The sequence below is a fragment of the Pithys albifrons genome, chromosome 9 (genome assembly GCF_047495875.1).
Source record: "Pithys albifrons albifrons isolate INPA30051 chromosome 9, PitAlb_v1, whole genome shotgun sequence".
NCBI classification, from domain to species: domain Eukaryota; kingdom Metazoa; phylum Chordata; class Aves; order Passeriformes; family Thamnophilidae; genus Pithys; species Pithys albifrons.
Genome location: NC_092466.1, coordinates 3709835 through 3974991, shown reverse-complemented (window position 1 = coordinate 3974991; position 265157 = coordinate 3709835). Strand labels below are relative to the sequence as shown.

General features: G+C 47.5%; 2 protein-coding genes across 6 annotated transcripts; one reads left to right on the top strand and one right to left on the bottom strand.

The window, feature by feature from the left end:
* The first annotated feature begins 22947 nt into the window (after positions 1–22947).
* Positions 22948–66741, top strand: ZRANB1 (zinc finger RANBP2-type containing 1). The gene is made up of 11 exons (XM_071564392.1): positions 22948–23193; positions 35096–35193; positions 35871–36724; positions 47884–48071; positions 49572–49725; positions 52074–52145; positions 52965–53163; positions 56932–57052; positions 57879–58008; positions 62394–62623; positions 63633–66741. Exons 3-11 carry the CDS (start codon positions 35908–35910, stop codon positions 63849–63851), a joined length of 2130 nt encoding a protein of 709 aa, XP_071420493.1. The 5' UTR covers positions 22948–23193; positions 35096–35193; positions 35871–35907; the 3' UTR covers positions 63852–66741.
* A 1421-nt stretch (positions 66742–68162) lies between these two features.
* CTBP2 (C-terminal binding protein 2) lies at positions 68163–209866 on the bottom strand. Of its 5 annotated transcripts, none has more exons than XM_071564388.1 (10): positions 209432–209866; positions 128556–128716; positions 80662–80816; positions 78819–78963; positions 74595–74801; positions 73800–74014; positions 73272–73402; positions 72193–72320; positions 71415–71532; positions 68163–69592 (listed from the first exon to the last, which is right to left on the bottom strand). In XM_071564388.1, the coding sequence occupies exons 2-10, from the start codon at positions 128611–128613 to the stop codon at positions 69412–69414; spliced, it is 1338 nt and encodes a 445-aa protein (XP_071420489.1). In that variant the 5' UTR covers positions 128614–128716; positions 209432–209866; the 3' UTR covers positions 68163–69411. The 5 variants fall into 5 exon arrangements, with proteins under 5 accessions (XP_071420489.1, XP_071420490.1, XP_071420488.1 ...); XM_071564389.1 differs by lacking the exon at positions 209432–209866 and adding an exon at positions 209306–209391; XM_071564387.1 differs by lacking the exons at positions 128556–128716; positions 209432–209866 and adding an exon at positions 110615–112286.
* Positions 209867–265157: the final 55291 nt, after the last annotated feature.

Sequence of the window (265157 nt, the reverse complement as noted above, 5' to 3'; positions counted from 1 at the left end):
CTTGGGGAAAGGGATGGAAGGACAGGACAAGAGGGAATGTCTTCCCACTGCCAGAGAGCAGGGATAGATGGGATATTGGGAAAGAATTCCTGGCTGTGAGGGTGGGCAGGCCCTGGCACAGGGTGCCCAGAGAAGCTGTGGCTGCCCCATCCCTGGGAGTGTCCCAGATCAGGTTGGACAGGACTTGGAGCACCCTGGGCTGGTGGGAGGTGTCCCTGCCCAGGGCAAGGGGATTGGAACTATTGAGTCTTGAATGAATCCAAACCATTCTGTGATTCTGTGACTGTATGAAATGCAGTGCCCAGGCACTTGTACAGGTCCAGCCCAGTCCCTGTGGCTTCCAGGGAGCTCCAGCCACACACCTGGTGAAAAAGAAAGGACAGACTGTGAGTCTTGAGCCTTTGGGGACGTGCCATGTGCAGCAGGATCAGGGCCCAGGAAGCAGCTAAAGCAAAGGGGAGAGAGAGCTTCAAGCAGGTGAAAGCCTCATTGTTGCTACTGGCAACATCTCTGGATTGCACAGGATTTGATAAGCCGTGGGAAGGCAGGGAGGAGGTTTCTTCATCCATCTAACGATGCTGTAGGATGGGAATGCGTCTACCACCCCTTTTCAGCTGAGCTCATTATAGAATCTAAACTGGCTATTGATCATAAATTCCCTATTTAAACCCTTTGGGGAGAAAAGACTTTTCAGTCCACAGTGAACCTTTCCTGCCATATTTGCAGGTTAATCAACAGTTTTCATCCTTTATGAAAACTCATAAAGCACATGTTCTCTTCTCTTAATGCAGTTCTCTCTCACTTGGAAACCTTCCCCATCCCTTCTGTTTTCCAAAGCAAAATAATTAAAGTCAGAGGTTGTTTTGCGTCCCAATGTAGCTCTTTTTAATGTTAATGGAAAAAATGGCACAGATTGTTTTACCACAAGAATATTTTAGCACATGTACTATTTCTCCCCAAACAGGGTAGACTTTACAGTAAAAGCCTTTCTGTCTTGTTTGCTGAGCTTCTGAATCCCTCTGGATTTGCCCTGGGAGCCAAGCACAGAGCTCAGTACTGCCCTTGCTGTGCCCAGCACAGCCTCTCTGCCCTCCTGCTCTCCCCTTGCTCACTGCAGCACCAGCAGCTCATCCCATCTCCCTGCTGAGCGTTCCCCAGCCCCAGGAAGGGGATAATAATGCTGTGCCATGCATAAGGATTAATATTTTAAAGTGGGTTGAGGTTAAAGGGTGTTACATGGATCTGGTCAGTGCTGTTGGAGGTCAGCAGGAGCTTTAGGGTAAGGACGGCGTAATAGTACTTTAAAAAATAATTATGGTTTATTCTTTTCTAATCCAGTTATATTCCAGAAGAGCAGTGAGTGGTTCTAGTGTAATGGCCATGGAAGTGGATGACAAGACATGCAGGCCCTGGTGGCTCCCAAACTTGGATTAGCCCTAATGCCTTCTCTCCTCAGCACCGAAATTTCTGCTTGCAGAGTAGTTTATAGTAAGCTCTGTGCTGCATAAATATCAAAACATATCACCAGATGATTCCCTACACATTACATTTTCCTTCCCAGGGTTGATTTTTACTCACAGCAGTGGCACAGCATTCCATGCAGCCAAACTCAGCCCACACAACCCTGGATTTGTCCCACATAACCCTGTCCTGTGCTTGTGTGGCTGGGACATCATCTCCTGCTTGTGCCTCCCATTGTTGTTTGCAGATGAATTCCCAGGCATAGAGCAAAGCAGCTGCCTCTGTGCTGCTCCTTCACTCATGCAGACAGATTGCCCATCTGCAGGGTGTACCCTAAGGCTGGGTGGCAGGAATTTAGTGCCCTTTCTCCTGCTCACTGCCATCCAGCAAGGATTTGCATCACTGCCTGTGCAAGGATTGACATCCAGATCATGCCATGCACCTGCAGGTGGGCACCAGGTGCTACCTGGCTGAAGTTCCAGGCGCTGCACATGTGCACCCCAGAGCACCCCAATGTGCAAAGCCAACTCAGGTTAAGTGGATCCATCCCTGCTTTTATCCCCTGGATGAACAGGCAGCCCTGGCCCTGCTGGTGCTGGGTGTCAGTCTGTTGGAACACGCTGCCCATCACCTCATGGCATGTGCTGCATTATTCATCACAGAGATTAAAACCTGGAGGAGCCCGTTGTTGGTCCTGTTTAAACTCTCTGTTCCTGCAGCACTGAAAGGAGTGGTCATTACCTGTCTCCTCTTTCAGGGCAGATCCAATTTGCCAGGACACATATTTCCCAGGACTCCTCAGGGCCAGCATGATTTATTTATAGGAATGACCTCACCACCACTTTGAAGATTGTTTGCTGACATTTGTGTGCTGTAGAGTATTTGTGGCAAGAAATTCCCTGTATTTCTAATTCCCTTTCCAATTTGAAACAGGTTTTGCAACCTGTTATACTGTCTGTTAAACTCTGGAGTAAACTCACAGCTGAGACCCATTTGTGGCTCACTCAGACCACTTGCTGGTTTTCCATGTCTGTATTTTCCTGTTCCCTCTCCAGCTCCAGAGCCTGGCACTGCCCTGTGGAGCAGCACTGCTGTGTTTTCCTGCAGGATGCAGCTCCACAGCATCCCCCAAACCCCCAAACACACACCCCTTGTGCTGCTGCCCGGCTGTGTCTGAAGGATTTCCACCACTTAGGCTGGAAATGTCCCCAGGGTCACCCAGCACTGCCCAAACCTGCTCTGACCGAGGCACAGACTGCTCTGACTGAAGTGCAGGTGCTTGATCTGTGGGCTTGGCCACCCAAACCTCCGGGCAGGTTCTTGATGAGCAGGAGCTTCCTGGGGACCCATGACTGTCCTTTTTGTGTCCTGTTTGTAAACAACCAGGCTGGGCTCACCCAGAAGGCTTTTGTTTGAAGGTCCTTAAATAGCTCCTGACAATTATTTTAGGATTTTGAACAGGGAAAGGGCTGGTAAATGTGTTTGGAAAAGGCCTGACTGCTGCAGTAGGAGAGGAGGGAGGTGTGGATGCAGCGGGATGCCCATGAGTGGTGAATATGCAGTGAAATGACTTTTCACTGCACTGCTGTGTGTTTGGGAAAGGCAAACCTAATGCTGATTCTTCTGCTGAAGACATTGAGCCATTTCTCCAGCTTGAGGTCTTTGTTAGTTATCACTTTCTGTGGGTAAGAGCAGAGGGAGAAATAAATTACCTTAAATCTCATCACTGAGTGTTCACCATGGCAGGGATCACAATTTGGCAGCCAGTGCTCACCTCCTTCTCAGGAATCTCAGCATTAGATGTCCCCAGGCAGGTGACAGGCATCTCCCTGAGACCCTGCACTGACCCCTCTGTCCAGGCTGAGCATCCCAAATTCCACAGGCAGCCCCTGAACGGTCTGTACACCATTCCTGCCCCTCACTGGGCAGACCAGAAATCCAGCCCACTGCTGCTTCAGCAGGGAACCAGAACAAGGTACCAAAATCCCTCAGGGAAGGGTGGGAGATCCAAGCAGGTGCCACATTTCAAGCTGCAGCTTGATGCTTTGCAGAGAAACACGAGGCAGGGGATGGTGGAACCCATCAGTTCCACGTGGGAATAAACACACTCCTGCCTGGCACAGCCAACCTCTTAACGAGCTTCTGGCTTCATGCAGGGAAAATGGTGATGGCAGCAAAGCAAAAGATTTAAAAATGTTCCAGGAAATAACTGTTCCCATCACTCCAGGTGCCTGGCTAGGCATTGGCAGGTCTGGATCATGCTCAGTTGGAAACTGGCTGCTGTCTCATGGACAAAATGCCTCGTAGTCAGGCCCAAATTCTGTGAAGTGACAAGGACTTGTCCAGGTTTTGTCCCCCATCTCCCCACTTTGTTCCTGCAGGACTTTATTGGTCACCTGAAGCCATTTAATGCTGTATAATCTGCTTTAGAATGTGGGGTTTGGTGAATGCTTCATCCCAAATGATAAAGGATCTGTCTCAGAAAGGTCCCTTTGAGTCATTTCCAGGTACTACACATTCTGCAGCAGGAGCAGAGATGGTCCATGAGCTCTAAGGCATTTGAATAAGAAATGACAGAATGTTCCATTTAGGTGAGGCAGATATTGGCAGCTGGGCTGGAAACTTTCTGAAAATGAGATGAACTAAACAGTTAACAACTTCTGAAGTGTCATAACAGTGAAAGGAATATTAAATCCTGAAGACATGGGACCAAGTCTTGACCCTTGTCTTGGGTTAATTGCCTTTCATGGAGACAGTCCAGGACTTGGTGCTTTTCACAGGGTTCTTCAAATGGTTTATTCTTGAGCAAAGGAAGAAAAACTACTGAGCTGCAGTTTGGACCAGGGGTAGGAGTTATCTGACAAGCTATAATTTGAAATCTCTGAAGTCTAGGAGAGAGCAGTCCTTTTAAAGTATCAAACTGGTGGCAGTTCCAAGCTGAGACTTCATGTGCCATTAGGGAATGGAAATTCAATCATGCAAAACAGCTAAACATAACAACTGCTACAAGAGCCTGTTTCGTGGAAGAAAATAGGGAGGCTGAGCCTCCAGATTTGTTCTCTCGTGTTCTGCCTGAGGTTTTTGGAAATTACACAAAGCAAAGATTAACCCCTGGCTGGAAGAAGCCCTAAAACCCTCCCCTGCTTCAGGTTTTCCCAATGTGTCTGTGTGGTTAAGGGTCAAACTCTGAAACCCTTCTCTTTGTCCAGTGTCTCCTTCAAATCAGGTAAACTGGACTTGGAACCTGCCTTTAAGCTCTTCATCAGATTCCAGCCTATTTCTGAGAATTTCTGCTAAAATATGTGACTTGGGAAAAAGATTTATTACCAAAAACCTGAAAGCAGAATTTTTTCTCCCCAGTTTGATTTACAGAAAACATCAAAGTATTAAGTGTGGCCGTGACCACACACAGAAGTGCTGGGGTAAACAAAGGAGGATTATCTCACATCTGACCTATCAGGGTTGTCCTGACCGACCACAAGATTTGTTTGAGCATTTTGTTTTTCACAGGTCGTAATTTTGGGTTTTTCCTTGCAAAGCCGTGTCTGTACTTAAGGAAACAGAAGCACAAAGGCACCCAAACACAAATGTGAGTGTAACACAGACCCCACCTCAGCAAACACAGTCCCAGCTCCACACAGCCTTAAAACTCTGCTCATTTGAAGTCCCCTGTGGGGTTTCCATGGGGTTTCCCACCTATATATAGGAGAGAGGGCAATTTTCCTCCTTGTAACAAATATTCAATATTTTGGCTTCTGGTCAGCTCGAATATTTATCCAATATTTTTTAAAGAATTTTGACTTTAATTTGTTCCAGTCCTCATGTTTCTCCCCCCTGTGCTGATTTTTCATGCCTATATATGATTCATTTAATCTTCCCCTAAAGAGTCTGGGGAATTAGATTAACAAGGCCAATTAATAAACTACTGCAGCCATGAGACCTCTTACACTTTACTTACCAAGTACAGTCCATCATCCTGAACTCAGAGGTCCAGAGCAAGTCATTAATGAGCAGATTTTCCCATCCTCGGTGCTGGGTGGCTGCTGCCCTCCAGGATGCTGCTGGCTGGAGCTGGGGCTGGGAATGCCACAGGGATTTGGGGAACTGGGAGGTTGTTCAGACAGTGGATGGCCGCAGTGTGCTCTGCTACAGCATCAGGTGTGTGGCTGCCCTGGATCCCTGCCAGGGGAATGGCTGTTTAGCTGGAGATTTTATCACAGACCATTGTAACTCAACAACAATGAAGCAATTAGAGCTTTGACCTGAGCCTACAGTGCCTGAGAGTGTCACAAGCCTCACCTTTATGGGGACTAACAGCAAGATTTGGTTCCTTCTGCTGTGGCTTTATCCATCACTCTCACAGTGACTTCCCCTCCCACGGGCTCGGTGAGGTTAGTTTGGGGCTGTGCACTCTTCTCTGAGGTTTTGAGGTCTTTCCATCACCAGGCACATGGAGATCAGGAGGTTACCCTGCCCAATTCCACATGGAGGTCAGTAAGAAGCACCCCCAGACTTTGCAGAGGGGCAGTTTAGGAGCAGTAGCTGTGTGTGCTCTGAGCACCTCCAGCCCTTTGGCCAGGGGAAGGTGGAGAACATCCCACGCAGGACAGTGGGATGTGCCTCCAGGAGATGAGTCCATGCCTGGGCCATGGTGGGGTGGGTGCTGTGGCTCTGCACAAGCTCCAGGGCGGGGCTGCAGACCATGATCCTGATATTGATCTCTGTTTAATGTGATGTATTAAGCCATTTGAACAGCGAGCACCTGGCAGTGCTCCTTGGCAGGCAGCCCATGCTCTGGGGAGCATCACTTGCTGACTCCTGCTCTGCCCAGCCCCTGCCTGCCCCAGCAGCATCTTTGGGAGCAGCACAGAGAGCTGGGAGGGACTGGGAGGGCAGAGCCCACCCCCAGACAGCTTTTCTCTGAGCAGGTGTGGGCAGGAGGATTTCTTTCTTTTTAGTAACGTTGCCCTTTCTGGTGAGCTTTTTCCTCTGTGGTGGCCCATGGATGAGGTGCAGAGGGAGCACCAAGGAGGGCTATGTTCTGGCAGGCAGCTGCTTTTGCTGTCCAGGAGACAAGGGAGTGCACAAAGGCAGGTGAGATTTGGCTTTCACTAGAGCTCTCCTTGCAAAGTGCCCCCCTGTCTCTCTGGAACAGTTTTAAAGAGACACAGTTGGAGTGTAGGGAGGTGGGACAGAGCAGGGGTTCCCATCAGCCTCATTCAGGGTGGTCTCAGAGAACTCAAAGGCCCCTGACCATGGCAGTGATGATGTCCTGACTCACCCAGTTCTCTGCTGGCATGGAATGTGCAGGTGGGTTCCTTGGAAACCTGGAGATGGCAATGCAGTGATTGCCATGGAACACCTGCTGGGAAGTGGTGACTTTGGCTGTGGTTCAGTCAGACCCTAAAGTTTCACCCAGCCAGGTTGGAGACAGAAGCATTTGTCTCACCAGGGAGAGTAATTTCTGTGCATCCTTTAATGTGGGAACCTCACCTTTGTTAGGGAGAATGGATCCAAGCACTCCAGAGCATCCTGAAAATGGAGCAGACTGGATCACTCTCTGGAGCTCTGGCAGGTTTGGGACTGAATGCTTTCCCAAGTTCCTTTATAAGCAGAATTTTCTAGTTGTTTATGTCAATTTTGCCATGTGTAATCTGTTTGGCTTGCCTGGAGGACCAGCAGGGCACTAATTAATTAATGATCACTGGAATGACTCACTTTCCTTGTGCCCTCCTGTGGCACCTCCTTTGTCACAGTAGGAAGCAGGAGCACAGATCCTGCTCCAGGCTGCTCTGACCTGTCTCCTGGGAAGGAGTTCAGCAAACCAGGAGTTCCCAGGGACCATGCAGCATTTGTCACTCACCCAGTGTCACCACAGAAGAAGCAGCGTGGTGTGAGTGTGCTAAACAGCCACTCAGTGTTCCTGAGGAAAGCTGGGAATGTCAGGATTTTAATAGCATTGGGATTACTGCTGCCTGCTCAAATGAAGAAGGCAATAGCTCTGTAATTAGTGTGACTTCCTGAACAAAAATGGGGAAGCTGCTTGCCCTGGTCCAAAGGCAGACTGGGCTGTAGGGCTCCAGCACCAAGGAGGGTTGCACATCACCACTGCTTCCCCAGAAAGTCCTGTGGAAGCTCCATTGCTGGTACAAATCCTCCTGCAGGAATCCCCAAGGGTGGGAAATCTTGCCAGGGTTAAAATTCTCCCCCCATCCAAAAGCTGTGGTATGGTGAGAACACAGAACTTATAACTCGTTTAGGACAGAATGAAATTAATCCAGATTTGGCCACCTGGTCCATCCAGGAGTGAGGAGAGAAACTCTCCCTGGAGGGCTCAGAACCTGTGGGTGGGCAGCAAGCTGTTGGCTGTGGGCAGATCCCTTCCCTGTGAGATGATCCCAGCTGCCCATCCCCAGATGTGGCAGAATTCCTCATTCCCAGACAAGGCTTGGTCATATCCTCTTATGACAGCTCAGAGTCTGTCATTACTGACATGGCCAGACTGAGGAGGGCAGGGCCCGTCCCTGCTGCCCTGCCTGCAGCTCCCAGGGGGGATGGTGGATGCAGGAGTCAGGATGGATGCAGGAGCAGGATGGATGCAGGAGTCAGGATGGATGCAGGATTCAGGATGGATGCAGGAATAGGATGGATGCAGGAGCAGGATGGATGCAGGAGCAGGATGGATGCAGGAGCAGGGTGGATGCAGGAGCAGGGTGGATGGAGGATTCAGGATGGATGCAGGAATAGGATGGATGCAGGATTCAGGATGGATGCAGGAATAGGATGGATGCAGGATTCAGGATGGATGCAGGAATAGGATGGATGCAGGATTCAGGATGGATGCAGGAGCAGGATGGATGCAGGAGCAGGATGGATGCAGGAATAGGATGGATGCAGGAATAGGATGGATGCAGGAATAGGATGGATGCAGGAGCAGGATGGATGCAGGAGCAGGATGGATGCAGGAATAGGATGGATGCAGGAGCAGGATGGATGCAGGAATAGGATGGCTGCAGGAGTCAGGATGGCTGCAGGAGTCAGGATGGCTGCAGGAGCAGGATGGCTGCAGGAGTCAGGATGGATGCAGGAGTCAGGAAGCTCTGCTACCATTAGAAACCATTAGAAACCCTATAGGGAAAAAGGCCTCTGAACCCCAAACCCGACACCACCAATATCATTATGTCAAAATAAAAGAGATAGATAGATAGATAGATAGATAGATAGATAGATAGATAGATAGATAGATATTTTTCTTTTCTCTGAAAGGGAATATTTCCATGTAATTTAGCGTTCCATTAGAAATCCTGTAGGAAAAACATCCTCTGAACCATCAAACCCACAACCCTCAATGTCACTGTGCCAAAATAAAACATACACATATGTATTATTTTTTATAATGTTTTTAAATTTTTTTTAGCTGAAGGGGGAGATTTCCATGTTATTTAGCATTCCATTAGAAATCTTATAGGAAAAAAAAGCCTCTGCATAGCAAACTTACAACCCATAATGTCACTGTGCCAAACCAAAACACATATATATATATAAACTGAAGGGGAAGATTGTCATGTTGCAGCGTTGATAACCAGAATGAGGAGCAGCTGTCTGAGCCCCTCAGAGCCCCACTGTGTGTTTCTTTTTCATGCTCCACTATGTGACTGTAAGATAAAACATCACAGATCTTCCTCTGGCTCCTGCTCAGACAAAGGTTGGAAAATAATTCTAGTTTTTATGGATGTCTTTGTCCATGTAGCATGTACACGTTTAGCCAAGAAGGATGTGAGCACTTCAGAGAAATTGATGTCCAGTAAAAGTCCCACTACATCCTCTCTTATTTTCCTAAGGATTTGATGGAGAAAGTTCAGCTGAAGTAGAACCAGGCAAGGCAATGTGGATCTCGGCAATGCACTGAGGTGAAAGATAAACTGGATGTTTACTTTCCTTCCACCTCCATCTGTGATCCATAGCTAGGAACAGAGGCTTAGTTCCCTATTTATTTACTGGGATATGATAGAATATCTCAGGATACAGCAGCCTGTGTTCTGCCAATTCCCAGTATAAACAGACAAAATATTTCCTGGGGTTGATTTGTGAGGAACAGCTGCTCTTTAGGATGTTGGAGGTATCTTTGCCTCAAACTAATTTGATCAGGACTTAAAAAAACCCCTCCAAAATGTAAATACTCAACAGTTCAAGCAGACTGTGCAGCTGCTCAGTGAGGAAGGTGGAGTTATGGGAACAGGGAAATTGCTGCTCCATAGGAAGATGTGAGTTAAATATTTCCTGTGGCGTGGGAAGTGTCGTCTGGATGATGGAGAAAAACAGAGTGCCCAAGGAAATGGGGACCACAAGGAAGGGTAATTAGTGACTGGCTCTGAGTGCTTAAGGACAATCATACAGGAGCAGGACTCACCCTTTAAAAGTATTCTATATAAGAAGAGAGAGAAAAAATGTGCCTAAATGAAATGGCAAACCAACTTCATTTAACATTGTTTTCCCCAATTTTTCTCTTCATCTCCTCTTAGTCATCATTTTTGTGGCCAAATGCTTTAATTTGCCACCAAATGCAAGTTTCCACCCATACCAGGTAACCTCAGTTGTCTTTTCAGTCCTAAAACTACACAGTGATTTTGAGACCTTTCCTTGCAAAAGGGCATTTAAAATGAAGGTGGTTCATTGCATGCAACCCCTGAGACAGCTGTCAGGAGAGCTGCAGAAATTACAGCCTCTTCTATTGACCATTTACTGCAAGGAAGATGGAAAAAACCAGCATGCAGATAATGATGAAAGCCAAAAGCATTTTTCAAAACTCAAGGACTTCACGCTAATAATAAAAATTTCCTTGTCTCTGTTGGTGGTGACCTTGTAAAAACCAGCTTGCCTGTGCATCTCAAAACATCAGGACTAAATTAGGCCTTGGTAATAGTCTGAGCTAGACTGTTTGTGTTCCCTGGAGGGGTCAGTGTGCCTGGGCTGTGGCTTGTTCAGCCTAGTTTAGATGCAGTGAAACGCACTGAGAGGTGTTCAGGTGTGGGGAGCTGCTCATGTGGCTTTCTCCTTGCATTTAGAGGACAGGACAGCTCATGGGCACGTGGAGATGTGGCTGCTGCAGGATGAGGGGAATATTTATTTTAGATGGGAAATGTTCCCAAAAATGCAGAAGTTGTGGTAAATGACAGTGGGTTTGCACAAGCTCATGAGTTTCAGCAAGTTCATTGAGCTACACTAAAGGTGCTTCCAGTTTTCCAGGATGGCAGGAGATGACCTGGAGCTGATGGAATGGATCTCTTGGGTAGCCCTGTGTTACAACAAGGCATCCCCATCACTCCAGGGCTCCTGAGCATCCTCAGCTGGACACTGGAGGCTTCAGGAGATCCCACTGAGCTATGGAGAGCAAGTTCCAGAGTTTCTGGATAAATTACAAAAGCCCCAAATTCTGTAATAATTTTAATTTTTGTTTTATGAAACATTTTTCTTTTTCTGGCAAATTTTCAACACTTTTCCTTTTGTAGAATTAAGTATTTCAGAACTTTGAAAATAGAACCAGAAAAGAAGTAGTGGCCTTTAATCAACTTTAGTTACAAACTTGGATGAGAAATATTCATCATCCCTGGAGGTTTTTCAGCTGAGCTTGGCCGTGGCACTGAGTGCCATGATCTGGTAAAGGGACTGGAGTTGGACCAAGGGTTGGACTTGATGATCTCGGAGGGCTTTTCCAACCCAATCCATTCTATGATTCTGTGATTCTATGATATCAATTAAATAATGATTTTTGCCATGGCCCTTCTAGTTTTAGGCTGGAAGAAAAAAAGCTAAAACTGTTCTTGGTATTGTAGGTTAATGGCTTGTGCTTCTAAATCATAATCTCTTTTATTTCACAAAGCCTCTCCAGGCTTGGGACTTCATGATCTCTAGTCAGGTTATCTCTCAAGGGAAAAAAACTAGATGAAATTTATTTGGGTTTACAACACTGAAAAGAGGCAGAGTATAGATGTTTTGGGGACAACTAGTGCAAATTTAGACTACTTGTTAGAGAAGGAATAATCAGTGTCAGTCAGACCCTGGTCCCCAGATGGGAGAGATTCAGACTCAGCAGCACAAGGCCCTGAACAACAAGAAAGTCTGGACCAGATGATCCTTGAGGGCACTTCCAACCTGGTATTCACTGATTCTATGCCATTATCTGATACACATCTAACACCAAAACTGTGGGAATGTGTGAGAAATACCTACAAGCACATAAAATTATGGTATCCAGAGCTGTGGCACAGCAGCCTCTGGAATGGGCTACTGCAGTCATGGAGTCCCACTGCAGTGCCTGATGGTTTGGAAAGAAAAGGAATATGTGGATATTCTGCACGTGAGAAAATGAGCTAAACAGAGCAAATCTACCCAAAATGTAACCCAGAGCAGAGATGCCAAATTCCTTATTTTTCCTGACATGTGTTAGGAAGGCCATGATTACTGTTGGCTGTAAGGACTCAGCCTGAGAGAGCTCTTAGGGAGAGCAAATCTACTCATTCCTCTGTGCTAACCTGGGATCTTGATCCAGCACTGGCCCAGAAAGAAATGCCTTCTGCATTGTGGAACTGGCAGTCAAAAACATGAGGAAAAAAACTCAACCAATTTGTTTATTTTGTTCCAAAGCATTTGAATTACCTTTTTAAATAATGACTTCTAGGAACTGATGTTTGTGGTTCTTTTTTTGGTCTTTACTCCTCATTTCTGAACCTTCAGCCTGCACTGAGGTTGTATTTAGTCCATATTTTATGCTCTTCTGTGCTGCCTTGAGGATTAGAAATCTCCTTTGAAAATAAAACCTCAAAGTCTGACTTAATCACTTGACTCTGGAGGCAGAAGGTCTAGGACAGGAAGCAAATACTCCAAGAAAAACATCAAAATATTGACAGCTGACAGATCTGTGATGTAAGAAGAACTGAGAAGATCTAACAGGACCATGTGCCAAGGCAGGCAACAGCTCCAGGGGGAAGCCAAAGTCCAAGGGACTTTTCTCCAGGGGTTCTCAAACAAGGTAAAGCTCTTGCATTTTGAGCAATACACCAGCAAGGCCTTGTTTGGAATGTTCTCTGATGGGAGAGGGACACAGGCAAGACATGAACATAGCTCAGATTTGGAGCTGTGTGCCCTGAAGGGAGCTCAGCTCCACTCAACCTCTTCCCTGAGTGCCTGAGGACAGTGTGAAACCTCTTGAAGACTCCAGGCAAGATGTGTACTAGAATAACAGAAGGAAAATTCAAAGCCAGGATGGCAGGATAAGAGAAACAGCCACAAAATGAGATGGCAGATGTTTTGTTTCTTCAGTAGAGTGGTTGGAAAGCACTAATCCAAACAGATTTCTGCTCCAGTTTAACAATAGTCTTCCTAATTTGATGCAAGTGGTCAGCCCCACTCAACTGAACAGCCACCTTCTGCTTCTGCCATGTGTGGCCTCTGAAATACCTCATGTCTACTCATCATACTCTATCCATATCTGCATCAGGCAGGTCTGTGGACATCACCCAGGGCAGGTTGGACAGGGCTTGGAGTGACCTGGTCTAGTGGAAGATGTCCTTGCCTATGGCAGGGGTTGGAATAAGATGATCTTTATGGTCCCTTCCAACCCAAACCTCTCCATGACTCTGATTTCAGTTGTGTAACAAATATCACTGATACAGTCAATATAATGTGACTCTTCTATACTGATCAAATGCAGCTTGGGGGCAAAGGACCAAATCTGGACTTTCTCCCTTTAAGGGAGATGTTTGCCCAGGCCCCTCCACTGTAGCAGTGGCCTTGGCAAAGGGATGTACTGTGGGAATTCTTTGGGAAACTGGGCTATGTTAGAGCCATATCCAGGCAGAAAAGCACAAGAACCCCCCCCATGCCAAGGATTCCAAAGGCTCCATCTCCAGCAGAGGAACATGACCTCCACGAGACCGAGCAGCTTCACCCACTTCCAATTATTTCAGCAGCAGCTCAATTTTGCATGATTTCAGAAAATTGGTTTTATTGATTAAGCTGAATTGCACCGAGCAAAGGCTCGCCCTGTCTGCTGCTGTTGTGCTTGGCCAGTAATGAGATGTACAGACAAATGATTGCCCATGGATCTGGCTGGCTTATGACATCAATCATACAGTTAAATACACTTCTGAATTGCCTCATGCTCAGCCCTCACTCTGACCTCTGCAAAAGATCTGATTCCCCAAAATATTGAAACAATTTCAGCCGTATAAACCCCAAACTTTCAGCCTGAACTGTCCTTTTGTGTTAACCCCCTGTAAATTCAAAGCTGTCCCTGGACATGGGCAGCTCCAGAGCTGTCTCCCCTATGGAACTGGAGGCTTTTGAAGCTTGAACTTTTTTTTAAATTGCTTAGGCAAGATGCAGTTGAGACATGTGACTGGAAAACTGAAGCAACACGTTCCTGAATCCCAAAATCTGTATGTCTCGGAGTGGCAAGGATTATTTGGGAGACAACAAATGTATTCTTCATACAAAAGTAAAAATGTGAGTTACAAAAAGCCTCTTTATAAGGTTTCTTACCTACCAGACACATCAGAGCAGTCAATGGAGAGGGGACAGACAACAAGCAAATGACCTCCTGCTGCTCAATAAATGTCTCAGCTTTGCTTCAGCATCTCTTGGTGCAGTGGGAGGGAGACAACAATCCCAGACAATGATCCCAGACAATTATTTTATTCTGTTTCTCCCCATCCCTTTAACATAACAGACAAGACAGGAAGGCACAGCAGCTTTTGTGAGGCCTGATGCAAGTAAACAATAGCTGCTCAAGATATAATTACTAAATTATTTTCCTTTAATGTTGGAATAAAAGCAATCAAAGAACTGTCCTACCAGGGAAGTAATCTGGTTTGAAAATGATTTAGTTTTTCTGTTCCCCTCCTTGTACCTCTAATCAAGGCAAAGCATTATGAGATATTCTGCTGGGTGGATTTCTGCAAGATTTAAAGTAGATAGAAGATTGAAAGCTACTTTTTATGCAGTTGTTGAAGGTGCCTACTTGTGGGAGAAGGTACAGATCTTTTACAGAACACAACTCTAAGATATGTTAAATTATATTCATGATAAATGATTAAATGATATTAAATTATATTAAAGTAATAAGAATTTATGGCCCAGGCTAGGCCTGAATTAAAATAAAAATCTATTATCTTCCAAAATTCATGAATTCCCAGAAAAACGTCCTTTCCACATTTAAATTCCAGACTTGGAATTTTCCTTGGAATATTCCTGTGCTTCCTCAGTTGCCATCCAAGGTCTCACTGATGGCTTTAAACTCTCCCTGATTTTCTTTCACCATCCTGATGAACTGGGAGTGTGGCAATTGGTACCACTCCACGGAATCTCACTCTCACCTGGTTTGTTTTCTGCTTTTTATTTGAGCTGTCTGTGTTTAATCCCAGCTTTGCTCACAAAAGGGATAAGTCTCGATGAAAAGGTAAAGGGAAAGGCTTCTGAGGCACAGAATGAAAATATCCAGAATCCTTAAGCAGTCTCTGGGTGGATTACGTCAACTCCAAGATAGATTTTGCTCCCTCTGGCTCATCAAATAATCAGATTAGCTGGCACTGATTATGCTCTGCACAATGTGCTGTGTTCTGTAAACCAAACACAGAATGGCCCTTCTCTGTTGCCTCCTGTGCTCCTGGAGAGTCTTATTTAGAATAAACCCCATTTTCACTTTTGCCCACCACTAATGGCTTTGCCTGGAGGTCGGGGCATGGCAATGCCACCTGCTAATGCTGCCTTGCTGCACCTGAAGCACAAAAGTGCCCCAGTTTTTGCCTCTCAGCTCCACAGCCCCCGAGTTCACCATCTGTGGCTTTTATACAGCATTTGGGGAGGGCTGATGCCATCGGGGGGCTCACAAAGGCCACTGGGCAGAGGAGGGGCTGCCTAACCCAGCACCAAAGCCAGTGGCTGTACCATGTGGCATTGTCATCTCCTCCAGCCTCAGCTGGCAGCGCTGGAGGAGTCAGTGTTGTGCTGAGCCCACACTTCACTTCCTGCTGGCAGAAGCATTTTGGGGGGTCCTGGGGCTTGGGATGAGTTAAATCTGTCAGTGTTGGTATTTGCATGGAGGAATCCAGCCTTAAAGAGGCCTGACATTTCTATACAGCAATTAGTTAATGGATTTTAGTCCATGTTTATAATGGGTTTGTGTCTCAGGTTCTCACAAAAGTCTTACATGTCCCTGAAGGAACTTGGGCTGCTGTGTCCTTTTATAGCTGTGTTGTGACTTGTCACTGTCCTCCTCACAACTTTCTTTAAAAGTGCATCAAAGAGCTCTCTGCATTTCCACATTTCCTGGGGGTGTTCAGCCTGGAGAAGAGGAGGCTCAGAGGTGACCTCAGCACTGTCTAGAACTCCCTGAAGGGAAGTTCTGGCCAGGTGGGGGTTGGTCTCTTCTCCCAGGCACTCAGCAATAGGACAAGGGGGCACGATGGGCTCAAGCTCTGCCAGGGGAAATTGAAGTTGGAGATCACAAAAAAATTCTTTGCAGAGAGAGTGCTCAGGCATTGGAATGGGCTGCCCAGAGAGGGGGTGGATTCCCCATCCCTGGAGGTTTTTAAGGTGAGCTTGGCCGTGGCACTGAGTGCCATGATCTGGTAAAGGGACTGGAGTTGGACCAAGGGTTGGACTTGATGATCTGGGATGTCTTTTCCAACCCAATCCATTCTATGATTCTGTAATTCTATGATTTTCCTTTTGTTTTCAATACCCTGTCTCACATTTTCCTTAATCCCCCCTCCCTTTCTCTCCTCTCTGTCCTCCCCCTGCATTCTTTCTCTGTGACAACCCTGCTGCTGTGTGTTCAGAGCAGCCACGCTGTGCTCACCATCTGGGACAGGCAGACCCTGCTGCCTCCCGGAGCCTCCCGATCCACTCTGACTGCACAGGCTGGATTGCAGCCACCCCTTCGCCTCCCAGTTTCCATGTTTTGCCATGTGCATTGCCTTTCTCTTGGCCACAGACTCCTTCTCCCACTGAGCGTCTTCCCAGCTGAGGAAAGTTTCTAAGATTCCCTGATCATATGGCTCAAACTCTCCAGCTGGAAAGCCCTATCCTGATGGATTTACTCCCTCTTCCTCAGTTCCATGTGGAACCAGAAAGCAAGAAAAATATGGAGCATGTGGAAGCTTTCAATGCAAGTGCTTCCCACTTCAACCTTTTTTATTTTGCTGTTGATACGCATTTCAAAGTGAGGAGATACCAACCCAGAACAGACTTTTGACATATTTCTGCACAGTTTGTCTGGGATATATGTGTTTATTCTCTATCTTTTCTAGCTATTTTGTCCCTAAACAATCACACAATATTACTAACTGGAGAGCTGTGAAGGGACTCTTGCTGGACCCATGCACAGACATGGTCCTTTTGCTGCAGAATAACAGAATTGTTTAGGTTGGAAAACACCTTTCAGGTATCGAGTCCAACTGTTCCCTCAGCACTGCCAAGGCCACACTAGCCCATGTCCCCAAGTGCCACATCCACACAGCTTTTAGATCCCTCCAGGGGTGGGGATCCACCACTGCCCTGGGCAGCTGTGCCAGGGCTGGACAACCCTCTTCATATAGAATTTTTTTCCCACATCCAAATCTAAACCTCTCCTGGAGCACCCTGAGGCCATTTCCTCTTGTCCTGTCACTTGTTATTTGGAAAGAGACCGATGCCCACCCGGGTCCAATCTCTTTTCAGGGAGTTGGAGAGAGCGAGAAGGTCCCCCCTGAGCCTCCTTGTTTCCAGGCCAAGCCCCTGTGCCTGCCCTTGGCAGGGGATTGGGAACAGATGGTCTGTCAGGTCCTGTCCAACACAACCCATTCAGTGGTTCCATGGTTATGCCTTCTCTGTCGTCATCTTTGCCTGGACAGGGGGCATAGAGATCTAGCCATAGTTGAATATATTTTATGTTTCAAACTAAAATGGGAAAAGGAGCCACAAGCATGAGATTTACTGGGTGTGAAGGCTGAGGCTGTGACTCAGAGAGAGGATGGAAAAACGGTAACAAATCAGTCAGCCATTTGAAATATCCTGTTCTCAGTATCTCCAAAACATGTTCTTTGGATTTTTGTGCATTTCTGTTCCTCACCCTTTATCTAAGTGTCTCACTTCAGTTGCAAGCCTTCCCTGCTCACAAAGAGCCTGAAAACAGAGAATAAAGCAGGATCTGAGGAGGGAGTTCTGCATATTCAAAGTTCAGCTAGTGAGAAATCACCATCTGGTGAGCACGTCCCTGCTCCTGGATAAGCTGAGGATGAATCTCCTAATGGGAGCCGGTGCTGAGTCTGAGAGAGAGGAGTTACCAGGGTAAAGAGAATTACATAAGAGCAAGATCTGCACTTAGACATCACTAACTAGATGTAATCTTTGCACTCAGGCTGAGGTAATTCTGCTGCAGCACTAAAACACTCCATGCCAGCAGGAAATAATTCGCTGTTTGTCTCTTTGCTCACCTTTGTGTCCCAGAGTCCCCCCCAGCTACTACACACAACATCTACAAAATGCTCCCCTGAAATATTTCAATGCTTGCTTTCTAATTAGAGCTTTGGGTGTCATTTGCTGGGGTATAACTGGGGTGAATCTGAACAGAAATGTCAGGGAGGGCTGAGAGAAAAGGCCTTTTACTAACAGTGAGCATCAGGGCAGCAGGAAAAGGGTGTCCTGTAAGGCAGCAGGGTGCAAAGTGCTGGTGTTTAACAGGAGACGGCAGCGATGGGTTATTCCGAAAAAATCCTAAATTTATAAATTCTTTGCAGAAAATGAAGGGATTTTCCCAGCCATCTGCCTCGCTGGCTGCCAGCAAGGCTCACACCTCGGAGGCACAAAGGCTTCCAGCACTCTTGGGGCAGCTCCAGCCTGACAAGGAGTGGGAATCAGGGGGTTTCTTAGCTGGGGTCCATGGATATTCCTGCCAAATCACATCAGGTGGGAATCAGGGGGTTTCTTAGCTGGGGTCCATGGATATTCCTGCAAAACCACATCAGGTGTGAATTAGGAGGTTTCTTAGCTGGGGTCCATGGATATTCCTGCAAAACCACATCAGGTGGGAATTAGGAGGTTTCTTAGCTGGGGTCCATGGATATTCCTGCAAAATCACATCAGGTGGGAATCAGGGGGTTTCTTAGCTGGGGTCCATGGATATTCCTGCCAAATCACATCAGGTGGGAATCAGGGTTTTTCTTAGCTGGGGTCCATGGATATTCCTGCAAAATCACATCAGGTGTGCACTTTGCTTGGTTTTCATCAAATCTGGGAGGGATCTGACCGGGAAATTTATTATCAGTTCTTTCTTTTTCTAGAGGAACTAGGAGAAAAGGAGTCAGACTTCAGATGGCTGAGAAGGTGGGGAGTGAAAGGAACAGGGATTTATGATGGTGGAGAGGTGGGGACAGAAGAAAGCTGGAACACACGTATGTGCAAATGATATTTTTTGATTTGAATGAAGGCTCTTAGTTGTGCTGTGGGTTTATTCTGAGGTGCACAGGGCAGTTCCACGACTCTGTGAAGGGACATGATCTCCAAGGCCTGAGTGCATCCAGCTCTGCAAAGGAAAGTTCCCAAAATAACACATTTAGCTGTCAAAGGAGTATGACTGTTCCAAGTCCCTTACTAGGGAATTAAAATCTCTCCTGAAACTGGTGGAATGAAAAGAAAATTTTGGGTGGAATAGAGGAAATTAGTCCTTGCCTACAGCTTTTGCTACCTATGACAAAAATAGAATTATCTTTCTGACATTTAAAAACCAAAAAGATGCTCAAACACCAAGTCTATGGAGAACTGGGTTATCAAGTCGTTGTAGGTGTTGATTTGTCTCCAAATTAGAAGGCTGAAAGCTCTTATTGGATAAAATACATGTGTAAATATCAATGTTCCAAACTGCTGAAAGGTCATTCCTATTTGTATTTTATTGTTTAAGTCTAGAACAAATGGCAAACTCCTGCAAAGTAAACCTGGAGTGAGATGCCAGCAGCAGGCACAAAATCTTTGGCTTAAAGGAATAAAGTCACCAACATCAAAAAGATCTGGTAATTTGGAGATGCAGACAGAACTTGCTTTAGAAAGTAACAGCTCTGATAAATATTTTCAAATTCAATTTGACCATGTGTTCACCTTCCAGTGCTATCCAGGGAGCTGTTTCAGTGTCTGCTTCTGTTCTGCAGGACGACTATGCAGAGATCAAAATCACTTGGAATCACAGAAGTCTCTGAAAATATTTTTCCAGTTGGTGATACCTTTTCTTACCTATGCAACAAAAGTCTCTGAAATAATATGAGCCAAACTTCATCAAAGCTCTTTTCATTACACTCTCCTAATGTGCTGCAGTGCACCGTGTTTTGTCTACAATATGTTTCCATGATCACCAAATGGTTTTCTAGCAGTGTTAGGAAATATTTGGGAAGAATTTGAAGTAGTAGTTTCCTCCAAATTACATATTCCTGCCTGTGGCAGGGGGGTTGGAACTTGATGATCTTTAAGGTCCCTTCCAGCCCAAACTGTTTGGTGAGTTGATGACATTCCTTGTGTTTTCATATCTTGTTATGCAGCCTAATCTATAACAATTATTTCTGGGAATTTCCCATTGTGGTACAGCTGTGGCAGCGTTTAGGATTTAGCCCAACAGCTCTTCCATCACCTTGCCTGGCTGCCAAGAGCAAGGGATACATTTCTGAATGTTTTCTGAGCATAGAGATGGCACAATTCCTTAAGATAAGGAATATTTCTTTTACATGCCTTATCCAAGGAAAAAAAAAATAAAGTTATCTCCTTCTTTTCCATAACTGGATTTTGAGAAATGCACCAACTCTTCCAGTGGAGTCGGGAAGAGAATTTACTAAATAACCAGTCTGGGAGAGACAAATCACATTACCCTCCCCCTGCAATGGTTCTCAGTGTTTATAAGGAACTAATTTAATTGCAAATGAAGACAAATTTCTATTTCAGTCTCCATAAGTAATTGCATTTTACTTGTCCTGACTCCAGTTCTAGTTGTTTGTCTGCTGGACAAAGGGATTTTCTCCAGCACTGCTCTGCTCTTCTGGAACATCTCAAGTGCTTTTCTTTTATGTTGATTGAGGAAGAAGGGATGGATCCAGCTGGTCCAGGATGAGTTTCCCAGTGTTGGATCCAGCTGGTCCAGGATGAGTTTCCCAGTGTTGGATCCAGCTGGTCCAGGATGAGTTTCCCAAAGCAACACTGAGCACAAGGCATCAGCTAAGAAAGTCCCCCCCTATCACACTGTCCAGAAACAGGGAATTAAACCATGGGAATAAAAAAGTGCTAAGACATCTGAGAAAGCCTGAAATAAAAAGTAGGGGAAAAAAATCAGGTATCAAATGATGTAAAACCCATGAGGGAAGAGTGAGGATGTCAGAGCCTGCAAGAGCAGCTTAAGGAGGATGCAGACTTGGGGGTTTTGTGTAGAAAAACCAAAGCAAAGATAAATAAATTGCATGACCATCATGAGGAGTGAACCCCAGGGCTGCCAGAGCAATTTTTGCTGGTCTTTTCCTTCCAGAGGAGGAATGGGCTTTGCTGCTGCTTGGGTGATCCTTCAGCCTGAACTGCAATCCCGTGTACCCACCATGCCGACTGAGAAAGGGCTGGAATCGAGTGATATGTGGAGGAAATGCTGACAGTTTGTCCCACAGAACCCAAGATCAATTAGGTTGGAAAAGATCTCTGAGATGATGGAGCCCACCCTGTGCCCGATGCCCACCTTGGCAAAGCCCTCCCAGCCCATGGAGCCCACCCTGTGCCCGATGCCCGCCTTGGCAAAGCCCTCCCAGCCCATGGAGCCCACCCTGTGCCCGATGCCCACCTTGGCAAAGCCCTCCCAGCCCATGGAGCCCACCCTGTGCCTGATGCCCACCTTGGCAAAGCCCTGCCAGCCCATGGAGCCCACCCTGTGCCCGATGCCCACCTTGGCAAAGCCCTCCCAGCCCCTGGAGCCCACCCTGTGCCCGATGCCCACCTTGGCAAAGCCCTCCCAGCCCCTGGAGCCCACCCTGTGCCCGATGCCCACCTTGGCAAAGCCCTCCCAGCCCATGGAGCCCACCCTGTGCCCGATGCCCACCTTGGCAAAGCCCTGCCAGCCCATCGAGCCCACCCTGTGCCTGATGCCCACCTTGTCCCCCAGCCCAGAGCTCTGAGTGCCACGGCCAGTCCTGCCTTGGGCACCTCCAGGGCTGGGCACTCCAAACCTCCCTGGGCAGCCCCTGCCAGGGAGGCAGAAATCCCTCCTGATGTCCAACCTAACCCTCCCCTGGTGCAGCTTAAGAATGTGTCCTCTATTTCCAGGAATGGCTGGGAATGACCAGGAATGGCTGGGATGGGTAGGAATGACCAGGAATGGCCAGGAATTAGTGGGAATGGGCAGGCATAGCTGGGAATGGGCAGGAATGGCCAGGAATAGTCAGAATGGCCAGTAAGGGCCAGGAATGGGCAGGAATGGCCAAGAATGGCTGAGAATGGCAGGGAATGCCCAGGAATGACCGGGAATGCCCGGGAATGGCCGGCAATGACTGGGAATGGCTGGCAATGACCAGGAATGGCAGGGAGTGACTGGGAATGGACAGGAATGACCAGGAATGACTGAGAATGGTTGAGAATGGCCAGGAATAGTTGGAATGACTGTGAGTGACAGGGAATGACCAGGAATGATTTGGAATGACCGGGAATGACTAGGAATAATGGGGAATGGCAGGGAATGACCAGGAATGACTGGGAATGACCAGGAAGGGCAGGGAATGACCGGGAATGGCAGGGAATGACCAAGAATGACTGGGAATGGCAGGAATGGCAGGGAATGGCCAGGAATGATTTGGAATGACCGGAAATGACTAGGAATAATGGGGAATGGCAGGGAATGATTTGGAATGACCGGGAATGACTAGGAATAATGGGGAATGGCAGGGAATGACCAGGAATGACTGGGAATGACCAGGAAGGGCAGGTAATGACTGGGAATGGCAGGGAATGACCAAGAACGACCGAGAATGGCAGGGAATGACCGGGAATGGCAGGGAATGACCAAGAATCACTGGGAATGGCAGGGAATGACCAAGAATGACCAGGCATGGCAGGGAATGACCAGGAATGGCTGGGAATGACCGGGAATGGCAGGGAAGGACAGAGAATGGCCTCAATAACCAGGAATGGCCGGGAATGGGCAGGAACGACCAGAATGACCAGGAATGGCCGGCAATGAGCCATCAGTGACCGGGAATGGCCGCAATACCCGGGCCTGTCCCACCGAGCCCCCCCCCCCCCCCCACGTTCCGCCCCCCAGGCCGGGCCGGGCCGGGCTGTGCAGCGCCCCCTGGCGGCCGCCCGGGGCGCCCCCCCGGCAGCGATGACATCACCGCTCAGCGCAAAGAGCCGCGCGCCGGTTGGCGGAGCGCGGGCGCGGCGCAGCCAATGGGCGGCGCGCAGGGCGGCAGGCGGCGCTGACGTGCGGCTCGGCCGTGCGGGGGTTTATTTTGCTTTGGGCCGCTCCGGCCGCCGCCATTAGAGCAGCGCGGGCACAGCCGCCCCCCCCGCCGCGCCGAGTGGGAGCGCCCGCGGCCGCGCCAGCCGCGGCGCCTCGGGAGAGACCATGTCGTGAGCGGGGGGGGGGGGGGAGCGCGGGGAGGGGGGGGGCGGCGCGGGGCGCAGGCGGCTCCCGGCGCTCCGAGCGTGTTCCGGAGGGACCGAGGGACGGATCCAGCGGGAGAGGTAAAGCCGCTGTGCGCCCTCTGCGCTCCTCGGGCAGCGCCGCGGGGCGGGGGGGGCCGGGGGCGAGGCGAGCCGGGGCCGGGGGGCCCCGCGGAGGGGCCGGGGCGGGGGGGGACGCGGCCCCGGGTCCCGCCGGGAGGAGCTCGCCCAGGGGCAGCCTCGCACCGCCGGGCTGCAAAGGCACAAAATTCGGCTTTTCCCCCGTGGCCGCCCCTCCTGAGCCCGGGCTGCCGTGCCCCGCCGTGCCCGGTGAGATCACGCTGTGCCCGCCCGCCTGGCTGGGCTGGATTCCCTCCGGGATTGCCCGTGTGGATCCGCACACGCCGCCCGGGAGCAGGTGACGGGAGCCGGGGGTTGTGTCTGTGGGTGGCTGAACTTCCATGGTGTTGCCTATGGAAGTGTCCAAGGCCAGGTTGGACGGGGCTTGGAGCGAGCTGGGATAGTGGAAGGTGCCCCTGCCCGTGGCAGGGGGTGGGATGGGATGGGATGATCTTTAAAGCCCCTTCCCACCCAAACCATTCCGTGATTCATCCCGTGATTCCGCGATCACGTATTGGCGAGGCTTTATCGGGAGTAAAGAGCGTTGTGCGAAGCATTTCGAAATCGAGCTTGTCTTTGTGAAACGAAGTTTCAACAAAAACCGGGAAAGTTGGATTAAGGAGCGAGGCAGAGCTCGGTGAGCCGCGTTTCCAGCTGCCCTCCCGGCCCATCCTGCTCAGCTTCCCGGCGGGATGGGATAACCCGGTGTGCGGAGGTCAGGGATGTGTCTGTGAGCCTTTCCTCGGCAGTGACAGAGGGCATTCCTGCCAGCGCTGTCGGGAGAAGGGACGGGATGGGATCAGCCCGGCTGCTGAGAACTTTCTGCTGCCACGGGGACTTTCAGCCGTGCCGATAATGACAACTTTTTCTGGAATTCTTGGGGGTTGGTGCAGTAAACAAGCCTTGTTTGCCGGGCTTTGTGCTGTGCTTGAACAGTCCCTGCTGTGTCACAGGTGGCGGGGCTGGGCTATGAGTTCGGGACACCGAAAGGTGAGATGTCTTCTGTGTGGGAACTCCCTCCTTTTCTCTTCTTAAAGCTCGTTCTGCTGAGAGCAGAACCTTTTAACTAAGAGCAGTTCAGGAGAAATCTGTTCTACTTAGTTTTGTTTTTCCTTCTGCTGATCTGATCTTTGGTGGCTGCAGAAGACCTTTGTGAAGTTCATCTTTCCTTCCCTTCCCTTCCTTCCCTTCCTTCCCTTCCTTCCCTTCCTTCCCTTCCTTCCCTTCCTTCCCTCCCTTCCCTCCCTTCCCTCCCTTCCCTCCCTTCCCTCCCTTCCCTCCCTTCCCTCCCTTCCCTCCCTTCCCTTCCTTTTTTTGGGGTTACTCAGAGAAGGGGAAACAGGTGAGCAGCAGGAGGTGTTCTGGAACTCTTTTGTTGGCCTCCCTCTGAAGGCCAGGCTGAGTTGGTGTCTCAGCATGAGGAATCTGGCATGGAATATATAAAAGATCACCTCTGGTTTGGGTCTGTTGCAGAATTAAAAGAGAATAAAGCTTTTGGATGTGTTCTGTTTCATGGGATTTGTGAAACTCTAATTATGTGGTGTAATTCTCTTGAAGGAAAAAGAAATTACTACCTTTTCTTTCCTTGTGCTGCTTAAGCAAGGCCAGGCAGGTGGTGGTGACCTGTGAGGCCATAATTGTTCTTGTGGAGTTGTGTCCATTTGCATTTCCTCAGAAGTGTAATTACAAATATTAATCTAATTGGAATGCTGAGTGGCATTAAAGCATCAGTGGGATTCATCACAGAGGCATGACTTAAATTGGAGTGCAGAATTGGTCAGGAGAACATTTTCAGGCTTATTTAGCCTTGTGTGACCACTCTAATTAGTGCTGCTTGACACGTGAATTCCTCAGGGATGGGAGTTCCCACCCACCTTTGGTGCCCTTGCAAGAAGGATCTGTAAATAAGTCAGAAGTGTGAGTAGGAAATACTTCACTGATTGAATGGTTGGCTATTTTTAATACAGTCAATCAAATAATCAAATGTTCTCTCAGGCACTTTAAAGTGAGATTTAGTGGCTCCTTCATGTGGTATCAACATTTCTCTTTCCAACTTCTCTTCTTTATCAGTTTTGCACCCAGTCTGTGCACAACTTCAGATCAATACCTTCTTTATCATGGTGTGCTCTCCACTAATCACAGCAAAGCATTTAAACTGCTGCTGCCAGTTCTCTCAGTAATCTCCTGCCCCTTCCTCCCCCCAAAATTTGAGGACTGGGTTATTTTGGGCTGTTCACAATTGCTGTCAACAAGTAATCCTCATTTTAACTGCCTGAGTTATGATCCACAGCCTCCTAGAACTAAAATGGAATAAACTTGAGTTTGGCACCTGAAAATGGCTGGCTTGGCTGTAGCAGAGTTCTTAATTTTGGAAAATTTTTTTTTTCAAGTATTACTATGAATGAAGGGGGAAGTGAAGCAAAATTGAAAAGAGAATTTTCTTTCAACACAGCTGGGGAAGAGTTTACCCCTTCACTCATCAAATGGTGAGATCAGTGAAATAACAGAGTTAGTTATAACTTTGTAATGGCAAAAGAAAACATCTGTCTTCAAATTAAGGTCTCAAACATTCAGAATTCAGACACTTCTCTGGTACTTTCTCACAGCATTTCTGTTTGTGCTTCACCTCACACAGAGTTGTGACTGTGCCCATTTTTGCACCATCAGTGGCTTTTCACACACATGGAGTTAATTCTGTTGGGATTTTCTTGAAATGCAGGTTAATATTTGTAGGCTCTGCCAGTTGGAACACCTCAAAAGAACAACTGTGATACTTTGGTAACAATTTGGAGCACTTGTTAATCTGTAACAACAAAGATGGTTTTGTGTTGCCGTGATTGGTAAAGGGACTGGAGTTGGACCAATGGTTGGACTCCATGATCTGGGAGGTCTTTTCCAACCCAATCCATTCTATTATTCTATGGATGTAGCACTGAGTGAGAATCCACCACGTCTTGATCCAACCACGTCTTGATCCAACCACGTCTTGATCCAACCACGTCTTGATCCAACCACGTCTTGATCCAACCACGTCTTGATCCAACCACGTCTTGATCCAACCACGTCTTGATCCAACCACGTCTTGATCCAACCACGTCTTGATCCAACGTCTTGGGGTTGGATCAAGGGTTGGACTTGATGATCTTGGAGGTCTTTTCCAACCCAATCCATTCTGTGATTCTGTTTCCTTCTTTTGTGGCATGGCCAAGTGTTCAGGGGCTCTGTGGTCAAACTGGGGTTGTGTCCACCTGGTGTTTTTCAAAGCAACTTTTTTCCTGTGCTTCTGTCCTTTTTATGCAAAACCTCATTTTGGTGGAGAGCAAGAGGGGAGAGGAGTGGGGGTGATGGAGCAGGGAAGGAGCAGAGTGATGTTTGCAGAGGGAACTGACTTCAAGAGACACAGAGACTTTGGCTCAAGGAAGCAGAAGGAACAGGAGATTCTTAGAAGGAGGGAAATATATTTGAAAGAGTGGTGGTGGCTCCTGTGTGCAGAACATCTTGCCTATGAAGCAGCCAAATTTGCAGCCCTTTTGGATTTTCTACTGTACAGGAGATATAATTAAATTGGCATTTTTCCCTTTGGTTGTTTGAATTTGTCCTGATATAATCAGACCTGCTTGTTCCTAGAACAAGGATACTATTGCATGGTTTGTTTTTTGTTTTGTTATTTCTAGCAAGTGATGTTTTATTTGGGTTACCTTTGCCATTACTTCTGTAATCAAGGTAATTAAGATGTGAAAGTCCTCTGTGTGATTCTTCAGTTTGACTCAGCATCTTTTTCAGAGTAGCTGTTTTTGATAAAACAGAAAAAGTTGTGGGTTACTGAGGAGTTCACAAGCATTAAGGAACTTCTGTAAGTTATGTTGGTCTTGATAATGTCAAGATAGTGAGAGGTTACTGAGCTAAAGAAAACTCAGAGCCATGATTTATGTGACTCTGGGAAATAAAAATAAACTTGAGTGATCTGGTTCTTTTTCATCAGTTGGTTAAAACTTGTTTGTAACAATCCCAAGGTCATGGGTTCAATCCCCTGTGTGGGCCATTGACTGAAGAGTTGGACTTGATGATCCTTGTGGGTTCTTCCAACTCAGAATAGTCTGGGATTCTGGGATTCTTTTGACTCAATCCAAATAATTCTAATCCACTAATCTTTTTGTGGATTTGAAGTTTTACCCACTTTTATAGGTCCACTCATTTGTAAACCTTGTGGCTCTTGGTGCAGTCAGGTGAATGTCTGTCACAAATCTCAAATGTGTACAATTCCAGTGAAAAATAGGGAATTTGCTTTGTGATGGTGATTGTTGGTTTATGAGAGAATCTTGTGGCTGTGAGGACTGTGAGTGCATTGTGTGAGCCTTGACTTGTTCTTCTCTCAGGCTCATGGGCTTGAAAGTGTTCCTTGTCTCTCTGTTCATCCTCCCAGGATCCAGGCAGGGATTCAGCAGGGACAGCTGACATGCTCACTCCTTGCTGTTATCTGAACAGTCCCCTGGAACTGCTTCAAAATACAGGTCTTAGTTTCAAGAACTGTCAAGTGTGTATTTTGGAGTTTTAGCAGTTCAACTGCCCTGGGAAGTCAGGGGGACTTTCACCAGTGTCTGATTGTCACTTACACCTCCTGGGTGCCTCTTGAGAAGCTCATTTTTATCTTGCTGAAGGGTTGCGATGGTCTCTGCTGGACTATTTACTTTTAATTTTGACCTCTGCATTACTGTTTAGCTTGGCAGGGACAAAAATAATTGTCACCTCATGGCTTTTAAAGGGTTTATTTAAAGAAGGTTGTTCAGTGTTGCCTCTAGTAGAAAGAAACTCCCACCCCCAGAAACTATTTTTGCTGTTTTACTCTGAAACTTCCCAGCAGTGCAGAGTATCTGGCAGTGGTTAACTCAGGGTTGTTGAATATGCATTGTGAACAAAATAGAAATTACTAATCATAAGGTTAAAAAGAAAGTGATTTAAAAAAAGAACTGATATTGCCTTGTCTCTAGAAGGAGTTTGAGTTTGTTTTCCCTGTGGTATTTGATGCTGGTTCTTTGCACTGTGTTAAGCACCAACATACCCAGTAGTGGATTTTCTGTGCTGTAATAACAGCGTTTGTGCTCCTCTTTTTTCCTTTTTCCCTCTTTTTGGAACCTTGCTGCCCAGCCAGAATCCTGGGAGGAGCTGGGTGAGATGACTGTGGGTTGTTCTGCTCTCTTGAACTGGGACTGGTCTGAAATATATCACAGGATCATAAGATTGATTGGGTTGGAAAAGACCTCTGAGATCATCAAGTCCAACCCTTGGTCCAACTCCAGTCCCTTTACCAGATCATGGCACTCAGTGCCACGGCCAAGCTCAGCTGAAAAACCTCCAGGGATGGGGAATCCACCCCCTCTCTGGGCAGCCCATTCCAATCCCTGAGCACTCTCTCTGCAAAGAAGTTTTTTCTGCTCTCCAACTTCAATTTCCCCTGGCAGAGCTTGAGCCCATCGTGCCCCCTTGTCCTGTTGCTGAGTGCCTGGGAGAAGAGACCAACCCCCACCTGGCCAGAACTTCCCTTCAGGCAGTTCCAGACAGTGCTGAGGTCACCTCTGAGCCTCCTCTTCTCCAGGCTGAACACCCCCAGCTCCCTCAGCCTCTCCCCACAGCACTTGTGCTCCAGTCCCTTCTCCAGCCTCGTTGCTCTTCTCACTTGGGTTGGAAGAGACCTCTGAGATCACCAAGTCCAACCCTTGATCCAATCCCACTGTGATCACTCTGGCACTCTGTGCCCTGGGCTGGTGATCACAGTGGGGTTGGATCAAGACATGTTGGATTCTCTGTCCCTGGAGGTGTTTAAGAGGACACTCAGTGCCACATCCAGTCCCTTCTCCAGCCTCGTTGCTCTTCTCTGGTCCCGCTCCAGCACCTCAATCTCTTTTCTCAACTGAGGGGCCCAGAACTGAACACAACACTCAAGGTGTGGCCTCCCCAAGGCAGAGTCCAGGGGAAGGGTCACTGCCCTGGGCCTGCTGGCCACGCTAGTTTGGATCCAGGCCAGGATCCCATTGGCCTTCTTGGATATCTTAGATACAAGTACCAAAGACAGCCCTTACCTGTGTCTGAACTTGGCTTGCCATGAATCAGGAGGGAACTCCCCAGGAGTGGGTGCTGGGTGTGTTCCCAGGTGTCACTTGCAGGCAGGTGGTTTCCCTCCACCAAAAGGTGACTCTGTGTTGTAGCCCTGCTCTGATTTATGGTCAGCCAGCACTGAGGAGGTCCAGGGGATAATTACGAGAAAATGGACAAGCCTTAGTGTAATGTTCCTGTTGTTGGACAGGTTTAAGTGTTTTAAAGTTCTGGTGTCTGAGTCCACAGTGTGTTTGCAGTCAGAGCCTGACATCTGGTTTTCCTCCTGGTGTGTGAGAATGGCTGAGACCTAAACAAAAACGGGCCTCGTGTTTTAGGCACAGTCTAAACACAGATAAACTGTTTCTGTATTGACCTCAATTTTTAAAGGAACATCTTGTTCAACTGCACTCCTTTGTCCAAGGCTAATGTCTTTTTAAAAATGAGGTTTTAAGAGTTCTGTTGTCTTTTATTGTGTGTTTGTTACTGTAGCTCTTGAGCAGCATTCAGCTGTTGCTAAGGCTGTTCATGGTCAGATTCATTAAATTCCACTGGCAGTAGTTATGCAAATATTCTATCATAGCTCATTATTTTAAGTCACTTTGCTTGGTTTTTGATTAGTATTGTGTGGGAGATGCTGTGCATTATGTAACTGCTGATCTGCTTACCCTTGTTCACCCAAATGGTGTTGGTTTCTAAGCAGTGAGTCCTATTCAGTCTGTCCTGATGTGCAGTTACATCTCATCAGATTGTTGTTCGCTTTTAATTGAGTTGAAAACAAGAAAAACCCCAACCCTGAAAGACAAAGACAACTGCCCTGCAAGCTGCTGCTGTTGGGTTTCTGTGGGTTGTTTTCAGCAGTTCAGGTTTTTGTAGGTTTTAGTCCCAAATTTTACAGAGCTGTGTGGAGTTTGACCCATTTGGGATGAGTAACAGAGAAACTGGAAACTTGTACATTGCCAGTTGCTCAGCAGAGTTAACTGTGGTGGGTTAGAGCACAAAAATGTTCAAGGGAAAACATTAAAACAAAGCCAGCAGAAAGAGGGAATGTTTACTATTCTCAAAGATCTGTTAATTCTGTGTTGAATCTTCAGCTTTTGCTGAAGAGTCCATTTACATGAAGTTGGAGACCTGATGGTAAATTCATTATCAATCCTGTATTTCAGATGTCTCCAAAGATCTATAACCTCCTTCCTGAGTGTTTGGCTTCTCCCTGCATGCCAGAATTGGGCATCCTCCTGCATTAAAACTGCACATAAATTCTCTTGCTTATGAAAAGTCAGCAGTTGAATTGCAAGTGTGAACAGGATATTGAAGAGAAAGCTGATGCCAAATCAGCATAATTTTTCTGATACCATGAATACCTAATAAATTAGACTTGAGATGCTTTGAAATGAGATATGACTCTGAAAATCAAAGTTAAAACAATTTGTTATTAATTGTATGTAATTGAAGCCCAGTGAATGTTTTCTCAGACTTTTTTGGTCGATAGAACTGCATTTCTTGCAAGAAACTTCCCTGCAAGACCAAGTCTGGGTTTTACCTCATTGCCTCTGTACAAGAGTAAATAAAAAGTTGTGTGTAGTGTGGGAGGTTGTACCTAAAATTGTTGAGAGCCTGGGCTATGAAAAGTGAAGGGAAAGTTAAAACTCTGCAAACAGCCAGTTGGTGTCTGTGGAGACATCAGAATTTCCTGGGACAAGAGTGTTTTCTCCTTTCATTTCTAAAGAACTGTCCTAACAAGCAAAGCAAACTGTCCTTGCTGGTTAAATTCCTTTCCCTACAGAAAACGCTCCTACATTTGTGACTTTGCAGGAATCTTTCTTATCTTTATTAAAATAAAGAGATACTGCCCCTACTGCAAAGCTTCCAGATTCAGTGCTGATCTGATTTGGTTGTCCCACTGACAAGGTCAGTGTTCTTAATTTTATTAAAATTAATTTGCAGAGACAACAATGGAGCTTATTGTTGGTTCCCTTCAAACCACGGAAGCCCAGGTCAGGTTTTCTGTTCTTGACAGAGTGATCTGTGGAGGATTATTCTGCATTCTTGAGGAAGCCAACATGCAGGGAGAGTGAAGAGTTGAAGGCAGAATAACTAATAAGCTAAGAGAACAAAAAGTAAAATTCCACCTTGGAAAAGGAGTCAGGATTGTGTGAAAGGTGTAACTTCTGTGCTCATGAACTACTGAGTTAATTAATTCTGCATTTGGTTATGGAGATCCCTTTCTTTCAGAACAAGATGCTTCTTATTTTGTTCCTCTGAAAAGTTGCTTCATATTTTTTAAAATAAAAATACCAACCTGATTTTTTTTTTTGAGCTGCATGGTGGGAAGGAGGGTGGATCTTTCTGCCTTTCAGTTCTTGCTGGAGACTGAAGTTGGCACCTGAGCTCCCTTTTCCAAAGCTTTGGTCGAAAATTTGTGCACAGGAACAAAATGAGTGTAAGGTGGGAACCCTGATTTGATGGGTGTAATTACATAATGTTTCAGCCAGCACAGATGTCAGCACCATCCCAGCATAAACCTGTTGTGTGGACTGGCCTAAATCAGCATCTGGCTTGTTTGCAGGGAAAGGTTTGATCATTTAATGGAGCTCCACAGTGTTCCTTGTTTGAGCCAAAGGAAAAACAACTTTGAGACACCCTGGATGATTAAATTGAGGGGAGTGTAAAATATCCTGGCATAAAAGTGGTATTTGAGAACTTCATTGTTTCTTCCCAACTTCTGTGAGCCCTTTTGTGTTTTCCCATGCACCTTAAAGAATAGTCTTAAAAGTTGGAACAAAGCAAAAGACAAATTTCTGGTTGTTCTGGGTGACCTTTTCCAACTGACTTGATTTAGTAACAGGGTGGTCTGCTAAAGTTTTGAATTTTTTTTTCCTTTACTTATCAGAACTTCCTGTATTTGTCTCTTCAGTGTCCTGAGTTACTGTACCAGTCTGTCCAAAGGTATTTAGCACACTGTCTGAACTGATCAATTGGAACTTGTTTAAAGTTTTGTGGGTTTTAATTTCTTGTCAGCTCATGCTTTTTGGACGTTAAATGCACCTGCACTTCCCAGTCACTGTGTTGCTATTTCTCTGTCAGAGGGGTTGCTCCATGATTCAGCTTCTCTGTGAAGAATCTCAAATAACAAGTTGACTTGAAAACAGTCAAAGAAGTAATTGGGAAAAAATGTAATAAGCTCAAACTGCTCAGTGGCTGGATGGTGATGGTGTCTCACCAGTAAATCCTGGGAATCCTGGGGATCATGGAATCACAGAATGGTTTGGGTTGGAAGGGGCCTTAAAGCTCATCTCATCCCACCTCCTACCATGGGCAGGGACACCTCCCACCAGCCCAGGGTGCTCCAACCCTGTCCAGCCTGGCCTTGGACACTCCCAGGGATGGGGCAGCCACAGCTTCTCTGGGCACCTGTGCCAGGGCCTGTCCACCCTCCCAGCCAGGAATTCCTTCCTAACATCTGACCTAAACCTTGTGTCTGTAAGTGTGAAGTCATTGCCCGTGCCCTGTCACTGCAGTTCCTGCTGAAACAGCTTTGGATGGGTCTGGTGTCTGTGTGGTGCAGTTTGGGGTCAGACTAAGACTGAACAGTAAAAGACAGCCCTACAATGTGAAAGTGCTGCATTTCCTCACCATGGTGGGTGTTGGCAGAGCTGCCAAGGAGGAGAAAGGCCATTGCTCCATTGAGGCTTTTTATATTCCTTACTTCATAATAACCCGAGGCCTTGTGTTCAGGGGTGGTGAGCTCATATCTCAGAGGCTTTCAAAGCTGCAGAGACTCAGCCTGTCTAAGAATTATGTCTGAAAGCATCTGCTCTTTAAGGGGCACAGAGGATAATTGCAGCTAAAAAACTAATCTTGTGATAGATATGAGAGCTTTTCTGTAGCGTGGGATGTCCTGAACTACTTAGTTTCCTAAGTAGTATCTCAGTACTTGTTTAGATTGTTTTTGCAACCAGCTGCTTTCCAACTTGAGCTGCAATCTCCTTTCCCAGTCTTAATATCACTGAAACAGATGATGCCTTGTTTTCTTGCCCCATCCCACATGTGTGCTGGGATTTGTCTGATTTGAACTGCTTTGTTTAAGGCTTTAGAAACTAGGACAGGTAAGAGACCATTTACAGTTACAGACACCCATCACACATTGTACATGGATCTGACTGGAATCATCACCTGCTCAAATCATACCAGCATCTGCTCCGGTTGGAATTGTTCTCAACCACTGGAGTTTTGGGACAGCTGCTTTCCTTGGTGCAGTCCTTGGTGGCCCAATTTTTGTTGGCAGGTGCATGGGCAGTGTGTGCTGACTTCTCTTGATTGAAAACCACCTTATGTTTCTGACTAGAAAACTTCTAATTCCTCAGAAAACTCCACTGTTTCTAGAGAGAGTGAGCTTATCAAGAAAGTAATTAAAAAGCTTATTTGGGGAGTTGGGACAAAAAGCCTTGACCAAATGGAACAGATAAACCTGGTGTCTGGTATACTCATATAGGAGGTGCTTTGGCAAAGCTTTAGTTTATTTATGAAGTGGGGAAACCTTTTTTCCTTGAAGCTCCTGAAAAGTCTTGTTTGTGAAGTCACCTCTGGTAAAACCAAGTGGACTTTGTATTATATATATGTATGTCTTTTTCACTTATTTAATTACAGATACAGGGATCCTGGTGTGATCCCTCTTTTTCCATTCTGCATGGCATGGACATCTATGAGGAATGATGGAGGGGAAGCAGGAGGAGGTCTGATTGCCTTCTCAGCACATTCCTCAGTCTGGCACAGTTTTATAAGGTATAGGTGGGAGTGCAGTGCTCTGCAGGCTGTTCAAACAAGTAAAGTTGGAACCTGAGCTTTATGGGAAAGCTTTCTGTGTTCCTGACTGCTCCTCTGCCTGCATGGAGCATAAATATGGATCCTTGGGAAAAGGATAGTCCTGGCCTGTCCCCTGTCCCGCCATGCGATAGCCCCTCATTCATGCAGCCACCTGATCTGCTGAACAGATCCCTGGAGCTGCTGGAAAAATCCCATGGCATGCCTGGAGTCCTCAGCAGGAGACAGTAGGAATAAGGGTGACAGATTGAAGTGGACGTTCAGCTAAGCCTTGCAGGGCAAGGTGTGTGTGAAGGGGTTTCCGTGGAGAAGGTACCAACTCGTGCAACATTTAATAATCAGGGCACAGGTAGAACTGATTTTGAGTCTGATGTGTCTAATTTTGAATTTAATGCTGTTGTGTAACATCTAAGTTTTTGTTTACCAGGCTCAGTGTTTTTGTTAGAGTTGCAGTGTGATGAATAAGAAGTGTCAGTCTGATGGGGCAAAGTAATATTTTAATCAGTTTTCCATGCTTAAAACAGCACATTGTCGAGTCTTACATGTTGGGTAACTATTCTGTGGTAAGGGAGGAAATGCTGTATGCATTTGTCTATTTGTGCTCTATCTCCCTGCCTCACTCTTTCCCTCTGTTATACTCTCTACAGAAAGGTTTTTTGTTCCTTCCCCATCCCAAGTTTCAGATTGCAGTCAGAGCATTCATGGTTATTTTGGTGTGAACTTGGTGTTGCTTAGACCTACTTCTTCAGCAGATTGGCCACTTGTGTGGCAACCGGTTCTTTGTAAATACTGGTTTATTTTAACCAATCTCTCTTAGTCTCAGCAGGTCAGGACTGGGTTTAACCAAGTCAGTTGGGATCAGAATAGGTGTGGCATTTAATAATTAACTTTCTGGTTACTCGGGTCCAGTAGGAAGCCTATAATGAGTCTGTTTCCATTTTGTTTACAGGAATAGTTACCATCTTAGTCTCATCCTTTGTAGTTGTCAATCTGAGGAAAAGGTCTGAGCCAGCATGAAGACAGAATCCCCTCTTCATTAGAGAAAAAGTGAGTTGGGATTGGGTTGAAATCTGAATTTGTAGAATGGAAATACCACGTCAGTTTGTGCTTCTCTCAGTGGTGTTTCCGCTTCCTGACACTGCTGTTATGGGTGATGGCCAATCAAGGCCTAGTCTTGCTTGAGTGCATGTGTAAAATTTTCAAATATGTGAAAACTCATTTTATATAAACTCCTTTCCTAGAAGACCTGCTTGCTCCCTGTGTAACTGCCCATCTGATACACTCCTTCCTTGCAATCCTGTGAAGTTCATTACGAGACCTCACAGAATCTAAAATTTGTTACTTTTCTTGTTCCACTGTATTCATAATGATTTTTATTTTAATAATTTAATATTTATGAGTTGTTTCTGTAGCTGTGCTGGTCTCTTCTCCAGTGCTTAATGCATATCTGTTTTCTGAATTTGTTTGGAAGCCTCTGTGTAAATTTGAGGAATTCCACAAATGCAGGACTGAGGGTTTTTTATTTACTTCTGCACTAGGAAATTCAAAACTCTGCCTGTGAAATGCTATTAACTCAATGCTATCCTTTTCACAGTGATTGTAATAGTATCAAATAAAAAAGATTGTGTTTGCCCAGCCTGATTTTGATATCCAGCGGGTTAAATGCGCTTGGTTTTTGTTTGGAGCAGCTCCTGGTGCACTAACAGTGTGTTGTGCCTCCTCAGCTTCCCGCCCGCCGCAGCTCATTGCAAGAAGTGCACGATGACAGAGCGTGGGATTAAATGGGCCTGTGAGTATTGTACCTATGAGAACTGGCCCTCTGCAATCAAATGCACCATGTGTCGTGCTCAGAGGCCCAGCGGGACAATCATCACGGAGGACCCGTTCAAGAGCGGTTCCAGCGACATCGGCAGGGACTGGGACCATCCTGCCAGCACCGAGGGAGGGAGCAGCCCCTTGATATGCCCCGATTCCAGCGCCAGGCCGAGGGTTAAAGCCTCGTACAGTATGGAAAGTGCAAATAAATGGTCATGCCACATGTGCACGTACTTGAACTGGCCCAGGGCGATCAGGTGCACTCAGTGCCTGTCCCAGCGCAGGACCAGGAGCCCCACGGAGTCCCCCCAGTCCTCGGGGTCCGGGTCGCGGCCCGTCCCCTTTTCCGTGGATCCGTGTGAGGAGTACAATGACAGAAATAAACTGAACACAAGGGCTCAGCACTGGACTTGTTCTGTTTGTACCTACGAGAACTGGGCCAAGGCCAGGAAATGTGTTGTGTGTGACCACCCCAGGCCCAACAACATCGAAGCAATAGAACTGGCAGACACAGAAGAGGCTTCTTCCATCATCAACGAGCAGGACAGGGCTCGGTGGAGGGGCAGCTGTAGCAGTGGTAATAGCCAAAGGAGGTCTCCACCCACAGCCAAACGTGAATCCGATGTGAAAATGGACTTCCAAAGAATTGAATTGGCTGGAGCTGTTGGCAGCAAGGAGGAGCTTGAAGTTGACTTCAAAAAACTAAAGCAAATAAAAAACAGAATGAAAAAGACTGACTGGCTGTTCCTAAATGCGTGTGTGGGTAAGTTGTTTTCCTGCTGCCTTCTACTGTTATGCCTGTGGTTAAGTGTTTTGGGAGAATGGAGACTAAAAACAGAAGCTTGGCATTTGATTTCAGACCAGCTTTTTTAATCTCTGCCTTTCCATTTTAAAAAGTAAGCCAAATGTAGAAGTTCCTGAAATAGCACCTGCTGAGAGAGGCTGTGGAGTTCATCCCTAATCTGAACAGGGCTAGACGTGTTTCCCAAGTGGACTTGGACTTTTTTGACCTTTCTTAGAAATGGATATCCTTGTAACCAAATCCTGATTTTCCATGTAACTGTTACAAAGTGGAAAAATTGCAAAGGCCAGTCTACAGAACACTGATGGATATAGTACTGTAAAAACTGCCATTACTGGGTAATTAAAATTACTCTTCTTTTTGCTGTGGCAGGCTATGCTGGTAGAGTCAGCAGCTGCAGCTTGGGAGTATTTGTAAACAGTGTAGAGCTTGCAACAGTACAAGATGCTCTGTCAGATGTTAAAAATAACACCAAAATATGTAGCTCCAAGAAACTGCGTGTGTAATACTGACCTTGAAAGTAATAATGTTGTATTAATGCAGCTACTGTGTTGTAAATGTTTACAGGCTTTCTGAAAGTATTTCTGTAGCAAACTGCTTCAAAAACATTCACCTATCAGTTTTGGTTTGTATTTTAGTGCTTTCCTAAGGAAATGCTGGTTAATTCTGCCAGTGGTGTTAAGGAACAGAGACATGTGAGAGCAGGGTCTTCTTCAGTACTGACCTTGTGAGTTGACTTCTGTGCTGTGGCTTCCCAGAAGCAGATACCCTGTGCCCATACGAGCAGGTCCAACACACAACTATTTTTAGAGTAAAACACTTCATTTGAAACTCTGGCTCTGCTAGTATGTCTCATGCTGTTCCTTAATGTTGCACAAAGTCACTTCATGGTTGTTATAATTGAAAAACTAGTTTAGGAGCTGCTTTATTTAATATATTACATCAAGTCTAAATGTTTCTGTGGGTGTCCTGTGTTTGGTTTCTCTGAGATAGTAAATATTCCAGTTTATTTTTGTGTTGTGTGAATAGTTAGACAAGCACCTTTCCCTTTGAAAATAGTTAGATGTCTCAGTATCTGATATCTTCAGGTCCTTATATGCTTTTTTTTCCTTCTGAAATGAAACAGTTGAAATTCTGTGTGGCATTTCCTAAGTTATTGAAGGATCAGCTGTTGTAGGTCATGCCTGTGCCTGACAATAATCTGTATCTTGCATTCTCTTAGCAATTGTAATAAGTATTAGGGGAGTTTTTCCTCTGGTTTCTGAAAAGTGTTTTCTTTTTTTACTATTCCAGGGTTACTTAAAACATTTCACACTTCTAGATTTAGTTTGTGTGGGAAGGTTTGTGTTTATATTTATAACGTGGTTTTGCAAGTGCTTAATGTTGCTTGTGACTGCACAGCCATGTATGAAACTCAGAACTGTGTTCATCAAGTCTTGTGAGGCAATAATGATTTGGTTCTTGGAGAAGAGTTTGAGGGGATCTTGGTGAGAAAGCCAGGATGGAGAGGGAGTTGTGTGCTGATTGTGACTGGTCTGCTGAGAGATTTCATGGATTCCCTTCTCTAACTTAAACACTTACCCCTCAGTTAAAAAGTATAGTAAAAAACCAGCAACTAAAGCTGTTAGTTCTGAAATGAAAGATCAGTAATTTCATTTGGTGTGTCCCAGATGTCATTTTTTCCCAAATACCTCTTGTAATAGGAATAACCTTAGGAAGATTGATGGAAGCTGCACAGATTTTATTGTGGTTGTGTCTGATTGTTTTGCAGAGTGTATTGGAAAGGTACACCAGTTTAAGCAGTAATTTTTAAAGCATTAAGCCAAATATTTGTTGGTGGCCTTAGTGTGACATACTTAAAGCAATTTAACTGTCAGTTGGACAGCTTTGCCTGAAGTGTCTGTTCTTACCATTGGAATCTGCTGGGTTGTTGTCACTCAGGGGGTTCTGTTCCTTCACCAGCTGGAGCTCTTGGGGACTTTCAGCTTGAACACTTGTCAGTCCTTAGCCAAGCAAAACTATAAAACAGGACGAGTTCATGTTAAATGTCAAGTAAGTTTGTGAACATTGATGACCAGGAGTTTGTCTGTTTGTCAGACTCCGGCTGGCAAATTGTGCTTTGGTAGGATTTGGGAAATTCAGACCACACACTTGTAAGTTTAAGCAGAATCAGTTTGGAGGGTCTGTTTGCTTTGAATCCATCTCATGTTAAAAAGTTAACTTTAACTTTTGAAGTTAATCCCGAAGTTAAAAATAAAGATTAGAGGAGCAGGAGGAATTCTTGGCAGAGTGGTTATTTTCTTTTCTCTTAGAAGATATTATCTGTCAGAAGGTACCAAAGAAAATGTCTGATACTTTAGGACAGCTGTTGGGTTGAACTCCCTCTTCACATCTTGACTGTAGTACAAATTCTTTTTACTAGGTTTTATATTTAATGTCAAATTTCATTATAAACATGTATCAGACTACTCTTCCCACGTGTTCCTTTTAGCTGAAACATGAGGATATTTGTGTATTGTTTGTGGGTTTAAGAAGGTACCTGTGTGTGCTTGTATTTTTTTTTCTGTTGAAGACATCCATTAAGGCTTTACCCACCTCAGTAAATAAACATGTCATCAGGGCTTCTATTCCTTGCAAATCTGGGCTGTACAAAACCTGGTGAGTGCAACTCCTGCATTTCAGCATGAATAGTTTTCTTGATGGATGTTTTCCTTTCCAAATCAGAAGGATTAGTGGCATTCGCCCATTCAAGCTCTGCCAGTAAATGTACTTGGACATTTTTTTTAATTGACTTGTTCTAGGAGCAGGGGATGTATCTATCAAGTGATTCTTTCTCAAAAGGATGAGATTTTAAAATGGATTCATTTGGTTAAAAATTATTAAAATCCAAGCAGAACAGGTAGTAAGTGGGGCTGCTGGATAGTGTGGCTTCCTGGAAATGCCAGTTACAATGAGGAATTACAAATGGTTTCTGCAAAAGCACCAGTGTTTTCTGCCATCCTGGCCTAGAACAAGGTTAATGAGAAGTCCAAGGTGACTGATTTCTTGGGGAAGTGGGGAACTAATGTATAGGTTAAATTGTTGTCTTTTCTGTACCTCGTGTCTGTGGCAGTGTCAGGGAGTCCTGGTGGCCTGAGGGGCTTAAGGAATGTGATGTGCAAGACCCAAGCACTGCTGTGGGCCTAGTGAAGCTGGTTCCAGGTGGCTGTGCATTTAAGGATTACAGAGGGATGAGGGGGGACTGCAACTGAACCCTCTCTAGCAGAGTTCACTTGGGGCTTACACCTCAGAACGTGCTGGAGCTTGCCCTCTCTTGGCTCTTGGGCCTGGGTTTGAGGGTGGTGCTGGCAGAGTGTGTTTGCTGCAGGGCACTGCTGGGGATTCCTGGGTTTGAGTTCAACTCCTGACCTTGAACTGTAGCCCAGAAATGAAAAGTTAACTGTGTTTCTTCTCCTTCTCCTCTTTTCTCCACCTGTTTGTTGCCCCGTGCAAGGGGAGTGTGCTCCTCTCCTGCAGGTCAGTGAGGTGGGTGCTGCTGTCACAGCCCAGACCTCTCTGTGGGGTTGGTGCCTCCCTATTCCAGTAGGCACACATTCTTCTGAGCTCTGTGAAAGATACAACTGAGTGTGTTTCGTAAACAAATCCAAAATATTTAGAGCAGTCTGTAATGAATCTTGTTTTGCAGTACATCCTTAAAAGGACTGTTGGTTCATTCCTAGTATTCCTCCATATGTCTGCTTAGTTTTTCCTTTGTTGACTACTTTATCTCTCTCACAGAGTTTCTTTTTTCTCCTTCAGTGTTCTGAAATAGTGCCAGATGTGTTCCCCACCCCTTCAGAAACCCTGCCCTGTCCAGACATTGGTATGGAGCTGGCTGGGGAGTGTCCCAGGGAGAGGTGGAGGCATCTCCTGTTCCGTGCTGCCTGTGGCCCTTCACAGAGTGTTAATAAAGGCAGCCTGCAGGAACTGACACAGCCACGGTGCTTCCAGCTGGCACTGCCACCTAAAGTTGTCTTGGATGCCCATTTCTGCCCTAATGGGATGCTGGAAAATGAAGCTTGATGGGGGATGTTTTTTGTGGGGGTGAGGGGTTGGTTTGTTGAGTTTGCTGGTTTAGTAAGCCCAGCCTGGCTTCCTTGTCACATCCATGGCACAGCTAAACCTTGATGTGATGAGGGAGTGGGATGTGTGTGGGTGGGAACAGCTGCTGGAGGAGGGGAAGGGCCCTGCACCTTTTATTGCTGTTGTCAGTTTATGCTTGGGCTGTGTGGGGAGGGACAGCATGAATTGCTCACTGGCAGGTGATCCCCTGCCAGGCTGGGCTTGGCTGGGAATGGCACACAGGGCTGGTTGGGGTGGTTTGGAGGGGAAGGGTCCCTGGTGTGAGCTGTGCAGCTCCTTCCCCTGTTCCTTCCTTCCACCTTGTGTTGTCATTTGTGCCTTATAAATCTATTCTGTCATAAATGCTTTACATTTGTTTCTGTCTGTGTCTTTCAGAGTAGGTAAAACTCACCATGCCTGACTCCTTGGTAGACAACTTTAATTCCTGAACCACACTTTGTTGTGATCTCTTGACCACTCTTTTTTATTCTAAACATAATTGCCTAAATGATAAAGTTAAAAGTAGTTGTTTGAATTTGCCTTAGAAGCACTGATGGTTAACTTCAATAATTAATGATTTTTCACTGTCCAGCCTCCCTTTAGGGTGCAACCCTGCAAACAACAAGGGGTGTGGGTACCTGTTACAGGTTGGAGAGGGGATAAGGACATCTCTAGACTGCTGCTCTTGCATGTGTGCTGCTGTGTCTTGTAATGATACATCAGATCATACCACATGGACTGTATATAGGGGTAAGATCTGTTTGCATGGGAAAAAGGATAGGCAGGAGTCATCCTCTCAGGCACTGGATGGCTTCAGGTTTGAGGTACATGTCATCTTGGAAGTATTTATTTCATTTTTTTAAGGTGATGCAAGTTGCTAAGCATGAAGAAATTTTAAAAAAGGTGTATACAGAAGGTTCTGTCTCAAGTTGGCATTACCTGAAGAGTGATGTGCTGTTGATTGTGTGCTAATACTAACAAGGGAGGCCCTGGAAATGAAAAAAGAGAAGGATCAGAAGGGCGTGGTTGGAGGCCCACAAAGGTTTTGCAGACAGCCTTTCTCATTTGATAGGTCATACTTTGTTGCAAAGCAGTTCTTCCTCCAAGAGGAGAAATTGTTAGGCTGAAATTGTGGGGCATTTATTATCGGTAACACCTGGTGTGCCCCTGGTGAGGAGCTGGAAGGGACTGAGGGCTGACTCAGCTCCAGGGAGTGCCACAGTCTGTGTGCTCAAACCACAGCTCCTCAGTCAGCACTGTGGGTTAAACTGTGACTCTGAACAGGTGTCAGAATTAGGTTTTAGTGTGTCACTTGATCAGCCTCTCGCTTGCTGGCACTTAAACCAATCTTGAGATCAGTCTGTGGATGAGTCAATCAGAGCATATCTGTGGGGCAGACCACTTGTCATTGTGTCTGTAGCAGAAGAGAAGCAGTACAGAGGGATCTGTCTTGACTTCTGACTTCTAAACTGTATCATTTGGTTGTTTGAGAAATTTGCCTTCTATTACCAAACAGCTCAAGGAATTGTCCCACACAGAGGCACAATGACCTCCTTAGGATGAAGTGTTTCCCTGTGCAGCCTGCTCAGCTGTGAGCACAGGCTGGGCACTGGCACTGCTGCCTCCTCAGGTCAGAGAGATCCCTGAGCCCGTCCTTTAGATGGGCAGAACTGTATCAGTCTGCTTGAAAGAATTTCCCTACTTCATTCCCCTGTACTCTGCATTGGGGAGGCCACACCTTGAGTGTTGTGTTCAGTTCTGGGCCCCTCAGTTCAGGAAAGAGATTGAGGGGCTGGAGCGGGGCCAGAGAAGAGCAACGAGGCTGGAGAAGGGACTGGAGCACAAGTGCTGTGGGGAGAGGCTGAGGGAGCTGGGGGTGTTCAGCCTGGAGAAGAGGAGGCTCAGAGGTGACCTCAGCACTGTCTGGAACTGCCTGAAGGGAAGTTCTGACCAGGTGGGGGTTGGTCTCTTCTCCCAGGCACTCAGCAATAGGACAAGGGGGCACGATGGGCTCAAGCTCTGCCAGGGGAAATTGAAGTTGGAGAGCAGAAAAAAATTCTTTGCAGAGTGCTCAGGGATTGGAATGGGCTGCCCAGAGAGGGGGTGGATTCCCCATCCATAGAGGTTTTTCAACTGAGCTTGGCCGTGGCACTGAGTGCCATGATCTGGTAAAGGGACTGGAGTTGGCCCAAGGGTTGGACTTGATGATCTCAGAGGTCTTTTCCAGCCCAATCAATCTTATGATTCTGTGATTTGCAGGCTGTGCCAGCCAGTGCTCCAGAACTGTCAGGTAGATAGTTCAGTAAATAAAGGCTGCTGCTGTAATATTTTCCTTGGAAACTTTCATACCTGGCAGTTCTGAAGCCACTGGGGCTGTGCAATTAGGGCAGATGGAACTTGGTTTTCTAGATACGCTTGTAAGCTGCAGTTTTTCAATGTTTGTTTAACTGCACTAACCCTATAAATATTTACATGTTCTGAAGAATAAACTTAATAGCATCTTAAGCTGAAATAGTCTGGTTTTAGCAGATGAAGCTGAAATAGTCTGGTTTTAGCAGCTGATTTTGGGCTTATTTAATATGAGCAAAGGTAATGTTGATATCTAATAAAGAAAGTACTTTACCAGTTATAGTAGGATCAAGATGATACAAATAGTTGTTACTGGTAATTAATATTTTTAAAATTTAATCTTTTTAAGTTGTGTTCTTAATCTCTATCATCTTCTAGTGTGTACTGACATTGCAAATTGCTGATCTGCTCTGTAAGAGGCAGGGCTTTACTGCTGGTGCTGTGAAACCTTCCAATAAGAGGAAATGCCTGGATTGCAAAATGGGAGCACAGTTGAACCTGTGAATGCAGAATTCTGACTTGCAGTTGTATTTCCTCCTGACTGGGGTGCAGCACTTGGCACTCTGTCCTCTCCCGTAGGCTGTCCTATTATAGTCATAGTTGTTGCTCTAAGGCAAGGGAGATTTTTGGAGGGGAGGCACACAAAGGCTGGTGCAGCAGCAAAGGAGCATTTCTGGAGTCCCCTTTAGAGGAAAGCCATGCCTGCTGTGGATCAGGAGCAGGCACGGAGGCCCTGGGATGTGTTTGCATTTGTGTAGCTGATCAAGGCCGTGCTCTCACAAGGAATGAGCTGCTGGAGGTGCTGGGGGCTCTGGGAACAATCCCAAGGCAAATGCCACTCTTCCTTGTGACATTTTAGCAGTCTGGGGAATGCAGTGGGTGTCAGGAATAATCCAGCTGGATCAGAGTAATCAGGCACCTCTGGGTTGGGAAATGTAGTGGATTGTAAGATCAGTAAATATTTCTGTAATATTTCTTGTAAACAGTGTTTGGTTAAGCTCTGTTTAAGTAGACAATGAATTGGAGGCTCTCCCTCATCCCACAGAAATCAAAGCCTTTGTAGGAATGTGCCTCCTGTTGTCAGTAAATGCGTGGTCAGGTCTCGTTTTGGAGTGGTGATACTGAATGTAGGAATTGCAGGCAGCTCTTAGGGGTATTTCATGTATGCAAGTTTACCCCATAGTTTTGGGGCAGGGTATGTGTTTCCTAGTTCAGATTTCTGACAATCTGCCTGTTATTGCTGTATTTTGTGTTCACTGCAGCCTTGCTGGCACTGTAGGCAGGGGGGCACCTCCAGAGAATTTTCCCTGTACTTTTGAAGTGTCTGCAGTGGAGTAGACATTTACTATAATGGATAAAGAGAAATGTTGGTGTGTCTTGCTCAGAGGGGTCACAGAGGTTTGTGATGCCCACAGAATATTGGCCCTGCAGCAGTGGAGCTCTGGGTGCTTGGGTTGGTGTTTCAGTGCAGGTCAGGACCAGACAGAACTACCACACATTTATAATTCCATATTTTAAATAAGGCCTAGAAAACATCCACAGTTTGCCTGATAATAACTGATTTTAGCTTAAACTTCATCAGCAAAGTTTAGAAATGTACTTCTAAACTGGCAACTTACATAACCATTTTAGTAATTAATTCTGGGACATGGGGTTTTTAGGAATGTCAAGTATTTCAAGACGTGGGAATAAACTTGAAGAACTGGCAGTGCTGTGTAGAGCACGTGGCACTGATTTGGATCCTTGTTGCAACTTGTAGTAGTGAGTGCTTGACAGAGGCATTGCCAGACCTCACATGACCATCTCTGCATCAGCCTCAGACCTCAGTTGTTGCTGAGGTTTCACAGAATCACAGAATGGATTGGGTTGGAAAAGACCTCCGAGATCATCAAGTCCAACCCTTGGTCCAACTCCAGTCCCTTTACCAAATCATGGCACTCAGTGCCACAGCCAAGCTCAGTTGAAAAACCTCCAGGGATGGGAAATCCACCCCCTCTCTGGGCAGCCCATTCCAATCCCTGAGCACTCTCTCTGAAAAGAATTTCTTTCTGCTCTCCAACTTCAATTTCCCCTGGCAGAGCTTGAGCCCATCGTGCCCCCTTGTCCTATTGCTGAGTGCCTGGGAGAAGAGACCAACCCCCACCTGGCCAGAACTTCCCTTCAGGGAGTTCCAGACAGTGCTGAGGTCACCTCTGAGCCTCCTCTTCTCTGATGAAGATTGACATGATAATGAGCAGATGGGGGCAGGGGACTAGAGGAATAATGACAATTACGAATTTCCCAGGCTTAAGGCTGTAGTAGCAGGTCCTACAGTGTAGTGTGTACTGACAGGCTGCCTGGAACTGTTACAATGTGGGTCTGATCATCTGTCACCAAAAAGATCATTTTGGAGTTGCTTTTTGAATTTTGAAAATAGTTGTGGATATTTGGATTCTGAGTGGGCACCTCTGAGCCTTGAGTGGTCTCTGGTGTGTATTGGAGGTGCAGATGTGGTAACAGGAATCTTCCCTGTGTCAGTAGAGGTGGTTAAAATGCTAAAGGGTGTGAAGTGGCTGTTAATCAATAACAAGATGTCTTTCCTGAATTAATATAATCATAAAAAATTAAGGGTGTCATAAGATAGCAGAGAATCTGCTCTTCCATCAAATTGTTCTCTCCCTGTGGATTCCTGGTGTGCCAAAGCTGCCCTGTAACTCATTTTCAGAGGGCAGGTCACTCTGTTGTAGGTGTGCACACACCTGTCTACACACACACAAAACTGTTTGCAGCAATTGGCTGGAATGAGGTATTGCAACAGCCCTGGAATTGCTTTATCGGTGGGAAAAACGTGATTGCACGGAAATAAAGTTGCAGTGAAGTTCCACTTGGCACTTGTACTTCTCAGAGAACAAGAACTAAAATAGGACAGACATAACTGGGGGAATCATGGGCAGGCACTTAGAGTGAGACCGTAGTGCTGGAGTGGAACAGGAGTGTCCTCCTTACAGGAGACAGAAACATGGCTCAGGAAAAAAAGAAAATACTGTCCTGTATTGTTTTCCTTCTGCCCTGGCCTGTTCAGACTTCGGAGTCCTTGGTGAGAGGGTAGATGATGTATGACTAAAATTTGCAGTTGAATTGTTATTCAGGAACTTCTCTGCTCCAGACCACTGTTGAATGAATAATCGCTTTTATCTGCAGAGCCCTACTGAGCACAGCTGATAACTTCGTACAGGAATGTCTTGCACTGAAAATCCATTTTCCTCCCTGAGTTTCTTCTTAAAGCTCTATAATCGCAGCATTTAAAAAGACAGACTTTTTTGGCTGAGCTAAGAATGATTTTCTAAATCCCAGATTAACCAGCAATCCAGCAGTTAATGTGCTTCTCTGGGAGTAGGCACTTCAGTTTGCTGGGTTGGGGTTTTTTAATTTTGGTAGGAATTTTATGCCTGTTTGGATGTGGGTTTTTTGGTGGGGGGAAGAGAGGTTTTGTGGGTTTTTTCTTTTTTTTTTGTCTGTCTGTTTTTTTAGTGTTGAATTGAGAGTGAATGGCCTGATTGAGACAACCCCTTCCTTTCTGATTAATTTTTGGGTCTTGGTGAGTGAAGGGTAGACTTGGGTCTCAGTTTCCAGCCCCCCATGGCCTCCACTCAGCTGCTGACTCTTAGGGTTTGGGAAGGAGGTTTAGCTGGAGAAATAGGGAGAGGATTTTCCTCCTTTGTCACCTGTACTTTTACTCTGCTGTTCTTGAGCTGCTCCAACCTGGGCTGCTTCTCAGTAGTGTTATTCTGTTTACTTCTGTATTAAAGTTGGCTTTAAGGGCACTTTTCTGTTTCTTCAGTTCAGGACTGCACTGTTCTCTCATGAACCATATATGTAAAATATAATATATTTGAGGGAATTTAGGAAGTCTTATGTTGGAACAGACCCTGTGAACACCACAGTGTCTTATTGATCGTGTATTCTGATAATTGCAGCTAAGGAGCACATTCAACTTGAATGGTCTTGATTTGGAGCATGGTAGACAGGTCAAAAACTTCCAGGGCCTCCAGAAGGTGTTGGGATCATTTGTTGTTCCCCATATCTTTATTTAGAAAGTACACACAGTGTGTTTAATTTCTCTTTAATTCAGCTTTAGTACAGTACCCTGAGTGATAACTGTAAGTTCCATTAGTAGCAGAGATGATGATGATGAAAAGGGAAACTTGTGCTCTGTATCCTCTTCCGACACTATTTTAAACCATATTTGGAAAAAAAAGACTTTTTTTCCAAAAACCATTTAATAGATCTGTTTATTAGATCCAGTAGGTTTTTTTAAATAATTTGCAAGTTAAAATAATCAAACTAATCTCTGTACTGTGAAGGAATGACTTTCCCTCAGTCCTGCTGATCAGATGAAATCCTGTGAGTGTGTTATTGCTCGTGTGTCATCATAGGTGCTCAGCACCCATTCTGAGCTGGTTTTTGGTTTGCTGTATCTACCAACTACTATGGGTAATAGAAATGGTCTAAGAGATGAGGGGAGCGCAAATATTTTGAAAATAAATAAAAATTTGCAAGTTTCTTGTTACGCAGTAGATCTTTGCCTCTAACAGAACAGGTAGAGGTAAAACGTGTCAGATGGTATGGCTCGATCCAGGGAGGCTCCCTCCCCATCCCTAACAGGCTGTGTTTGGTTTCTGTGCCCCCAGGAGTGGTGGAAGGCGATTTGGCCGCAGTGGAGGCCTACAAGTCGTCGGGCGGGGACATCGCGCGGCAGCTCTCGGCGGACGAGGTGCGGCTGCTGAACCGCCCGTCCGCCTTCGACGTGGGCTACACGCTGGTGCACCTGGCCATCCGCTTCCAGAGGCAGGACATGCTGGCCATTCTCCTCACTGAGGTGGGTGCCCTCGGCCCTCAGCTCCCTGGAATGCACCTCTGTGTGACCTGCAGCTCGGGGTGCTGTGGGAATGCATGAGCTGTGCCTGGGGCCTTGGATTTATTTCTCCTCAAGAAGAGTTTACCTGCCGGCTGCGTGTTGTGGTGGTGCTGAGGGTATTCAGCTTGCTCCTTAATGAGCAGACTTGGCACAGGGTCTGACCTTACTGGCAGTGGAAGTGAGCTATTGTGAGGCTTCCTGTGCTCTGGGTGGGGGAGAGGAAACGCTCTGAAAGCAAAACACTGAAGTCAGTGACAACGTGGTTTCTCTGAGTTTGTTAATGGGTAAGTCTACCTGGTCTCTCTTTCCTGGTTTTTTGTGAGATCTTCTTTTCCAGAGAAAGGCAAATTTCTTGCTTTGCAAAATCACTGCACTTTTTCCCCATTCTTTGCCCATTTTGTACAGTTTGGTTTCTCCTGTGGTCTTGCACTTTCATGTTCCATTTCCTTGTAAGTTCTTGTACACTCCACCTCACTTACAGTGATCTCTGCCCTCTTCCATCTTTGCCCTCTTAGTTGGCCTCTAAATAATTTCATACCTTTTTTTTGTCTGTTTTCTTCAACTCAGACTCTTAGTTCCTCACCTGATCATAGCCACATTTTTATTCTGCCTCCTTTCCTGATGCTCAGTGCAGTTCTGAGAGCTGATGTTCCTGAGGAAAGTAGCATGCCCACATAAAGATGATGGAATGCTCAGTGTTGGGTAATTAAAAAGAGTAGATGAAGCAAGACAAATGCAGCTAAAGCCTTGAATATATATTTATATATGGCTAATAATATCACTGGGTTTGTGCTGCTTGCATAGCTCTGTGTGGATGGAGTTACATGTTTAGAACCAAATTAATTTGCTGAAACACTGTCTTAGAGATTTTTCTGTTTGGTTTTGTTTCAGGTCTTAGGAATGCTGACTCAACATACCATTTTTGTGGGAATGCTTAGTAGGGTTTGAACCCCAGTGATACTGTTTGCTAGGATGGGAATGAGTGAAAATGAGGGATTTAGAGGTGGTTTTTTACTATACATCTGGTATTATCCCTGTGCCACTTGCCCAGTGTCATTGAATGAGTTTCTGCTGCCAGTGGGAACTGGAAGCTGGAGAAATTTATCTTAGATTAATAGTTTTTGGGAAGACTCTTTGTAGGAAACTGTCTTGTGCTGTGGTGATGAAGTTCTTTATGTTAAATGCAGACTGGGCTCATGCATGAGATGTCAGATGTCACTATGAGCTCTAGGTGGTCACCTGTTAATTCACTGTGTGTTTTTAACCAGCTCTGTGTTATCAGCTGCATGACAAGTGGGACATTTCATGAGGAATCACTAAACTTTCCATCTCTCAGGATACCAGTATTTATACTTGTCTTGCATTCCTTGCCAAGCAGATGCTGTCTGCTGGTGGTCATCACTCCAAAGGCTTTGTATTTCACTGGAGATGATGCTGAGTGCAGTAACTGTTCCCTTACAGGTGTCCCAACACGCAGCCAAGTGCATTCCTGCCATGGTGTGTCCAGAGGTCACGGAGCAAATCCGCCGTGAAATTGCTGCATCTCTTCATCAGCGAAAGGGAGACTTTGCTTGCTACTTTCTGACTGACCTTGTGACGTTTACATTACCTGCAGGTACTTACAAAACCCTCTTACTGGTGGGAGATGTCACTGCTTTGTCACCTGGTTGAGAATTGCTTGTTCTGGATGTGTATTCCAAGTTTGTGGTGTGGTGTGTGTGTTTTATTTACTAAGTTTTAGTAGCTTAGGTCAGATTTAGTAGCTGAATTTGCTTATTCAGTGCTTGCACACTTCAATCCATACATTGTTCCTGTGAACTGAGCAGCTGTTGTCCTATTTAGACATAAGGAAATGAAAAGAAAGTGGTGAATTCTAAGGAAAGGCTGTATTTAAAGTGAAGATTGGAGCCCAGACATTTCTGGTCTCTAATATGACTTTTCCCATAGCTATTTTAGCTTTCAGTCCTTTCTCTTGAGGCCCAGAGCTACTCTTTGTACTTGGTTATAGCAATAGCACTTTTTGAACACTCCTGAGCTATTCTGCAATCAAGAGAATATTTGTGTATTAGCAAAAAGCTTTTAGAAAACTTCTAATCTTCAGTAGCTGTTTCCTTTAATAGAAATGCTACCAGCAGTAGGAAAACGTGCAGATGGAAACTCTGCTAATCAACAGATCTGTTAGTCTTTTTTTATAAAGCATTGTAAGGATTGTATTTGAAACCTCTCTGGTCCAGTGTTACCTCATCTCCTGCTCTTCAAAAAGTCAGGGTAATATTTCCCACTTGTGTACCAGCCACCCGTCTGAGGGGTGTGTTCAGCTGTGCTCTGTGGGTCACCTGTGAGAGAGGGTGGGCTGTGTATGGAGTGTCTGGAGACTAAAACTTCATTGCTGGTCAGGGGAGAGAAGGGAAAGGGGCAACAGGATGATTCTGTAAAACACATGGAAAATGTTGTTCTCGCCAGAACTTAGGAATTTGTTTGGTATTTTCAAGAGGCACATCTTAAAGCACTGTGCAGCTTTCTGATGTGTGTGATAGCCATTAAATAATTAAGGAATAAGAATGTTCAAAAGCTTTTTACATCAGAACTGTCAGTGTATTTCCACTTTCATCACCCTTTGTCAGCTGAACATCTTTTGTAGTCAGCAGTTGGGCTCAAGACTGCATTTCTAGGAATGGAGGGGATAAATCACCCAAGTTTAGGAACTGGTTTCCACTCGACCTTTCAGATAAACAGATCGGATCCTCCCGAAAAGCCAATGCATGGATGGTGAAGTGCAAACCTTTTAAATGGATTGCTGGCCACTGTAAGGCACTTTTAGTTTAAAAAGCCCCAATCAATCATAGAAAACCAAAAATACCACCCTATGTCACCCTGCCTGTGCCAAACAATAATGTGCTTCACTAGCAAACTCATGTGCCTAAATGTGGGCTCAGAAGCCCTGAGGTCCTGGACATCTGAGCAGGACTGACAGATACCACACTGCAATTAGGAGAGATCCTCATGCCCTTGACATACCACTTAGGTCCCAGTCCTTATCCCCTGCAGTGCCTGAGGGGATGCTGATGGTCCTGCTTAACTATTTTATTTACTTCCTTAACTTTCATGTATATAAATTTCACAGTTGTGCTGAAGCCAGCAAAGTTTCTCTGGCTGCTGCTCTGCCTTATCCTTATGCAGGCCAGGAGCAAGTCTTATGGTATAGCAGATATTTAAGTTTTAGAATATGCAACAGTGTTTGTTTTAAATGATGCAGAAGCCACAAAAGAGTTTTTTGCTTCTTACACAATTTTCTGCCTTTTTTACGCCCCTTCTTTGTTAAGAAGTAGATCCATAGCTGCAGATTCTGTCTGTAAAGCTCTTGGAGAGTTGTCAGTAGTGGTATTTTCCATGTCATAGCTTGGTAGTTTTCCCACCCCCTGTTTTTTAACTTGCAAGCTGAGCTGTGACCTGCAGGCCATTGGGGTTCTCTGAACTCTTTCATTGAAGTCTGCATGAAATGAGTAAGGAAGTGGATGTTCTGGACAAGAACAAGCCTCTTGGCAAACTGTGTCTGGGATAGAGTGGAAGGGTGAGGCCATTCAGATGAGTGGAAATCTGTTGCTTACTATTGAAGCTGTGCTAAATATAGTAGGGATGAAAATAAAAATACCCTTTTTTAATTTCTCACCTCCAAGTGGTGGTGCACTTTCTCCTTCAGAGAAGTCCATTCTTACCCTTTGTGTGCTGTGATGATCCTTTCTGCATCAAAGGTGTGACTGAAAACCTGTCTCAGCAGCTCTGGGAAGCCTTTGGTCAGAAATGACAGGTCTAAAAGGAGCAGCAGCTTTTCAGAGTGGGTATTAGGGCTGATGGGGGGAAGCTGTTGTGTGAGCTGTGTGAGTTCTCCTGAGCAGCAGCTGCTGATGTGTCTCTTTTACAGTAACATCAAGTGACTCTTGTATGTGCTTTCTGTTTTTCCAGATATTGAAGACTTGCCACCCACAGTCCAGGAAAAGTTATTTGATGAAGTACTTGACAGAGATGTTCAGAAAGGTAAATGCACTGAGAATGGCTGGAATATCTTTGCTTTTCATTAGAGAATGTTTGTGGTATTAAAATAAAATACATGTGTGTGTATACATGAGGCTTTGTCCATGAATGTGTTTTAAATATAGATTTGATGCTTTCAAGTTAAACTTCACTGGGGCATTCATAGAATTACAGACTCGTTTGGGTTGGAAGGAACTTTAAGGACCATCCAGTTGGGCAGGGTCACCTCCCACCATCCCAGGTTGCTCCAAGCCCTGTCCAACCTGGCCTTGGACACTGCCAGGGATGGGGCAGCCACAGCTTCTCTGGGCACCTGTGCCAGGGCCTGCCCACCCTCCCAGCCAGGAATTCCTTCCCAGTGTCCCATCTATCCCTGCCCTTGGTCAGTGTAAAGCCATTCCCTGTGTCCTGTCCCTCCATGCCCTTGCAAAGTCCTCTGATTTTAACATTTCCAGTCTATGAGGCAGAGGGAGAGTGGAATCTGCAGAAATCATGTTTGTAGTGTCTCTCTAGAGCTTTAAAAAAATTTAAAATTTAAAGTCACAGGCTTTTTAAAGAAAACTAAACAAATCTTTCCATTTTAGTAACAATCCTCAGTCAAATGATGTGGTGCTTTGTTTAAGGCTATGGTTTGATTTAGTGTCTTTTTCTTCACAGTATTTCACTTCAGCCAGGGTAGTTCACCCATTCATTGCAGTGTGAAGGAGAGCTGAGTTTCATTGACGTGAATGAGTAAATTACTGAGCCTGTGCCATTACTGTGCTGTTGGGAGTCTCTGAGACATCAAATGCAGGGTTTTAAGAGCTGCCTGTCCTGTTGCAGAGCTGGAGGAGGAGTCTCCCATCATCAACTGGTCGCTGGAGCTGGGCACGCGGCTGGACAGCCGCCTGTACGCGCTGTGGAACCGCACGGCCGGGGACTGCCTGCTGGACTCGGTGCTCCAGGCCACCTGGGGCATCTACGACAAGGACTCGGTGCTGCGCAAGGCCCTGCACGACAGTCTGCACGACTGCTCGCACTGGTCAGTGGGCTGGGGGCACATCTCCTCCCATGGGGGGTTAGGGGGACACACAACCATCAGTTCCCCACTGTTCTGGTTCCCTCCTGCCCCTCAAAGATGAGTCGTCACTGCCATTCCGGTTGTACTGCCTGAAGGGAAGTTCTGGCCAGGTGGGGGTTGGTCTCTTCTCCCAGGCACTCAGCAATAGGACAAGGGGGCACGATGGGCTCAAGCTCTGCCAGGGGAAATTTAACTTGGAGATCAGAAAAAAATTCTTTTCAGAGAGAGTGCTCAGGCATTGGAATGGGCTGACCAGAGAGGGAGTGGATTCCCCATCCCTGGAGGTTTTTCAGCTGAGCTTGGCCGTGGCACTGAGCACCATGATCTGGTAAAGGGACTGGAGTTGGCCCAAGGGTTGGACTTGATGATCTTGGAGGTCTTTTCCAACCCAATCCATTCTATGATTCTACTCCAGGTCTCATGTCTTCGACACGAGCGCTGGAAACTGGGACATTGAGCTTGGGGATGGTATGTGAGAGTCAGCAAATGGCACATGAAGCAGTGAAATATTTTATACTGCTGAGCCTGCGCTGAGCACAGTCATTACAACTGGAATTTCTGTGTGCTTGCAATGTAAATCACACACATGCCATGCCTGGCTGCTCGGTGGGTGCTTTGCAGAAGATTGTTAGTGGAAGATAGCCTTTTATTCCTTGTAAACTTTGCAGTGTTTTCGTTCCATCTGCTTAGTTACAGCTTGATTTAGGATTGCTCTTTTTGTCCCTGTTCTGCCTGCAAAAATAATGGCAGTAAAGCACAAAGTGTTGACATTTAACTAGGGCTGCCACTTGGCCATAAAATTTAGTTTATCGTTCTGTAAAACAACTTTTGTTGGTTTACACTGGCAACCTTCTTTAGTCTGATGTAGTTTGCCTCTTCTAGAGGGAAAATCCTTCCACTTGGACACCGGTGGTGTGTCAAGGGCTAAGGAAGAGCTGATAAATACTGATAATCCCAGTCACAGTCAGTCTTTATGTTCTTGGGTCAAGGGCAAGAGAAACTGTCAGGTAGAGAAAGAGCCTGTCCCTTCCTCTGTGTGCTGCACAGGAAGTCAAGAACAAAGGTTGATTTTAGGGTACCTGTAAGTAGTTTTTGTGTTTACTGTCCCCAGCTGCTGTTTGGAGAAAACTCAGTGCTGGATTCAGTGAAGTGGTGCTTCAGTAGCAATTCTCCCCAGAACCTGCCTCTGAAAGGATCTGTCACTGCTTGAGCATTGTTTATAATGGACTGTGCATCTCGACCATGCAGGAATGTCCCTGGCACCGCAGGCAGTTCCCCTGAGGCCAGAACAGAAATTTATGATAGATCAGGTTTTGTTCTTTATGGTAACAAAACCAGGCATGGGATCCAAAAACGTGCTGCAAACTACTGAGCCTTGAACCAAATCTCTCAAAATGTTGGTGCTGACTGTGGTTGACTTACTGCTGTGTCTAACACAGCACTCCTTATTTAGAGCCTGTTAAATCTCATTAAGCTTTTTAGTTTGTTCTAGACAGAATTTGCATTCTACTCTGAATTTGCTTCATCTTTATCCTTAGTAGAAGAATAATTTTTAACTGATTCATGTGTTTCTTTATAGAAACAAGTCTTTTGACTTTAAGGAACAAGTCTTTAGGGAACAGGTCGTGTTCCTTTATAGGAACAAGTCCATAGGACAAGTCTTTTAGCCAAATTCTGTTGTAAATTGATCATCCTGTACATCCTGTCCTTGCTGTATAGATTCTTGTGATTATTTGTGAAGGCACAAATCTGAAGGAAGTAAAGTCCTCCCTGGCTTTAATAAGAGTTGCTGAAGGAATGGGCTCTTAAATGCAGTCCCTGCTTAAAGTTTTATCCAGTGGAATTGCTCTTCCAAGCCTTGACAAAGACATTTTAAAATGGATATTTTTATAGTCAGACACAGTACACTCCTATAACTCATTTGGCCTTGTTTTGTTATGTTTGTTTAGATGCTGAACAAAGAAGAGTCTCTTTACCAGAGACACTCTTGTCTGGTGCTCAGAAAAAGCTCAGTATTGAAGTTCCCAGAGGCTCTGGCCTTTGGAATCTTTTCCACTCACCTTTAAATAACTCCACTTTTAGTTTACACAAGAGCATGTTCTGATGTGTCCCCTTTTGTATTCCACCATTAGCTTTTGTTGGAGAGTGGGCACATGCCCTGAGTTGGCTTTCAGAATTTTTTCAGTGGATACATTTAGTTCTCTCATATTAACCTGAAAAGTTTGCTTCAAATGAGTTAAAAGTCTTGTCTGTGGCTGACTCACTCAGGGAAGAAACTTGTTTAGAAAAACACTTTCACAGTCGATCTTTTGGGGAGTGGTTTGTTTTTCTTCTTTTTTCCCCCCCCTTTTGTTTTTTTTCTTTTTTTCCCCTTATATTTCTCACTGCAATAGTGAGTTGCAGGTGTTTGTTTTTGTTTGGCTTTGTTTGTTGGTTGGTTTTTGTTTTGTTTTCTTTCCCTCTGAATCTGGTTAAATTTCTCTCAGGAGCCCTGGCAACTAATTCATTTAGCACAGGGTGGTCAGTTAGAGATTTCTGGGAGAAAACAGGGAAAATACCTTTTCAGCTGCAAAGATGGAACCAGTTGGTGCATTTGGACAGAAACTGGAATGCAGATCCAGAAGATTCCCTGTAGATCCATTACTGTGAACTAGCACAGACCTATCCAGATATTTTACTACCAGGAATTTTAAGCCCTGCCAAAGGTTCTGGCTGGACTCAGGACAGCCTGGCTGGTCACTGCTGTTCCACACACCAAGATTTTAGGATGGCTGCAGCATAGGAAAGGTTTGATGCACACACACTCTCTCTCTGTTAATTTTCTCAGATTTTAATTAAATGAGTCCATTTCAGTGACTTTTTTAATAAGCTGAACTTCAGAATGGTTTCTTTGTCTTCACAGTAAAGGCCATTGTTGAAAGGCTTAGCACTCCTTCCTGAACCCCTAATGTGAGGTTGTGGCTTTTTCACAGTACTGTGGTTGGACTGAGATTAAAATTTAGAAAGCCAACATCTGCCTTTAATGTGTAGGTCATTTCTCAGTGTAAATGGTTAAGAAATAAAAAATATTACGACTAACTATCGTACAAAAATGTTAATTTTAAACAAAAAATTAGAAATACTATGGCTTAAAAATTCCAGTGTAAATCAGATTAATCCCACTTTGTATATTTGATTCTTATCCACACTGCTTTATAACTTCATATAACGGGAAATTACCAAACTCTTTGCTCCAAACTGGTAGAAAACAGATTCTGCCTTTTAACCATGGTCTGTTTGAAACTGAGACAGGATTACTCTGCAGTTAATTGGCTCGTGATATGGTTGAAAACAGAGAATATCTGTGTTTTTGTGTGAGAAGAATGAGCACCTCCTTTATGAAATGGAATGTCTTAGTTATGTCCCCTCTACATCAACACTTAAATAAGCCTAAAGAAGCCTTTAAAAGAATATTCCAAGAAGTATCACACTGTCCAGGAGCCTGGCAGGAACTTGGCTCACGTTTGCTGTGGGCATTGCAATGGCAAGAGATTCCTTAAATGAGGATTTCCAAATGGAGTCTCCTAAAGATTAGAAACAAAACCAGTTTTCCTGACCTCTACTCTCTTTCTTCCCCATTCTTGGACTCTGAATAAAGGATTACAAGGCTTAACTATTACTGTCAGGATTGTGGTGGTTGAGTAAATATCTTTGCCTTCACCACTGTGTCTGTCTGTGTTAACTTTGCAGGTTCTACACACGGTGGAAAGAGTGGGAATCGTGGTATTCCCAGAGCTTCGGTTTACACTTCTCGCTGCGAGAGGAGCAGTGGCAGGAGGATTGGGCATTCATCCTCTCCCTGGCCAGCCAGGTGAGCAAACCCCTCTGGCACAGCACTCAGGGAAAGGAGAGGTCAATTCTGAAAAGAAATGACACCAAATTGAGGTGTTATTCAGGAATAAGAATGTTCACTTACAAAATAAAACATTCCTCATAAGCCACTGATCTTGAAGTATTACTGGGTAAACAGCCAGTGTGGAAAGATTAATTCAAAGTTACCATTTTTGAGCTTGCTCTTGAGCAATAAAAAAAGTCTTGTGGCATCATAGTGAATTCTGTAGAATAAACTAATACACAATTGTCTGCTTAATGTCCTCCTCCAGCTCCTGCAGCACTTTTACCTCCCAAAACACACCCACAAATCTGTCATCTTACACTTCTGAAACTTCAGCAAGCTGGTGTTTTATAATAAGATTTACATTTCCATAAGCTTCCAGCTATAGGAATATTTTTAGCTCCTCTTTTAAGGTACAAACATGATTTTCATGCTATTTTCTTGAGCTTTGTTTTGGATGTGCCCTTTTCCTTTCACCAAGAGGCATTTGCCTTAACCTGCCCTCAGATGAGGGAATTATTTTTAGACTAAACACTATGTAGAGTTTCACCTCTGACTGGGGAATGAAATGAGTTGGATTGAATCTGGGCAGTAGGACAAAGAATTATTACTGACAGATTAAGTTCTTGTCTGGAACGTTTTTGCTTCTTTCCAAAAGTCTTCCATTCTTTTGTTTTTCCTGTCCAAGCTGTATCACTCTTAAAAGCACTTTCTATCTCAATTTGGAGACTGTTTTTCAAATTTCTGAGTAGAGAATGGTAAGTTCTGTTTCAAGTGATGTGTTTCTTTGTGTTTGGTTCAGCCTGGAGCGAGTTTGGAGCAGACACACATTTTTGTACTTGCACATATTCTTAGAAGACCAATTATAGTTTATGGAGTAAAATATTACAAGAGTTTTCGGGGAGAAACATTGGGATATACTCGCTTTCAAGGTAAGCCCTCAGCTTTTCAGGTTCAGTTTTTAAAGAGGTTCAGCTGTAAACTTGAGTGATATTAAGTTACTGGAATTCTGTTGTAGATAAATTTTCATTTGCTATTAGAAAGAACCAAACAATCCCCTCAAAACCTGCAGTTTTTTATTTTATAGTGGGCACGGTGCCTGTAACCGCAGTAAAAACGTGTTCTGAGCTCCACTCAACATACTTGTAGTCTGCAATTTATATAAAATACTCTGTGAAAATTCATCAGGAGGTGTGTGGTTTGTGCTGCTGCAAGACACAGGAGGTTTGACAAAGAGAATTTGAAATGTGGCTGTGAATGTTCACTTTGGAAACTGCAGAATTTATCACTTGTGGAGGAGGCTCGTGAAGGTGGAGGCAGAAGGTGTTGGCATTGGCCAGTTTGGCACCAGAGTGGCAGCAGGATCTGCTGGGAGTCCTTTGGGAAAGGAGGGCTGGGAAGAGTTTCTGGAGCAGCTCTTGAGAGCAGTGAGGAGGAGCCTGAAGCAAAAGGGACAGGGGTGTTTGGAGCAGGAAAGAGATTAAAGTAGCTTGGAGATGGTACAGCTGAGCTTGTTTGGAGTTGATTTAAAATAAAAAGTGGATGTGTGCCATAGAGGCCAAAAGGGAGGAATTCTGTTCATAATTCTGTGTGAAGTACAAGATTAGGTAAGTAAGTTACACTTAGAAAATATTGGTCAACCACTCATGTAAATCTGCCTTTCTGCAAAAGTGAATTCCATGATGTACTTTGAAGGAAGTCTTAAATATTTATCTGTATTTCAGTAATTCACACTTTATAGTAAGTGTGGTGTAAATACTGACCTGTTTCTCATTGTTGCTATAATGTTGCATAGTTTGATCAGGTTCTTTCTGACCTTTTCTTCTTCTAGTCCAACTTTTTCTTCTCATCTTCTGGGCAAACAGCCTGACTGTCCTTCAGATAAATACGAAGATGTTCAGCTGACTCAGTCCAGCTTTGCTTGGACATTTGTAGATTTCTAAAGATGCATTTTCTGTTTTGCAGCCAGATCTGTGTTTGGGCAACTTTCCTCTCTATTACATGCCAACATTTTATTATTCAAAGAATAAAACCTAAGAGGGGATTGGGACCATCTGCACAGGCTCAGCAGAGAACAAACCCCTGTGGACAGAGCTGGGTGTGTTACAGGGTGTTGGGGCTTTTCTTGTGCCCTGGTTCATCTTCCTGGGCTCAAGTGTATCTGCTTGATGATGGCCCACTTCCCAAAACCCCTTTTTGTGATTTTTTTAAAAAAAAAATTATGGTAACTTTGGAAGGAGGCAAACCCATAATGTGTAAAACCCCCAAGCTGTTTGAGATAATGTTGATCTCTAACTAGTCAGAGTCTTCAGAAAACCTGAGAAGCTGTTTGGCTTCTCAGTTTGGGTAGTAACAAAACTTTATGTAGGGAAGGGAAATATTTTCTCAAGAGTCAAAATGTTTGGTGCTCTTTGTTGTATGTTATCTCTTATTTGAGATGATGAAAGGCTGGGAAAAAACAGTTTTTAGTGTCATGTAGATCTGACATCTGACACTTCAGGTTTGTGTTGAGCTCTGAGGCTCTGTGGTTTGTAAATGTTTTTATTTCCCAGATTGGACATCCAGGCAGGCAAGTGTTACACGGCCTAAATACGGTGGAATTGTTTTCTTGCTCTGTGAACCAGAAGGTAACTGAGTGTCTGGGACAGCCTTTCACTAGACACAGGTTTCCAGGAATTTAGGCAGCCAAATGTTTATGACTTGTGATTTGTTTGCCACAAGCCACATCCATCCATACATGGAAATACACAGCACTGTGAACAGGTGAACTGGGGAGTCCTGTGTCAGATTACCTGGAATTATTTCTATCCCTGTCCAGCCACATTTTTGTGGTTAATGTTGCTAATTAACAGCAGCACAGCTGAGACCCAACAGCGTGGGCTGCCAGAGGAGTCTCCTGGGAATGGCACAGGACTGCCCTGGGCTTGTGTGGGAGCTGTGGGGAGTGCTGGGGTGTCCCTGCCTTGCTGGGTGGCTCCCTGCCCGAGTTTAACATCACATCCACCAAAAATGAAAGAGGAAAGGACGATTGTGGTGCTGAAGTAATGGATGCACCATCCCTGGAAGGGTTCAGGTTTTGGATGGGGCTTGGAGCAACCTGGGATAGTGGGAGATGTCCCTGCCCATGGAAGGGGGTGGGACAAGATGTCCTTTAAGGTCCCTTCCACCCCAAACCATTCTGTGATTGTAGTTTGTAACAGAAATGGGGAATTGGATTTTTTTAATGCTTGCTTAACATCATGGCTCAGTTCACAGCACCTTGAAGGTATTACAGCCCTCTTACTGACCCCCAAAATATGCTCCCTGGTAGGAGTTTTTTCTCCAGGGATTCCTTGTTGCAGCCTGTCATCCTTGCTGTAACTGCTGTGAATGCCTTGAGTGAGAACCTCCTTGTTTCCCAGGTTGCAATTGACTGTTAATGCTTCTTTAAATATTAAGGCTTTGACAGTGAAAGATCCATTTACTGCTCAGCCCTGAGTGTGCTCCTGCTCTGGCTGCATGTGTTTAGTGGTACAAATACACAGCTTTTAAAGTTGATCAGGAAAAAAGGTGGGTGACTGAAGTGATCATCAGATCAAGTTGGAGAAATTAAATCCCCTGGGGGTGGCTCCCAGGATAGGTGTTAGCCTGCACTCTTTATTTTCCATGGCCTGTGTTCATGTCAACTGTTGTTACACGCCCTTCTCACTTTGTATCAGAGTGACTTTTACAACTCTTGAGAGCACTAGATATTCCTCTGGTAATGTTTGAAATTCCTTTCTTGTGGAGCTCATCACCTACAATGTGGAGGAGGAGTGGAAAGTGTAGCACAGCCTTCTGGCTTGGGGAGATGATTAGTGTGGAATTTTTAATCTGACAAAACAACAGTGAAAAAAAATTTTCCAAAAAGTTGCTGAATTTTAGTGTTGAGTTGAGGTTGAGGCAAAAAGATGAACCGAGTCTTGAAAGGTCACTGAGGGACTTTTCCTTACCTTTGACTGTATGTTATTTTCTATCTAACTTTGAATTTTGACCAGATATTTGGTTCTTTCCCTAAATGTAAAGGCTTGAAACTTTTAGGGTAAAGCTTATCCTTGTTCTGTGCCTTTAGTCTTGCATTAGAGTGAGACTTAATAATGGGGACAGGAAGAAGGGAGTGTTAAGAAGGTATTAAAAGGATTTGTCCTTAAATTGAGGTGGTGTAAAAACTTGTGTAAATCTTAATCTGAAAGAAATGGAAAGACTTCTTAGATAGCTCTTGATTGCTAATTCAGAAGTGGGGGGAAGAAAGGGACCATTCTGGTAACCCCTACTGATTTTTACTGCAGCAAAAAAAGGTGAGTTCTGAACTTAACTAAACCTGCAGACACAGCTCTGGCCTCAGATGCCCATTTTGGCATTCCCTGTCCCTGGATGTTGGAGAAGTGCCTTGTTTTGCTGCAGCAGCTGCACCAGGAGGGGTTGCTATGCTACATGTGCACTTGAGTTTGTGTGGGACTATTTTTACCCTGTCACAAGGTGAGCTGTGCTCTCGCTGAAGTTGTCTTGCAGCAGTACACACCAGGAATTATTTATAATGTTTCTGGAAGAAAGGAGTTCCAGCTGTATTTGAGACCTCGAGCAAATTGTTGTATTTATTGCTAAAAATGGTGGGGAGAAAAAGTGCAGTTTCCCTCAGATTCTGTGACATCAGGAGTTTGTTGTAGCTGAGCGAAGTAGCACCAGCTTTTTGGTGGGTTTTTGGGGTTGTTTTTCTTTATTGAGGCTAGAAATGAATAATTGATGTGGGTTAATTTAGTCTGTGAATCCTGTGTGTGAGCAGTCCCGTTCTGTCTGGGATGGGTTACTTTGGTGCAGAGTAACATTTAGTGCAGTAAGTTCTTTTAATAATAACTTTTGAGAGCAGATGGTGGAATTTTTGTTCTGGTAAAAATAGACATCTGACTGTAGATTTTATTTCTGTGATGCAGAAGCTGATTTTTTTTCATTTTTTTTAATGTTAAGAAGAGTTACCAAACATAAAAGATTGCTTTTCTAATCTTTTTTTTTCATCACTGCACTATAGACTGTAGATTTTAGGGGTGTGATAATGTGGTGCTGGTTGTGATTGTAATGGCTTTTATGTCCAACTTGCACAGTTGCAAAGATACCTGACATGTTAATTAGTGATAATCAGCTGTACTGAAAGCTGTGACCTGTGCCAGTGTGGACCAAACCAGTGTTTTAAATATTTGTGATGTGCTTCTCTTACTGTTCAGCCTCTAACAACAGGTTTGTATCAAAATCCTTCCTTTTGAGCACTAGTTCCGAGTCTCACCGTGTGTTTTGTTTCCCACAGGTGTGTATTTGCCTTTGTTATGGGAACAGAGCTTTTGTTGGAAGAGTCCCATAGCGCTGGGCTACACGAGGGGCCATTTCTCCGCCCTGGTTGCCATGGAGAACGATGGCTATGGCAATCGAGGGGCTGGTGCTAACCTGAACACTGACGATGATGTTACTGTTACCTTTCTACCCTTGGTGGACAGCGAGAGGAAATTATTGCACATTCACTTCCTTTCTGCTCAAGAGGTAAGAAATAGCCTGTGTGTGGCCGGTCCCCTCTGTCGCAGCTGCTTCTGAAGCTCAGCAGTCTCTGTAGCCCTGTCTGTTTCTGCTGTTCTGTTTAACTACTGCTTTTCCCATCCCCATCACTTGATGAGGGCATTCTGAAAAGTATTTTCCCACAAACTTGATGCTTGTTTGTAGCTCTGAAACTTCGTTGTTCATATGAATCGTAGAACCATAGAATAGAATCACAGAATATCCTGAGCTGGGAAGGACTCGCAGGGATCACTGAGTCCAGTTCCTGGCCCTGCACAGGACAGCTCCTAAAATCCTACCATGAGCCTGAGAGTGCTGAATATAAACACACCTAGAAAAAAGACACAAATAAGGATTCTGCCACTAATGCAAGACTGAAAAATCTGCCTTTTCGGTTTTGTTTTTTTTTTTCCTCAGAGGATGCAGCATAAATGTTGGCTCATAGTTACAGCACATTTTACCCTTTATTCTAATGAAACTCAACTAGTTTTTTCTTTAATAACCATGGTAAAGACATGGAACCATTTAAGGGTATACATGGGGGAAGGGAGGGCTGGAAAACCTGAACTAATTGCTAATAGTGGGCATGCTGTAGATACAGGAGAAAAAATGGTGTTAAATCTAGAGAGGAATGTTCTTCAGCAAGCCACAAAAGAGGGAAGGTATCATGTCAAAAACTCTTTAAGACTCCTAAAAATGTCTTTGTAAAACCAGAAGGCTCTTTAGGTCTTCTTATATGTGGTGCCTGCCATAAATAACTAACTACTCACAAATGACTGAAATATAGGAAGGATGAATTGGAAATACAGGTGTGAAAAATTGGGAAGGGAAGAACAGCTTGGGAGTACTTCCAGAGCATTCAAACTTTGGTTCTGGGCTTTGGAGGTGCCGAGCACAGCGGTGTCCTTGGAGCAGGACCCGCACTGTGTTTGGGAATGTCATTGTTGGTCTCCTCGGAGTACTGGTGGCTCATCCCGGGTGCTCCGTGTCCCCCCAGATCGGCAACGAGGAGCAGCAGGAGAAGCTGCTCCGGGAGTGGCTGGACTGCTGCGTGACCGAGGGCGGGGTTCTGGTGGCCATGCAGAAGAGCTCCCGCCGGCGCAACCACCCGCTGGTCACGCAGATGGTGGAGAAGTGGCTGGACCGCTACCGGCAGATCCGCCCCTGCACGTCCCTGTCCGATGGCGAGGAGGACGAGGATGACGACGACGAGTGATGGTGATGAATAAAGTGCGAATGAGCCGCAGTGTCTGCCCGCAGTTAGTTGTGCTGTGGAGTGGGTGTGAGCGACCCGGGTGTGGGGGATGATACACCTGGGAAGGATCCTCTGACAGCACAGAGAGAGGATGGAGAGCAGCTCATCCTGCTGCCTGCGGAGAGCGAAATGGGCTGGACTCCAGTTTGTATAAAAACACGAAAAAGAAACAAAAAACAGCTAATTTTATTATCAAGACAGGAAAAAAAAAGAAGAAAAACCAACCCCATTTTTCTTTCTGACTGTAAATCTGTCTATAAATGTACCGCATGTGGTTGTGTAAGAGGTTGTGTAATAGGAAACGTATACCAGCATCTTAATTATTGCAGAGAAATTTTTCAGCTAAGGGCACTTCTGAAAGCACATGATAGCTGGATGTCTCCTCCCTCCAAGGTTCTTTTACAGTAGAATTTGGTCTTCTCCATCACCTTTTAGATACTCTGACTCATTTCCCTGAAAGGCCCTTTTCTGTGAAATCTTACAGTGCCCAGGTCAGATTGTGAGACTTTTTTTTTTCATTTTGTTTGCACAAAATATTCACAGCAAGTCATAAGCAAAAATACATTCATTATTTTACTAATATTTTAGTTATTGCTGTGCCCATATAATAAAGTCTAAACTCTACGGAACAAACTGGAAGAGAAGCTAAATTTTTCATTGAGTAAAATGATTTGTTTCCTGAAAAAAAAAAGCTTTTCGTTTTTTAATTTTTTTTCTTCTAATAGTTAATAGATTCCTTTCAGTATAGTTGAGAATATTTATTTGGACAAGTGACCTGAAAGGTAGGGATTTTATTCCAGTGAGCATACACTAAACAAAATTGTGTGAAATCTGAGAACTCAAACTGAGCATTTCATCAAACTCCTGTCTTGCTGTGATACCAATTATATATATCTCATTTTATCATTTATTCTTTGACCACTCAAACATTGCTGCAAATGAAAAAAACACCGTTTCAAAGGGTTCCTCCTTGGTCACTAAATCTAGTGAGAATCCACTTGGCAGTTCTAATTAAAAAGAAGAATCTATGCTCAAGTTGTTTAAAATACTGTTATATATTTCTCCGTATGTAAACCTGGGAATTTCTTGCATGTTGATTGATGTGGCCATACTTAAACGTATGTAAGTTCCTAAGATTGTAAGTTCAGAGTATATTCTCCAGTAGAAATTTTATTATATTTGATAACTTTAGCCATGTAACCTGTAATGGATAAAGTTTATCTAAAAATCTCACTGAAACACTAAAGGTTAATGCCAGTTTCTACATATACAGTGCAATTCAGGTTGTCTTGAAAAGCACTTTTCATGGTGTGGTGGTTGAGTAAGAGAGTTTGCAGTAGATGAAATTGTTTTAATTAGAATTTGGAAAGAAGCCCCATAGCACGTATTTTTATGTAGTTCAGAGCTATGGAAACCCTGAGGAACTTGCTGCTTTTCCTTCCAATGCTGCTTAGATGGTGTTGAAATGTGCACAACTCCTACAGAAACGTGGTGACGACACCGAAAGTATAGAAATAATGAAGTACTGTATTACCTTAGCAATTACCCCGTCCCAGACTCCACTGAGGTTTGTCTTCACCTTTTTTTGGCCATTAGAGCTCTGGTTGGGGCATGCCCAGATTTCCAGGTGAAGGGATGTTCCTCTGCCATGTCTCTGGGTGACCTGAACTCACCTGACAAACTGATGATGCTACACAGGTTCTTCACAAGTGTATGGTCCTGGTTCAGGTTTCCTTTCTAAATTGGGACTTTGGGGGTCCTTTTTCTTACCTTGCAGTGAAATCCTTTTATACCTTGTCTGGCTGAGGACACAGAGCTTTTGTGTCAGGGGAGCTGAATTGAATGCAGGGGTAAGCTGGGATGAGGATTTCCGTGCCCTGAGCTCGCCTGTGTGTGTCGTGGTGTGACCGTGGGTGTCCCAGTTCAGGACTGAGCATGCCAGCTTTAGAACAGCAGATTCTGTGAATTCGGATCCCAGCCTGCCCAGGAGCACCTGCCTGTGCAGCCACCCCTGTCTGGACAACGGGGTAAGCTGATTCCCTTGGCTGCTCCAGGGATGCTGTGCAGTTTCCACCTCCCACCCCTGTGCTTTTGGCAGTGCCGTCCTGTTTGGGAAGTGGAGCTTCCTTGTCACAAGGGAAGAATGACCAATGTGAACATCTACCTTGAGCCAAAGTGGCTGAGCACTCCTGCCCTCCTCCCCTGTTGCTGTCCAGGGGTTGTGCCTGATGATCCCTGTCCCCAGCCCTTCCCACATCCAGCGGAATTCCCAGTTTGGTCAGTTTGGCTGTTCCTCCAACGCATGCACCGACGTGTATCAAGCCCTGCTCTGAGAGGACAGTGCTGGTACTTTGGAGCTCACTATTGTTTTGTTCTGATGTGATGCACAATGGTTTGTTCAGGTTCATGCACTTCACAGGCCGCTTTGGAACTGATGAAGTGTCTTTTTTTTCCAGAATCAAAGTAATCCAAACCTCATGTACCTGTAGATTAAAGAGCTGCAACCCCCTGCTCGTGCTCGCACTGCAGTCAGTGTGTCAGTGGCTCCTCCAATCACACACTTCAAAGTTTACACACACTGAGATGAATCTGCAAACTCTCCCTTGCAGCTTGTTGGCAAGTTCTGCTCCTTCAGCCAAGCACGTGTCTAAGAAATCAGGTTTCTCAGTGTTCCTTCCCTCATACTGTGGCTCGCAGCAGCACATGCTTTCCTAGCACAGAACTTGGCTTCTCATTGCTACCTCCTTTACAGCTGGTTGGGCTTTTTTTTCCTGGTGTTATTTATGAATTCCTCAGTGAAAATCCCTGTATTTCTTTTGTTTTTAATATATTAAAATTTAGTAATGCTTGATTCTTCCAAAGTTCTGCTGCATGGCTTATGGCAAACACTTCCCAGTAACCATGTTGGTTTGTGTGTGTTTGGAGACCCTCATTTAATTTATGCTTTTTTCCCCCTCACCTTTTTTACAGTTTTTTTTAGGTTTTATTTAGTGTTTGTCACCTTCATGCTGCTTGTTTTACACTGCTCTGACAGCCATAAAGTCCTCCCTGGAGAAGGAGATTCTCCCAGGAGAGTCTGTCTCCCTTCCTGCCTTCCCTGAGCAGGACAACAGCAATGCAAAGGCACAAATCTTCAGCAGCAACTGGTTTTTCTCCCCTTTCTCTGCCCAATAATTTTCCATTTGAGAGTTGCAGCTTCCTGGTGCATCCCAATTATGATGATGCTCTTCCTTTTCTGCTCCCATGGATCTGATCTTTGTGCACTTTCCTGATGTTCTTGCTTCAGGCTCTTGTAACCCTTGGGATCACTTAATCTCTGCTCCTCTTGAGCTCGTAGCACTTTCATCCTTGGTTTTGGTTGAGAGGGAAGTTGGGTGTTGGATGAAAACTCCAGCATTTTCTGCAGAGTCCACTCCTGGCACACGAATTTCTGATGTACAGCACTCACCTGGGATGTGGCTCTTACTGAAAGACAAAGTACCAGAGCTGGTTTATTTTTAAAACAACACTAAACCTTAACATCAGTTAAATGTTTTCCTTGTGGTTCTGATGCCTTTATCCTGGTTTCCCATGGAGGTCGTGGATAATTCACTGCTGGGCCATGTTGAGCACCATCAAGGAGTGGTCACTCCTCTGTAACAGGTAACCCCTTTTTCAGGCTGCTTGCAGCTGGTAACTAGTTTTCAGCATAATTTAATGCAAACAAAATACAGAGTTTTTTAACCTGGACCCTTTTGATTTCAGCTTTTTAAAGTCCCTTTCCAGACCAAACTCTTTGTCCCATTTAACTCCACATGTGCTGAACTCAGACAGTGGGGAAAGGAGAAGTGGAAACAAGCCCAGGCCTTTTGCCCAGTGAACTCAAAGCCACCACCACCTCTTGAGCATGTTTTTGGCTTTATTCTCTAGTGGTTTGTTAATGCTTCAGTTCTTGAGTCTGCACAGAAGATGCCTGAGGTGCAGCTGCCTGGGTAGTTTATGGAAACCACAGTGGTATTTTCTACAGAGACTGCGTATTAATTACCATAAATATTGTGAGGTGGAAGAGACCTTCCCTTCCCACTTGGTTTAAATACTCACAGAGTGTAAGCAGCGTTATGTTTCTGTACCTTTGGGCACTCTCAGTGTCTTCAAGCCCAGAGTGCAGCGAGAGCTCTTGCCTTGCAGAAATTATAGAAATTTTATCACTTTTTATTGAAAACTGCACTGAACGCTAAATGTCCACCTTTACAATAAACAAATACAGTAACGGTAACACACTAAAACAAAACATACCGATAGCCATTGGTTTCTTTTTTGTCTGTTTGGGACAGCTCAAGATTTCTTGTTTTTTTCTTTTGTCACAGAAACAGGAATGTACCCATACAAAGGCTCAAAACAGGCCATCTTTAAAAACAAAAGGCGATGATTCACAAAAGACTATGAATATAACATGTAACTAGTTGATACAAATCTAATAGGATTTGTTAAAATCAGTCACACCTAATAACACGTCTTGAAGTGTTCTTGTATAAAATATCACGTGAAGAAAAAAAGACTTTTATCAATGTCTAAAAAAGTGGATTTTGTTCATAGACAGTCTGACAAGTTACCATAAAAAGTGTTTCCTGAGACATAAGGAAATGCAACATTATTCTTGAACCCTTTCCAGCTCAAGACTTTTTTCCACTTGATAAAATAGCTGCAGATTTAAAACTGAGAAAATATATTTGAGTACAAATAGTGTGTGAAACTTAATACTTTCTTCTTTTTTTTTCTTTTTTTTCCTTTTTTTTTAATTTTTCTTGCATCATTGCAGGGCGTAGGTGGATGCACAGCTACTTTATTCAGTGTATTGGGCAGAGAAGAGACTGGCAGTTTGGTTTTCCTTAGCCTGGGAGGGCAGTGGCTGTTGCCAGGAGCCCTTTCTGCCCTCCCCATCCCACGGATCCCAGCTGGAATGGTTAGAACTTAAACCTGGCAGGAGAACTTCTGTTACACGGCACTGGCCCTGTGAGACTGTAAAACAAAAGGAGGAGGAGTAGCAGTATTTTTTTTCTTCCACTTCTAAGCCAGGACTGGAGCCTCCTGTTAGAAGAGGTACCAGTCACAAGAGTAAGGAAAGGGCTGAAGCCACATAATGGTTTCCTCTAACATGAACTCTGTCAAGATGGCTTAATTCAATGGTCTGAACACAGTGCAGGAGCCCTGTCCTTCCCAAGGAATTGAGGGGGGGGAAAAGATTATTTTTATTCATGTGACTGATGCACAGATGAAGGAAACTCAACACACAATAACAGAAGTTGCTCATTAATGTATCACATCCTAGTTTTCAGCGCTGCAGTAAGAGGTGACTTCTCCAGGGCTTCTCCCCAGTCTTGGCTGCTGTCGCTTTGTCGGGAACACTGGAACACCAATGATGCGTCTGTCCAGAATCAACATTACAAATTCCGTATCAAATTCTTCTTTTTTTAGTTCATGTATAACTTCTTTTCCAATGTCTCTTGGTCCTAAGTTTATTGAATGGTTTTTAAATTATCTGCTATTGCTCGTTGGGATGTTCCCTGTTGTCCCCGTGTTTTGTGGGCTGGTTGGGCGATGGAGCTTGGGACGGATGTGCCACTGTGGGAAGGTTGTGGGTGACGGGGATGCCTCCGGGGATGATTCCCTCCATGGCCGCCGGGATTCCTCCCGGCGCGACACTGACCATCCCGGGGGGGTACCTGGCACAGGGACACAGAGACGCGCGTTGGTCACGGCAGCGCTCGGCACACGGACACCAACTCCCACCGCGGAGAAAACGGGCAGCAGAGACACCCCACGGCCCGTCTAGAGCCAGGCTGGGTTCCTTCTGCAGCAGAGACACCTCACGGCCCGTCTAGAGCCAGGCTGGGTTCCTTCTGCAGCAGAGACACCTCACGGCCCGTCTAGAGCCAGGCTGGGTTCCTTCTGCAGCAGAGACACTCCACGGCCCGTCTAGAGCCAGGCTGGGTTCCTTCTGCAGCAGAGACACCTCACGGCCCGTCTAGAGCCAGGCTGGGTTCCTTCTGCAGCAGAGACACTCCACGGCCCGTCTAGAGCCAGGCTGGGTTCCTTCTGCAGCAGAGACACTCCACGGCCCGTCTAGAGCCAGGCTGGGTTCCTTTTAAGTTACAGGGGATAGCTGAGAGTTCTCATCACAGTGGGGCTGTGCCCTGGGTTAGTGTCCTCTGCCAGGATACCGGGGCTGCGGCTTGTCCTGTGCCTTCCAACAGGCTGCTGAGCCACAGGGACATCTCTCTCCCTTGAAAAATGGGTAAGGAACCATCTGGAATGTGCTCTGCTGACTCGCTCACCCCTGGGTGGGAATACTCTGGAACACCTACACCTGTTTCATGTAGAAGGTGAGCTGGCTCTTCCTGGTCTAACAGAGGGCACAGCTGAAAGCTGGGCTCAGATCTAGTCCATCTTCCTGTCCAAGAGCAGGAGGAGTTCATGCATTCCAAGAAACAACAAATTTGAGAAAGGAGAAAAATAACCATTTCTTGAGCTGCCCAAGGTAAGACATGATATGGGGTAGCAAGGGCAACACCCTCTGGAGCTCTGTGGACACATGGGGCCTGCAGGCCCCTCAGCATCTCCCTCCTGCTGCCTTCAGGAAAGGTGAAGCAGGAAGCCGGGAGGGGAAGGGAGGTTCCACCTGCCTGTGGAGGTGAAGCTTAGAGGCCTGCTGTGGGTCCTGAGGAGCTTAGCCAGGATGAAGCTCCCTGCAGAGACAGGTTAAGCTGGGAAGCCAAGGCTTGTCCCGAGGTAATGGCACTGCCCACGTGTTTCAGAGCAGGCAGGAGCAGGACCAGGGGATGCTTTCTCCAGGTCTGCATGTTCTGCTGGTCAGTGGACACTCACTGCCTGTGGCCTGCACGGCACAGGAGCTGCCTGGGGCCTTGGGGCTCTGCTGCTGGATTAACTCCTGCCCGACTCTGCCTGTGACATGACCTGATGTGCCCCACAGGGGTTTTTTATCTCTCTCAGTTTTTTTGGCAATGGCTGCCCATGCTCCAGCTCAGACCTTGTGCCTGATGTCTCCTACCAGCACACTTGGAGCCGTCTGAAACGGCGCAGTAAGTAACCCTTAATCTCAGATTTAGGTGGAAATCAGGTCACCTGACTAGGGCACTATATTTGGAGCTTTTTCCCTGGCTCGTTAAGCCGTGAGCTGGGCCAGGCTCACAGTGGTTGGCGCCTGGACAGGGGCATGGGGCACATCTGCAGTTGCAGCTGCAGCTCAGAAGCCACATCCAGCCTGTGGAGGGGCGTGGAGGGGCCTGGGGGGTCCTTCCACTTCCAGAGAACTGTACAGAGACTCCTGGCCCACCAGGATGCAGCTCCTGGAAAGGGAAGGCTTTAAACACCCATGATGGGTGGATCGAGTAGCACCCCCAGCGCTGTGGGAGCTGCTCCCAAAGGAGAGGGGTCCCAGCAGCAGGTGTCACCTGGGTTTCCACCCTCGCTGTCCAGCTGGGATCCCAAATTGCTGCTGCCAGCAGCTCCCGTTCTCCCGCTTACCTGTACGTGGCACCATTGAGCTCGGGATGAATCGCCTGCTGGTCTATTACTGACCACGGAGCCGTTGTGACAAAGAATTCCTTATTCACACAGTTCCTTAGGCTTTCTGGGATGCGCCCTGGAGTTGGGGATAAAGCCGTAGCACCTTCTAATAAACTGTAATTTTTATGATTTCACTCTATTTATTAGCGTAAAAGAAAAGAAATTAGTGTGGGTGGAAAAGAAATCCCATATCCCTTGTTTCAGGAGGATGTTTTGGCTGCTCTGAGGTGCAGGATTAGAGATCAGTTTCCCATCCTCAATCCCATCTCTGCTTGCAGGAAAGCTCTTCCCTTGAGCCCACTGCTTTGAATGCAGACATGAAGCTGTGCCTTCCACCTCCACAGGGAGGGCAACTTTTAGGACAAGAGAACCACCCCCTTTGCTGGAGTATCAAGCCCACCACCTTGGATCAAACTCAGTTACAACAGCAGTTGGGCACAGGTGCTTTCACTGCCTTGGGATTTGCTTTGGGAATGCAGTGGCTGTGCTGTGCACCGCTGTGTGGGTTAGCACCAGTAACAGGCAGATGATTCCCTGCTTCCCTGTCCTTTCCTGCCCAGTCACAGATACCAGTCTATGCCCCACTCATTTTAAGGACACCCTCAAAACCTCTCACCCAAGCATCCCCAAATGACAGAAAAGTAAGGTTTGGGAAGCGAATCAAGGTGGGATCCCTTTCCCAGTCTCCTGCTGGGACACAGGCAGGGTGAGGCCCTGTCCCTGCCCCTCCTGGTACCTGTGATGGCGCGCCGGATTTCGGTAGCAGCAGCTTCTCTCATCTCTAGCGACGCCTGCTCGCTGTACCAGGCTGTGTGTGGGGTGCAGATGAGATTGGGAGCATCTTTCAACGGGCCTTGAGCAAAGCTGGGAGCAGGGGAAAAGAGAGAAAGGATTAACCAGTGTTTCAAGAGAGAATGGAAGATGTTATGGACAGCAAAAGGCTTGTTTGTCTGCCCTCTGTATATTCAACACTCTTTCTAAGGCCAGGCTGGAACAATCTGCCTGGTGGAAGGTGTCCCTGCCTGTGGCAAAAGGGTTGGAACTGGATGATCTTCAAAGTCCCTTCCATCCCATGATTCCCCAGCCCCTCCCCTGCAGCACCTGGGCTGGAAGGAGCCTCACAGGGTCCTGTCAGCCCCAAACGGCCACAGAAGCACCAGGGAAGGACAACTCCTGTTTAGGCTCAAACTGAAAATGCATCAAAAATGAGCCAACAGGGCTGAAAAAACAACCCATGGGGAAGGTTGGTCTTCATGCTCCAACAGAGTAAATGCTTGGAGGTTGTTGCAGCAGTGTGGGGACACAGGGACAGGCTGTGGATCACCCAGCCCACTGTGGGAGGGGTTGGACAAGGGGCTCCCCCTGGGTAGGAGCACACTTTCTGTACTTAAAATTTATCTGTGGTGGGAGAAGCTGCTCCCAGTTACAACCAGACCCTTCCCAGCCAGCAGCAGCCTGGAGGCCCAGCACTGGGTGCAATAAATTTATTCTCATGGGCTACTAAGTGCTCTTTTTTTCAAAACGTGGGCTGGTTCCTTGTTTTAAGCTCCCAGTGTCCCTTTGAGCACCTGTAACCTCAGAGCCAGACCAGAACCATCTGATGGTGCAAGGTGACAACAGCTGGAGTGTCCCCAGGGGCTGGGGCTGTGTGTCAAGGGGCAGTGGCACACACAGTGGGTGCACTGACACACACAGGGGGGGTGCAATGACACAAGATGAGTGCTGTGACACACAGGATGGGCACTGGGTACCCCTGTCCATGCCATGGCACTGACACCAACCCCTGGACAGGCCCCAGTGAAGCTGCAGCTTTACCTGAAGGGTTCGGACTCGTGCACGTCGAGCGCAGCCCCTCGTATCCGTCCCTCCTTCAGGGCTTGAGTTAAGGCCTTCTCGTCCACCAGCCCCCCGCGTGCCGTGTTCACCAGGAACGCTCCCTGCCTCATCTGCCAGGGGAGACAGCAGTGAGCAGTGATCCCATTCCATTCTTCCCCTGCCTCCAACTGGGACACCATCCCACTTTCCGTGCCAAGCAACCGTGCCCCAGCCCCAGGGTAACCCCCACCCCAGTGCCAACGGGTTTTCCATGGGAAGTCCACCTTGCATGGGAAAACCAAACCCGCTGTTGCCATCACCTCTGCACCACGGGCAAAGGGCTCACTCAGCTGGCAGGACACCGCCCCCCTAAACACCGTGTGGAGACAGAGCTGGGTGCAACCAGCTGTCCTGGAGGTCACCCACAGGCACCGGCTCGCTGTGGGAGAGAGGGACCCACGGCCAGCACTGACACTCAGGGCTTGCCCACCACAGAGTCCCTTCCGCCGTGCACAAGGGAGGAGTTACCTGCTTAATCGTGAAGTCGTTGATAAGGTGGTGGTTGTGTTCGTTAAGGTTACAGTGCAAGGAGACACAGTCGCTCTGGTAGAGCAGGTCCTGCAGGGTGTAGACCCGCTGGACCCCCAGGGACCGCTCGATCCCGTCCTGCAGGTACGGGTCATAGAAGATCACGTTGAAGCCAAACGCCTTGGCCCGCACTGCGACTGCCTGTGCGGTGCGACCTGTGGGTGGGGGAGAGACAGGGTCACTCCACTGGGCCCCAACATCCCTGTCTCCAGGGAAATGCCCCTTCTGGGTCCTTCTGAGTTTGGAAATGCCCCTTTTTGAGTCCTTCAGAGTTTGGAAATGCCCCTTTTGGGTCCTTCTGAGTTTGGAAATGCCCCTTTTTGGGTCCTTCAGAGTTTGGAAATGCCCCTTTTTGGGTCCTTCTGAGTTTGGAAATGCCCCTTTTTGGGTCCTTCTGAGTTTGGAAATGCCCCTTTTTGGGTCCTTCTGAGTTTGGAAATGCCCCTTTTTGGGTCCTTCTGAGTTTGGCAATGCCCCTTTTGGGTCCTTCTGAGTTTGGAAATGCCCCTTTTTGGGTCCTTCTGAGTTTGGAAATGCCCCTTTTGGGTCTTTCTGAGTTTGGAAATGCCCCTTTTGGGTCCTTCTGCTTTTGGCAATGCCCCTTTTTGGGTTCTTCTGAGTTTGGCAATGCCCCTTTTGGGTCTTTCTGCTTTTGGCAATGCCCCTTTTGGGTCCCTCCCAGGCAATGGAGCGGTGCAGAGCCTCCCTCGGGGACTCCCCACCCCTGGCACATACCGAAGCCGATGAGGCCGAGCGTCTCCCCGCGGATGCGCGCGGCGCCCGAGGCCACCTCCCGGATCTGCTCCACGCTCTGCACCCGCGTGCCCTCCCGCAGCGCCTGGTACAGCCACGTGTTGCGGCGGTACAGGTTCAGCACGTGGCACACGGTGGAGTCGGCCGTCTCCTCCACGGCAGCCGAAGGGATGTTGCAGACGGCGATCCCTGCGGAAGCAACACGGAAATTACAGCCACAGTCCGAGGGGGCAGTCCCAGACAGCCACCCACCCCACAGCGAGGCAGAGGGAGGGCTCCTGCCGTCACCACATCACCCAACCTGCCCATCACTTTGAGCACTTGGAGCAGTGTTTTCGAAAGAATCCTGAAATTTCCAAGGAACTCCTGAAATGGCTGCAAAAAGCACCGTGACTGCTGATGCTCAGGGCTCCCCTACAGCCCAGTGTGTCTCCAGAGTAAGGACCAGTGCACATCTCAGTTACTCAGGAGTAACTCCAGCAGCAAAGGCTTGTGTTGCTACAGAAAGTCTGATTCTTGTTTATTTCCACCTACCATCAAGGTGACTTAAATCATGGTGGTAGAACCCCTCCCTTTCCACAATAAGGCTGTAACTTGGTACCCTGGAGCAGGATGGTGCTCCAGCTCAGTGTGGCAGGACCAGCCTCCCCTTCACAAAATCACAGAATCGACTGGGTTGGCAAAGACCTCCGAGATCATCAAGTCCAACCCTTGGTCCAACTCCAGTCCCTTTACCAGATCATGGCACTCAGTGCCACGGCCAAGCTCACCTTAAAAACCTCCAGGGATGGGGAATCCACCCCCTCTCTGGGCAGCCCATTCCAATGCCTGAGCACTTTCTCTGGAAAGAATTTTTTCTTAACTCATACTTCAATTTCCCCTGGCAGAGCTTGAGCCCATCGTGCCCCCTTGTCCTATTGCTGAGTGCCTGGGAGAAGAGACCAACCCTCACCTGGCCAGAACTTCCCTTCAGGGAGTTCCAGACAGTGCTGAGGTCACCTCTGAGCCTCCTCTTCTCCAGGCTAAACACCCCCAGCTCCCTCAGCCTCTCCCCACAGCACTTGTGCTCCAGTCCCTTCTCCAGCCTCGTTGCTCTTCTCTGGACTCCCCTACACGCACCGAACAGTGGCCTTCAAACACACCACGGCAAGACTTGAGGTGACACCACCCCCACAGCACCACCAGTGCACCCTCTGCCTGCCCCAAACACCCACCCACGCTCCTGCAGGAGGAGCTGAAGGATCCTGCCACAAAATCTGGAGACCTTCCCAGAATTTGGGATGTGCAGGAAGCACAGTCATGCTGTAACAGCTCTCCTATCCCAGCACTGACATTGCACACCCTCTGCTCTGGTCTCAAGGACAGACTTATTCTTCCTTTGCCACAAAAGGTTTATTTTAAACCACCATATCCCACTTGGAGCCATGTGGATGAAGTTCCTTGAAAATGCCTTCCTGGTCACTGCCCTGGCTCACTAAGGGTGCAAGGCTGTGCTTAACTGCACATCTATTTAGCAGAGCAGTTAAGCACATGCTTAATACCTGACCAGATTGCATGTGATTTAACCACACCTTAAATATGGATGTGTATTTAAGTGCTTTACTGGGGCCTTTGAGTAGAAACCATGAAGAACTAGGAAATAAAGACAGAATAAGATATTCAAAAAATCCTCTTCCACTGTGAGAAGCACTAATTCAAAATCCAAAGTCTGTTTCTCATCCCAATATCCCTGTTCCCTGGAGCAGCTTTTCTGCTTCCAAACCTGCTTTTCACCCTGTAGCTGTTTAAAAGACCTGTGGGAACTGGGAGAAAAACTGACTGACAACATAGGGTGAAAAAACCTCAGGATTCACCCCCTGAAATCACTGTCTGCCTCCTCTGCCCTTCAAGTGACAGGACAGGGTGCTCTGGACACCATGAGCTTGTAAAGCTCATTTTACATTCCCATCTCTTCCAAGAAGGGAACTTTTGATATGAGTCAGGGGTGCAGGTGCAGCCCAGAAACCACACTGCCCACCTGCCTGAGTCCCTGACAGAGGGGGATCAAGGGCTTCCCAAGAAAACCACATGTTTGAGTATCACTTAACTGCTGTTGCCCATTTGCAGGCAGAGGCTCTGGTTGCTCACAGGAGGAGAGAAGAAAGAAGGCAGCTGGAGGCTGATGGGCAGCTCGGGCAGAGCTCCCTGTCAGCCAAGGGTGGCCACACCAGCCCTGCCAGCACTCGGAATCACAGAGCCCCAGAATGGGTTGGCTTGGAAAGGACCTTAAGTACCATCCAAGTCCCAACCCCTGCCATCTTCCACCAGCCCAGGTTGCTCCAAGCCCTGTCCAACCTGGCCTTGGACACTCCCAGGGATGGGGCAGCCACAGCTTCTCTGGGCAACCTGTGCCAGGGCCTGCCCACCCTCACTGGGGAATTTTTTTTCCTACTATCTAATCTAAATCTACTCTCTGTGAGTTGGATTCCATTCCCCCTTGTCCTGTCACTCCATGTCCTTGTAAATAGTCTCTCTTCATCTTTCTTGTAGCCCCTTCAGGTCCTGAAGGCTACAATTAGGTCACCTCACAGACTTCTCCTCTCCAGGCTGGACAATCCCAGCTCTCCCAGCAGAGCTGCTCCATCCTCTGCCCATCCTGGTGCCTCCTCTGGCCTCTCCAGCAGCTCCACATCCTTCCTGTGCTGCCCCCAGGGCTGGAGGCAGCTCTGCAGGTGGGTGTCCCCAGAGCAAAGAGGCAGAGTCTCCCCATGGGACACGTTTGGCTCTCTGTGCATGTCCAAGCCCTGTCCCCTTCCTGAGGGACCCCCACTCCCAGAGCTGGAGGGCACTTTGCTGCCTTTCCCACAAGCTCCTCATGCTGGTATTTGCTATTGTGTCCCTTCCATACCCACAGGGGGTGGTTCAGCCCCAGCCCCTGGTTCTGGGGGGGTTTCAGTGTGCCCAGCCTGGCCCCACAGCTGCTGGCACCGTGTTTAGACACCGGCCATTTATTGACTGTGCAGTTTAAAATCCACCTATGGAAAGCAATACCAATTAAACTTTACGCTACATTTGTGGGGAGTCATTACATTTTCTACTCGAAACCACATCATTTGGCCACCCAATTTGCCAAGTATAAAAAGAAGGATTATGCTGCAGTATCCCATTACTTTATTCGTTATATCTTTCCTTCCCTGATGTTCAAAGCCACAGAACATTTTTATAATGGATAATAACAATAAGAGTTAAAAACATGAAGAAACCATTACACAGGGAAGACACTGTTCTCCTCTCGGAAAAAGAAAACAATTCACCACACTAAGAATTGCTTTTTTAGGAACGACTATTTGAGAGTCTCTTATCGCAATTATCTCTGTAAAACAGCTCAGGTGAAATGGCTGCTATTCTTCACTTTCCCCAGAGATAACCTTTAATACAACATATCCCAAACACTATTGCAGCCATGCTTGATAGACTGAATCTTGGGATCAGATCATCAAAACCTGCCCTAACTCAGCTACTAAAATCAGGGATACACTTCACTCTGTGCAGCCAGTTTGGGAAACCAGTTTGGAAATTGGGTGGCCCTGTCTCACAACGTGACCCTCCATATTCTGGCATGGACCCACACAAAATGACCTTTCCAAGTTCCTGAGGCACCTCTGATGAGATGGCAAAGGAGGCAGCAACAACCCAACATGCAATTCCTGCTCCACCATCCAACACGGTGCCTTCCCAGCAGAGCAGGCATGACTCAGAGAACCAGATCACATCAAGAGGCTGATCTTGCTGAACAAAATACAATAAAACACCCTTCCTCCAATTTTTCTAAGGCTGTATCAACTCTCCTGTGCCAGAAATAGAACTGCCATACAAATATCCATTGCTAGAAGGGGGCAACCTGGAACCAGGGACTGAGTAGGAATGAGGGACTTGGATGGGCCAGTTTTAAACACAACATGAGCCTAAAAGCTGCCTTCCAAAACTGCACCAATTTGTTTACTTCATGGTCAAGTTTTCTTGTCATAATATTCTCTAGGGGCAAAACAATGGAAACTGCACTTGTGATTTCAGGGGCTGAATCAACCCTTTAGTGGGGGTTCAAAAACCCTTGGGAGGCCCTGCCTGGAACTTGGCTGAGCCAGCAGTCCCATGGGAGCAGCAGGTGCTGGTTTTGAAGGGCTGGAAGGACAGGGGAAGGACTGGGGGTGCAGAGCTGAGACCTACCGAGCTCCCCCGCGGCTTTGATGTCGATGTTGTCGTAGCCGCTGCCTATTCGGACGATGACCCGCAAGGCCTTGAACTTCTCCAGGTCCTCCCTGGTCAGAGTGATGGTGTGGTACATCATGGCCCCCACAGCTTCATTTAACACCTGCAACAACACAGAGAGGTCAGGTGCCACCAGCACACCTGGCAGGGACACCTGCAGTTCCTGAGTCAGGAGTATGACACAGGGAACTGCACATTTTACTGCTGACCAACGTCAGACTCAACCCAGGGTCACCAAACACATCAGGGGTGTGACCCACCAACACTGAGGCCCTTCCCTTCAGGAATGGATTTGATGAATACTATGATGCTACATCTCAGACCAGGCAGAGGAACATGGAGCCTGCTGCTCACCTGGTCCCTTTTCCACATGGTTATCACAGAATCCCAGACTATTCTGAGCTGGAAGGGACCCACAAGGATTATCGAGTCCAACTCAAGTCAATGGCCCACACAGGGGATTGAACCCATGACCTTGGCATTATTACAACCAGGTTTTAACCAACTGAGCTGACCTCAGGGTATCTTCTAGTCCATCTGCATCCAATCAGCAGCAATTCTGCTTTGAGCAAGGAATTGGGTTTTGCAGCAGTGTCTGTTTCTGAACACGACTGTGTCACTCGTCACACCTCGACCTCCTTTTGAACATCGGCAGTTCCACCACCTGTCATGCTGTTCACATCAGATCTTCCTGTTTGTTTTCAAGAGGACCTGAAAGCTCTGTGTGAGGCTGCACAGTCACACAGGGCTGTGCTTTGTCCCCCTCACTGAAGACTCAGACCTTCACTGGTGCTTCCCCATAAGCTACCTCAGTGCTCTGGAAACCCAAGACCTATCCAAATGCTCCAAGACTGGCTCATCTATCAATGTCTCACAAAAACCTCCATCAGCTCCTTCTTCCACTTTTAATATCTGCAAAATCAGCATTTATTCTATTTGCATTCCCCTTTTCCAGACCCTGAAGTGATGTCTGATCACTTCAAATCTCAACTGAGTTGTCTAAATGTGCACAAAGAATCCTTTTAGGAGAAGTAGTTACAAGTAGTTGAGGTCCTAAGCAGAAACACTCACCCATATTGCACAGACCCCCCAGGGCTGCCCAAACCTGTCCCAGTCCCTGCTGGGGAGGGATGAGCTGCTGGAGGTGCCTCCAGTACCTGAAGAGACCCACAAGCTGCAGGTGGGTTGGTGTCAGCAAAGCCACAGCAACAGCACCACAGACTTCCATAAACATGAGCAACATTAATAATGCTGATGGAAAAAAACTGATGGAAAGAGATAAGGTGACTTTTCTTTTTTTCCAAAATAACATCTGGCTTCTGAAACAGCCTCAATGAATTTTAATCTGCTGTGGCTTCTGTTGATGTTTTCTGTTGACTGACTCCAAGTGCAGCTTTGTGCACTTTCTGCTCAAAAATCACAGAACCACAGAATGTTTTGGGTTGGAAGGGACATTAAAGCCCACCCAGTGCCACCCTCTGCAATGGGCAGGGACACCTCCCACCAGCCCAGGGTGCTCCAAGCCCTGTCCAACCTGGCCTGGGACACTGCCAGGGATGGGGCAGCCACAGCTGCTCTGGGCACCTGTGCCAGGGCCTGCCCACCCTCCCAGCCAGGAATTCCTTCCCAATATCTCACCTAAACCTGCCCTATGTTAGTTTAAAACCATTCTCTCTTGTCCTGTCCCTCCATGTGCTTGTCCCAAGTCCCTCTCCATCTCTCTTAGAACCCCCTTAGGCACTGGAAGGTGCTTTAAAGAGGAATCCCAGATCCCGCTGCTCCCCCGCCACATTCCCGGTACCTTCTCGTGAATCTCCTGAGTTGATTGTGCGTCACAGAACGCGACTGTCGCCAGGTCCTTCAGGATGGGCATCTCCACGGTGCAGTCTCGGCCGTCCAGCAGCGCCACCAGGGGCCGGGGGTGCATGGGGCCGTTCATGATCTGCGGGCGGATACCTGCGGGCACAGGGAGCTCGGTTGGACTCTGGGCAGAGGGAAGTGCACATGGATCCCGTGCCAGCTGAGAGGCTTCAGGATCACAGAATCTCCTGAGCTGGAAGGGACCCACAGGGGTGACTGAGTCCAAGTCTCAGAATCCCAGACTATTCTGAGTTGGAAGGGACCCACAAGGATCATCGAGTCCAACTCTTAAGTCAGTGGCCCACAAAGGGGATTGAACCCATGACCTTGGCATCATTACAACTAAGTTTTAACCAACTGAGCCAATCTCAGGGTCAAGGGAATGACCCACACAGGAGTCAAACCTTGGCATTATGAGCACCACACTCTTGTACAACAAATTCTGGGGGATGACTGGAATGCCCAGGGAAGTTTGGTACAGTCCAGATTTCTCTCTGGGAACACAGTTAGAGAGGACACATGGCAGGCAGGGCTCCCTCCCGGGATGGGGGTGGACACTCCCGTTTCAGCCACCTTGTGACTCCCTGGGGATGCATCTCCACGGTGCCGACCCTGACTCAGGCCCTGTCTCACCCAAACCTCATGAGCCAGGGCTGGACTGTTCACCTGGGGCGTTCAGCACCTCCAGAGTGAAACCCAACCCAACAGCCACTTTTCCCTGACTGCAGGAGGGCCAGGATTTCGTTACACAGACACACACTGGCACTTGGTCTGTTTTTCTAAGGAATGACTTTGCCATTTTGAGCACCTCAGAAAGACAACTCCAAATAGAGAATTACTAAAAAAAGGATTACTGGACAATCACAGGAAGAGCAGGACACTGAAGATGCCTTTAGCACAGTTTATACTCTGATATATTACCAACTACCAAAAATTCCATGGTGGGAACAGCAAAGCAGCTCATTTTACTTTGTAAATCCATCATTCTCCGGGCTGAGGTGAGGAAAGAATTGATCACCATCAAGGGCTGCAGAAGGTCCACTTTTGTATCCTATTTATTACTCTGCTGGGAATGAACTGGTTCATTTTTGGAGAAGTCACTGAGAAATTCCGAGGCCTCCCTTTACCACTCAGTAAGGGTGTTTGCTACAATAGAACACTACGAAATATCTCAGCTATCCTTTTCTGGCTGCCCAGTTTCTGGGAAGAGCACAGGTGAGGGGAGCAGGTGTTCTGGGGACAACGTGGTGGTTTACTTCTGCTGCTGCTGCACCACAAGATGGCTGGGGCTGGAGAACCTGGGTTTGAGTCTTCGAAAGGCCCCTGTCCTTACCAAACACTCTTTCTGCCCAAGAACCTGCCAGGGCTACCAGCCAGCATCTGTCTGGTCTTGGACATGCACAGGGCTTTGCTGAGCAAACTCCACGGGGTTGTTTGGGGGTATTTTGAGAAGAGCAACAAGCCAATTTCCTTTTTTTTAAAGTTTTTTTTTAAGGCAAAATCAAATGTGCCTTTTTGTTGGGTGAAGCACCAGCAGGATCTGCCCCAGCTGATGCAAATGTGACAGACAGGGGTGCTACAGGACACAGGGATGAATCCCAGCCCTGCTGCACCAGGAGCACTGCCCAGGGGAGGGACCCTGCACTGCTGTGTATGGAATGTGGGACAGCACAGAGCTACACTGGTGTTACATGGGCAAAATAACTCCATGGAAACAGGAAGATTTAATGGAGTGGGTTCAGTGGCTTTCTGTTCCTTTTTCATTGAATCTGCTTAAAGAAATGAAGAACCAACCCAGCAGAGCTGACTGAAGGCTTTCATCAGTACACATGAGCACCTTTGGAATAGGTCCTTCACTCCCTCTTTCCTGCTCCATTACTGGAAGTAATACATTATGACTGCATGCATTTCATCCAGATGGGAGTGCAACTGTGTCAGTAGGCAGGGTAGAGAGCCGAGACGATTTGGATAACTGAAAGAAGCTTGTGATAAGCAGATAAGCAAGAATAAAAACATGCACAAATCTCCGAGTGCTTACACAATCCCTCTGGGCAGCACTGTGCCCCAGCTAGATTATTTTCTCAGGTTAACAAGCAAGTGAATTATAACACTGACTTAAATGCTTACTGATGTGTATGATCTCTCAGGCTTAGAGCATCACCTGCCAGCCTCATACCACAGCTGTAAATACTGATGCAGGGGGCAAGGTGGCCCAGGGTGGTCCCAGCCCGGTGGGTACCACTCCATCCCCGAGCTCAGTGTCCCCCAGGAGCACCCTGAGGCAGAGCAGGGGGCACACAGAGCCTGGGGATGGTTTTCTGTGAGTGTGGAAGATGAAACCAGGGGTTATCTGAAACTTTGACATTTAATCCCAGCCCCAAAAAACGGGTTTTATTATGCTGCCATTACATAAGCTCCTCTCAAAGTCAAACCAAACACAGCTTTTTTTTTCTTTTTTCAAACAGCATCTGTGTCTTTGCTCAGGATTAGGGATGTAATTGTGCACGCTGACACAGGCTTCTCAGGCACCCTCGCCCCCACCCAGCAGTGCAGTGGCCGAGGAGGGATGTGGCTGGAACCTGCACGGTACTCACAGGAACGCCTCTTGTTCCTCCTACCCCAGTGAGGGAACTTACTTCAGCTTGACAAGCAAAGTTTTGAAGCAATTCGACGCGAGATGAAGTGCATAATGTATGGAAATTCCGTTTTAATAGAAAGCACTGGCAGGTTTGCTGCTTAAAGGTGGTCTGTTTTCCTCGCCTGCCTCTCCACCGCTCTGCATCCATCCATCCATCCATCCTCCTCCTTCCTCCTGCACACACACACACCCACACACCAAGGCGCCTGGGCTGACAAAACCAAGCCACACTCACACTGCTCTCCCTCTCACCCGGCTCATACAGCACGTTTGTTCTGCATGCGAGCGCTTCATTAAGGACGAGGTATGCCATGGAGCAGAAAGTAATTAAACAGCCAGCCACGCCCCCCCGAAATTCGGAGCCAGCATCGCACCATTAACCCTTTGGTGCTGCAGACCAGGGGAAACCACGAGCATCTCCTCCTCCACCCAGGCAATAACCAGCTCTCCCTGCCAAGAGCCTCCCAAATTCGGTGGCTCCCATGCCATCTGAGGCTGATTTTTGCCAGGAACCCCCCCCAAGACGTTCTTGCAAAGTTGGGGCAAGTATTGTTTGACACATATTTTCTTTAGGCGTTTTCAGCTGCCTGGGGGGGGACCCTGGCCAGCAGCGCAGGGAGAGCTTGCTAAGAGAGAGGGAGAGAAGGAAGGGTTTGTGGAGAGAAAAAAGCATTAAAAAAAAGCAAGGTTTTCAGTCAGAGAACTCCAACTCCACCCCGGCTCGCAGGCAGCGGCGCTTGTTGCTCGCAGCCCCGCGTATAAAGTGCTTTTGTTTCATTTTTAATACACAAAGCCTGCTTGTCCTTTCCTGCCGCTCCTCCCCTTTGCCACCCACTTGTATCCGATCCCAATGGCACCCCTGCCAAGAGAATTAGGGAGTGCTCCCTGCTAAATGGCAGCCTTTGTGTGACCGCAAGACGGCTGGTACTATCTCACCGAAACAAAAGCAGAAGCCATTTGCCTAATTCTTATTAATCTCAGTTGCCTACGCCACGCAGCATTAAAATAAAAAAAAAGGAGGGGGGAAGAAAAGAGAACAGAGGCTTTAAACATGTTTCCTTACAGTATATAGAAGTGCATCAAGCAGCGATCCTGACACTCGCCTGAATTACCCGCTCACTACCAAGTAGCTACAGTTTTACAGTCCGCTACACACTTTATTAAACAAACAGAAAAGAAACAGGAAATTTCCCCTTGCCTGGAAAATGTTGCCTCCACATTCTTCCTCTTATTAAAAACCACACATGGCAGTGGAGGAGGAGGAGGGAGGGAGCAGGAAGGGGGGGAACCCACACACGATAAAATACTACCACTTTCAGTGCGTTGCCTCTCCTTTCGTCTACGAGGGGGTATCTTCAAACAGGCGATCCCGCGGCCCACAGCTGCAACATCTCAAGACAAATGTCTCTTTGAACACGGAGGGAAAAGAAAAGGCTTTTGTGCCGAGCCCCAGAAGAATGGTCTGAAATTGCAAGAGGAGTTACAGTCACCTCTGCGCGGCTCCCAACTCTTCAGAGCACTCCCTCCAGACTTTGCCGAAGCTTTTAACTAATCGTAGTTCTTTCCCAGCCCTTGAATAAAATCATGTGAGTGCCAGCCAAAAAATCTTATGCTATGCACACTAAAGGGTTTGTATATGTCACAGTTGCTTTCCCCCCTTCCACTCCCCTCCTCCTATTGACTTGCACATACGGTGGGGTTTTTTTTCGAGTTGTCTCAAATGGATTTAATCTGTGCCACGCTGCGTTTTATGTTTGTTTGGGTTTTTTGCGTGTGGTTCTTTCTTTTTTTTTTAACTTAAAAATGAAACATGCCTTTCCATGCAGAGAGCACTGAAGGAGGCTCCAGAGCAGGCTGACAGCCTCGAGCAGCAGCATCACGAAAACAAACACAAAGCACTGGGGAAAGCAGGGCTGTGCTCATCTCAGCTGCACCCACAAAACAAGGGCCAAATTCTTTCCTGATATCTCAATCAAGTGGTTTTCAGCATCAGAAATGACATTTGATCACTGGCAGGATACATGTCATCTTGGAGACTTCCATCTCCTGGTCCTGCTCAGTTTGTCCCAAATAGGTAAAAGCAGCCCCACATCACTGTCCAAGGGAATGGCTGGAGCTGTGTCAGGGTAGGGTCAGGTTGGATCTCAGGAAAAGGTCCACCCCCAGAGGGTGGTGGGCACTGACCGGGCTCCCCAGGGCAGTGGGCACGGCCCCAAGGCTGCCAGAGCTCCAGGAGGGTTTGGATGATGCTCTCAAGGACAGGGTGGGATTCTTAGGGCAGGGCTAGGTGTTGGACTTGATGATCCTTGTGGGTCCCTTCCAACTCAGACTATTCTCTGGTTCTGTGACTGTCACCCCAGCCCCATCCTCCATTAGGATGCAGGGCAGGGCTGCTGTGGGACACGGCAAAGGAGGGCAGGATGTCCCTGTGCAGTGTCCCATCTCCAGAACATGGAGTGGGTCATGGCTTGGATCAGTTGTTTTTCCCTCTTTCCAGTTGCCACTGTCATTGCCAGAGGCAGCAACAGCCACAGACAACCTTCATCCAAGAAATAAGAAAACAATCTGCACCCCATGCCCATTTAATACCACCAGCACTGCATCTCCATGGTGTTGTTCCAGCATCATTTTATTCCCACCCCCCTGGTTCCAACAGCACCATCCCTCTCCTCTGCAGACTACAGGGTGTGAACCACCCAGCGCTGATCCAGGGAGAACACCTGGAAAAATGGGCACCAATCCCTTGGCACACACAGCCTGCTAACACACAAGGGTCCTGCTGACCCTGTCAGGTCCTTCTGGATGCCCAGGAGCATCCTGGAGTTGGAGGATGGGGCAGGAGAACAAAGGTTTATTACCTGAAGTTGGTACTGACTTGTAACATGGATGTCAAAAGACCCATCAGTCTCCCTAAAATCCAGTCTCACAGTGCAGGACAAAGGGGCTTAGGCACATCTCTCTCTTTAAAGTAGTGCCATTGCTTGAGCACTTCCCATTTCCCACAGATTTGCCGGCCCAGCCATCACTGCTGTGTTTTATCACAGAATCCCAGACTACTCTGAGTTGAAGGGACCCACAAGGATCATCGAGTCCAACTCTTCAGTCAATGGCCCACACAGGGGATTGAACCCATGACCTTGGCATTGTTACAACCAAGTTTTAACCAACTGAGCTGACCAATATTGTTACCAGCAGGAAAGCAGGAGCCTCAAAGTGCCTTCCTGAGGTGGCCAGGGGTCCCCATTCCCTGGTGGCCCAGGGCCACCCTCTCCATGGTCTGTAAACCAGTGCTGGTCCTGCCCCAGGGTACATGGAGGGGAAGCCTCTGGGGATCCACCCCTGTGGTCACAGGGGACACAAGGGGGGTGGTTTTGAGCTGATCACCTGCAAGCAGAAAGGTGAGTGGCCAAGGTGCCATGGAAGGTTTCTGTGAGCACAGGGATGTTTTGGGAAAGCACTGTGATGGTCCCAGAGGACCATCCTCCTCCACCACAGCGTGCTCACTAGTGATGCTCTTCCTCTCACTTAACTTTTCCTGGTAATAAATGCTTCTCATAATAAATGCACATGCAAGTGAAATAAGACACAACTCTTACCTCACACTTCGGGGAAAAAACCCAACAAACAGGTATTTACTGTTATTTCTAATTGCAAATACTCTGGAGGCACTTGGTACTGTGCAGACAAAAGCCACACAAATACACAGCAAGTTTAGAAAATTACTTCAAATGTATTTTTTATAAATAATCACAGCTTTTTCTGTTTTTTCCCTGAAGCAAAGGATCTTTGCCCCTGCCAGGATCCTGCCAGGGGAAGACTGCAAAATGTCCCTCAGAGGAAACCTGGGTGTTTGAACTGATGCTGGAGCTCCAGGCTGCTGTGGGGAAGGCAGGATGGCAAAGGGAGGAAACCCCCACAAGTTCATGGCAGTCCCTCCAGCAAGGGAAATCCTGTTACAGAGAAGCTCCCAAGCTCCACAGAGATGGGCAAAGAAGCAGCAGGATCCCTGTTGGAAAGGGAAAACATCATGCCTGCTGTTGGGAAGAGTCTGCAAAGCCCTGACCTCTCCAGCTCATTTCCTCCCATCAGCACACAGGAGCTGGATTTGGGCCAGTTCCCTTTTCAGAGAACTTTTCAGGACTTCCTTGAAGAAAGTATTTTTAAAAATTCATAGGAAATTCCCATACAAAACAATATCCTTATTAGCTGTTAGAAGCACTGTGGGTACAGTCCCCAGCTGAACTACAGCCCCAGCAGCCACAAAGAAATGCTCAGTTAAAATATAAATATAAATGGTATTTTCTTAACTCTTATTTGAATTCCTGCAGATACACACACCAGAAACTCCTTCTGTGTACCCCATTAAAGCACTGGGAAAAGTGCAATCCTGGGGCACAAAAGCCAAGCACAAGCTTTGCAAAACTCTGGAACACTTTTCTATGAAATAATCTCTGGGCTGAACTAAATCTCACCCAGGAACACTCCAGACACAGCTGCAAAGACACAAACTGGTATTAATGCAACAAAGGAGTAATACAATAGTAATGCATGGCCTGTGCTACATGTCCAGCTGGGAGTGTTTTGGTGATTCCCAGACAGTCAGGACGGTAAAGCCCTGCCTACAAACACCAACCACCCCAGGTCACAGGTGGGTTAAGGAGTGACTACAAGAGGAACTAAGCAAGGTCTGACTCCTCATGGCCACACAAGGCGATGGGAGACAGCGGTGTCTGAGGGATGCACTGGCCCCCAGGGCCATCCAGGGACCCTGAGGAGCAGGAGTGCAGAGGAGGGGATGGATGGATGGATGGCAAAACCAGGGAGGCAGGGGGAGCTGCCAGGGCATGGGAGAGAGACAGCAGAGCAGATGGAGAGGCCATATGGGGTGGTGGGGATGCTACCAAGAAAGCTGAAAGAAGCACCTGGGAGAGAAACTGCTTGTTCAGAGGAGCTTGGTTCCCTGTGTTCTTTTTTTGTAAGAGAAGGATGGGGAAAAAAGGGGAAAAACCCAGATAGGGTCAGTGTGATGGTTATGATTTAGACACCACACGGACCCTCAAACTGTCCCACCACCCAAGGCTCAGCTTTGCAGCTCCTACTAAAAAATACGGAGAAAGCTGCAAAAATCCCAACAAATTCTCTTTGAATGTGCTCCATTACCAAGCCCAGTGCAGGAAACAAATTCCTAGAGCTCAGTGGACAGCTTTCCTGACATTATCCAGCACTCTCTCCCCTGCTGCCACTTCAGCTGCAATATATATATCCTTATTTTTCAAGGGTGTGACGTTCACCTCCAAGCCACACATTCCAGACAAACGGCATCATGCAGGAGGGACCACATCCCACTGCCAGCTCTGCTCTGAGTCCCTCCCTATCCTCCTTATCCAGTTATCTTTCCCCTTCTATCCAAACGGAAACAAACTGCAGCAGTAAAAAAACCAGAAGAGCTGCTCCAGGAAATGGACAGCTTTCATTGTTTTGGATTTTCGTTGGGTTTTGTTATTTTTTTTTTAAATGTAAAATAAATAAACCCAAGGAGAAGGATGCTGCTGCCAGGGGAGAACTGCTGAGACTGGCCATCTGGGCAGGAGGATGCTCAGACTTCAAACTGCCTTGAGGGATTCAGAGGCTTTAAAGACATTTTGGAATATGAGATACAGAAATCAAGGCTAAAGACGAGCCTATTGATGGGCAGGGACAGCCCTGGCATAGGGACAGCCTGGAATTCTGGTGCCTGAGACCCCCCCCCAGACCAGCAGCAGAGCTGTCCACAACAGACCAGCATTATGGAGTGCACGCTTGGCTTTATCACACAGGCAGCCCCATGGTTTAGACTGGGATTTTGCCTCAAATTAAAAAAAAGGTAAACTGTCAAAGCCAGCACTTGGATCCAGTTTTGGGAAGCGAGAAGGATCCAGTCACACCAGCTGTCCTGTGTGCCAAATGCACCTTTGGAACTTGTGTTTGCACATGGATAATGGGAGATGCTGAGTGGAAAACAAAGAAAATGCCATGCTGGGAGATACTTGTAGGAAAAAAATTATGCTGTTACCCACTCAGGTTAGTTTTTCCCACTATGCTGGACAGAAAATGCTCTCAATCTTTCAAACAACATACACAGAGGGCTTCCTGTGTGCTGCTCTGCTTTCCCTGGCAATCCTGAGATCTGCTGGAGGTTCAGATCCCACAGGAGGGTCGAGACAGTGTCAAGGAGTTTCTGTCTCTGGAGAGATAGGACCTCTTTCCTGAGGAGGGAGCCTGGGCAGCCTCTTGGAAGATAAATCCTCATTTCCACGAGCACCTGTAGTTGTTCTCATCCCAAGTGAGAGGGGACAGAAGGGACAACAACCCACCGAGGATCCAGCCCAGGCTTTACCTCCTGCTCTTTCCATGAGGGCAGTGTGGGAGCCTTTGGTGAGAGCCCAGCTTGACGTCTGCAGGAGCCTCCCCAAAGCCACCTTTGGCCAAGCACAGAGTGCCAGGAAGGGCTGGCAGCTGCCTCAGCTCCTCCTGCACACCCTGCAGATGGACCAGGGAGCAGCCAAAGCCCTGGCCCGGGGCAAGGGATGGCTTCAGTCCTTCAAATCCACCCAGACATCCCCAGCGCCTCCATTCAAAGGGATGAACAGCACAAGAACCTCCAGCCAGGAGCAGTGACGTGCCCCAGCAGCCAGAGGAGCACATGGGCTGTCCCTGGGCTGTCCCTGTGCCCTGTGAGCCACACCATGTGTGTTCCCGGGGGCTCCTGCACAGCCTGCGCGCTGCTCGCTCGCTACGGGAGCAGAACGGTGAGCTCACTCCAAACCCACAGGTCCTGCCAAGGCCTCGTCCCTTCTAAGACCTACTAAAATAGCTCCTGGGCCCTTGCCAAGCTCACAAGCCCAGCTGGAACCGTCTGTTCAGTGACCCCACTGCAAGGTCATCCCTTCTGGAGATGGAGCAGCCACTGCTCAGCCTACGAACAGCAGAGTTCCTTGAGGGCGCTCAACCTCTGATAATGTTCTCCTCCCTCACATCCCCACCCCTCTTCCATGGCACAGGTTAAATGGAGGCAATCTCAGTCCAGAGAGGAAGAAGCCCAAGTACTGCCACGTTCCCAGCTTTTCTGCTGCCTAAAAAAGGCTCCTGCTTTGGCTGTCCTAGTTTTTCGCTTCACTGTTTTTAACATTTCTCTCCCCATCCCAGGCTGTATCTGGTGCTCCTCTGTGCTCCCCTCACACTCCTGGAGGAATTTGAGACCAGTTCCTCTCAGTGACAAAATGGAAGTATATGAGTGAGGGAATAACCCTGGAAAGTCCTGGGAGGTGATGAATGCCTGCAAATCCCACTCATTTCCCTAAGATAAACACCCTCACTTTCCTGTAGCCCTGGATTATAACTAAGTGCGAAAAACCCCCTAAATACCAACATTTGAAAGCACTTAAGTACACCTACTTGCTGTTAAAGTTGATTTGCTTTTACAACTAATGCTTTACAAGTCTATTGTAGGATTTTATCATGGTTACACTTTAAAAAAACAAACAGGGCACACGTTATATTCCTGTTGACACTTAAAGCAGCCCAGAACCATAAAAACAGAGCAAACAAAACTCCAGGCTTGGCAGCGACCACCAACCCCCTCCTGCTCTGCCAGGGCCAGCAAACAGCTGTGCTCCACCACTCCTGCATCCCAAGCATGGCCCCAGCCTGGGTGGGATGTTCCCAGAGCCAGAATACCCATCCCTGAGCTCCCCAGCTCCTGGTCCTTGTCCTCTCAGCCAGGGAAGTCCCTGAGGCCACCAAGAAACCCACCCTGGTGGAGGACAAGCATGTGCTCCAACTCAGCACTGTCTGGAACAACAGCCCCTCCCAGGATGGGGTGATACCCCCCAGGATGGGGCTGATACCCCCCAGGCACAGCAGCCCCTCCCAGGATGGGGCTGATACCCCCCAGGCACAGCAGCCCCTCCCTGGATGGGGTGATACCCCCCAGGATGGGGCTGATACCCCCCCCAGGCACAGCAGCCCCTCCCTGGATGGGGTGATACCCCCCAGGATGGGGCTGATACCCCCCAAGCACAGCAGCCCCTCCCTGGATGGCAGGATACCCCCCAGGAACACTGTCCAGGACATGCCAGCCAGGAAGGTGCATTGCCATGGGGTATCCAGGAGATGATGGCACCACACAGCACTGGAAAGATGGACAGAAGAACTGATTTTAGCCTTTGAGGAACAGTTTGCAGAGGGAAACTTTCCACCCAGTGGGGCTCCAAGCAACCTGGTCTGGCTGAAGATATCCCTGTTCATTGCAGGGGCTTGGACTTGATGACCTTTAAAGGTCCCTTCCAACCCCAGCCATGCAATGATTCTACAAATCCCAGTATTTTCTGGGGTTTTTTTTGTCAAAGACTGGTTATACCTCAGGCTGTGTTTCCCAGTCATGACTGCACTAAGAAGACAGAGCTCTGTGTGTAATGGCCTAGGAAAAATATTGAAGAGAAACTCACTCCTGGCTCCATGTTCCCTAACTAATATATTTGATTATTTTCAATATTGCTGTGAAGCTGCCTCCCCAAATGCATCAATGCAATGAAGAAGGATCCCACCCTGTGCTTGCAGACACCTCCCCAGAGGAGATGGGAAGCTCAGGGAATGGGGTGACAGGGGGTGCAGCACCATCTCCTGCCCTGAGCCACCTGCAAGGCTGCTCACTCAGCTGGAAAAAAAAAAATAACCCATAACCCCCCCACCCAGAGAAACCTCAATCTCTTTATCCAACTTCTGTGAAAAAAGATTTTAGAGATGCCACACAATACAGCCCTTTTTAGCTATTTGTGCCCTCGAGCTGTGCATTAATACGGCTGAGACTAAGCTGGATTGAGGGAATTTGAAATTGGTGTATTGGATGATGTAGAAGGCCATCAAAAGGGAAGAAAAATAATAAAAAAAAGCACTCAAAAAAGAAAAAAAAGGAAACATAACACAAAACTGGATTGCAGGCTGAAGATTTCATGAGGTCAGGGTGAACACACAAAGCCTCTCACTGGAAATGTTATTAATAATAACATCTTATCTCCTGGAACAGAGAAATTATCTTGATTAATAACAACACATTCGTTATTTACAAACTCCCACATCTTAGAATATAATCATTTAATCACAGTTTTTTCACACTGAGGGGAAAACAGTGGTGGTCAGAGCAGAAAACTCTGCGTATTAAATTCAACCTTCTCAACCCTCTGCCCTTGCCCCTCTGTGGGGTCTCCCTGGCTGCTCCCTGAGAGCATCCTCGAGGTCCAAAAGGCCTTGCAGGTGTTTCAGGAAGAAATCAGACCATGACCACAGAGTTATGAAGATTCCAGGTGCACAAAAGAACACACTTTTGAGCCTGAATGTAGAAATTTTGACTTCTTGGAATCAGAGAGTCCTTTAGGTTGGAAAAGCCCTCTGAGACCATCAAATCCCACTGTTCCCCTGGCACTGCCAAGCCCACCACTGACCATGTCCCCAAGTGCCACATCCACATGGCTTTTAATCCCTCCTGGGATGGGGACTCCACCTCTGCCCTGGGCTGGACCACCCTTTGGCACACACACATGACAGATTTCTATGTGTAAACTTCAAGCCAGAAAAAAAAAAAGTCTTTTGCAATTCAGGGGTATTAAATCTTTCTTAAAATGTCCAAATTAAACCAAATGAGGCATTTTTTGTCTAAGTTGCTTTTAAATTCAGTTCTTTCAAGTATCTGCTGAACCTTTTGAAAGTGAAATGAATTTTATTTTTAATGCAATGTGGAGTTGTGGAGATCTGAAGAAAAGCACATGGCCCCAGAAGCACATGTGGCTTTTCTAACCATACAAGTTGGTCTAATACAAGATATTATCTCTCCTTGCAAACCTTGCCTGGCTTCAGTTTTCCAGGCTGAATAAAGATAACAGAAAGTTTAATGATTAACTTTCCCATTCTGTATTTCCCCCCTTTATCAGCCTTTTCCTGGCCTCCAGCATTCCTGCCTGGCTGCACAATACAGGCTGCAGGTCTGGACAACAGCCTTTGGATCTGAACACGGCCAGAACAACCCCAAACTCTTCCAGAAAGGTCTCAAGTAACATCAGAGATGTGACTGCTCTTGGTACAGTGGAAAGAAGCTCCAAGTAAGGACCAGGGAGGAAGTTGTGGTGCCTCCACCTACCCCACCTCACCTTCCCTGTCCTCTCAAAGCTTTGGAGGCTCAAACAAACCCCTCCAGAACTTTCCATCCAGGCTGTTCTCGGGCCCTGCATGACCAACACACACCAGGAATGGGTGAGAACATACCTATCACTTTTCCTCATCATCCCAGACCCCAAAAACGTTCTGTGGATTAGTGATAATGCCCAGCCACACATTTCACATCCTGAATTGAGACAGGGGACCCAACTGAACACCACCACCAAATTCTGGGTACCAGAAGCACCCACTCACCCCGAGACCCTCCACCTGCCACCCAAGGGATGGTCACCCCAGCAAAGGTTTCCACGTGGGTTCTCTTGTGCACCCAGAGAGGGCTCGAGTCAAAGCAAGGTTGAACTCTCCTCATTGTGCAAATCCTGCCCCTGAAGCTGCTCCATCTTCACCTCTCTCACACCAGCTGGAGGGCACTCAGCCCTGTCAGCCCTCTGGTTTATGGAAACCACGTTCAATGTCCAAATATTTCACAGTTCCTTGGGCAACAGAGCTTGTAACCTCCCTAATTCATCATCAGTGTTTAAAATAGTATCACTAACAAGTAATGAGAGGTGAAACATTTATCTTAAACCAGAGCTATTTGAGTTACAATAATCTAGAAAAATCTTTGCCAATCTGCTCCATCTTCCAGCAGAAGAAATACACACTGCCTGGGTTTCATCCTGAAACAAAAATGAACACTGGCAGAGCAAGGGAAATCACCTACAAACACAAATCAACCTTTTCTCCTTGTGAGCCAGAGTAGCCCAGGGGGTGAGGGCACCATCACACTTCTCCTGTATTTATACAGCACATTTCATCTTCATTAATCCAGATAACACACTGGCAGATCCTTAGTTTTCAATTCCAAAAACAATGAGCTATTCCTGTGCTATGGCACTTCAACACCCACCTCTCCCCTGACCATGTGAGGCCCCACAGAGGTCTGACCACCACCCTGGAGCACCATGGATGATTCCCTGCTTCCTACCCTCCCATTCCCTTGGGAAGGGGCTTGTCCCAGCTCCAGGCTGTGTCCTGGGAGCTCCTGTGGCCACAGCACGGGGCACGAAGGGCCTCATCAAAGCACAGCCCTGTCCTTGTCCCCCATGGCCTTTCTCATAATGCAACAAGAGCTAAAGGAAGGAGAGCAGGATGCTGGAACAAAGAATTCCTGTGCAGAGCTGTATTTTCTCTCTGTTTTTCATGAGCTGGTGTTTTGGTGAATGAACTTCATATTTAAGGTGTCATTTCCTTGTGCATTGCTCCAGTGCAGCTCCCACAGTGCTGGGAGGCATTTCCTACAGGCATCCTCAGCACACACAGGGACAAATAAAACCCAGACTGGAGAGAAACTGCTCTTGAAACCACGTTAACTCTAATGGGCTGAAAATACCTTCATTTTTATGTCTCTGCACTATCAGGGAGAAGAAAGTCAGTGCTGATGCAGGTAAGCTCAGGATACAGGTTTATCTAATAATGTATACTCAAGATAGTGAAAAATACTTCACATTTGCCTACAGTTATAAACCTGTAAATCACACTGAATGGTATCTCTGCAGTAAGCTGTTTTCCTCCAACCATTTTCTATATTTCATTGGTTCAATAAAAACCATCACCTATCAACCCAAGAGCTGCAGCTCTACACTGTGTGGCTATTCCCAATTAATTGTTTTGGGTTTTTTAGTTTTAGAATTGTGCCCCAAACCCACCAAATCCAGGTGTGGCAAAATGAACTACCCAGGTTTCATTTCTGTGTTGGGAAGCAGGGAGAGTTTTGCACCAGTTTCAGAAAGCTGACAAAGTTTCCTGCCTGGCAGTAGAAAGCAGCTGGCAAAGAAGGATGGTGTCTCCATCTTTGTGCACCTGATGAGACCATGAAGGTTACAAACACACCAAGTGAACCAACCCAGTGTGCTGGGAAAACTCACGGTGACTTTAAAAAACAAGTTCCTGCAGCAACAACAATCCTGAACCACCCCTGGGTCCTGGGGGGACCAAAGAGCTGCCACTGCCTCCAAACCACCTCATTGGGCTGGGTCAGGAGGCACAGACTCCGTGGCAAAGAGGTGGAGTAAGACATGGTGCTGCTCACTGGAAGCATGTCCCAGTGTCACACACCAGTGTGCCTCTGTTTTCATCATCTCTCCACAAATAACTGAGAGAGAACTGCACAGTACTCAGTGGAACATATTCCTCTAATTGATACCTTTGAAAATAAACAAAATTTCAAAACCAAACATCCAATATTGTAGAAAAAAGTCCACAGCACATGGCCAGCTGATTTTCTTAAGAAGATTTCCACCAAACCCCTTTCCATTCAGTGGCTTTACTTTCAGCAAGAGTTCTCCCAAATCTCTCCCTGGTTCTCAGCCCAGCAAATGGGTCCCCTTCCTTGACCTGTTGTCCTCTCTCTGCAAACAGACAACTTCTGTGCCTATGTGTCTCCCTGGAACCCTCTTCCTTCAGAAGGAAAAAAGAAGGTGATTTTTCACTACAAACTTGGTAGAATTTCTTCTCAGCATTACAATTATGGAATTCTAGAATGGTTTGGGTTGGAAGAGACCTCAAAGATGATCCAATCCCAACACCTTGTCATAGGCAGGGACACCTCCCACCAGCCCAGGCTGCTCCAAGCCCTGTCCAACCTGGCCTTGGACACTCCCAGGGATGGGGCAGCCATAGTTTCTTTGCCCAACCTGTGCCAGGGCCTGCCTACAGGGAAGAATTTCTTCCTAAAATCTAACCTAAATCTACTCTCCTTCAGCTGGTGAACCCCTCATGCTGCCAAGCATGAGGTGCAGAGTGTGCTCAGGGATTCCTCCTGGCACATGCCTGGATTCAGGCAACCAACACGAGACTGCTCCACTGTTTCTGCCCCTGTCGGGCAAACAAACAAAAAACCAGTTGCTACTTCCTTGTGATTCACATGAGGAGTCAATGGGTTCAGTGTGGGGATCATTCAAACCAGCTGTGGCCACTAAAAGAATCCATTCTTCATTCCTGCGACCAGGCTTGCTAGAAAGTAGGGAGCAAATGTTCCACCCTAAATAGTTTTGGTCTGAGCACAAGAGAAGCTATTGGCAACAACAACATTGAGAGGAAGAACATCTTAGCATCAGGCTCAGATGCCTTGCAAATGTATTTGGTATCCTCTACCCCAACTGTATTTCGTTCTGCCTGTAACACACTACATGCTTGAACTGGCTCTGGCAGATTGCTGTGTCTTGATTTTGGCTACAAGAGAGCTCCCTTCCATATGGGACCTATCCAGGATGGAGAGCCCAACCCCAGATGAGCACCAGGCCACCGTGGCTCTCCACAGCAAAGCCAAGTTGTGCAGGAGTCATGGAATAATAGAATTCCAGAACGGTTTGGGTGGGAAGGGACCTTAAAGCTCATCCTGTTCCAACCCTCTGCCATGGGCAGGGACATCTCCCACCAGCCCAGGTTGCTCCAAGATCCATCCAACCTGGCTTTGGACACTCCCAGGGATGGGGCAGCCACAGCTGCTCTGGGCACCTGTGCCAGGGCCTGCCCACCCCCCCAGGGAACAATTCCTTCCCTGTATCTAATCTAACCCCACCATCTTTCAGTTTAAGAGTTCCTGCTGAGTGACAGACCAGGCCTGATCTGAGCATCTTCTCTGGGCTGACTGGCAGAAGCAACCCTGACAGAGTGCATATGTTCTGAATTTCATGTACTTCAGAAACAAAACAAGAAAAAACGTTACTGTGCTTTGCTGTGAAATACCCAAAGCACCAAACTGTGGCTGCATCGACATGGCATTGTCTCCAGGACTCTCCAGGCTGACAGGAGCAGCTGGCACACAGACACCTAGAGATGCCCATATTCTGCCCTCACACACCCAGGTAGTTTTGCACAGCCCAGTAAGGAATGTGTGTCTCCATCCTCTCCACCCAGTTATCAGCACAGCCTGAGCTGAGGACAATGCTCATTAACAAAAGATACAAGAGAGGATAATGACTAAAAGATAAAGATTTGCATTTATTAATGCCACAATATAAAGGAAATGATAAACCTCTGCAAGCTGAGTTTCTAATTTGGTCTTAATCTCAGAGGGTGTAGCTGTGCCAGCCCTGGCTGCCTCTCTGTCCCAGCCCTGTCTCCTTCCCAGTGGTCAGGACAAGCCTTTTCTCAAATCACAACAGCTGGCTGGAGCAACCCCCACCTCCCCTTTCTCACTATGACTTTCCCTTGGAGCATGATGACTTTTAAATCCTTTTAGGCTCAAAGCCCAGTAAGCAGTAAAGCCCAGCACAAAGTGGTATTTATTTCTCATAACTATTTTTTTTAATCTAAGAATCCAATAGAAAAATAACCTCAGCAGTATTTGTCATAGCCAGAGGTGGGTTTGAAGCTCTTACAAAGTGAATGTGCTGCTCAGTGCCTGTTTCTTACCAGAGTTAGAGGGAGAGCCTGCCCTGAGCCCAAGCTCCTGTCCTCCTCCAGCTGTAGTAAGGAGTCACTTCAAATCTTTTGGGGAGCTGGAAATCTTGGTAAGGACAAAGAACTCAAATGAACAGCCACAATGGCTGCAGAGTGGTTTCCTTAATTAGAAAACTGGCTGTGTTCCTAAGGAGGAGGAAAACAATTCTACAGACTGCCAAGGCAAAGAGCATGTAAAGACTGTAGCACATGTAGCTCTGGAGGAAGCACAAACTGGCTCTATCAGCCCCCCAGATCCTCCAAACTTGTAATTATTAGGCTGAAAACCAAGCATGGTCCTGCTGCTGAATCAGAGCACCACAAGCTTGTGAATATGACTTGGCCATAATTAATTCATTTTGACAAGGCTCAAAACACTCTCCAGGCAATTTAAGACACTGTAAAAAATAAGGAACTGACAGTTTTTGACCTCAAGATGTCAAATAGAGAACTGCTGTCTAGTTTTGATGAGCTGTCACTCCATCCCCTGGACACCCCTACTGCAGCTCAGCACTTCACATCACGGGCTGCAACCACACAATGTGATCCACAAGTTGGCTGGCACGTTCTCAGAGCATCAGCCAACCCCGTGTCACCAGCACCCCAGATCCTGTCAGTGCAGCAGCACTGCTGGGGGGGCAGACTTCAGAGATGGAAAACACCACCCAGGAAGGCTGTGTTGCTGTATCAAACAGCAGACCAGACCCCAAGCACAACAAACTCTCCAAGAAGAGGCATCTCAGAGTGTGCACATCTCTAAAACCAACACAGCGACAGGGACACAAGTACCTTTATAGAAAAGGGAAGAAAACTACAGGGAGGAAAACTGTGGCTTCCCCCTGGCCACACTTGGATCTGTCAATCCAACCAGTATCTGACACCTGTGATCAGAAAGAAGCTGATACCTGTCATGCTGAGACAACTGAACATCCTGCCATGGAAATTCAAACTCTCTGTGCCAAAACTGCACTCCCGGGGAAGTGGCAGTGAATGGGGGACAGGAAGGCAGCAGGAGAAAACACTCCTTGGCTGCAGCAGGAAAGCAACATGTTGGTAACTCTCCTAAGCACAGGACTCTGGCCAAGGAGAAACACGGGTCATGGACTGTTTCCAGGCATGCACTTGAGATGCTCTCACTGTAATTGAAGATGAAGCTGCAGCCTCTCAGTGCTGTGCAGGCTCCTGAGCACGGGAGGGTCGGGTGTTCCTGCTCCCAACCACCACCAGGATGGAATAAACACAGGGATCTGATGGGAGGGAGGCTGAGCAGCATGGCTGGGGGCTGCAGGCAGGTGAGCAGAGAGCATGGCAGCAGGAAGGCTGGGGTTTGGAGTGTGGCTCCAAAAGGAAAACCTCACAGGACACCCTTGGATCAGATCCTCTTCCATGCAGGAGATAAAAAGGGATCATCCCAAACTTGACAGGAGAAAATGGGTGTCACTCCAGGAGACCTCCAGAATTCCCTTACACTGACGCTCAGGAGCTACAGGTGGCTTGATAGAAAGCAGCAAAGCACAGGTTACACAGTGGTTATGAGAAAATTAAAGGGAAACCTTGGAATCCAGGTTTGTTTTTTTTCTTTTTTCCTTTTTTTTTTTTAAACCCAAACAATTTTAGCTTGCTATTTTGCCACATTCTGATTGAAAATGTTTGCTCAGACCCCCAGGGCTCACAACCCACTGATCAAACACACACTGTTGAATTTGTAAGGACTCAAGTCAGAGGATTTCCAGCATCAGGAAGGGTTGGAGTTACAGGCAAACAAAGCAGGCATGTAACTGCACCAATGTGAGAGGAGGAGTGCACAAAAAACCTGGAACACAAACATTTTGGGACTGTTACCAGCACTGTTCTTCCCAAGCATGGAATACTTTCCTAGAAACTGGCTACCTTGAGGGAACCCTCTGTCCCCTGCAGTATTTTGGTTGGCTTATGTTGCTGATTCCAGTATTTTCCCCTGTCTTCTGCCCTCCTACCTTCTCCCCTCCTCTCCCACTTCTCCAGATGTGTTGGCACTGGAGGAAAGCTGCTTCCTTTGACTCTGGGGCAGTTTCCAGCCTTGCCTACACCCAGTGGTGTGCACAGCTCTGAGTCTTATGAATACATTCAACAAACAGACAGGTAACAGGAATATTAACTCAGTCTGCCTAACAACTTCCCACAGTGGGACTTAAGCAAATTGAAGAATTCCCAGGAGACTGCCCAGAGTACAGCCAGACTGTCCCCATTGCAGGGGGCACTGCAGAGAGGAATCAGGTATTCTTGGCACTGGGAATCCATGACCAAACCATGAAACTACCAAAAGCTGGGTGGGAACTGCATTACAAACTCTTGTCCTCTCGAGTCCAGCTGCAGCTCTGGAGCCTGAGGGCTCTGGGAGGAGTGGGAGAGGCTCTGGGAGGAGTGGGAGAGGCTTTGCAGAAGGGACCAGAGCCTCAGCACTCTTCCTTACTGGCATCTGACGCCTCTTCCTTCCTGGAGCAAAAGCAGCTCGTTGTCCCCCCAGGAGAATGGTGGAGCATCTCCTTTGGCTCTCACCAAGTGCTCTGGACCTTTCTCTACCATAAGCCACCTGTGCAACATGAATTTCAAACTGCAAAACGTCTTGGGCATTGAGTCTTGTGGGAGCCCAAGTTGTTTCCCCCAATCCTTCTGTGGGATCTGTTTCCACCTGTCTGTGCCGATGGGTTTGCCCTCTCCACTGTGAAAGGCCCCTCTCCCTTGATCCCAATCCTCTCTCTCCCTGCCCCAGCCCTCCCGTGGGCTGCACACCAGAGCACCTGGATGGGTACAATGTCCAGGTTTGTGTGCTCAGCACCACTCCTCTCCCAGTGCCACCCCTGCAAAGGACAGAATACCATGGCCATGCACCACCAAGTGCCACTGCTGTGCCAGGCACAGGAGCCATGGTAGGATGGGGCTCCCCTTTGCCTTTCCCAGGACAAAGCTCACCCACTATCATGAAAGAGAAACTCAGTTTCAGAGGCAAGCACAAGTTACAAGCCACATTTCCTGCATGCAGTACATTTAGCAGATGTGGTGCTTAGGGATGTGAATGGTTTAGTGATGTCTGTGCTGGATTCATGGTTGGACTCGCTCATCTTAGAGGTCTCTTCCAGACTTAAGGATTCTATGATTCTACTCCCAACTTCCCAAACTTCCTCCTGTCCATGTGCCAAGGACAGGACAAGGTAGCAGAATGATTTCTGGATTTCTCTCACAAACCTCTCACTGCTCTCACTGTGAGGTCACCAGGTGATTTTTACTTAGCAAAGCACCTGTTTTTCACCCTGAGCACTCCCTCCTCTCTGATAAATATCTCTGTTTACAGTCTGGGGCTTTGTCATATCGAGCTGTGACCAAATTCATTATCCCCACATGCTCCTGTTGTGTCAATATTATATGATTCCCATTTTTCTTTCTCCTCCTCAACTGCTACCATGATTCCCAGAGCCATTAGCTCTCTCAAGTGACCTCCTTTGCTGTGTCGTAGCCCACACTGTCACTAATCTTAAAATTAGCCCAAACTACACACAGACAAGACACTTCTGACATATTTTCTGCTATTTCTGAGGATCATCTTCAAACCCCTCTGTAAAACAGACAGCTCTGCCCTTCCCACCAGACTCCCATCATTCCTCCTCCTCCTCCTGGGAAGAGCCACTGGTCCCTGCCCTCTGTTCCTGCTTTTGTGGTGGAACAGCCACCTCCCAGTTCTCTGGACACTTTCCATGATTTCTGGACAGATTTCCATGCTAATGCTCCAGACTTGGTGGAGTTCAATCAAGTCACAAGTCTCACTTTTTGCTCTTTCCCAGCTACCACTCAGCTGTGCCTGGTGAAGCAGTTATAGCAACCAAGCCCTCCAGAAGGGTCAAAAAGGCACAATAATTTATCAATCAATCTTGCACCCTCTCTGCAGCAAAGCACAGTGGGTCTGTATGCCTGAAAAATTTTAATTTTCTGAGTAATTTTTCAGACTAGATAATGAATAGGAGCAGAAGGGAGTCTGACACATCACAGTTTCAGGCTGAGCAAACCAAAAACAGACTAAGTTGCCTCATCAGAATAAGAATGGGAACATGATGATTTATTATGAAAATATCAGAAATTAAGAAAAAAGAAACAACCAACCATATGTACTCTTTTAAATGGCACATGCCCAAAGCAGATAGTTGTTAACACACAACCACTACTGCACCTCAAAGACCAAGCAAAAATAACCCAAAAATGAATAGCCAACAGCAAACTGAATAGTCAGCATCAGTGTCAACCTGTACCATATTTAAAGCAATTTGAGCTTCAATAATTCAATGCAATTTAATTTGCTGGTAGTAGGAAAGGTGGAATTTGTTTTTCTTCCAAAGGATGACGTGGATGGATATCCTATCTCTGTAAGGTACACCCCAGTTTGTGGTAAGTGCTGGGCTTGAGGCCAAACACACAAAACACACACACAAAGCCTTGGTGTTCTCCAGATCAGACCCACAAACCACAGAAACCAAGATCAGGCAAGAAATCTTCCAGCTGAAACCGAGACACATCACTGGTATTTATTTTACCTGCAAACTCTCTACTAGAATTTTGTTTCAGGAATTTCCAAACTTTCAAGTGTTTGGTGGAATTCCCTTTTGTGCCTTGCCTCCTAATAACAGTCCCAGTGCTAATGACCCAACTCGGGAGCATACAGAGGGAAAACAGAGAGAGCTTCATGAAATATTGATACACACTTGGAAAATTGACAATTATCTCCAGAGCTCCTTGGTAAAACCTGAAAGCAAATAAATAGCAAACATTTCCTGTACTCATTAAAACACTGGAAAACAGAGAAAGGAATCTACTCATTATCCATTTGACAGATCTATCCTATTATTTTTAACAATGCACAGACACTCATTGCATGAAATGTACCGTTTCTCTTGCTTAAAGAAACCGTTGGGTTTGTAGATCTAATTCTAAGAAATGCAATAAAAGTCTGTGATGTTGAGCTGATTCCTTTTGCAGAGGAAGGTAAAATCCTTCCACTGAAATCAATGACAAAAATTACAATTTCTCAAGTGGAAGCAAAACCTCACTCACTGCCCTATTTTGGAAGCTGCTTGTCCAGAAAGAGTCTACAAAAACTAGAGATCCTCATTTTTTTGGCCTTTCCCATGGAAGCTTCAGAAACAGGAAACTGGTGTTAAACAGAGGTGATGAGCCAGAGTGTGGGGCTGCTGGTCCACGAGATGTATCTCTGCATCCTGCTTGTCCTACACCAGGGAGATGATTCACTGGCCAGAGCAGAGAGCCTTGTGCTGCTTTTAAGTTGAACGGCAAATCCAGAGAAAACTTTCCTTGCTGAACAAATACAAACCCTCAGGGGGAAACTTCCAATGCAGAGCAAGACAGGTTGCTCAGCATGGCCTTGGTGTTATCAGTAATTAGCAGTTCTGGTTTCTGGACCTTTTAGTTTGGACTGCAGATAAAACAGAACCACGATTGCTGTGGACAAAAATGAAATGGGAGATGAAGATTCTTAAGCCAAATGTTTCAGCTGGTAAGGTAACAACTCCCACTCTCAAACAGATCCACTCAACATGAACTCAAAGACAGGGAAAGCTCAACAGGAAAGATCAATGGGAATTGCTGGCCAAGTGGGGTAACGAAAGCTACATTTCAGCATTCCTGATCACTTCGGTGTCCCAGCAGGATGGCCGAGATACCAACACACCAAATACTCTCTTTTAGCTTTAATAACACTAATCAAGTTTGCTTTTATCAACAAAGCAAAATACATGATGGGCATGAACTATTGTACTTTTTCAACATTTATTTAAACCTTTATAACAAAGCATTCAGAGGAAGGCAGAGAAGACAACAAATGACTGTGTGTGACATCTCCCTACCTGGCTTTTTTTCCACTCAGTGGGTAACAGTGAGAGACTCCAGTAAGAGACTGGGCCATCCTAAGAAAAGGCTGATAATCTATAGGGTCAGTAAGGGAGTGTGTGGGAGGCAGCTTGAAACCGCTCAGGGATTTGCAGTGTTAGAACAAGTGTCAGGAAACGTGTCAGGTTAAGAAGACCAGCAAGGAAAGCAGAGGGGCAGCACCAGGTTCTTGCAACCCATCACCGTCTGACTCCCAACGCTCCCTGGCAAGGAGGCAACACACCTGGAGATACCATTGAAACATCTGGAAAGTCCATGCCAAATGTTTCAATGAGACCTCAGTTCTGATCCTCTTTTTCTGACTCTTTTCATGGAAAACATACCCTAAATTATTTATCAGAGTGTTTGCTGTCTAAGCAAAGTCCCTTCTGCTTATTTACTTGCCAAGCCAGTACGACAGGCTTGGAAATAATAAACTGCTCGATAACCAAAACAAGTCACTTCTGGCAAAAAAATGACGGCTGGAGAAGCACAGATCCAAATGGATGATGACTGAGACACTGATTGTATTTCTGAGAGTTTTTCTCCCCATTTTCATGTGTATATATATCTGCACAAATAAATACAACACAAGAATGCCATCTTGGCTGTTCATACCACTGTTTACCAGGGATGGCCACCAGCTCCAACCATTCAGGTAAGCTCTGCTGGTTTCCTTCTTACAACCACAACCTGCTTGTCTCTCAGATTACAGAGCCTAAACCACCCTCTTCCCAAGCTTTTGGGAACTGCAGGAACAGCACTGGTACTGTCACTCTTCTCCCAGCCCCTCCTTGCCTGCCTCTGCTTTCAATTACAAGATGATGTGACAGGACATCTGCCTTGGCCATCCAGCATTTGCTGGTTGAGATGCACCCCAAGGCCTGGGGTGTGCCAGGAGGGAATGCCACGGGAGGGATGGGAACACCAGCCTCCAGCACTGACACCACTGCTGGCAGTGCCAGCACGGGCTGTTCCAATGCAGAGGCTCGGGCACCTGGTGGGGATGTGGTCGTGCTGCCCACACTCTGCAAACAAACAGTGGAATTTATGCCTGGCAAATGAGGGGAGGCCAAGGGCTTCCAAACTCCCTGAGACCTGGGGCAGCCCTGCAGCTGGAAGCCCAGCAAGGGGCAGAGGTGGCCCTTGCCGGGCGGGCTGTGCCACCGGGCCATGGCACACACGGCTAAGCCGATTGTTGCCCCGACAGCCGCTGCACTGGGGAGGGGCAGAGGAGGCAGAGCCAGGCACTAATCCCCTCCATCTGCTCTGGAGCAGCTAATGGGATTGGGAGTGCAGAAGGCAAGGCCCCCAGCACTGGGCAGGCCAGGCACTCCAAAACCTCCTGTGTGTCCCTGACAAAGCTGCTCGGGCACAGAGAGCCCCACTCTGCCCAAACCCTCCTTCCCAAGGGCTGCCCTCAGCCAGGGCACCCCTGCCCAGCACCTCTGCTGCACAGCAGGCACTGAGTACTGGAAAAACATGAATCCCACCCCCCAGAAGTAACATTTCATCTTTAACAGAACACTACAAACAGCAGAAAAAAAAAAGACATTAAAAATTAGCTTTGTTTACCAAAAGCCAGCAGAACACTGTTAATGTCAGGTTTTATTTAGGTGCAAAAGTCAAAAGCTCAACTGCCAGCTGCCATCTATAAACCTTACTAATACCAGTCCTAGGTCTGCAACATTTATTCTCTGTATCAGGGGCTCAATGATGTTGGTCTTCTGCTTTTCAAGGATTCAGCTCAGCATCTACTCTGCTTTTAAAATAAGAGGCAATTCAGTTGTGCAGCATTTTCATTAAACTGGGCTGTAGTGTGATGCTGTGAGAATGCCAAGGAGAAGAAATATAAAAAATGTTTAATACAATAATGATCAGAAACCTTTAAATTTTTTTTTCCCTCTGTGAACACAAAGTTTGTAGCTATGGAAACTACTTATGAGAAAGCTAAAAAAAATGTCAGCAAATATAGTCAGAGAATGATCTGGATATATGAAAGTCCTAACAATGCTCGAGAACTAGAGACACAGGGTGACAGAAAAGTGTAAATTGAAGATGACAACACTTGAGTGTCTGACAACACGTTCTCCTCCGACAGGCCAAATTCATTTTCATTGCCACGGCACTGAAGTCAATGAATTGCAACTGGAGTGAGTTTGACACTTGATATTGCTTTTGATAAAACCATTATAAAAAGCGTATTTCAACCTTTAAAAAAGTATTTTAGAAGTGTGTTCTCTGCAATCAGTGAATTGTATGTGCACATTAGCCAAGATAGTCAGTGTTATATATAACAAGGTAGTGAACAGCACATCTCACACGTTCTGTTCTTCAGCCACTCACCCTGCTGAGGTGGGCAGTGCTGATGACTTCAATTTCATCTCAATCTGTGGTTTTATATGGAAGTTACAATCCCAGCGAAGTCATTACTCCATGGTTTTGTTGTCAGTGAACACAGTGCTCATTTACTGTTCCTAGAGTAACACCTGAGCTGGGAATGGCTCCAAGGACATGCTATGGTCTGTCAGGTCATTGTGCAAATTAAATCAGATTTGTTCAGTACTTGGAGCTTTCTTTGGTGCTGTTTCAGTCTGGACTGTTAATTGAGCTGCCTTACATGTACACATTGCGATTACATGCAGAAAACACAAGGAAGAAAACCTGGAGTTGATTTCTGAACCATCCACTCTACTGGGGCAAAGAATAAACCAACATCAACAAATGCTCAGGAAACTTCTTCTGTGTATCAAATGCCTTGCTAAACTCTGCCCAGAGAAAGCTATGGCAATTGAGCTTAAATTAATTAGCTCAAAAGCATTAATAGCTTAAAAGAATGGGCAAATGTTGCTCCTTTAACCATCCTTGATGGGCTCTTTCAATCACCCCAGAACAACCACCAAGGCTCTTGCTCCTGTGTCCTGTCCTCTTTGGGGCTCCCCACATGAAGTTTCAGCCTGCAATGACACATGTTTAATTCAGTTTTATCTGTCACAGGGTGGAAAATACCAATAAAAGGCATCACAAAGAAGTGTTAAAGAGTATAAGCAGAGCTGAGCTAATCACAGTGAAAGGCATTTCTATCTGGGCTCTAAGCTGATAAAAGAGAGGATGAATCCCCTTCATGCTGGACAGAAAGATGTGTCCAAGGAAGGCAGCTGCCCTCCACCTGCCTTTCCCTGCTCAGGAAAAGGTCAGGCTCTCAACCAAATTTTACAGCCAACTAACTTTGCTCCTCCTTCCTGATGACACCCACCCAACTTGTACGGGGCAGCCCCACACCTCATTCCCATGGGAAGCATCTTCCCCTCTGTGATCATTTGCTTTCTTATCTTCATGTGTAAACTAGAGCTTTAAAAACCATCCAAGACACATATTTGCAATGAATCACCGTTCCCCAAGTCCAGCATCAGAAACACAAGTCTGGACCAGCCCCTGTTTGGGAGAAGTCCAGGCTAACTACAAGAAAAATACATGACTTGTTATCTGCCAACTGCTTTAAGACTAAAACATTGGATTAAATAAATGTAAATTAAGTCATGTAATAAAAATACTAGCAAACATAATAAACTCAAGATGCAACACTTTGGAGGCGGAGCTCCAGCAATCTGACCAGTGACCGTGAGACACAGTTTGCCCTCACCAGCCTTGCTGACCTGGACTGTTTATTTGCTGCCTTCCCTCCCGCCCCAGTACGAGGCTGGCACAGGCAGCCCTGGCACCAGCCCACCCGCCAACACGTGTTTGTCACCCAGACCTCACAGGGCTGGCTGCTGCTCACCAGTGAGCTGACGTGGTGAGATCACCACTGGTGATGCCCCGGATGGGGAGGCTGCAGGAGCAGCAGCCCTCAGGATGTTCCTCCCCAGGAAGCCATTCCTGACAGCTCTACAGACAAGGTCTCAGTGACACGAGAGCGGCGGCTTTGCCAGAGCTGTGGCTGGGGAGCTCCTGGCATGGGAAGCCGGATCATCTCCGAAGACGTCACTCCAATGCCACAGCAACGTGTTTAAGGTGCTCATTCACAACCTTCTGTTCACACAACTCCGCAATTTATCCACCTTCTTAATAATTATTTTATGAAATGCAAACCAGTTGCAGGCATGAATCTCACTGCTGGTTTTCCCTTATCTGCCCATGCTGAACACATCCATCACATTCCCGTATCCCTGCCCAGAATCCTGCCTCAACCATCAGACATACCAGGCAGGTATTACATTGCAAGCCCTCTGCCCAAACTCCAAAGTGAGCAGCAGCTCTGCAGAATGCACAGGGAGTGTAAAAAACAGCACAAAATGACAAACCAGACACACATGAACAAGACTACAATGCACAGTTCAACAAAACTTTAAAAAAAACCCCAAATGATCTATTTTCAAGCCTTATCCATACAACAAGCTTCAAAACAGGACTGGACTGTAATGTGCACTTTATAATCCTCTGCTGCCCGAGAAGACATTAACCCACAGTGACAGAAAATATTTGCAGCCATTTAGAGACAGAGTTTAACACTGAACTTGCCTTCACCTTGTGCCTTGAGTATCCACAGCCAAAGCTACAGGCAGGGGAAAGCTCATCACTCCTAAAAACACATCCTGTCTCTTCCTGCTGCCAAATATGATTTTCCTGGATTTAGTCAAGTTTCTGCCATCCACTCAATGCTTTAGACATCTTAACATATTTGTAACCTCAGCTTATCCCCTCGTGGGTAAATGTGCACAGCTCAAACATCTACAAACCACCACGCCTTCCATTTTTAATCCGTATCCTTCCACATGCCATGTGTCTTACCTTGGCTTCTACTTTTAAAGTACAGTTTAACAGGAAGAAAACCTCTCAGGCTATTTGGAAAAGAAAAAAGGGAAAATAAATAAAAAAGAAGACAATTTTACAGGTCCTACTTCAGCTAAACCTTTCGGGGCCTTCAATGAGAAGATAATCTTTCTGTGATTATGGCCAAACCCTCTCGTTGCTTGGCAACACATAATTAAGGAATATGTTTTCAGATCCGCTTTGCAAGCTGGCCATTATCAGATGAAATTACTGGAGCAACAAATGTCATCCTCATGCAAATGAGCTGGTCGTAGGCAAAAAAAAAGAGAGAGGAATGAGTAGCAAGAAAGAGCTCAACAGCACAAAAACGCTGCTGGCTTCGTCTCACTGGCAATCCTGGTGAGGAGAGGGGTGAGACAGATTTTTAGAGAATAGGGTCTGTAATTTATATACAAGACATAGAGAAGGAGGGATCTGTTTCTTGGGGTGGAAGACACTGCTCCCAAGCCCTGTGCTCTGGTGGTCCTTCACCCCAGAGCTTTCACTGCATCAGTATCGACCCTTCCATCAGATGTACCGCAAATAAATGAACATATTTGTGTTCCCCACATTATGCCAGTTCGTCTTTTTTTCCTGCATTTATTTAAAAATACTGCCTGGATGTACTAGTTTCCCATCTGATCCATGTCAACACAGAACATGTTGCCTAATATTGAAGCATTTTTTAGAGATCAATACATTGCACAGGCCACATAAAGGGAAGAACCAGCACCTCCTTCCTAACTGTGGAATTATGGTAGGGCAGGGGAAGGGGTGAGCCAAGTGTTTGCATCCTGACAACTTTATCATTTCCACTCACAAAATCATTCTTTATTTAGATTCCTGTGGAATGGCATCACCAGTTTGGCACCGTCTCGATGCCTATAAATGGTATCCTCTCATTAAAGCTTTGTGTGTGTGTGCTGGTACAGCACATTGTTCGGGACTTGTTTGCATGGGGAGAAAATTCCCAGCTCCTGGAGTCACTACCACGAAAAACAATTCAAGGGGATTTCTTTCCACCTTTTTTTCAAACAAGTGAAGCCACAAATAAATGGATTTGCTGAATTTCCTTATACTTAGCAGGGTGGTTTTGGGGGTCAGTTTCTGCCAGGCTCTGAGTGTTATCACCAGTGTACATCTCCAAAGCGGAGGAGCAGAGCCCGCTCGGATTATCCAGCTTTCCATCGGAGCAGCCAAGGGCCCGAGCACTTCTACGAGGGGAAGGGAAGTCCAGGAGCCACCACTCATTTTTATTTTTCCAGTGCTTAACGACAGGCTTTTAGTTTTAAGCACAGCCCTATTACTTTAACAGCTCTATCGCTTCACTTACAGGCATCTCGAGGAGGAAATCAAGGGGTTTATTTTGTATGCCTGATAAAACAGCAAATTAATAATAAGAAGAAAAGCCTTAGGTAATGGCCAAAGGTAAGTCGATTCTCGAATAACACCATTAGCTATCTGATGAATTTAGTCAAAACAATGCCAACCATTTCCTCGGAGGAACACATTTGTGCCTGATAACAGTGGTAAAAAGTCAATCTGCAGCAAACCCTGTAGTCCTAATTGCTCAGCCAGAGCAGTATCTAATCTCCTGTTCTCTACAAACAACAGGAACGGCAAGATTAACCCTGGAAGCATTATCTGAGATACTGCTCACGTTTAACTGAACTTGGCTAAACAAATAAAATATTTGGAATTTAACCACAGAGCGAGAACCAGCATCTTTAGCTCTGCGTGGCCAGCACGGCCCTGCAGAGAAATCCCTTTCTCGTGCTTTCCTAAGCAGGAAATCGTATAGAAACCCCGAGACCACTGATTGTAGGTTTTTGGAGGGGTAAATCGAGCAACAACAAGACGGTTCTAAACCATCACACGGACTAAGACCTGCAGTAATTACTTGGTTCAGGCGGTGCCATGGTGGAGACGATGACGGGGGGCCCCGTGCGCCTGCTGAGCTTTGGGTACGGGGACAGCTGTGCGGGGCCGGCGGGCGTGGTGGGCGCCAGGCCACCATCCCCGGGCACGCCCGGCCGGCGGAGCAGCTGGGGGCTGCCGTGAGGGCTGGGCGCCGGCGACGCCACCGCCGTCCGCTCCCTCTTCATCAGCTCCATGGGCACGGTGTAGCTGGTGGGATACGCCGTCTTGGGGCTGGGGTGCGGGTTGGCCGCGGTCATGGCCATGGCGGGCGTTGAGTAGGCCGAGGCTGGGCGCGTGCTGCAGGGCAGGGGGGTGTTGTACCCCGGGCCGGGGAGGAAGTGCGGGCCCTGGGGGGCCGGGTAGGTGGTGGTCTCCAGCAGGTGCTGGGTTGGGGCGCTGGACGGCCGGCGGTGCATCTCGACGCCTCTGGGGGACAGCGGCTGCAGGGGCGGCGGCGGGTGCGTCGTGGCGGCGGTGCCGTCGGCGGTGGGCCCTGACACGAGGGTGGCCCCGTATTCCGCCGGGAGCTCGCTGCGGTGGCTGAAGCTGTTGGAGCGGGTGCGGGGGCGCAGGGCCGCGCTGCGCCGCTCCTGCCGCTGCAGCTCAGCCTTGTAGCCGTGCGCGATGCGGGACAGCACACGCGCCTGCCCCAGGTTCGGCGCCACTGACTTGATGTCGTTCTCCTCCATCATGGCCAGCAGGTTGGGCGAGTCGAAGCCCTGCTGCAGCAGCGCGGCAAAGGTGCTCTCCGACACGCCCTCCGCCCGCAGCAGCGCCATGAACTCGGGGTCGAAGCTCCTCTTGCCCTCCGGTGCGGGGAAGGCGGGGGGCACCGGCGGGTGTGAAGGCGTTGCCGCCACCGCTGCCGCCTCGTAGCTGTCGTAGGGACCACCCTTGGTGCCAGTGCCATCCCTGCCCGGCCCGTAGCTGCTGCCGGTGGGATCCACCACCAGGCAGGTGGGTGCAGCCTGCCTGGCCCCCGGTGCCTCGGGGGGCCGTTCGGCCCCATCGGTGTAGCCCGGCCTGGCGGGGAAGGTGGGCGGCTCTGCAGCGTACCGCGGGCCAGGGGGTTCTGCGCCATACCATGCCGAGGGAACATCCCTGCCACGCACCCGCTGCCCGTCCAGGGCCGGCTTGGGCTCCCTGTACAGCCGGGCGGTGTCTGGTGGGACAGGCGGGCGCCCCAGGGTCTGGTCCCAGGACAACCTGCTGCCGGGTGCGCCATAGCCTGCCAGCGGCCTGCCTGCCACGTGGTCGCGGTAGCACCGAGGGTCCTTGGGTGACCTCGCCGACAGCGCCGGGTCGCTGTAGTAATCCTGGGGCGGCAGCGAGCCCCGGCCCGCCATGGGCGCCGGTCGGTCACAGTAGGAGAAGTCGGGCACGGAGCCTTTCCTCAGCGGCCCCGGGGCGAAGGTGGCATCCTGGTATGGGTACGCCTCCTGCTTCGGCTCCGCGCCGCCCTGCAAGATGATCTCGTTGGCCCTTGGTGGCTCGTACCAGCCGCCCTCGCCGCCGTAGGTCAGTGAGCTCCTGCGGCCTGGCGCCCTGTGGTACTCGAAGGCGTTCTCGCTCTCCCAGGTGCCCTCATACCAGCCCGCAGCGTCCCAGCTCTGCGAGCGCCCGATGTTGGGGTGCTTGCTGGGGATGGGCATCCTCGCCAGGCCGCTCGCCGCCAGTGACACGGAGCAGAGCACGCACCTTCCTGCCCAGCCCTGCTCCGGTGCTCATCAACGCTGCCGGAGCCCTGCCAGGAGCTCGGGAAGCACCGGCGGCGGCTCTGCCTTTCCCAGCGGTGCCTGAATTATTAATCCCCGGTAACCCGAGCGCCGAGCCTGCCCGTGCGGAGCGCAGCCCAGATGCTTTATCCTGTGCCGCTGGGGACGGCGCGCACATGGACAACTGCCCGAGCAGTGTGCGGGGATTAGGAGCTAAATAAAACCACTAAAGCCCTCGCTCCATGTGACATCATTTTAGCCCGATGAAATCTCACGCACTGACCCAGCCAGCAACCTCAATGCAATTCTTCCCCCAGGGAATGATTTTTTTTTGCTCAGTGTTGGTTTTTTAACACGTGTTTCATCTGTTTCGGTTGTCTCCTTCCTCACGGGCTCGGGAGGCTCCACCGGCTCCCACCAGGAAAGGGCAGCAGGATAACAGAACGTGCCCGTATCTGCTCCTCCCCACACACACACATAAAAATAAAACAGAAACCTTCAGTGTCAGCTCAATCTTAATCCAGCCTGATGAAACGCTAATCCACCGCACACAGCTAAGGACAAATGAAATGGGAGCCGGCAGAGAGGCCTAAAAAAAGGCCAGTTTGAGACACTCAGGACGCCAAGAGCGGTGAGAAATTAGTGAGGTGTCTGTTTAGCACTTTATGAATATCATAATTTGCACTGCAAATTACATTTTTTGTTGTAGTTTCAAATTAGCCACACTAACCAGCTCCAGAAGGATCCTTTATATTATCGCCATAATACGCAAATCCCTTCATCATCCCGGGACAGAAAATTGTGGAGGTGTAATCTGGAATGTGTAATTTTAAGACCCTACCACAGGTCATGGAAAAGGAGGGGAGGATCAAAGGATCTAAAGCCTGGTCTTACAAAGCAGAAAGGAATAGCAGACTTTGTGCATTATCTCCAGCTTCCTTTGGAAAAACTACATGTTTATGAGATGGGAAAACAGTCTGAAACATCAGACAAAACTCAATTTGTACTGAGCAGTATTTCAGCATTCACAGGGATTAAGCTTTTTTTTACACTTAAGAGTGGGCAAAGGGATTTAGATGGAATCACACCAGAGAAAATTGTTATTTGGGAATGTAATAAAAATTTCTATATAGAGTCATTGTTTTCAGAGGAGATATTAAAAGAGCTCCCCAAAACACATAATCTCAATTATGCTACTTTATGCTCCAATTTTCCTTTTCAAGTAAGAACGGGTCTTTATTTTGCTGACCACTGCTAGGGAGGCAACTTTTTCCTTGTTTAATTAAAAAATTCATATGGAAATAGCTTTGCCTTTCTCTGCTATGATCACAAATTTCATCACTTCCAACACAGCCCTTCAGGGATGAACCCAGTAAAGGCAGAGACCGTCACCTTCCCTGGTCTGTTTGCAAGGCAGCTTGAGCATTTTCCCTGGCTAATCCACAATAAATGTTTAGTGCACAAGCCATCACATGATGGACCATTGTGCTATTATGATAGCTAAATCACTAATACAGCCTAATGCTTCTACTTGCCTATCATACTAATACCTCTGGGCTGTATTTCTGACCCAAATACTGACAGGATCTCTGAGTAATCCCTAAATTTCTTTATTGCAGTAAATATTACAAATCCTCTTCAAACATTCTCTCCTCCAATTCCATCCTCAAGAACCACAGTCATGAAAATTACGTTGGATATTACACAGACATGCAAAACGTGGGCCCCAAAAGATTATTTATGCAATTCTCAGAGAATATCTGATTGGCATTATATTGAATTAACTAACAAACTTCAGGCGCATTGGAAAATGTCTTCTTTTGTGAGAGTCAAGTTGGGAAGACACACTGTGGCTTAGAAATAAAGCAGAAACATTTTAACCAACAAACCCCATTTTATTACAACAACATTTTGCTAAAGAATAAAATGTATTCCCAACTGGATACAGTGAGATCTGTGCCATTTGTTTGTTCTGAAGCAGCAGAAGAAAAGCTCCCCAAAACGTATATGACAAAAATAATAAAATCCTGGTCTATAGATCAAGGGCATCTTCCACCATTGAAATCACTAATGAACTCAGTCACCATGCTAAGCCCTGGCTGACAATGGAAAAAAACATGCCATGGAGAAACAAAATTTAAAAAATGCTGATCTTCAACAACTGTAAGGGAAGTCAGAAGGGAGCTTGGAGGATTTACTACCCCTGAAAAAACCAAAAGCTCTAATAAGCCCTTGGGTCACTTGACAGACACACAATAGAAACCTCACCCAAACCAGCAGATTTGCAACTGGTGGTGCCCCCTCCAAACTCCATCCCAAGCACGTCTGGGCTCCGAAATCCACCCTGGTACCAGCCCACCCCTGCATGGTGCAACCTTGCAGACCCTGGGCAGAATCGCAGAATCAATAGGGTTGGAAAAGACCTCCAAGATCATCAAGTCCAACCCTTGGTCCAACTCCAGTCCCTTTACCAGATCATGGCACTCAGTGCCACGGCCAAGTTCAGTTGAAAAACCTCCAGGGATGGGGAATCCACCCCCTCTCTGGGCAGCCCATTCCAATGCCTGAGCACTCTCTCTGCAAAGAAGTTTTTTCTCATCTCCAACTTCAATTTCCCCTGGCAGAGCTTGAGTCCATCGTGCCCTCTTGTCCTATTGCTGAGTGCCTGGGAGAAGAGACCAACCCCCACCTGGCCAGAACTTCCCTTCAGGTATGTGCTCTTGTCCCAGCTGCTTCTCAGGAGTCAGGAAACTCCAGACCTGCTGCTGGAACACTCATGCATATGGATGGTTAATCCCATACACACCGACATCAGTGGAACAAACCAACTATCCTGTGCTCCAAGCCAAGCAGAGGGAAACGCCTGCAGCACCACGGGCTGCAGGACTTCTGCCTTTCCCTGCAGCCATGGGGCAGATGTCCTACTTGGAGGGCTCTGCTGGCCCCACTTCTTGCTGACCCAGAGCCACCACCAGCCCCACAGCCAGAGGGGAAGGTGTGCCCAGGATCCATGGAGCTGGGCAGCTTCACAGATCCCAGACTACTCTGAGTTGGGAGGGACCCACAAGGATCATCGAGTCCAACCCTTCAGTCAGTGGTCCACACAGGGAATTGAACCCATGACCTTGGCGTTATTACAACCAAGTTTTAACCAACTGAGCTAATTCCTGAGCCACCACGGCAGCAAAGAAATGTTACACCCCCAGTGAGGCAATAAATGTAAAAGAAGTTATCAGAATGAAATATTTATGATGGGCAGGGTCTTTCATTTGCCTATTTTTTGGCAGCCTTAAAAGCAGCACCCAGACAGACTAAAGCAGTGCAAGCAGCAGGTCGAGGGAGGTGACTCTGCCCCTCTGTTCAGGTGAGACCTGTCCTGCAGAGCCACCTCCAGCTCCAGGGACCAAAATACAAGAAGGACATGGACCTGCTGGAGCAAGTCCAGAGCAGGCCACCAAGATGACTGAAGGGCTCTAGCATTTCTGCTATGGGGAAAGGCTGACAAAACAGAGCTGGTTCAGCATGGAGGAGAGAAGGCTCCAGGGTAATCTCATCACAGTCTTTCAGAACCTGAAGGTGTTCTACAGGAGAGCAACTTTGGACAAGGGTCTGGAGTGGTAAGATGAGAGGGAATGGCTTCCCACTGCCAGAAGGCAGGGTTAGATGAGATACTGGGAAGGAATTCTTGGCTGTGAGGGTGGGCAGGCCCTGGCACAGATGCCCAGAGAAGCTGTGGCTGCCCCATCCCTGGGGCTGTCCAAGGCCAGGTTGGACAGGGCTTGGAGCACCCTGGGCTGGTGGGAGGTGTCCCTGCCCATGGCAAGGGTGGAATGAGAATCTCTAAGGTCCCTTCCAACCGAAACCATTCCATAATTCCATGACCCTATGACACTATCATGGCTCTGTACCTGTTTCTGTGTCCGGATTCATCAATGGCCAAGAGAGGACACAGAGGCACCAGGGCACAACCTGACAATTAATTGGTACTGCTTGGGAGGGGAGGAGGCACCAGCACCCACATCCTCCACGTGACGGGGACACAAGGACTGTGGAACAGGCAGAAAATTTAGTTTCCCTTTATGTTTTAATTCTGGAGTTATTCAGAAAAAAACCTCAACATACACAAATAAAAAAAAGCTGATCAAGAGATTAAATTCTCTGGTATTTCAGATCACGTGAAAATGCAGAAAATGCCCTGATTTTCAGTTTAGCATTGGTGGAACACATGGCAAATTTGGCTCTGATACAATGAACAGAGAGGTCTGCTCTGAAAAAAAGGTGACGACAGAGTAAAGAAAGGTGGGCTCATCATTTAGACATGGTACTCAAAATGAATGACATGAAACCTGAGTCTGGAATCCACTCAGAGTGGATAGGAAATAAGCACCGCTAGAAGGTGCTGTGTTGACACATAAAATCCATGGTAAGAAATGAGGATGGTAAATCTGCAACACAACGGTGTAAACAACATTTTTTGGTGTCTGTAGCATTGACTCAGGAGAGGCTGGACATGAAATTTCATTCAGATGGATGTAAAACATTTCATTACCTATTCAGAAAGCAAGTTGCTGGAAAAATGACTCTGTGCAGCAAAATAGGACAGATAATTACTCTTCAATTGTAAATTTAAATCTTGTTTCTATTGGAAGAAAATATTGTTAATGTAGTACAATGTTGATGTTTTCTCCCAAATTATTTTCTTTAGGGAGAGAGTAAATGGAACCAACGTGCCAAATGTAATTTCTGGCCAAAAACAAAAGGTGCAGCAACATGGGAAAGGATATTTTTCTTCCAAAGGCAAAAGAATCCTGCCTCTAGTAGTTAAAAATCCTCTGGAGAACCAACACATCTCGTGCTAATGGAAAGAGCAGGTATCGGGACACCCAGCCTTTACACCTCACTGCCACTGTCAGAGAGTAAATTCTTAATTCCTTACTCTTAATTCCCTACTCTTCCATCAGGAGGGCAATAATAACACACACCTATCACAGCTGGATGGTGTTCAGATGCATCAGTGTTTGTCATGTCTTCAGGTGACAAGGCACAAAGCTACCAGGAGGATAAACCCTCCTGCCCTCACAGCCTGGGCTTTCAAGGACTGTGTGTGACTGTGCCTAATGACCCCCAAAGCTTGGGAAGTCTTTGCTGAGCTTCCTCCCACTTTCAGCTTGCCAGGAAGCAGGAAAGACCTGCTGGTATTAAACTGTACTGTGATATATTCCATGGATGCTACAGAGAAGGGAAGGAATAGGATGCAGTGTGAGTAATGCACCCCCACATGTGTATGTATACAATTAAAAAAATAAAAATTGAGAGAGGAAAAGAAGGAAGAAAACATTCCAAGTCCTTGGAAACCACTGCACTTGCTAAAATTTGGCTCTGCAAAGATCTCCCTCCCAGTGGCAATAAGGATTCTGCCTAGATGGACTTTTTAAGAGTCTCATGAAACTAGGGGAGCACAAAGAGAAAATTAGCAGGATTGTGCTGGAATCATTTTCAATAATCAAAGGAGCAGCCCAGCATCTGAAAGCACTCAGTGCTTGAAGCCATTCCATGTCATGCCAAGCTTTTACCAATTCCCAAACCAAAGGCAGAGATGCTTTGGAACTTCAACACAACACTCACAAACACCAACTCGGTGTGTTACAACAAAACACTCTTCAGATCAGCCAGTTATTAATCAATCATGGAACTCTCATGGAACTGCATTTTGATGACTTTAAAGCAAAAAAACCCAAAAGCTTATGGCCTTTCATAGAATCATAGAATGGATTGGAAAGGACCTCCAAGATCATCAAGTCCAACCCTTGGGCCAACTCCAGTCCCTTTACCAGATCATGGCACTCAGTGCCACGGCCAAGCTCAGCTGAAAAACGTCCAGGGATGGGGAATCCACCCCCTCTCTGGGCAGCCCATTCCAATCCCTGAGGACTCTCTCTGTAAAGAATTTTTTCCTGCTCTCCAACTTCAATTTCCCCTGGCAGAGCTTGAGCCCATCGTGCCCCCTTGTCCTATTGCTGAGTGCCTGGGAGAAGAGACCAACCCCCACCTGGCCAGAACTTCCCTTCAGGCAGTTCCAGACAGTGCTGAGGTCACCTCTGAGCCTCCTCTTCTTCAGGCTAAACACCCCCAGCTCCCTCAGCCTCTCCCCACAGCACTTGTGCTCCAGTCCCTTCTCCAGCCTCGTTGCTCTTCTCTGGCTCTGCTCCAGCCCCTCAATCTCTTTCCTGTCCTGAGGGGCCCAGAACTGTGTAACCCAACCCCTCAGAGCTGGGGCACAAATGTGCCCTAACCATTGGTGGGAGAGGCGCCAGGAATGCACGAGCTGCCTCAAGATGCCCCACATAAACTGAGATCAGGAACTGGGTTGAAGAGCCATTCCCACTGGCTACACACAGAGGGACCTCTGGAAAGTAAAGAGTCCATATGGCCCCTAAACAAATGTGAGGGGTATGGCAAAGGTTTGCCTCCCATACCAAAGCAAGCAAACGTTTCCTCTCACACAGGGCCCTTCAGAGTCATTTCCCAAGAAACCCCTGAAATTCTACAAGCCAACGTGACAAGTAAGGATGTGAAGCTGTGGACCTGACCACTTGCTCTTCCACTGCATTTTTTGTCTCTCTCTGCCCAGAAGAGGTTTGATGTTGGAGATGTGCTCCTTCCCACCCTTGTGGGAGCCCACACCTCCCAGCACTGCCTCACAACAATACTCTGTCTGGAGCCATTCCATCCACCACTCACTGAAGGGAGCCCTACCCCAACTTCCCCCATGACCTGATGGAACAGCTGGAGCAGTGCCAGAGCAGGATTAGTTTGGATCTCAGAGAAAGACCCTTCCCCCAGAGGGTGGTGGGCACTGATCAGGCTCCACAGGGCAGTGGGCACAGCCCCAAGGCTGCCAGAGCTCCAGGAGTGTTTGGATGATGCTCTGGGGGACAGGGTGGGATTGTTGGGGTGTCTGTGCAGGGACAGGGGTTGGACTCCTCGTGTGTCCCTTCCAACTCAAGATATTCTACAGTTCTCTGAATTACCTTCTATTTATTTCAGAATAAGGTACATGCACGAAGCACCTCAATGAGCAAGTGATAACTTATCACCTCATGTTATCCTGCTCCTCTGGCAAAGCCCTGGAGGTTGCCCAGAGAAGCTGTGGCTGCTCCATCCCTGGAAGTGTCCAAGGCCAGGTTGGACAGGGCTTGGAGCACCCTGGACTGGTGGGAGGTGTCCCTGCCCATGGCTGGGGTGGCACTGGGTGAGCTGTAAGGTCCTTTCCAACCCAAACCATTTGTCATCCAGGATGAACTCAAACTGCAGGTAACAAATGCAGGAAGTCAGCAATCATCTAAAACACACCTGCAGCTAAAAACAAGAAGCCCAGCTGTAAAACACACTTGGAGCCATTGGATTGAGCCCTAAAAGCTCTTGAAACTTCAATCAGAAACAATTTCGCCTTTAAGTACGGGGAGACTCCAGTAAAAGTTGGCAGAAACAGCATTGTTGAATTCCTGCACTGACAAAGGGATAACAAACTATCAGATGCATCCCTACACCACACACTTCAAGGACTACAGAACACAAACCAATCTGGATGCTGAAGTGCAGGCGAAAAGCAGCAGACAAGGTTCACTGGGCACATCCCTCACCCTCTGGCAGAGATCTAACCTACGAATGCTCTTAAAAATAATCCTCCAGAAATCACATCAAGCACCTTTGTCTCCAAAACTGGGTATTAGACTCTGAGGTCAAATCTCATCATTTTTAATAAGAATTCAGGATCAAGATTTAAACAGCACGTGTAATGAAAAGCATGGGAATTATATCTGTCCCAGAAAGTAGTAGAGAAATCCACTCTTAAATGAATATATATTGTAACTCTGCACTCTGCCATGCACGCCTGAGATTTACATAAAAAATAATTAATTGCTAGAGTGTAACAGGGGCCTGAGGAGATAAACATGGAGGGGTTCAGGGTGGGTGTCTCTCTGCCTTGCTTCCCCTGGTGATAACAGAGCTGGAAATGCACATTTCCCCTGCAGACCCAACGCAGATAAAAACCTAAACCAAACAGGAGGAAATATTATTTTAGCTAAAAAACCATTTGTGCCTTGCTTTTTAAAAAGACTGGTCTTTTGTATTATTGCACTGCAGAGATCAAATCATCAAATGTGAGATTATGTCCTACTGTGCTCCCTCTCCACGGGGATGGTTAAGGGGGATTGGCTGCTCCCCAGTGAGGATGACCCTGATAATATCTGTTATCAGCAGCAGCAGCAGCAACACTGCCTTCTCTCAAAAAAGATGTAAATCTATAACTGCAGGCTATTTTATGAACTGAAGCTGTTTATTGCTAAGTTTTGAGGTGCTAGATGGCAGCAGAGAGTGTTAAGTTTTAAATAAAAATTAAAAGGACCATCTAAAAGAAAGATAAATTAATAGTTTCAAGCTAACTGGCTGCATAAAAGTGTCACTAAGGAATGATTAAGGTACTTTAATTTTAAGAAATGCAAAACCAGCTCAAAACTTGCTCTTTGAAGAAAGCTCTGAGACAGAAAACCCATAATGAAAACCTTCACTGTTTTGGCACTTCCATCCATTACATCTGTTTGTGGAGAGCAAAAAATATAAAAGAGAAGTTGTGTAACGTGTTTCCCTGCAGCTTAATTTTAGTACAGCCAGATGTCAAAATATTTACTAGTAAGTATTTTGTAGAATCAGAATAAAATCTAAAGACTGGTCCAGATCCAAACATTGCCAGTGTCTGAAAGAGTGTAACTTAGGAGTTAAAAAAAAGATTTTTTCCTGGTATTTTGCAGGAAAATCCATCCTGTTCTCATCTTTCCCAGAGGACTGATCATTTCTCATCACATATTTGGAAGCAGCCAACTTCCACCCCCTGGGTGCTGGAGGCAGCTCCTGCAGCGCTCCCACACTCCGAGCTGGGCTGCTCCAACACCCCCTTCCCGAGGCTCCTCCTGGCACATTCCAGGAATATCATCACTTTTCTGACCAATCCTTACATGCAGGGCAAGATTTAGAGTAAGGACAAAAAAAAAAAAACCAAAACCCAGATATGATGACAACATGTCAATCCCTAAACCACTTAATTTAAATGGGAAATGGGATAAGGATGGATATGAAGTTGATGGTATTGAAGTCATCAGCTGTAATTGTTTCTTAATTAATGACATGGAGTTTATAAAGCACGTTACATGGAACCCTGTCTGGGGGCTGGGGGAAATGGAAAAATACAAGGCAGAATTAAGAGACATGAATTAAGTCATCATAAATGTGGGTTTAAACACAAGTTGAACACAACACGAGTATTTTTCCCTAGTTTGGTGCACTCAAGTGCAGGGAAAGGGGAGCTCTCCTGCTTGCCAGAGCAAAAGTTGCACACCAAATTAATGCAATTTTTGCCTGTAACCTTATCTAAATGTGTCCTACTCCTTCCCAGATGCCTGGGGGATTTTGTCAGGCTGGTTTCATATCTGGCTCAAGTCCTACAACTTGTCATGCACAATCCCCTACGGAATGTCACAGGAGAAGGGCTGCATAGGAGGGAATGTACAGCAAAAAAACATCCACACAGGTCTGGGGGACTATTGGAGCAGCCTGTGCACCCACCCTGTGAGCACAAGAGCCACAGTCCCTGAGCCACAGAGCAGCAAAAATCCACTTACAAGTGCAGAGTTCAGCACAGCACAACATTTGGAAACCATGGCATAAGGTCAATAAGCTCAAATAATGTCTGTAAACCCACTGGGGTTGCCTGAACTTTCTTCATCCATAGGATTCTGCCCAAATTTTTTTTTAAAAAATCTTAAAATTCTAACAAAATCTATTGATGAGAAGGAATACCCAAACCTGCCTCTGTCAGTGAGTGGATAATTAAAAGCATTGTTTTCATTGGTAAAAAGAGGTGTAATCCAGCTTGCATAGGAATTTTTAAGTGATGTTTTGAAACCTCCATAGGGGCCAAAGAACTGGACTCTGGGAAAAGGAAAAACATCAGGAGCAGCCAGACAGATTTTCAGTTTGCATAAATCAGCACAGGGTGCAGCAGCAGCAGAGGATCTGACAAGCCAACGCTGCCTTTTCTTTAGGCAAAATGTGTTAAGCAACCCTTCCTTAAAAGCCTGATAGTTTATGTGCTTTGAGGTGGAAACTTTAAAAAAAGAAGTATAAAAAGCTTTATTGCAGGGGGGGAAATCCTTGTACTGTGTTTTATATTCATGGAACAAAGGAACTCAAATCCACCAGATAAAAAAAAAGGTCTGTATTTATTCTAAGTAAGTCACTTTTACTCAGGACAAGCAGTTTCTTCCGTGCGTGATATCATCTTTAACTCATTGTTTCTCATCAAATGCCAAGTGGTGATAAGGATTTCCTGAGATAATAAGATTCTATTTCTAAGCAGTAAAAATAAGTATTATCAGATGCTACTTGGTGTGCAAATTTGCAAGGATGGAAGAAAATTCCTCCACCCAAATATCAAATGTACTCATTTAGGCTGATGTTACACAGAGGAGGAAGAATTGGGGGCAGCCACTTTCCAGAGCTGTAGTTTTAAAGTACATTTCCCCACCTGCTTCCAGGAGCAATTCCCTCTGGTTTTTAGAGTTACTGGATGAGAACCTATTCCACAGCCTGCTGTTAGTGGTGAAGGACACTGTCCAAACACTGCTGAGAAGCCAGAGCTGTTACAAACCTTCAGGGCCACGTTTATTTGGGGTTGGTTTGGGGGTTTTTTAACGATGAGAAAGTGCCCACAAGCAATACCTGACAGTGTGATTATTAAATCCACCTCTGTGGAGGAGAAACTGAAATAAACACCAGGTAAAAAGCACCCTTGCCATAGATCCAGGTTTGTATTTACCACAGTACCTACCATTACACACTGTATTTATCTAAATATTTACGGGACATGGTTTGATTGATTGCCATCCCAGGTGGAAATGTGGAATCCAGGATTCCTGTCCACCCTTGAAATGATCCAGCCAGCCTCTTGCAGCCATGGCAGAGATCAGTTTGTTCATGTTGAAACCAGCTATTCCTACCCCAAATTCCTTCCTCCATTTCACAGAATCATTTAGGCTGGAAAAGAAAGACCTTTGAGGTCATCAAGTCCAACCTTTGACTGATCACTGCTAGCCCAGGGCACTGAGTGTGTTCCTTGGACACCTCCAGGGATGGGGACTCCACCATCTCCCTTCCAACGTCTGACCACCCTTTGGATGAAGAAATTCTCCCTGATGTCCAACCTGAACCTCCCCTGGTGCAGCCTGAGCTTTGTCCTGTCCTCTCAGAGACCCCTTCCCACCAAGTTTTGCAAGACAAACTATTACACCAAAAGTTCAGACTCATCCAAGAGGCTCCAGTAACCACAACAGGGTCCCACTCCCCCTGAGAAATCAGGGTCTGTGGAGAGTCAGGGCCACCCACAGACACTGCAGTGACTGCAGGGCAGAGACATCAGGAATTCCTGCAGGAACTATGAATTAGGGGTAGCACCAGAGAAGCCTCACCCAAAGAGGACACCAGGGTGCCACTGAGGATGGAAGTCAGTAAGTCACAAAGCCAAGAGACTCGTGCATCAAGCACTGAAAAGTACTATGTGGCTGTGCTGGCATTTATTGGCCATCAGACACATCAAAAGACAGGAAAGAAAACAAAGAACACAAACAGCTTCTTTGCCCCTGCAAACAGTTCTACTTTGCAAAGTACAGACAACTTTGGTGGCACAAACTGACATGTAAGGACATGATTTCCCACTGGATAATGACAAATCCTGAAGTAAAAACTGTCAGAAAATGTCTGGGCTCGCTTGGCCTTGCAATTATTTTTTCACTTTGCTTCTTGCTCATCTCAAGCCTGCCACTTTTGGGGCATGTGTTGAAAGCTTAACTGACTCATAACTGTTAGTGCAAACTATAACCTATAAAGCCAGGCATTAAAATTCCATGGCACTGGTGCTGAAGACAGCAGTGGTACAGAGCAGAGGCAGAACTTGGGATCACCAGAGAGGAATTCAGCGTGTTGGGAAACCTGTGACAAGACACTGCCATCCTGTACCCTGGATGTGCCACCACTACTGCCTTGTCCCTGTTGTTTCTACAGTTCCTGAGGAGATGACACAGTGCCACAGCACCTTCTCTGACTGTTCCCAAAGGCACAGCCGGCAGCTGTGGCTGGGCGGCTCCTCACTCCCTGGCCAGCTCTCAGTACTGCTTATTATTTGTTTAACCAGCACAGGATAAAGTAGGCAGCAGGCTGGGCAGCAGAAGTGATGCTTCAAGTTGTTTCCTTTCAAAGGAATGCCTTGTGCAAGCACTGAGTTCCAGGGGAGTGATGGATGCACCAGGAGTGCCATCACATCTCCTGAGTTTGGGGCTTCTTGGAGGCACCGTCAGACACCTTGCTGTGCCACAGGTAGCACAGAGAAAATTACATCTCATCTCTCTGGTGTTGATTCCTAAATCAGTTGATTCCTGGTCTCTTCTCTTCAGACAACCAACAGTAGGACAAGAAGGCAGGGGCTTCAGCTCTGCCAGGGGAGGTTTAGGTTGGATATCAGGAAGAAATTCTTTTCAGAGAGAGTGCTCAGGCATTGGAATGGGCTGCCCAGAGAGGGGGTGGATTCCCCATCCTTGGAGGTGTTTAAGATGAGACTGGACTGCCATCCACTGAGTGCCATGATCTGCAGATCAAAGTGGGGTTGGATCAAGGGTTGGACTTGATGATCTCAGAGTTCTCTTCCAACCCAACTGATTCTGTGATCCTATGAACTTTTGCCCTGAGGGATTGGCTGTGAAATCACACCAAATTTGGGAACAGTCCCAACAAACAGCAACTTGGCATTGAAATTCAGTCCCTTTCTGTGCCCACCAGAGCAGGCAGGTCTGGCAGCTCCACACTGGAGGGTGCAGGATGTGGCTCGGATTTGTTTCACACACAGCAAAGCCAACATCCCTCCCTCTCCATCTCCCACTCCACAATTTTTGCTGGAACTCTTTTTTTTTCATTCACCCTGAGGTAAAAACCTCATCATGGAACGGAAAATTTCGGCTCATAGAAATGTAAAATGTGGCAAAATCACAAATTAATGGGAACAGAATCCAAGGAAGGGGCTGCTGGACACGTCTGGCTCCACATGGCACCAGCAGCTCCACCTCTAAAGCATATTTTGACCCACTACGAATAAGACACAATTCCACAAACAGGGATTATGCAAACCACTCTGCATATATTATTTACAAAAGCCCCAGCCATTCACTGGGTCCATCCTTCCACCCACATGGAACCAATTACAGAACAGGCACCCAAAGTCTCTGGGACAACCAGAAGAGAAAGAAACGGGTAAGCCAAGACCACTGTGAGCACACTCCGACTTCTCTGCATTGAGAGGGCACCACCACCCCTTAATTGTTACCATACTGCTCCAAATGCCTTTGCTGCAGGCTGCTGCCCTGAAATTCCTGTATCCCCTCAAGTCTGGACCTTTATCCCACCCACACCTTTCTACAGATCAAAACTATTACCTGGTGCAAAAAGCTCACCTCTTGAAAAACAGCCTGCTCAGAGCAAAAAGCAACTCTGTCATACAAAGATGTCATAATTACACACCAAAACCCCCCAGATTTGCTGGTCAGGCTGAGCAAGGCAGTGAGACTGCACAGCTCCTCTCTCTGGAAGACTCACAGACCTGCCTGTAAAGGCTGTGAACCAGCTTTTGAAATTATATCACCTCCTTGTGTGGCTTGGGTTATTTTTCCACGTTTAACAGAGTAATACAATTCCTGCAACTTGTTAATATACTCTTTTAATAGCAGGACTGTTTGTGAGCCACTTCCCCCAGCATGTGTCTGGTTTTGGTTCCAGTGAGCCCCCTGAAGCAGAACCCCCTGGCAGTTTGGGCAGGGATTAAAACACGTAGGCTGAGGGTGTTTCTCCTCCAGACCTGCCACCATCCTGTGCCTGGAGTCCATTCCTAGAGAACTCTGCAGGGTTTGTGGTGGGAACAGTAAAAGGGATGGGATGTGACACTTCAGGAGAACAGGAATCCACCTGTGCCCTGCCAGGCACTCAGCCTCTCACCAGGTAAATAGAGCTTTCTATCCCCTTCACTTTTGAAAGGGAAAAGCTCCCGAAGTGCTTCCACAGAACAGGAAACCACTAAAAGCACCTTTTTTGGACCACACTGCCCTCAGCTTGACAGAGCAGCAGAGACTCTTCTCATTGAACGCAATTCTGTCAGCAAAGACTCCCCTCCTCAGTCTGTTGAAGTAGTTCCAAAATTTCTCATCATCTTTCACCAATTATTCCTTATCATTCCAAGACAAACCCAAGAGAAATGGTCATTTTTTTCCAAGTGTGCAGCTGGAATTGCCCCTATTGAGCACTCTTCTGTGCTATAAACCAAGATTAGCAGCCTGTAATAAAAAATAGCCTCCTGAGAGGCCAGCATAGTACTCTGCTGTCCTCCAAGTCTGCTATTTTGGCAAATCCTAAGCTTTTAGCATTTCTCAAGGTGATTTTTACAATGCTGCTCACACTCAGTCCTTATCTGTTTCTTCCAAATACAACACAACAGCATCTTGCACCGGTGACTCCCAACACTCCCATCAAATTACAAACCCCAAACGACAAAGTCTACTTTAAAAACTTGTGTCTCCTGCACATTTACAGATTAGAAAAGAGTATCTCTGGAGCGAAAAGGAGAAAAAAGCTCACATATCAGAGAAAAATAATCTAAACTTCAATCACATCTAAAGCTCCGTTAGCAGGTCTGTCGTATGAGCCTTTTAAATTTCTTGTACACTCAGCAACCAGATCTGATGGCAAACATCAAACTGGGAAGGCAGCTTTTGAAAATCCAGGCTCAGCTGATAGAACTCTTTTAAGTCAAGTTCAAAGTAAGTTTTGAAGATGAGATAGTGTGCTACACCTGAGTGTTTATGACATTCAGTAGGAGAGATACGCAGCTCTACCCGGCAGCGTATCCTGGATACTCCCAACTCATCTCCTCTGCTTTGTCTCCCCTCTCCAGAATTCACAGAGATAAGTAACTCATGACAAGTTTAAAACAGCAGCAATGGAGAAACAGCAATACAGAACACACCAAAAACAAGGCAAACCCCAGCCTGTCCTGCTGATCAGTGTTTCACACTCCCTGGAAACTCCACCAAGCCCCACATGTTTTGCTCGAGCAGACCCAGCACAGCCCCCATGTGAGCTCTGTGCTTTCCTCCACCAGCAAATCCTGTGGCACCTCGTTGGCATTCAGGTAATACTGCAAACTGTTACCCTGCAGGCCTCTATCCATCTCCTTAAGAGCAGATGAACACTGAACTCCTGAAGAGACATAGGATATTCTTCCTAAAATAACACTCTGCTCTGCTTTTGTTGCTGATGGCAGAACTTGCACGAGCGTTGGAGAATTATTGGAGAGTACACCAGAAAGTCAGAGTTTGTCTGCCATCACTTCATTTCTGTCATGAGTAACTTGCACCATGTGAGCTGCAATAGAAAATGTTTCTTAAAAACTTACTCTGCTGGAAAATTGACACAGAAAGTAGAAGTCACCTGTGCTGTGACACTGCAATGCATCACAAATAAAGAATTACAGCAAACACGTTTGATTGCCATACACCAACAAAACAAAAGCTGTTCCAACAACATGCCCCAAACCATTAAAACAACTCTTAAATTTTCCAACTATTTCTTATAGGATGACAGTCAGTATTACAAGAAACCATCTATTTTCACACTGCCTGAGTGACACTTGGCTTGGACACTGCCGCTGGCACTGCTTGGATTAGCAAGGGAAGGGTGAGGTCTGGCACCACCCTCTGTGTCCCAGCTCTTTCCCAGCCAGAGAGGACCTCCAGAAAGCACAAACAGAACACAACGTTTTTCTAAAGACAGCAGAAATTCAAGCCACGTTTCAAATTGGGAATGATCAGATCATTTCTGTAGAAATTAGGATAAAAGGGGAAGACCTTGCAATTAAACATTGCAGGACTACACATGACTTCCCAGTGAGTAACCACGTGGTATAAACGTATATGGAGCCTACAGAGAGGAAAGTGGATCTAGTCCTGGATTGGGATCTTGGTGTTCAAGTGCTTAAAAAAAAACAAGATAAAATCAGACATTCTACCCTAATAATTTCTCAGCTTCTACAGAAAAACAAGGGCACACTCTTACCTTCACAAATTCTGTCCAGTCGCTGCCGCTTGACTTTGTGTTTATCCACAAGTGCCATTCTCAATGGTATTTTGCAACTTTCTGGTTCAAAAAGCAAAGCAGTGCCCCAGGAACTCAGGAGAACTCACGGGAGTCGGCGTGCATTCCGCCCACTGCGGGTCCTGCGGAGACAGCAAAGGGCTCGTCAGCTCCTGGAGGTGTCCCAGGCCAGCTTGGATGGGGCTTGGGGCAACCTGGGACTCCCACGGCAAGGAGTGGAGCAAGGTGGGCTTTTAAGGTCTCTTTATTCTCCCTGCAATCAGAAAACCATCCTCATGCACAAGAACTGCCAAAGCACTGTATGGGCTTCCCAGTTTTATTTCTGTCTTAACAACCTCTTCCCAGCAGCTAAAACCCAGTAAGTTATTCTGTGTGCTCACAGACCCTGAAAGATTCTTTAAGAGTATTTGAAGAAGAGAAAGCAACTTTTGCTCTGCCAGTGCTTTCACACACAAACCACTTCCATGTCTTGCTTAAGCCTTGCCCTGTAAAAGTCATCATGGACCTTGAATTTGCAACAAGACCTCGATTATAATTCCAGCTGTCACCACAGCCTGTCCTTGCCCTCCCATCTGAAGTGGCAGCATTAAACTGTGGGTGCCAGAGCTGCCATTTCTAGAGAACACACTTTTAAATGCCAATGACATAAAGCAATCCATAAAGCCAAATGCATGACTGATTTACAAGAAATGCTGTCCAAAAGGACAACAGCTGAAGGTTTTCTGCATTTTGGTGGCACAGAGGAAGACCCCACATGGATCCTCCTCAGGTCTGATGCTTTTTGGTCCTACAGAGAGGCAGAGCTTTGTTTAATACTTGAATGCTCCCATGTCAGCTCAGGCTGCAGCCCCTGAACATGTGGCACTTCACCCTACAGTGTTTTTATAAAACCCAGGTCTGAGCTTTTGATGTAAAACCCAGGTATGACTTTTCTCATTCTAAAACCCAGGTGGGAGTTTTCCAAAGCAAGTTCCACACCAGCATTTGTGAATCAAGACACAGAGGGAAAGACCTCATGCTGGCAACTGAATTCAAACAATTCAACACTAATATTACATCCTACCACTGATTCAATATCCTCTTTTAGTAAAGACAGATGACCCTGATAAAAAACCCTCCTCAGGGATGGATTCTGCTCCAGAAAGAGGCCCCTGCCCCTCACCAGCCATCCACCACCCACTGAAAGGCACCAAAAGAGCAGAATTAGTGCAAATCTGTGATTTCTAAAAGCAAAGCAAAACACCACCACATTTTCAGAGGTCTTGCAAGGAAGGGGAGGGGAAGAGGAAGGCAGGCATGAGCAAGAACAGCAAGAAATCCTCTACTGAGTGGCCACCTGTATTGTGCTGAAAGTCTCAGCCTCTGTGCCTACACAGTGCTGAGGGTTAAAACAATTAAATAAATTCTGAAAAGCCAGGAGCAACCACAAACTTGGCACCACTCATTCAAACTGTGTATTTGCATACAAAATTTCATGACAACTGAAAAAAACTTGGGTTCATGAAATACAGGACACAAGAGAAGACACTGCACCAGGACAATCCAGGCTGAAGCCCAGACGTTGACCTTGGGAATTATTTGCAACCTCAACTTCTGCTTCTCCTTCCATGGAGCAGCAATAAGAACTTAATCCATCCTCCTGAACACTTCAGGTCCTGCAGGTTCACACAGTCCAGTCCTTCAGCTTTTCTGCTCTGCATTTTACTCCCCTGCTCTCCTAAAAACACACCAACCCCCCCCCTGAAAACCGAATTAACCGGCTGAGCACACGAGGGGCAAAGGCTCTGACAAAGCCACTGAACACCGAGATGACAATTTCATGGAGATTATTGTTATTATTATAAATGGTTATCAATTATGCATCGCATTGATAGTTAATTTATAAAAGGAAAAGCCTCGCGTTGGTACAACTGAATTCTGACTAAGGGGAGGCCAGTGATTTCCTGGTAGTTAATGGCCAATTTCCCAGCAGTGCCACTGCTGCATAATCGCTGAGATTTATAGCAATAATTAATTGATTTTTTTTTTAAACATAGGGATGCTAAAGAGCACAGTTCCCACTCATATTAAAAATTAATGCAACATTCTAAAAGAAGCAGAAAACTTCCATTCCAGAGGCAGAAGCTTGGTAGGGTCAAAATATTTCATATCATAAATATTAAGCTGCTAGTGGACCTAAAGCCCAAGTAGCAAATGGCACTTCCACCATCAGCATTTACAAGTACACCCATGAATTTTTACCTCTATTACATCCCACTCCACTTCCAGAAAAAAATACCAGGTCATAAAAAAGTCATGCCAGGAGAGAAAAAGTTATCATTTTCTTCTGAAAACATTCAAATGGTCCATTATGTTGGGGCTGCAACTGTTTTATCCTGTATTTTCCCAAAAAAAATCAACATGCAAAGTGTATTCAATTTTGACAGAGTGCACTTTCTGATGGAAAAATACACCCACTAAAGTTTTTTTTTCCCACTGCCATCTCAATTCCCTGCATTACTCCCTGGAGGAAAACTTGCTACAAAAGAAACTAATAACAATCAGAGAAATTACTGCTTATATTATCAGAGTCCCTCACAGCTTAATATAATGTCCATGAAGGAACTCCTTCCTAAGGATGTTAAAACTGCTCCATCTTTGCCTGACAGGTGTCCATGACATCAACTGGCAATAAAAGCCCAACTTGGAATATTCATTAAAAATGCTGCAGGAGCTGCTGAGCAGGATTTGGCAGGGATGGGTAAGATGGAGAAAACCAGCTGTGAGGGGCACAGAAACAAGTGGATATTCCTCTGCCTCCTCACCAGGCTGTAATTAAGAAAGCAGTTCTTCCACTTGTGGGATGGAGGACGCAATTAGACCCAACTTCAGTCTGTCCTCAGCGCCTTCTACAGCCAACCCAACCTCCAAACAATCCCAAGGCTGAATATCCCCCACAATAAAACAAATACAATCAGGCTAGGCAGAACAAAAATCCTGGTCAGCAATTAAAAGGCAAGAAAACCTCATTGTCTAAGGAAATTCGAGAGGGAGAGGCACACGCACAAAAATCGCACTTCATCTTCAGCAAGATTAGGAAACAAGTGAAGTGATTTACATACAGTAATTGCATGGCCCTGTTAGCCTCCAACAGCGTCTTTCCAAATGGAAATTTTCTTGAAAACCCTCGGACACGATGATAGCCCAGCAGTGAGTTATTTAGTTAAAGAAGGGACGTACTCAGATACAACGTTTTAGGCAGAAACCAATCCCGATGTAACACAATTAAATAGCTTGTGAATGCTGCCCATTAAATACCACAGCCCATGAGCCAGAAAATGAGAGCAGGGAGAGCTGTGTTAGGCTTGATTTTCCTGCTTTTGATGGAAAATGCAAAGAAATAAAGGTGATTTTCCACAGTAAGATGCACTGTTAGACAAAAGTGAGAGGAAGGAGACTTAATGAAGAAATTTATTGTCTTCAGAGCTCTCCCTCAAACTGCAGTGCTGTATCATCTTCCCATGGCTTACACGAGTAGCACAGCAGCACAAACATCAACCACAGAATGGTTTGGGTTGGAAGGGACCTCAAAGTCCATCTTGTTCCACCTCCTGCCCAATGAAGCTGTGGCTGCCCCATCCCTGGAAGTGTCCAAGGCCAGGCTGGACAGGGCTTGGAGCAACCTGGGCTGGTGGGAGGTGTCCCTGCCCATGGCAGGGGGTGAGACTGGATGGGCTTTGAGGTCCCTTCTAGCCCAAACTATTCTATGATTTATGAAAACAAAGCATTCACACACACCCAGACCCTTGGTGGAGTCAGAAACCTGTTTCTCAGAATTTGTCTGCATGAAATATGCCATCAAGAAAATGGAGATCCACTACCACAGAAAACTCTCAGCTCCACGAGCTGCAAACCCTCCCAATTCCAATTAAAACCAGCAAATTTCCATCCCCCCTCACATTGCTGGGTTTTCACATGTACCACTCCCTACTTGGACAAATCCAGTCCAAATGTTTTGATAGTACTGTTGGACATTTCCTACGCTCTTGGGAAAGGAGGGATTTCTGGAGAAGCTTTTGCACTCATGATCACTGTTGGGTATCAGTCCTCTCAACTGGCAGCAGAATTGTGGGAGTTGGTACCCACTGATGCCACGGGCACCTCTCCCTGCATCCTCCTTTGTGTTAAGGTCCATCCAGTTTTCCAAAGCTCAGTCACACCTGAATTGAGATTTCAATGGCAGAACAGCCCTGAGAGCTGTGAACTCTTCCAGCCCTGTGTTGGCATCCCTGGGTGTTAAACACCCTGAGCTGGGGGCCATTCCCACTGCCGATCCTTTCAGATGTTGTGGGAGGGAGGGAGGGAAGGAGGGCTGGGAAGCAGAGTTGGGAGGAAGAAAGGAAAGGCAGAGAAAAAAGGAAGCAGGAGACACACAGAGATAATGACAGGGGAGGGAAGAGGACAAAGGAGACGGCACAAAGCAGGAGGAACACTCTGGGAACATTGTCATCCTTCCCCCTGTGCTGCCAGCACATCCTCAAGTGTGATGCTCTCTAAAGCCCTGCCATGGCTGTAGGGGAGGAGGGAAGCACATGGAAAGCAAGGGACAGACAACACAACCCCACAGCTGCCTGTTTTTGGATGTCTTCTTTTAAAGAAAAATGAAACAACATGGAAAACTCAGTGTCAAGGCACCATTAAGCCAAATAGTCCAGCACGAACCAAAAATGGATTAAACATTTACACAGATAGTGAGACCAAACACAGATTTTCACTATCTTAAAATAAAAAATATTTGGGTTGTTGGGCTGTTTTTCATAATGCCTGAGGGGTGTAAAACCCCACACTTCAAAAGAGGAATCACACAGTTGCTGTATGGCCAGGGTTTGGACTTCTCCTGCTCCATTAAACATGCTCAACCATTGCATGAGAAATAGGATGCTAAGGGGGAAAAAAAGGGGTTTTCCCAATTTTTGGGAGAACTACCTTGGCTGTAAATCCCCCCATGGTGCCTGGCACTGTGCTGGGTTTGGCTGGATAGTTAATTTTGTTCATGGTAGGTGGTGGGGGGCGGAGGTTTGGATTGGTGCTGGGAACAGGGTTGATAACCCAGGGATGTTTTGGTTACTGCTGAGCACACAGAGTCAAGGTTGCTTTGCTTCTCCTGCTGCCCCACCAGCAAGGGAGCTGGGAAGGGACACAGCCAGGACAGCTGACCCCAGGGATATCCCAGACCACTGTTCTTCCAGCATGTAGAGCTGAGGGAAGAGGAAGGAACAGCGGGATGTTTGGAGCGATGGTGCTTGTCTTCCCAAGTCACTGCTCCATGACACAACCCTGCTTTCCTGGGGATGGATGAACTGCTGCCTGCCCATGGGAAGGAGGGAATGAATGCCCTGGGTAGCTTCGCTTGCACACAGACCCTTTGCTTAAACTATAAAACTGTCTTATCTCAAGCAAGGAGTTTTCTCGCTCTTACCTTTCTGATTCTCTCTCCCATTCCTTGTGAGGGAGAGAGTGAGTGACTGCATGGGACTGAGCTGTCGACTGAGGCCAAACCACAGCAGTCTCCCAGCAGCCTGTATGCCCCCCAGGACCCTCAGCACCACAACGGTGAGGGCAGGACTCCTGCTGCAAAGCCATTACTAATTAGCTTTAATGCTCTTCCCAGCTATTACAATGCAGTACAAAAAAATAGCGTGACCCTTCCCCTGGACTCTGCCTTGGGGAGGCCACACCTTGAGTGTTGTGTTCAGATCTGGGCCCCTCAGTTCAGGAAAGAGATTGAGGGGCTGGAGCGGGGCCAGAGAAGAGCAACGAGGCTGGAGAAGGGACTGGATGTGGCTCTGAGTGTCCTCTTAAAAACCTCCAGGGACTGAGAACCCAACATGTCTTGATCCAACCCCACTGTGATCACCAGCCCAGGGCACAGAGTGCCCTGGGCTGGTGATCACAGTGGGGTTGGATCAAGGGTTGGACTTGATGATCTCAGAGGTCTCTTCCAACCCAAGTGAGAAGAGAATAGCAACGAGGCTGGAGAAGGGACTGGAGCACAAGTGCTGTGGGGAGAGGCTGAGGGAGCTGGGGGTGTTCAGCCTGGAGAAGAGGAGGCTCAGAGGTGACCTCAGCACTGTCTGGAACTGCCTGAAGGGAAGTTCTGGCCAGGTGGGGGTTGGTCTCTTCTCCCAGGCACTCAGCAATAGGACAAGGGGGCACGATGGGCTCAAGCTCTGCCAGGGGAAATTGAAGTTGAATTTGAGAAAAAACTTCTTTGCAGAGAGAGTGCTCAGGGATTGGAATGGGCTGCCCAGAGAGGGGGTGGATTCCCCATCCCTGGAGGTTTTTCAGCTGAGCTTGGCCGTGGCACTGAGTGCCATGATCTGGTAAAGGGACTGGAGTTGGCCCAAGGGTTGGACTCGATGATCTTGGAGGTCTTTTCCAACCCAATCCATTCTATGATTCTAGGTGTGGCCATGGAGAGCCAGCACTCCCACCTGAGCACCTGCTGGGGGTACATGAAGAGCTCTTCTGCTCCTCATCACACAGAAAACAAGTGTAAAACCCCCTACGAGTCTTCTGCTGAAGAGCTGGTAACAATTCTGAGGAACTTGCTATTATATGAGTGAACAAAATGTACCGTAACGGCATCTGAGCCTGCACATCTGCTGCTAAATTAAACACGGCACATAATGATGCAGACCACATCTTAAACCATTATGCAACGAGATACAGACTGTGCTAAAATAATGAGGCTTCAAAGAAGACACAGAGAGCCTGATCCTGCATTCCTTGCAGCCCTTGAAAGTCACAGGGAGGATCCCTTATCAGTTCTACCCCATCAAAGCTACTTGTTGACTCAGGAAAAGAGGAATCACAATTAGATATAGGTGCCCTTCAAAGGGAAAAAAACCACATGGGTTTGTAGCATTTTTCTTCCTCTCCACCTTAATGGTGCATAAAGCATGAGAGAGGTTTTTGTTTGGAACTGGATTTTAAAGAAGTTTCTTTAAGAATCGTATTTCAGGTTACAAGTTGGTCCCAGATTGGGTTCTCAGCAGCCAGAAAAATGTTATGAAGACCTACTGAAATTAAAACATTAAAGTTACCACAACAGCCATGGTACAAAAAAGAAGGGAGGGAGACACCTCTTATTTTCAACTTTTTTTGTCAATTCTTATTTCCAACATTAGTTATTTGTTCTTTACTTTGAGAACAGACAATCCAGACTTGCTCCCTTATCCAGCACTAACAGCTCTTCACAGATCCTCTGAGTTTTCAAGAAGAACAAGGGAATACCAGAACTGGCACTCCTTTCATTCCTAAAGCTGCAGTACAACCAACCAACCCAAACAGCAAGAAAATTGCTCGAAAGAAAGTGTCTTGTCCCTTCCTGGCACCGAAGTGAAGCAGGTCCATGCTCTGCCCACCCTGCCCTCAAGGGCTGGTGGTGGGCAAAACAACAACCAGGAGCTGAACCCAAATTATCCACTTAGCTTCCTGAGTGCCTAATCCATTTGCTAATTAATCATGGGCCTCCTTCGGCCTCTCTTATCTTGTTTTTCTAAGTATCTGACGCTGATAACACACACACTGATATTGCTACAACACTTAACTGGCTGAAAAACTACCCTTAACTTTTCCAATAAAACAACAGGAAATGATACTCTTACAGCTTCTACCATACTGGAAAATAAAATCTCATTCTACATTTTACCAGAATTCCTTAAATTACTTGTTATTCATCTGCACTAGTCACAAAGATTAACATGCAGTGTTAGGTGAGTAAGGTGAACCTGAGCTGTTTGCACATCTGGATAACCAAAAGCTCTTCTCTACTCAAGCCATTAGTCCTGTACCAAGAGCAGCAAAGCAGATTAGAAATCCTGCCAAAAAAATGAGTATTTTCCGGGTTGCTGGATGAGTTATGCAGTTACTTGTCCATTAGAGGGCATTTTATACTGCGGAGTGAAGCACCGGCAGAGCTTGGGAACAGCATCACCAACCCCATCTGGAGCTGCTGGAGAGCAGTTTCTGTCGGCTCTCATTTAGTAATTGCCACTTTTCAACCTTTCCATATGCTGTATATAGATGAGCAAGCAAGAGCAAGGACAAGAGGAAAATAAGATGAAATAGCTATGAAAAAAGTCCTGGTTAAATAAACCCTTTGGTGCACAGCTATTGTTGCTGCCAAGGTTTGGTTTTGTTCAGTTCGCTTTTCACCCCCTCCCAACTCTAACACGGCAAAGTTCATCCTTTTCACTCTCATAAACAGCACTTTATGTTTTAAGTTTTGAAAATGATTAATCAAGAAAAACTGCAAATTGTGCCATGGCTCCATTACCCATCTCTGGAGCTGGAGGGGAGAGCTCAGCCATCGGCAGAGCTGAACAAAGGCAAATCCAGCCTCCCCCATGCTCAGAGGTAGGGCATGGCCACTTACCTTCAGGCATCTCCTTCTGGTTACTACTAACACTGCTAAATGTGGACTTTAAACTGTTTTCATCTTCTGCTGGCCAGGAAACCACACAAAGCCACCCACTCCCCTCCACTGGTGGCTTTCCTCTCTCCATCTAAATGCAAATCAAATTAGGAAAGAGACAGATATCTTGCTGTACATCACCAAATATACGTATGTTTGTAATCAGGGTGGCCAAACTTCCTGAGCACCAGCTGCATACCAAAAACTTCATGAGGCCAAGAGCCACATCCTCCCAACCTCCAAGCCCCCTCCCTCCCTCCACACACCCCGCTGTGTCCCTGTGAAGCCTCGTGTTTCTCCCATTCCTACAACTCTGTGTCACCAATCCCCCAAATCCCACTTCCCCCGCTGGTCTCAGGGCTGGCAACACCCAGTGCTCTTGCTCTGAAGGAGTATTAAACATCTCTATGTACTTCCACAGCACTCAAGTTACTCCTGAGCTTCTCCTCAACATAAAGTTCAAAACAGCAAGCACAGCAATACAAAGACCACCCAAACCACCCCAGGTATCAAAGCCTTTCCTCAGCTGCCCAAGCCAAAGGACCAACACTACAACCAAGACCACTTGTCTTTGAGACTCTCTCAAGTCCTCGGTTCTGTACCCTTTGAGACTCTCAGCTCTTTGGTCCTGAACAACTCCTAATTAAAAGAAATAATGAAAGAAGCAACTAGATGAGTGCACCCTTACAAGCAAAGCCATGGGGTACTCAGGGAACAGTGTCCCGGGTTGTAACTCGGTGTTGCTGCATCAGCCTGATGGGACAAGAACACAAGGAAACCCACATTGCAGCCAGCACAGCCCACCTACAGAAGTGTCTCCAAGCCTGGAATCCTACCCTTCATTCCTAATTCCTTCCATAATCAGGATCAGACAATCAAATCTTACACGAGCATGCAAGTGGCTCCAGGATGAGCAGGGACAAAGGACATTGCCCAGTCCCCTGTCCCACAGGGCCAAACGCTGCCTCAGGGCTGTGGCTGTGCACATGGAAGGGACCTGGGTGGCCTTAGCCCAGCTCCTCAGTGCACATGTGCCCTTATCCCAGGAACAATCACACCAGCCCCAGCTGAGGGCCAGACCAGGAGAGTCCACCATTCCCCCAGGAAGGACCAAGAGAAGGAAGTCCCTTCTGCCCCAGTAAACCAGGAGACAGCCCCTCTCTAGCACACTGAACTCCCTCATACAGTACACACTCCTCAGGTTTCTCATTTATGACATCTCAAGCCTTTTTTTTCCAGTCAAACCTCACAGAGACTGTCCCAGGATCTCTGCCTCGACAGGGAATAACGAAGAGAGGCAGGGATACCCTTCTGTCTCCAGGAAATCTTCGGAGTTTAGTTTGCCCTTATCTCAGTGCTTGTATTTACAAGCCACTCTTACATAAAAAGTTCTCATCTGCATTGACTTATTTAGCAACATGAAATAAAATAGCCTGAAGCTATTCATGTTGCTTAACATACTTTTATTTCTAATGTAGATGATGCTCTGTGTAAAGGAACATTCAAAGCAGAAAACTCTGTTTTGTTTGTAACACTTATTACTATCACTGAAGAAAATATGTTCTAACAAGTCTCCAAAGGGGGAAACACGTGTAATACCTTTAACAGCTCAGCTAATTCATCCTTTGCTGTCCAACTGCTGGCAAAATCTCAAATGGAAAGTCTCAGAATAGAAACGTGGAAAACCCCATTTCTTGTGGTCCGAGACCTGTTCCCACTATACAATCTCTTTCCATCGGAGTGAGTCCTGTTTGTTTTCACACTCGGCAGCTTTACTCGACAAAAAAAAAGAGAGTTCAAGAGTTCAAGGCTACGTCTCCATTCAGGCGTGCACCCACAGTGTGAACCAGGCTCTCCAGCCCCTGCTGGAGGCACTCCTCTCCCCTCCACCTACCCACAAAAGGGCCCTGTCTGAGGGGAATGAGAAATGAAGGCAGGGGCAGGATGCTCAGCATGGAGGGAGGGCAGGAGCCCAGCCAGGTGTTGGGGCAGCAAGGACCAAGGAGGGCTCAGAAGAACAAGCAGGTCAGCAGTGAGGATGGAGGGTGGATTTGGAGCCATCAAGGGGCTGGGGAGCCACCTGCAAACCCCACACCCCAGACAATGCTGAGCTCCACAGGGTGAGGCACAGGCACAGACAGGATGGAAATGTGTGAGTGTTTCCATGAAGTCCCATGGGAAAGAGCCCGTGGGGATCATGTGGAGCTCTGGGACAGCTCTGTTGCAAATGCTGCCTCCTCCCTGCCCTCCATCCCTGTCTCCTCCAGCATCACTCACATGGAGTGAGAGAGGGAGCCAAGTGAACGCAGAGAGGCTCAGATAACAGTAATAAATAAGATGAAATAATTCTCCCCCTACTAACCTTTAGTCACAGTATCCTCTGCAAGACCCAGGTTTGCATAATCTACACATCCTTCTTCCAAGCCTTGCCAGCTCGCTGTAGGCAGGGCAATTTTGGGATTTAACAAGGCTCAGGTTATTGACCTAAATTTATAGAGGCTCATCTGGAGCCGTAACAGCCCATTGTGTGCCCAGGCCTGCTCGGGACGCCTTAACACACAGATTATTGATGCAATGAACTGTGACGGCTCCTACAGAGCCGCGATGGTTTATTGGAGCAACACCTACTCGGGGTCCCTCCACTGCGCGGATCGGGGACACAATAGGCAGACAGGGCCACTACTTGGGGATGCATTATCCCACGGATCACTGATGTGACAGCCTGCCAGGGCTCCAGCCTCCTGCCTTCCTGCAGCCAACACAGATTCCCAGCCCTGGGGAAGCCGGGGATGGATGCACACACCAACCATGTAGGGACACTGCCCCCCTGCCCACCCAAACCTCCACGAGGTGACACCTGCACAAAGCAATTTGCTACTGAAAATAAGGATTTACAATGAAAGCCCTGGTGGGACCAAACTTTTAGCAAGAACAGCCACAGGCCTGCATTATAGATCAAGGCTAAAATCCTGTATGAGAAATACATGGAAATTAGCCAGAAAAAAAAATCAGAGTCCAATTTTCAGCATTAAAAAATAAGGAAAGGAAAACATTTTACGTTTCAAGAGAACGTGGAGAAGCAAGTGCAATAGGAAAGGGCACAAATATCTCTATTTCTCCCTTCTTTTCTTCTTGAAGAACAAAAATAATCTTAGGAGGCTACGAGCTAAGCATGGTTTAAAGAAAGTCGCTTTTGCAGGGAGACCTCAGGCTGAGAAGAGGAAAATGAAGACATTAGCCCAAACCAAGTGTTCACAGCCTGCTCACAAACATCAATGAGCAGCTCAAAAAGCTGCAGCTGGCTTTCCACTATCGCCTGCATCTTCCCCACCATTTACCAGCAGCTTTTTTTAACATTGGTGACACTTCACATTCAAAACTGCAGTTAAAAATAGAGCGTGGATCCTCCCCTTTTAACCCTGCCAATTCCCTCCCTCCTTTCAGCCTCCCTGCACACCCACTGGGCTATCCTGCTCCTCCTGCCCTGTCATCAGCCACAGGGTGATGGAGGGGTGAGGGGGCCTGCCCCGCTGCAAGTCACAGAATCATGGAATCTCAGACTGGTTTGGGTTGGAAGGGACCTTAAACACCATCTGGTCCCACCCCCTGCTATGGAAGGGACACTTCCACTATCCCAGGTTGCTCCAAGCCCCTTCCAAGCTGGCCTTGGACACTTCCAGGCTCCCCAGGATGTCATCCAACCCTGGGAGCATCCTTCTCTCATTTCATCCCAATGTTGGCAGCTTTATTGCAGGAATGAAGGCAATGGCTCTACTCTGTATCGTGACTTCCCTTCCCACCTGTTTTGGCAGATGATGTGAATCTAAGGCTTCTTTTTTTAATAAAAAAAGCACCCAACACTAATATTTTCTCTCTGGCCTTAAACCCTGCAATCAACAGCTCAATCCTGAGTGTGGAGAAAGAAATTCCTTTGTTATCCCGCAGCTCCTTAAATGCTGAATGTTCAAAACCTCCTCAGGAAACAGGCCTGGGAATGGCTGCCACCACTACACAGAGCCCTGCACTGGAGAGACCCAAAAATCAATATCCTTCACCCAACTTATCAAATTTACCGAGGACATTTATACAGTATAATTAAATAGAAAAGAGATACAAATACAAAGGAGTATTTGCACGGCACTGAATAGCAATTGCATTATCTCTGGGACAGAGGACACTTTGACAAAAAGGAGAGAAAATGCCATATATCAACCAAAGGGCTGCAAGGAGCATGGGGAAGGGCTCTGCTCTCGTGGCTCACAGGGAATGTTTAGCACTTAGCTAAAGACAGCCACAAAATATACATCAGCACATACACCTAAGGCATTTCTGCAGGTCCTGGTCAGTCAGGCAAAATGATACCATCAGAATTACACTGGAAATGGTCCAAAACACTCGGGCACCTCTCACACTCCTGTAGGGTCTCTGACACATGTTGGGGCACTTCCCCCTCCCTCACTTGTGTGGAAGCAAAGCAGACACTATTATGTTGCTTTCCAGCATATGAATGTACCAAATAAAATTGATTTTGCCCAGTAATCCACTTGTAAGTCAGTGATGCTTTCCACAACCAGCAGCCGCCTCTGCAGCCTGGCAAGATAAAATCTTCCCTGCAAGGGTAAACCTGGGAAAGGCTGACTGCCAGCACAGGACAAACTGAAACACCGTGGAAAAGGCAAACTAGATTATGTGGCTATTTGTTAAACAAGTCTTCTCACAAGGGTCGTGTTACTGGTGTGCTTTGTGAGAGCTCCAAGTTCCCAGGTAGAGCAGAGGAGCTGCTCCAGCAGGGAACACGCACCCACTGCTGTGCCTGGCACAGCTCTCCTCCTGTGGTCACCTTTGGATTCCCAGCAGCCCAGAGAGGGGCTGGGCACACACTGGGGGCTGAGTTCCAGGGAGAAGGCGGCAGGTGTGTTGGCAAAGGCACCCAACTGCAGGCTTGCCTCCGCTTCAGGCTCACAGGTTTGATCTCCTACAACAATTAGGCACTGCCTAATCACACTGACCAACAAAAACCAATACACAAGATGGGCAGCATCCCTGCCCTGCCAGGCCCCAGAGGGGAATCTCAGCCATCCACTTTACAATACACTCCTGGGGAAGAGGGAATATCAGGTTAAAGGCTTCTTTGTTGACTCTCTTGTGTCTTCATTCCTTAATGTGAATCACACTCCACTCTATTTTGAGCAATCCTTTATTAAAAATGCCTGTGAGTCATTTTCTCTAAACTTGAAACTATAAAAATGGTAATGTTTGGGTAATAGGAATTTTTAAGATTTTGCATTCTTCTCTTTTTGATGGAACTGGGAAAGGAGGGTAACCTGACTCACAAGAAGAGGGTTTTTTCCCCTTGCCCTGCACAGACATGCTGCTCTTGGATAGAAGTCACATCTCATGGAGTAAAGCTTCTGAACATCCTCAACTAAGTACATATGGAGAGTACTAAAAGACCAAAGACAAATTATCTCTTTAGGGAAAGGCAAAAAACCCAATAAATGACAACCTGTGACTCTCTATCAATTTCTGTTCAGCACGGTATTAAAAAAGAGCCTATAAAGGTAAATCCATGAACTTTAAATGAACATAAATCCCTTTTCAGATGGCACAATGCAGTAACTGCAAACCACACTGGTGATTATTCGTATCTCCAATATCCCCAACTTGAAAGGTAAAGATGACCAAAAGGACTAGGAAGGAATTCCTGGCTGGGAGGGTGGGCAGGCCCTGGCACAGGTTGGGCAGAGCAGCTGTGGCTGCCCCATCTCTAGGAGTGTCCAAGACCAGGCTGGACAGAGCTTGGAGCAACCTGGGACAGTGGAAGGTGTCCCTGCCCATGGCAGGGGGTGTGGGATCAGATGGGTTTTAAGGTCCTTCCAGCCCAAACCAGTTCAGGGTTCCAGGATTTGTCTCAAACCCAGGAACACAACCACAGTACAGCAAATAAACAGACTCACAAGCACCACAGAGGGGCTTTTTCCATCCCAGACACGGACACACGTCACCCTCCCTGAGGACATCAGAGAAGACACTACTGCCACGTCAACTTTGCAAAAAGGCTCTTCACCAGCAGGGAAAGGTCTCCAAGATATTGGTGGCAGGCACACCAGCAGCTCCATTCCCACCTTCTCCAGGCAGGACTGCCACAAGAACACGGGCTCTGCCCAAGAGACACAGCACAAAAACCACCTTTAGCTGTCTCCTGGATGAGTTGGCATCTCTGATATTCTTGGACACATAAGTCATGGCCAGCCTTGCAGGTTCCTTGGCCCCAGCAAACTGGAAGGTGGCAGGAATGAGGAAGTTTTACTGCTCATTCCCCACATTTGCTTCCCAAACTGCTTCAATTCCTGCAGAGATCCCCACCCAGCACCATCCACAGATGGTGTGGAAGGGAGGAAGACAATAAGGTAAAAATGTGACACCCATGTAATAATCTCCAAGAGGAGCAGCCTCAGATGGAGCTGAGATCCTCTTGATTCCCCTGGGCAGGACCAGGATCCATGGGACAGAGAGGAGGAGGCACAAGCAGGTGCCAGGATGGCTCCACACTGACAAAAGACTCAGCTCCAGAACTGCCATACTTTCACTTTTTGAGCTTAGAGGTTATTCCAAGACCTCAATCATCCTGCTCAACTACTATGAACAAGGACAAGGGTGATGGACTTACTGCTCCACCTGTGGGGCTGCAAGTCCAGCCTGTGTGAGGACTCCTAGGGAAAATATTATAAAGGGAAACTCACTTCCCCAGGCTGCCTGATAGAGCCCATCAGAGGAAACATCTGCCATCCTCCACAGAGGACAAAAACCAGGAGGAAGTGGTTGGTCCATCCAGAGAAAAGAAAGTCAGAAACATTAAAGGCACACAGGTCCTGACCAAGGCAGGAGACCCCTTTCTGCAGGCAGGTCTCAGCAGCACAGGTTAAAAAAGCAGCTTTACAGAGAGCCGAGCATGAAAACGGCAGCAGCCCATTTGATGAGATCGGGAACTGGGGTGGCCTGCGGGACTTGGAAGAGAAAACATCTGTTGGTGTTAAAAGGTCAGCAGGAAATGAAGGCTGTTTACTTGGTCCTTACTGGCTGGGCCACCGCTCCTCGAAAGAGGCTGAGCAGCATCCCCAGAGCCACCCACCACCCGCCCACCTCGGGGCACCCAGACCCTCCGAGCAGCCCCTGGCAGGAGGCTCAGGATGGCCTTCCCCTTGGCACAGCCCAGGGAAAGCTTCCCTGCCTCTCTCCCTCCTCATGACCACCACCAGCACGCTGCAGGCAGGGCACGGTCCTTCGTGCAGGAACACGCCGGGAAAATAAATCCGTCAACATAAAAGCGAGAAAACAAGAAGTTTCTTCTGAAAAACAGGAAGCGTTAGGTACAGGGAGGCTCAAAATAGCGCTGGCTCCCTTTGTTGACAAAACACGGTCCCAGGGGTCCTGCCTCTCCGTAAGGTTGTGTTTGTCCTGTGCACAGCCGGGCTCCCCTCCACGGCTGCCCGCTCCGGCCGCAGGCTGGCACCGCTGCCACTGCCCGCCGGAATGGGATGAGGAGGGCCATGGGCACAGCCTGGACACGCTTCCTGTGCATGGCACAGGGCTCCCACAGGAAACCCGCACACAAAACAACCCCTGGAGGGAATGGGGGCTCGCTGCCACACACAGAGGGCATGTCTCAGGCTGGCACACCCTCGTCAAACAGTCTGAAGTTCGAAATGTGTAGGAAACTGGATTCAAACCTCCCTTCCCTGGCTTTTCATGCATAGGAAAGCACAGTCCTGGCCAGGCAAGATGAGCCACCAATACCTTAAGAACAAGCTTAACATGGTAAAGCTCTAAGCCTAAGCCCTGAAACAATAGGAGGTTCACAACCAAGCAGTTATAGAATGGCATATTCTGCAGAACAGAAGAGGGAGGAAAATTTACACTCCAGTTTTCTGTCAAGGCTGTGTGACCCTTTCTCACTGCTCAGCAACTCCCAGTTCAGGCTCTGCCTCTCCTTCCCCACAGTCACAGAACCAGAGTGGTTTGGATTGGAAGGGATCTTAAAGCCCACTTCATCCCAACCCCTGCCATGGGCAGGGACACCTCCCACCAGCCCAGGGTGCTCCAAGCCCTGTCCAAGCTGACCTGGGACACTCCCAGGGATGGGGCAGCCACAGCTTCTCTGCCCAACCTGTGCCAGGGCCTGCCCACCCTCCCAGCCAGGAATTCCTTCCTATTATCTAATCCAATCCTGTCCTATCAGTTTGAAGGCATTCCCCCTTGTCCTGTCACAATCTGCCTTGCCCTCCTGATTCACTCTGCAGAGGTGGAAAGCAGCACTCTTTTTTTGGTCAGAAAAGACAGAACAAAAATAACAAAGAAGAAGAGAATAACACTCTCAGATGGTCTAACGCAGACTAAAGCAACTGTACTGAAAAGCAGGATGAGATACTATCCCTTTCCACACCCCTACAGACCAAGGCTGCCCCCCAGCCCTGCCTGCCTTCTCCCCACACACCACACCAGACACCAAGAGGCCCCTATCATGAATAGCTAATTACTGGGCCACATTAAATTATTACTCAAATTAAGATTTGTGGGTTCCCCCCCCGCCTAACAATGCGCCTTTGAGAGCAGCAGTGCAAACCCACTGGAGCAGGAGCAGCAGTGGAGCTCCATGTGCAATTAGGGCAGCATGTGGATCTCATTGCTCCTAAGGACTCTCATTTGATTTCCCGCACCACCAACTGGTGAGAAGTTTTCAAGTCCATATGCAGAAGAATTAGATCACTCTTTGGGGTGGTCGTGTCTGGGGCTGGAAAACCAGATGGAGCGCGTTTTTCCGAGTGCTCTGTAATTGAAGCAGCCACCAAGTTGCTAAGGAGCAGCCAAACACAATCCCTGCTCTGGGGCACCCGCGGCAGTGCCGGGGCTGTGCCTGCCAACACTCACACACACCCCCTCCAGTGCCAGCAGGGAACAACAGCCACACGGGATGGGATCCATGGAATACCCTCGTTAGGGTGGCCCCACTGCAGGCAGGGGCTCTGTGACTGCAGAACATAAACATCTGCACCCACAGCCATGGTGTCACCCAAGGAACCCAGGAGATGGATTTCTTTGGTTCCCTACAAATGCAAAGCTCACAACAGTAGGCTGGGAAAACAGGGAACATGAAGGGGAGAGGGAGGGAGAACGGGCAGGAGCCATACGGAAACTTCAGCATTTCAAAGCACAGAGAATGTACCAAATACAGAGATGTGCCACCATGTCACACACACTGATGGACTCTGTGATGGGATAAGCCATGTGTGGAATGGCCAGCAGGGCTCTGAGCAGGGCCATGGCAGTGCCGGGGCTGTGCCTGCCAACACTCACACACACCACCCCCAGTGCCAGCAGGGAACAACAGCCACACGGGATGGGATCCATGGAATACCCTCGCTAGGGTGGCCCCACTGCAGGCAGGGGCTCTGTGACTGCAGAACATAAACGTCTGCACCCACAGCCATGGTGTCACCCAAGGAACACAGGAGATGGATTTCTCCGGTTCCCTACAAATATAAAGCTCACAAGAATAGGCTGGGAAAATGGGGAACGAAGGGGAGAGGGATGGAGAGAAGGCAGAAGCAACATGGAAACTGCAGCATTTCAAAGCACAGAGAACCTACCAAATAGAGAGATGGTCACTGTGTGTGTCACCATGTCACACAGGCTGATGGACTCTGTGATGGGATAAACCATGTGTGGAATGGCCAGCAGGGCTCTGGGAGTGCCTTGTGCCAGTGACTCCATCCTGGCTCTGCACCAACTTCAGACATCCCCATGGATCATTCCATCCCTGAGTGGGGACTGAGCTGTGAGTGCTGCCCTTCCTGGGCACCAGGAAGGTGCATCTCACAGAGCACAGGATGGTCATAAGTCTTTCCTAATCAGAACATGTTTTGTAGACTGAAGTGAGAGAGGGATGAAGTGGTTTTAATCAAAGCTTGGCCGGCAGCAAGTCATATGCACACAGAGATCTACAGCCTAAACACAGAATCCCAGAATGGTTTAGGTGGGAAGGAACCTTAAAGCTCATCTCATTCCACCCCCTGCCATGGGCAGGGACAATTTCCACTATCCCAGCCTGCTCCAAGCTCTGTCCAACCTGGCCTTGGACACTCCCAGGGATGGGGCAGCCACAGCTTCTCTGCCCAACCTGTGCCAGGGCCTGCCCACCCTCACAGGGAAGGATTCCTTCCTAACATCTGATCTTATCCTGCTCTCTGTTGGTCTGAAGTCACTCCCCCTTGTCCTGTTGCTCCATGCCATTGTCCAGTGTCTCCCTTACAGACCCTTTAGCGACTGGAAGGGGCTCCACATTCTCCCCAGAGCTTTCTCCCCTCCAGGCTGAACACCCCCAGCTCTCTCAGCCTGTCTCCACAGCAGAGGTGCTCCAAATGGCACAGACTCTGCCAGGGAACTGCTGCTTTAGAGACAGAAAAGGCATCTACGTTCCCTGGTGCTCAACCACGTGCTGGGTTTCAAAACCTGTGGGTTTACAAGCTCCTTATCAGCTGCCCACATGGAGCAAAGCTCCCCAAGATGCAGGAAGCACACGGACACCCCACTTTCCTTTCCTTTCCTGCTATTTACTTTCCTCCTTGGAACCCAGAACACGCAACAACAAAGCCACGAGAAAAATGAGGCAAAGAGAAATTTCTCCTTCAAATGCTGAGTTTGCAGCTGGAGGAGCAGCAGGAACAGGGAGTTGCTCACGTGGCATCCCTGGGGCACGGATGGTGAGGGAGGGATGTGCCTGCTCCTCCCACCAAACATCCCCAGAGCACAGCAATTTCAAAATTAATCAGCAATTCCAGCCTGAGCAGAGACACCTTTAAATATTTGTTCGGGATTTTTTCAGAAGGAAGCAACAAGTACAAAAACAAATATGTGTCCAGAGTCAGCACTTCACGACTCAAAAGAATACAGAAATGACTCATTCCCATGCACATGACCTGCATATAAACATTCACCTTGAAAATAATCCTGTGTGCAGCACTGACCCAGGAGAGCAGGAGGCTGGTGGGAGATCAGAGAGCTTGTGATAGAGGGAAGAGGCAATGGGTGGAGAGGGAACATGAGTGAGGAGAGGAGACACTACAGGGAAACTCCCCCCAAAAAAGCTCTGCTGGCTCTGCTGTTCTATCAGTTTTTCGTTTTCAGGTTTGGGGCATGAAAATACAGATTTCTTTCTGTGAATTGCAAATTATTGGCATTTTGAATTGGTGTTTGAGGAGGACTCTGCTCTGTAAAGGGTATTGTTTTATAGGCATTTTAATCTTACAAAAATTAAGAGAATATTTTCCTTTGCAGACACAAACCTGACACTTCAGTATGGCATTTTTCACATCCAATTCCACACTTTTCCTTCTCACACCAGTTCTAGCCTGGCCAGCCTTCCTTTCTGCATCCGCATTTCTGCTGCCTAAACATCTGGGGTATAACCCAAGCTACACCACACCAACTTTTCCAGCTGTGACTGCAATGAACTCCTCCATGTCCCTGGAGCTTCTGGAGCCACTGGGACTTTTGAAATAACAAGATGAAATATGTGGGCGACTACACAGCCAACTTCCAGAGACAATCTGAGATTTCTGGTTGGTAGCACACCACAGGAGCGCAAGGTTCAAGTGCTGGCCATCACACAAAGTGTTTCACAACAAATTCCCACTGCTTTTCTAACCCAGCTGCCTTGTTTAAAAACCAGTGCAACCCTCTAAGGTATACAAATAATTAATTTCAACCCAAACTCTAGAGCAGCAGCTCCCAAACTTTCTTTCCTGGCTGCGACCTCATTTTACAGCCCAGCAGCTCCATGCAACCCCAAACAGCAGAATAAACAAGGAACAAAATGGAATTTCCATCAGGCTCATGACCTTGTTCATAACTTCTCCGAACCTCATTTTGGAGCCATCACTCCACTTTGGGAACTAACACAGTGTTAACACAAATGATGCAGAAACACAGACCCACCTACAGACACAAACCAGTGGTGCCCACAGAGCCACCAAGGGCTCTACGGCCATGGGTGGGAGACCAACACCTGCAGCACAAGGCTCAGGATCTACAGGCACCTTTGTGGTACTGCATTACCTCACAGCAGCAGTGACAAGGAGGGTGCCTCAAAAAAAGCATTCAGATCCAGGCTGGATGGGGCTTGGAGCAACCTGGCCTTGTGGAAGGTCCTGCCCATGCAGGGGGTTGGAACTGTACAATCTTTAATGTCTCTTCCAACCCAAATCATTCCATGATTCCACAGTAAAACTCGTATTTACCCCACGGGTTCAATGATGTCTGTGGGGGTTTGCCCAGCAATGCCCCCAACTTCACCCCAAAATCCAAAATGTGGATGCCACTTAACACCATCATAAATAAACCCTCTTCAAATTACCTCCCTCGGCATTTTTCATTGCTGCAAGACACAGGGAAGCTTCAGGGGAACGCCGGTGCTTTGTGCACAGTGCTGAGGATGCAGCCAGTGGCACACACATAAATTATCATGTCCAGTGACCTGCTCCACTCTGGGAATCAGGCAGCACAGCTGAGATTGGAACTGAGGCAGTTGTGGTTCCCAGATCAGATCCTGCACCATCACAAATGGGGTGTTTCTAGGCTGGATATCAGAGACCAGAAAAGGGAAAACAAACAACCAGAATGACCTCAGAAAAACTTCATCTCCTCCTCCCTGACTCTAAGTTTGTGATTTTGGCATCACCCCCAATGGTGGTGACAAGCACAACAAAAAGTTCATGCAGCACAGAGGGGGTGAAGCAACACAGGTCCTGGGGATGGATGTTTTTTGCCATCTGCCACCATCCTGACATATATTTTAAAAGAGGAGAAACCCCAAAAATGGTTTAACTGGAGGGCTGGATTGTGAGCTGGAGCAGCACAGTCACAATGCCTGGAAAGCCACATTCCCTCTGCACACACAGACTGTGTCCCAGGGCTGCAGCCTGAATGGTGAACACAAGGATATTCCCACCCATGTGCAGAAAACTCAGGATAAAAACTCAGCCCTTTGGCTCCCTATTGCTGTTAAAATTAATTGCCACGTAAAATTGCTGATTCCAACCCAACGAAGCTGCACAATTTATCAGCTCAAGGATGGAGCAAACTCACTGGTGGTTTAAATGTGTTATCTGAGTTACTGCAGAATCCAGCACCAGCGACAGCTTTATGGATAATGTAGGTTTTGTAAATTCATTAGTACTGGACGAACTTTCAAAGCAAACAAAGATGTTAAACAAACATCACAATTCTGTATTTACACACAGAATAGACTTCCCTTCCCTTTCCAAAGCCACGCTGGGATACTTGGAGGAAAAAGAGGAAAGCAGGTCTGCTGGAACACTTCCTGAAGGGAAAATGTGGCTGTTCCCTCAGATCTGAGTCAGGAGGACTGAGCTCAAACCTGCATTCCCTGACCCAGCACATGACAGGTCACTTGTTGGCTTCTGACTCAGCCCCTCCAAGCTCTGAAATTGGTGAGGAATCATTTCTATCCCCCAGAAGGAGACTGGACCTGCTCCAGAGCCCTTTGCAGTCTGGGGTATATTTCCCCTGATTTCAGCAGGCTCTAAATCAAGAGCATGGCACCACCTAATTAAAGGGACAAAGTCATCAGGAATCTGCTCCGTTTCAACGCAAGTCAAAAGCACCTTCAGACCTTCACCCTGTGCCTGGGTGAATCCCTTTGTCCCCTTCCCACTGATTAAATGTTTTCCCTCCCAACTGATAGAGGAAATAGTTGCCAAGCTGACACAGGACCTGAACACGTGGGAGAAACAGAAAAATTGCATCTCTGTGATTTGCTGTCAAATCAAAGGAGACACTGAAAAAAAGAGGAGAAAAAATTTTTTGGACTTTCTTACAACATGGGATGGTTAAAAATAATTTCAGAAGGCAGCACAAATTTTCAGCTGATACTGCTTCTCCCGAGAGAAATCTCATGATGGAAATTGTCTTAACCTGTACTTGCTGGGAGAAATGACTAATATTGCCATTAAAAAAAAAAAAAGATTGGGGGGGGAAGAAAAAAAGCTGTTTTTCTCCACTTTTCCATTCTGTTTACTCTGTGCATTTATCAGCAGCATGTGTAGAAGCAGCCTCACTCTTTCCCCTGTGCAGGCAGTGAGTTAGTCACACTTTCCCCTGTTGTGTAGCTCCTTTAGTCAGCAGCAGGGAAGTGATAAAGATGAGAAAAAAACTAAACAAAACGAGGAAAATGCAATTGTGAAAAACACAGAAATTAGCAGGAGGTCCTTGTAGGCAAATGTAATATTCAAATCGATTCTGGCTGCTTTAATTTGGGAGATTGCAATCTGGAAAAGAGCTCTGTGCTTCTCCAATGGGTACAGGAGAGGGAGGGCAAGGACAGAGCCACAGCAACTCCTGTGGAAAAAACACTTCAGAGACTGAGAGAGAAACTGCTACCAGAGAATAAAATAAAATAAAATAAAATAAAATTAAAAAAAAATAAAAAAATAAAATAAAATAAAAAAAATAAAATAAAATAAATAAAATAAAAAATAAAATAAAAAATAAAAAATAAAATAAAAAAATAAAATAAAATAAAATAAAATAAAATAGTCCCAGCTCCCAAGCCTAGCAGTGCTCTCAGGCTCCCCAGGTGTTAAATAATCAGCCTGAAGCAGGGACAGCTCAAGTTTTGTGAGCAGTGTAATGTAATTATGCACCACTGCTTCGTTCTTGGGGGTCTACTTATTTAAAATGCATTAAAGAAATAAATCACTGCTGACTGTGTCGTCCCCTTTCCTTTTTAAGCTGGGCTGGGGCAATAAATCTGTAACAGGAGTGACTCCTGGTTTAAATAGAAGCAACAAAAGCTGTAACAATGGGAGGCTCCTAAACTTTATTTCCAGATTCACAGCCTTGCTTATTTTCCATTAAATTATTTGCTACAATAGGTGCATGAAGTGGCAAGGACATGTAATCATCCTAATATCCCTTAATAACATCACCATCCTAAACCCTCTGGAATCACAGTGTTCCAGCAGTTGAACAGTTTTCCAGTCTCAGGACTTACCCCTGATTACAAAAACCATGGATTGGTGTCAGGCAGAGCAGGGGGAGGCCGAGACTTGGCACTTCTTAGGCACAAACCTGCACCGAGCTGCTTTCACACAGTGTAAAGCCAAGGCAGGATCCTGCCCCAAAGACTTGGGGGTCCAAGTCCTGCAGACACTCCTGCTATTGGAAAGTATCCTCCAGGCTCCATGAGGGAAAGGGTTTGGCTTAAATTAGCTCTGAATGGTATCACACCTCCACTAAAAACCAGCAAAACCAAACCTGAGATGGTCCCAGTGCAGCAGCCAGTCAAGCAGGGCTTGGGAAATGGTCCATCACACACAGCTGCTCCTTCCCCACCTCCCTGACCTGCAGCCTGGGCTGCTGAAAGGTGTCCCTTACCATGGCAGGGCATGGAACTGGATGGTCTTTGAGGTCCCTTCCAACCCAAACCACTCTGTGATTCTGTGACATCCTTCCAGGAAAGCCCTGAGTCACCAGAAAGACAATCTGGAATAAAACCACTTATAAATTGTACAGAAAAACACTTCTCAGACATTTTTCCCTCTCTGGTCTTAGTCATCGACCTCCAGTGTGCAGAGACCACTGAACTGAGCCTGGTCAGGCACTTCAGACATATATTTAAAGAAAAAACAGCCAGCAAGAGGCTGTGCAACCTCATGTGAGCATTTCTGTCCCTGAAACAAATCTTAATTCTCTAAGGATCATCTCACATGCCAGTGGGAAGCTCAGTAAGGGATGAGATATTTAATCTAATCTGCTTTCAAAATAATTTTGTTGGCATTGATTGTACTGAATTGTATCTATGGGAAAGAATTTAAAGTAAGAGCAAATACATACACATATGACCCAGACAAGTAAGTGTCTGTTGCCATTACTGCTGGCTGATAATAACAAAGAATAATAACCTCAATATTAATGTGAGGTAAAACTACCTGGTCTCAGGAGCCAGCACACAGCTGTGTTTTTAAAAATTACTCCAAAATATGCAATATTATACAAAATTTCTCAAAAAATGGCCTGTATTTAAAATCTTTTTGCTTGACTCTACCCCCTGTTCCCCCCAAAAAGCATCCCTAAAATCTCAGCTGTCTGCAAGCCCAGCTGTTTCCTGGCTTTTCTATGCAAATTGTTCTCCCTGGATTTTATTGTGTGCATGTGTATGTCTCTTAAAACGCACTCGAGTTTGAATTAGGGGCCCTACTTCCATCAAAGGGTATTCTTGTAAAATAAGCTTCATTCTCCCAGTATCTGACACGGAATTATTGTCCCATAACTCACGGGGGTCCAGGCAGTTGTGTATTAAACACAGCTCTGGGAAAGCCCCAGAGGGAAAAGCACATGAAGGGACATGGAAAGTCACTCGAATGTAAACCTGGGAAGGCAGGAATTCCACATCTCCCTGCCAGCCCACACCATGTGCTGGGTGAGGATGTTTCTGCTGCCTCACTGCTCAATTTCTACCTTTCAGGATTAACTAAACACTGATTATGTTATTGTGTAATTAGGTTAAATTAAAACTTAGCTTAAAGCAGGGAACACTTTCTTTTCAATTCCAATCAAAACCATTTACTTAATTCTCAGTTTGATATTGGCATCTCCCTCCAGCATGACAAATTTAAAATTATTACTCTATGACAGCAGGGAAACCAGAAAGCAAAAGTTACTGTGGGAGCTGCTCTCAAAGCTCACAATTAGCAGAAAATGTGGAGATTTCTGCCGCTGCTTTTCATGCATGTTCCTTGCCCAGTTTCCCACTGACTTTCAGGTTTCCTTGCATTGCACTGAACCCAAAAAAGAAACCCAAATCTGCTATTAAACTGCTTTGCTGGATTCTGTACCATCCACACCAGGGCTGGTTCCTGACTGTCCATCCTCACTGACCTTTGCTTGGAATTTGCTTGATTTTTTCTTTCCAGCAGAAATCACAGAATAGTCTGGGCTGGAAGGGACCTTAAAGGTCATCCAGTTCCAACTGGATGTTGGATGTCACCCACCAGCCCAGGCTGCTCAGAAACACAGGCAGGTTGCACAGCAAACACCTGCAAGAACTCAAAACCTCAAACACCCACAATACTTGAAGGTTTCTTTAAAACAAGGATTGTTCAAACCCACTGTGCCTACTGAGCATCTTCTGCCTGCCCCTCTTTGGGCAGTAAAGGCTACAGTATATTTAAAAAAATATATCAGAACTGCATCATCTGCACTGAAATGGTCTAATTCACCTCATTTATCGAATTCCAGCCTTAGGCCAAAGTATTTTTATGGTCAAACTCCAAATGCCATTAAATTTGTAGCAACTGCTGCCCTGACACACCATGACTGTGCCAGCCCAGAGTTCCTGGAATATTTATTTTATGTGCAGACTTTGCAATGTGTGACCCCAATCCTGTCCTTGGCCACAGAAATGAACTCATGGGATATCCCCGGAGTGACAAACGTGGACACCATCCCAGGGCAGAATCCGTCCCACACTGTTTAGGAACTAAATGATAGTCTGTGGTAATAAAATATTTATTTTGCTCTACAATGCTGCGACTGCCTGGCTGTAGTTCCTCCCCTTTCCATCAGAGAACACCAGAGCCCTCTGCAACTTCTGCTCAAGGGTTCTCACATTACACATCTTGATTTTTCCTACAGATTCTCCTACAGGATTGTGTCTCTGCAAGGAACCATTTGGCAAGTTCAGGCACTTTACCCAGAAACATGGAATACTCTTTGATTTTTTCTCCTTGTTGCCTCCATTTCTCTGGAATAACACCCCTGGCAGAGTGTTCAAAATCAATTTCCTAAATACAAACTCACAAGACATACACTGAAGAGGGCAAAGAGCCACCTCATCCTTTGTCACCCAGCACTGGACCAGTCTCCAAAGGAATCCAAGGGAGGAAAATAATGCAAGCCCCCTGTTAGGATTGTCTAATCCTGCTCCCAGTGCTGCCCACTGACACGTGATGTTGGGAAGGAATTCCTGGCTGGGAGGGTGGGCAGGCCCTGGCACAGGTTGCCCAGAGAAGCTGTGGCTGCCCCATCCCTGGGAGTGTCCAAGGCCAGGTTGGACAGGGCTTGGAGCACCCTGGGCTGGTGGGAGGTGTCCCTGCCCATGGATGGGATGGTCTGTAAGGTCCCTTCCACCTCAAACAACTCTATGATTCCATGATATTCCTGTTTCGGTGCTCTCAGAAACAGCTCCACTAGGCAGGAACCCGCTGGCAACAGCCATAATTCCAGGACTGATAAGGGCAATCCAGGCAATGGAGAGACAGCACCAGGAGGATCCCAAGCCTGAATTCCCAAGGGGATGCCCTGCCAGTCCTGGGCCAGGGCGGATGGGGCTGCTGGGAGGGGCAGGATCACCCCCTGCCCTCCCTCACTGGGCATGTTGCTGTTGGCACCAAAACAGAGAGACCTGCAGGGGAGGTGAGGAACTGAAATGGAAAAACCAGGAAATAAAACGTAAAAAAGAGCATTGTGAGCAAGTGATTGAAGGAAGCAGCAGAGCCCTTAACAAATTGGTTATTTGTCTAGTTAGCTGATGCAGAAGTGGAACAGGAAATTAATTCAATATGCCCCAGACTTACATTCCACTATTATTTTCCGAGTTTTTTCTTCCTTTTTTTTCATATATAAACATAAACCAAAAAGTAAAGTATTTCTGAGCAAGCCAGTATTTGATGCTGAGGAGACTTCAACTAAAAAGACCTAATCATTATCAGACTACAGACAGGCTTGGAAATAAAAGAATAAAAAGAGACCAGTTCAGGAGGAAAAACCCTCTTCAGAACCCACCTGGCTTCCAGCAGTTCTTGATTTGTTGAAAAATGTCCCAAACCAACAGGTAAAAGTCAAACTCACATAAACCTTTATGAACAAGTGCCTCACAGGATATGGCAGCCTGCCAGTAATTTTGCTTTAAATATGAAAATGGATATCAAATCCAACTTTCTAGATATAATAATGGCACAGGAGATTGATGGCATTGCTGTGCTGCACAATGACTATTTAAAAGACTTTTGGCTGCAGTTCCAAAGCTCCAGTGACCTCCAGAACTATAGAAACTGTAGGCAGCATTAGCAGGAAGTAACATTAGAGATTGACAATGGAAAAGTAAAGCAAGTCAGTGCTTTTCCAAGGGGTACTGAGTGCAGTTCACACCTCTGCAATGCCACCAGCACACAGAGCTGAGCTCAGAGAAGGAAGCAACAATCAATCCAAATTTCCACAAATGAAACGTCCACTGCAGAGATGGCAGAAATGGTACTGGGAGTGCCAGGGAATTCAGATAGAATGGAAATGGGTTCTGTGTTATCAGAAGATTCCAGCTCTCCCAGGCACTGTGGGAACGTCACTCCCCCACTGCACGGCCACGGCACACGAGTGGGCAGGGGGAAGATGGCAAAAGGCAGGAAAGGAAAACAAAGGGGACTGAAGCTGGAGGAAGAAAACAGGAGGAGAAGTGAGAAGCTGAGACTAAAGCTGAAGGCAGCATGGATGGAGCAAGAAATGCCAGAGAAAGCCAACAAAGCAGAGGAGGCTCCCCCATCACACCCACTGCTGACTCACAGGTTTGGGGGGACTTTCATTATTTCTCTCTATTCCGGCAGCATCTGCTGCTGAGAGCAGAGCCTGCTGTGCCAAGCAGGAATCAAGACCTTTCTGCTCATCAGCTGAAAATCCAGACAGACCAAAGGGAAGGCAGAGTGAGGGACCTCACCAGTCCTGCCTGGAGTGACCAGGAGCTGCAGCACCAACAGAACCCATCCAGGCACCAACCCTGGTCATCCCAGAAACACACACAGAGAACATCTCTTTTTTCTAGGCAAGGGCTGATTCAAGCTGTTTTTAGAAGCTCTCGGGATCCATCTGCCCCTCAGAAAGGATGGGTCAGGTGTTTGGTTTGTCAGGCAGTGCCTACATCTGCTGCTGCAAACAGCTACAACCCACTTGTGCTGCCATCAGGAACCAAGCAGGTCCTTCCAAGCATCCAGCACAGTTCACAGCCAACATCTAAACTCATGTGACACCCGTCAGGTTCCAATAATCACATGGCTGAAGCTCCTGTGCTCGCCCTTGGACTGCCTTGCACCCTCCAGGCTCTGTAGTTTCAATTAACTCATGGCTTTAAAAAAAGTCAGGAGAACATTCCTCTTGTATTGTGCCATGGAGCTCTGCAGAACTAATTATTGTGCAAATAGAGCTCTAAATCATTAACAAAAAAATGTTGATTATAGCATCTGCAATCATTACTTGGCCCATTACTTAAAAAGCTGGATGCAATAAATAGGATGGGGAATAGCTGGTGTGACGCTTCCAGAGCTCCAGAATCTGGGATGGCAGAAACGAGACCTGCCCGTAACACGGGGGCTCTGTGAGTACTTTGTGATCAGACCAATACAATAAGCCCTTCACCCCCAAGCACTTAAAAACCCCACCAGATATCATCAAAAGAACAAAAACACTGTGGTATTTTCTCCCAGGCCTTTTGTCTTTTCTTCCCATTCTTTGGAATGCTCACAGACTTACATTTTTACATTTCCCCATTAGATTTCTTAGATAAATATTTTAACTAAGACAAAATACCACAACTTGAAGTGGGGATGGCTTTTCTTTCTTTGCTTTCTTCCATGCTGGCTCTGCCAGCTCTGGAGATGTTCCTTCCAACAGCAGCTGCCACGGAACATGCGGTGGGAGCACAAGTGTCCCCAACTCCCACTGCTGTCCCCTCCCAGGGGCACGTGGCTGAATCCCACCACCACTTCAGTCTCCACAGGAGGCATTTACAGCAGGATACCATTTGCCACGTGCTGCCTCCTCCATGCCAGCTGTAGCTGCTCCATCCCTGGAAGTGTCCAAGCCAGGTTGGACAGGGCTTGGAGCACCCTGGGCTGGTGTGAGGTGTCCTCAGTGCTGGTGAGGCCACACCTTGAGTGTTGTGTTCAGTTCTGGGCCCCTCAGTTGAGGAAAGAGATTGAGGGGCTGGAGTGGGGCCAGAGAAGTGCAACAAGGCTGGAGAAGGGACTGGAGCACAAGTGCTGTGGGGAGAGGCTGAGGGAGCTGGGGGTGTTCAGCCTGGAGAAGAGGAGGCTCAGAGGTGACCTCAGCACTGTCTGGAACTGCCTGAAGGGAAGTTCTGGCCAGGTGGGGGTTGGTCTCTTCTCCCAGGCACTCAGCAATAGGACAAGGGGGCACGATGGGCTCAAGCTCTGCCAGTGGAAACTGAAGTTGGAGATCAGAAAGAAATTCTTTCCAGAGAGAGTAATCAGGCATTGGAATGGGCTGCCCAGAGAGGGGGTGGATTCCCCATCCCTGGAGGTTTTTCAACTGAGCTTGGCCGTGGCACTGAGTGCCATGATCTGGTAAAGGGACTAGAGTTGGACCAAGGGTTGGACCTGTTAACCAGCACTCTTTCATTTAACATTTTTCATCTGCCTCCCTGCCCCAACCAATTCTTCCCCTCCGAGCTCTTCTCCAGCCTCACACCCTCACCATGGCCATGTTATCCCTCCCTCCTTGCTCAGTCAGGGGTGCTTTGCTGGCTCCTCTCCAGCTCTGCTCTTCAATGCAAACACTTCATTTAAGAGCCTGGCAAGTTGGTTTATTTTCCCCCTCCCCGTGTCTGTTCTACACAGTTTCAAAGCAATGAGGAATAAACTGCCAGTGTGATGAAAAACAATCTTAAGTTGCAGCAGCTCAGCTGGCCCACAAACAGGGCACTTTTCTGAAATAATGACTAGAGGAGCTGGTATGGTGAAACAGTGCAGAGCAGAGGGGTGTGGAAAGGACAGGGAATGAAGTGCAGCTTCCTCACCTGCCTCCCAAGAAAGGTGACAAATGAATCAAAATGAAGCAGGAAGAATGAACTTTTCTGAACTTCTCTTTGAATTTTGATACAGATTCACAAATTAATTGCATCTCCTCTCTCTGTTTTTAAACCTTGATCTTCATTAGGGAAAAAAGAAGTGGAAGGGAGACGGAGTCCAACATACAAGCAGGAGCAGGCAGTGCTAACTGGAGCTGTGCTGGGATACACTGGTCACCTCCAGGGACACATCCTCAAGCAAACAAACCAAAAAAGACTACAAAGAGGTTATCTTTGTGCTAATTAAACCATTTTACAGAAATGACCAGATCTCCCTGCAATGGCAAAGCTCAGACTCATCTCAGATGTACCACTGGGATGAGACAGGCAGTGCCCACAGGTGTCACAAGGTCTGGAACAGCACAGCATTGTTTAAAGTGAAGATGGAGAGACACCCCTGCTCAGTTGAAGCCCTGGGGATGTCCAGGGGACTGTGCCCAGTGGCCAAACCAGCCCCTGCCACCCCCTGCCCAGTGCCACCAGTCCTGAGCTGTGACTCAGCTCCCCCAGCAGCTTCTCCCTTCCCACCGCTGGCACAGCCACTAGAAGGGCTTTTTTCCTGCGGTTAGTTTATGTGCTGCAGCTCATTAACATCTCCTAATACCAGAACTCGAGGCTAATTAGGCATGGCAATGCTGAGGAACATATTCTCCCTTCATCTTCCCAAAGCAGGGTGCTCCTTGGCGGCCCAGCTGCAGCTCCACATGCCACCAGGAGGGTATCACCCTGGAAATAAAAATACTCCAGGATCCCACACATTACACAGCAGGGAGCCCGTTCTTGTTAGCTGATGGCACAGTTTACAGGCTGTTTTGCTTAAAAATTGGAAGCATCTCTGTCATCGAGGCAGATTTCCTGCTCAGCAGCCCCAGGGAATTTCCCCAATAGTTATCAATACACCAGGGCTTTCACAATTAAAACTACTGACTTGAAAATGAGGGGGCAAAGTGGTTCCAAAACTTGGGAGACTTAAATAAAAAGCGTTTGACAGAACAATGCTAGTGGGAATTTTCTCCCTGGGGCTCCAAACAGGCTGCAGGGTCTGAGACAGGCTTCAAACACAAGTACTACTCCTAGGGGCAGGTTGCCCATCTGCACATCACCAGGGAGTAACACCCACCACAGCAACTGGTACCGAAGGAACACCAACAGATGCACAACAGGAACTGTGAGCAACACCAACCACTTCTCTAAGCACAGGAGCTCTGAAATCTGGTTTCTCACATGTCTCCTGGACCAAATTAATGCTGACCAAAGCTTGTCCAGGACTGGGACAGTGTAAAGCTTCCTCTGACCACTGGATGCCTATGTTGTAGGTTTTTCTCCAGTGCAAACATTTCTGTAGTTGTTTTCTTCTGCCTGTTTCAAGGATCGTCCCTCCAACACCTTCACCCTGGGTCTGCTAAAAATGACTCTAAGGGTTTGCCAGTTGTGAGTGAAGAGGGCACTGGCTAAATCTGTCAGGTCTCCCCTTCAAATTCCCGTAATTTCCTTTCAATATCTACTTTTTATAACTAAAGGCAGCAAAACTTCAAAAGCATCTTTTAAATAACAACAGTAAAAGGTACACACAGTTACTGTATTTTCATCCAAAAGGAGCCCACAAATGCACACAGAACCCTTCCCTTGGTCCTTTCCCTTCATTCAATCACTGCAGCAAAGGGACCTCTGAGACTGCAAAATGCAGCAAGAGACAGCAGGAAGGATGAGTTCATGCCTTCCCCTCTTGAGAAAATGTCGTAGCATCTTTAGAGAGGAGGAGAAGAGCAAAGGGAGGAGCCCTGTCCATGAGTGAGGACACAGCCACCAAGAAGGGATGGAACAGCAACAGCAGCATTCCCCTCAGAATCGTCTCCAGCAATACCTTTGCTTTGGGTCTTTTCTCCTCCTTTTCCAGTCCTTCCTCTGGGAAATGAGTGAGCCTTAACACTAGAAATGTGAGCCAAACTCACTGGCCGAGCAGCAGAGACCTCCCTTCAGCTACCCCAATTTTCATTTTTGGAATGGATTCATTGTCAAAAGCTTCTACAAACCCAGTCCACAGATTACAAGTTGGAAATAGGAAAAAATCCTGGAAAGAACTCTCCACCAAACCCCTAATTTGAAGGCAGCCTAAATGCAGAGCTGCCCTCACCAGACACCTCGACAGCACTATGTTTTCCCACTCCCCTTAGTCCTTTCCCATCACCAACACGCCAGTCCAGCCAACTACAGAGCTTCCTGCCGAGACAATGTGCCCAAAACTCCTGGAGGAAAAACAAAACAAGGATTTTCATTTTGGGCAAGCTCAATCCAAACTGGAATTTTGTTTGCTTTGAGCTGTCCAAGCCGCTGATGTGTTGGAGTCCAGTGAAGCATTAACCCGTTTTACTAAGCAAGCACCACATCCACCCTCTGGGCACAAAAGTGCTGGGGTCTGGCACCAGAAGGAAGGCTGGGGCTCTGAATTTTGGCTCTGCACACACCCCAGGAGCTGGGAGTGGGTCCCCACACCCCCACAGGAGCAGCAGTGCTTTCGAAGGAGCACAAAGCAGAGCAGGCGGGCGGCTGCAGCGGTGCCAGGGCTTTGTTTACCTCCCAGCAAACCTGGCCAAGCCACACTTGTGTGCTGCGTGTTGTGCTGGATGATCCTTGGCAGAGGGGCACGGCTGGGGAGCGAGCCATGGGAATGCAGTGGGAGCTGTGTAGCAATAGGGGCTCACACTGATTTCCCCGTGCCCAGGAGGGGGGTGTGCGAGTGGCACCGCTCTGTGCGAGTGGCACCGCTCTGTGCCTGTGCCCTCCTGGCGGATCAGCTGCTGGCACAGGGCGATGCCGGCAGGAGAGCCACCAGCCAAGCTGCTTCCTGGCACTGGGCTGCTTTGGCTGAGCTGCCTCTGACTCTCTCCAAAGCAGCGTTTTGTAAAACACTCCTGAATCTTTGCAATGGCTTCCACAACGGGCAGCGCAGCCCTTGTGCCCCAGGAGCCCTCCAGCACCTTCCCTGCTGGGCACAAACCAGGAGCAGGATCCTGCACCGTGGTCATGTCTCATTAACACACAATGAGTGCCCAGCAGGGTGGGAACCCTCCTTTTCATCTGCTCTCACTAGACCAGACTGCAGTAAGAGGTGACACAGGTACTGGGCCACGAGATGTGACCTGCCTGGGCTAACTCTGCCCCTCGCTCCACCATCAGTGTCCCAAGCAAAGCCCATCAGGGAGCCCCTTATTTCACAGGATTTATACAGATTAGATGACTTCAATTAATCTTCTACAGTGGCTGCCCCAACCTTAAAGTGTCCAAGGCCAGGCTGGATAAGGCTTTGAGCAACCTGAGCTAGCAGGAGGTGTTCCTGCTCATGGCAGGGAATGGAACAAGATGATCTTTAAGGTCCCTTCCAACCCAAAAGAGTCTGTGATTCTAAAACAGCCTCTGAAGCTGCCTCTGCAGAGAAAGCCACCCTGTGGGGAGCACATTCCCACACTCAGAGCTGGGGCAGCATCCCCAGGGCTTCAGCTGAGCAGAGTTGTCTCTCCATCTTCACTTTGTGCTGTTCCAGTATTATTGTACCAGTGAACTTACAGTGACCCTGTCAAATAAACATTTTTCCCAAGTAACACTGTTTTAAATATCTCCATTTAGTATCCTTATTTGAAAACACTGGACAAATTAAATGCCTGTAAAATTTGACTTTCCAGTATTTTGTGTTCAGATAAACTCCTACAGCACTCCCTTCCATGGCAGCCAGCCCATACTTCCAAATAACTACAGTTCTAAAAAGCCAACTATGCTTTTCAGTATCTATGCATTAATCATCCCTTCCAGTTTTTTTGAGTTCAAAGAAAAAAGTATGAGGAAGAGGAATGTGTGTGCAACACACTTCCCTCGAGAAAAGCTGCAGACTCACCATCCCATATCCCAGCTCTTACCACATCCCCCATCCCCATCCCCAACCAGGAACCCCCACCAGCTCCCTGAGGTTTTCTTATCACTTCCATCACGACTGGACTGCAAGAAGCATTTCTGTCTGACAAAGGCACAGTGAAGCTGGTGAAAACACTGCTGAGAGAAGCCCTGTGCTCCCAAAGAAGTCACGTTAATTGAATGTGACTTCAAAATATTTCAGGTTCTCAGCGAGGACTTGGTAGCAGAGGAGAACACGCTGTGACGACCCGTGTTTCTGACACAGTATGAGAAGCACTTTCAGTACATGCTGCCAAAAAGTGTCAAATGGGCTAAAATATGCTTGTTGGTAGAGAAACAGATGACTCCTCTGAAGGCAGGAGTAGGGAGGAGGTGCAGGTCAGGATTGGGCCAGCTGAGGCCACACCAGGGCTGTCCAACATTCCCAGTGAGCACCCCAGGAAACCCAGCATGGAGTGCCCAATGCACACCCCTGGTGTTACTGGATTTTCCTTTGCTCTCGTATTTTGAGAAGGTTAAATATGTCAAACATTAGTTCACAAAACCTCTCACACAAATCCTCTTACTCACATGATCTTTCTGAACAGCCCCAATCTCTTCAACTATGCAGATGTGGCTACAAGTTGTGACTATTGATAGACAAGAGCAAATGGCTTTAAACTTTAAGAGAGTGGGTTTAGATTAGATATTGGGAGGAGGTTCATCGCTGTGAGGGTGGGCAGGCCCTGGCACAGGTTGGGCTGAGAAGTTGTGGCTGCCCCTGGATCCCTGGGAGTGTCCAAGGCCAGGTTGGACAGGGCTTGGAGCAACCTGGGATAGTGGAGGGTGTCCCTGCCCATTGCAGGGGGGTTGGAATTACGATGGGGTTTAATGTCCCTTCCAACCCAAACCACTGCACTATTGTATTTCAACCCAAACCACTGCATTATTCCACTTCAACCACCACCTCTCACAAACTTCCTGAGCTGCAGGGGTGAGCAGCAAACTCTTCCCCACTCCCACATCAGGACACCATGGGCACAACAGCCTTATCCTGTTTTCCATATTTTCCCACCCATTCTCCCCCTGGTCTAACACCCTGTTTGATCCTTTGGGGCTGTGGCTGCACACTGAACAGATCCCTCCATCCAGCTGCCCACAGACCCTCAGGGCTTTTTCCCCAGTGGTTCCACTTTGTTTAAAGCACAGCAATGTGTGCAAAGAGCTGGGAATTCTCCTTTCCCAGCATCTGATCTTGGGTTGGGAAGTGGTGACTTTCATCTGACCATGTGGTTCTCCTGAATTCCAGCTCTGCCTCTCACCACCGTGGCATCCCCCTCTGCCTCAGTGGAGCCAACTCCCTGCCCACCTCTTTTTTCCAGAATGCTGATTAATATATTCAGACAGACAGTCATGATGCAGACAGAGCAATCCACTATCAACTTATTCTCTGAAAAAAAGCTGATGCTTTCCTTGCTTTCTGTTCTAATCCAGAGCATGATACTTGCTGAAACAGAGGATCTTAGAAAATCACAGGCTGGTTCTTTAGATCCACCACTCTGCTGATGTAAAAACAACCCCACATTCCTGATTTTTGTTTTTCTCTCATCTCATTTTGTCACGTAGGTATCTTTAACTGTGGTTTTTTTTGGAAAAGTCAGTACTTAGATGAAGCACACAACTGTCCTCCCCTTCTTTTTTCTATAAAAAACCTCCAAGCAGGTAAATCCTGTGGAGCTACACACACTGTGCAGAGCCAGGCAGGCAAAACCCTGGTTAGCTGCGTGTATTGGAGGCAGAAAAACAAGCAAAGAAGATGCCACAGAATCACTGAATGGTTTGGGTTGGAAGGAGACCTTGAGGATCATCTAGTTCCAATCCCCAGGTTGGCATGACCCTGAAACTCAGCAGAGCAAGGGAGATTCCCCAATGGAACTCCTGCACATCCAAGTGTCCTGCTGTGTCCAGAGCAGGACCCACATGGGTGGGAAAGGCCAGAGCCACACCAGAGGTACCCTGAGAGCACTTCCACAGCCACAGAACACAACAACTAAATATTTGTTGTTACTATTTTAAAGATTTAGCACATTTCTGGATGGGTTTCCAGAGAAGGTTCATGAACATGCCACAGTCCCCAGAGGTTTCTGTTGCCCAGGAGGAGGACACCAGCACCTCACCAAAGAACATGCTGAGCCATGGGATGCCACCAAGGGCCCCATACCTGTCACTCCTCATCAGCACGTCCTGCCTGCTCATCTCCAACACCTGGAAGGAGCTGAGCTGGTCTGGGGATTAACTGGGTCTGGCCTGTGGAAAACGCTGATGCAGACCCTGCACGTCTTGTCTCCTCCAGCTCTCCACCCTCACCCACAGCTGCTGCCAACCCCCGGAGTCCACCCGAGCGAACGCTCTCCCAACAGCTTTGCCACTCGCAGGTTTGCTTTCGTTCTCCCCACAAATCCATCCCATCCTCATCCTTCTGACTGCACAGCAGGTTTCACCAGCCCCTCTCCTGCCTTCACCTGGGCCAGTTTCCATTTTCTAGGGAATAAAGCACTTGATTTCACTGATTTTCAGCAGGTTTTACCTGCCCATAAGCAATGCCAACCTTCCCTCCCCAGCACCTCCCACCCCACCCCGTTATGGCCAGCAAAGCAACACTGAAGTCAAGCAAGAGCTGGAACCGCCCTGGTGTTAAGATCTACTTAATAAGTTGTCAGCTGGGTCCTGTGTATCAATTCTTGAGGGCATAAAGATCTCTGTCAGCAGTCAAAACACGGATTTACCCCTCCAGCACAATTCCTAGCAGCATTTAGAGATTTTTAACGACCATCCCTTTGTCCCAGGGAGTTCAGAGCCAATCGAATGTCACAACGTGACACATGAATGCACAACACAAGGGAGGTTTGACAGGCAGCAACATTGTAATATGATAATTCCTCTTTGTCCCTTAATCGCCTCTGTTTTTTGCAGACTTGATTCACTTACCAACATGTGATCAATCACTGCCTTTTTCAGTGAGATAATTTTTTGCCCTCTATCTAAATGGCTCCTGTCAAAGGGAATCCAGTACTAAATTAAAGCTGATATGCCTGTCTCTGCCCCTTTTGTTTGTTGACTTCTTCTCGCACACAATTGATTTTAAATAGATTTTTTTATGGGTTCATCACTGTTTAAGTATATGTATTTTTAAAAACCTGGCTCCTTGAAATTAACATCAGATATGTAGACATTTAAAAATGGTCTGGAGCATATAATTTAATGGGGAGGAATAAATAAAAGGGTACGTGCTGGCACGTGTCTCGAGTGCCCACTAGGTATGGAGTAAGTTGCCTGTTTGGATCTTCTCATTTAAAATGCAAAGACAACAATCAGGTATTAAATTTGTGACTGTAACAAGAAGAGGATGGTGTGATTCAACATGACAGGAAGCAACGCTGAGATCACCACTTGTTCTGAGTCTGGAATAAACTTCAGGACCTTCAGGATTTAGCTGAAGGTCACCCAGAACTTCTCAGATGTATTTCAGTGGAGTATGCACACCCTGTGATGAGCATCTCCTTAGTGGCAGATACGAGGTCTTGAGCTGCACAAGCACCTGGGAAATGAGACTCAAACTCTGTATATAAAGCAGAGGGGTGATTCTGCAGCTCTCAGGTGACCACCAGGCACTTCCCAAACAGCTCTGCACTGCCCTGGGCAGAGGGAAAGCCACCACAGCTGCAACAGCCCAAGCCCCTCCAAGCAGAGCCACCCACATGCAAACCAGCCAAACCCTCTGCTTGCTGGCTTTGCCCTCGACTCCCTCAACCAAATCCACACTGCCTTTGAAACCTCAAAATTTCACATTGTGCCCCTTCCCTCCAGCTCCTCTTTTCCATGACAGCCTCTCCTCCACTGGGGCTTCTAGACCTTGCCCTGATGCAAAACCTCAGCCTGGTGCTGAAGACAAAGGCACAGCACTCACGGACCAAACAAAGGTGGGCATGTGCTCTCTGGCTGCCGTGGCTCCTCTGCCCTCCTCTGACTGGTGATGGCTATGGGGCAAGAGGCAGCAGAACCCCCCAGGGGCATCCTCACCCCTCCTGTGCCCATCTGGGCAGCACCTCCCAGCTGCCATCCTCCCTCACCACTGCACACCTCAGCTGTGGTAACCAAATGGGTGGTTTCAAAGCTGGGCAAGATGAGGCTTTTGAAATTCAACAATTGAATGACAGCTGATTTTTGGCTGTGATGTGCACCATAAATTATTCCACAACGTTTCAGCACTTGTCCTGGTTAGGCACATAAAGGCTCTTAAGACTTTTGTGCCAAGGTACCTACTAGGCACATAATAATACAAAGAATATAAAGAATCACCTCTTCCAATACATATTTTTTCTTCTTTTCTGAGACAAACACCTCAATAAAATGCTGGACTTCCAGCTCTTTCACAAGTGGGATGGTTTCCCTGAAGGCAAAAACCCGTAACTTGTTGTTTTCATCTTGTGATTTATCAGCTTTTCCCTTTTCCTGTGGAGAGGAAAAAGGGAAAGAGAACAGCTCTGCAATGGAGGCATCACCCCTGGGCAAGGAGCATTCCAATGAGGACGTGTCCATCCACAAAGGGCAGCTGGGAGCCAAGGCATTAAAATCACAATGATAAACAAGGCAGGGGAAGCACTGGCTTGGGAAAGAACAACAGAAAAAGCTCATTTTTCAGGACACATTATTATCATCACACAAAATGTACTGGAATGTATTTTCAGGGCGGCCCCGAGTCCCCCCAGTACCCGCTTTGTGTCTCTTGGCAGCCCAAGAATGCCAGCGCGCCCCGTCCTCAGGGTGCCAGGACCAATCTGTTGCCAAGAGACACAAAACTGATAGCACAGGCGGATAAAGCCGTCTCTGGAAACGTATGAAGCAGCCACCGACCTCGTGTCCGGGGTTTGACTTAGTCAGCAAGACGTCAAGGAAGAAAAATTAACCTTTTGTTACGAGGTTTGGCGCTGACCACTCGTGTGCTCCTCCCAGGGAGGATCAGCCAACCATGGCTGGGGCTGCACTGCATTCAGACATTGGGGTTGTTTGATGTTTGCTGGTTTTGTGAGGAAAAAACATAAAAATCCTGAGAGTTGGGGAGCAGGGAGGTTGTGATTTGGGGTGGCTGGGCAGGTGGTGCATCTGCAGAGGGAACTCAGACACCAGAGCTGGAGCTTCCCAACAGCCCTCAATTATAGAACCACAGAGCCCTTTGGGTTGGAAGGGACCTTAAAGACCATCCAGTTCCAGTCCCTGCCATGGACAGGGACACCCCCCACTGGACCAGGCTGCTCCAACCCACACCCAACCTGCTCCTGAAGACTTCCAGGGGTGGAGTCCACCCACTCAAGTGGGCACACAATGACGTTACTAAGTGAGAAGCATTTTAAGGTACCAACTTGTAAACACCCAAAAGATTTTTGCATTTACAAATCCAGCCACCAGCAAGCTCTTCAAATATTTATTACTGCAACTGATGAGTAACCTACTGGAGATGCCACAGGTTCACTCTCCAGAACATTTCCTTGCTTTCGGTTCTGGCACATCTCCCCTTCCTCCAACCTGCAAACTGGATGCAAATCCTTTCACAAAAAGAGTCATTTTTTCCCCCCAGAATTTTCCTGCCGCAGTTACAACCACAGATCTCTGCCCCTCCCAGCCACAGAAATAAAATTCAAAGCCTTCAGGATTCCTTCAAAACACAAAAACGTAAAAACAACACAACTGCTTCTTTCAGATGGGCTCTCTGTGGGCTGCTGCTTTTCAGTTTGTTTCACTGAAGTTAAATAGTTGAAAATTAGGAATCTAATTAAGAAATACAGTAATTAACTTTAATTAAGAGTTACAGCAAGATTTGGTAGGGGGTTTTTTCCCTCTAATGTGGAGCATAAATTTTTACATGTTAAATTAAAAACTCCATTTAGAAACCAAAATGTTAGGAGGTTGTGAAGCAACTCGGTATTAGTTTGATATTATCTAGGAAAGGTCAAATTTAAATTACAGGACATGTTTAAAACATCAAGTTGTTGCTGTAGCTTGCAGCTTTTGCATTTCCAACTAATATATAGATATAAAACCACACAGATAGAGATATATACAACTCTGTATCTATATCACAGGTGTTCACCATCAAATTACCTTCAGAGACAGAAAATGCAGCATCTCACATTAAATAATTACAATTTCCAGGTGTTTTTTGTCCCAAGGACTCAAAAGCACAATAAGCCTTTACCAGGACTGAAGAGCAAGGAATGCTGATGGATGGGAACCTTAATGCAAATATCCAAAAGTCAGTTGATACAAACATGTCTTGAGTTTTGGGGGTGATTTTTTTTTGCACTAGAAATAACATGGGTTTTGATATCATAAGAGGAAAATACCCTCCTGTGCCATGAGCCCCCAGTTGTGGGAGGAGAGCCGAGGGTGCCACACCAGCCAGTGGGCAGAGAGAGACAGGGGGCTGGGAGAGGGCGAGGAGAGTGAATAAAACTCCTACCAGAAAACAGAAAATGAGATTAAAGGAGACACTTTGGCCACGAGGCCTCCTTTCGGCTGGAGAAGGCCTCAAAGCCAAAGTGTCTCTTCTAATCCTATTTTCTATTTCAAGAGAGCATTTTAATAACCCTTTTGTATATGGTACAATGACTTTAGCGAGTCCTATTTTAAGCAGATTTTCCACACTAGGAGGCAAAATGGGTTAAAATAATCGCACCCAACACCTCGCACGCGTTGACTCCCTGTTTAATCCGGGGTCGGACAATACGGAACACAGTCCCGGATAAAGGCTCCTCCCAGGGCATGGAATGGGGGAAGCCAGGCTGAGGAACACGGCTCCATCCCACCAGCACATGGACCCTCACCTTCCCACCTGGAGGGGGCTTGGCTGAGGTGTCCAGTCCCCAGAATTCCCCTTCCTTTGGGTTAGAGGCTGGCACTGGGCAATTCCCACCAGGGCTTGGAGATGGTTACCAGGAGGGCACAAGAGATGAGAGTTCAGAGAATCAATTGGGTTGGAAAAGACCTCCGAGATCATCAAGTCCAACCCTTGGGCCAACTCCAGTCCCTTTATCAGATCATGGCACTCAGTGCCACGGCCAAGCTCACCTTAAAAACCTCCAGGGATGGGGAATCCACCCCCTCTCTGGGCAGCCCATTCCAATGCCTGAGCACTCTCTCTGCAAAGAATTTTTCTCTGCTCTCCAATTTCAATTTTCCCTGGCAGAGCTTGAGCCAACTCTGGCCCCAAAGGAGAGCTCACCTGCAGCCCCACACAGGTGCCCCCCAAAGGAGAGCTCACCTGCAGCCCCACACAGGTGCCCCCCCAAAGGAGAGCTCACCTGCAGCCCCACACAGGTGCCCCCCCAAAGGAGAGCTCACCTGCAGCCCCACACAGGTGCCCCCCCAAAGGAGAGCTCACCTGCAGCCCCACACAGGTGCCCCCCCAAAGGAGAGCTCACCTGCAGCCCCACACAGGTGCCCCCCCAAAGGAGAGCTCACCTGCAGCCCCACACAGGTGCCCCCCCAAAGGAGAGCTCACCTGCAGCCCCACACAGGTGCCCCCCCAAAGGAGAGCTCACCTGCAGCCCCACACAGGTGCCCCCCCAAAGGAGAGCTCACCTGCAGCCCCACACAGGTGCCCCCCCAAAGGAGAGCTCACCTGCAGCCCCACACAAGTGCCCCCCAAAGGAGAGCTCACCTGCAGCCCCACACAGGTGCCCCCCAAAGGAGAGCTCACCTGCAGCCCCACACAGGTGCCCCCCAAAGGAGAGCTCACCTGCAGCCCCACACAGGTGCCCCCCAAAGGAGAGCTCACCTGCAGCCCCACACAGGTGCCCCCCAAAGGAGAGCTCACCTGCAGCCCCACACAGGTGCCCCCCAAAGGAGAGCTCACCTGCAGCCCCACACAGGTGCTCCCCAAAGGAGAGCTCACCTGCAGTCCCACAGTGGTGCCTCCACAGCCAACTCCTCACTGGCCAAGATCAACTTTGCCTTGGTAAATCTGCAAAAATCTGCCCCTGGATGTTGTTTCCTTCCCCTCCAAGCACATAAAAACCTCATGAAATTGCACATCTCGAGGGCAAGGTGAGAAGTTTCTCTCATGTACACAAAACTCAGCCCTTTTTGGATGTAAAAGGTGAAAACCTGTTCTCAAGAAGCACACATAAGCAAGCCAAGGGAGTGCCACCCGTGCTGGGCAGTCCATGTCTCTCCCTCCCTGCCACAGGTCATGGTGTGGGAGCTGCAGCTCCTCCATCAGCAACTCTGGCTCTCCCATCTCCCTGCTCTCTTACAGTGCAAGCGGTGGAATCATCCCTGGAAGTGTTCAAGAAACATCTGGGTGAGGCACTTGGGACATGGTTTAGTGGTGAATGGACAAGGGCAGGAGCACGGATCCTGTGACTCCATGGAAAAGGCAATTTCCATGCCCAGAACCACCTTAGTATAACCCATGGTTTCTGCTGAGGATGCACGATGAGGTTCCCATGTAAAGATCATAGAATCATACACTTGTTTGGGTTGGAAATGCCCTCTGAGACCACTGAGTCCAACTGTTAATCCAACACTGCCATTTTCACCACTAAATCATATCCCTAAATGCCTCATCTAGACACTTTTTGAACACTTCCAAGGATGGTGACTCCACCACTGTCCCGGGCAGATGTTGCAGAATATCTGAAATATAAAACCACAGAAAAACTGCAAATAGCAAATTGTCAGGAGGTGAATGGACAAGCACATCCAGCAGCAAGTGGGATGGCACCAAACCCAGGGGAAAGGCAAGGCTGCTGCCAGGACAAGGACATCATCTGTGATGATGAAAACTGAACTGAAACAACAGAACAAATGCAAGTTAGCAGAGAAACTCCTGAAACAAAGAATATGCAAAAGAAAAAGCAATTTTGTCCTCTCTACACAACATCAGTGAGCAGTACCCGACCTCCAGGCAGCACACACAGGACCAGCAGTCAAACTGAATTAAGGAGGAGGTCCAAGCATGGTGGGCAGACCCTGCCAACCACCCAGCAGCTCCCTGTGCTCCTCAGATGAAGCCCAAGGGCTGTGCCTGGATGGCAAAAGCAGCAGAGAACTTAAACCCCTCCCCAGCTGGACCACCAGCATCAACTGGGAAATACAGGAGCAAACACCAACAGGCCTAAACACTGGCTGTGGTGTAAAAAAAATTAATTATAGTAATGACAGGTTAAGTACAGCTGAAATTTTTATGCATCCCAGTGGTACTTCATGGTAACCAACGCTCATGGCCAACAGAATAAATAAAGCAGGTAAGAAATACAAAAATCTATGTAGCATGAAATATCTCTAAGAGACTTGTTTAGCAAAATTAACTAGTAGTTTAATAGAAAAAAGCTTGATGTATGAGAGTGCTCCAATTTCTTCATAGAAATTAACATTTCAATCCTGTTTTTATCTAGAAGTCATTAAACTGTGCAACATGAATTATTGGAACTGTAGCAGAGAATTAACTCTATTCATCAAGTAAGTCCAAACAGTTTAGAGTGCATCTGTAATGAAAAAATAGCTCCACATTTCTATCTCTTCTCATTAAAGTAAACCAGTTTTCCCTCTCTCAGTATATAAAACTGTCTTCTCCTCATGTAATTTATATTACCATAAGCCAGCTCACATTCTAAACTATTACACGCCTCCAATTAATTTTTGCAGCTTTTGCCTGAAAATTTAATGAGATAGTAGTGTATGAACCTGCTGACTCCAGATTACGTGTGTGCTTCCAATATTAATGCTGGCATAAAATAATCTGATACATACTTGATGAGAGCTTTTCACTATTGTGAGAGCAGTTAAGGCAATATGTAAACCAATTCCACTGATTTTCTTTCTCCTCCCACCACGTTTGGAATAAAAAATACCCCCAAAACCCACTAAACTTATCAGTCTGAAATTGCAGTCCTGAGTTCAGTGCTCATGAGACAGGGAACATCACTGGTGCTTCCCTCGTGTTTTAAATCAGTTTATTACTCAACTATTAACATTTATTTCAAGGCTGTAACTATCTCAAAATGCTTTTATTTTTGAATGCTGAAGGAGAAGGATATGGAGGTGTCCAAGGCGAGGCTGGATGGGGTTTGGAGCAGCCTGGGATGGTGGAAGGTGTCCCTGCACATGGAAGGGGTGCAACAAAAAGACCTTTAAGGTCCCTTCCAACCCGCACCAGTCTGTTGTTCCATGATGGGGTTTATGTCTCCTGAAAATGAAGGGCATATTTAAATGTCCCCCAGTGCCACCCTGTGGGTCTCAGGAATGGATGTGCAAGTCAGAGCACCCTCTGTGCTGCCTCCAAGCACTGGAGAGGCCCCAGCACCCCAAATCCCACCTGCCCCCAGAACACTCACAATGCCTGAGAGATCCACAGTTTGCATTTGTGCTGGAAATCCCAGGTGGGTTCAGTGTCCCAACCAAGTGCTTCCTTGGTTGCTTTCTCTCATTTTATGGGGACAACTCGTACTTAATTCTGAGAACCGTTCTCCAGCATATTAGACAAATAACCTTTTTTTCAGAAGGACACATTCTTTGAGACTAAAATTAAAGGGGAAAAATTGCAATATTGCTTTCCCTAGCGACTTCAATTTTACAACCACATATTGAGCATAATATGATCTTAATATCTACACGCCTGCGAGGAAAACTGGCAAATGTGATGCCCTCTGAGATCAAATAATTTTATATATAGACTTAAAAACACACATTTGGCACTATTTGGTGCAGGCCTGAATTTATATTTACAGGAAACTATAAACTGCTGGTGGTGATCACACAGCCCCTGAAAGGATGGGGTTTGGACTTGGAGGAGCAGGGAAGCCGCTCCCAGGGGGCTGGAGGAGGGACCCCAGTGGCTTTGGAATTCAGCCCCACTGCAGCCCAGCACCCTGGCAAGAGCACAGGAATGACCCTCATCAGCTGCCCCAATTACACCACTGAACACCCACATTATCTGTGTTACAAGAAAGAGAGGACACCAGGAGAAATTCTGGGATGTGGCCACAGCACATCACTGGCAAAGCCAAAACGTTCCAGGCTTGTTAGAGGAGGCACTGCTCCTCACACATGATGCACAGAGCCCCAGAGCCCAGGCCTCTGGGATGGGAACAACCAACCAGGCAGAGAAAAGACCAGGAAAAGGGATGGACAGGGGAAATAATGTACAGCAAGTGCAGAGCCCAAGCACTGCACACGTTAACGGCTCCCAGTGGCTTCAAATCAATTTACATTTAAAATAAATGAATTAAATCTGATAATCTCTGATACCACTCAACCCATTTGCTCCAGGGCACTGGAATTCAAATATTCTTGAGTTCTGAAAATAGGCTTTCAGCACGTGCCATATAAATGAAGACAAAGAGCACCAACTCCAAACGCCACTGAGCTGGTTTTCACACGGTCAAAAACGGCAAAACCACTTCCATGGTGTCCAAAGCGTTTGGCTGCTACAACTTCTGCCCCTTGCAGTCATTTACATCCACAAGATCTCTCTGGATTCTCTGCTCAGGATAAGATCACCTTTGCTTTTACAGATTTTCAATAATCAACCATTCCTTTTTATTTTTTTTTACACATCCATGCCCTTACACTGAGCAACTGCTCGTACCTCTGCACGTCAAAAGAAACATGTAATTAAATTAAGAGATGCACACACTCTTCCTTTTTGTCTTGTCTCTTCTCCTTGAACGCCACGCCAGATAGCAAATCAAAATCTGCATTTAAATAGAATATTTTTAATGTATGAAAGTGGGCAGCCTGAGGGTAAAGAGGTATTGCATTCACTCACCATATGCACAAAATTGCATTTAAAATGTGATACTATGTTTTAAAAATTTATTGGATTTTTTTTTCCTCATTCCAGTACCTTTGTTTTATTATAACAAAATCTTTTGCTCCACGGAGATTTTCGTATCAAAGCCTGCTAATAAAAATAATGTGATATTACATCATTTTATCAATTTAATCTCGAGAAAAGGATGATATTCAATCACATCTCATAAGTCACTATCTCTGGTAATTCTGGCCATTATTCAGTGCAAAATTCGAGCCGTCGGAATTCATTAACATGGAGCTGCTACAAATCTGCATTTTTTAGACTTTGTCAGTAAACACAGAGCCCAAACTCGGTGACCTGGATCTAACAGAGCCTTTCAGGTCAACCCACCTCACTGCCATCCCGTGCCAGGACAGAGCCATGGGGGTCTCTGGCAAACCTGCCTGCCCAGCTGCAGCCAGGGGTGCTCCTCACCATGCCAGGAGCTCTGCCAGGAGCAGCAGAGAGCCCACACGGGGTGACAGCTGTTAGGGACGGGGTGTCACATCCCATGGGACAGGCCATGGGGTGATGGGGCTGAGCGGCGCCGGCGCTGCGGTATCGGGTCAGCACCTTTGGCAAAGGGGGAGGATTGTTTAGAGTGGTGGGGTTTGAGGGAACTGCAAGGAGAGGCTGCTGGAACCACAGGGAGGTTTGGGGCATGGGGATCCCCACACTTGTGCCACAACCCAAACTCAATCCAGCCCCAGCTGAGAGAAGCCCTCGCTGTGATGATGCTCAGTATGTCACTCTGCACAGGTTTCCATGGCCTGCCCTCCTCCCTGAGCCCCTTTTGTGCCACTCTGCATCCTTTGTTGCCCCCACAGCCCTCCTGCTGGCCACCCACAGCTTTCCTGCCTGGACAGGAGCAGCATCCCAACAACACACTCGCAAGCCCAGGACCATGAGACATCCCAAGCAGTAACATGCTCTCTTCTAACTGCTTTCCACTGATCCCATCCACAAAATAATGATAACAACAACAATTTATTTCTAATTTGAGCATGTTTTGCTGACCAATAACCTCAGCTCCTCCCTGTACAGGCAGTCTGAGAAGAGTTAGTACCAAAGTTCCTGTGCTTATTGCTATACAAGGGGTACAGTCACTGTACAGGAACAGCATCCAGACCAGCCTCAGTGGCACTGGAGGGATCCCATCCACACTGCCACATTTACCAAAAGCTCAGTTGGTTAAAACTTGGTTGTTATTATGCCCAGATCATGGGCTCAATGCCCTGTGTGGGCCATTGACTTAAGAGTTGGACTCGATGACCCTTGTGGGTCCCTTCCAATAGTCTGTGATCAAAGTCACTGTGACATCCACTCCACAGCTCAGCAGGGATGGGGAGCTGGGAGCAACTACAGTGTTGTGGGTCCACAGGCACCTTCATGAGGCTACAGATCACAGACTCACAGAATGCCTTGGGTTGGAACCGACCTTTAAAGATCATCTAATCCAACCCTCAAGGCTGCAGAGAGTTTCCACCACCCACACGCTCCACAGCCCAGACACACTGGCAGGTGCTACTTTACCTTCACCAAAACCTACAGCATTGAAAAACCACTTTGGTTGTGTAAATTTACATTAGTTTCCCTATAAAAATAAGGTATTTCAGTATAGAAACACAGAATTGTTTGGGTTGGAAGGGATTTTAAAAATCATCTAGTCCAAACCCTTCCCAAGGGCAGTGACACCTCCCACCAGCCCAGGCTGCTCCAAGCCCTGTCCAACCTGGCCTGGGACACTCCCAGGGATGGGGCAGCCACAGCTGCTCTGCCCAACCTGTGCCAGGGCCTGCCCACCCTCCCAGCCAGGAATTCCTTCCCAATATCCCATCTCAATCTACCCTCCTTCAGCTTAAGGCCACTGCCCTTGTCCTCCCACTGCATGCCCTTGTCCCAAGTCCTTCACTGACTGAACCTACTGTGGAGCTTCTGCCACAAAAAACAAGCTGAAGGGAAATTAATTTCACCCAGTCAATGCTTCTGTATCAGCATCAGATTCCAGAGATTGGCTTATTCTGCCCAGTTCTCACTCCAAACTGAGACCCTTTCCCATTTTCTTCATCCTTTGGCACACACCAGTAAAACATCCATCACCCTGCACTACCCGAACGTGAGTCAGATCTGCACTCCCTGGGACTGTGCCTAAGAGAAAACCATCTCCCAAGGGAGCAGCTCCAGCCCACAGGGCAGTAAAACCCACCCACACCAAGGGGCTCCTGCTCCTCTGAGAAACACCACAGTGCTCTGACAGCCACATGGATGTGAATGCACAGCGACCTCCGAGCCCTGGAAGGTGAAAGCTGTTACTTGAGAGAGCAGATGAGGCTGTTTCAACTCCAGAATAAAATGGTAACGTGCTGTTGGTAGCAAGCAGTACATTGTTTTAACGTGTTGTGATATTTATAAATATATGAAGTTTAAATAATCAGATGACAGAGAGTTCCTTTTCATCTCCTGAATGTTTATTATTCTTCACACATTAGCACTTTTCCCCCCAAATGTTATATCTTCTGCCATTTATAATTAATTTTAACAGCTTCTGCAACTTATCCCACAGGTTGTTGCTGTTTCTTTTAAACAGCGTGCTGCTGAGAAATTGATTTGTTTGCTCTGTGTGCCTACAGAAATCACGTTATGAAATATGCATAAATGTCATTTCTTGGGCTGCTTCTGAGGATTAGCAGAGAAGAAAAGCTTGCTGAGGAGAAGGAAGAGACAAACAACAACAAAGCCTAACTTAACACTTAAATTCAGCCACATCCCTGGGCAAACACAGCTCCCTCACTGCCCCAGCCCAGGGGTGGGAAGGGCTGGCAGGAGATCCCAGTGCCACGGGAAGTGCCTCCTCTCACAGTAAACAAGTCCCTGCCAGAGCAGAGGGATGTTCATGAAAATAATTAATGCACAATGAAGCACCCATGGCCCCCAAAAGTCTCTCACAGCCAGAGCACAGGAAACGCCCCGAGGGGAGCCTGGTGGGGCTGACCTGGCTCCACCACCACTCTCAGAAGGTCTCCCACATTCCACCTCCTCCACTGGGCAGCCCAAAGGCTGGGGGATGCTCAGCCACAGCCATCCCCTCCCTGCCATGGATGCACTCCTGCTCCCTGGGCTGCTCCCAGTTCCACCACAGCACGGGAACCCCCAGTGGTGACACTCCATTTAGAGCTCTGACAGTGTTTAGACACAAACACATTATTTAGGGTTTTTTCCAACAGCCATCATTTCATCCACGTGCATGGGGCATTTATTTTTATCCAGCAGATTCTCCCACCAGGCCCTGCCCATCCTGCAGGTCCTTGCTTTCCTGCACAAGCAACCCCAGCTGGAGAACCCATCATCCAAGGGGGTAGCACAGGGCTCAGAGATGGCACCTGACATGGGGAGGCTTTCACCAAAAATTTTATGACACACAAAGAAAAGGCATCATACCCATGCAGTCCAGTGTCAGAGAATAACCTGAGCTGGAAGGGATCCACAAGGATCATCCAGTCCAGCTCCTGACGCAAGAACCCCACCATGTCACAACACATACTGAGGGGCTGGAGCGGGGCCAGAGAAGAGCAACGAGGCTGGAGAAGGGACTGGAGCACAAGTGCTGTGGGAAGAGGCTGAGGGAGCTGGGGGTGTTTAGCCTGGAGAAGAGGAGGCTCAGAGGCGACCTCAGCACTGTCTGGAACTGCCTGAAGGGAAGTTCTGGCCAGGTGGGGGTTGGTCTCTTCTCCCAGGCACTCAGCAATAGGACAAGGGGGCACGATGGGCTCAAGCTCTGCCAGGGGAAATTGAAGTTGGAGATGAGAAAAAAAAATTGTTTCCAGAGAGAGTAATCAGGCATTGGAATGGGCTGCCCAGAGAGGGGGTGGATTCCCCATCCCTGGAGGTTTTTCAGCTGAGCTTGGCCGTGGCACTGAGTGCCATGATCTGGTAAAGGGACTGGAGTTGGACCAAGGGTTGGACTTGATGATCTCGGAGGTCTTTTCCAACCCGATCCATTCTATGATTCTATGCCACAACACATTCTGTGATCCCAGCCCAACAAAACAGCACCACAGGTGGACTCAGCTAAAGCAGCTCCTCCTGCAGGGCTGGACGCTGCTCTCTGGGGGCACAGCAGCCCCCTCTCCTCGTGCCCACCGAGGCAGCGCCCACGGGCACCGGAGGATGTGCCGGCAGCCCGAGGTGGAAGGCAGGCAGAGCTTTCCTGTGCTATCTCCCACTCCAAAACAGACTGAATGACAAGTTCTGAAATGCAAACCAGATATTTTTCTCGGAGACTTCGTTAGACACATCACTCTCCTGTATTATTACAGAGAGCTGTCAAAACAGCCTGGTGGGAAAGCTCTTCCCCAGACATGCACAAGTATAAATTGTCATAGTATAAAGTAAATTCCATTAACAGCTACACAGTCATTATTTTGCATAATAAAAGTAAAGGCTCTCTGCTTGTGATCTATGTATTTACGATCATGGAACCAACAAGCACTTTCTCTTTTCTGATGCCTTTGTTAAAATTACAAGATAATTGGTTGCTGTTGCAGATATTAATGTCTGATAACAAAGTGCCTAAGGCAGGAGAGCTGAAGTGGTGGTGAAACAGCGCCAGTGACAAAGCTCCAACTCCTGTTCTCGGAGGAGGAACCAAACCAACTCAAAGAAAATAACGATTTTTAATTTGTACCATCACAGCCATCATTTGAAAGAAGCATCTTGGAAATTCTGGGCAACACTTTTTTAAAAATACACTTTTAAAACACACTTCTCTTAATTCTGGCTATGAAAAATAAATAACTGAGATAACTGTGTGCAGAACATCCCAGTATGCTGAAGGACATAGAAGAGTCAATGACAATCCTAAGACAACCTGGGTAACTTCTCTGCTCCAGAAACAAACACATTCCCATCCACAGGAGAAAAAATAATTTTGAAATAAGAGTTCCGAGTGATTAGTGCCAATGCAGTCCCCAAAGCCCTGCACTTACAGAGCTTGTCCACTCTGATGGGAAGCAACAAGGATGATACACACACCCTTTGCCCTCCTCGAGTTTACACACAGTTGTGTTTATGAATAAAATTGCAGCTTCAGGCCTCAGCCATGATGAGCAATTGGGAACCTCGCTGTTATAAACACCATGCCAATTGCAGCAAGCTGGGCTGGGGATAGTGTATATTATTTATTACAATTCAGTCTGTCATGGAATTAAGTGCATTGAGCCAATTTCAATATGAGCACTGGGGGAAGGAGAGATTACATTCGAATTAATAAAGTTGCTCTGAAAGCAAAACAATGTCATCTGGTGGCTTTTTTTTCATCCACTGGCTCAATGATAGGAAACAAATAACCTGCAGTTACCCACCTTGTGCCTTCTCAGCCCCCTCTGCCCTCCTGCTGGGAAATCTGGGACATTTCTGGCATTTCCTGATGGCAATCACTCAAAAGCTCAAAGAGCCCAAGGTGTAAATAAGAAAACAGACACAAGCATCTGCTTCTGTTACAAAGGATTCCATTCACTTTTGGTTTTTTAATCATCCTCCTGTGATGGACACGATACCATTAATTTAATTTCAACTTGCATTTCCTATTAGTATAATCTACAGAGTTATCTCTGCAGCAGGAGCAAATCACTCACGGTGAGCTATATCACTTCAGAGTTAATTACGTGTATTTTGGGTTTGATAAATGAAAATAGGGGCCATGATTAACTGAAGGACAATCAATAGGATCCAGCTATTAGACAGCTTGATGAGGTATCCAGAGTATGAATACAATCTATAGTAATCAGCTAATTGAAGGCTGTGGACTAAAAAGATTTTAGGAAATCCCAGTTTCCAGGGGAAAAATATCCCAATAAAATGGATGAAGGAAGGATGTCCACAAAACCAAGGAAGGTCTAAGGCCTGTTTCTATTTTGGTTTCAAACAAAAAAAAACAAAAACAAACCTGTTTACTGTGATAAAATATGGAAAACAAGATGAATTTTTAAGCTTGTTTCTTATTTACATCCCCCCAACACCCTGAATCGTATTTTACTCATTTCTGGAGCTGCCAGAAACTGTTAAACAGTTTCATTAAAACCACTCTATTTGTCTTGGTTTAGCCACATCCCACATCAAACTACACAGTCAAAGAGTTGAACAAATGAACCTTTTCCATCTCTTTTGACATGAAACCAAGTGTGCAAGCCAGCCATGCACCGAAGTGAGTCAGGCTGGTGACTGCAAAGCAGAGCTCCAGAAGGGAGGAAATAATCCACAGGAGCAAAGCTGGAGTGTTCCACATGTCCAGAAAACCATGGAAGCAGCGAGTGCAATCAGCAAGGGTGTGTAAGTACCATCAGCATAAATGCTGACAACTGTTCATCTACTGTAACCCTGATTAATGGTTGCAGTTGTCCATTAATACCAGGCACTTTAACTTACTACTGGGATTGATTAGTCAGTTAAGAATTCAATCCTAATGCTCAATAAAACTGCCCTTTCTCTGCAAGCGCCGTATGGAGGGAGGTGGTGCATCCAGCAGCACTCATGGGCAGCAGGAGGGGCAGAGGACAGGGGTGTGGTGCCATTCCCGGCTGGCACAGCCAGGGCATCCACCTGCATCTTTCCCACCTTCCTCCTGAATCTGTGTGACAGGTGGAGACCTGCCCCAGCCCAGTGGTTTTGGGGGAACCCAGCTGGGCATGGCTGGGAGCTGCTCCTCAGGCTGGGATGTGACACTGGGAAGGACCATCCCCCCGGGCTGGGCACTGCAGATGGGTCTGCAGGGATCTTACCAACAACTCCTCATCCCCCCAAACACCAACCTGTGATTTTCTCCCTTTTCCAATCCATAATTCCCATTATTATTGTTATTTTCCTGCCTTCACAGCACCAGCCAAGGTCCAGCCCGCACAGAAGGGACTCACCAGACACCAAGGGGGAAATGTCACTTTGCTACAACACTTGATTTTCCCTAAAATGTAATGCAGGGGTACAGGATTTCAGAGCACATTACTGCACTGTGCAGCCTGCAATGCCAGGGCTGGGGATGTCTCCCAGCTCCTGTTCCAAACCTTATCTTCCCAGGGGGGCCTTTGCCATGGATACTTTAAATAATGCAAGGCTTTTTGCATCCAAAAACCAGGTCCTGGGTTGCACCTGGAGCCTGGCAGCTACCAGGGATGCTGGAAAAGGAAACTGGGGAGGCAGCAGCAGTGCAGGAGAGATGAATGCTCACTGTCAAAAAATCATTTGTCATGAGAGAAATACCTTTTAAAATCTGCCTTCAAATTCATGTTGGCCAAAGGAGGTATTTTCTCAACAGGTAAAGCCAGGTAAGTAATTCTGAGGTTCTCTTTGCCATGGAATAACTACTTTGGAAACAAAATCACACTACATTTCCTGGAGCACAGGGTCACCCTAAAACTCCCAGAATGGCTTGGGTTGGAAGGAATCTTAAAGATTAACTCGTTCCACCCCCTGCCATGGGCAGGGATACCTTTCACCAGCCCAGGGTGCTCCAAGCCCTGTCCAACCTGGCCTTGGACACTTCCAGGGATGGGGCAGCCACAGCCTCTCCGGGCACCTGTGCCAGGCCCTGCCCACCCTCACGGGGAAGAATTTCCTCTGTACATCTAATCTAAATCTATCCCCCTTCAGCTTAAGGCCATTCCCCCTTGTCCTATCACTACATGCCCTCATGGAAAGTCCCTGATGACAGGAACAGATGACTAAAAATTAACCCTGGAAGCAACAGGAAGAATACGCTTTCAGCACCGGCAGCACCAACTCCCAGCTGCGGATCCAAAGATCCCAGTCCGACCCCGGCACGTGATCACGGAGCCGCATTACTGGAAAGGCTCTCCAAGCACACCCTCCTCCAGCATCCCTGTACAGCCCAAATCCCCTGGAGACAGGAGCAGTAATTAGGAGCACTCAGGGAGTGCAGAAGCAGAGCCTGGGGTAAGATGCACACAGATGCTATTTTCAATTAACATTTCCTAAGTGCTGTTGAGAATAGACTGAAGGGGTGCTGAGCTGACCCAGACAAGGTCCTGTTCCAGCCAGATCCAGCCAAAGTCTTCTGAAGTTGACTTCAGGGAAGTGGGAACAGTGTCAAGATTGCCTTTAGGTGAATTTAAGATTCCTGCACATGAAGATTTCCAAGGAAGTTCAGGTTCCATGAGAGCTCCCACTAAGGAATCAGATCCCCACCATCTCACCCACTGCCAATCCCATGGTGGGATCAGCACCGTGCAGGCTGCATCCCACCCGAGCTCTCCCATGGATTCCCTGCCCACCAGTCTGCCAGAATGCTCCCTACCCTTCACATATGACCCCTATACATGGGCCCAGAACTGCTAAGGGCACTCTGAGTATAATCCAGATCCCACTGCACCCTCCTGTGTGCAGCCACACACCCCAGAGTGGGAGTGCCAGCAGCTTCTGCAGAGGGTCCAGCACCTGAAATGCTGCTCACTGCCCATGTCACTTTAAACGTTTCAGAGGGACAGCAAAACTCATTACCATACATCAGAGAAAAAAAAAAACAAATACCAGGAGAAAGACAAAACTCCAGCACAACAAAATACCTGGAAGCCACCAAGGACTTCAGAATAAATGCACAGCTGATTCATAAGGACAAACCAGGACACAGCCCAGATTTTTTCATTGTTTACCTGCCCAGCAGCCTCGAAAACAGCACTTCTGCAATGGCAGCACCCGAGGACATGATCTGATTTTTTGTGACCTGCAAAACCAGATGCTGTGGCTGTTTCTTCTCGGGAACATTCCAGGTCAGGCTGGACAGGGCTTGGAGCAAACTGATCCAATGGAAGGTGTCCCTGCTCCCAGCAGGGGCATCAAACTACATAACATTTAAATGTTCCTTCCAACCCAAACCATTCTGAGATTCTCTGATTCCTTTCTCCAGTGCTGTGGGTCTCAGCACAGCAGGATCCACCAGGGAACATCAAACCACCATGGGGAAAATCCCAAGATTGATCCTGGCATGAGACAGAACCAACAGCCCCGCAATGTTTTAGCTCCTCCAGGTCTCAACTAACACTGCTTAATGCTACGGAACCAGCCACCAGGAAAACAAAGCTTGAAGAGGGGTTGGCACAATGGAGCCAGGGATGAAGGAGCAGGATGGACCACAACAGGCACCCAGTGTGCCCATCCCAGCCCAGGGGCTCACCAGTCCCAGCCTGTGCCCTCCACACCAAGCAAAGGGGCACTGGGACCCCCCACAGCCCATCACCCACCACCCTGTAAGGCTGCAAGGAGAAGGCTCTGGGGACACCTGAGAGCCCCTTCCAGTGCCTAAAGGGACTTCAGGAGAGCTGGAGAGGGACTTGGGACAAGGCATGGAGGGACAGGACAAGGAGAATGGCTTCCCACTGCCAGAGGGCAGGGATAGGTGGAATATTGGGAAGGAATTCCTGGCTGGGAGGGTGGGCAGGCCCTGGCACAGGTGCCCAGAGAAGCTGTGGCTGCCCCATCCCTGGCAGTGTCCCAGGCCAGGTTGGACAGGGCTTGGAGCAGCCTGGGCTGGTGGGAGGTGTCCCTGCCCATGGCTGGGGGTGTAAGTAAATGATCTCTAAGATCCCTCCTAACCCAAACCCTTCTGTGATTCTGTGAAAGCTGCTGGTGCTCCCAACCTGCACATCCCACACAGGTCACAATCCCAGCAGCAACAACCTCAGCAAAGCCCTTTAATGACATCACTGTCTATCAGGCCAGGCTTTAAGCATTAACATATGGGGAAAAGCCAAATAACTTAATATTATTGTGTGTGCCTCTGAAATAACACTCTGCAAGGCCTCTTATATCAAACATTAAATGTGCTTAAGAGAAGACATTTGAGCAGAATCAATTATTTTGCAGTAATTCTTCATATTGAATGAGGCATTTTGAAATTGCAAAGTATATGTTGTCACAGCAGAACTCTTTATATCTTTAAAAGCTCATTTTCTGTCAAACTTAGTTATAAAAACAATAATATTAATGTGAAATTACCCTTTATTCAGTAAAAGGCTTGAAAATGAATTCTTCCCATGTTTGCAGACAGCTATACTCACAAGACTATACCAGAGGTCCTATCAACACTTCATTATAAGCTTCTCCCCTTATATTCAGGGAATTAAAAAAACCTCTGCCCAGAGGGGATTGTTTTCATAAACTCACTGCACAGGGGTCTCGGTACAGGCAGGAATGTTTATGGAAAATCTGAGATTAGAACATTTCAAACTGGCTGGTTTCAAGTTGCACACATGTAGATCCATAAATAGCCCAAGAAATGTGTGTATGAAAAGTGATTAAATAACACACTGTGCAAAAAAACAAGTTTGTCATTACAATGGAAAAGGAACACGGTTTTCTGTTTGACTAAAAATCTAATTTACTACAAAGCCATTCCACTGTGCTGTTAGACTGCCACAAGTGTTATCTCCAGAGCTTTCAATAACAGCTCATATCCCAAGCCCTCCGAGGGGCTCTCCTGGCAGGACTTTGGGGCAGGGTGGGTTTACCCTCCTGGTGACTTCCCCAGGAGCACAGCTGGGTCACTGCTCACTGCCCTGGGACAACACCTTGACGTGCAAACAGCAATTCAAACACAGCCCAAGACTTTTAAACAGAGATTGGCCGTGGCACTGAGTGCCATGATCTGGTAAAGGGACTGGAGTTGGACCAAAGGTTGGACTTGATGATTTCTGAGGGCTTTTCCAACCCAATTCATTCTATAATTCTATAAAAAAAAATTTCAAAGCACTTAAAAACCAGTGAGACCCAGCTGCCAAAATGCCTGGATTCACTGGGGCAGAGAATCCACAACAATGCTGGGCTTGGTCCACCTCTTCCCAGCATGACACAACTGGGCAGTGGGAGGGGATAACACTCCGGGGACATGCTCACAGGAGGAAACACACAGTGGGATGCACAGGAAGGAAAGAGCACTGAAAGCTGCCAAAACAAGTGAGCTGGTGCAGCTCAGGGTTGTGTCCTGCCACCACCAGCACTTAAAGCTGAAGGGTCAGACGGGGTAGGATAGGCAGCACTTCCACTGGGGCAATGCACCTTAACCCACCAGTTACTCCCTGAGGAGTTCCTCTAATACAGAATTCCCTTGGGAACAGCGGTGGGGATGCACCACCTCGCAGCTCCCAGGGCAGAGGCGGAGCAAGGGGTTGGCAGCAATGCAAGGAAGCTTACAGACCATTCATCCCACCCCTGCCCTGGGCAGGGACACCTCCCACCAGCCCAGGCTGCTCCAAGCCCTGTCCAACCTGGCCTGGGACAGCCACAACTTCTCTGGGCACCTGTGCCAGGGCCTGCCCACCCTCAGAGGGAAGAATTTATCCCTATTCTCTAATCTAATCCTGCCCTCCATCAACTTGAACAACCCTTGTCCTTCTCAACAGCAGCCCAGTGGCTTCTGTTGAGAAGGACAAGGGTTGTTGGATTCAAGCTGACAGAGTAGTTGAGGAGCACTCAGCATCTCCCCAGACCATCCATGGCCATGGGGACCTCCAGCTGAGCAGGAACATCTGGAACCACATCAGCACAGTCCAGACCACCCTCCACAGCAAAAACCTCAGCACATACACAGTGCCCTCAGAGCTCTGAAGGTGTTCACACACTAAAGACAGAACCCACCAGCAGAGCTCCAGCCAGTGCTGCATTTCAAGCACAAAAAACCCCTTTGGAAATGAAGATCTTTCTTTTTCCTGCATCTCACACACCTTTATAGTCCAGGCAATGAGACAAAGTAAGCCTGGCAGGGAGAAAAGATGAGGAAAGAGGGATGCATTAGACCAGCAAGCCCACTCCCCCATCCTGCACCTCTCTGCTCTATCATACATTAGCACAAACATTTATTTCTGCATATACTGTGTTGATTTGCACCAAGTACAGCAACTGCAGGACACATCCAGATAGTAGACAAAGACCTGATGGAGGGCAGTGGGTGAGCAAGAGCTTTACAGACAGCAATTAGGTCTGATGGAGAAAATACACAACATTAAAATGAAATTAAAACGAAAATTAAAAATTATTTTAATTTGGCTGACTCAGCTGGGATAATCCCCCACTCTACAACATTAGGGCTTTGGCCAGTGTGGCACTGCAATCTCCTGAAATCTCATTAGCTCAGCGAACTGCACTTTGCCTCCACTTTCCTCTGATCTGAGCCTGAAACTCTCTGCAATGGAGCACATGCAGGGGGAGCCAAATTTTAAACATTACGCTTTGCTGAAATGCAGTGCAAGTATATTTTCCTTTGCAAGAGGCACGATGGATTGTTTTACTTAGGAGATGAAGTTCCCAGGATGTGAATATTTCAGGGCAAGCTCTGCTGCTCCAGTTCCGAGGGAAGGGGCCGGGGAGCAGAGGCAGCGCCTGGCTGGCGGTTCCACAGGATTCCTCGGAAAATCCTGCTGACACAGCTTCCTCTTCATCTTTGTCTCACATCAAGTTAGCAGCCAATGTGTTATTTTAACAGCATGACAACAACTATACAGAATGTCAAATAGTTACCTTTTATCTGGAATTTTATTCCTGCCACATATTTCAGTGGAAATATACAACTTAATGTCGCAACATATTTCACACTGAAATGGGTAATAAAAAAACTATAGACTGTGCATTTCCCCTAAAACATAAACGAGGAATACACTGAAACAAATCTACTGGTTGCTACTCTTTGTCTCCCAAAATCTCCACACCAATCTACTGTGTCTGAGCTATAAACATTGCTGGGAATATTTTCAAGGCTTTTTTTTAAATGAAACAAAATATAAAATATAATCTGAATCCAGAATCTTCTGCCCAACCTGAGTTTCAGCTCCAGCCCGAAGTAAGGATGGAGACAGAACACAAACCCTTCTGACCATACTTTGATCCCACCACAGGGGATCAGCCTGAAGAAAGGTGCTTTCAAGCCCCAAGGAAGGAGAAAGTCAGACTCTGGAAATTTTACACCAGCAGGTGCAAAACTCAATTCCTCTGTTATTTCCTCTGTCATTCTGATACCAGAGCAACACTGGAGGTGCACTCAGCAGCTCCTTCTGGGGTCTCAAAAATGCACACAGAATCACAGAATCACAGAAGGGATATTTTAAAAATCATCCAGTCCCATCCCTGCCATGGGCAGGGACACCTTCCACCAGCCCAGGTTGCTCCAAGCCACATCCAGCCTGGCCTTGGACACTTCCAGCAATGGGCTGTCAAATGCCTCTCTCCATTTGTCAAAACTCCAATGCTTTTAGCAAACTGCAAGTTCCTGTGTGTCTTCAGATGGATATATTTTCCTTTCTAAGGCAACTACAAACCATGGAAGAAACACTCCCTGTCCCTTCGCAGACAGATGACAGCTGGCTAATTAGCAAAATTATAGCTTTGTCAATATCCCTTCATTCACTCAACCCTTCTTGCTGGTAAAGAGCTGAAAGACCCAAACTCTGCTGGATATTTGGGTTTACCCAAGAGAAGTCTCTCTCTTAAAGGAGACCTGATTGTCAGAGCTGTGACAGACATGGTGTCTACATGGAGCAGTTTCCAGGGTGGGGGTCTTTGCACTGCTCTGGCTTGGCCATCTCCTGCAGGAATTATCCCATACAAACACACCTAATAGGGACATGAAGGGGTAGAGAAGTTTTACAAGACAGTGAGCACAAGAGCTACCTTAGAGAAAGGACGTCTGACATGTTTTCCTGCAAGAGGGATTTACCCCAGGACCATCAGGTTTTGGAGTTTTCCTCCCCAGCACCCATGCTGATTCTGCTTGCTCTGTCCTTGCTTTGCACACCTGTGCTCTCTGAAAGGTCCCTCTTGTTACCAAATCAGTGATCAGACTGTGCCTTCTGACACATCCCAATCCCTCTGTTAGTCTGGGTCTGCCCCTGCCTGGCACTGCTGCCTGCTCTGAGAGCTGCAATTAACTCCCAGTGCTGTAACTTCCTCCTGATCAGTGAGCACTTAAACCAGAATTACTAATTTAGTTCCTGATGAGGTTAAAACACAGAAAAGGAAGGTATCACTGGAGCTGTATAAACCAAGGCAGGACTCCAAGGCCAGCCCCTGAGCCAACTGCTCCACTGGCAGCTCAGGGCTTGGTGCAGGAACCTGCAGGTCCTGCTCTGACCTCCTCCAGAGTTGGTTTCCAGCAACAGGACTACACTCTGTGCTGCTCCTTGGCTTTCAGAGCCTGCCCAACACTCTCCAGCCTGACAGAGCTCACCCACAGCCTGCCTGGTCACCCTGAGACACAGGTGCAAGACAACAGGGCACCTCAAAGGTTTGCCCAGCCCTGCTCTATCCATACCAGGGCAGTCATGACCCAACAGTTCTGACCTTCTGTGGGCCAAGCATGAGTTCAGCATCTATATTTGCTCAGCAAATCCATGCAGATTGCAGACATCACAACAGAAACAAGGCAAAACAGCTGAATTCTCTGGTTTGGGGTTCTTTTGACATTGATTTCTCTGCCATTGCTTCCTCTTCAGCAAAACCCCTGAGTCCCTGGATGCCCATCCATCCTGAGCTAGGTGACACCACCTGATGACACGTGGCTGGTGACAGCAGCTCGGGGACTAGCCCAGGATTATTGCTCAATCTCCTGCCCTGACAGGCAGCCCGTGCTGGAAGGCAGCTAGTGCTGGGCTGAAGGCTTGGCCCAGGAGGTTCTGCTGGCAGAGGAGCAGGATCTGCTCCAGAGAGCAGAGCAAGGACAGCACACTGCCAGGAGACAGAGCTCCGTATCCTTTAGAGACCTGCTGGGCTGCTTTGACACCTGCCCTTGGTGCAAATGCCATGGAAGCTGCAGCACAGAGCGCCAAACCCAACAGTTGTTCATGGGTTTGGCCCAGCAGCTTCATCACAGTGACTTTGGTTCACAGAATCACAGAATTAGTTGGGTTGGAAGAGACCTCCGAGATCATCAAGTCCAGCCCTTAATCCAACCCCCCTGTGAACACCAGCCCATGGAACTCAGTGCCATGTCCAGTCTCAACCTTAAAAACCTCCAGAGATGGAGGATCCACCCCCTCTCTGGGCAGCCCATTCCAATGCCTGAGCACTCTCCCTGGAAAGAACTCCTTCCTGATATCCAACCTAAACCTCCCCTGGCAGAGCTTGAGCCCATCGTGCCCCCTTGTCCTATTGCTGAGTGCCTGGGAGGAGAGACCAACCCCCACCTGCCCAGAACTTCCCTTCAGGCAGTTCCAGACAGTGCTGAGGTCACCTCTGAGCCTCCTCTTCTCCAGGCTGAACACCCCCAGCTCCCTCAGCCTCTCCCCACAGCACTTGTGCTCCAGTCCCTTCTCCAGCCTCGTTGCTCTTCTCTGGCCCCGCTCCAGCCCCTCAATCTCTTTCCTGAACTGAGGGGCCCAGAACTGAACACAACACTCAAGGTGTGGCCTCCCCAAGGCAGAGTCCAGGGGAAGGGTCACTGCCCTGGGCCTGCTGGCCACGCTAGTTTGGATCCAGGCCAGGATCCCCTTGGCCTTCTTGGCCACCTGGGCACACTGGTGGCTCCTGTTGAGCTTCCTGTCCCTCAGTCCCCCCAGGTCCCTCTGCCTGGCTGCTCTCCAGCCACTCTGTGCCCAGCCTGGAGTGCTGCAGGGGTTGTTGTGGTTCACCACAGAACAAGCATCCAGGAGGACACAAATCCACCACCACCACTCCAGCCCCTCGGTGGGAGTCGCTCCCTTCACCCCAGCAAGACTTGTCCAACCCCTCAGCTCTGTTAACGAAAGCAGAACCACAGGCCAGGGTGGAACACAAACACCTGGAAGTGGGGAAAGCCAACCAACTGATGGCTATTTTGGAAGGATCCAAGTGGTGATTTATTCAGGAGATTCAGCAGTTCACCAACTTTGCAAAGCTTCGTAGATGGTAAAAAAGTAACAAGTGAGTCTCTTGCATGAATAAAAAATTACGTTTTACATAAATTAAATATATAATTTGATTAAACATGTTTATGTCTCTGCAGTGACATTTAGAATAGGAAGTATTCATTTTCTGTTTTGAAAGGAAAAAACTCTTTCAAATGTAATTTGAAGCTGTCAAACCAATCTTCTTTACAGATCTTTTAAATGTCACATACCTTCGAAAGGGGATGGCAGATTCCTTTTAAATATGCAATTGCAAACAGTCCAAGCAAAATCAAGAATTTATTAAAATATGCTACTGACATTTATACTGATTAAGTATAGCCCTTTCCTCGCTGCCTTTTGATAGACTCCCCTACAAAAGATGTGTCACAACAGCTCCCATTAACTCTCAGCTCGCTCTAATTCCCAACACAACACCAGCCCTTCCCAATCCAGCTGTGGCAGAACCACCTCTTGTTCTGCTCAGGGACTAATCTGAATTTGTGGGTCCTTCACATGAAGAATTGCACTTTTTGATGATTTCTTACCAGTGTGCCTGAAATTTATAACCCAAAATATGAACTGCACTTAGTTTAAATCAAGTGCAGCACTGCACCTAATGGCTTTAAATGGAAGAGTGTGTTAATCACAGGCGTAAAGAAAACCCACCACAACTCGTTCCCAACAACTTTACAGGAGTAACCTCTTTGTTTTGTTTCATAATCACAATATCTATCCTCAGATTATTCATTATTTGCCCCACTTAGAGGGTATTTCTGGATTGTTTTTCCTTTCCCTTCTCCACCAGTGAATGATCAAGTGCAGCAACAGCAGCTCCCGTTCTCAGCTGCTCCCCACGGACATCCAGGACATTTTAGGGTCATTCTATTTTTTTAGAAGACAAAGAATTTAATGATTATTTCTCCTCCCCTGTCACCAGGTCACTGAAGTGCATGGGCATAACTCTCATTAGCATTAATGGAAATCCCCACTGTAAATTCTCCCCTGTGAAGCAGCATTAAGAGCAAGGCCATCCTGAGCAAGCACACTCAAATTGGAAAATAAAATATACCTCCCATTCCTCGGCACCACCACAGGGGAAACGTAATGAAGTGCAGGAGATTAAGCTGCAATTCCTGTACCAAATCTTCCTTGTACTTCCTAATTACTCAATACCACGTATACAATAGTTACTCCTTGATGATGGGAATTTGTTGTATATTATTGAAAGACTTTATCCCAATGCTCTCAACTCTTTCTGGTGCACAACACAGGCAATTACAGCGCAGTGTCGTGATATAAATCATGATCACCACCAAATCTGGCTTACTTAAAGCTTACACTGAGTATTTAAACAGCAGAAAATCAGAGGGACTCTCAGTACTACAGAAGGCACATCGGTGCCAGGCATGGGGACCCAACGCAGCCCGCTGGCAGCACCACACCATGGAAAGCATCCAAACAAGCTTGCCCCAAAATAGCCAGGGCCACAATCAGCATTTTCTTGAAGGATTCATGCATGACATTCATCATCACGCCACAAGTGAATTCAATGCAGTTAAGGACAAACTTTGCATTTGGCTTCAATGCCCGACCTCCCACCCCTGCCCGTGACAATCGATGTTCTCCCCAGGGTGCTCCCCCATCTAATACCTGCCCATCCATGGTAAAAACGTGCTGCTGGGCTCAGCTTGTGAGGGCCACCAAAGAGATTGGCCCCCAGTCCTCTTCCTTCCCTTCACCATGCATAACAAAGGGCATCCAATATTTCTGAGGATGCCAAAGACCCCCTTCAGAACAGTAAATATCAATACCCAAAGTCTCGGTGAACAGCCACTCTCCGTTTTATGGATCTGTCAATACCTTCTGCTGACATGACACCGATGATCAGCACCATAAACATTGTTTAAACCCAGCCAGTGAAAGTTTGACACATCACTTGTGATGGGTTTCTTAAGTATGGCAATAAGTCACCGTTCCACCTCTCTGAGCTCCTCCCATCGCTCCCTTGAATCACCCTCTCTGCAGGACTCATGAGAGGAGATCCTGCCTGATGTCCATCCCCCACACCTGGATAAACTCCCCCACATGGGAAGCTCATTTCTTCCTACAGCCTCTTGAATGACACAGCAGACATCTTTTCCCAGGGGAGGCCACTGAACACCAACAGCACAGCACCTCCTGTACCCCATCCAAACCATTCTGCCAGCTCCCACAAAAGCCACCATTTTTTTCTAGCAGAGGAACTGCTATTCCCATTCCTTGCACTAGGAAAGTGTTCCTTCACCAAGACTCACTGCAGTGTGGGATAGCAAGGAATTTGTGTTCTGCCTCTGCTTCTCAACTTCCCCAGCTGCTTTTATACACAAAAACATACAAACACAGGAGCAACCAAACCCCCCAGATGTAAGTGGGACCAGCTGAGCTTTGGCCGTGTCCATCCCCACTGACCTGTGCAGTCCAGTCCCTCCAGTCCCTCTGGACTGCTGGCAAGCACAAGAGTTAAGCTTTCCTAATGTTTAAACCAACTTCAGTCAGTGCATGGTACTTCACAAACCTCTGTAAGGACTTCTTACAGCTTTTTCCCACCAAAACAAGTGGTTTGGACTTCAGACAGGACTCCCTTCCCTCTGTGCCTTTCCAAGGAAAGGGTGGAGGAACCAACCACCAAACACAGCACATACAGCCCTTGCCAACAGACCATTCCTCCAGGAGAACACCTTTGACCCCTGAAGGGTTACACTCCCAAAACCCAGCCTTGGGAGATGTCAGCAGGCTGAGTTCTGCCTGACAATTTTTCCCACCTGGAAAAGGCAGGAAATGTGCCTAATGGGTGCCCAAAAGCACAGCAAGCCTGATCCACATCTGAACCATCCTGGAGCCCAATTCTGGACCACACCACCAGCTGGTGTAGCTCAGCATCAGTGGAGGAGCACGGCACAAGCCAAGCCCGGCCCCCATCGCCGCTCCGAGGCGCAGGAGCATCCCTGATTCCCTCTGACAGAATCAGCGCACTCGTCACCAACGTTGTTCTGAGCCAGAGCAGGAGGTTTGCCTTTATTTCCACTTTACTGCACTCTGCTGACCCAGGACACGACTTAAAAAACACCAAGTATGGAGTGACAAGATTTAATAGCCAAGTGTTAACGCGTGCTCGGTGCTAAAAGCCTCCCCCGGAAGGCTCTGCTGTCGCGTGAGCAGCACAGGGGCACAGACACATCTCAGGAGACCAGCCCATGGATGGGCCATGTCAGCCTCATGCCCTCTGTGCCAGCAGCAGAGACATGCTGACTCCACTAGGACTGGCTTCTGCTGAATTCCCAGTATGAGCTTTCCAATGACAGCTGCAAAGTCCCCTCTGCAGGAGTCAGTCCTTCCAAATCTACCCCCACCTCCAAGCAGCCTCTTGAGTGCTTCCTAACCCAGCAGACCCCACATCCTCCTCCATCTCCACCTCACCAACAGCACCAGTAGCTCCCAACAGCAGGTGTCCAGCACAGACACCACTCCTCCCTCCTGGATCATCCCACTTGCTTGACTTGTGGAAGCAGGAATAGGAGAAGTGGCCATGAAAGGAATATCAAAGTTAGTTATGGAAAAATTACAGAACCATAACACAAGCCCCAAACAGGAGGTGTGAGTATATAAACATTTCTCCTGGGTTACATAATGAATGCAAAACACACTGGGATCATGTTCTTCTTCTGATGCCACAGGGCCATTGTTTTTGTTGACCTGTCTGGTTGGGGTTTTGAAAGCCATCCCTTCTGCATTCCACTCAGAAATTCACACCCACCAAACCTGGTACCATTTCTCTGTCTTTATTTATTTATCCAGCCAGCCAGTGTGAAAGGCTGTAAATTGCACTGCTACTTAAGTCACAGGGGGAATTCCTTTAAACATGAGTAAAAACCCATAAATAACTTCCTGCAGTCAACAATGCACTCATTTTCTTCTCTGCTTTCCGACTAATCTTCCAGCTAACAAATCAAATCAAGTACCCAAATGTAATTATTCTGTTGTGATAATCATCTCCTTATACCCAGAGCTTACTTTGGCTTATTTCTTCTCAAATTAAAATTAGCAGAGAGGTTTGGGACAGTGGGAGGGAGAGCAGGAAAGGTTATAAGGGATTGATAAAGCCAAGGTACAACAAGGAAACTCTTCAACTTGACCAAAGTCCTGCACCTTGAGCAGAAGGTTTGCCTTTTCATGTTAGGTTGGTGAAAAAAAGCCATGCCAAATCCAATTTAGACTCACTTTTTATTAGTATGACTCATAGTATGGTTTTCAAGGCAATGAAGTGCATGATGTAAAAAAACAGATTATTTTAAAACTGGGACAATTCTCCCAAACTTGCTGGAAGCAACACAGCTACAAACAGAGATAGGAATTAATCTGTGACAAAGTCAGCGAAAAGGCAAGAAACACCTTGCAAAAGGCACCCACAATGGGGGGGGGGGGACATTTATTTGACCCTCCACAAAATTTGCTGTTTGTCCTGTAATTAGCCCTCATCACTCCCAAACCTCACCACTCTCAAACCCCTCCTGCTTGCTGCAGGCAGAGACGGAGCCCAGTGCTCGTTCCCACCAGTGTGGGCACCTCAGGGATGAGTGAGGTAAATTCCCTGGAGGAATAATCCCACCCACACACAGAGTCACTTTGTCACGCCACTGGATTGGGAAGTGATGCCCAGTGCCAACAGCAGGGCCAGGAGCATCAGCCTAAAAATAAACCAACAGAAATAAACCTGCCATGGCTTCCAGCCCCCCTAAGGACCCACAGGCACAAGGCTGGAGGGAGCAACAACAGCCCTGCAGTCCTGGGGGTGTACCCAACACTCAGTGCTGGCAGCACAGCAAAGGGATGGTGATGGAGGGGAAAGGTGGGAAACTCCACTGGCACTGGGGAGTGGGCATGGAACAGCAGTGCAGAGTGGGAATGGAATCACAGCAGGGTGAGCGGTTGTCTGCCCAAAGAACATTCCCATCCTCCCCAGGGCACGGCTGGGAAAGGCAGAAGCTGGCACAACCCACAGGGAATGTGATGCTGCAAGTCAGGGTCCAGGAAAAGAGAGATCATAGAATCATAGAATAGATAGGGCTGGAAGAGACCTCCGAGATCATCCAGTCCAACCCTTGGGCCAACTCCAGTCCCTTTACCAGATCATGGCACTCAGTGCCACAGCCAAGCTCAGCTGAAAAACCTCCAGGGATGGGGAATCCACCCCCTCTCTGGGCAGCCCATTCCAATGCCTGAGCACTCTCTCTGCAAAGAAGTTTTTTCTCATCTCCAACTTCAATTTCCCCTGGCAGAGCTTGAGCCCATCGTGCCCCCTTGTCCTATTGCTGAGTGCCTGGGAGAAGAGACCAACCCCAACCTGGCCAGAACTTCCCTTCAGGCAGTTCCAGACAGTGCTGAGGTCACCTCTGAGCCTCCTCTTCTCCAGGCTGAACACCCCCAGCTCCCTCAGCCTCTCCCCACAGCACTTGTGCTCCAGTCCCTTCTCCAGCCTCGTTGCTCTTCTCTGGACCTGCTCCAGATGGAGGGCAGCTGGAATCCAACACTACACCACCCTGAGTTGTTTTTTATTTCACTGCTTTATTTAGCCATCTTCAAACAAAACTCTCATGACAAGTTTTTCCATGCAAACACCTTCTGCAAGCCTTTCAAAGCACATAGATTTGAAACAACACACCGTGCCAGGCACACTCAGTAGTCCCACTTGGACCAGGAGCACTCTGGATGGCACACAGCAAATATTCCACAGGCTGCAGGTGTGTGAGCCTGGGGTGGTGAGTGGAGCTCTGCTCACATGGCTCCAGCAGTGCCAGCCCTTGCCAGCCCTGCCTCACCAGCACAGCCACACCTCAAAAACAAACACCTGCTGAGCCTGGATCCCTCTTTCATCTGACACATGGGACTGTTTATGGATTAGAGTTCAGGAAAGGACAGCAGAGCCACTTGGAAAGTGAGGTATTCTGAATTGGGAAAGATGCACATCGCAGGAGACGATGCTCTGGCTGCTTAAAGCCTCTAAATACCAGGGGATTTTACTGAAAACACTGATGTGTCTTTCAATGAGGAGCACCATCACATTGCTGACAAATTATTCCCCTATACAACACACACATTACAAGCTCAGGAAACATTTCCAAGCTCAGGCTGCAGCTGTGTGATGGTGCACAGGAGGGAGCCCAGCACACCCCTCGGCTCACACAGAGGGAGGGACAGTCACACGGCCACCAGCCACAACACAGCAAGTCTTCTGCAGCACTTCCCTCCCAGCAGACCTGCTCCTGAGTTTTCTGAGGGTTGCTTTTTTACTCCAATATATTTGTTTGACACATTTCAAGTGACATATTCCTAATTCTGTATGACAGAAAGGCATTTTTAAAGTAATGTTGTGAGTCCCAGATGAAAATGCACATTTAGTGACTTAGATGAAAAAAAACAAGAGATCTTACAGGAGCAGAGGCTCCCAAGAGCTGATGGAGAGGAAGAGCCACAGGGCTCCCCTTGTCCACTTTCAGACACACATCACAGAACCACAGAATGGTTTGGGTTGGAAGGGACCCTGAAGATCACCCAGTTCCAACCCCCTGCCATGGGCAGGAACACCTTCCACTAGACCAGGTTTCTCCAAGCCCCATCCAACCTGGCCATAGTCTTGGCCAGCTCATTTAAGCCACTCATGCTCTGCAAAAGGTTTTGAAATCCTCAAATACAGATCTCACAGTATAATAAAAAGCAACCTTGTATTGCTTCTATCATCAAATAGACTCCCTAACACTCACCCTGCACTAAGGTTGCCTGTTTAGCAAATACCAGTACCTTGGAGATGTCCTAATGCTTTTACAGACCTCTCTAATTCCCAGAAGCCCAGACTGGCCACGTGCTGGATCCCAGCATTTCTGGGTACAATTCCATGCAAGTTATTTCAGGGTCTTGGCTTGGGGCACAACACACAACATCACCCACCCAAGACAACACCTGCACAGCTCCCTGGGGCAGGTCTAACTGCTGAGGGTACCCCAGGTACCAAAGAATGGTCACTGAAACCACAGGCAAGCATCAACTTGTGAGTGAACCACTGACATTTCACACTCCCTGCACTGCAGTGCCATTGCTGCCAAGGAAGGGGGAAGGAACAGGAAGGCATGAACTGTTGGAAGAGGGTTATTTGGAGGGGTTTAATCACAAACAAGGCTCAGCACAGTCCCACACCATCAGGTGGTGAGATACCACGGGGTGTGTGTGGTGAAAGGACAAACTGACTTGACACCAAGAAGAGTAAAACTGCCTGAAAACAGAAGAAAACCAGCCCAAACCCAAAATGTGTTTCATAAAACCACAGATTATTTAGGTTGGAAAAGCCCTCTAAGACCTTCAGGCCCAACCGTTAACCCAGCACTGCCAAGGCCACCACTGACCATGTCCCCAGGTGCCACATCTACATGTCCCAAGTGCTCTTTTCCAGTGCACCAGCCAACAAAACAGGGGAACACAAGACAACAGGGAAATGATCAGAGGCAGGGTTAGATGGGACACTGGGAAGGAATTCCTGGCTGGGAGGGTGGGCAGGCCCTGGCACAGGTGCCCAGAGAAGCTGTGGCTGCCCCATCCCTGGCAGTGTCCCAGGCCAGGTTGGACAGGGCTTGGAGCAGCCTGGGCTGGTGGGAGGTGTCCCTGCCCATGGCAGGGGTGGAATGAAATGATCTTTAAGGTCCCTTCCAGCCCAGACGTTCCATGTTCTGTGATGCCATGAAGCAGGAGTGACTCTGCAATGGCCCCCCTTAGCTGTGGGGTGGTCACTTTGGGGTGCACAGACCTGCCCTAGGGGTGCCTTGTCCTGCTGAGGAGCAGCATGCAGGGCAGGGGGACCATCCAGGAGCTCAGCAGGAGTGGGGATGGAGAGCAGGACTCCTGGGCATCTCAGCTTCACGTGGCACGCAGCTATCCCAGCAAGCAATGTCTTTTTTATGCCTTTTATTTCCTTCCAATCTGCTACTTTCCACTCCCAGAAAAGCTACAGGACACAGAGCGTGGTTATACATATGGCAACCTGAGCACAGCAGGAAATTTTAGAACTTCAGCTGCAAGCACACACCCCTCTAACACATGTATATTTTATTTGATTTACTGCAATACTTTTCCTCCATCTCTTGAAAGTAATTTTTCTCTAAAGCGTAACTGCTTAATTGGCAAGTGTACAAAATATAATTACACTGCATACAAGTTACAATATTGCTTATGGGAATATCACTGTTGAGGCATTCTGCTTTATTTTGTGTTTAATCTCTATTAAGGAATCTGTATGAAAATAGCAAGGTACTCTTGATCTCATAAACATGACACGTGGTACAGTCATTTCTCTGCCTAACCAGAGCCCAAATAAAAGCAGTTGGAAGGTGACAGAAAATTCCTGGGCCTGCCTAAGATGTCCAAGTCAATGAAATTCTTACTTTCTCCTGTAAAAAAAGTGCAGTTCGCAGGACACTTAACAAGGAACTATCCAACCTCTCCAGGCTAAGGTTTGTCACATCCATTACACCACCAGAGCCACGGAAGGACGTGGCACATCGGAATATATCGCTCTGCGTGACAACTTGAGGGGGTTATTACACTGCTCACAAGGACCTTTGCAATCCCATCATTCATAGTGAGGGACACGGAAGCAAAGCAGAGAGGTGGATGGCTCGTGCCAGGATCATGAGCAGAGCCTGGCACCTGGCAGCAAAAAACTCACCCTCTGCTCCCCAGCTCTGCCAGCCTGGCCAATGCAATTCCCAGATGGCTGGAGCTGTGTCAGGGCAGGGACAGGTTGGATCTCAGGACAAGGTCCTTCCCCCAGAGGGTGGTGGGCACTGACCAGGCTCCCCAGGGCACAGCCCCGAGGATGGCAGAGCTCCAGGAGGGTTTGGATGATGCTCTGGGGCTAGGGTGGGATTATTGGATGTCTGTGCAGGGCCAGGAGTTGGACCAAGTGATCCTTGTGGGTCCCTTCAGACTCAGGAGTGGTTGTGGGTCCCTCCCACCAGCCCCAGAGCAGCTCCCCATCCTGTGAGTGATGTTACCCACAGGAGCAGAGGGGCTGTGTGGAAATGGCCTTGCTGCTCATACAGGTCACCACCACCAGCAGGGTTTAAGTGCCTTAAAGGTTTATTTCATTTGCTTGAGTAATGAGATTAATGCGATGTTTGTTTGTTTAAGCTAAATAACACAAAGCCAAACATCTAAATGTTCTTAATTCACAGCATTAGCCCCAGCTGTGTTACCATGCGAGTCCATCCTACCATCCTGCTTTTAATTGCACCAACAAATTCCTGGTTTGCTCCAGTTTCTCTCCCAGAGGTCAGACAGCACACAGAGACCTCAACCACCAAATATTAGTTTGATGTTATTACACATTCCTTGTTTTCTCTGCAACTGGGTTTTTAACATTCAACTTCTAGACCCACAAAAACAGTGTAAACCCAGGAGATAGAGCTCTGTGTATGTATTTGTACCTGTATAGATGTCTAGCTCTGTGTATGGGTACAGAGGTAGATATATGGTATACAGGTGTCTGTAGATAGATATTTAGAGATATATAGACATATATATAAACACAAAGGGGATCTGAAACGTAACAGCTCCTGCACACTCAAGCACAACCCAGACCAGAGCCCACTGATCCCACAGACCTCACTCAGGAATGATGGATGGCATGGATAGACCACTCTGCAAACCCACCTCAAAGCAGAGTAAATGTACAAACATCCAACTGTACAGTCTCACTTCAAAACAAAAACAAACGTGCACACGAATGCACTGGTTTTGTTCCAATGACTACACCAGCAATATACAATTCACATTTAAATCTGGGTTTGATCAATTTTGTTCCGTTTCCACTCTCCTGCTCACAAGTTTTCCATCGGGGTCAGAGTTGCTTCTGATGTTTCATGGCCACCAAGAGCTGGCTGGGAGTTTGAATAAATTCTGCATCATCAGATAAAGCACAGCACTATCAAAAAAAGTAATCCTCCCTCATTTCCTTCCTCCACCTGAATTAACTCACACCTGCCCCAGGCACCAGCCACAATACACACTAACTCAACCCCTGACAACTTCTCACCCCGTGCCAAGTACCTGGTGTTGACAACACTGGAAGTAACTAAACCCTGTCACAGACCCAAGACCATTTTTAGGGAAGTGCTGGGAAACACAGAACAACCTAGAGGAGCTTTCCTGAGTGCTCAAGGTCCCATCCTGCAATCTCCACCTTCAGGGACAGATCTCCTCTCTCTAAGTCATCCTCCTAAAGAACATCTGTCCTGCTGGTGCTTGGGACCTGCAAACACCCAGATGCTCTCACTTACATGATGGGCTTTCATGGATTTTGAGGTCAGAAGAGACCACTGTGATTTTTTAGCCTGAAAAACTGCACATTAGCTTACCTAAATTAGTCACTGCTTGAGCCTCTTTAATGCCAATGAACAAACCTCCCTGAACTCAGCATCTCCAAAGCTGGAGAAACCACCAGCACCTTCAGCAGCTCTTCCACCACCAGCGGTGTCAAAGCCATGGACCTTGGCTCTATTCTTCCCCTGACTCCACCTTCCAGCTTTCAGGTCTTGGTAAAACTCTGCCTGCCAGACCCAAGAGCTCTTTATTATTCAATTTATTTTCCCCATGACAACACTAATTCCCTCCATCAATTTACCTTCCAACACTCTCCTGGATAAGTCAAGCAGATGGAGGTCCTGGACCCTTTCTGTACATCCCTTCCCGATTCCTCGGGCGTTCCCGCAGCCCTCCACAGCCCCTCCTTGCCAGGCAGCAGTGGCACAGCGGCTGCCACGTCCCTGCTGCAGCCTGGCAGCCACCTGCCAGCACAGACAAGGAGCACACAAGACCTTTGGCCATAATATCATATTAGCAGTGCTGGCTCGTGCCTCCCCGCTCCCCCACAAAGACATGATTTCTCCAGACAGCATCCTGGAGCCACGGCCCGTGTTGTTTGCTCTCAGATAGAGAAATTTACAGTTGGCCATCTGAGAAACATTACCTGCTTGTATCCAAGCAATACAAATTGCTTTCAGCAGCGGTCACTCCCGGGCGTTATTTACCACTCTCCCAGCCCTGGTGACATTTCAAGCCTCAGCTGCGGTGACTCTCTGCCTTATCACGGCTTGCTCGCGCATTAAGTGGTGTAAGGACAAAAAGGATTGTTCAGAGAGGCTGCTAGGAAGGGATGCTTGGGAATTATTCCTGATTTTACCATTGCATTTTGAGAGCTGACTCCCTGCTGGGTCTCAGCCAGTTGTTCTTTTGCACATCCCCAGCCCAAACAGCAGTGCTGTACCGAGCTGCATTCATTCCTGAATTTTAAGAAGTAAAAACCCCTCGGTTACCTTTATCAATCCCATCAATGGGCTCTTTATATGAAAAAAGGGAGTTAGTTTTCAAGGATGTGCTGCCCCTGAACTCAAGCCACTGGAGACCAGTGCATGGCCAACCTCCTCCCTCCTTAAATAAATCCCCACCAGTGTCTCGGAGTGCCTGTCCAGGACTCACGTTGAGCTGACAGGTTTGTGAGACTCAGCCTGGCCCACTTACTGCTTTTCTAGAATAATACAAGATAAGCATTGCCACGGTTCACAGGAACCTCCAGCATTTCAAGACTTAGGAAAAATACACATTACTGGCTCAGTTTACTCTGTAAACCTCTCTGATGAGACACCAGGGCTGATGCACAAAGGTCTGACTAAATAACATTTACTTCTACCACAATCTTAACGGGGACTAAACATAACATTCTTCTTCCCCAAAAGTACAATAATTTTGATATTACTCACCTGGTAAACTTGGTTTATTTCTAATATTTTACAGATCTGTTTGTTGTTCTCATCACTACCAGCCACAGCCTGTCTCTGCACCCCTTTCCCCAAGCTCTGATTTCTGTTCTCTGCTTTGATTCCCCTCTCAGGGACTGGGATGTGCAGACACTGATCATATCATAAGGGCTGAGCACCCCAGTGTGGCATCCAGCACCTCAAACAACCCAGAGCCCAGGCTGGAAGGTGGACCAGACAGGCACAGACACTTGGCCAGATTCTTCTCCTAACACATCATTCAACTGCATTTTTTCAGGAACAACCACAACAAAACTCAGTGGCTGCAACCTCCTGGCCTGTGGCTTGGAACAGAGTGAGATTTCATACCCCAAGCAAGGCTGGAACCAGAATTTAGTGAAGTTGGGTCACCTCCAAGAAAAGCACAAATTCAAGAATTACATTGAACTTTCCGCTAGACAAAAGATGCACTTTGTGTCCCCAAATCTTTCTAAGCTGCTTCTAACTCACAACTTTTGCTGCCCAGATACACAGATGGGAAAAAAAGTCATCCTGGTGCTTCACCTAGGAATGATATTACAGCAGATAAAACAATCCTGCTTCCTTCTGGGAACAGAAAATAGGTAGAACTGGTATTTCATCTGAGAAACACTGTTGGTATAACAAAGGGCAAAGCTGAAGTTACCACAGGTATTTATTCCAGTACTAAACTCTGGGACACCCTCACTCCAGGCTCCAACCTTGCACTGTACCATTTTTTGAATGAAAGGGGGGACCAGCTCAGACAAGTGGCAAACAGAAAATCTACATGAGCTTGTGCTGCAGGATCACGAAACTTCATGTAACTGAAATCATGGAAACTGATGAAAAGGAGTTTTTTCCATATATTGAATTGGAATTGATTTCATCCACTATTAATCACAGCAAAACTCAAGTCCTTCAACTTCTAAGTTTAACATCTAGTATTTAGCCTAATTACTTTGCTTAATTTACTGATTCCTTCCAACAACCCCTCTCATGGAAAACCTGGTTTTCAGCGTAAAAGTAAAAAAAGTCAGCACTTTATGGCAGCTCTACAGGTTTTAATACAATCTTTTATTTGTGTGGCCTCACATATTTTCAAAGGGGAATTTATTTGCAGGGTTTTCCCTCCAGCTAACATGAGCAGAGGACATTCCCCACACAGATACATCAGGGTAAAACTGCAAGGAATGCTGACAAAGGAGAGCTGATGAGGAAAGACAAGATGCAGCTTCTCCAAGGGACCTGCAGAAGGCCAATTTTCAACTAAAAACTTTATCTGGAATGTAAGCTACAATCTCACAATGCCCAAAGTGCTCCTCATGCATCACCCACAGAGGAACAAGCTCATCACACCTATCACAGCAGCTTCCACTAAATATAGACCAGAGTATCATCCTTGCAGGAGGACCTGCAGAGCTCATCACACCCCTCGGTGTGACACCCACTGCCCTGCAAAGGGCTGTGGCATCCACTGCTGGGTTTGCTTGTTTTCCACCCCAACAATGATGTACCAGTCCCATCCCTGTGTCAGCTGCGTGGAAACCAACAGAGTTCCATCTCCTCCCTCTGCCTCTTTGGGGGCTGATCCTGCAGCCCTCATGCACCTGTGGCTCTTCCAAAGCCCATCAGCATTTCAAAGGGGCTCACCCACACTCCCTGCCAGGGTTGCTCATACCTTGCAGAGCCACACATTGTAATTATGACAGGAATAACCAAAAGCCAGGCTAATTTTGGAATATCCCACAGTTTCGTGCCAACCTCCTCAGCACAAAAGCTCCTCTTTTTCCAAAGTGAATGGGTCACTAAAACAAAAAATAAATAGGCAGCATCCTATTTATTTGTTAAACATATTTGTTATTTTTAGCAACAGAGAATCCATCTTCCTTACTCCTGGTCTCATTAAAGGCTTGGCTTCTTGTAAATATTATGTGTTTAATCCATACATCCTCCCTCTGCTGTGTTTCAGGGGTCTGTTTCAGCAATAAGTAGTGGCTGAGTGTTTGACAACACTGCACAAGTCAATGGACACAAGACATACAAAACCTACTTCTGTGGGAGGGATGGACAGGACTAAGCAGAGCATTTACTTTCAGCAGGACAACTGGTGTTTACTGGTTTAGAGGATGCAAGAAATTACTGCCAGGTAGGGATGGAGGAGCAGGTCAATAATTAAAATCTACAACTGACACATTCAAGTAACTCAGGTTTTATCTGCATTTTACAGTAAAGCCCCAGAACAGATTAGACTTTGTGGATGCCTCTCAAGGTGCCTCCCCTGATCCACCTGGAACTCCATGTATTCCAGTGGCTGAGTTATCCAAAGTAACCCTGAAAGCCAGGAGCACACAGCTCCCAGCTGTGGAGCAGGGGGATCTGAAAGGTGATGGTATTCCAGGGGATGTCCTTCCTTTGCCAAATCACAGCACTGAACACCCAGAATCCCCAGAGCATGCTCTGCTCCTGGCTGGGATTCAGGATGAAACCCCAAAGTTGGCAACCCCACCATGCAGCAGCACCAAGGAGCTCTGGGAGGGGTTGATGGATGTACTGAAATTGGTGCTAACAATGCTGAGCCCCCTCCCCAGCTGCTGCAGGGGGCTGATGGCAGCTGTGCAAGACAACACACATGGCAAACCCCAAAACCACATCACCCATGGGAACAGAGGCAGTGACCTGTGCATCACCACAGGGCATCCTCTGCAGCACCACAGCTTTGAACTTTGGGGAAAACACTGCCCTTGCTCCTCACCACACTCCCCCTGACACAGGATGTGTAATTACAGACCTCAGACCAGCCACAGCAAACTCCATCCCACCTGCACTGACCTTCAGAGCATGCAGATGCAAACCTCTCCACCAGGCCACGCTGGTTCCACCATACACTTTTCCAACTATTCCAGCTGTATTTCTTCTTAATAATTCCACAGAAATTCCAATTAATATAACCCAGGCACAAAAAAATCCCAGGAAATGTCCAAGGCCAGGCTGGATGGGGCTTTGAGCCCCCTAGTCCAGTGCAAGATGTCAGTGCCCATAGCAGAGGGGCTGGAGTCGGATGAGCTTTAAGGTCCTTTCCAACCCAAACCACTCCATGATTCTGTGATGACTATGAAACCATTACAGAGTAAAAAAACCCAAACCCATAAGCTTTGGCAGCAGGACCACTGTGACCTTCCCACACAGCACCACCTCACCAGACCAAGCACAACAAACCTAACCAGGCAAAGCGAACTCCAACATCCCACCAGCATTACAAGCTTAGGGAGGAGAAACAAAAACTAGTTAAAAAAGCTCCAGATGTTTACTCCTGGTTCTAAAGAAATCACCAGGGCTCACGGTGCAAGAAAGAGGAGTGCACACTTACAACACATCACTGCAGAACTAAATAAATAACAACTGGTTCTTCTGTGCTCTGTCACCAAAACTCCTGCTGACTTCACACAAAATGTTAAAATTTGGTAAAGCTCCAAAGACATCAGTCTCTTCACCATGATGGACCTGAGCAGAAAGACACTACACATGGCATAATGAGAAACTTTGGTTTGGTTTCCATGCCCTCGATGGGCAAAAAATGCTCAAGGTATTTTTCACTCTTTTACCTAAATCTTATTTTCTTTGGCAAAGGAGAAAGAGTGAAAACCCCAAGCCACAAGCACATGGCAGAAGGAATGAGAGTTGGCCCAGACATACCTGAACATGACAAACAGCACTTTGGAATTACATCTTCTTAGCTGGGTGTGACGAACTGCACTTCAGAATGACACCTTGCAGCACCACAAGCAGCAGCAGAGAAAACACCATTCCTGCCCACAACAATTGTCTTATCTCAGCAAAACCAGGGGTGACTCGCTGAAACCTCCCCTTCAAAGGTTCAGTGCTCCCTGCCAGGGGCGACACCAACAATGACCTTGCACCACCCACACATGGTCTTTAATTCACCTGATGCCAATTGTCCTGTCAGAGCCTCTAATTTGATTATCCTGAACAGCTGTGCTGAGGGGCTGCACACTCCCCAATTTCTGGGGCAGGTGTAAGCAATCAGCCCAGACTGAAGAGCTGCTCACCAGCAGCTCCACTCCCCACTTGAACTTACACACCAAGCATACAAAGCAAAGGCAGGAATACTCACTAGATCTGATGTGGGGAGTAAATGTGACAACCCATCAGGTTTTATGAGGCAGCATCACCCACCAGATCTTAACAAAACACTTGCAAATTGCCAGTGCTGTGTTTGGAGGAGCTTTTCCATTTCTTCCACTTAAACTTGAAGCCGCTTTCAATTCCCACAGCTAGTAAACAGCCCCCAAAAACCAGGGAAAATTAACCTGCCTTTTCCAAATGGCTGGGCAAACCCAGATTCAGGGTGTTTTTGCATTAGAGTATTTCATTCTTGCCAGAGTCAGCTGAACTGAAGAAGTTTTATTTGAACTGCAGCCAGCCTGATGGATAAATCAACTTTCCTGGCCAAGGGCTTCAGTGCATCACTTGCAGCTCGTGCCTGGGACCTCATACTGGGAGGGGGATGTTTTTCCTGATAGAAGGAATATTACCACCAGACTCCAGTGACAAATCTCTGCACTCAAATGCCAGTGTTAAAGATGACAGTCTGTGCTGCACTTCTTACTATGAGGACATTCCTTTCAATGTAGGAAAAGCGGGAGGGAAAAGGGCACACTTTGCCCTTGGAAAAGCAGGGGGAAGAGAGGGAGCTGCCAGCAAAGTGGGCTGTGGGACAGCAGCTCCACAGGGGCATCCAGAGCTGCCCTGCCAGCCAAGCCCCAGCATCCCACATGGGCTGGGAGAACACAAAACTACCTTAAACAGAGGCAAAGCTGAGAGCAAGAAAACATCACCTACGATTTGTACGCTATAAAGCTGACAATAAAACTCTGGACCAAGGAGGCATCTCAGTCTGAAATTCCAGGAAGGAAAGGAAAAGTCAAACGCTCCTACAACCCCCGTTCCAAAACACAGCAAGTGCCACCGCTCTGACTAAACCACCTTATTTTCTGTTCAGCTTTAGAAACGCTGGGTGATGACTTTTAAAGGGAAAGATACTCTGCTTGTCCATGACTGGAAAGAGCCTGGATGAAGTGAGTAAGAGCCACAGCCCCCAGATGCGCCCGGGTTTGCTGGCGATGAAAGCCAACCTCTGTCCCCGCTAATGGTTAACAGGTGGGTTTCACAAACGCCTCCAAAAATAAAAAGCTCCTTTCTAAAAATACCGCCCTTCATTCACAACGCCAGATTTTCCAGAAAAATACTGACGATAGCTGATGTTTCCCAAACAAGCTTTCACAGGAACTTCAGGCTGCCCCTGCAGCAGAAAGTTTTGCGAGGCAGAGAACACAAACCGAGCCCTGTGGATGGACCCAGCCCCGGAGCTCGAGCACGAATCAGCTTCATGGAAAGAACAGATTACAGAACACATCGCTACAAATAAATTATTCTCTCTCTTTTTTTACTACAGGATGCGTAATTGAAATGTCTGCGATCCAACAATCACCTCTGAATTCATAAATACCTCATAGTATTCCGAACACACTCTCCTATAATGAGACCGTCTTCAATTTTCCTTGGTAAAGAGACCTTTAAAGAATGCTAAAGCAGGTCGGCGCCCTTATGCACTGATGGAAACAGGAACAAAAGCATTTTGTCACCAGGCATCTCGTCTATCATTATTTTCCTCCCTCTGCTTAAACAAACTGAAAAGTACGTGCCTTTTCCCCTCCCCTCCTAAATATCTGCAATAACTGCAATTTCAGCCCGTCGGAAAGCCACCATCTGTATGAAAACAAGGGACCATTATACCGAGCCGTCACCGGCGATCGGTTTTTTTCCTGCTTCACTAATGTTTTTTAAAACACGGGATTAAAATGTCATCCCATCCCTCCCGTTCTGGGGAGCCGTGTGTATTCCTCTCCTCTGGTCACGGTGCACTTAATCAAGTGTGAATGATTAAAGTACTTCAATTAGAGCTACGTACATTCATTGCAGGCAATTCAAAGGCAGCGCAGAAGTGTAGCTGAAAGAAGAAATTACTTCTACTACTTTGAGATCTCCATCTCCTACTTTCCTCCTCCCCAGCACAGAGCCGGGGACCCGGCGCAGTCCCAGGCGCTAATCCAGCCAGGATTTACCTTGGGGGCACGTCCCTCGGCAGGACAAAAGGCTATTCTTTCCCCCTCTGCGAGTCCTCCAAGTTTGGAGGGGGGTGTTATTTTTTGGGGTGGGTGAAAAGAACAATCTCGGCGCGTAAATCCGCGCACCCCGTCTGATTTGCCATTCTAGTGATACGGGAAGGGTTTAAGATGTCCAGATGGGGGAGGATAGAGAATAAATGAATAGTGGGGAAATTATTTTGAGATATGAGAGGGGGAAAAGGAGAGGGGAAGGAGCGAGGCGCGGCCCCGCGGACACTCCGCGGGTTGGAGCGCGGAGAGTTGCTGAGTGATGAGGGGCGAGCGCGGCTGCTGAGCCGAAATAAAGTATTTTTTTTAAAAAATTAAAATAAAATTTAAAAATAAAAAATAATTTTTTTCCTAAATAACCTTAAAATTAAGGTGGGGGTAAAACAGACAGTAACTAAACACACTCATCACACAACCCCCCCAGAATAATCGGGCCAGCGCACGGCGGGCGCTGCCCCGCGTCCCCCCGCGCAGCACCGCGGGGTTCCCCCCAAACTTTGCTCCCGCCGCCGCCCCGCTAATCCCCCGGCAGGCAGATGTTGTCGGCGGCTCTCGGCACTAAGTAAACAATGCGGGGCCCGGCACAACAAAAGATTCTCCACTTCGCCCGCCGCCCCGCGCCCACCCGCGCAACTTGCGCGGCCGCCTCCCACCACCATCGCGTTCCCACCCACCCTCCCCTCCTCGGGGGTTTTTTCGCCTCCTCCATCCTCATCGCCGGCGAGAGCCACTAGAGCAAAGATGTCCTCGCTGTTCCCTTGTCCTTCTCGCCGGGAAGCGCCGCCGCTCCCTTCCCTTACCTGCTCCGGCCGCCGCTAACGCCGCATCCCCGCCCGCATCCGCCGCCACCGCCGGCTCTGCTCGCCGGAGATCCACCTTAAAAACGCCACCCGCTCGCACACCGCACAAAAAAAAAAAACTTAATCCTTCCCCCCCACCCCCCCGCCGCTCTCCTGCTCCGCCCGCCGCCGCGCCGGGAGCGGACGGGGGCACCGGAGCCCCGCGGCAGCAGCGGGGAGGATGCTAATTGCAACTTGGGGGGGAGGGCCGCTCTGGTTTTCCCCCTCTTCTCTTTCCTCTTTTTTTTTTTCCTCCTTTTTTTTCTTTTTTCTTCTTTTTTTTTTGGTTTGTTTTTTTTTTAAGCCAGAAAGTGCCCGGGCGGCGCTGGGCGGAGCGGCCGCTCCCCCTCGCCACGCTGGGTGAGCGGAGAGCGAGGAGAGGTAGGGGCTCTCTCACTGCCTCGGTGGTTTTTTTTTCCTTCTTCTTTTTCTCTTTTTTCCCTTTTTTTTTTTTTTTTTTTGGGCAATAGGCGGGGTCTCTCCTTGCAAACCAATGACACAAACCCACATGGACCAGCCTCGCCCCCTATAGATACTCTTCACTACAAATAGGCTCTCTCGGGGGATTAGTGGATCAGCTAAAGTACAAACAGACGCAGCGAGGAAGGGGCGGGGGGGCGGCGGAGGAGGCCGGACGGTGCGGGGCTGTGCGGGCGCGGAGGGGGCTCCGCGGGGCGCGGCGCCTGTTGCGCTCGGGGCGGCCCGGGAGGGGCGATCGCTGCCTCTTTGTTCGGCCACCCGCGCCCGGCTCGCCCTTCGAGGGTCGCATCAGCCCCGCCACGGCCACGGGGACCGCGGGGACACCCAGCCCAGCCCCCGGACCCGCGCCCTTTGTACCGCGGCCGGCAGGGATGCGGGAGCCCGGGGGATGGAGCCCCCGGGGGATGGAGCCACCCGGGAATAGAGCCCACCGGCGGTGCGGGGCTGCGCTGGTGACATCCCCGAGGCGGAGGGGCTGCCACGGCCGTCCCCGCCGAGCGCCCGACGTGATGTGACCATCGTAAAATCGCGGCGGCGGAGTGCGAGATAAGGAGAGCGCGCTCCGATCGCAGCTATTTGTGTTTGTATTCCGCGGTACCCCCATAGATTTGGGAATTAATGTTTTGACAGACGTTCTTCATCTGCTTATCGCAAGAATGTGGGCAGGTGGTGATCCCATCTTTTTGTTGTGTAATCATCGAGCCTCCTGCATTAAATGTATCCCGTGCTTCTCAATCAGCCTGGGAAACAGCACATTCCTTTTCTACTCTATTAAAACCCTTGAACCAGCTCAATTGTCCATCAAAATTAATAAGCGAGCCTGAGTTTTTGTGGGTGGAATTACACGGTGAAGAGCCTAAAGATGTTGATTCTTTTAAGCACGTCGTGGGTCCTGGCTGGATGTTTACACCATGTCCATCATTTGTCCTTCCAGCACCTGCTGCCGGGGGCTGCTGCTGCTGTCCTGCAGCAGCTGAAGCCTCACGTGGCCTCAGCTCACCAGGATTCCCTGTGGTGTGGGTGCTGAGATGGCCACAGCTGTGGCCACCCCATGACACGCAGGCTCTGCACGACCTGGGTACAACCAGGCACCTCTGAGCAGATTTTGGCAAAATTCAGCAGTTTTCAGCTGGAAGACACATCTAGTTCTGCACTTTTCCCTTTGGCAAAAGTCTCTCCAAAGGGAAAACTCTGCCTTGCCTGCAGGAAATCTCAATTTGAAAATCACCATCTCGGTATTACTGGGATTTCTTGGATTTCCACCATAAGCAGCACTGTCCAAGTATCATGGGCAGCTGCTTTGCACTGGAACATGGACCACAGTGGGTGGAGTGACTTGTGCCAACCAAAGCTTTGCCCATGGCACTTCAGTGGGGAGTTTTTCCAAACACAACCTCCATCTCTCTTTGCTTTACACAATTTGCTCTGTTAAATGTTACATATGTGATGTATGGGGGATAATAAATAACCTTGAGTTCATGATATAAACCAAGTCAGTGACATACGTAGAGGCCAAAGACATAAGTATTTCACTACCAGAGCAATTAGGTTACAGGTTGTAAAGGAGAGAGCTCTGAAGCTCAGCATCTTTGAGTTTGGCAGGGGGCAGTCCTCAGGCATGTGGATTTTTCTTCAAACTATTTGGATTGCGATCGAACATTCATCAAGTGTGAAATAGCCTTTGTAATGAGATGCTCGGAAAGAAGATACACAGTGGGTTCGGTGGGAGGCCTGAAACCACGGGGGTTTAACTTCAAATTGCAGCTTTTAAAACTTCCATTGAGCTGCTGCCCAACCTTGAAGGAGCTTCAGCTCCTCCAGCATCTCACTAGTTTGTGTAAAATTCAGTGTGTGCTCGGAGTGGGGCGTTTTGGCTTCCCAGAGCTTGGGAGCAGCAGTTTTGGGGCAAGGGAAAGAAGAGCCAAAGGAAGAGGATTGTTCTGCTGTGTGCAGGCCAGACCTCTCTTTTGGCCTCTTTCCCCCATGTTGTTCCTGTATTTTACCCAATTCCTGGACAGATGTTTCAGGCTGTTACTGAAATGCAAGGTCCCACATCTCCTTCTCTCACTCTATTTTAAAACATTGAGGCACCCATCCTTATGGATTAATTGGGGCTAGTTGTGCACACAACCCCTGCTAGGAGAATAGTTCTGAAAACTTAGTTGATGAGGGGTATCTGCAAAGAAAAAACAAGTTGTTCCTTTCTCTCTTACTTATTTCAATCTATCAGTAGCTGTACTGGAAAGTTCCTGGCACTCATTAGGAACCAAGACCTCCCAGCATCGTTTTTTGTGAAATCAAATGAACTTTAAGAAATGCACTTCCCATGAGTCCTTCTGATACGGGAACAGGGTGTTTGGGGTGCAGAGTTTACACAAAGCCCTTTTCCCCCTCACCTCCCATGCTGCAATAATGGTGCTCGTCCAGCGTTGCAACTTAACTGTGTACAAACAACAGAATGGCTGTGGCCCCCGTGTTACATTTGATGAGTTTGTAGTTATTTTCAGTAGGGGATGACACTCTTCTGTTGTGGATAACTTGTTTTCTCTGAGCAGTGGGTTCAGGGGGGCAGGGGATGCTCAGACCTTGTTCCTGCCCCACATGCTGGCTCGGAGCAGCTGAGCCCGTCACTCGCGGCGCTCCATCACCCGGAGCACAGTCACACTTCCCTCTACACTTCAGCGACACGTCAGCCTGAGAGCAGCACCTCCTGCCGCACTGCTGCGGCTCAAGACCTCGCAAGGAACTAAAAAGGAAATAAATAAATAAAATTTACGGCCTGGTTTTCATAAAGAGATTGATTTGCAGATGCAAATGCGGGCCTTGATCCTGCAAAGACGATGCTCCTGCGCCGGTTTTATGCAGCGCGAGGAGTCAGAGTGACTTCAGCTGGATGACTCTCAGTGCATAAATTTCAGCGCCAGCATCTCCCTCTGCAGATTTAGAGCAAGTATCTGTTGACTAGAATAGAGCAGTTATTTTACTGCTCCGAGTGTTTGTGCAACAGTTACTTGGTGCTCTGCAGGAACAGGCAGACAGGAATCCTGCCCAGATCCTTCGTTTGATCATTAGAAATGAGATTTGGATGTGAGTAATGCCAAGTATCCAGCACCAACGTCAATACCCCGTTTATTTTTTACCAGTTTTTAAAATATAACTGGTTTTTAACAGATATGTTGGCTAGTTTGTCATGGATAATCATTAAAACAATCATCTATACTTGAGAAGGTGCTCATGTTTTTTTACAAGTGGGTGGCAGCAAACATTTAGAATCATAGAATGGATTGGGTTGGAAAAGCCCTCCGAGATCATCAAGTCCAACCCTTGGTTCAACTCCAGTCCCTTTACCAGATCATGGCACTCAGTGCCACGGCCAAGCTCAGTTGAAAAACCTCCAGGGATGGGGAATCCACCCCCTCTCTGGGCAGCCCATTCCAATGCCTGAGCACTCTCTCTGCAAAGAATTTTTTTCTGATATCCAACTTAAATTTCCCCAACTGTTTTCTACCAGTTCTGTTCTAGACACGAAAGCCTAGAGTTTGGTTTACCAGTCTGTAATAGAAGTGCAAAAAGCAGGAATATGAATACAGTACAGAATTTTCCTGAAAGGATTTTGTGAGTGTAAATTTGGAGGCTGGAGAAATGAATTGGTTTATTTTCCTGCATACTCCAGTTTTAGTATTAGTACTCCAGTTTAACTTTAAAATGCATTTAATATTAATACTGTAGTCTAAAATGCATTAAATGAAGGACATCCTTCATTCCACTCCTGTGATTGATGCAAATCACGGATGGCTTGGTCCAAAATATATTTGATAAACTATTGTGGACCTGAGCATTTTTTTCTCATAGTTTGATCTCACACCAGGCAGACTTGGGTATATAAGAGTCATTGAGCACAATTTCTTCTAGTGGGAAGCCAAAATTCCAACATTTGGTATCAATCCTGTAAAAGTAAGTTCATTAAGAGGATGGTTGACATCACTTCTATTATTTACTCTAAGGATGTCATCCAGTACAAAGGATTGCACTGGTAGAAATAAACTGCTACTAAAGACACTGTATGTTCTTAAATCAACAGCTTTCTCACCACTTTAGAATCAGGTTTTTAATTTAATTACTGCAACATTGTTTTTTACACATTCAAAAGGTTTTCAACACAGACCTGGAGTTTCATGCCATAACAGTAATTTAATGTAAGTGAAAAGGATTCAGTGAAGCCACAGGCTCAGTGGGAACCCAGAGAGAGGAGGGTAGAGGCATTTGTCTTTTAGTTTTTTTCCTTTTTTTTTTCCTGGTTTAAAAGCACAGTGAATCTTGTCATCGTGAAAAAGAAACCATCAAGGCAGGTTTCAAGTGCGGAGGTTGCCAGGAATAACACTCCTCAGCATTCCAGGGAGAGTTTCAAGTGGATTTCTTACTGGCGAGGACCCTCATTTGTTACCTTACACTGATACTGCCTTGGTGCTGGAGGTGCTGGATCCTCCAGGCTCTGATCCCACACTGATGTGGGTGGTCCTGTGTGCTCTGTGAGGGTCCTGAGACCCCAGATCTTCTGCCCTGGTCCTGCCCTGCCTGCCCTCCCCTCCAGGAGCAGGACCTGCACACCCTGGGCCATGTCCTGCCCTGCCTTGCCCTCTGCTCCAGGAGCAGGACCTGCACACCCTGGGTGATGTCCTGCCCTGCCTGCCCCCTGCTCCAGGAGCAGGACCTGCACACCCTGGGTGATGTCCTGCCCTGCCTGCCCCCTGCTCCAGGAGCAGGACCTGCACACCCTGGGTGATGTCCTGCCCTGCCTGCCCCCTGCTCCAGGAGCAGGACCTGCATTGCACACCCTGGGTGATGTCCTGCCTTGCCTGCCCCCTGCTCCAGGAGCAGGACCTGCACACCCTGGGTGATGTCCTGCCCTGCCTGCCCCCTGCTCCAGGAGCAGGACCTGCACACCCTGGGTGATGTCCTGCCCCGGGGTCATGTTGGACTTTGAGCTCCTGGCTGGAAAGGTGTGGGTTACTTGCAGTCTGGGTAGAAACTCTCTCAGTTCTTCCTGATTTTGAAAGAAACCCAAGTCTATTAAAATCCCAGCCTCAGGAGCACTGGCTGCTCCGTGCCCGGCCACGCGCTCCCAGCCCCGCTCGGCGCTGCCAGCACCAGCATTTGTGCAGCTGCAAGGTGAAGTGGATCAGGGAACGGATCCAGATGAACACTAATCCTGCGGGAGGGGGGGAGGAAAAAAGCTTATTTTCAGCTGGATCTGTTCCCCAGCCTGGTTGTGCCTTCAGCCCCAGGGCCACGTGCTGGGCAGGGAGAGGCTGGGGCAGAGCTGGGCTGGGTTGGGCAGCGCTGCCTTATGCCAAGTGAGAAGCATTTGTCAGGCTACGACCTCGTGTTAATACATCACTGTTCCTGTGCTCTGTGCAGCAGAGGTTACAGCCCTGGGTGTTCACTCCCACAACATGACACTGCATTTTGCAGGATCTGAGGGAGAAAAGGCTCCAGTGGTGTTTGATGATTCTCTTTTAACAGGGACGTGGTTGTGGTGGGGAGATGAGTGTGGGGTCGCAGAGGGGCTGTTGTTGAGGAACAGGGGACCCAAACATGTTACCAGAATATATTAATCCTCCTCTGGCATCGACTGCAGCAACAAGTGGGCTGTGAGACCAGCAAAACACATGGGATCCTCTAATGCAATATATAAAACAATTTAGTCCAACACTACATTGATCGCAATAGTAACAGTTGTGTTATAACTACAGTCTCCGTATCATACTTTCCTCATGTTAAATTAAATATAGATTTGGACTGATTTTCACAAAATTCAGGGCTGGATAATATTTTACATAATATGTTGGTGTTATCCCTTCTTGGCAAATTTATTCCCGTTGAGAAAGAAAAACGAGTTCCATGCTGAGAACTCTTGAATTGAATCAATGATTAGGACGAGGCAATACATTTTACTTCTGCCCTGCTACAGACACTGAATTCAAATCGGTGGGAAATTCTCAAATCCATTTCCCCTTGCAAACATGAGCAAAAGGATGCAAACATACAATAAAATTCTTCTTTTTATAATCCTGTTGGGGTTTATTTTTCCCCCTGCATGTGTGTGAAATCATTATGCAGAGCTGTTGGGGTATTTTTATGCCCATTTTATTCAGTTTATATTCTTAAGCAAGGAATGACAAGTCTGGAGAAAAGCCTCACAGAGTTCATGCACATTTCTATACCCCTTCTATAAAACATCTTAATGTCACTGCCACGTGAGCAGAATTGTTCTGCTGATAGAACACATGGCTGATGTTTAATCTTTCCAGGAAAGTTTAATGAAAGGTTCTTGAATCAATCTGCCTGGTTTAAAGTTTGAAGGGCATTTGGATGCACTAATTTGATGTATGTGCCAGGTGTTTCTAAACAGTTACCAGATAAAGACAATGAGCCCTTCCTGCCCTTGTCTGCCATGGGTTTCTTCGACCTTCACCTTCCAGCAGGTTTCAATGGCCTGTGCTTTCAGTGTACTGTAATATTTATTAATAGTTATTGGTTTATAAGCCAGTTATTGGGAGATTTAACATTATAATGTCCACAGAAAAGAGTTTAGTTACAAAATGAAAGGGTGAACTGGACCTTCCAGGCAATGTGCCATCTCCTGGGGCTCTGGGAATCACCCTGGCTGGGAGTTGCTGGTGTTTGGAGTGAAAACACGTGTGTTTGTGTTCCTCAGACCCAACTCACAGTGCCTTATTCTGGCTGTCACTCGCTGTTTGAATTACAGTTGTGCCTGGGGCATCATCCCAGATCTGGCTGGAAAAGATCTGGCCAAAGGGGGTATGACAGATGTCTGTAAAGCCCTCCAGGGTGTGGGAATAGGGAATGAGGATGCACAAATTCTTATAAAACAAGAATGTATCGAATCACCATCGGATATCAGAATTTAAATGTGACAGTCCTTCCTTGTAGTACGGAATTAAATAGTACAACATTCTGGCACCAAGATACTGCAAAGCCAAACGCTATCATAGGCTAAACAGGGCTGAAATAAACTCCTGGGACACGGGTCCACCAGGGAATACTGCACGTGGGTTCAGAGAGTCCATTCTGCTGTTGTTGGAAGCTGGAAGGGATGTTCCTGTCTCTTAGTTTTCCCTGGGGCATCCATTGTGTCCACATCAGAGATAAAGGCTGGGGTGAGGCAGAGCAGAGCTGGCCCAGCCAGCAGCTCTCACCTTGTCCTCCTGGCACAAATCATCCTTGGGAAGATCATCCCAGCCCCAAAGCACCTGCAGGCAGGTGAGGCGGAGGAGATCCCGGGGGAAAAAGGATGAAAGGATTGGCACTGGGTCCCTGGGCAGGTTGGGAGAAGCTGCTTCCCTCAGTCCCCAGCCAGCAGCCAACTCACCAGAGCACTGAGTCTCTATGCTAATTAGGAAGCTACTGGCATCAAACTAGAGCACTGCAGCCCTGCACGAGGCCCTCTGAGGATTTAAGTGCCTGGAAGGCATAAGTTGCATTTCATTGATAGTACAATTGTGTCTTAAATCTCTCTGGTCACCAGGGATGTAGCAGGAGTGGTGTGAGCTCGAGAAAGAGCGAGGTAAATGCAGATAAGGCAGCGGCGTTGATGCGGTGTCAGTGCAGGACACAGGGAGGGGAGGGGCTGAGCTGGGTGAGCCTTGTACCTGCCACTGTGAGATAAATAACCCAGAGCCACCCAACACAGGCTCCTGCCATGGGCATGGGCACCAGGTGGGACAGCCACCTCCCCAACCTGGGAATTTAAGGAAGGAACATCATCTCAGAGGTCCATCAGGCGTTTGGGAGTGATTCCACCCACGCACTCAGAATGAAGAAGAGGAAGGGTGAGTGCAGCAGCAAAGCAAAGCTGCTGCACTTACCCTTCCTCTTCTTCATTCTGAGGGAAGGGTTTCTCATGGGAAAACAAAGCCCTGTAGCCAAATCTCAGCCAACCCTGCCAAAAGCTGCTCATTCCAGAGTGCAGGAGTTGAAGCAAAGGACAATCCACCTGAAGACAGGACCAGTGTTACAGCAGTGAAGGCTCCAGACAGGATTGCTGGGTTTGTAAACAGAACCAGTTACACACTGGAGGTCCTGCTGTGATGTAATTATCCTGCTGTAAACATGGCCTGTACCATCTTGCTTATTTTGCTTTCCAAACTGGAACAAGCTGTACTGGGGTCTGCATTTCTTTTAATGATTGAATTGTGTCCCCATGAAGATTTTGCAGCTGGGACAGAAATGGTGTCAAAGCAACAGATCTTTGTGGTCAGACCAGTCCTGAGTTTCTAAGTAAGCATTTTTACCTTTTTGTTGGCAGTAAATAAGCTGCAGGAATTTAGAAAAGATAAAAGGCAAAGTCTGGTCTCACTCCTGTTTCCTGAAGAGACTTCAGAAAAGGGCAGACAGGGAAATCATACAATCATTAAAGTTGGAAAAAACCTCTAAGATGCCTTCAATCTTCTCCATTAAATCCCCAGAAAACTCCAAGGTCCAGGATCTGGGATCAAGAAAAAAATCTCCCAAAAGAGAGACAGGATGGATGCTCCTGTTTGTTCCATCCATCATCTTCCCAAAGACACGTGATACAATCAGTCCTTCTGCTGACATAAAGTCTCTCCCACAGCTTTGGGGAGGTGTGACCATATCCACAAAGAGGCAGCAACAGGGACAGGGAATCTCCTTGGAAAAGCAGGAGGAAGTTTTCATTAGTCAGGCTCGAAAAACCTGAAACACTTTGACAAGGGGAAGAGGACTTTTCAATTGCCATTAGTGGTGTTTTCTAAGGAAATTTTCATTCATGTGATGAACCCTCATTCCAAAGTCAGGCACCTAAAGCTGCAGGGGCTGAGTCTCTTGTGATTCCTGCTGAGGAAGAAGCTGGTGAGCACCTCAGTGCACCTGAGCTGCTCTGGCTCTCAGCTCCATGAGCAGGCAGCAGTTTTAGAAACCACAAATGCAATGATATTTCCAGATAAACTTTCCTCTGTGCCTCTGAGAAGTCTGTTGGATATTGATACTGAGCCAAGCAGTTGCTGCTTACTGGAATTAACTCCCCCTGCCTTTAGTTAGTGAGCAAGAGAATAAATAACTCCTGTGAATAACTCAGCCTCAACTAAAATCCTGGGAACTTGTTTTGGGTAGGGCCAAGGTTTTGTTTAAACAGATAAACAAAAAGCACAAAAAGGAAAGAACTACTCAGAGCCAACCCCAAAGGGATTGTGTCGTGCAAACCAGCATTTGCATTCATTCTCTGCAGGTTTTTATCTAATTTAGATAAATATCTAAATCAAATTTCATTTGCAAAACAAAAAGAGGCACTTAATCTTGAAAATATCAAATTGGGAAACTGGGAAACTTTTTATTTGGGGCTTTTCTTCTACATGAGGCTATTTCCTGAAATGATGATGAATTTGGAAATAGTTTCAGCTGTCCCAAAATTACACTTTTCAGCAAACAGCTACTTGTCTGATGAAAATCACTCAGCTGTTACCGAGGTCTTGGCTAGCTCTGACTGTTACATTTCCAATGGGATTTTTCCACAACAGTTAAGCAGAAGCAGCCTGGGAGTTTAAATATGGATAATTCCCTCCATCCTGTTGCAACTTCTGCAGCTTCAGCTTTTCCCTGGCTCTGCTTGCTGCAGGCTGGGAATGCACACAGGGATGGCAGCAACTGCTGAAGGAGGAAACAAAGGCAAGATGCAGCATTTGGGATAAAGTCTAAAGGAGATATAAAGGGCTGGATGGAGAGCCCACGGTGGAGCTGGGGAGGGCTGGAGGGTCTCTGGGAAGAGCAGCATCCTGGCAGCTCCTGTCTGTGAGTTATCAAATATAAATGTAATCCAGCAAGGGGAGCTGGGGGGAAAAAAGTCTTTAAAACCCAGTTTTACACACATTGTGTTTTGAGTAAATATTATTTTAGCTATCTAAAGTATTCAAACTAATCACGGCAGTTTCCTTTAATGCCTGCCATTCCAGACACAAGGTTTATTTACTGTAATGTAATACATCTTGAGGGAATGTCGTATGCAGATATTAGCAATTAACTCATTAATCTAAAAATCACGATTCTTGCAATTAATAGAGCACTGCACAGTCACTCTAATTACAAACTCTGCACAAAAGGCCAGTCTCACAGGGAACATGTAGCCTCCTAATTAGCCAAGATTTCAAAGGCAGACAGAAAATTGAGATGTTGAGGGTCAGGGAGGGAAAGATGTGAATACAGTGCAGTGTGGGGATATCTGACAGAGGGGCTGCCAGGCAGTGCAGGAGGAGTTTGCCTTGGTGCAGTCTGGGACAGCACTGCCCTGCCAGGGCAGTGTGTCTGTCCACAGCACTGCTGCTGCTTCTGGGGGAGGCACCAGTGGCACCCACGGGGTCTCCAGCCAGGGCAGTGTGTCTGTCCACAGCATTGCTGCTGCTTCTGGGGGAGGCACAGTGGCACCCACGGGGTCTCCAGCCAGGGCAGTGTGTCTGTCCACAGCACTGCTGCTGCTTCTGGGGGAGGCACCAGTGGCACCCACGGGGTCTCCAGCCAGGGCAGTGTGTCTGTCCACAGCACTGCTGCTGCTTCTGGGGGAGGCACAGTGGCACCCACGGGGTCTCCTGCCAGGGCAATGTGTCTGTCCACAGCACTGCTGCTGCTTCTGGGGGAGGCACCAATGGCACCCACGGGGTCTCCAGCCAGGGCAATGTGTCTGTCCACAGCATTGCTGCTGCTTCTGGGGGAGGCACAGTGGCACCCACGGGGTCTCCAGCCAGGGCAATGTGTCTGTCCACAGCACTGCTGCTGCTTCTGGGGGAGGCACAGTGGCACCCACGGGGTCTCCTGCCAGGGCAGTGTGTCTGTCCACAGCACTGCTGCTGCTTCTGGGGGAGGCACAGTGGCACCCACAGGGTCTCCAGCCAGGGAGGCTCTCACGAAGAAAGACTCTGCTGGGACATGCAGCCAACATCTGGTGATGGAGCTTCATCTGCTGGGACACCCACAGCCACCTCTGGGGTTCAGGGACAGGGAGCAGCCCCTCAGCAGCATTTTCCCCACCAGGTCCTGAATCATAAAATCATAGAATGGATTGGGTTGGAAAAGACCTCTGAGATCATCAAGTCCAACCCTTAATCCAACCCTACTGTGATCACTAGACCATGGCACTCAGTGCCACATCCAGTCTCATCTGAAACACCTCCAGAGTCAGAGAATCCACCACCTCCCTGGGCAGGCCATTCCAATGCCTGACCACTCTCTCTGTAAAGAATTGATTTCTAATACCCAACCTAAACCTCCTCTGGCAGAGCTCAAGCTGTGCCCTCTTGTTCTCCTGCTGCTTGCCTGAGAGAAGAGACCAACCCCCACCTGGCCAGAACTTCCCTTCAGGGAGTTCCAGACAGTGCTGAGGTCACCTCTGAGCCTCCTCTTCTCCAGGCTAAACACCCCCAGCTCCCTCAGCCTCTCCCCACAGCACTTGTGCTCCAGTCCCTTCTCCAGCCTCGTTGCTCTTGTCTGAAGATGCCAAGTCCCCCAGCTCTGGTCCAGCAAAGCACTTCTGGATGTGTTTAACTTTAAGGACAGGTTGCATCAGGGCTATTCACATGCTCAAGGACTTGGTGGACTCGCAGAAGGGTGCTCAGCATGCAGCAGGACCAAGGCCTCCATGGCTGGGCATGGCCTGCCAGTCCTTCAGCATCTCCATTTTCCCAGCTATAAATGGGAGCAACAAGTTTCCCTCTGTGCCCCAGTGGTGGCAGAGCCCTGCAGACAACACGTGGAGTCCCCCACCTCTCTCTGGACAGGGTCTGCTCTTCCCTGAGCCACAGAGCTGGTGTTCCTTCTGCTTGGGCATTGCCAATCCCAGCAGGAGCTCTGGCTGCTGGGCACTGCAGGCATGCCTGCCAGGCCTCTGGAAAACATCCCGAGGGATGCTGTGGGAAGTGTTTCCTCACCCAGGCCTCCACCCAGATGCTATTGTAGTCTTTATCTTCAAGCAAGAGACAGGGAGTCTGCCAGCACACGGCTGGTGTTGGTAGAAACTGTTGTCATGAGCTGCCCGAAGGTGGAAAAGGCTGTGAGACAACGCCTGTTTGACTTACAGAGTAGAAACACAATTGCAGCAGTGATTGCTCTTCCCTTGGGTTGTGTCCCTGGGCCACAGCCTGCTGAGGAGTTAAGAAGCTCTTGGGTTTGGTCCTGAAGAGAGTACTTCTTTCATTGTAGATGTTTTACTGATCCCATTCCAGAGACCTCTGTGGGCAGCAATGATTTTAGGCAGCACTGAATTATTTAGGGGGCATGTCCTGTTAGCCTTGCTTGCTGAAAGAATCCTTTCAGCTCAGAACAAACCATCCCTGGGGGAGCAGCTCCTTGTCCAGGAGCTCTGGAGAAAATCAAGAAGGTGGAAACATCTAGAGGGGGCAGATTGTAGAAGTGAAGCCACTCAGTGTTTAGGTGGTGGTAAAGACTGAGATGATCTTGGATAAAGCCAGAGGGACAGCAATTGTAGCAGGTCTAATGGCTCCAGCATTTGACAGGATGTTCCCATGTGGGGACAGGTCTTCTCAGTGTTGGATCTCTTTGTGCAGCCCTTCTTGCTTGTAGGCCAACCCTGCTGGTGCTTGGAAGGCAAATGTTGGCAGCATCTCCATGAGAACAGAGCTGCTCACAGCACACTGACCCCACAACTGGGGCTCAGCACAGCTGAGGTGGTGGATTGAGAGTCACTCACTACAATAACATTCCTGAAAGTCCCAGAATCCAAAAAATCTGAAATCTTTTCAAGAATACACTTCAAGAGTGTTTGGGAGAGAACTGAGACAGGTGAAAATGCTACAAGAAATCATCCTGAGGAAAAACACCATCTTCCTACCACTGACAGGATAGAACTCCACAGAGGGGTGGGATCTTGGAGCCTGAGGTTGATCCAACATCCTGTGGAGAGCAGAGGGCTTGGAGGTGAAGATCCTCCTGTGAGGAGCAAGGCAGGAGACACATGAGCCCTGTTTTGCAGCCTCTTGCAGCCTCGGCAGGGGAGGAATATCACAAGGGCTGCTCAGCTGCCCTTCCAGCCCAGAGATCACAGAATCACAGAATCACACACCATTCTGAGTTGGAAGGACCCACAAGGATCATCAAATCCAACCCTTGAATCAATGGCCCACACAGGTGATTGAACCCGTGACCTTGGCATTATTACAACCAATTTTTACCCAAGATGAGCTGTTCTCTCCCATTCTGTAGGGAGATAACTCACACTGTTTGCTCAAAGACTTGGCAAATGATATTAAGAAGCAACGAGGAAAAGACTGAGAATAAAAGTGGATCATTTCCAGCTCGATTGGGATCTCTGAACCCTGCAGTGCCCAGTCTGTGCTCACACAGTTTTTTGTCCCTTACTGGGCCATGCCAGTAGCTGCTGGTGCTGCTGTGGGCCCACAGTCAGCCCTGGAGAACCCTTGTCAGGGGGTTAGAACAGTGGTTAGTGTGAGAAGAAATGTTCCATTCTCTGGAAAGGTGGAGAAAATGCTTAAGGAAAAAAAAAGTTTTGCTAAAATTGCAGCCTGTGGATTATTGTTTGCTGGGAACAGAGTATGGGATTGTGATGTATTTTTTAATAGTGAAGCTTGCTGGATGTGGGAACAAACAAGAGTTATTAATATGTTTTTGCAGGGATGACCTGGCTGGGAGAGGAGCCCGGGGTGTAGCAGCACAGCTCTTTGGGGCTCTTGTCTTGTCTCTGCCCTTTCCCTCCCTGCCTTAACCCAACTGTGCCCGACCTGCCCCTGCTGCAGCCACGACACTCCGACCTGACCTGTGGGCTGTGGGGAAACACTGAGTCATGAATGGCTGTAAAGCACTTCTGGCTCTTCCCAGGAAGGGCACAGTGGCTCCATAAAGCCCTGAGAAGCAGTTGTAATGATGTGATGGTTTTGTACAGATAACCTAAAAAGTCAAGTTTTCTTTCTTAAAATGTTCTTTTTTTTTTTTTTTTTGCATATGAATTTCACAGAAGGAATTGCTGCTGTGCAGGGGTTTGTTGCAACCTAAGGACAGTTATTCAAGGGCCAGAAAATCAATGTAAATTTTAAACCTTCTCCACTGCTGTCACGTAATTAATTTCATTATCTCCCGAAATGAATTATGAGAATAATATGTTTTCAATACTGTTCATTCAGTAATTAATCATTGCAGGGAAGAAACTTCATTTCAAGTGCTAGTAAAGTATATGTAAATTATTAATTGGAGTGTTGAACTAACAACAGATCACTGGATGCCATCCAGGACAGATGAGATGCCACATCTTGAAAGCAGGATTTTTATCCAGCCATTTCAAAACTCCTAGGAAAGCTGAAAGATTTGCTGAGGGAAGTCATGCTCAGATTTAAGAAGACATTTTTCTATTCATTGTAGAAAAGAATTGAAATAAAACAAAATGTGAAATATTTTTTTTTTAGAGTTCAAATGCCATGGTTTGTCTTGAAAGACAAAAAAGATGATAAAAAAAGAATTGGTAAGTCCAAGCTGGCAGTTATTAGAATAGCAAAAACATAGTGCTTAAGTACATAATGGTTTAACTTAGATTAAAAACCATAACTTATCTGAAAATACTCTTTTTAGTACATGGGAGGTTAAATATGGTTCATAGCAGCTCTCTCAATTAAATAGTTTCTCCCTCGCTTCAATAAAGTGTATTAAAAATCATTTCCTGAAAAGTACCACAAGATCATTATTTTGTTTGCAAACCGACTCTGTTATTGCTTTAAGGAGAAAGCACGGGCAGCTCCAGGACCAGGATCACACCCCGGGCCAGGCACAGCCCTGTCCTGTGTCACAGCCACGGAATCCTTCGGGTTGGAAAAGACCTGGAGGATCGTCCAGTACAACTGTACCCCCCAGCACTGCCAAGGCCACCTCTGACTGTCCCCAAGTGCCACATCCACGTGGCTTTGAAATCCCTGCAGGAGTGGAGTCCCCACCCCTGCCTGGGCAGCTGTGTGAGCGTTTGACAACCCTTTTGGTGAAGAAATGTTCCCTCACCTCCAATCTAAACCTTCCCTGCCCAGCCTGAGGCCGTGCCCTCTGCTCCTGTCCCTGTGCCCTGGGGCAGAGCCCAAACTCCCCCAGGTGCCCCCTCCTGGCAGGGATTGCAGAGCCAGAAAGCCCCCCCTGAGCATGGCCTGACATGTGGCACCAAAGGGGCTGATTTTCCCCCAAAATCACTGTGCCAGGGCAATGCCACAGCAGCAAAACCCTGGCAGCTGCATCCCCTTGGACCCCTCAGCCCACCTGGGGCTGCCCCTGTCCCACATCCCAGCACCTGGGGCTTCCCTGTCCCACATCCCAGCACCAGGAGATGCCCCTGTCCCACATCCCAGCACCGGGAGATGCCCCTGTCCCACATCCCAGCACCGGGAGCTGCCCCTGTCCCACATCCCAGCACATGGAGCTACCCCTGTCCCACATCCCAGCACCAGGAGCTGCCCTTGTCCCACATCCCAGCACTGGGAGCTGCCCCTGTCCCACATCCCAGCACATGGAGCTACCCCTGTCCCACATCCCAGCACCAGGAGCTGCCCCTGTCCCACATCCCAGCACATGGAGCTGCCCCTGTCCCACATCCCAGCACGTGGAGCTGCTCCTGTCCCACATCCCAGCACCAGGAGCTGCCCCTGTCCCACATCCCAGCACTGGGAGCTGCCCCTGTCCCAAATCCCAGCACAGGGAGCTGCCCCTGTCCCACATCCCAGAACATGGAGCTGCTCCTGTCCCACATCCCAGCACCAGGATCTGCCCCTGTCCCACATCCCAGCACTGGGAGCTGCCCCTGTCCCACATCCCAGCACATGGAGCTGCCCCTGTCCCACATCCCAGCACCAGGAGCTGCTCCTGTCCCACATCCCAGCACCAGGAGCTGCTCCAGGATGCTCAGGGACACACACCCCAGAGGGGACCTTGTTCCAGCTCTCTCTGCATTGTGCCAGTGGGTGTTTCTGCAGCACTGCTTTGCTTACACAGTAGATTTTATTTGTTCAGGATCGATGGGAAAGTCTGAGGTTTACAGTCACCTCTTCCTTCTGGCTGTTTGCATTTCCTATGGGATGGTATTAAAGACATTTCCAAGGAGAAGAGTAACTGCAATACACAGACCCAAAATGACTGGCAGACTCATGTGGTGGCCATGAGAGCAGATATAAATGTACCACTAGCCAGCCATAAGACTCATGTTTAAAAGTAGGAAAATGCTTGTGTTTGTCTCCAGCAGGAAGGTGGGTTCCCCAGACCACATGCTGCGACTCATTGAGTTGTCCTCCCCCTCTTTATTACCCCTCCTTCCCAGGATTTACCCAGATATTTCCACCACAGTAGGTAAGGGTGATGTTTCACTCCTCCTGGCAGATCTGTGTCCTCCCCTGACACAGTTTTGAGGCACTCCCTGGCGTGGTGCACCCCATGAGGACACTGCCAGCCTTCTGTGGGGTGCAGGCACACACAGGAGGGCCCTGAGCATCACCAACAACTCCCATTCCATTCCCCTGCACTGGGAGCCGGGTGGCTCCATCGTGGAGGTGATGAGGTTAAAAAAGATGGGGACAAATGGGAATATTCCTACAGGCTTCGTTGTGGATGAAAAGGGCCCTCAAGGGATTAAAATATGAAGATGGAAACTGTCATCTATTTTTGGAAATGTTTTCCTCTCAGGGACAAACTCCAAGGCTATTAATCAGCATAACAAGAAGAGGAAGAGACTCTCAAAGATCAATTGCTCCTCGCTGGAGAAGTAGTTCAAAATAATTGTATATGTGTTGGGGCTCTTTTTGGTGTAATTGAATGGTACCAAAAGAGTCAAGTATATTTAAGGGATAATCTCTCCTGTGCTGTAGTGAACAAAGCAATAAACGCCTGTTGAGATTGATTAATCACTGAGGAGGTGCCAAGGAGTTTAATCCATCCCAGAAGTCTTTTATGACAAGGCTCCTGCAAAGTGGTGGGGATTATTATTATGTAAGAAAACTGATAGAAAACAAAAAACTCCTTGTCTTTGTAATACACAAATATTATGTTTCAGCCTCCACCTGCAGGAAACCTCCAGCCCAGAGGCTGGGATAAGGATCTGCTGGTAAAACTGCCTGTGGACAGGAAAGGCTCATGCAGGGTAATTCCTAGAAAGCTGTCTCCTCCCTCATTCCCCCTTACTGCTGGAGATAAAAAGGGGAAAAGCATGGATGAGGTTCTTTTGATGGAAGAAGCAGCTTCAGCACACAGACCTTACAGTCAGTGTAAAGCAGAAAGAGAACCAGAGTGATTCAGGCATGCAGAAATCTGCACAGTGCTGCTCCATGAAACAAAACACGCAGGTGACCAGAATAAAAACCAAGAAAAAGTCAGGAGAGGGAAGCAGTGTGGATGTGCAGAGCTCCCAGCTTTGTCCCTTCCTATGGAAAGAGGGCTGTGAGTGCAGCCCATCATCCTTGGGCTGGAGAGTGGCACTGCTCTGCTGAGAAGCCCTGACACACCTCTGGCATCCCTGGATCTGCGGGGAATAGGTGGGATGAGGCTGCTGAAGGCTCCAGGCAGGTCTGCACCTGGCAGCAAAGCCGTGCACACCTTCTGGGAGAGAAAACCTGTCGGAGTTTTACTGCAGCCACACCGAGAGGATTAACGAAGGAGGCATCGTCACCAAGGAGATCTGCATCTTGTTCTTATGCAAACATGGGAGACCCAGAGAAAGCACGGCTGGGGCTTCATTGCCTGGGCAGGAAACTTTGGAAATCTGTACATCCAGACTCCATACAGGAGCATGTCATAGCTGCTTCCACTTATTTTCCTTTTTATCCCTCTCAGCAATGCTGAGTACACAGAAGAAAACTATTTTAAATATCACAGCTGACAAATCAAATGCAAACAAGAGAACATAATTTGCTTCATCTTCCTAACATGAAGACAGGGTTCCCACCATGGAAGTGCACAGAACAATAAACACCTGATTTGGTTGCAAGGCCCTTCTGTAAGAAAGAGCACGTGGCCTTTCATCATCGTGGTCTCTGCTGTACGAATCCCTGGCTCTCTGGGCACGATGCAATTCCCAGAGCAAAGCCCATTTTTTGGTTTGTGATTTTTAAAAGCACACCCCACTAGTGTCAGGAGGGGCCCCACAGGGTCCATGACCTCCAGCCTTCCCGGACCTGCTCACCTCTGCAGTGTGTGCCTCTGGAGTCAGCTGCTGGCTCAGGGTGCTGGGTCAGGGTCAACAGATGGGCACAGAGAGAAAAGGTCAGAAGGAACCAACTCAACCCATTCTGAGCTATAAATCCAAAGGAAAGGCAAAACTTATGGCCCCAGTTCAGGAAAGCAGGAAAGCCCTTGAGGATGTGTGGGATGTCTTTCCTGATTCGGGGTCTGAGGTTGCTCAGAAGGGCCAAGCAGCTGAACATTCCACGCTGTGTGAGCAAAATCCCTTTCCATACCCAGCAGCACACAGAGTTAACTGCTTCCCTTTCACTACCTATGCTATTTTATATTTTATGGCCTGTTCTTAATTTGGGCTTCAAAACCAAAAAATAGATTCTATCATTTTTTCAGCCTGGTCAGACTCTCCTGCAAGTCCTTGTTGCTGTGGTGTTTCCATGTGTTGGAGCCCCCAACTCAAGGGCCATTTGCCTTCAACCACCTCCTCACACTGATGTTTTTTAAACCATGGGAGTAGTCATAATAATTCTAGTTCTACTAAAATGATCATTTCTGATCCAAATTTAAGACAAAAGCAAGGCATTTAGTCATCTTACCCTTGCTTCCACACATCGTGGTATCCCAAGAACCCAGGCTGTGGCTTGTGGGGTTTTTCATTCCATTGTTCACTTAAATATAAAATTATTAATGTAATTAATTATCTACCCACTGCAGCAAAAGTGCTCACTTCTGGATGGGGTATATCTGGTCAATGGTGACTACATCCCAGTTAAGAATGTGTGGTCTGCCACCAGATAATTCCCAAATCCAAACTGTAAATGCAACAACTCCAGAGTCCATGGCTGCAGTGCACTGAATGCAAACTCCTCCTCTGTACCTGCACTGAGCCAGAGGAGCTTCCCCAGCACGGCTCTGGCTGCACCTCCATCACATACCACCCAGTGGCACAGGCAGGAACTGTCCCATTTATCTGGGAATACTTTGTGGATGCAGTAATATATCCCTATGTTTTGGGAAGGATTTCCTTTCACCTTCCCGACTGAGCTCAGAATTCCACAAACTCTGATGTGCTTTATGATAAACAGCAGCTCACAGGCAGCCTTTATGAACTGCCATCAAATCTCAGATTGACAGCCAGTGCTTCTCCCCAGGGGAGGGTAAAGGTGCCCTGATGGGGTACAGAGGGGAGGGTACGAACACAGCTGGGTGTGGCATCACTGGGCCCAAAGCCACAAAGGGCTGTGCACTAGGAAGGCATTTGCAGTGACATTGTGCAAAGTTAAATGAGAGACATAACTACCATGAAGGCACCTCAGGGCTTGACTTTTGGCCCTTCAATTCAGAGGGACTTTCACCATCAGCTTTAAAAAGTGCAGAATTAGATCCCAAGGGAGACCCAGAGCCTGCTGTGACTTTAGCAGGGGCTGCTCCAGTCTGTGCACACTCTGCTTGCTCAGGATGGGACAGGAGTCTGTTCTGGTTAAGGAAGTGGATGGTCCCCAAGAGATCTGATCTCGGGTTTTATTCCTGCCATAGACTTCCCATGTGACCTTGGGAAGGTCACTTAACTGTGGGTGTCTGTCCCCAGCCATAAACCACCACCACCACCACCACCAAACTGGTCCCAAACTGGGCTTCTGCCAAAGGAGGATGGAGGACTGGCTCACAGTGCCCCCCATACTTGCACAAGCGTTGGCTGACACCTCCATGATACAAAGGCACTGGAATTTTGGAGCAAAAAAACATTTTTCACATGGGATAAAGTGACAGGATAGTGCTCCGAGCTGCACCTGCTCAGGAGTGAGCTGTCCCTAACTCTTATGAGAACACTTCTGTCTTGATTAATCTTATATGAACAATAAATATTAGTAGGAGAAAAGTCTGAAAATTGCTCTTTATCATTACTTGTACGTAATAGATGAGTTTAAAATAAAATTCATATTCTCTTCACCTTCTCCTGAGCAGTAGCTGGTATTTGATATCAAGAGATTTTTCCTATTAAATTAATCAGAAGTTGTCAAGTTCTAGGTAACGTCAAGGCTCTTTTTTTTTGGGCTAACTTCAGAATGAATACCAGTGAGTTTGAAAAGGGTATACATTTTTCATTATGTCAGATGAAAAGAACATCCTTCCTATTTGTATGATAGTGCAATAAAAGACATCACCAGTGACTTCAGCTCCTGGGTAATTTTTTACTTGTCTATCTGGTTCATTTTTCTTTGATCAAACAAAGACTAAAAATACGGTGGCATTTTACTACTTCAAAACTCAGACTTACACAGACTTTATCTTTCCAAGGGAATATTGGAAACCACTGAATATTTGAATTGCCTGAACTCTGTGGTTTTTGGATCAGGACCAAGTTCAGCAGGCGTAGCAGAGCTGCAGCATTGCCTCTCACAGTGCTGACTGCACTCCCATCCCGGAGCTGCCACCAGCACCAGTGGGGTTGAATCAAGCAGGGATGAGCTGAGGGTAGCTGTAGTGACTCACTTTTATTGCCCAGATACCTGAAAACCATCTTGATTTCCTTTTTTCTCCCACCAGAGGAGAAAAATGACACTGTCACAAGTGGCTCCCTTGGTTGTTTCACCATCCCCTCCAGTTGCCTGACCCTGATTAATTCTCCTCCCATGCTGCCTGCTCGCCTTTGTCTTTTGCTTTCTACCTTCTTGCTGTGCTTATCTTTGAGCACTTCCCCTAATCCCACTCACTTCTCTATCATTTATTTTCCTTCTTTGTCCCCAGAATCAATGGCAAAGTTCTTAACTCTTGCTGCCTGAACTTCCTTTCCTTTATCTCGCTTCCTCTCCTCTCTGAAGTGTTGTGTTCCTACTTCTCCTGTCTCCACCACACATTCAATCAGCAGTACCTGCAACGACTCCTTGTCTTTCCTTTCGTTCCCTTCTCCACTGCTGGCTCTGCACCTTTCCCTCACTCCGCTGGGTCCAGCACCTTTCCCAGCTCACGGGGCTCTCCAGCTCATCCTTTTGGCTGAGGCTGCTGCTCAGTGACAGCCCATGTCCCCAAGCCCTTCACTTCACATCTGCCCCTCCAGACCTCTCCAGCTGTGGAGCCTTCCACAGTTCTCTCATCAGTCACCCCACCAGCATCACCGCCTGTACCTCTGCTCCCAAACTGTGCCCACATCTGCTCCTGCCCCTCCAAAACCTTTTTGCCTTAATCTGCAACTTCTCCATTCTTGACTTTCAACCATCTCAATTCCCATGATGAAGCTTTCCCTTCTCCCAAAGCCTTCCCTGTGACCCATCCTCGTTCTTCTCACCATTAATAATCCCTGCTCTCTCCCTCCTCTAAACTACTCTCTGTCTCTTGCCTTTTTTAGCCCGTAAGTGCCTTGGGACAGGGAACATGGATCATCCATGTTTATAAAGTGACTGGTAAATTTTATGACACTGTATAAATATTTCCTTTATTAATTACAGTCTCCAGCATGAGACCTTTCTTCAAGAAAGGTTTGTAGAAAGGAAATACATATTTTGGCAGGCTCTCATTGAGTATGTTGACCTCGGTGTATAATTCCCCTGCAGCACAGGAAGGCACATACCGCGGCGATCGCTATCGCTGCGACAGACACGCAGCCCTTCCTCCGCAGGCACGAGATAAAGACCTACCTGTTAACCTCCTGTTTGTCTCCACATCATCGCAGACCGATTGCCTGATAAGGTTTTAAGCGAGGGTGACATTTCCTACACCTCAGCTCCCACAATTAGATGTGTCAGAGAACATCATGTCGGCGCAGGTAAGGAGAAGGGAGGCATTAATCTTCCCCGGCGGCACCGGTGCCAACTGTTTGTCAGGGCTGGAGTTACATTTCACTTCATTCCTCCGCTTGACGTGAGGCTTTCACGGTGCTCAAACCTCCCCTGTCAGTGGTGCTGTTTGAGGAGCTCAACGTGGGGATGTTTCCTCACCTGGACAACTTAACTTGTGTGCCTCTCACTCATGCAGTGCCGCAGTGCTACTGAGTTTGAGAAGAACTCTTTTGGGGTAAACACCTGTCTCTGGGCTCTCATTGAAACACAGTGAGTGTTCAGGAGAAGGTGGTGCCATCAGTGCCAACAGGCAGAGTCCCTTCAGCAGCCACTGCCTGCCATGGACAACTCTTGCGACACACCCGGCTCGTGCTCCTGCTTTTTATCTCTCCCAGCTGGCTCTGCATTTTGGGTTACAGCTCCTTTCTGGCTCTGTAATTGGGGTTGTATCTCCTTTCTGGCTCTGCATTTGGGGTTGTATCTCCTTTCTGGCAGCTTGCACTGTCTGAAAAGCTGTTGCTGCTTCAGTTGTGCCACCCTGGCTGAGCACGGCGGTGGAGCCCCCGCTGGGGGGTAGTTGGTGGCCGGAGTCTGGGATGAGTGAGGGGCACAGATGGCCCTTGGCAAGAGTGGGTCCCATGGGGAGGATGAGCTGTGTGTGGTACAGAGAGCAGGGACTGGCTATGAGGGAAAATCCAAATAGGAAATATGTACCTTTGCCAAAAATACTATAAATAAATCCTGCCACAGGCAGCACAGCCCGGTCTCGCTATTGCCCAGGCTCTTCTTTCAAGCTCCCCCTGCTCTGTACAAGCTCATCCTCACAGATACAGCAACAGCAATGTCTTTACAGTGACATATTTACAATCACTTTTTAGTTTTTAGGGCAGCAGACTAAATTTTGTCCATAAAAGACAGTTTTTATTATTATGACTTATGCTACATTAGAAATTGTACCAGTTTTGACAACACCAAGTAGCTAAATATATTTTAAATAATCAGTTGCCTTACCCTAATAGATGAATATGAAATGTGTGGAGACCTCACTAGTCCTTCATCAGCTCTCTTATAAATGAGTTTTTATGAAATATTGACTTAGTGCTGGCACTGTTTCAAGAGTTTGCTTGCACCTTACCCTAACCAGTGTAGTATCAAAAGCCTAATCAAAGCATAAATCATCCCAAACAAACAAACAACCAAACAAACATGTTTGATTGCTTTGCAATACGAGAGTTTAACAAGGCTTTCCCGACTGGGATCCTGGAGGCAAGGTAAGCCCAAACTGACAGCTGCTCAGCTGGAAACTGTAATGATCCCGGACCCAGCGTGAGGAAAGGAACGTGTGAACTGCGATTTTAAAGAGCTGCTGATGCCTCAGTGAAAACTCTCGTGTTGGAGTGATTGTTCATTCTGAATAGCTATTGAGCCCATCAATACCTGTGCTCCAGTGCAGAAGAAACGCTCAGACTAATTCGACCCCTGCGATTCATTCACCTCTCACAAGTTTCCTCCAGAACACAGATGAATAATGAAATGGTGATACAAAATGGGGCAGAAGTCAAAGGCAGAGTGGTCAAAGAGCTGTGGAGGGTCTCGCGGTGCCAACTGACGCTGTGGCAAAACAGCAGATTGAATTAGACGCTGCTGAGCTCAGAGGGAACCCCCGGCCCGCGCCCTGTGTACTCGCTGATGAGCTGCTCTTCAGCTCCCACCACTTAGGGAAGAGATCTGAGAGCCACTGCTGATCGTTTGAGGAAACATCAGTCAAAGCTCATAGGCAGCCAAAAAGGCAACTGGAATATACAGGCATGTGTGCCTGAGAGCTCATTTAATCCTTCCAGCTGCATAGTTGGTGCAATAAAAGGTGTTACATCTGCCTGTGAGCTCTGCTCCATCTGCATCCTCCGACCCTCACAACTGCAGCAAAACACCACGGAACCAAACAACGTCTTTATGCCACGAGATAAATCCCTGTGTGCTCTCACCTCTGGAATATTGTGGCGTTCTCCCGCATCCCACTCAGCTTAGAGAAGGAGATGATTGAAGGGGAAATATGATAAAGGTCTGTAATAGCCTGAGTGGCGTGGAGGAGGTGTAATGGGAGCGATTATGTGGCAGTCAATTTAAGAATAAGTGTTTGCCACGTGAAACTTCTGAGCAGTTAAAGCAAATAGCAGGAACCTCTTCTTTTTTTTTCTTTCTTCGACATAAAACCGACTTAAATTGTGGAATTCATTTGCCTTGGTGTGTCAACTCTATAAAAAAATGAATGGATTTTAAAGGGCTAAGACAGATTTACATAGGAAAGGTCCAAAGGATGGATTGTGCCTCTCTCTTCCTCTTCTTACTCATCTGTTCATACTGCACTGAGCTGTGTTGACTTGTACCTCCTTCAGTGTCCACACCTGGTGGTTATTCCCTGCTCCTTAATTACTGTGCAGCTTCTACTTTATGTGGCTTCCTGCTGATTGCTAAAAAATATGATGAAATATAGCACAATATGGCCTTAGGAACCTTGGCTTCTTACAGGGAGTGGGTGTAAGGAAGGGAAAGTGTGGATGAGGACACATCTGGTGTCACAAAATCACAGTTTTCCTGTAATTACACAGAATCTGAAATCATTTAGGATGGATAAGACTTCCAAGATCATCAAGTCCAACCTGTGAGTGATCCCCACCTTGTCACCCAGCCCAGAACACTGAGTGCCACATCCAGGCATTCCTGGAACACCTCCAGGCATGGAGACTCCACCACCTCTTTGTGGTTGCAAAGACTGAGATACAACCAGAACCATCAATACCAGGGAAACAATATTTACCTATTTCTATCTAATAGCTTTAAACTGAAATAAATGGCTTTTTATATCTAATGGCTTCACACTGACAGAGGGTAGGATAGGATGGGATACTGGGAAGGAATTCCTGGCTGGGAGGGTGGGCAGGCCCTGGCACAGGTGCCCAGAGAAGCTGTGGCTGCCCCATCCCTGGGAGTGTCCAGGTTGGACAGGGCTTGGAGCACCCTGGGCTGGTGGGAGGTGTCCCTGCCCATGGCAGGGGGTTGGAATGAGGTGGGTTTTGAGGTTCCCTTCCAACCCAAACCATTCTGTGATTCTGTGATTACATTTGTATTTATTAACCACCCTCCCCAGCAAAGCTTTGCCCCTTGGTTGGTCTCATTCATCTGTCAAGCCTTGAGTGCCTGGCAGCACTTGGTGTTGGAAGAGCAGGATCCAGGGCCCTGGCAGTGTCCCTCCTGCTTCCAGGCCAGCAATGGCCTTAGTTAGAGCAACCCTATGGCTGTTCATCTGCTGTGGTTTCAGACAAGCAGTGACCCCAGAAGATGGGGAGCACAGTCCCTGGTGCAGCCCCTCCACAGCTGCTGCTCTCACAGCACAATTATGGGTAAGGTTTTGCACAGGGTGGGATAAGCAACTTTAAGTCACCCGCATGAAACCACAGAGAGTGTTAAAATCAGGATTAGGATTGGGGTCTTCTTGGCCTCACTCCTGTCCTTACTTAGTCCGTGGTTCATTAGTGCAGAGAGCCAGAAATGCTGGCTTTGCCCTAGGATTTAATCTGATGCCTCTTCCAAAATTATTCCTCCTCAGCCTTCAAAGTTATCTGGAATGTTTTCATATCCACAGGTCCCTGCTGGCAATCAGCTCAGAGGGCACCCTGACCAGCCTCCTTCCCTCTCCAGAACAGATTTTCCTCATCTGGGGTTCCCCTGCACAACTCCTGTTCCTGCCAGTGGGAGTTGTGTGTGTGTCTAAGAAGAGAATTTGGCTGCAGAACAGTATTTTAACGACTATATTTAACATATTGTATTATGACATTTACAATATTTCCCCCAAAGCTCTTCTCAGATTGAGGAGAAGCGACTCTCTGCGTTGTGCTGGCCCTTTTTCCTTGCTGATTGACAGTGAAATTAAATCAGCTCGTTGCTTGTGTGTTGTACACGACTAATTCTGCTCGGCAGGGTTGAGCAACAGCTTATCCCATGGGCTTCTCCAGAGCCTCCCACTGCAGGGATGGGCTCCTCCTGAACGAGGAGGGGGATCTGCCCCTGCATCTTTGTCACCAGAGAAAGTTTGGGGTCTGAGGGTTTGGTTTGTTCTGGGGAAGGTTGTCTGGGTTCCACTGGGTGTGTTCATCCATTTGAATGTAGTTCTGTAATGCTGGATTGGGATAATATTTACAGCAAAATCTGTTTCATTTGATGTTAATTATTTAATATAAATTCAGTTATTATGCCATACCCCAGTAGCACACAAACTGTTCAGCCACGAACAGATGAAAGACTTTTCAGGGGCAAACCCCAAGTGTCTGGAGACATGAGTCAGATAGAGGAGTCTGGGAGAGGAGGAGGAGGAATCCACATCCAAGAGTAACTGAGCACAGCCCTTTTAATCTACAAATAGGACTATAAATTCCAGGAGATAAATTAGTCTTCTGAAATGTTTGGTTCTGTGGGCCTCAGAAGAGTGAAGCCATGTGCACAATTTTGTAGGGAAAAAATAGTTCATTGAGACAAAACCCCCTCACATTTAACTTCAAACCAAAAGCATAGGAGTTCATTAATTTCCCTGGAGTCTTTTGGAACAGTTTGGACTGTTTCTTGTGTTATTCATACAGCCTTTTAGAGCAAACTATTACAGGAGGAAACTTCCCTATATCCAAAGCCCAAGTTGTGTCTTAAGTGTACGACTGGAGACACATCAAAATTCAGCAGAGAGCTCTCCAGAGCCTTCAGACAGACACGTGAGTTCTGTGTCTGAAAGCTGCTTCTGCTGGAAGTATGGATTGTGAATCTGAATTCCTCCTGGTCTAGTCAGATTTGGGCTGGATTTGAGGATGGCACCTGGGATTCACTTTGCTTGGGACCTGGAGGGGGCAACTTCCCCTGTCCCTGCTGGAACAGCCTCTGGATCCGTGGAACATTCAGTCAGGGTGGTGTGCAATGATGGGATCCCCTGATGGGTAATACATAATGGTACTGGCTCTAGGGACCATGAGGGACTTTGGGATCTGCTTCTGAGGACTCAGAGCATCCCCTGCTGACCCTGAGTATGAATGGAGGCTTAGGAGCCTCTCCCAACTCAACACTGTGCATCACTGTGTCAATACATGCTCCAAGCCCATTTTCCAGAAGTAGCTGGTGATTTAAAGAGCTAACTGCCATTCTGGAAGGTAATTTAAGCTCTTCAGAGTGTAAACCCGATTGAAAGTCAGTGACATTGAAGGTGCAATTCATCTCATCTCCATTAGCTGTCCAAAGTTGGGCGAGGCTTCCTGGGATTCCTCCACAGGCAGTGGAGAGCAACGCTCCAGAGGCTGGGGACAGAGGCAGGTGACAGGGTCTGTAGGTGACATGGTCTGTCCTGAGTAGGCACTGAGCTTTCTCCACTGCCACAGGAAGAGCCCAGACATCCAGCTGGGACCAGGCAGGAACTTGGAGGCAATTAGAGGGACATAAAGTAGGGGATTAGTACTTTAAATTGTACTGTAGGGTACAGATCCTGAAGGAAAGGTGTCAGATGGTGTGTAACTCCCTGCTGATGTGACTCCAGAGTTTCCAGAGTCCAAGGAAAACTCTTTTATAGGTCTCCACTATGCCTAAATCTCAGATTTCCATGTTGTTTAGGTGCCACTGTTATGATAATGGCACAGGGGAAAGAATACTTTGGTACAACCTCTGCAGAATTAGGAATCCAAAGAACTCTGGGAGTTTAGCACCCAAGTCACTCATGAAATGGCACAGGGTTGGATTTTTTAATAGTTTCCCCTCTGTGTCCTGTTTTCCCACCTGCAGAGTGGCTCATCCTCCAGGGTTTAAGGCTAATACAGCACATTTTAGGGACAACAGAGACTTTGGGAGCACTGGGACATGAACCCTGTGGTGATGGAGACCAGAGAGGTCTCCCAGGTAGATGCAGCCTTTGTCCAAGCCCCTTTGGGAGCTGCCAACCCCAAAGCCCAGCAGACACCTGAGGCCCCAGGGAAGCTTCAGGAGCTCTTCTGACGTCTGTCCCTGCAGTTGTAACGTCTGTCACTGCAGTTCACAAGAGACAACTAATCAATAACTGTGGAACCAAATAGGCAAATCAAAATAAAACCCATTAAGATGGCAGAGGTATTTACTTGTTGTATTTACACCACGGAGAGCTGCACTGTCAGTCAGTGCTTCCCCTTTGCAAGATAGAAGCAATTTGTGCAGACTGATCCCAGTTTTCTCATTAATATGTAAATGAGGCATGCCAGTTGTTAGGTTAGAAGAAAGCTGTCATGTTTATTGTGACAGATTTAATGGATGTGTTTGGATTGTGCATTCAATGTGTTTTCAAGAGCATGTCTTATCTTTGTTTAGGCAGTAAATCAAACATGTAAACAACAATTCATTAGCATCTGTCAGAAGCTCAAAGCTACATTGTTATAGTTGAAAATCTCCCCAGAGGTGAAGAAAAGTATATCTGACTTATTCCAGATTAGTTTGAATATTTTCTTTCTGTTTGCCAACTTGTAAGTAATAATTGAGCCGCTGCAAAGGTGCTCTCAGGCAGCACTAGGGGTCAGACAGAAACCAACCAAGCACCAGCAATGCCCAACCCACTGGCCAGAGAGGGGACTGCAGCCCCCACCTCTGCCACCACTGGGGACCCGGCCCTGCCATGCCCAGGGCTGGAGTGGTGGCTGTAGGACCCTCCTGAATGCCTTGGAAGGACAGAGCTCCACCTGGGCTGTGCAGCCACACCCATGGCTCAGCACCAGCAGCAAAACCAAACACCACCAAGTGGGAAATTCTGGTGTTAGGTGGGTGGGCTACATGAGAAACATAACTTGGATTTGCAGATGTGGCTACAAGTGGCCTCACAAAGACTCAAGACTGGATTTGCTGGAGTGTATTTAGAGATGTGGCTACAAGTGGCCTCACAGAGAGTCAAGACTGGATTTGCTGGAGTGGAGAAGGACTGGACCTCGAAACTCCCAGGTGGTTCATCCCCAGGAACACCTCTGTCTCCATCCTGCTGGAGTGCCCCATCCTGCTCCTTGGAACAGCCTGAAGGTGAACACACTGCACAGGGTGGAGACATCTCTGTCAGAGGTCTCCATGTGCCTCATAAACATCAGCCAACCTGATCACTGAGCCACCACAGAGGAGTTGTGGTCCATTTAACTGATGGCTGTGAACAAGGACAGAGATAAATAATTTGCCCAAAGACACGATGATGATGCAGCAGGTAAAGGGGAGTATAAAGTCATAGCAGGACTCGAGCCCTGATTCTCATGGAAATTACTGTTTTCTGCTTCTTCTAGTTCACAGAATTATAGAACGGTCTGGGTTGGAGGTGACCTTAAATATCGTCTCTTCCAACCTGATTCTGCTTTTTGCAGAGGTCTGTGAGACAGGCGGGTGGGAAGAAACAAAACACAGGTTCACTAATGACCTTCCACAAACCCAGGTCTGCAGTGATGGTGTTTCTGCATAAACTCACTCTTCCATCCCAGGTTTCTATGCATTTAATAGAAATAACAATTTGGGGAATGATACTTAAGAACTAGTAATTACAGTGCATCAAATATTTATGATTTGCAATCAGCCTGAAAATGTTCTTATCCACACAGCAAAGTGTGATCTCTTCCAGTGAAGTCACAAATTATCTTTCTTAAAGATGCAGTGGGCTTCATGTGTCAGCAGGTTCCCTGAGATGGTCCAGCTGCACCCACAGCTTGGGGTTTGACTGCTGTGCTGCAGCTGAAACTACTGACATGTGTCAGCAGGTTCCCTGAGATGGTCCAGCTGCACCCACAGCTTGGGGTTTGACTGCTGTGCTGCAGCTGAAACTACTGACCCTTAAACACGAGGGACGAGTCTGGCTTGGCCATGGTAGTTGAGCAGCTCCAACAAGTTGCAGAATAACAGAACCACAGGATGGCTGGAGTTGGATGGAACCTGTAGAGGTCATCTAGTCCAACATTCCTGCAATGAACAGGGACATCTTCCCAGAAATATGGAACTTCTGACGGGTCAGGTGCTCTTGCCACTGTTCAGTGAGATGAGCTGTGAAAATTTGGTTTTATCACAGCTGTGGGAAGTTTCAGACCCTGAACAAGGTCAGGGTTTGTGCCCAGGAGCTTGGGGCAGAAGTGGGGCAGTTTGGCTTGGAGGGACAGACCTGCACCAAGAGAGCTGGGTAAGGTGCCTGTGGTTGGAGGTTTTCCCTTCCCACGTGTGCAGAAGGACGAGGCCTCCTGCACAGTGAGGGCAACACGGAGGAAAGGTGTGGAGCAAGCTCCTCATGGCAGAGGCTGTCTGTGTTGGTGGGCACAGAGCCCGAGGTGGTGTCACCCCTGGGCACGGTCTGTGCTCCAGAGATGGATGCTCAGCAGCCACGCAGGTGATCCAGCATGTCTTTAAACCCATTGCTGTAAACCCCATGGGGCCATTAACCACAAACCTTCCTGACCTGGCCTCTCCCACCAGGTTCATGCTGCATCTGATCCCCAGAGCCCTTGGGCTGAGGGGGCAGGAGGAACCTGTGAGCACTGCTGACCCCTTGGCCCCCGTGAGCCCATCGGAGCCCACTGAGCCAGACTCTCATTTATCCAACTTCCTTCCTCCAAAGGAACTTACAATTTAATCAGAACTTCTTAATAGTACATGAATTCTAAATTGCAGTCATTTGTTGCCAGTAGCCGCAGGCTTTTCTGTCTGTTAGAAATATCTATGTTATTTCTTTCTTTTAGAGTTTACGTAAATAAAATAAAATAAACTTTTACAAATAATGTTTGCCACTTAATGATCTCAGCCGAAGTATCGAGATGAGGAAATAGAAATCCTTCCTTACAATTCATCTTAAGGATGTAGTTTCAGTTTCTTATAAAGTAATAATGAATGTACCACAGATAATGTTCCAATAGTGCAAATGAGAGGAGCATATAATCAAAATGATAATAGCGGGTATTGTACGGCTGGTATAATAAAATCTATCCCACTATGAAAATCATATCTCAAGGCAACGTTCTGTCTGATTTCTGTAATAATTGTACAAGTGAGAACAGGGCACCAGGCAGCCAGAGAAACAAAGGTGCCACCACGGTGGCTCATTAACCAGGCGCTGCCCCCACAGCCCATCCTGCCCCGCCGAGGTCTCTGCTGGGCTTTGAGAGAGGAACCAGGCACTGAAAACGGAACAAAAATCTGTGCTGGAGCCAGGCCATGCCTCAGACACACTCAGGCTGCAGGTGAAGCCAGACAGAGGGAGCAGGTGTGTGCTGAACAGCTCCCTCCTGCACAGACAGACTCACTGAGGGAGGACACAGGCTGTGCTCTGGCAGAGGCGACCTGCCCCTGCAGGGTCACAGAATCATGGAATGGTTTGGGTTGGGAGAGGCCTTAAAGACCATCTCATCCCACCCCCCTGCCATGTGCCCTGCAGGGACATCTTCCACTAGATGTCTTGTAACCCTCTGGGTGGGTCTTGTTCTTTCATCCCAACCAGACTTCTTCAAGTGATCTTCCTCATGGCTGTTTTGCAGGCTGGGGTTGCTCTTCTGGATGTTTCTCTCCACCCAAGTGAACCTCAGATTCCTCACTCATTTATTGAATTTCAGTGTTTGCTCAGGGATGGTGGCCCGTGTTCCCCACTGTTTGGGGCCCATTAGAAACATTTGTGTACATCCATAATGACTGAATTTTAAACCACAAGCAGCTGCCTTTGGGGCCAGCAGGCATAGCAGATACAATCTGTCATGTCAACTCTCATTCACTTCATGGTTATTTTTTCTTGAAGGAAATTACTATGCCAAAACTACGCTGGGGGTACCAACAGCATCAAAGCCATCTCTGCAGCAGCAGAATCAGCTCCTCAGGAGGGGCAGCGCTCCGGGTGGAATGTCCAGAGCCAGATTTTTTTTTCCCCTACTCAGCTTTTCATTACTTGTCATCATCTTTGGAGCCTTATGCATCTTGCTTGGGTCCTGCCTGGCACTGTGGTGTTCCCAGGGTGCTGCTCCATCCCAGTGGGAATGGGGCACGGGGCAGACAGGGGCAGAGCTGGTCCCCAGCGGGGTGTGGGAGGCACCGCACGGAGCACATCACATGGCTGTCAGATTTCAGCAGCCTGAAGTTGTTTGCAAGGTTCAGATCTTAATCTGCAGAGTGGATCCAATGTAGCCTTCCATATTCCTTCCATCTGTGGCTGCTGTGCCCCAGCAACAGCGTTTGTGTTTGGGTTTAAGTGTCACGGATTAGTCAAGTGCCACGTACGTGTATTTACATGTGTGTGCCCTTAAGTGGGGAATCATTTTCATTCTGTTCTCTACATGCTTTTCTCCTCTGTTAAACACGTACTCCTGTTCTCATTACACTCCAGGGTTTGATTGCTGAGCTGTGTTAAAGTATCATTACAATCCTTTGCAGTGCTCAGATGGGAAGCATCATTAGCATCTGCTTATGGCACTCTGCACATGCATGTCCACCTTTCCCGAGTCCCTGGGGCTGGGCTGGAAGGAATTCCCATGGAAGGGGCAGCTGGGACAGCTCTGGACTGCAGCCCACGTGTGGTTTCCCTGAGGCAGCTCCAGTGTGGCTCTGGCCCCAGCATTGCCTGTGCCACGTGTGGGGCAGGGCAGGAGCATCCAACCCAACATTCCAGCTGCCCTGGGGCTGTGGGAGTCAGGAGGCCTCTGGAGGCTTTATTTGTAACACATGAACAGGAAATAAAATGCCAAGTTCAAAAACTAAGGTGCCACTTCACTGAAAAGGAAGTGCCACTTGGTAGCAAGGGCAGTGAGAGGGAGTAATATCCAGACATAAAGGAGAATTGAGTGTGGTACTAAAAGGAACTTGGAAATGTGATATCACAGCTCAAACTTCATGCAAACCTCATTGCATTAGTTGTACACATGGACAGGGGCATCCCATGCACATACAGGGAGAAAGAACAGCCCCTGGGCTCACCCATTTTCTCACACAAAGACAGACAAATGTGGGAAAAGCTTTTTAAAAGCTCTCACACAGCAAAGTGGCTCATGCAAACCCACTTCAACACTGCACTGATACTTTGGGTCCGTTAGAAAGGCAGGTTTTGCAGGCCAGGAAACAACTGTGGGCTAAATCTGGGTGTAAGAGTTTTGTCAGGATAGAAATAGCTTATAGAGGGGTTTGCTCAAGTACCTCTTTCTATATGATGGGAAATCCTAATCCCATAATGCAGGATAGGGCCTGGCTGACTTAAAGAAACAGAAACAGCCTGTTTTGAAAGAGAAAAGGAAGATGTTTCCAAAGCTAAGAGAACATGTATAAACACCACAGAAGTCAAGGGTTACAAATACAAATCAGAAAGTTATACATGCCAAGCAAAGTGAAGTAAAAGTTACAAAAGGTACAAAAGGAAAATGATGACCAGGAAAGAAAGTTATAATTCCTTTAAAGCATATTAGCAGAAAACTAAAATAAATTTCTAACAATGGTATTTACCTTGCTAAAGGGAAACACTCACCTGTTGGAAGGTAAAATTACATCTCAATTTATGTTACTAACCATCAAATCAGCAGTAATGGTGCAGAAAGTTTAAAGCTTTGAATAGATGTTTCATGTCTGTACTTGGAGAATCATCCAGGTGATGAACTCAGGACAGCACCTGGATGAAATGTTTCTTTCCAACAGCACTCCAGGAGAATATTGAACACTACAAGCAGACAGTGGCAGGTTGAATCTGTGGGTTTGCAGTTTAGAAGAGTCAGGTGGGGTGTATTCTAGGCCATGATTTGTTCCCCTGTCAGCTCTTGGCTCCTACTCCTGCAGAGCTTCCTGACACAGGCGCTTTTCCCAAGTGCTGGAAAACAGCAGTGATGCATTTTCTGCTCCCTCGTTGCTGCATCATCCCAAAGTTTTCCCAGGGACACACTCACAGACCCCACAGCCCTGGAGCCTCTAAGGGCTGTTTTCCTACAGCTTTCAGTGATGTTCCCAGCACTCACACACTTCACAACTTGTCTGCCTTCCTAACTCCAGACTTATTCAGCAACAAAAGCTGAATTAGAGTTGGTAAAACGATGGCAAGCAAATGCTGGCAGCAAAAGCCACAAAATCAGAAATATAAAGGGAGAATTAGGTTGTTAATCAGATTGAATAATTTCAAAAAGAGTGGAGAGAATTTTCCAATGAAAAAGATGACTCCAGCATATAAATTAATCTTTTGTATAGGAAGAAATGAAAGTCATTAAACGTCATTGTCTTATTTTAAAAGCAGCAATATCCTGTCTGATTGCAAGTACTTAAAGTGGGATGATTAAACAGAAACCTTATCTTCAGTGTGCTAAGGAGAAAATTGGAGAGAAGTTATCCAATTATGGACAGTAAAGAAGGGGGAAAATCAGAGCAGAGGGGAGCTTGGTTAGATAAGTTATGGAGGAACACTCAGCCATCAGTCCCACCCAGCATCCCAGGCACAAACAAAAGGGATCTATGGCACAACACACCAAACTTCACAGCCCTCAGGAGCCTTTGAACTGCACACTTGCTTCTGATTTTCCATTTTTGTAAGCCCTCTTCAGACCTGTATAAAACAATAGCCTGAGGCGCTTGTAAATACTAATATTCTGGTAAAACATCTGGTTACTGTAAAATGGGATTGTCTTTATTTCCAAACAGGAGTTTACAAGCAGATTATCAGCTGCTGGCTGGCTGTTACTTCATGCTCTCCAGCAATCCTCTGTGCACAGGATCTTGCTCTGCCTGAGTGGCATTTTTCTAGATTGCCAATGAAATTTTAAGTAGAAACAGTGGTTCACATGGCAGAAGGAATGTTGTGGTTGGGGTCTCCTCTCCCTGCTGCAGATATCCATATATCCATAAGCTCTGGGTGCCTCATGCCTTTACTCCTGCACCGTCTGTGTGAGTTGGCACAGAGGACTGTCCCCATTCCCTGCACAGAGGGAATGTGAGCGGGGACAATATAAAACAACCTCTCACAATGTACCACAAACAGTCGAGGTTCAGATCTTTGGCCAAGAATGAAGCTTTGCATTCCTAATTCAAGAGAAAGGTTTCCTTTGCTCTGCCAAGGGAAAGAGCCCTTTGTCTGGACAGGACCTCCCACTGCTGTCAGGAGAAGGGGGAAGGAAGGAAGAAGCTCTGGCAGGTTTGCAAGCAGAGAGTGGAAAACTGTCCCAACTGGAAATTAATTTTCAGGTGCTCTTGATGTTTTTGGGGAACATGTTTAGGGTGAAAGGATGTTCTGCTGCCAGATAAGGGTCTGGTGTCAGAACCTGAGCAGTGACTGGGTCTGGCTCATTACAGAGGCCAACACAGAACCTTTAACCTTCACACTTTTCTTAATTTAACCTTTCACAGATGTCATTTCTGCCTCTTTTTTTTTCCTCTCATTTCTCTGTTTGGGCAGCCAGGGGAGCCCCTGGGGAGGGAGTCCAGCCCCAGCACACCCCGATGCCACATCCCCTTCTCCACCTACTCCCTGCAGTTCCACTGCCTGTGCACAACCCCCGGCTGGGAGAAAGAGGAGGGTTAATTTGTGTATTTTTATGTCTGTGTGGCTGATCTCAGGCTCTGTGTCTGTTGCATTTGGCAAGTAAATAACTAGACCTGAAAGTGGAACAATGTACCTGTCAGGGGGGTTGGTGTCTGTGGGAAACTTGCTTTTCAGTTTATCCAGGGAAAATTACTCATAATGAATTCAAAGATGCTTCAAAACAACTCCCTAAAAAAAGAAATCAGTCTTTAAAGTGCACTTAGTTACGTATAATTGATGTCATTAAAGGGATCTTTTGCAGAATTGTTATTTATGTAAAGGAATTACCAAGCTGTGGAAATTGGCATTTCTATCTTTCATCGATCAGGTAAAAAGTACCTTCAGAATTTAAACCTGGAGTCAGAAGCAACCTGAGGCTTAGCTCTGGCAGCCTGACCGTCTGGAGATATGCTGGCTGAGCAGAGAGGATAACACTCCATAATCTGGTATGACTTAAATCTCCTCCATGCCAGGTAAGATAGCGGAGGGAGAAAATCAAATCAGGTTTCAGAGAGAGTTATCACACTTCTTTGTACAAATTTGTATCTAAATCTGCAAACTGAGGAGCGTGTTTGAAACCCCTTAAGAAGGATGTGTGGGAGGAAAGCTGCCCCTCCTGCTCCGTGCCCCACATCAGCCCCTCCTGCTCTGTGCCCCACATCAGCCCCTCCTGCTCCGTGCCCCACATCATCCCCTCCTGCTCTGTGCCCCACATCATCCCCTCCTTCTCCATGCCCCACATGATCCCCTCCTGCTCCGTGCCCCACATCAGCCCCTTGTGCTCCGTGCCCCACATCAGCCCCTCCTGCTCTGTGCCCCACATCAGCCCCTCCTGCTCTGTGCCCCACATCATCCCCTCCTTCTCCATGCCCCACATGATCCCCTCCTGCTCCGTGCCCCACATCAGCCCCTCCTGCTCTGTGCCCCACATCACCCCCTCCTGCTCCGTGCCCCACATCAGCCCCTTGTGCTCCGTGCCCCACATCAGCCCCTCCTGCTCTGTGCCCCACATCAGCCCCTCCTGCTCTGTGCCCCACATCATCCCCTCCTTCTCCATGCCCCACATGATCCCCTCCTGCTCCGTGCCCCACATCAGCCCCTCCTGCTCTGTGCCCCACATCATCCCCTCCTTCTCCATGCCCCACATGATCCCCTCCTGCTCCGTGCCCCACATCAGCCCCTCCTGCTCTGTGCCCCACATCATCCCCTCCTTCTCCATGCCCCACATGATCCCCTCCTGCTCCGTGCCCCACATCAGCCCCTCCTGCTCCGTGCCCCACATCAGCCCAGCTGCTGGAAACCCACGATGCCACCTCACCCACAGAGCCCCTGCTGTGCTGGCTGCCCACAGTCTCTGGTTTCCATGCCATTCCCTTCCACACCTGCGTGGTCCCTTTGATGGAATATGCACTTCCAGAGGCACAGCAACAGGGGCAGCTTCTCCCACCCTTCTCTCTCCACTCTCATCACAGGACCCCCTTTTGTCTCCGAGACCAAAAGACATCCCTGATGGATATGATACACTCACAGACCTTGGGACATCTGTTCTCTAGCTCGCCTTTCCGACTAGTAGGGCATGGTTTTAAGCTGGAAATGTTTCCAGTTTCGTGTGCTGGTTCTCAGGCTGCACTGGTGCCAGGGTATCTGCCTTGATTTTTATGATGGAGTGGAAATATCGTACAGGATGGTGGAAGAATTCCTTCCCCCCCAGCTGAAGTGCAAGCTTTCATCTTGAGCCGTCCTTCTCCCCTTCCGGACCCTCAGCAGAGACAGTCACTGCTCAGCTCAAGAACAAACAGATGTTTCTCTTGCTGCACAGTATGTTGTTTAATCCCACGTCAGGGAACAGTCTGCTGCATTCCCATGCAACTGTCAGCTTGGGAAGGTATTTTGCCCTGGATATGTAAAGAAATGCAGCTGATAATAATCTTAGGTTTTACAGCAACTCTAACTTAATGGCCTTTGGGGTTGGGTTCTGAAATGTCCCACAGGAAAAGAAAAATATAGTGCCCAAATTTTATACAGCTGGGAAAGACTGGGATCTGCTACCAGGTTATGGTTTCAGATGTGTAAATCACCCCATACATTCCTTACAGTGACCTGTGCATGGAACAACTGTGATTTGGATGTTGAAAAATTCAGGATCAACTCCCATGTCTCTGCCTCATGTGGAACAACTGTGCATGGAACAACTCTGATTTGGACATTGAAAAATTCAGGATCAACTCCCATGTCTCTGCCTCACGTGAGGATGGCTCGGCTGTTCCCTGTGTTGTCTCAGGAGAAGGGGCTGCCCAGAGCTGTCCTCAGGCACAGCCAGCCTTGGTGACCACTGTGGCCCTAATCACACCCCAGCACAGGGAAGGACTGTCACTGGTTCCACACTCAGACCCAGGGGGGACAGTGAAGGTCTGCCTGAACATGGGATCACCACAATATTTGCTTTGCCACAGCAAATCAACATATGTAACAAATGCAGAGCTAAATCTCAACAGGAAATGAAACACAGCTCTGTCTGATGTGAGGACAAGGGTGGTCTTTGCCCAGGGTTTGTAACCCAGGTGTGTCTCCTGACAGAATGGGAGGGTCCCTGTGGAGCTTCCAGGGAGTGGTTGGGGGCTGGGGAGGCACCTCATGGCCTCAGCCTGGCTGACCTCCCTGCATGGTGTCACTGCCTGAGCGAGGCTTTCTCCAGCCAACATTCCCCACCCGTGGTCCCTTCCAGTCTGCCCACCACGAGCCTTCCCCTTCCACCCAGCTGGGTCATTTAGAACACCAGCTCTTGAGCCTTCCCCTTCCACCCACCTGGGTCATTTAGAACACCAAATCTTGAGCCTTCCCCTTCCACCCAACTGGGTCATTTAAAACACCAGCTCTTGAGCCTTCCCCTTCCACTCAACTGGGTCATTTAGAACACCAAATCTTGAGCCTTCCCCTTCCACCCAACTGGGTCATTTAAAACACCAGCTCTTGAGCCTTCCCCTTCCACTCAACTGGGTCATTTAGAACACCAGCTCTTGAGCCTTCCCCTTCCACCCAACTGGGTCATTTAGAACACCAAATCTTGAGCCTTCCCCTTCCACCCAGGTGGGTCATTTAGAACACCAAATCTTGAGCCTTCCCCTTCCACCCAGCTGGGTCATTTAGAACACCAAATCTTGAGCCTTCCCCTTCCACCCAGCTGGCTCATTTAGAACACCAGCTCTTCTCCCTGCCGGTGGTTTGGGATGGCAGTTAGGTTTTAACGCTGCAAAGCTGCGTTTCCATCCTTCCCATCCCTGGATGTTGCTTTGGAAACCCCCTTGCTCCCTGCCAACCCTCTGAATGGCAGCCCATAACCCAGAGCCCGCCTGCTCTCTCCTAGCAGCAGGGCCATTAGTAGCACACAGACCATTATCAGTAGCCCTCCACACTGGTCCCTCTAAAATCAATTTATCGCCTCGAGTATTTGGCTCATAAAAGGACAGTTTCCTTTTTTCCCTTTTACCTTCATAACCAAGGTTATCTGCTCAAGAATGTAGCCAGTAAATGAGGTGGTTTGGCTTATGGATACAAATAGATCTTGCTTTTTTGACTTGCAAAATGAATTCCACTGTGACTCCGATAAAACTTAAGTATGCTAATGTTCAGTCAACCAGTTGTCTATTTATTTCTGTTTATGCCAGCATACCCATTAGCAACTTTTTCTTGTTTTCTTTTAGAATATTAAATGGCTCAAACATATTCTAAAAATTAGTTGATTAGCTTGTTAGGGCACATTTCCACTGCTAGTTCCTTCTGTAGCAAAAGAGAAAATGAAGGTAATTTTGTTTGCAAGGAACGTATGATTGGAAGCTGACTGTTGAAAGATGTGCCATGTCAATGTAATGAGGGAGTGTAATATCTTAGTTTGCATCAATATGGAAATAACTGTGCAGTTTGACAGACCTGATGCTAAAGGCAGCACCAGAGCACTCATTATGCATTCAGCCTCTGATTATGAAAAATAGTGTGTTTTCCTTTAAAGAGGAATACACATTATCAATCAAACCCATGCCAATTATTTCCAAAAGGCATCACGGCTAAACAGGCGTGGGGTCTCTTCAAATATAACTGCACCTGAGAAAACAGACAGATATCAAAGTACATGATAGTTTAATTTCCTGACAGTTGAATTAATTAGGCAATATAAATCCTGCTTTCTGATTGGCCAAGCTTTGCTTGGCAGGCACTGTGAGTTGGGATGACTTTCCCCACAAAGTAACATCCCTAGTGAGGAGTTTGGCATCACCTGGATCTGCTCAGGGAATCAAAATCCAAAATGGAAATGCCGGTGGATTCTCACATCCCTGTGTGTGACCCACCCCTGCCTTCCTGCTGAGGACTGGGAGCTGCCAGGGAGGAGCTTTGCCCTCTCTAATGGCAGAGAGGGGCTCACAAGAAAGTCCTTCCCCCAGAGGGTGGTGGGCACTGACCAGGCTCCCCAGGGCAGTGGGCACAGCCCCAAGGCTGACAGAGCTTCAGGAGGGTTTGTACAACACTCTGGGGGACAGGGTGGGATTGTTGGGGTGTCTGTGCAGGGCCAGGGGTGGACTGAATGATCCTGAGATTCCGTGATCCTCCCGATGGCCCAGTCCCTGCCCCTCAGCCATGGCAGACACAGCCTGGGCTCGCAGGGAGCCGCTCATGTTCACTCTGATGCAGCTTTGGGCTGGCTGAGTGTGTGGGCAGCCCACAGCCACAGCTGGAAAGGTCAATAAACCCCACCAAACACATAAGAAATGAAAAAAGTGGGCAGTGTAGCCATTAAAGTGTTTCCTGTATTTTTGACTCGCCCTCTGTTTGCTGGGCTCGGTAGGAACTGAGGTCACTCTCTGGGGCAAGAACACACTTCACTTTATTCTGGTACAATTTTTTTTCTTATTAACCCTTTTTCTCCTGTGCTGTTTGAAGAAATGTTTGGTCTTGTGGTCTTTCATTTTGATGTTTTTGCTTCCCAGGCAGTTAAAGCTGTTGCTCCAGCCCCTTTGCCATCACCTGGTGTCTTGGCCCCCAACACACACAACACCCTGCAGCATTTGGGCTCTTTAGTTTGTCTCCAAGCCCAAGGCATTGTTTTGTCCCCTGGCCTGCAGTGGTTCCTGGTCCAGTTGTGATCCCTCTTGTTTTATTTTCAGCAAATGATTTCTTTAAAATGCTGAATTAAGTTACATTCAGCCACCTTGACAGATTGGTCACGGGGCTGTTACTACATGTAAACAGAAAGATAAGAGGATAATTACAAAGTCACCAAACAGTATATGTGAATACAGACAATTATCTGGAATAAACATTATGAGCAAGGACTGGGAGGGCTGCTGGGGTCTGCTCTTATTTAAATGGGTGCCTTTGTGAAGGGGGAGTCCAGAGGGCAGAGCTCAAGGATGTGCCAATAACACCTCCATGTCCATTCCTGCCCGGGAAAGGCACAGCCACACTGCAGAGGGTTCAGCATGGACCAAGCAGCACCACAGAAATAAGAAAGTTCCCTGGCTTTTCTCCCCATTTCCATTCCATTCCATCAATTTGTCCCTGAAGAGATGTCTAAATGAAAGCTGTGTTGTTGTAAATAGGGAAAGTCACTTGATCATGTAGGATTTCTGTCTGCTTTTGCATTCGAAGGTCTCTAATGTCAAGTTGTCTGTAATTTGTACTGAACCAGAAGCAAAATACTGCTGTGCTGTCACTGGAGTGTCAATGACTTCTCTGCGAAACTGAATCTCTGTGACATTTACACATCCTAAGGACCTGTCTAAGCTTTGCATTCCACTGAGATGATGCAGGAATAACAGTTTCTCCAGGCTTCAAATTGAAGCTCTTCTGGCATTTTGCTGCTATTGCAAGGGGAAAAAATGGTAACTTGTAACTGACCTTCTGTTCTGCTGCTTGGGAGCAGCACAGGCTTCAGAGGGATGTGTGGCACTTCAAGGACTGCAGACGTACTGGAGGTGCAGAACTTGCTGCATAAAGCCTGACTGGTCTGGGGGGCTGTATTTGCACCAGAGAACATGGGTGGAGAAATGCTAAAGAGGCAAAGCTCAGTTCTGGTTTTCTCAGCCACAGGAAACCAAGCAGATGTATTATCTCTTCACTAGCAAGGTACAAATAAACACAAACTTAAGAAATCAGGAATGTAAACCCTGACTCTCCATAGGAAATTTCACCAAGAAATCCCAGTAAAATTAGTTCAGAACTGGGCTACACAGATTTGTTTAAAGAAAACAAAGAGCCTCCTGGTTTATATTTCTTATAGGAAAGAATAGACAAAATAAACAAAAAGGTTCAACAAATACCATTCTCTGGTTTTGTTAATGTTGTGATTTTTTTTGTTGTTGTTGAGAGACTGAGCAACTCTTCTCCTCATCAGTTGTTGTCCATGGATACACCTGGTTTAAGTGTTCCCCCAGCACGGTCCATCTTGATCCCTTGCCATTCAACCAAGTTGCAGTCATTTAGAGTACTTACGTATTGCAATAGTTTCTATGACAACAGATGATGATGATGTTAAGAGTAAAGAATTTTAAGTTGAGTCTATGAATAGGGAGATAAAGGCACTGAATTGCAGCGGGAAAGCTTTGCTTCCAAACGTTTAGCTTAAATATCTCCACTATTAATATTTACCAGCCAATAATGACAACTTGGATGAAAAGCAAATACACTCAGACTTGAAGTTTTAGGGATGCAATTTTTTTCCTAAAAATCCTTACTCCGTGGGTTTGATTAGTTTCTGTTCTCTGTGTCTGAGCAGACCAGGCTCTTCTGGAACCAGATTCACCCTGGCAGCCACTGGGCCTTTCCATTCCTTTGAGAGGAAGGTGTGAATGCTGAAATCCTACAGCAGCTCACCCTGCGTGGGACTGAGCAGCCGAGTATTGCTGCCAAACCCTCTCAAACACAAGAATACTACACTGCTTAGTGATGATGGCTCCAAAACCTGGCGATTAGAACTCCTTCACTTGCAGAAAAGCTTCACCTGGGATGACAACACTTCTATTTCCAGTTCTTCTCCAGTCCCCTGCCACGCAAATCCCACTTGCTCCATGGTTTTAATGCCGACACTCCTGCCATTAATCCAGTGTGTCTCCTGCCTGTTTTATTGCACACAAAGCTGCACTGCAGCTTGCCTGGGTTGGGACAGACTCCTCAGCTTTGGGCAGTGCTGAACAGAAAGCTTTGCCCACCAGCTGGGGGCCAGTGTCTGACCATACAATGCCAAGAACTCTCCAGGAGAAGTCTTCCCTGGTGGTCAGTAAATGTCAGGACTGCAAATGGATATCTGCTGCGTGAGTTTAGGTTGTGTAATGAATTCAGGATTCTTTGGACATAGATAATAAACCCTGCTTACCTACTGCGGTCCAAAAAGGCCATTAGGAACCCACAGTTAAAAAAGCTTAAAGTTCCTGCCAATCCCCGTGGCAGCTGCACAAGGAGCGAGGAGCAGATCACGGTTTCGTGGCCAAATTTGCCGCAATCAGTAACCGGCACCACCTCCTGCCAGGCTGGGGGGCTCAGCCCCCATGGCCCCATCCTGCTGGGAGCAGAGCTGTGCCCAGCTAATACCCAGCCCTCCTGCCAGGCTGGGGGGCTCAGCCCCCATGGCCCCATCCTGCTGGAGCCGGGCTGTGCCCAGCTAATGCCCAGCCCTCCTGCCAGGCTGGGGGGCTCAGCCCCCATGGCCCCATCCTGCTGGAGTAGAGCTGTGCCCATCTAATGCCCAGCCCTCCTGCTAGGCTGGGGGGCTCAGCCGCCATGGCCCCATCCTGCTGGGAGCAGAGCTGTGCCCAGCTAATGCCCTCCTGCCAGACTGGGGGGCTCAGCCGCCATGGCCCCATCCTGCTGGGAGCAGAGCTGTGCCCAGCTAATGCCCTGCCCTGGGGCTGGGGGCAGCAGAGCATTCTGGGCAGGGGGGACGGGCAAGGGACAGCTGGAGGGCTCAGCCCCCACGGCCCCATCCTGCTGGGAGCAGAGTTGTGCCCAGCTAATGCCCTGCCCTGGAAAGCAGAGCATCCTGGGCGGGAGGGATGGGCAGGGGACAGCAGGATGGCACCGGGATGATGCTCTGTCCCCCGGGAGGGGACCGTGCTCGGCTCCTTGCCTCCAGGCATGTTCTCCCTGGGTGCAAAACCATGAAACCACCACAGACTGAGCCCCTGAGTTCCCAGCCACAGCCAGCCCCCACCTCTTTGATCAGTCGTGGACTGTGCATGATGGAATAAATCCAAACCCTGATTTCCAGCAGCTGCCAAGCACCGTTGCTGCTCTGCCTCCTCCTCTGCTCACAACCAGGACAAAATTTACTGACAGAAGAATTTCTTTGGAAGTAAAACCAGACGAGTCCAGTTCTGTTATGGGCTAATCTGGGCAAAAGCATGTGCCAGCCCTTGTAACCTTCTCATGCCTTGCACTTTGTTTTCCACTAAATGTCAGCTCTGATAGACTGGCCTGCTCATCTGAAAGGGCAGGTTTTTGCTTCAATAAAAACAAACCTAGTTAAAAAGATAGACAGTACCTCAATAAAAAAATACCACGGACGCATGAAATGTTCAGGCTTAATTGGTATGGCTGTACTGCACCGTTTCCTTGCTGGCATATGCTAGCAGAGAATATTTGTTGTCAGGGGATTTTCAAGGTTATAAAGCATCTTAAAGGTGTTGGGGAGTGTGTAAATTAAGCTGCTACAGGTAGGTAATGTTCCCATGATGTCAGGACTAAATATGCTGGTGCCTCCAGGTAAGAATTTACCACGGTCTGGAGTACACACTGGGGGCCTGATCCTCAGTGAACGTAAATCCTGTTGGCTCCACTGGCTTTACTGCATCGATTTGCACTCACTGCATTTTGGATTCAGAGACCCAGCCTTGCAATCTAACGTCTAGAGTCCTCTAAAGAACAGGGAGGTAAGAAACTAAAAACCCCACCCTCAGGACTGAGACTTTTGGCTGGATCTGGTGCTCCAGAGGGACATGGTGCCTCACTGGGTGCCAGCTCCTTTCCTTGGAGCTGGGGAGAGATTTTGGCAGGACATGGTGCCCCAGCACAGCCCCACCTGCGAGCCAGGCAGCCAAATTAACAGCGTGGCTGTTGCAATAAATTGTCATCACGGGGGAGGTGGACGTTTAGTGGCCCATTATTTACTGAACTGGGGAATGAGGAAGCTGCAGGAAAGAGGAGCCTTATTCACTCATTTTGAAAAGGATGAATGAAATGGCAGGAGGCTTTGATTTTTTTCACTGGAGATGTAAAGGAAGCAAAATGCTTGCAGCTCCTGTCCTTCCTCCCTGGAAGGGTGACATTTGCCCGAGCTCTTTGTCTTGCTGGTGAAGTCTCAAGCATCTGCCTCCTTCCTCCCCGTCTCCTCCCTGTGCTGGATCCGATGAGCTGATCTGTCACTGCCCACTTGGATCAGCTCAGCTGTGTCTCCCCCTGCCCCAGGGCTGGAGCGTGGGATCCCCACAGCTCCCCACCCACCCACCCACGTGTGCAGGCCAGTGGATCCAAGCAGGGGCTCAGTGGGAAGGACACGTGCAGGGGAGCGCTGCTGACTCCAGCTCACTTATTCCCACTGGGCTCTCTCCGTAAGAAGAGCTTCCGGAAAAGTATTGAGGGAAATCTTGTAAGCATTAGCAGCATGATGGAGCTCTGCAGCCCCCGTGTAAATGTTATTCTGGGTTAAAAGCTTTGCATGAGTATGTTATAAACATAAGTACGTCCGTGGGGATTGTTAACTCTCCCTTTGCCAAAGTAACATCCCTTATTCCTGAGCAAGGGAAAGCTGTGAAAGGAAGCACAGCCGTGTGGGTGTGTTGGTACTCACTGCACTTGGGGTGTGAATTCAGACCATGGGTGGTGCAGCCTGGAGGACTTGGTTATGTTTATGCTTCTTCCAGAACTAAGCACAGGGTTAGCCCCAACAGCAGCCCTAGGGAATCCCTGGGGCAGCAGCACCTGGGGGTAGAGGTCAGTGCCTGCCAGGATGCATCCAAACCACCCCAGACAGCCCCTCCAAACCCCCCTGCTGCCCATCCATCGTGCATCGTGCCATGCCTCCCATCAATGGCCAGCCAGTGTCCACTGTGGGGAGAAGAGGCTCCCCCTGGAGCAGGAACTGAGCACCCTCCCTCATGGGCACTGACCCTGGGGCTCCGGGAACAGTGGCTGTGAGCAGCACCAAATGTCACCAGAACAGGGTACACTGGCACTAGAGAGCCAGACCCAGCTGGTACACAGGCTGAGAGAGCTGGGGGTGCTCACCTGGAGAGGAGAAGGCTCCAGGGAGACCTGAGAGCCCCTTCCAGTGCCTAAAGGGGCTCCAGGGAGACCTGAGAGCCTCTCCCAGTGCCCAAAGGGGCTCCAGGAGAGCTGGAGAGAGACTGGGGACAAGGGATGGAGCGACAGGACAGAGGGAATGGCTTCAAAATGACAGAGGGCAGGGATAGATGGATATTGAGATGGAATTGTTCCCTGTGAGGGTGGGCAGGCCCAGGCCCAGGTGCCCAGAAAAGCTGTGGCTGCCTCAGCCCTGAAACTGTCCAAAAGCAGGTTGGACAGGGCTTGGGGCAACCTGGGCTGGTGGGAGGTGTCCCTGTCCATGGCAGGGGAGTGGAACAAGATGATCTTTAAGGTCTCTTCCAACCCAGACCATTCTATGGATCTGTGATACACACCTGTAAATACCAGCACAAGGAGGAAATCCCTTGGGAAATATAAATACCAAAAAAGCAGATAATCCAAACCCCTCCAGCTCGTACCTGGCTGCTATTCATGCCCCTTGGGAGGCCTTTTCCTAGGGGAAATTTGGCTCTTAAAGCAGAGCAGACCTTAAAGGCACGTCCATGGCAGGAGCAGTGCAAGCAGCATTGCCATGCCCAGGCTGTGGGCACTGGACGGACCTGGGGCAGGAGGGGATGCAACCCCCTGGCTTTGTTTAGGATGGAACCCGCTTACTTGCTCCTCTCAGGAGGTTTGGAAGGTACTGGAAGCATGGACATGAGTCCTGCTCTGGTGTGGCAGCACTGGGGGGCCTGGGGTGGGGGAGGAAGGTCATCAGCTCATGCCAGGAGAGCAACTGCCAGGCACAGTGGTGGGCACAGCAGGGGCTGTAGGGACAGCAGGACAGCAGGGACTGTAGGGACAGCAGGGAGAGCAGGGAGAGAAGAGACTGTAGGGACAGCAGAGACAGCAGGAACAGTAGGGGCAGTAGGGGCACCAGGGACAGTAGGGACTGTAGGGACAGCAGAGAGAGCAGGGAGAGCAGAGACTGTAGGGACAGCAGAGACAGCAGGAACAGTAGGGGCAGTAGGGGCACCAGGGACAGTAGGGACTGTAGGGAGAGCAGGACAGCAGGACAGCAGGGACAGCAGGGACAGCAGCCTCTAGGGGGACATGCCACGGCTCACGTGCTGCCTCCACATCTTCTCCCCGCTCGGGGGAACAAATTACCCTCACACTTCTAACATTAGCAGCCATTTCCATAAGCAATTAACCTCTGCTTATACCATCAAGCATCTGAAAAAGGTGTTGTGACACAGTTATTAAGGGATGGAAGGGCTTGTTGGCTGGCATACATAATAAAGGGACTTAGATTTCTGGGCAGGGGCAGAATAAGTAAAAACCTTACAAAACAGAAATATTTCACACTGGTTTGGAGAGGATTTGTTCTAGGTTTGTAATTTAAATTTTGGGGGTTGTTCATTTGCTTTTAAAGGACCACTTTATTTTCCAGCAAAGCAAATGACTACAGAAATTGTTTTCCTCATTTGCCACATTCTTTTAAAGAAATTCTGCTTGATTTTTTTTTTAAATGTTATTTTCCCCTCCTGAAACTGGTAAGTCCTGGTTCAGGACCACACAGCCTTAATCATCAGCCTGGATTTGCTGTTGGGGGCCTCCCTTCTCCTGTCCCTCCCAGGAGCTGCAGTGGATGGTGAACTTCCTTCCTGCCGGTGGGTCCCTGGAGCAGGGGCAGGCAGAGGGAGGGTGCTGGGTCCCTCCCCACCACAGATGTGTGCACCTCCCTAAGATTATCAGCCTTGCTAAAACCTTCCTTGGCCATTCTGCCCCCACAAGGCCTCACAGTGGTGGCATAATGCAGGGGAGGTTTAAAAGAAGACTTTAGGTTAATGACCCTCTTAGTAATATGAGCAAGATGAGACTACTCAGCTGGAAAACAGAAAAAAACAAGGCAATTTCTTTGTACAGGACTGTGCAGCTTTCCTTTATGTGCTTCTTTTTGTTCTCAGCCAAGAGGCCTGGGGAGAGCCAGTGAAATCCTCGGACTGTAACAACTTACCCCATGCAAAAAGTGCCCATAGATGTGTGTTTTTATAATGTGTATTTTTATAGTGCTTACACATGCTACAGATTCCACATGCGGTTGGGATCACAGAACCACAGACTGGTTTGGGTTGGAAGGGACCATAAAACTCATCCCCATGGGCAGGAGCACCTCCCACTGTCCCAGGTTGCTCCAAGCCTTGACCAGCCTGGCCTTGGACACTCCCAGGGATGGGGCAGGATTTCTGTGCCTGCTCTAGAATTGTCAGGGAGATTTTTTTTTGTCCAGTTCTCTCTCTCAAATCTTCTTTGCCTTCTCCATACATCCATATTTCCAAGCATAAAGTCCTGCCACTCAGAAGCACCAGGGCTGCCTCTCCCAGGCTGCCCAGGGGTGTGGACTTGTGCTGCTCCTGCAGCACCACCGGGACAAGCTCTCTGTGAATCAAAATATCTCACCAATATCTGGTTTTATGGAAAAAGAACATTAGAAATACTCAGCTGGAGTGAATGGTGGAAGAGGGACCATTTTCCAAATAGCTCTACAGGGTTTTTTTTCTTCTTTACTTCCCTTTTTATACCCCAATGACAGAATCTGTGTGGTTTTATGTCCCATTTTTGCAGTGAAGGAGACTTGTCAAGGAAGGGTTAGGCCAACAAGAGCCATACCTTTTTTTATTTAGGAAATAACACTGACATTTTAATTTAAAGATCAAAGCAAGGAAAACACCAGGACTCCAAGCCTCTTCTCTTTTTTTTATCCATAAAAGAATGCCATGGAGTTTACTTGTGGTGCTACTAATGAGGTAACTTCAGCCCCAATTTCACATTATTAGCACTCTATCTGGGAGAAGCTGATGGTCTTTGGCCACTGTAAAACATGATTCCCTGGCCAGGTGTTGGGCTCTTGGCCAAAATGCTGTGTTTTTCCCAACCCTGCACTACAAAGGGCCTCAATGATGATAGGAAAGATATACTTCCTTTAGGGATCAGAGATAATTAACTCTTTATAGTTGCTCTTTTATTATTACTGAACCCATGCCAAACTTTTGCATTGCTTTACCTAATAAAAGTACCTCCTGCACTGCTGGTAGTATCCAAATTACTTTTTTCATTTGTTAACAGTCAGGCCTGTAACTGCTTTTTGAACTTCTTTGTTGTAAAAAACTCTCCAAATGAGTCATTCCTGAGCGTTTACACTGCAGTTCCCAAACTTTGTAACATAATTGTTTTTACCAAAGGGGAGGAATTTAGAAAATATACAAAAAAAGTCAAAATAACAACAGCGTATGTTTCATCCAGCCACCTAAGAACCATATTTAAGGTACTGTGTGCTATTATGCTGTCACATGTTGTATTAATATATTTACAGATTCATTAACAAAAAAAATTTAAAAAATTAAAAATAAATATAATAATAATAGTAATAATAATAGTAATAATAGTAATAATAATAGTAATAATAATAATAATAACAATAATAATAATAATAATATCATCATCATCATCACAGCTCATTCACAAATCTTCAGGAGCAGTAAGAGATGGGGCAGCATCATCCTCATCCCAGCTTTGCAGATGGGGGAAGGGGAGAGAAAAGGACTGTCCTGCTGCTAAAAGAGCAGCATTGGAAAGGGCTGCCCAGGGAGGTTTGGAGTGCCCAGCCCTGCAGGTGCCCAAGGCAGGACTGGCCGTGGCACTGAGTGCTCTGGGCTGGGGGAAAAGTGGGCATCAGGCACAGGGTGGGCTCCATGGGGTGGCAGAGCTTTGCCAAGGTGGGCATTAGGCACAGGGTGGGCTCCATGGGCTGGGAGGGCTTTGCCAAGGTGGGCATCAGGCACAGGGTGGGCTCCATGGGCTGGGAGGGCTTTGCCAAGGTGGGCATCGGGCACAGGGTGGGCTCCATGGGCTGGGAGGGCTTTGCCAAGGTGGGCATCAGGCACAGGGTGGGCTCCAGGGGCTGGAAGGGCTTTGCCAAGGTGGGCATCGGGCACAGGGTGGGCTCGATGGACTGGGAGGGCTTTGCCAAGGTGGGCATCAGGCACAGGGTGGGCTCGATGGGCTGGGAGGGCTTTGCCAAGGTGGGCATCGGGCACAGGGTGGGCTCCATGGGCTGGGAGGGCTTTGCCAAGGTGGGCATTGGGCACAGGGTGGGCTTGATGATCCTGGAGGTCTTTTCCAGCCTGGAATGATCTCATGATTCTGTGAGTTTCCTCATGCCCAGAAAAGGGACTGTGTCTCAGACCCAGGCCAAGATCTGCCTGTTCCACTTGTGCTGAAGACACTGAAGTGGCTGCCACCTCCTTCCTCACCTCACAACAGGGACACTGGGAGTTGGGACATGTAAGGAGAAACATGCATAAGATGCCAGTTAGTCTGTGAGAGTTCCTGGGTGCACTGGAATAACCATCACCTGCACAACCCCATGGCAGCTGGGCTGGAGAGCTGCACAAGTGCAAAGGCAGCACAATTCCCTCAGCCCTGCACTGCCTGTGCTGGAGCATCTGCCACCAGGACAGCTTTCCTGCTGTTGGAAAGGCCTGCTCTCCACAGGAAAAGAAAGTAATGTGTTCTGAGGAACACTGCAGGTTGGATCAATACCCATTCTGCTCCTCAGGCTGGGATTTCCAGGGGGTTATTTATCTACAGCCTCCGAGTTTTCAACAGAAGAGCAGATTGCTCAGTTCATACCCCCCAGCCAGGTGGAATAAAGATTTGCAGATTTGCCACTCCATCTGACTACACCAGGAAATGAAGAGAGAGAGAAAAAGATCAGGAATATTCGCCGCATTTGGGATTTGCTTTCCTTTTGAAGCTGCTTCTGAACATAGACTAAAAACATAATCTTCCCAGATCCAGGCTCCAGGATTTTAATCTGGATTTCTGGCTGATAGCAATTAAAAGCTGCCAGCACAGAAGTGTTTTATTTAAAGGAATGATTGGCCTAATGATATTCTGGTGAAGCTTGGCCTCCAGACTGGAGCTGGGCACACGTATGAAGTGTGGGGAATAGCTTCGTTACACGAGATCACAAGGGGAGTTAATAGAACCGGGATCCACACTGAATGTCTTTTTCATTATCAGCTCTTTGTTCTATCCATTAGTATACACTGACTCCCTTTGGTAAGATCCTTTGTATTTCCAACTTATCAGGGTCTCATAAATGAAAGTCATGTGCTTTTATCTGCTCATTCCCTTTAATAAGTGTCACAAACATTCTCTGTGATTGATTAACTGGTAACAAGAAAGAGACAAAGTAGGAATATGCATATTAGCATATTTTTCTTTGCTCAACGAAATGCATTTTATACGTACGTGGCACTTATAATATATCAAGCTGCCAAAAGTTTTAAACAAAGGAGGAACTGAATTACAGCACCAAACACAGTGACAAGGCCAGATTTATCCTTGGTGTAACTCACTGATGTCAGCAGAGTTAAAGCAGAGATGGAATAGGCTCCCCGCGTGCACATGAGACAGCCCAGCGAGCACAGAGGGATGGGCAGAGATTTTGCAGCCAGAGGGGCCCGTGCAGTCTGACTTCCTGCATGAACAGGGTGAGGAGGTCTCGCCCATCTCCCCACTCCACACAGATGATCGACCGAGAGGTTTTACTCCTTTCTTGTGGCAGGGGAGTTGCTTTGGTGCAGCAGTGGGAAGATGCTGTGTGCCCCCCGAGGTGCTGAGCACCCTCCCCTCGCCCCGCTGGCACTGGGAGGCTTTGCTGGGGCACTGGGAGGCTCTGCTGAGGCAGTGGAAGGCTCTGCTGAGGCAGTGGAGGGTTTGCTGGGGCACTGGGAGGCTCTGCTGGGGCAGTGGGAGGCTTTGCTGAGGCACTGGGAGGCTTTGCTGAGGCAGTTGACACTGCATTTGTCACTGCAGGGGCTGGAGGGAGAGCAGGAAAGGCCTCATTGCCCCCAGCCTGTGAGCGCTTCCACTTGGAGGGTTTTTGTCTGTGGCACAAACAGCCTGTTCCTCTCTGCACTGAGGTGAGCACAGGCTGGGCTGGAAGCACTGAGAGCCTTGCTGAGATGTGGAGGATGAATCCACCTGCTCTAGGCTGGGAAGACTCATGAAGGTGTAGGGAAGGGACCTGGCAGTGACAGCATTGCTGTCCTAGAGAAGACTTGATCCCCAAAACAACACCTCTATGGCAGCCAAGGCACAGGTGTGTATTTCCTGAGACATCAGTAACAGGGCAGGCAGAACAGCCATGCCAGAGGTCTCTGAGACAGGCACCACTCACCAGGGAGAAGCCTCACACCTCCCCAAGACACCAACCCTCTGCCCCTCTCCCAGTTCCCAGGGAACAGGCACTGAGAGGTTTAATTTACCCAAAGGTGTACCCAGACTTGCTCATGGGAAGCTGGGGATAAGATGCAGTTCAGAACTCCCACTTCTCTTGGCATCATCTGAGAACTAACCACGAGTGCTGACACTCAGGTCTGTGTTAGATTTGCTGCACCAGTGCTCCATGTGCCAGCTCTGGGTAGGAAATAAAGAAGGGAAAAGCACTTTTGTATTTGTTGTATGCAAGAAGGAATAAACTCTGACTGCCTTTATTGAAATGCCTCCTCTGCACATCCTTGTATGTGCCAGCCTCAAACTGAACCTCAACGTTCCTCTAGCATTTTACCATCTGTACACCTCCCTCAGTGTGTTAGGTGTCTTACCCTCACCATAAAGAGAGCTCCCTGCTCTCCAGACAACCTCTCCAGCACAGCAGTGATGTGATTTCTTCATGCCCAGTTAGTGCATTCCTACAGATCCTTTCATGCAAGGACCTCACATTTCATATTTATTGCTAAGTTAAGTTTTGCTAAAGTCCTGTGAGGTATTATGATCCCTGTATTATGATGGGAACAGAGTCATGGAGCAGACTTGGTGACACTTTCACTCTTTGCCAAGCTAGACCAAGAGCTAGAACCTCATCTTGAACCTCTGAAGGCTTTGTTTGAAACAGAGGATTTGTCTCCCTCCCATACAGTACAACTCTCGACCATTTCCCACTCTGCTGTTTAAATGCAGCTGAACGACGAGTCAGAGTTTTCCCTTATGCTGTATTTTATCTTTGCAATGTAGTGCACAAGCACAGATCCATTAGAATTCATACCCTCTGTACATTCCCTGACATATCCTTGTATCCCACACTGTGCTTCTGAACCCCTGGCCGTGCTAAGCCTGAGAAGATCTCCAGAATGATTCTGCTGTGCACTGCCAGCTCTGGCACCTTCTCCCACAGCCACTTGTTCGGAGGGACAGGCACATTTGCAAGATTATCTTTTGGCTTGTGGCAGCAGAAATCAGAACCAGATTATCTGAAACGAGGAGCTCCTACCACTTCAGCTCCAGGCCAGGTGGACATGGATGACCTGGAAGGATATATTTAGCACTGAACACTGCAGACCTCAGTGCATGTGTGTATCCAGTTACTAACTGTTAATCATGTCTCCTTCCCCTAAATTGGCCAACCGAAAGGACACCTGGCAATTCTGGAACATTCCTGGTAGATTACTAATATCAATATTAAGTGGAAGAGCTTGAGGAATGTCACATTAGTTTCTGATGGCTCCCTTCCGCCATACTTCTGGCCAGCAGGCTTTGGCAGATGTGGCTCCATTCTGTCCAAATGCAATTCAGGGTTTAAGAATGTGCTCACTTTCCTGGGACCATCTGTTTGCTTTTCTGCTGAAGGAACTCCAGCCTCTTTGGCAACCTCAATGTATTGTACTCAATAAATCCTGACATGTAGCAAATTTTTTTTGGCAGATCTTGAATCTGAATGTCATCCAAATTGTTCATTATTGATATTAAAACCGATTTGTGCATCACCAACCATTAAAGGAATGCACTAAATATCTCCATGAATGAGAAACAGAGGATCCATCAGAATACATTTATCAGCAGTAATGTTAAAATGGAAGAAAGCCCACATCTAAGAGCAGCTGCAGGACCCAAAATGTGCAAAGAGCCTACACACAAGATAAAGAGTCAAAGCAAAGATCTCTGTCCAGGGGCTGCCTCAGATGGTCCGACACATTGTCTGGAGTGGGGAGGTAAAACTTTGCATCTATTCCCAACTCAGCCACAAATCCACTGTTCATCCCAAGGATCTGTTCATCCCACTTGGGTCTGACATCCTCTCCAAGCAGTTGCAGGATCTGTAGGATCTTCCAGGCATGTAAAATGGCAAATGGGAATTTTCAGTCCTCCAACTACTGTCCCCTGATGCCCAGGATGGGTGTCTGCAGCAGGACAAAGGATAATGAAGCTTTCAAATATTGGTGAATATCTACAAAAAGTAACTTTCTGCATGGGTAGAGTGTATCCATTATCTGTAATAAAAATGAAGAATATTCTAGGTAAGGAAATTGATGTAAAGTTAAGTTTACCAGATTTATTTTTAAGGACCGATTTCCACTGGAGTTTTGCATAAATACTGTGGGATTTTTGGGCTCTGCTATTTCAGCTGTCAGCATTCAGACTCCATATTTCACATGTTTTTTCACAAAATCTTGCACAAGCCTCGGAAACATCTTAGCACTTGATCTTCCACAAAGAAATGGACCTCATTTCTTATTAAAATAAAATCTGTACCTAGCCAATGTAACAATCTATTCTGACAGACCACACTGAGCACAAGGATTCTGTTGACATTTCTTCACCTTTCCTTACTTCTTTCTGCTATAATAACTTATAATTCTGACCTGAAGCTTTTGCTTTTTATGGTATGTTGGACATGGATGACAAAAGTAGAGACCAGACAACTGTTGCAATGGCACTTACATTGTCCAGTCCCACAGAAGTAGCTGGATCCAAAACCAAGGATTGGCTTTAGAAGGAGCACCATCATTTTGCTTCCTTTACCTTTTTTTCCTTTGCAACAGCTGGGTCAGGAAGTTCTTGTTTCCAAAGAAGTTTTCTCCATGAATTTAGAGGGTATCAGTCTGTTGACCAAGGTAACAAGTGACAGGATGAGAGAAACAGCCTCAATTAGTGCCAGGGGAGGTTTAGATTGGATATTACCAAAAATTTCTTCATGGAAAGGGCTGTCCAGCCCTGGCACAGCTGCCCAGGGCAGGGTTGGAGTCCCCACTCTGGAGGGATTTAAAAGCTGTGTGGATGTGGCACTTGGGGACACAGGTTAGTGTGGCCTTGGCAGTGCTGGGGAACAGCAGGATTCAATTATCTTGGAGGGCTTTTCCAGCCTAAGCTATTCCCTGATTCCTTCCAGCTATGCAGTGAATGTGCAGCCCCGACAGACACTCAACTTTGGAACTTTTCCTGCATATTCTCCAGACCCTCTCACAGCTCCTTCCCAGGTAATTCCATGCTGGTGAAGACCTGCAGACTGACACTCAGGAGAGCGAGGCCTGTTGTCACAAGCAGGTGATTATCCAGTGGGATAAATGCCTCC

Excerpts from the sequence above, each read along its gene's own strand:
- ZRANB1 (XM_071564392.1), top strand. The coding sequence starts at position 35,908 with ATGACAGAGCGTGGGATTAAATGGGCCTGTGAGTATTGTACCTATGAG. Across the intron at positions 52,146-52,964 it reads TGACAGAGATGTTCAGAAAG|AGCTGGAGGAGGAGTCTCCC; the intron begins GTAAATGCACTG and ends GTCCTGTTGCAG. Across the intron at positions 62,624-63,632 it reads ACTTCCTTTCTGCTCAAGAG|ATCGGCAACGAGGAGCAGCA; the intron begins GTAAGAAATAGC and ends GTGTCCCCCCAG.
- CTBP2 (XM_071564387.1), bottom strand. The coding sequence starts at position 112,286 with ATGCCCATCCCCAGCAAGCACCCCAACATCGGGCGCTCGCAGAGCTGG. Across the intron at positions 78,964-80,661 it reads CTCAGGAGATTCACGAGAAG|GTGTTAAATGAAGCTGTGGG; the intron begins GTACCGGGAATG and ends GTGTTGTTGCAG. Across the intron at positions 73,403-73,799 it reads ACGACTTCACGATTAAGCAG|ATGAGGCAGGGAGCGTTCCT; the intron begins GTAACTCCTCCC and ends CTCCCCTGGCAG.